The sequence below is a fragment of the Corvus cornix genome, chromosome 20, assembly GCF_000738735.6.
Source record: "Corvus cornix cornix isolate S_Up_H32 chromosome 20, ASM73873v5, whole genome shotgun sequence".
In the NCBI taxonomy this organism is placed as follows: Eukaryota; Metazoa; Chordata; class Aves; order Passeriformes; family Corvidae; genus Corvus; species Corvus cornix.
Window position 1 is genome coordinate 8,018,215 of NC_046349.1, and position 252,928 is coordinate 8,271,142.

Sequence of the window (252,928 nt, forward strand, 5' to 3'; positions counted from 1 at the left end):
GGTGCTCTGCTGATGTGGGGCTGGAACGGGACAATCCTTGCTGCCCCACGGCCCTGGTGGCTCCCCGGACTCTGCTGCGACCGCGGAGATGAGCAACTTCACCCCAAAAGCTGCTGGGGGAATTCCCAGTGACGAGGGTGGAAACAAGATATGACAAGGTGGGGCCAGGAGAGAAACCCCACAGTCGGGGCAGCACTGGTGGCTGACACAGAGTACCCGGGTGTCCCCAGGAGCTATTTCGGAGCTGAGAGCAGACAAACAAGCCGGGATAACAAAGCGGAGATTAAGGGACCCGTTTCCAGGCAGAGGGGTGTGATGAGAGGCTTCAAAACTGGCCTCAGAGGAGAAGAGTCTGACTTCCTCCAGCTGAAATTGTTCCCATGGCTCCTGAGGGCGTTTGTGGTGGGAACATGGGGACTCCGGCTGACACTGGGAAAGCCCAGCCACCAGTCAGGGAGTCACCGACACTTTCTGGGGAAGAGTGGGACGTGGACGGGAACCCCTCGGGCAGCCCGTGGGTGCAGCTTTCTGCTTGGGGTGGAGAGGGGGGCACGGGGAACCCCCGGAGGTGCCGGGACCCCAGCCCACCCCAGACTGCTCCGTGGGATGCAGCCACTGGGCCGGGTGTTCTCACCAACTCCTCACACCGGCAGGGAGATGGCAAAGTGGGGGATGTTGAGGTGGCCCAGGCAAGGAGCCGGGCATCCAGAGGATGCTCTCGATCCACGCCTGATGTCAGCCCCAGCAGCTGCGCCCACGTCCCCATGGCTCATCCCCACTTGAGAGTCCCTGTACCTTCCCCAGCAGCTGCGGTGGCGTCTCAGAAAGAGGAAGCGCCGCCCCCGGCATCCCCCCACCGTCATCCGGGGGCTATTTTGGGTCTGGAGGAAAGCGGAAGGCAGCACCGGGCGGGAGATGCCCTGCAGCACGCAGGGGCCAGTGGTGGATGGGGAAAGAGGAACCCCAATATTGCTCTGCACCCCTGTTCCCACCTGTGGGATGAGGAAAGAGGATCTGTCTCACCTGAAGCATAAAAGGTTTTGGGGGCGGGGGCACACAAAGGGGGCTTGGGTAGCTCCCAGGATGATTGCGGAGGATTGTCCAATGTGTGCAGCTCCCAGTCCTGCCTCTGTGCCCCAGAGGCAGGGTGCTGGTGCACACACCATTTTTTAATGATGGTTTTTCCTCTTAAAGGTGTGTTTTGCCATCAGTGCCCACGTAAATGTTATCCCATGTGGCTGCATGTGGGTGACCCAAGGATTGGTCAGGGATATAACCACGAGTGGGGGTTGACTCTAATGGGGAGATATGGATGGATGGAGGGATGGATGGATGGATGGATGGATGGATGGATGGATGGATGGATGTGCAGATGGACACAGGGACAGACAGATGGATGGACAGACAGGGTCCTGTTGCACCCACACTCTGCAGGAGGCCATCCAGCTGTGCTCCCTCCCCGTTGCACCCCCGGGTGATGCTGTCCCTGGTGTCAGCCCGAGGGGTGGGACATGCCGGGGGCTGAATGGGAACGGGGGACACTGCCATGGGGGGAGGACAGGCAGAGCCCAAGGCTGGCCGTGGGCCACCACCGCTGCCTCTGGGCGGTGATATCTCTGCCGAGCAGTGATAGTCCCACTGGCCGCCCCTCCTGCTCGGGGGATGCTCCGTTAACACCTCGCGCCTGGGAATCGCTGCGGGCCGGGAAAGGGCGATAGGGCTGTATCGGCCGGCGCAGGCTCGCTCCCCGCTCCACCGGGGCGGATGCCGCTGGCATAAGGAGCAGGAGCCCGGCCTGCTCCGCTGGGCCCCTTCCAGCCGCGGGGAGGAGCGGCGGGAGAGCAGAGCCCGGCGGCGGTGCACGGGCAGGGAGGGAATCTAGGTCAGGGCTTGCTTTAAAAGGGGGCACAGAGCCCAGAACGCGGCGGCTTCCAGCGAAGCCACGGAGCAGCGGCGCCTGCCCTAGCCCGGCGCAGACACCGGGAGCCGGCAGCTGAGGAATGTCAGTGCTCACCCGGAGCATCCCTATCCCGGGAGATGCGGTTGCCAAGGACGCCCACGGGTGCTGCTTCCCGTGTGCGTGGCCGTTCACGCAATTCCTTGCTTTGCTGGGAAACAGTGGCTTGTATTTTAGGCTCTGACAGGGTTGGAAAACAAGGTGGTGCCCGGGGACATGCGCTTTCCAGAGACACGGATGCCTGGGCACCAGGAGATGCCACCCGCCTCCTAAACGAGACCCGTCAAATGGCCCCTTCCTTCCCCTCCGCCTCCACACGGCTGGAAGGGCGTCAGCGAAGGGAACTCGCCCCAAGTCTGGCATTTCTGCATTCGGCAGCAAACGGCCAAAAAAAAAAGTCCCAACCGAGCGAAAATCCCGGTGGCAGCAAAAGGGGAACCGAGGGGATGTGGAGGGTGCAGGGCTGTGGCTGCCAGGACGAACAAACGCCTCCACAGACATTTTGCCCCCCAAATAACTGCCCAACCGCGCCAGAGCCCCAGCAGATCCGAAAACACAAAAGGGATTTTATTTTCCCCCTCTCCTCAAATTTAGGATTGCTCTGCACTTCCCAACAGCCTTCAAGGTCTTGGGATTGGGGAATGATTAAGTTGGCACCATGATGTATTTAATTAAAAGCCAGAGCCTGAAGGTAGAGGGAAATCAGCAGGGGATTTTTGGAGGGCAATCCCGTGAGGCACAGCCTGATCCCTGGCTGTTCAGGGAGGCTGGACTTGGCAGTGGGCTTTGTGCCTGGCAGAGCTGGCAGAGGCCACGGCAGTCCCTGTGAGCCGCAGCCCTCCTGGCTCCTCCTGACCTCTCAGGGCCAGATTTTCAGGAATCCAGGCTCTGGTGAGCTTGGAAAATTCCAGATTTTTCTCGTGGGCTCAGCATTCAGCCACTCCCTGGGTTTCCACTGAGCTCAGCTTCGAAATGAGATGTGCACCACGGCTCCAAACTTCTCAAGAACCCCTCAAAAAATCCCCCAATAAAAAGTTAAGCTGTTAAAGTGCTTCCTGTCCTTCCAGGACCAAGCAGGCGGATGGGGGTCATGTGCTGTGCTCCAGGAAGGGCATTTCCAGGAGCTCTCGTGGGTGCAAATCCTCTGCTCGGGTGGCCAAGGTGCTGATGGAAAGGGCTCTGACAAATTCCATTTCCCCATCTATATTCACTTCCCTTTTCATGCCTCATCCTGGGCAACCCGAAGAGACAGGGGAAAAGGTTCTGAAAATGAAACAAGGCCCCAACCCAGCGGGATTTTCAGGGAGGGGATTGCAAAACGGTTGGAAGCGGAGCAGCCCAGGGCTTCCCTGTGCTCTGGCGCAGATCTCAGACCCAGGTGGAATTGCAGGCTGTGCTGCCGGTGGGGCTTGCGCTTCCACTCCACTCCCAGCCCCTCCAAAGGGTACAGCAGATTGTCACTAGAGCAAATTGTCACCAAGCTCTGCCCGCAGCAGGGCGGGCCAGATCCCCCTCTCCTGCCACTGTTTCCCCTTTGATGTCACTGCAGGTGGCACCGCGAGAGAATCCGGTTTATGAGGCACATCTGGAGCGGGCAGCGGCCTGGTCCCGGCAGCTGCACACCGGGAGCGGGCTGGGGGTCCCTGTGACCGGGCACCCAGGGCGGGCTGGGGGTGCCGGGAAGGCTCCGGGCACCGCAGCCACTGCCGGACCTAACGGGAGCCCCAAACGCCGAAGGCGGGATGAGGAGACAGGCAGTGCGGCTCGTTACTGCGGTGAACGATCAGCTCTAATTAACGAGCTCGATGAGAGGCTGGGCCGGGGAGCGGAGCTCGGGGGTCGTACAGAGCGCCCGGGCCGTGGCAGGCAAGGAAATCCCCGGTGCCCTGTGCCGGCGCTGCCCCAAGGCCGCGGGGCTCCGTGCCGGTGCCGCCCGGTGTGTCGGGCCGTGCCCCATGTGCCGGTGCCCCGTGCCAGTGCTGCCCCCTGCCCTCCGGCCGCGCTCACGGCACCGCCGGCCCCGCCCGGCCGCGCTGACCCGTCCATGACGTCACCCCCGTGTCCGGTGCCGGGGGGGTGACACACGTGTCACCGTCACCGTGGCGACGCGGCCGTGACGCGCTGCGCCCGCGACCCTCCCCGGAACGGGCGGGCGGCGCGTGCTGAGCGCGTCACCGGGGGCGGCGGCGGCGGCGGCTGGACGGGCCCGGGGCGCCGCCATGGAGAGCGCGAACCAGGGTACGGGCTGGGGGCGAGCGGGGGCTGCGCTCCGGGCGTGGGGCGCCTGGTGGAGGGGGGGTCCCGGGCACGGGGGGGAGCCCGGGGACGGGGGCGCGGGAGCTGCCGCTGCCGTGATGGGGGACGCGGCCCCGGGAGGTGGGAGCGGCCCTGGGGATGGCGAGCGGCCCCGGGGATGGCGAGCGGCCGGGGATCGCTCCTTGGCGCCGCTTCCCCCGCTGGGCCCCGTCCCCACCCACGGTGCCGGGCACGGGAGCTGTGAGGCCGCGGAATGCCCGGTGCTGCTGCCGGTTCCGATCGATGCTCGTGGAGGAAACTCCACCGGAGGTTTCCCTTCCCGTCCTCGGCGCAGCCCCTTCCCGCAGCTCTGCCGCCCCCCCGCCCTGCTTTGCATAACGCGCCTCGCCTGCCGCTTGCTTATTTAGTGCCCTCTGCTCCTTGTCCGCGACAGATATCAACCTTAACTCTCCCAACAAAGGTCTGCTGGCGGATGCCATGACAGATGTTCCCGTGGATAACGCGGCCCGGGGCGCTGCGCCCGAGGGATTGACTCTGGCCGAGGAGGAGGAGCTGAGAGCCGAGCTCGCCAAGGTAAGGGGGGCTCGGTTTGGCAGCGTGTGCCTTGGTTGTGTTCTGCTGGGAAGGAACAAAGGGGAGCTACAGGGGTAGGACTGGGTTTTTTGTTGCTGGGGTTTGTTTTTTAGGTTTTTAATTTTGCAGTGCTACCTTTGGGTCTCTCAGCTAATTGTTAAAGTGCACAAAGCTGGCAGATACTTCAAACACTGCGGTGTGTTGTTTGCTCTTTCCCAGAACAGCCTAATTTAGAGCTCTAAGGAAATAAGTGGCTTTTGATGCCATGAGCTCAGTATAGGATTTTAGCTCCATGTGAAGCGAGAAAACACTTCAGGCAAATGCTAAGCAAAAGAAAGCCATTTTTCCGTAGGAAACTGAAACATTGGAGCACTTAATGTGCTTTTCTTCCTACCTTTTTCTCTTAAATATTTTTTACACTCTACAGACAACTGTTTTTGGTGCCCATATGCTTTCGAAGAGCTGAGGGTCTGTAATGTAACATCCTAAGGTTTGAGCACCTTCTGGGGTTTAAAGGTCAGGTTATCATTTCTGTCTGAAACGTGGCTGAAGGTAATTGCAGCTGCTTCTCTGTTGTCCTTTCCTTCATGTGAGAATCTTGTGGTGATTCTTTGACTTGCAGGTTTTGGCAGGGGAGGACTTTGCTGCTCTAGGTGGTCACGCAGGGCTTGCTGAGCTGCAGCTAAGGTAGAAATGAACTCACTCTGCCTGGAAACAGCTCCAGAGTGCTTTGAAAGTGTTGTAAGAAAGATCTCTGAGGAAAAACTCTTTGCTTTAATGACATCAGAGGAAAAGAATCATAGGATAAAATATTAGGTAATGAGGTTTGGCAACTGAATCATGTTTACTGTTGAAATTACAATACAAGGAATGGGTTCTGTTCATCTCAGTGTCACTAAGTCACCAGTTCAGTGACTTGTATGGAGGTGGAGTCTGAATGGCCTCCCATCCCAACACATGGGATGTATGTTGAGTTGAATAATTCTTTACCTGATGTTCTTCCCAATTGTTAAAAGTAATGTTAATGAAATGTTGCTAGTTTCGAGGGAGGTAAAAACTTGTTTTACTTTACGGTTTTTAACTAAACTGTGATTTAACACAAACCTCTGCCTCTCTCTAAGGTTGAAGAAGAAATTGGTACTCTCAGGCAAGTTCTGGCTGCCAAAGAGAGGCACTGTGGAGAGCTGAAGAGGAAGCTGGGTCTGACTCCCTTGGATGGGCTGAAGCAAAACCTGTCCAAAAGCTGGCACGATGTCCAAGTTTCCAACGCGTGAGTATTGCTTGTGATGCAGCTGTGTTTAACTAGGACTCTGTGTGACACTTCCCAGCACGGTATTCCAGAGCTCTTTGGAGTGGCTGGAGGCTTTTCCTCTGATGGATTTATAGAGTAAAAGACACTTAAAAAAAAATTATGTCTGTGTAAACTGGACTTTCATGTCTGTGATCCAGATAAATTGTTGCTCGATGCTCTTTCCTGTGGTGTTAGAGATCTGGATCACACTTACTGGTTCAGTTTGCCTATTTCTGCCTGCTCTTTGAGGCACAGGCAGCTCCTACCTTGTTCTGAACTCAGGCTCAAAGAGAAGTGCAAGCAGTTTCACAGCTTGTGCCAGTTCAGAAGCATTCCCTGGGTTGTATAGCCTGCACCTCCTAGGAGAAAAATCTGTGGTATTAGTGTGCTTCACCAGAGTCATCTTGTCCTAAATATGTGAAGTGAGACTGACTGTTCCTGAACAGGCATTAAAGGTATGGTCACTGCTGTGCTCGACAGTGCCAAAAGGAGGGTCCATGAGGTAAGTTTGTCCCTGCACTGGGTGTCAGGGACTCTGGGTGCCCATAGAGGCATCGTTCAGGCTAAAAAGTCTCCTGTAACTTAACTGGGGTTTGGAGTTATTGACAGCAATACTGCAGAGCAGATAATTGAGCTGTTCACTTGCTGTTTGTTCTTTCCCTTTTCCTTATCTTCCCTCCTCTGTCCCTGCCCCATTTCTGTTATTCCTTTGTCACTGGAATCTGTGTCATTGTCTTCTAAAAAATGAATATTAAAGTTATATTCATTAACACTTTCTGTTTCTAGTTATGTGAAAACATCTGAGAAACTTGGAGAGTGGAATGACAAAGTGACACAGTCTGACTTGTGAGTGCCTCGGGCTCCTCAGCATCACCTCCTTGTTCCTTGCTGCCTTCCCCGATTTGTGCTGCTCCTTGTTCTCCCAGGCATCAGGGCTTGCTTGGGAGCTGGAGGCATGGTGAAGCAGGGTTGTTACTTCCAGGATGTCTGGCTTCTAGCTATAAACATCCCTCAGTTGCAGAGGAGATGAGTAAATGTTACTGCCATCATCTCTGTCATGGTCTTGCTATTGCAGAAGAAAAATTCCAATCAGTTACCAGACCACAATTTATATATAAAAGAAGGAGGGGACAAAAACTTAACCACAATTTCCCTTCAGCTGGTAATTGGAGATTAGTCTGTTGTTATCAGGTGTCTTATTAGTAAACCTCTGTCTTTACTCTGAAACTATTTCTCTTCTCATCAGGAATGTGGTAGGAGTCAGTTTGGCTGTTGCCTTTCTGTATGGCCACCTGGGAGAGAAGTGGCCATACAGGTGCTTCCCTGTAGCTGGAATTAGTGGCTGTGCAGCTGCCAGTGTGTTCATGAGCTTCTGAGCCTGCTGCATTGATGTGTGACCCTTTTGCCAGTGTCAGCACTAGAAAGCCATGAATTTTAATCTTTGCTGTGTATCCGAGCAGGTGACAAATGCAGACAAAGAGCATCTGGCTACTTTTGCTTCTGGAATGTATTCTTTAATTATATTAGACCTCCATTGATGGTAGACACGAATCATTGATTCCTGCTGCATAGCTGAACCTCAGGAGCCCTTGAGTGTTTTCTGTGCCGAAGTTTCTCTCCCTTTGTCTTGTGTTGAAGGAGATAATTTAGCTAAGAGGAAGATGTGGATTGGGATCATCACATCATTAGGCAAGGTGGCACTGATCTAATTGGGGCAAATGAATTCTGGGTGATAAGTCCCCTCCTTTGAGAACCTGTGTGCTGTCTGAAGTGGGAGCAGCCACCTTCTGTAGTGTGTGTTTTCTGTACCTCCAGTGTTAGTTCTCACAACCCCTAAGGTACTGTTTTTTTGCAGAGTTGTGTAGAGAAACATGATTTCTAAAGATCAGAAAAACAAAAGTTTATTGTTTGTCTGGTTCATGCTGTATTGGTAAACTACAGCTTTGGGTGTGGCAATCTGATTTTTTTTGGCCTTAAGCTCAGTTCACTGCTCTGTGCTTTTGCTACAGACCAGCAAGAGAAGATGTAGGAAGGGAGCAGAAGATGCAAAGTCTTTCATTTCTTGACACCTTTTAAACTGCAGGCTTTGTTTCTTTGTGCTCAGGGTTTGAACACGCTTAAACAAAAGAAACTGGGGCTTAGGTGTCTCCCTGCATCTCAAACAGCTCTTTTCCTTTTGGCTGTACCAAAGAGGCTGAAGCTGTTGTCAGAGAAATAAAGCCTCTGATACTGTAAGTGTAAAGAGTCAATAGTAATGTGTAAAGTGTCAGAAGAAGCATCTGTAGTGAATCTTGGAGCTGTCTCTAACCTCAGTTGTGTTTGTAGATATCTTTCAGCCAGCAGCACACTGGAGGACTGGAATGAAAAATTAACTCAATCAGAAGCGTGAGTGTCTTAACCTTCAGCCTTAACAAATGCTTTCTTCTGACAGCTTGCTGCCACTAATTGTGCTGTGCCCCTGCTCCCCGTCCCCTGCTTTCACTAGATCTACTTGGACATTTATCTTTCTTAGCTTTTACTTTTTTAACCCAATAAATGCCTCTGCTGGGAGAGGGATCTTTTCCTCAGGTCAGTATCCAAGTGATTCTCTGTAAATGCCTGCCTGCTCTCAGGAGCTGACTGAAACCCCTGGGTAGCTGAGACCTGTGTGCTGCACATTACACCTTTAGCTGAGAAGTGTAATAGCCAGACTGACTTTCTTGTTACCCCAACATGCTCTGCAGGGAGCAGGAGCTTTCCTTTCTGCTGTGGTACCTGATGAAAATAGAGCTGGGCAGCTTCCTGTCACATTGGGGCCACAAATAGACTCAAACAGCTTAAACCTCACAGCTGTTCTACTCCAGTTGTTTAATGCAAATCTCCCTTAGATGTGCTTTTACTAAATGCCTGAAATTAAATTCTCTTCTGGACTAAATTATGGAAGGATTTTATGGAAGTTGGCCTTTGTCCTTCTCACTGCGCCTTTCCCACAGTATGTAGGGCAATCCCTTACAGTGCTGCAGTGGGAGCAGGTAGATTGTGTCGTTGTTTTCAGAGCTGATTTCAACTGTGGGAAGGTAGGTCTTAGGTGTGAGCCAGCTTTCCTGTTCTCTGGAGTGGGTATGTGATGCAGTCCTTGGAGCTGGCTGGTTATCAGCAGCATGTGTGAATGCACGGTTTTCTTCATAACACGGGTGAAAGAGGAGCAGAGATAAAATGTAGGAGTAGCAGATAAAACTTGGAAGTATGCAGGTCTACTTTCAACTGTGTTCTCTAGATTAAGAAGCTGTAAACTGTCACTATTTCACTTGCTAAATAGAGTGACCTTGGTTTTTGTGCTTGCTGACAGTGACTGACTCCAGTGGTGTTTAATCAGAGTCCCTCCCTGGGTGTGCCTGCTAGAGTAGAAAACTTCTGGTTCTGTCTGTTTCCTTGTACTTCATAAGCACCAGAAATGTGGCGGAAATGTGCTTTTCATGGAGCACTTAGGGCCTGAAGAGCTGTGGCACCTTAGCTTTCCTGCTTGCTTTGGCACTGGACAGAGTGACAGTTGGTGCTGGCAAGGTCGAGACTGATTGAAATAGAGATGTGAGGGGCATTGAAAGATTCCAGCAACGTTTCAGAAATCAATCAGAATTTCTACGTCTCTCTCTTAAGTTCAGTGAGTGCAAAGAGGCAAGTTCAAGAAGTCCAAGGGTGAGGTTTTGGGTTTTTTTAATGCAAATGCATTGTCTTTTCTGTTTCAGAGCTGCTCTGCTCCCTAGCTAACAAGGCTCTTGAGTGAATTGGGAGTGGACCTGACTCCTGACCTTATGGTGCTTTTGTGTGCTGTGGAATTTCCTGGTGTTTGCCATTCCTGGCCACAGACTTTTCCTCTGCAAGCAATACATAAACAGGGCAGAACCCACCCCAGTCTGTTCCTAGATCCACTTTCACTGTAACCAGAGTGTGAGGTGACTGACACGGTTTGTGTCTTTAGCCAGACAGCTCAAATGGTGATTGCTGGATAAAAGCAAGTGAGTGGAAGCTGGTGTTAATGGATAAAGGAGGATTTGAGGGTGCAGATTTCACTCCTTCCTGTCAGGGTTTATAGGAGAGAGATGCAGTGAAATGTTGGAATACCACAGGATGAACAGCACAGGGCAGAGATCATCTCTGTGGCTTCTGCTGCAGCCAATTGCCTGTGAGTAAAGTGGGGTATTAGCCAGAGCTTATATTTATTACTCTCAGATTTGGATTATTCCATTGTGCTTTGTGCTGGGGCTAAGGGAAGAAAGCAAGTGCTTGTGAATTTACATGGAAAACCAGGCTGTGGCACTTGCAGGAGAAGAGTTGCAACTTCTAGGTCAGGGCTGGGTGTAGTTAAGTTGCATTAAAGTCTTGTATAAGCTGATCCCTGGCTGTCACAGCTGTAGCTCCACATGTGTGTCTGGTGGCAGTTCTGGGTTACAGAGCTGCTCATCTCCCTGTGCTTGCCTGGCTCTGCCTCCTGCCTGGCAGCAGTGAGGTGTGTATGTGTGTCTGGGAGCTGTGGGTGCAGGGCTGGGCTGGCCATCTGATCCAGCTGCTGCTTTTTTGTGCTTCCAAGTTTATATTTAATCCAGATCGTTCCCTTGATCTAGATTGCTGTGCCAGCACAAGCAGTTGTGCTGGAGGAAGGAGCACACTCAGGCAGAAGCAGCAGCACCTGAGTGCTTGTTCTTCAGTTACAGTAAAAATTCTCCTGTCAGGTGTGGAAAACACAACTGGAAAATCTCTGGCCTTTATCTGCTGAAGCTGGGCATAATACCTGGAATTTTGCAGTGTGAATGGCACGATGGTGTCCTTTGAGGCTGTAAACCATTCTTCAGTGCTGAGCTCTGAGTGCCAAGCAGACCTAGAGTCAGCACTGCATACTTTGGTGAGCACGAGGTTTTCGATATTTGTTAGGCAGCTGTAAATCAAATCCCATGACAGGGCTCAGCCAGGGAGGAGCCTGGCTGCTGAAGGCAGGGATTGAGATCCTCCTCAAGCACCGTGGTTGCACTAGGAAGGCAATCCCTGTGTGAGATCAAGCAGCCTTGGTGCTGATCAGTTCACTCCTAAATTGTGCTGAGGTGCAGAAGATTGTGCTGTGCAGAGGCAACGTTGAGGCCTTGCTGTTGGGGCACGCTCAGGTTTTTCTGGAACTGTTGACTTCAAGAAGAATTGGTCTGAAAAATGTGTAGGTTATAGAGAATTTTCTTTCGGGAGCAAGAAGAGAGAAGGAAAAACTGATGCAGTTTTCCCCTGTTCTGCCTAAGTCTTGTGTATATTCATGATTCAGAAATACTTGGCTGTGGTATTAAAAAAAAAATACTGAACAAACCAACATGTTGTAATTGGAATTGCTCAAGTCCAGTTGGGTGCTGTGGTGCTGTCCATGCACTTCTGCCTAGAGAGAAGGAGATGTGAGTAAGTCATCTGTCACCATGGTGTTTGTAGCCAGGGGAGCTCAGGCATGAGAGAACATTAGGCTGTTTATAATGCCCTTCTCCTAAATGTCCTCACCAGGCAAAAAAATAATCTCAAGCTGAAATACTTGGAATAAGAAAAGCTTAAAATATTGAACTTGTTTTTAGCCTGAGTCTTTTCTTTGTAGTCTGAAGAATAACATAAATCTAGATGTTAATCATCAACTGTAGAATAGTTCAGAGAGAACGAATTAATGAAAGTGACACAAAGAATCTTTGTTCTTGAGATTAGTCTCATCTGAAGGAAACAAAGATTCTCAAGTGTTTCCAGCTCAGGTAGAAATTCAAATAATCAGCTGACAAATAAAAGCTGACTTCTTACCTATTGTGGTTAATGGTAACTGATAGGAAACTTCTCTACCAGTTTATTTCTAAGCTGCTGCTGTAGAGCTAATGCCAATTCCTGCATTTCTTTTCTGTTTGGTGATGATGGTCTTGCTTCTTGCCTCTTTCCTCCAAAACATAACACCACAACAAATGCTATGGCTTCCTCAAGGCTGCAAGGATAGTATGGAATGGGTTCCTGGATTTATTTTCTCCAGGACACCAAAAGATGGTTGCAGAGCGATTAGGCTACAGTGCTGTGGTGTTAGACCTTCCATGTGGAAAATTGGTTTTGCTTTGGTTTTTAGCAGATGTTTGTTAGATTTAAGAACATATGATCAAAACTGTAAGGTGAGTGTATGGAAAGGTTAATCCTATACTTCCTGCTTTTGTAAAACTTCAAATATTTGAATATATGCAAATCTGGAAGTGGCTCTTTCAGTGAAGTCAGTGCAGCTCACTAACCCAGCTTCTTTCCTTTAATATGGGGTCCTTTTTCAAAATGGGGGGGACACTTTTGGATCCAACCTGTTAGTTCAATTTATGATTTTTTTCCATGTAGTTATAAGAAGACCCAGGAAACCCTTTCCCAGGCGGGACAGAAGACTTCAGCAGCCCTTTCCAATGTAGGTTCTGTTATCAGCAGGAAGCTCGGTGACATGAGGTAAGATTTCTGGTTTGCACTCTGGTGCTTTGATCTTGGTTTCAAACAGGAATGGGACTTTAGACAATAACTAGGCTTTATTCCATTTTTCTGTTTAGTTGGCAGCACGTTGCTGTTGATGGACTGCCACCTTCTGTGTGGCCCCATGCACTGTAGTTTAGGACAGATTAAGCATTTACTGAAGATTTACTGAGGGGATAAGCCTGTTCTAAGGCATTTAAATTTGGTTTGGTTTAGGAGAACTGACCAAACATTTTTAGCAGCCTTCTCCCTTTTACTGTCATGTGGATTCACTGCAGCTTTTATGTCATATGTAAGAAACTAGAATTAAAATTTCCCTTTTCCATTCCTTACTGGATTATGGAGGTGTGTTTCCTCAGTGTAACTGCTTTGGATTAGAGAGGGGTCATCCCTTCTGTGCTCTGTTCTGATTAAAAACAGAAAGGGCAAAGTCTGTTTGCTGCATTCCATGTGGTTTCAAGCCCCGGGTGTTGACATTCCATGGAGAAGGGCAGTATGTCTTCCAGGCACAGTTATGTCATGTTGGTTGGAAAATAGCAATTGATTCAGAAGATTATGACAACACTGACAATTTGTTCTGTGGTTGGGGTTATCTCCATTCCTTAAGTAGACGACCACTGAAATAATTGCAAATATAAACCTCTCCAAACTGGCAAGAGGCACAGGTTCTCCTGGCTGAGGTTCTTGCTCTGTGAGTTTCTCAGCTGTACAGAGCTCAAGGTTAGAATTGGTGATTTACCTGCTCAGAACTTTAAGCTAAAGATTTCTTCCCCACTGATGGTAACATCCACTTTTTTCATGCAGAATCCCTTGACCATGTTTTTCTTGGAATTGAGAGCTAGTTCTGGATGTACAGCCTGTCTAGGTTACTAAGGGAGGATTTTTAGAGCTTGTATTTAATGTGCTGTCTCAGACCTTGGATTGAATGGGTAGCTGTCGTTCTTTGTAGGGAATTTCCTATTCCACTGTGGCTGGGAGTATCCAAGTGGTAAGAACTTGTTGGCCTCTGATCACATAGTGCTGATTTATTCTGATTCTGTCCTCAGTGAGCTAGTTACTGTGTTCCTGGAGGGTATTTTTTGGTGTTTTCAGTAGCTCACATCTCTGAATTTGGCAGAGGACTAGCTGGCTTCCTACCCTTTCCAGCATTCAAGTTGTAACTTTTCTTTCCTGGAAACTCCCTAGTCTGCTGGAAAAAGAGACTTTCATGTAATCACAGCAGATTACAGCTACTGGCACAAGATGTGGTGGGAACACATTTTGCCAAACTGATAAGTGAATTTGGGGCCTGGTTTCTGCAGTCTGGCCAGGCTGTTGCAGCAAAGGAATGGGAACTGTGCTTTTTTTGGGACCACACGGGGAACTCCTGAACCAGGGTTGCCACTGGCAGAAGCTGTTTTGACAGGCTTGCTCCTGCCTGTTGTTTTTTTAGCTGGGAGAATGCAGGTCATGCAGCTGCCAAAATGTTTGTGCCATCCCAGGAGCAGGCGATGGAGAGAGGGGATACTGGGGTGCTCTCCTGGTGGCAGAGCTGGCCTGGCACAGTCACTGTGACAACTGGCCATGTAATCAACTGGCCCAGGCACGAGGCAGGCCTTTGCAGCAATGGTTTTGCTCAGCTTCAACATCTGCATTCCTTTTTATAGCTAATACCTTGGGTGAGGTGTTATGAAATAGAGGCAGCTTCTGTCTTATCACCTGGGAATCCCTGCCAAAGTTATTTCAGCAGGATTTGTATATGTGGCCCTGTGGGGGAACACAGTAATGATTTTTTTAAAGACTTTCAGTTTTTCTCTGCATATATAAACAGACTTCGATCTCCTGTGCTGCATCCAAGTCTTCCTATTTCTGATTCTGAAGAAGGTTTAACTCTGAGCATAAGGTTTTGCAGGAACTGTCCCACTTTTCACCCTTGCCAGGTGAACTCTGGTGTTCTGATATGTGATCAGAGCTGATGAGGAGTGAAGTCTGTTGTATTGCTGTGATCACTGCTCTGAACGAGTGGGATGATCTCTGTTCCCAGAGAAATCTCTGTTACAGGCCTTGTAGGCTACACTGACCTCCATTACTGTACTCTGTTATTTTTCTTTCTTCCACTACAAATTCACTTGTAAAGCGAGTTTATTTTCCAGCACTGGAAGTGTTGAGATAACAGAGGGGATTTCCTTGTTTAGTCAGCCTTCACCGGTTGATAGATGCAAGGAAGGCGTGATGAATGGGACAGAGCCTCCACACACTGAGGGCGTGGGCCTAATTCCATTAAAAATGCTTGGACCAAATTGCTTTTAAATACAAGTAACATGTTAAATCTTTAGACTTGTTGTATTCTGGTCAAAATAATTTTGGTGTGTGGATTTTAACCTTGGGAAGTTAATGCTGTAACCGTGTGCTTGCTGCATTAATGCTCTACTGGATTACTCTGAGGGGAGGAAACGTACCTTAGTGGGTGGGATATTTTAAAGTCTTGGCCTGTTCAGATGTCTCTGTTATCTCCACCTACAGTTAAAAAGTAAATTGGCTTTTAGACATTCTGTTCCTGCATTTTACTGATCCCAGTAAACTGCAGACTTTGAAGTGTTTTCTTTTTGTTGCCTTGTGGGTTTGTCCACCTGTGCACTTCATGGTGTCTGATGAAGTTTGCTGCTGTACATAATGCTACAAGCAAATTCATTATGAAATGTTAGCCTGAACCCGAAGTGCCTGCAGATTCTGGAATTTAGGTAAACTTTCAATCCTTATGGAAGGAGGAAAAGGGTTACTGCTAGGTCCAGGCCAAGATACTGAACAAGAAACCAGTGCTTGTGGTATTCTGTATGGAGCAGCATGGTGCATGGATGTGTTATCTGTGTTGTTCTCCTTTACGCAAGAGTAAGTAGAAAGTTAATTTATTCACATGCAAAGGCAGCATTTCAAGGATCTGCCCTGCCAAAGAGCTGACTTGGATATATGGGGAAATGAAACCACAGAGCCCAACATCTTTGCTCTGGCTGTTAGGAAAAGCCCTTGTACTCGTTGCCAAGTACTTCACATCCAGCTTGCCATGACTGCTTCCTGCTGCAGAGACAAAAATTATATTTAAGTGGAATAAAACACTGCTCTGGCAGGAGAAGCTCCTTTAGAGCATCCTGGTAATCTTCCTAATAGAAGTAGGAAACCTCAGTCTGTTGTTTCAGACTGCTGAGATGCTACTGTATTGCAAAATCCCAGCCTAAAAATGGGCAACCAAGTTACAGGGTAAACATGATACCTTTAATCTTATCTTTATTAGCCTGCAATGCATTTGTTGTTTGAGCTGTAACTTTGAGATTTGCAGGCTTGGCAAGATAACGTGCAGGTATCCATTGCAGGTTGCCCTTACACAAGTCCTCACCGGAAGTCTGAGCAATGCTGTCTTTGTGTGAGAGACCACGGGGGAAATGAGGGAAGGAGGTATCTCTAGCAATATAGCTGGTGCTTTGTAAAACCTTCAGTTTAGAAAAAAATGCTTAAAAAACCCATGGGAAAGCAATGGATGGGGGTAGGTAAAATGTTTTGGTTTGCTGTTGCACATCTACTCCTTCCCCTCCCCAGCTGGGTTCTAAGTTGATGTAGGTGGTGTTATTGCTCTTAGGGAAACAGCTTGTCTGGAGTTAATGAAAAGCATTTTTTTTGCTTGCTCCTGTGATTTATTTTGAGAGGCTTCCTCCTGGGTAGTTGACTTTGCTGTCCCATGATTTTGTGACCGTGTCCCTGCATTTGGTGTTTAACTCTGCACAAGTTTCTGACCGTTTCTTCCTTTTTCTCTCTGCTGCCTGTGGCCTCTCCCAGGGCTCACTCCATCTCACATTCCCTTAGGTAAGATACTGTTCAAGGCTCTAAAAGAGCATTTGTTTCTGTGCCAGGCCCTTGCAGACTTTAAAGGGGAAGCTGGTTATTTAAGCCTTACCTAAACTCTTGACACAGATTGAGAAATCTACAACAAACCAATGCCCTGGGATTGACTTTTGTATCACAGTTGCAGTTAAATATTGGCCATCCTGTGTCTGGAAAACTAATTCTGGGCTGCAGCTGTTCAATAAGGGGAGAGAGGGCTGGCTCCTACCACTTGGGTTGTCCACAGCAGCCTGTGTGTGGACAGGGAGTGCTTCAGACCCGGGGTTAGGCTGCTTTTGCAGAGTGTCAAATTGTCATTAACTTTTTCCTCCTTGTCCCGAATGCTTCCGAGCAGCGGCTACTCCATCCGCCACTCGATAAGTATGCCAGCCATGAGGTAATGTAGCACATGCCTGTGTATCCTGAGTGGGGCTGGGGGGAGGACAGCTGCCTCCATCACTGCTGGAGGGTTTGTTCTGACTTGTGCAACCGGCTCCTTTCTCAAGCAGGCCCCTCTCCAAGCATGGATTAACCACAGCCTGCAGTTTGACTGCTTAAAGGGTTTTTTAATATCTCTTAAGGTCATTAGCACTTGTCTTTTCTTGGACTAAGTGCAGTGTTGCACCTCTACCAAAGTTTGGTTGAAGCTTGCAGCTTTCAGAGGTCCCTGAAGGGCAGGATTACAGTTCTGTCACAATGTATGGCACAGCCATTGCTGATACCACGGTGAATCCTAACGGGAACCCTCTCCTCGGCCTTCCCTCAGGGTGCCTTGCAGGAGAAGTGACTGCCAGGGCTGGACAAGGCCCACAGAACTCTCTGTTCATCCTCTTTCCAGATCAGTGGAGGTTATTTTATGGCTGCAAATCTAAAGCAATTCCTTGGAACAAAAATAACTGAGATGAGGCGAGTCATCTCCCAGCCCCAGCGCTCCCACAGCCTGGCCTGGGGAAGCAGCTCTATGAGTAATTGCCTGGTCTGGCAGCTCAGTACAGAGCACTCCCTGAAATCCTTTGCCAGTGAAGCAGCTTGTTGGGTTGTCAAACAACTGACCTGGTTTTCTTTGCTAGAAATATGAAATGCTCTGATTAATTCATTACCTGTGATTTTCATGAGCATTTTCTGATGCAAATGATCACCCCTGTAGAAATAAAGCTGCTGATAGGTGCAGTTACGTGGCCCTTGCCCTTTCTCCCCATGGGATGTGATACAGGAAACCGAAGCCTTTGTTTTCTCAGCTTTCCTTTCCACTATTTAAAACAAAATGTTTTCAGTTGGAAGTTTTTTAAAGCTAAGAGCTGGTTTCTTCTCTACTTACTGTGCCTTGATTCCCCAGTGAACTAGGGCTTGTTTCCCTCAACATTTTAGCTTGAGCAATTGAATAGATTGCACGTGGTGTAAATGTTTTCCTTCAGAGTTTAGATGTGGTGTTCTTGCCTGGTGTGCCTGAGAGATTTGTGCCAAAGGCTGTGAGGAGCTGGAAGTGTTCTGGGTGATGGTGTCACTGCAGGGGAACAGCCACAGAGCCCAGTCACACTGTGCCATTTGATATGGTTAAGAACTAACTTGTCTTGATTTGTTGTTTCTTTCTCCCCTCTTCTTTCTTCAAGGAATTCTGCAACCTTCAAGTCCTTTGAAGATAGAGTTGGGACCATAAAGGTAACAGTCTGCTTTGTCGTGTAAACACAGCGTGTGAAGCCTTGTGCAGAAACTTTAATTTCTGCAATGTTTTTCTTGTAGACTAGTATTCGGGCAAATGGCCTCTCAGATATGTGAAGTCTTGGCTACAGTAGGTGACCTCGACAAGGGGGAATTGACTTGGTATTCCCAGTGCTGCTTTCTTGTTGTCCTCACTCTCTTCTCTCCTTCCAGTCCCGAGTGGTGGGCAGCAGGGAAAACAGCACTGACGGCCTCCACTCCCCCTCTGGAGCTGGGGACAAGCCTCCACAAGACAACGCTCCCTTCTAGACCTGGATGTGTCTTTGCACGGCTGTGCACAACTGGAAGAGCCCCCTCCCTCCCAAACCTTCACCACAGCAACAACATGCGAATCCAAGAAGGGGCTGAGAGCCAGTCAGGAGAGATCCATCCTTCATTCATAGACACTGCTGCTGGATCCAAGTCAAATAAAGAGAATGCAAAGTTTTGTACACAAATAATATTTTACACTAAAGTTTGTAGATTAAATGTATCACTGCTGTCCTTTTGGGAGAGCGTGTAAGCTGGAGTTTCCTTAAAGTAGCTCAGAAATGCCACTGCCGTAGATGAGAACAGTTTTCCCGTGTCTGACAGAGCTTGGAGCAGATACATAGCCCTGAGCAGCATGAGGAGGGCAGTAACTGGAGAAGCCAAGTGCATGGGTACCTTAGCTTCAGCTTCTGGCTCTGTTCTCTGTGTGGGCTACTCTGGAGCTTGCAGGCTTCTCCTGTTACTGTTTTCTCTGGCTCTCATTGGAGCTGTCGGGTAAATGGTAAACAGTTGGGTTTTTTCCTGGGCTCCTAAAAGGTAAACTTCACTTAGCAGCTGCCTCGTTGTTACACTAATGCTCTAGCTTTAACAAAACTAAGAATCTTTATTTTTAAATGCAATGAACTTTAAAGAAATAAAGCTTAAAAACAAACAAACAAAAAGCTTTGGCATCATATTAGGGCGATGCTCCCTTGGACTCTGAAGCTGAATTGCAAGCCTTACATCACCTTACGCTTTACTTGTTTATGATTTATTTTCTGTAGAGAAGACTGCAAGGGTTCTAAAGCTGGTTGTTGAGCACTGGAGTTTTGCATCATGCAGTCATAGCAGCATGTTTATAAAGCCAGTTCTTGTGTTAAATTCAGTGGTGCACTCTGTTTCCCGAGTGTATGAAACTTGCTTCTCCCTTCTCAGCTTATCCCTTTGTTTTGGAGGAGGAATTTCTGAAGGCTGGAATATGGATACCATTGGAGGGACTCTGCTCTGCTCTCCGAGGGCTCCTCCAGCTGGTACATCTGGCTGTGACTGGATGGGTTTCTAAGTTGAAAGCCCCAGCTCTAATTTTGTTTTACAAAACTGGCAGAGAGTCATGGCGCTCACCCAGTCCCTCCAGGGGCTGGATGTTTTGCTCTTTTGATGTCCAACTTCATTGCTCAGGAGCTGACAAATTCCAAGTTTTCTTCTAGAGGCCTGATCTTATTCTAGGCAAGGTGCCTCCACGTAGAAATACCTAGAGTGAGCAATTCTGTGCCTTAGAGGCGAAGTGGGACTTACTCAGGTCTTTAAACTTATGTACATATCTGGGTAGTTTTTAGTGGTTTCACCCCGGAGGGACTGAACTGCCTCTGATCCTTTAGAGAAGCAAGTTTTGACACTGATTTGATTAATCTCCATTTCCCCCACCCCTGCTCCCCTCCCTCTGCAGACCTGGGGACATGGGATGAGATGTTAGTGGGCAGATGTACTAGGCCGTAGGTAGAGTGTAGAGTGTCGTTCACAGGCACTCTTCGTTTGACTGGAACTGGCCTCCCTGTGAGGAACAGAGCCAGTGAAATGGAGACTGCAGGAGCTTGGGTATGGAACTGTTTCTCTTTAAGATAAAGACTGATGAAACTTGTCAATAAAGGATTCCTTTGGGAGAAAATGGGGTGAATGTCTTTGTCTTGTTCTGTCTAACAGCACTGAAATCCTCTCTTGGGTGCACGTTACAAACTCGTCAGGTAAATATCAACTGCCTGCAGCAGTGTGAGGTGAGAAGCAACGGAAATATTCCATCCTATCCCTGTAGCTTCTTGTCTGCTGGCTCTCTGGATGCTCTCTCATGAAGGAATGTACTAAATAATATTTACAGTCTGATATTTCCTTTCCAAGATGCTGGACACTGTTCCCAAGCTGGTTCCCGAGCTGTGCCTGTGCTCGGGGCTGGGTAGCTGCAAACTCCATCGCTGGGGCTGCAGGTGAACTCCAAACTTCCTCACGCTGTTTTCCTGATCTGGGAGCGTGGGACTGCAGTCCTGGCAGTGACCTTGGCAGTGGGAGCTGAGGCGGGAGAAACTTCTAATGTGGAAAAGCTGCAGCTGTGGTGCTGGTGTGGCTTGGCAGCATGAATCAGTCGCCTCCATGGAAGCTCTGGCAGTCAAACAGCACGGCACGGGGGGAGCCATGGATGGATGGCTGGAGCTGGGAGCTGCTGGCTCCAAGTTTAAAAGGGCAGTGCAGAGCAGGCAAATAGGTTATGGAGAGGCCAGCAGACATCCTCAGTGTGCTGTTTTCAGAGGAAGGATGTCCAGCTGGGCTTGAGGCATCTGCTTGTTGGTGAGGGTTTGATTTTGTGGCATTTGGGTGTTTGTTTTGGAGGTTGGAGGTATTTTTCCTACATCACTTCATTAGGTAAAATTACATCTCTGCAAGTGGGGCTAAAGACAGAGGGGTTGGTATGAGACCTGATCCTGGAGGAGAGATGCTGCTGGGAGCACCTGGGCTGTGGTGAGGAGAAGGCAGATCACTCCATCCTACAAAAGCAGATAAACAGCAGAATCAAAAAGTAACTAACTGCAAAAAGCAGGAAGGAGACACTTTTCCCTGCTGGCACCATGTCCCAACCCTCAGCCAAAACCATGGCAAGTGTTTCTTAAGGAATTTGACATTAATGCTGTGAGAGGGGCTGCACAACCCCTCCAGCAGTGGGACCCTGTCTTCATCCTGGATGAACGGGCAGTGTCCAGAGCCAAGTGCTCGCCCCGGCTGCCAGTCTGGGGCCACTTGCTGCACCCCTGTGGGTGCTGGGGTGGGCTCAGCATCTTTTCTTGGGTGCAGATTCTGTGCAAGATCCAAGGTCAGTGCTGGGGAGCTCTGCAAGTAGCTGGTGTTTTGGAGGGGGAAAGGTGCAGGAGCTGGGCTGGGGATGGAGCTGGAGCAAGGAGAGGGTGTGGGTGTGTGATTCATGGTGATGACTCTGTTGGTAAATAGGATCCAACATCATTCATCTCTTTAAAACATGAGTCAGAGGCAGCAGACAGGAAAGGCCATTAGAGCCTCACGGAGAAGCCACACGTCAGCAGGGCCATGCCGGAGTGACGGGAGGGATAACTGAAGCGAGTGTCCCTGCACTGACACTGGAGTCACCACTCCAGGGACACCTGCTCCAGGATGAACTGGATGGGTGGAAGTTGTGCTTTTACCCAAGACTTGGAAATAGCCATGTTTCCCAGGGAACAGCCAGGAATGCCAGGAGCAACTGGGAAAAACAGACTCACGAGCTTAAAACCCCCTCTTTTGCTCCAGTTGTAAGCACAAAGGCAACCGGCTCTGCACTGAGCTCCTGGGGACCCCAAAGGGCCGGTGCCGGGCCGGGTGGGTGGGGTGGCAGGATGAGATTCTCGGAACAGGGGCGGAGGTGAAGGTGCTACCCAAAGCATACCTAGAACTGGGGGTCGGTGTGCGGGCAGCGGGCTGAGTGCCCGGACAGCACCATAAAGGCAGTGCACCCCCAGGCCTGCAGCACACGGGTGCCTCCGGCTCCTCCACTGTCCCGGCCTGACTGCAGCCTCCGTACCTCTGCCCCCAGGCCTGCAGACCCCCGTGTCACTGCCCCCGGACCCAGCGCTCCCTGTGCCACGGCCACCAACGCGTGTGGGGAGCTGCAGCCCCGGCCCCACTGATGCTTGTGCCGCAGCCGCCGACCCCGCTGCAGCCCCCGGTGCGTGTACCAGTCACCGGCTCCTGTGATGGATGGCAGCCCCCGCTCCTTGTGCCACAGCCTCCGGTCCCTCCGCAACCTCAGGCTCAGTGTCGCTGTCCTTGGCTGGCCGCGGAGCTAATGAGTCAACTGCCGCGAACAAAAGGCACTCGCATCGCTCCCTGGTGGTCTAGTGGTTAGGATTCGGCGCTCTCACCGCCGCGGCCCGGGTTCGATTCCCGGTCAGGGAAGTATTCCTTTTGCAGCGCTCCCTTCCGCTTTTCCACCTTCCTTCCCCCGCCCCCTTCCATTCCCATTGGGATCCCCCCGCGCGCTCCCGGCGCTGCGGCCGCGTGCCCGCGCGCGCGCGGCGGGGGCGCTGCGTGCGGGAGATGCGCATGCGCAGTGCGCCGGCGCCGCCCCCTCCCGTGGCCGGGTCCCGGTCGGTGTCTGGCGGCGGCGGCGGCACCGGCGCTAAGGGCGGAGCGCGCGCGCCGCCGCGACCGGGCCCCGCGCGACGCCCGAGGAGCCGCCCCCGCCCCGCGGGGCCGCCCCCGCCCAGCCGGGGCTGCGCGGCCTCTGCCCGCCCGCCCGCGGGCCGCAGGTGAGCGCGGCGGGGCCGGGCCGCGGGCGGAGGCCAAGATGGAGCTGGTGGCGGGGGCGGGGAGGGGCGCGGCGAGGCGGGAGGACCGGGGGAGGGTGGGATGTGCCCGCCGGTATCTTCCTGCCCGCCGGCATTTCCCTGCCCGGGGGCATCGCCCGCAGAGCATCCCCGCCCCGGGAACCCCCCGCCCTGGTCCCCGGTGGCGGTGCGGGGCCCGCGTCCCTCCCTCCCTCCCCATCCTCCTCGGAGCAGGGGGGAAAAACCCCGAACAAAAGGCCTGGGAAGGTGAATTCCAAATGAAAGTCATCTGTATGTGTGGGAGCCGTGAATCACCCTGGCTCGCTCCAGAAGCCGGCGTGATTTTCCCTTCCCTTTCCCTACACTGTCCTGCTAAATTTTTAACAAAATAATTAGTAGCCGCTCGGCTGATGAGGTGCTTAATGAATGACGTACCAGCAGCGGGAAGCAAATCCAGCCTTTATAACGTGAAACTTGCAAAGGCAGCATATTTCTGTTTATTCGTGCAGTGTCTTCTGGCTCTCAAATTAAGAATTCCAGTCAGGTAATTCTGGAGATACGGAGTGCAACTGGACCGAACGGAGACAGCGGATTCCCTGATAGCGCCTCGCTCCTGCTTTTGTGCTGTATCAATACCTGACTGTTCCACACCAGTGACACAAAGCCTTGAGTTTATTAGTGGAGTGTGGGCACTGATGGAGCCGGTGCTCCCTGGGGAGCAAGGTGAAGGCCATCCTGTCTGACATAAGAGGGGAAGCCAAAGGGTTTTATCTTTTCTAGGTTTGTTTTTATTGGGGTGTTAATTTTCGTGCACTGTGAGACGTTGCTGTTGAGCTGTCTGTGCTGCAGTAAGGCTTAAAAAAAAAGGGCATGAATTTGGTACATCATCTCAGACTGGTGTGAAGTAATCTAATTCTCCCTGCTGATATTTGCCTTGTGCCAGCTTATCATCAGAAAAGGGAACTGCTGTGTGTGTGCTTAAATACTGTGTTAGTTTGCTGCTTTTGAAGCAAAAACTTGCAGGCCGCAGTCACCCAGTGGCTGAGCAGTGGTGGTTCACCCATTTCTCTGGGTAAATTAAGCTCTCCAAAGTATGCAGGGCTGCAAGGATTTCCTTTGGAAATGCATCAGGATTGGACCTATTTAAATTCTTGAATTGTAGCAGCCTCCTTGAAGTGGAATTTATTCTTTGGACTGCAATTTCATTAGAGGCGTTTTCAGCTTCTCAGGCATCTGTTGGTTTCAGGTTGCTTAGGATCAGTGTTTGCATTTCTGTTTGCTTTTGATAGAATATGGTAGAATCCTAATCTGACTAAGGGATCCTGAGAAATAGATGCCAAATTCATTTGCTTTAATGAATTAGCCCTAATAAATCAAGTATGCTATGCCCTGGTTGGGAAAAAAGAAGGGAAGCAAAAGCTGGAGTGGAAGAGAAATTGACATTAATATATAGAATGTAAGATGAAAAGAAGTTTATTTTTATTGAACAGCTTCCTGTGGTTTTCTCACCATGCTCTAAGGGCTTTGGAGAAATTCGTCATGTTGCTGGCAGTGCAGAATCTGCTCTGTGGGGAACTCTGGGTTTGGACATGGGATTTTCAGCCAAACAGCTTTTTGTAAGCATAAATAAATACTTCTTTCCCTCCCTCATTTATTTCATCGTAGGGATTGTCTGCAGCATTTAAATGTAAGGGAAGATGCAGCAACATGGTCATGTTATTCCTAAATTTTGGATGTGTTACATTGAAAAATTGCAGGCTGGAGGCTCAAGTGGAAGATTCTCCTTCTTCACAGGGTGGCCATGTGCTATATTTAATCATAATTTATCAGTGAGTGTCTGCAAAAAGTAATGTTCTGTAGCATGCTTTGTCTCCTAGTGTAGACCGTAGTCCCTGTTGATTATTCCCAGGAAGCATAAACCCTGTTTCAGTCTTTCCCAAGCACCCAGTGATCCACTTCCCGCTCCATTGGTAGTGTGTCCTGGTTTGCAGTGGTCGCTGGCAGTTGATGTGGTTTGTGGCTGAGGTGGCACCACCACCGACCTGGCTGCACCAGGGAAGTTGCCCAGGATGGTTGGAGCCTGCCAGAGGCTTGTGTTTGCAGTGGATGGTTGTAACAGGGGTTGGAATGCAGCTGTGGTGTGGACAAGCTTCTCGCACCATTCTCACCGTGCTGCGTGAAGGCACCCATGGAGTCAGCAAGGGAGTTTGGATCATCATACTTTGGAAAATATGGAGCAGTACCAGGGTATGACTTAAGAACTTTCATGCTGGAGCAAGTCCAGAGGAGGGCACGAAGATACTCCCAGGGCTGGAGCAGCTCTGCTATGGAGACAGGCTGAGAGAGTTGGGCTTGTACAGCCTGGAGAAGAGAATGCTCCAGGGAGCCCCTTCCAGTGCCTAAAAGACTCCAGCCCCTGGAGTGACAGGAGAAGGGGGAATGGCTTCACACTGACAGAAAACTACTAGGGAGGAATTCTCTCACTCTGTGAGGGTGGCGAGGCCTTGGCACAAGTTGTCCAGAGAAGCTGTGGCTGCTCCGTCCCTGAACTGTTCATGGCCAGACTGGATTGGAGCAACCTGGTCTTGTGGAAGGTGTCCCTGCCCATGACAGGGAGCTGAAACTAAATGATCTGCAAGGTCCCTTCCAGCCCAAACCAGTCTGGGATTCCACGAGCCTGACAGCACGAATGTTGATGTTGAGACCCCTTGGCCTCACAGCTTCTGCATTTGGCAGGTGGTGGTTGTCAGCACTGATGCTGTTACTCATTGTAGTTCCTCTTTTTTTGTCTGTGTTAAGCAGTGTGATAAGGAAAATGAATGGAAGTCTAACTGGATTAGTTAAGAAATCATGTTTTAGGTTAAATATAAAAGTTGCTGTTCTGACTCTTACTTTTTGAATTTATGAACTCAGTTGCCAGAATATCCTCTCTGGGAAAGCAGGCACAACTGGAGGCTGGAAGGGCCTTCAGCAGACCCTGTCTATCCATTGAACGACTTGACTTAGAACAACAGTGCTGTAACTGGCCTCTGATATTTCCCATATTTTCCTCTTAGCAGTTTGCCAGTTTTTAATCTTTTTTTAAGGATCATTAATGTTAATAACCAGATCAAAATATTTTTCAGTATGTTTGGGAATGGGTTGCCAGAACTTTTCTGCAGAGCTTATACCTGGACTGAGCGCTCCAGTACCTGCCCAGAGCATGAAACCGGCATCTGCTGGTAACTTCACTGCTCTCCTGTCAAACCACAAACGGGGCTTAATTTAAGGTAGTTTTAATACATTAACTGATTTCCCTCACAGTTTGCTCTTGAGCTGTGCAAGTCCTCTTTGTTTGGCTTTGCCTCTGCCTGGGAAGATGAGGATCTTCTGTCGCTCCCCACCGGCCTGAGGAAAAGACATTTTCCAGGAGTGGGAGTGTGCAGCTTGGCCATCACTGGGATTGTGTGAGGTGACCCCCACCTTATCAGCAGATGGCACAGAGTCCCGCAGTGAGCCCATCCCCTGTCTCAGGTGTGGCCACCTGGGCTGTGGGACAGATGGGTCATGGCAGAATCCAGAGGGAGGGATGAGGAACATCACCAATGCCCAGGACCAAAGCGAAGCATTGCACTGTTTCTTTTAACCTAAAGAAGTTGTTTTCCAGGTGCTCTGATAATTGAAGTGATTTGAATTAAGAAGTACTGATGCTCTGTGGTGATGCTGGTTGGTTAACCAGTGGCTGCTTTGAGTCTTGAAAGAAAGGAGTTTGAATGTTGTGATATCTTAGGATTTCCTTAGAAGCTCAGTTGAAATATTGTTTTAATCAATAAAAACGTACAAAGCACAGTTGTTGGAAAGTGCATGTTTTACCTTCAGAGGCACTTTGCTTCCTGTTTCAGGCCATACAAACTGAGAGAAAGACCTGTGTTCCAGAAAGTGCCCCAAAAGATTGCTTATATGTTTTTAAGAAAGTGATGGTAGCCAGTAAAAAGGGTTACCATTTTTCTTGTGCATAGAGTAGTTAATTCTAATTAGTGGCATTAATTGTGGGGTTTTAATGCACTGGTGATACATCGGGGTTTTTTTGGGAGAACATGAATAAGATTGTTTTAGCATATGTTCAAATTTCCTCTGTCCTGGCAACTCCTCCTAATTCCACTTATCTTGTATCTGCATTGCACTGAAATGTGCCTTTTTAAAGCCCTTTTCTGCCTCTTTCATTAATGGTGAAGTGTTTTCAGTGCCAGTGTGTTGTAGGGCCAAATTCAGTAAAATTTAAGTGCCTTTTTCCTCTGGGTGCAAGTTTCTCATCTTCTTGTGCAAGTATTGAAAGGAGAAAATTGAAGATTTGTGGTGCACAGGGGTGCAAACGGAACGAGTCCTCTAGGCCCAAGTTAAATTAGCAGCTGCCATCTCCTCTTTCATAATCTGCTGAAGGGTTTTGTAATGAGAATAGAGTTTCTCAATGAAAGATTGGGCTCTTTATTTATTTTTCTTTTTAATATACTTCAGTGCCATGATCTAAACTTTGTTGGGTGAATGGTTGAGCAAACAAAAAACCCAGTGGCATTTGGTTACCTCTTTGCAAAGCATCACTAAGAAATCTTTTTTTCTGTTTTGTGACATAAGTCTGCATTCATTAACTGTATTTTTGTGGTGATGGCTTCTGACCAATGAGTGATGCAAGAAAATAGTTCAGTGGATCTGGCTGCAATGACAGGCAGTATCTAAGACCAGTGACAGAAAAGCACCAGCACCCCTTGTTTCTCCCTGCTGCCTTCTGTGCTTCCTCTTTCCCTCTGAGAATATTTATTTGTATATCTGTCAGGAACTGGTTTTAACAGCTCGCTCTAGGAGCACTTACACCATTCTGCTTCTGCTTTGGTCACAGGGAACTTCACAGTCCTTCCTTGGTTTCATCTGGGTCTTACTAAAGTTGTGTTCGGTGTCAGGGATTCTGGAACATTTGTGATTTTAAAGAACAATCTGTAGAAAAACTGAATATACAGAACCTCTGGAGTGCTCATGTCTTGCAGTGGGGAAGGGAAAAGCCCAGAGTTCTCTGATGTCATTACAGTGACCTATTATGCAGTTCCAAAAAGCAAAAACTCACAGAGGTCTTCTCTTTGCATTTCCCCTTTTATGTCTTTAATTTTTTGGCTGTACTTCAAATGAAAATTTGAAGAAATCTTTTCCTTTCCATCTGCCATTACTTATTTTATATCTTAGCAGGTTTTTCTGTTGCTGTGCAGTTTTATTTATGTGGGCCTTTGCCTGGGTCAGTTTTCAGAGAATTTTCCTTATGAATCTCCTTCTCATGGCTTGAGGATTTAGGGACATTTACTGGAAACACATAATTAGGTTTCAAGCTGCTTGTAGAGAGGAGGGGGACTTGGGATCCAAACTCCAGATGTTGTGGGCAGTTACTAGTGGTAATATCTGCCATAATCTTGAATATGCCAGGTGCAGGAAACTCCTACCAAGGCTAGGCCCCATCAAGTGAGATATTTATAATTTCAGGTTGCTTCCAGCATTTCCTGAGGGTAAGCAATTAAGGGATTGTTGTTAAAAATATTTTAAGGAATGTCTTCATTTTTCTTCTCTGTAGTTCTAATGTCATCATGGGAGCTGATGCTCTTGCTTCTGATAGTTAGAAGTACAGGAAGGGGGATGAGCAGACAAAATGGGATGTGTAAGTTCCTGTTCAGAATCTGGAGTGTGGCAGTCTGTCTTTGGGAGACATGTGACATTGTGATAAAAGCAGGTGGACGGGGAATAAAATTAATAAGTGTTCACGTGCTTTCAGAAAGGCCATATGGGATCCCTGTGAAATCATCTGGACAGGGAATTGAAGCAGTGATGGGTTTGGTTTTTTTCAAGATCTGCTCTAGTCCACGTCCACCAGGGACTGGAGTTATCCCAACGTAGTTCCAGGTCAGACTGATGACAGCTTTGGTCTGATACATTGGACCCATCTGATACGCCTCACCTGATTTGATCTACATGGCATTTTGGGCAGGGGCCCTTGACGGGTACTGTGAGCTGTGGAAGAGGTTTGGAGTGGTTGGTGGCACCTTGATTGGAGGTCCTGGATCCTACACTCTTCCCAGCACTCCTGGCATCTCCTCGCCTGCTGTTACTTGAGGAGGAGGGAAGGGACCATGAAATCCACTAAAATCTGAGGTGACCTGTTTCTGGGAAGCTATAACCAGATATATTCCTGTTTTAAATTTAAATTAAAAGCCAGATTCAGTTACTGTTCAGAGCAATGAATAGACTTAAGTTCCAGGTTCATTCTGAGTTTCTGTTCTTTGAGAACTTGAGGAATGTTTTCTGTGTGGTTCCTAACGAGCTCCGTCACATAGGGACCCTGCTTTCTCCACGTGTATGATTCTGAGGTGTGTCTTGGAGTTCTTCTAATCTGAGTGGTGAAGGAAAAATAGGGTCTGAAGAGTTTTTAGAATTTTTTCTTTTCTTTAGAAAACTTACTGTATCATTTTGGGGTTTGATTTGACCAATCACTGGTCAGTCAGTCCTTCTTCTGAAGGCCCTGATGTTAATGCTGGGAAATAACATTCTTGCTTGGAGTAGACCATTTTTATCACAGAGTAAAATAGATGCATGTTCAATAGAGATATTTTTGTCCGGAGAGTAACGAGTGAAAACATTTCTTTTCCTTAATAAATATCTCATTTTGTCTTTTCCTACAAAGTTCCTGATTTCCACACTCGCTCACTTCGTTCTTGTTGCGCGTTTAAATTGGCGCAGCATTGGCTCTTCGCAATTGACTTGGGAAAACCAGGCAGGCAGAGTTAATCAGAAGGTGCTTGGAAGGTGCACAGGGTATTTTCCCAAGCCTGCCTTACTATTTCCCTGAGTGCTTTGGATAAGAGAGCCAGCAGGCAACATGACTTTATGGGCCTGGCCTGGAATATATGTTGGATGCAACATCCTGGATGATGAAAACCCAGCATCTCCTATGGTTGTCCTGTAATGCACAACTCCTTACCCTGTTTTCCTGCAGCTTGTCTGAAAACCACGTTTCTTCCTGTGACTTGTTCCGTTGATGTTTTCCATATAAAGGCCAGGGAGTCCCTCTTGCTGTTAAAAAGGGTCTGTGATGACTTTCACTCTTCTTGCTGTTCTGAGGCTGTTTAAATGTGTAGATGTATAGAATATTATTTATGAAATAACCCTAAATGAGGAAAGGTGCTATTTTACAACTAATATTGTTCCTGTTAAGGATCTCCAGGAGGACATACCCTTGGTTTGGGGAATACAGGTAGGAATGACCCTGGTTTGACATTGTACTGATGGCAATACATCAGGGGTACAGGCAGAGCAAAGAGACATCTGTCACACTCCAGTGTTAGTGAAAATCAGAGGAAGAAATAAAAACATCAGTCACAAAAATTATACATAGAGTTTTCTGACTTTATTATCAGTTATTTAGGTGGAAAAAAGACTAAATGTGGTAATTCCATACTTTGTGCTGAAACTGGAAGGCCTTGGGAATGGCAGTGATTAAATTATGCCCCAGTATAATAGTGGCCTTTTGGTTCTAAGCCCTCTGAGATGTGACTCCTGTCTGAAAACCTAGTATTTAAAATCTATATGTGTTCTAATTCTTACCCAATTACGGTGTTAGAAAACTGAGTTACAATTAAAGTCTGAACATGGTTTTTCCTGAAGTGTCAGGTTTTCAAACTAAGTCTGTGGTCTGAAATTCAAGCTGTGTCTTTTCTTATTAAATCACCAATGAGGTAGTGGGAAAATCAGTAGGACAAATACATTCTTTGTTGCCTTATTATTTCTGAATTATGGACTGGCTTTGTTTTTTTCTTTTTTAAGCAGCTATGAAATACTGTTGCTAGACTGAGTGGTGGAACTGAGGACATCCTTCATCAGGCAGTCTGCAGATTAAATGTATGCAGAGTGAGAGAACAGGGGAAATAAATATCATTATGGTTTGTGGGGGAGTAGTATAAAATAAATCTTTTTGTTGGTGAAACCACACTGTATGGTTAGAAAATACCAAAGAGTTTGTCTCCTGTAAGAGAATGCCAGTTTAAATTAAAACTGTTTTAAATCCAGCCCTGTGATTTGTTTGGGTATTTGTAGCTAAAAGAGCTGACTCCAACATACAGGGAGTGTACTGGGTAACGTTCTGGGGATATTACAAGAATATTGTGACATTAGCATTGTATTCATAGGGATGAATTTGGGATCACTGGGAAAATCATTGGGAATAAATGTGTTCTCTACCCCAAGGTGCTTTCTGCTGTGATTTACTGTGCGTTTGCCCCTGGACATGGGCTCTGGTTTAATTCACCTGAAAAGAAACAGAAATATTTGCAATGGAGGTGTCACCTCTGGTGTCACCCAGCCTTCAAAAAGGAACTTGGTTGTATTTTCCTGCCAAAACAACAAGTAAAAGTTTGCATAACACAAGCTGTACTGGTCAGTTCAGGTTTTGTAATGGAATTCTGTAGTTTTAACTCCTTTCATGCTTCTGAATGTCCATGTGCTGGGGATTTGAATGGGGCAGGTACGAAACTCATATAATTGTGGCTTTTAAACCATTTTCTGTAACACCTGACACCATCCAGAGGGGAGGAATCTGTGGCATGAAGTGAAGAATGTCTTCCATGACATATATATCTATATCTATATATCTCTGTATCCTGGAGATAGTCTCTGGGGGTATTGGTTTGTTTGGGTTTGTGCTCACCCCTCACAGTAATCAGAGGAGTTTCATCTACAGCCTGTGCCCCATTTCTAATCAGAGCACCCCTTACTTACTCCTGATGATGTTTTGTTGGTTTTGTTTTTATTTGGGCTTATCGTTGTTTTTTTCAAGCCTAAAATATCTTTTACGACACCAATTGTTCAGTTTCTGTAAGGAAGTGAAATAATGAAATAGTCTCTTCCCCACCCTCCACAAAAACTGGGGAAATCCAGTTGAGCAATTAGGAGAAGAGAGGATCTTCAGATATACTTAATTTTTTAACTTTGCAGAAGAAATAATCTCTGGAACTAAAGCCTTTGGAACTTAACTGAGTGGATACATGTGCTGCTTGAATAATTATGCATCATCTTAGGCTGGAGGACCTGATTGGATACAAGAGGTAAAAGTAAATGGTGGGGGAAGTTTACTTTCTGCTTGTATTATTAAATAAATAGGCTTGATTTTAAGAATAAAACCTAATGTCCTGTGAAATAGGCTCTGACAGAGGCAGTGACATTGGGTTCCTGGTAATCATATAAAGGCATTTTGGCTTTTCTGTTCCTGACCTGGCTGGGTGGTTGTTTCTGGAAAATATAAATTCTTTGTAAGTTCTGCTGTTCAATTCTGCTTGTTTTGCCTTTTTATTCATAACTTTTTGAAGTGCAAGATTTGTGTGCTTGGTGGGAGACAACCATTAAAGAACAGAGATTAATAATCTGAAAATAGGTGAAGTTTCTCAAAAGGGAAGCACCAGACTGGATCATTTTAGATACAGGTGTTGCCTTGTGTTGTTGCTATAAGCTGGTCTTCCTTTTTGGTTTTTTACTCATTAAAATAAAGTCTTTATTTCAAAGTCTTTAACAAGAACTGTCCATGATTGAAATTGCCAGGAGTGTTTATGGTGTTTTATTTGAGAACAAAGCAATTCTAACACCAAGGTAGGTGTAAAATAATTTTGGTATATGTTTTGCAGTTTGTAAGGCCATACTTCTAAATTGTTTAAATTGTGTGTGGGGGGAAACCCTCATTTACCTTTTCATCTGCCTCACAATTGATAGGAAAAGAAAATAGGAAGGAACTTTTTTCCCCTCCATCTCCTGCTGCTGTTGATGAGCACAGAGAGGAGCCACCTTCCCCTGCCCTTTCAAGTTAATTTTGGATAAATCTTTTTCTTGCCCTTTGCCAACCAACTTGTAATTTGAAAGATGTGTTCCTGTCTGTTCCTTTTGTGTCTCAGACTGCTTATTTGGCTTTTTTGCTGTACTTTGTAACCTCACTTTGTTCCTTCTCTTTGACCAGGCAAAAGCCTCCTGTGCTGTAAAAAGGGGCTGCTTGGATCAACGTTGTCTCCTTAAATTCTCTTTTTGTAACACTCTCTCAAGGGGTTCATGTTTTGACAACTGATGAGATTTTCTCAACCTTTTCTTAAACGAGACAATAGACTTCTTTTTTCTTTTATTCCTATTTAAAAGCCTTTAGTTGTCTTACCTACAGGTGTGACATAGTAGCATAAATCTCATTTTTATGTGAGCAGACCCATCTGTTCCAAGAGTTCTTTTATTTTTGAAGGGTTAGACTATATTGATATAATCATTAGCAGTATGAGGTTTTTTTATTTATGTACTTCATACAACCCATTAGCAGAAATGGGGCTTTATGCCTTTGAAGAAGTTTAAGGTATTTTTTTCTCCAGAAGAAGTGGCATCAGCATCACTCCACCCACAGCAGGGAATGTTGTGGGTTGGCTGGTTTGTTCTAGTGAACTTGCAGTGAGTAGTCACAGTGATACAAAAACTATTTATAGGGAGTAAAAATTAAGAGTAATAATGAGCAAAGCAAACAGAGCTGCTGATTTTCCAGAGATTTTGAACTAACTGAGTAAGCAGATGTAGGGGTTTTTTTATAGCCATATGCAGTTTGTGATGCTTGCACTCTGCACATAAAGTGCTGTGATGTCATAAACAATAATTTAATATTGCTGAGGGATTAAATAGGAGCAATGAAATCCTAAGTAAGGAATCCACTAACCCCTCACCCCCAGGTTTTTAGAGTAATTATTTTAATTGAGGAGGGAGGATAGAAAATGCAAATCCAATACTTAATATTTTCTCCCCTAATATGGAAAACGTTCTTTAGTAGATTTGAATCTTACTCTTGTGTAGGGTACAAGGTCACAAGTCTTTATAACAGGTTGGTCAATCAGACTTAAATGGTTACATTTTAATCTGCTAAGCTCATTAGAGAAACAACACTGTGTCGCTGTAGTTAAATTTGTCACACGTTTCAGTGTAACCTCTCTTGCAGTCAGCAGGTGGATGTTACATGAGTTCAGACTTGAATTTAGCAGAAAAATGGTATTGTTCCAGATTTCAATTATTTAAAAGCTCTGTGTTTCTATTTTTTTAAAAGAACTCAAGAGAATTTAGTGATGTTTTTAGTGTCACAGTCTTTCAGTGTAGGAGACCTGTCCTCTGTTCCCAAGGCAGATGGACTTGAACACAATAAAGTTCTTTTTTTCTAGGAGATGTGTGCATTTACATTAATTCCCTGGATACTGAGCTTTCCATCAGGGCCTATATGTTAAAACAGAATGTTTTTATGGATATGAAATCTCTCACATGATCTTTATCAAAAGGTCATGAACTGAATAGCAAAATTCAGCTGAAAGGCTTTTGGGGTATAAGAAATATAAGCAACACCAAAACACACTCTTGGATGCTTTAATGAAATAGTAAATGTTAGTGCTCCAATTAATAGGTTAAAAATCTTTATTTCAAGACAGCTACAGGGAGAAGAAGAGTGCTGTAAAATAGTAGTGGTCTTCTGCAGGCACTTGTTAGCCAGACTGCTTTGCCTTCAGCTTTTTCACATTGTTTTTCCAGTAATGATTCATTTTGCAAGTCATGCAAGCAAGTAAGGGTGTGAAAATAAAGACTTGGGAGTTTCTATTCTGTATATTGATTTACTTTATTTTATTTGCCTTAATTGCAGCATTATTTCTTTAAATACTTGCTAACCGTGATAACAGTTCCTGTCCATGATGGAGATGGGTTATGAAGCAAGGTATCCTGAAGATACTTCCCCCTTTCTGATAACAACATATAGAGCAGGATGAGGACAATTCTGTCAGTAGAATTATTCAGTAAAAAGGGTTCACCTGCGTCTCTCAGGAGAGGTTTGGGTTCTCAAGAAAGACATGTGCTTTTTGTCCTGTAGAGCTGAGAGCATGCCTGATTTCTGGAAGGAAAAGGGAGTATCTGTCTCTAGGTTAGAGGAGGAAAGGGTGCTGAGCATATTTATGGTTCCATTATATGGGGAAGATACAACAGTACATAAATTGGATTCAAATTTGCAGGAGAAATAAGGCTGGAAGAGCTGGTTTTGCTATGAGCAAAATGGTTGCAAGAACACACAACCTCCCAAGCAAATTTCTTCCTTTATGTTACAAAACTTACCACCTTTTTAATGTGTTGCTGAATTCAGTTTGCATTTGTGTAGCTTTGCTTGTTCTTGTCTTCATCATTCTTTAATCCTTTTTCGTCTCATTTTCGTACTCATTTCTGTATTTTCTGATTCTTAAACAGGTATATATTCCCCTCTGCAGACTTCTTTCTTTCTTGTGTGTGTTGTTGAACTGGGTGTCATGCACTGCTGTGGGTTTTGAATGCTCCAGTTCCTTTTCCAGCATCTGTCCTTTCATTTTTTCTGCTTTTGTTTGGACTGTGAATATCATGTAATAAGGAAGGGGGATATTTACAAGTAATTACAAGCAGGGTATTATGTAGAGCTCTGGGTCAGTGGATCTGGCCTGCTGAATAATGAGATTGGTTAGGGAGATCAAAACATTCCTGAGTCACTAAATTGGAATGCCAGTTGCAACAGAAACTGAGGGATCGAACCCCTGGGAGGTGCTGGGCTGGCTCAGTGCTGGCAGAGAGGATGCACTGGGGAAGGGAAGATGCGAAGTGGCTGGCATGGGTTTCTCATATACTTTGATTTTTACAAGAAGTTGTTTCCTTGGGAATTTATTTTTGTCTAGTTTGGTTATTTTCAGCTGTAAATCAGGCTGCCTGCTCTTAATGAAACTTGGTATTGGCATAGCTGTGAGACTGAAGGAAGTATTGCTGCTTGCATCCAGATTGAGACAACATTTCTCTGTATATTTTGAGTCTCTATATGGCTGGTTATTATATATATATGTGCTGTAAAAAATACTAACTTTTCTGCTGATGGAGTTTTGATGAGGCCTGGGCCAGAATCTTGTATTTGAACCTTCTATCCGCACATCATTGTATGATATTTACATCATTATATGCCCAATTCTGACCTTAGCAGGATAGCTCATTTTTTCAAGCACATTTGTCTCCAAAGTACATCTGGACTTTGCTTTTTTCTGCTGTTCTACTCATATTATTTCCACAAATTGAACGTAGTTTGACTGTCAACATACCTGGATCTGGAGTTGCTGTCTGAAACAGAATCAGTGGCACAATTAAAAGTGGTCTTCATCTGGGTAGGAAGCCATAATTCTGGTTGCCAACACCATTAACAATCTTCAGCTTTTTATAAATGCTTAAAGAATGTTCTTGTTGTGGATTACTTTTTAATGAAGAAAGCTGTGGGCAGAGGACCTGGGAGCTTCTATAGCTTCACAAAATAGGACATTTTTCCTTGGGGAGTTAGTCCACCCTCTAGTGTTGCACAGGCTCTGAGTGGGAAAGTTTAACTCCCTGCCTGTCATTATTCAGGAAAAGTCCTTTGCTAGTTCCTATCAAAGGAACTAAACAGATCCATTAACAATAAGCTGATTATTTAATTGTTGGTTGTTTCATTCATACCCACTTAGGGATGTGTTGCTGGATCAGGCAGCTTCTTACAGATGGCAACAAGCAACTGCTGTGGGCAGCAATGCCAGCAGCTCCCTGGGTGTATTCCCAACATCTCTGTTTGCCATGCTGGAACCTTCCAGCCCGTGAAAGGCCTAATTATTAATTCAATGGGGAGTTTATTTCTCAAGTGCATTCAGAGCTTGTTCTCTGACAGCTGTTGAAAGGGTTTGTATGACAATTAAGCAATGACTTGCCAGGTAAAAGCTGCTCTGAAGTTCTGCTCGCGAGGTTTATTGTTCAGTCATCTAATGCATAAGTGACTTTATAATTGGTGATGTGGGTTAGATGTGTCCTGTGGCTGCTTAATCAGAAAGGTGTTTTAATCTGTTGCAGTGATTTTCCCTGATTTTTTCCATAGCATCATGTAGCATTTCCTAGGCTGCTCTTGCCCCTTTGCTCTGTTATTTCCCTGTGATGGCTGATCTGGAGCCTTGACCGCTGAAAGACCTCGTGTGTGCTGCTGGGTCCTCTCAGGTTCTCTCCCTCCTTGTATGCCAAAATGAGACTGTTTTTTTCCTTTGGGTGATCTGCTTCAGGATGAGGGAGTGTGAATTGAATGACACTGCTGTTTTCTCGGTGGAAATTTGTCCTGGCGAGAGGAGCTGGTGTTGCTCCCCAGAGCAGGCTGTGCCTGCTGCTCCGGTGCTGGAGCTTGGGGTCTGCTGTGTTAGCTAAGCTGCTTTACAGTCTCTCTCTAACAGCACAACAGATTACCAAGACTTGAAAAACATGCTCCTCGTGTTCTCAGTGCAGATATTCACAAAGGCCTAAGTTGAAAAAGCCCAAAGTCTTAAACAGATAATGGTTATTAGAGTTTCTGTGCAACTGGGTAGGTGTGTCTCAGAGTCATGTCTTTCCCATGACTACAGGTTGGGGAAAAGAGACTGAAATGATAGATCACGCCATAGAGGCCTTGAATCTGTGTTTTCAAATATTTGTCATTTATTTTGACAGTTTATTGTTTCTAAAGACAAGTATTTACATTGTGGGGACTTACTATGGTACAAATATTTATAAAACACTTGTGTGTTTTTACTGTCCAATAGTGTGATGATAATTTTTCAATGAGGCATCAACTTCAGAATTGGTGAACAACTAATTTGCTTTTGTTTTATCTTTAGGAGAATCAGTTTTAGAAGTGTGTGAAGGTTGTTATCACTTACTGTAGAATATTCGAAATAGACACCAGGTAAGTTCTGGATTTTTTTTACTTCTTGTAGCTTCTCATTTAAATGCAAAATATTGCTGAGGAAACAAAGTTCAAAATTTCCTATAAAAACCTCTTACTACCTCAGGAAGCCAAGCCTAAAACACCTCATATTTTTCGTGGTTACACTATCTTGTGTATGCTTCTCTCGTCTCCCCTTTAAATTTTTTTTTTTCTCCCTTGAAAAATACCAGATTGTGAGGACAACTCTAAGTGACTCTGAGACAGATGGACAGGATGTGGAGGCCAGTGGTGCTTTTTCCTTTCTGTGACAAATCAATATTTACTGAAGTGCTTTCAGGCTCAGTGGTTTTATTTAGACATTTACTAATAAATACTGGTTGAGATAGAATAATTGTTTTAGATTAACACCTGTAGTGAATTTTCTGCACTGGAAATCTTTGAAAAGCTGAAATCTTAGCTTTAACCAACATTATATTTTACCACTTAGCAGCAGTACTTTGTGGAATCCAAATCTTTCCTAAAATACTCAAGTGCTTTCTAAAGTCGTGTAATAAAGTATTGACTAGACATTATTTTTGTAAGAGCTGGCAAAACATAATTTCCAAGTTGGACTCTTAATCATCTTTTAATATGCATTTAAAACTGTAACTGTAGAGGGCTTGACAGCATTCCTGGTAGTTTGTGTTACAGACATGTGAAGGTTTGGGCTGAGCTGGGACAGCAGTGACCTCCCTCTGTCCAGCACTCCCAGCACTTCTCCTGTCTGGGTCATTCCTTCTGGTTCTTATTTTCCCTTTCGGGGATTTCTCTATTCTCTGTGTTACTGGTGATATTTTGGAAGACTGGGAGGATGTTGTGCACTGGTTTTAACGAAACTCCTTTGCAAAGAGAGTATCCATTAAGGTTAATAACCTCACATTATCCTGTGTCTAGTGGGTGTCATTCACTGTGTCAGGAGGAGGTGGATTTTCTCCTTTACAGTGGGTTCAGTTTCTGGAACAGCTATTTACAACCAGATTCCCCACACTGCAGGTAGACAGTTCTCTGTAATGCTGTGAGTAGCACCTGTGTACAGGTCTGTGCATTGCCACATCCATTCAGGGAGTGATTTTATTATTTTATTTTATTTTATTTTTAGGAACTTAAGCTGATGAATATACAGACACTGAGAAAATGAGAATTCTGGAGATTGTGCCCCAGTGTCCTGCTGTTGTAATATCTTTAAAGCTAACATTGTTTGGTTTCCTGTGCCCCTTCTGATTTTGATCAGTGGAGCTGAACAGCCAAAACTCCTTCCTGAAGCAGTCTTTCCTCCAGCAAGGAAATTCAAGGGACAGCGGTGCCTGTGTGACTTACACAGGGGGAGATGGGAAAAGTGATATTTGAGGATTACAGTTTCCAGAGGTTTGTTCTTGAATAAATACTCAGTGCTTCAGCCCTGGAGTGAGATGAGAAGTACTGCTGTTAGTCTGCTTCCAGAGGCTAACAACACTGACATTTTGTGGGTATTGTCCATGGAATTAGTCTTCCATCCCTTTACTTCAAGGTAGTTCTTTGTAGACCCAGCAGTGGTGGTTCAGTGTTGTCCCAAACACCTGCTGTCTGTGTGAGCAGTGTCAGTACCTTCTCCCTCCATTCTGCCACACAGCTCAGCATGTTTTCTTGGGAAAATTGATCCCCCTCACTGCCAACTTCCATGGAAATTCTTTGCAGCATCTTGCAGCAGATCAAATGGAGTTTAATTCCACCTTCCCTGCTTCTGGCCACCAGATCTGTTGTCATCCTTTTCAGTGCAGACATTCTTAGGGATGTTCTGTGAGTATTTAATTCCCTAAACTGGCAGAGAACTATTGGTTTTTTTCTTGGCTGTAATAACCCTTTGCCTTTTTCATGAGTTAAATACAGCTTCCAAAAGGGTCAGCAGACCTGGCAGAAACTAAGGTATCACCAGTTTCATGAAACTTGATGGGATTCTTCTGGGAAGATGGAAAGAAAATCAGTGTTTCTAAGGTTGAATTTTCCATGGATATATTTAGAACATTGAGGATGACTTCCATAAATAACCTGTCAGGTTTAATCTGAGTCTTTTCAGCGAGGTGGTACCAATTGTACTTACCTGGTGCTGCTGAAAGCAGTTGCCTGTTGTGATAGAGCTGACTAAGGCAGGACATTGTGGCACACAGATGGTTAAACACTGTGCTGGTTAATGCAGGAGATTACCTTTCTCCAGAGCCTTCCCAGAGAAACCTCTTCAGGGCATCCTGCTTGGTTAGAAAAGGGAGCAGATGGCTTGTTGCTGCTGAACACAACAGTTTTTAAAAATACAGGGCAGCTTTCAGGACTGTGAATTAGAGCCACGTGTGAAAACAGCAGGATAAATGATACCCAGGTTTAGGAAAACTCGGAACTTAAATAACTTGCACCTTTATTGTCTGCTTCATATTTAAGGAGCCAAAGGTTGCATTCCTAGTAATAATACTTCTCTGTTCCCTTAAGTAAAAAGCTTCCCAGATGAATTCCCATCACTGCCTTGTCCTCCACTCTTGTGCCAAGGCCAATGTGTCCATTTCATACCAGTTTGGAGAAATAAATGTTAACATCCCATTACACTGAGCTGTGGATCCCCAGCACTGTTCAGATGGAAGCAATTAAGGCTGCAGCAGTGTGGAATTGTATCCCTGTGCCTGCAGACTGATAGATACTGCCTGGTAAACCAAATTCATTTTTATTAAACAAATTGACCCTAATTTAACAGCAGAGATTTTGTTAAGCAGAACATGGTGTATGGCTGTGATCTGCAGCATCTGTCACCAAGGGCATGTTGGGTTGATGTTACAGGAAGTTTGTTATGTTTAAATAGAGCTGCAGCTTTTAGGAAAAATGTCCATAATGCCCTGGAAGCTCCTGCTTGAAGCAGTATCTTTCTTGGAAGGGCTAAGTCAGCATGTAAAATTCCAATCAGGCTGCTTTCCCCCCACCCCCCCGACTTCTCAGGTCCCTGTCCAAGAGCAGTAAGTGACAGACACTCCTTGGCAGGGAGCTGCTGGCAGGGACTGGTGTGCTGGAGCTTCAGGGAGGTTCCCAGGAGGGTGGGAGGAAGTGATGATGGTCACAGAGCAGGAGGAGCTGAGCAGGGAGCCTGGGAAGCAGTGGGAGCAGGCTGGTGTGATTAGGTAGATTACCAGAGATGTATGAGGATCATCGGTCTTTGACCTCAGCTCCAGGGCAGAGGGGGCTGGGAGGCTGCCTTTGGGAAAGGCTGTCCCAGAGGGTTGTGTCTGCTGTGTGCCTGGGTGTGCAGTTTCTCTCCTGAAATATGGTTTTCCTTTCCCTGAATCAGATTATGCCGAAATAAGTGAGTTGTTTGTGTTGTGTCTTGCAGCACTCGGTAATTTTCCTCCCATACAGAAAGCTTTTGCTACTGAAGTGTCCTTGCAAAGAAAGGATTTTCACTCCCTACGCACACATTCACCTTCCAGATTTGGGGTGTAGTTTGAATTTTTAGCCTGAGAATTAGAGTTTAGACTATTTATTATTAATAGTAATAATTTACAGCTTCCTATAGGAAGCTTTAAATTAAACTGGGTAGAATTGCCAAAGGCTTCTTGAAGGAGATTCGATGAGAGTTTGGTTTAGCCAGTGTATTCCAGTTAGAACAACTGGAGCTGGTGCCCAGGGTTAAATGAATGTAAAGGCAGAGAGGCCAAGTGAGGCAGAGAATCAACAGCAGGGTCTGAGCTGAACATGCCAGTGGTGACGTGTCTGTCCACATCCTTGTCACTTGGTCCCCCTTGTGTGGGTGTGACTCTTCCCATGTGTTGCTGGAAGCAGAGCTGTGGGTTTGTGAGCTGTGAGGTCACAGTTCCACCCAGGCGGTGCAGAGGGTGAGGGCTGAGTGTGTTGCTTTCAGCCAGCCTTGTGAAAGCTGAAGTTATTAACTTTGTTATATAAGACATAGGGTTAAATTAGAAAAGTCCGGTGCTTTAAATATCTTTTTCAAAGGCTGCATAATCTGGTGTGGGCTAATTGTAATGACATGATCCAAAAATAGCCAATAGTCTTTTCTTGGATGCTCATCCTGGCTGCAGTTCTGTAGCTAAAGAACAGCAGAGCTGATCTCCTCAGGATGGGAGAAGGCATAACCAGCTCTGGTCCTGGCATGGCAAAGGGGACACCTTCGAGGTCTGTCACATTTGGATGTGGAGCAGGAGGTTAATCCGTGTTCACTAGCATGATTTTAACTAGAATGCATGTTAAATGTTGGATTCACAACTTTAAATTACAAGAGAGGAGATCTGCTCTCTGGGCAGACATTCCCTCTATCCTTGTGGAATGCACAGGCTTGGTCACACTGGATTTATCTAAGGATTCTGTTTGACCTGGTGTTGGTGATAAGATGGGGGACTGGGGTTTGGGAGTTGCGGGGAAGTTTGTTTTGTTTTTTTTAATGTAATTTCTGAAATAGATAATACAAATTAAGTCAGTTATCCCAATGCCAGTGTGGTGCAAAAAGGCAGCCTCAACAGCAACTTCTCTGTTGTCGTGTTGTTTTTATAGGTATGATCACAAATAAATTACCTTAAAATTAAGATGAGGTGACTTTATAGATGTGTTATGCAGTATGTAGCTATAGCTGCACCTCAGCTGTTGATTTGGGGTTTTTGGAAAGAAGAGTTGAGTATATACAGTGGGGATTCAGGGTGGCTGGTGTTGTGCCAACAATGTAATAGTTGTTTTCACTGATAATTCACTGAATTTTATAACTTTTTACCTTCCTTTTCAAAGCACGTTTTATTAAAGCTGAATCTTGATGTGCAAACACTGTTTTAAAGGATGATTTGCTTAAGGAGGTCTGTTTTCTTCCTTTGCTTAAACATTTCTTAATCTTTATTTTTTTGACAGGGGCCAGTTCTCTCCTCAGGTTAGCTCAAGATGGCAGACCAGAGGCAACGCTCGCTCTCTACCTCTGGGGAGTCGTTATACCACGTGCTGGGGCTGGACAAAAATGCCACTTCAGATGATATCAAAAAGTCTTACAGGTAAAGCTTTGAGTTTTATGCCTGTCCTAACAGCACAAATGGCTTTAATTCAGTGTTCAGCAAATGGTCTACTTATGTAGGAGCCTGAATTGGTTTATTTAGACCTTTTGCAAGAAAAATATGTGGGAAAACCAGGTGAAAACGTGGTTGCTTCTTGCAAAAGGGGGTGTGAAAATATGCCTAGGCTTTAAATTTTTCCATCTTACATCTAGTAAGTTAAATTCTCAAATGTAGAGTGTCATTCTGGAAGGTCCTTGCCTAAATTTGAGCAGAATTTTAAGACCATGATCAGAGTTAAACTCTTGCTGTTATGTAGCCTCGTGTCTGTCTTAGGGGGACCACAGATATGTCCATCATTTCCACTTCTGGCACACAGAGATAGAGATTAAAGACACAAGGATGAAAACAGAGTACCAGTGATTACTTTTTCCTAGAATTCTATTCAGAATTTCTTACTCTTTGTGGAGTTATTAGTTTAAAATACAATTTTTTTTCTATGTTGCTTTCCTTAAGAGTTGGGCACATGAAATGGCTTCATACTAACCAAATAAAAACTACAAAAAAAGAGTCCTGTAACTTCTTCCTTTCCACATTCCCCATAAATCTGCTGAAATGCATTTGCTGATGTGACCAGTGGCAATGTGTTTGGATTACACTAGGGGTCAGCATCATCTTTCCATGAGGATACTCGTTGCAAAATTGTTTTCCTTTAGTCTTTAACTTTTACATAAACTTTTTCCCTTCCAAAGTTACATTTTTAATACTGATGGCAACTACATGGTGAAGTCTAGGAATAAACCAGGTCCACAGATTCTCAAAAATTAGCTTTGTCTTCCTAAAAGCTGTAAGTGGAAGTTTGAATAATTTATCTTCAAGCAGCTGGAAAATAATTTTACCTTCCTCAGGGGAAAGACTGTGAGTTTTTCCTTTGGAGGAACAACCCCTTGAGATCCTGAGGTGAAATGTAGCTGCTTCACACTTATCTGAACCTTCAGCTCATCTTGTTTCCTCTGCTGCTCCTTTATCATGTTCAATCTGAACATCCTTTGCTGGCCTAGGGGCTGTGGGGTTTGTGTATGTGTAGGAAACGGGAAATAAAAATGTTTCATTATTGCAGCCTGACTAAGCCCTTTCCAGGTTTATAAAACCTTTTGTGATTATTTCAGCCCTCCCTGAGACTGGGGCACAAGTGGCAGCCGGGGCCATGATTTACTGGAGCAGCATCGTACACAGTGAAGTGACCCAAGGGCACACTCAGGCTGGGTTTTAAATGCTGTGAGATACTTGCAGGCACATCCAAGTGCTTGCACACATCTTTGTTTTATATTTGTCTAAACATTTCCCCACTGCAAAGCTGACATGTCCTGTTCTTCTCATATGTGTGACTGTGTGGTCATTTTCTGTAGGAGGACAAGTACCTTTCGTGGTGGCAGAGAACTGCCAGCATTTGGCTCTGTGTCATTTTTCTACTTGGGAGCATGTATTTTCTGTTCATAAGGAGGTGTTTGACCAGTTATTTCTACTGATGTCTGTAAATAGCCTGGGCCATGTGAGAACTAGCACATTTATCAATGCTTAATCTGATTTTTTTGTTAGTTGTAAGAGATCTGGCCTGATTAGGGGAGGTGTGTTGTGATTTCCTGATATCTCGAAACTCAGAAGTGTTTTCTATTCTAGCAAAGCTTGAAGTGAAAAGTACTTTGTTCCTGCACAGGAATTGGTGAATTAACCACAAGTGATCATCTGTTCTATTTTTGTTTTCAGACACTGCAGAAGCAGCAGTTCAGACACTTCAAGCAGCTGTGGCAATTTGCTTTTATTTACTCTTTGGTGCTATACCTTAGACTTGTGGTGTGTCTTTGCTGTAGCAGGAGCAAAACTTACTGGTGGAAATTGCTGGAGCTGAGGATAAAAAAACCCCAAACCTATTTTTATTCAATGTCTCTTATTTTTTTCCATTGGATTTCCAAGGGTCAAATCCAACAGTCTGAAGTCAATCCTGTGAACTAAGCTAGACACTGCTGTAGCCTTTTATTATCATCTAAGGAAGAATCATCAGGGAAACTGAATCACAGATGAAGGAAAACAGTTGGAACTTGAAAGTCTCCCTTGAGTGGCAGGCTACGGAATTAGAAAAAAATAAATCAAAAAACAGGAACCCAAACCCCGTTTTTTATTCTCTTTTTTTCTTTCTGCAGAAAACTGGCATTGAAATATCATCCTGATAAAAACCCTGATAATCCAGAGGCAGCAGAAAAATTTAAAGAGATCAATAATGCCCACGCAATATTGACCGATGCCACAAAGCGGAACATTTACGATAAGTATGGGTCTCTGGGGCTCTATGTAGCAGAGCAGTTTGGTGAAGAAAATGTGAACACATACTTCGTGCTGTCCAGCTGGTGGGCAAAGGTAAATAAAAGGGCACAGAAGTTATTCTGGGTTGGTATTGGAAACTCTTAGAGAGCTCCATTTGCTAAGTGTGCTTGGTTTTACCTTTGGAAATTGCTGATTTTCTGACACTGGGTTAATTAACCTTCTCTTACTGTGTCATGATCTAGAGTTCAGAAGTATTTTTCTAGGAACTTCCAGTGATACAGGTCTAATAAGCAAGACCTGGGTTACTAACTGAAGCTTGGACTCTTGCAGTAGATTTAGAAGAGATGAGGATTTGGGGGGTATTCTCTAGTAGTATCTGCTAAATAATTTTGCAAAATGAGTCCTGACTGTGAGCTTGGGCTCACACAGGAGAAAATCTTACATTTCATTGCACAGGTCCATTTTTCTACCCTTTTCCAGCATTGCCTCCATCTCTTGATTCCCCTAAGGAAGACAATAATTATATCACCCTGCTGGTTTGCTATCTGTAAAATTATTTTTTTCAAACAGTTGCACAGAGACCTATAGGAAGACTTCACTTTAGCCCATTGTCACTGTGATAAGCACCTGGCAGACCTGGCTTGCTTGGAGCTGCCTTGCTCACATACTGGGAGCATCAATCCTCAGCCATGTCCACAGTCTTGGGCTGCTCCAGGTCCCTGCCATAGGTACATCATGACCTGTGCATCAGCTGGTACAGCTCAGTCTTTTCCAGGGTTATTTATGCATGTTACAGCCTGTCCTGAACTGTTGTACACCTGGATTTTAGTACAGATGCACTTATTAGACCTGTACCTTCTTCCAGATACAGCAAAATAGTCCACTTAACTTAAATTGTAGGAATCATTCAAGCAAACCAGGCTGGCAGTATTCACCTCAGTGTAAAATGTGGGAATCGTAGCCACTTTTGCACGTAATTTCAAGTATTTCTCGGTGATGAAGTACAAAGCTGTAGCTACTGAGTTCTCTCTCTGCACTGCTGTGGTTTTGCTCTCTGACTCTGTATCCAAGTCTCACAAACTCTGGGGTCATGGCACAGGAGACACAGGTTATGACTATTTCTGTTTTTTGTCCTCTGCAGGCCTTGTTTGTGTTCTGTGGGCTCATCACAGGCTGCTACTGCTGCTGCTGTCTGTGCTGCTGCTGTAATTGTTGCTGTGGGAAGTGTAAACCGAAACCTCCCGAAGGCGAAGAGCAGGAATTCTATGTCTCTCCAGAGGACTTGGAGGCACAGTTGCAGTCAGATGAAAGGGGTAGGTGAAAACCCTGCGAGCTCTTTAGGATGAACATCAGTCCCTGCTGGAGTGCTCAGTGAGCTGGTTGAGGAGAAATCAGGTCCTGGGCTGTGGATGATGAGCAGGGAATGTTAGTGCCACAAGAGTTACATGGGTGATGCTGACACCGGAGATAGAGTTGCTAAAAACTCCCAGAGAGTCTTCAGTGAACCCGGTGGGATCAGCCACAGAGTGGTCAGTGACCATCATTAGGTTCCTTCCACATCCTGGGGTAACACGTAGGCCAACCATGTGGGATTTCAGAAAGGGGCTCTTGTACCCAAAGGTTGAGGGTGTCAAGGCAGCGTTAACTGCGTCAGGTGTAGAGGAACTGACACTGCTACCCTTGTAGCTCTAATACTGTTTGTGAAGCTGTTTCTGTAGGATTAAACCACTCATTTAAAATATTGTAGAGCCTTGTGTATGCTGTGATGACATTTTTAATGGGCACTGCTGAATGGTGGGTGAGGATCAGCTGCTTTTACAGGAAGAAGGAAATATTGTAAACATTCCACACAGAGTTGAGGTGAATGCTGTTGTGTGCACACTGAAAATCAGGGAATTAATATCATGCTCCTAGAGGTGTGTAAAATGGTGTTATCAGAGGGTTGTAGGGAGGTGTGACTTGTGCTTACCAAAACATACAGTGCTGTGTTTGTTCCTTGGTGTGCTAAGCCTTTTGTCTTCGCTTTTCAGAGGCCTCAGACGCACCTATTGTGATACAGCCAGCATCAGCCACAGAGACAACCCAGCTCACAGCTGACTCTCACCCCAGCTACCACACTGATGGATTTAATTAAGTTAAGGAAACACTGTCATTAGAATGGATAAAAAAAAAAAATACATGGCCAACTCAACACTAGAATCATGAACATTAGAAGTAGAGAACGGGGAGGGGGAATAATTCTGCCACAGTAAGAAGGCAGCTTTCCAACCTGCCGAAAATATTTTGTAATCCCTTCAGCCTTTTGTCACCTTTCAGTGTCGTATCTCGATGATACGTGAAGTGCTGTAGCATGCAGTATTTAAAGCAGTTTAGCTACGGTCTTATTTGTTTCCTTTCTTTTATTTTTTCTCCTCTTTTGTTTGGTTTTTTTTTAATAGCATGTATGGAGTTATGTTACATGTCTGTGGTGTAACGTATTGAGTTGTCACAATGTCAGTGCGATGGAGACATTCTGCATTTTAAGTGGCAGTACTGGCCTAAAAGTGAGATTTAAAAAGTGTCACAGAAGCCACTGTTCTTCCGTACAGTTGAGCTGTCGAAGACCTTTAGAAGTTGAGGATTTTCATTTGAGTGCAACAAACCAATTCTTTCATTCCTCCTTCTAGTCCTGCGTTATTATCTAAGCAAGTTTACAAAGCCAAGAACCAAAAAATGCCAGTCCTGCAGAGCTGGAGTCCTCTCTAATGCTGGTTTTCAGCTTAAATAAATCTACCTTGAAAAATAAAAAGGGAGAGTTGCCAATCTTTGAACAGTAAATTGAACAGCTCGTTGTGTATGAGGCGATCTCCAGTGACAATGGAACCAAAACCAACTGGGAATGGGCTCCTGTGGTGGTGGCAGTGGGATTTTAACTCCAAGCACAATTCTGTTTTGATTTGAGTTCAGTTGTTTTCCAGTAATGCTAAAGACCAAATAGTGCAGCTTTGTTTCTGAATGCATGAGAATCTTAAAGTGAAACTGGTTAACTGGCTCTCACTGAGCAAATGAGTAAAATGCAGACAGTAGGCAACAGCAGAAATGTTTAAAAACAATTGGTTTTTAAAAATTTGTTCTAATAAGTTAAGATTTTAATAGGTAAATGGGGTATTACATGTCTTTTTTTAAAGCTGTTATAATACACTAACCCTTTAATTTTCTCATGAACATCTTTGTGGAGTACTTAAATGAATTTTTAAGAACAAACCACCTTTCTTTGTGTTTATATTGTATAATTTGCACATTGTCTTGCATTTAGATTTGTTTACACCAGTGTTTCTCTTTTCCTTGGAACAACTATGTGGAAACCACTGAAAGGTTTCCTGTACTATTTTGAAACCAAATCAAGTCCGAATTCTGTTCTAGAAACTGTGGTTTATTGAGGTTTAACTGTTAAAAAGGCATTTTAGGCAGCTGGTGTATTTTGTTGTCCATAGTCATGCTTTAGGTGATACAGAGTCAGGATCTAGAACGGCTCCAGAGAACCCACACTTGGTACTTTCAGCGGGTAATTACAGCCTCGTTAATTTTGATTGTTACGGTTTTATATCACAATGCCTCTACTGTCCCTTGTACCCCCATCTCCCTGATTTGTTTTTCCCCTCTTTCTGTGGAGGGGCTGTTGGTACCTTCCCTCTGTGTCTGCTGCTCCCTCACCAGCTCAGCTCCAGGTGGTGCTTTGGAGCAGGGTAGAGATCCATTGGTCTGCACAAAAACCACCAGGAAAGGGCAGGGACCCAGAGAACCATTCTGAATATATTTTCCTGCTGTCTTTGCATGAGCAGCAAGGATGGAGCACGTGAAATCTGCCATGAAACCATGTTCAGTGTGCTGGGGAGGAGAACATGTTCTCCCCACGGTCTCAGTGCTCAGTGAGGAGTGCTTGCACACCCAGACTTTGCTGTGGCTGTTGGTACAAGCACGTTTGCCTGCATGGGAGCTTGCTGCGGATCAGCATGATTTTAGTAACCACATCTGGCCCCAAAAATTCCCAAAAAAACCTGTTACTTTTAATTAATGGCTCAGTTTCAGCAGCACACTCCTTAAGTCTTTTCTTCTTTGCCCAGGGTCCTTACAGACCTGAAATGTGGTGGTTTACTGCAAGATACTTCTAACTTTTCCTGACTTGGATGGCCTTGAGGACATTTCTGTGTGATTTGGCTTGAGGTCCTTATTTAGTTAATGTCTTTCTTTGACCCCTTGGAACAAAAAGCCATTTTTAGGCTTAAACCCAATATCACTTTGTCTGTCCCTGTAGATTTTGCCTGAAGCCTATTCTTGGTGTAGAATTGCACTCTGGAATATGCTTGGACATGTGCAGGCTTTGTCCTCTCCACATTCACCAGTTAAAATTGCCCATATCTGTGCAAATTGTGTTCTTGAGAACACAATTTAAAAAAAAAAAAAAAGGTATTGAGGTTTTTTGGCTTTGTAAATGAGCGTGGCTGATCGGAGTGAGTCAGTGAATGAGGAAGGGGCTGTTCCCCGGTAGCTGTTCCATTCCCTGTCCCCATGTTCATCTCAGTGGATAAGACAGAGATGGTTGTTGGGTGTTGCTCCGCTGCAGAGAAGCTTTGCCCTCAGTGCTGGGGGCTGGTTGTCACTGTTAATTTGGGATAATACTCTTATTTCTTAACCTCTCTGGGCAGTTTCTACAGAAGCAGAGAGGCTGGTGGGAAGCTGTGGCTCCAGGGAGGTGTGTGACACACCTGGAGTCACTCCAGAGGCTCCTGACAAGGGAACTGAAGTGTGGGCAGCACGTGAGGACCAGAGGCAGAACAGTTACCTGTGGGGAAAGATGACATCCAGGATAAGTTTGCAGTTCTAGTTCTTTGCTTAGCAAGGGACGAGTCTGAAGAGAGACTACTTTCCTGTTGGTTCTGTCTGTGGGTGGTGTGTGAACAGGAAATTAGTCTGTTATGTGCCAGAGTGATGTTAGATGCTCCAAGGGAAACCGTTCCGAGATCTCAGTTACAGGGAATGATGGGAAAACATAATTCTAGATGAATATTCATGTTTTTTGAAGCTGTTTCAAGTTTGCCCATGTTGCTGTCTAATCTCTGAGTTTAGGATTGTTGTGTATTAGTGAAGTTCTTCCTGAACTATGTAAGGAAGTGATTTAAACATTCCATCTTTAAAGCCCAAACCATGTCATTGGCACATAAGTACATTAATGCCCACTTTTTCCCTCCTGGAGGGAAGGTACAAGAGTACCCTGGGCTCTAACACGAGTTGCACTTCATAATGGCCAAGTAGACTCCTAGTAAATGCAAAGTTCTATTGGGAATAATGGTTTAAAATCTGGCAGAGAAGCTCAGACAGGAGTTCTGAGCTTGGGCGAGGAGAGCTGCAGCGTTTCAGCGCTGTGGCCTGACCTGGGTTAGTGCAGAATGTTTCCCTCCAAAATCAATCCTGAGCACTGTCCATCTCTGTCCAGTGTGTTGCCAGAATTAAAATTTGAGCTTGGATTTTATTTATTTATTTGTTTCTTTAAAGTTGTATCATTTGTACGAGTTGCCTGAGTCCTCCATTCCAGTCCTTCAGCTGCCTCCATCCGGCTCCTCCAACCTCTCCAGCACTGATTTTCTTAGCACTTGTAGCTTCATTGGGGTGAATCCCATCTGGAGAGCTGGTGTTCAGGATACTGATTTATCCCTGTGTTGCATGGAGAGCCATTCCTAGCTTAGGTGGGAGGGAAAGCTGCTGCCGAGAGCGCTCAGGTGCCAGCTGTCCCTCCTGGCATGTGGAGCTGCTGGAAAAGGAGGTGCTGGATCTGTCCTGCCCATCCTCCCTGGGGATGGGAACATCCTAAACGCACTGTACTGAAGGGGCATTGCACCCCTTAAATGCCAGTCTCATTTTGTTAGTGATTTTTGTAGGAAATTCTTAAATATTTATCTGTATATAAATTTATGTAAGACCTCGGTGGCGTCCCATAGGGTGTCGGTTTTTGCTGGTCCCATGCAGTGACGTTTTAGAGCCATGTTCCCTTTTTAGTCTTCTTTTTAGATTTGTAATATTTTTAAACTGCTTTAGATATTAGCACTCCTAGTGTTCTTAAAGTGGGATGCTCTTGGAGGTTTGGAGGGGCAGAACTGAGGAGGAGGGCTCGGGCATGGCACAGAAACACCCAGTCCTGCAGCAGGGCTGTGGTCAGGGGAGTGCAGCTCTCCAAACCCTTCCTGTCAGCCTGTAAATACCTCACACGGGTAGGGCAGGAGCCTGACAGAAAAACTATTCCTGTCCCATCTGTGAGGCAGTTTTGTGGTGTGGGGGGACACCAGTGCACTCTGGGGGGCTGTTCCAGAGCGTCTGTACTATACATGCTCCTTGAGAGAGGCACCTGCTTCTCTCAACTATTTTGTGCCCTTAGATCTTTTTGCCAGTTCTGGATAATTTAGGAAATTGATGCTGCAGGTTTTTTGTACTCAGTGCACCTGTATCTTGGCATCATGTTTAACAGGTCACTCTGGCAGAGTGGTCAGGGCAGTTTGCAGCCCCCGCCTCATGTCAGTAATTCCGAATGGTGTTTAAATGCATTAATCTTGGAGCACTGAACCGTAACCCCCCAGTTATAGTTTATAGTGTCAGGTCGATATAAACTTCACATGCTTCAGCATCTGGTGCTGCTTCTCTGTATTCTAGTGGAGATCATCTAGTTTGTAGTGTCTCATTGCACCAACAGCTGCTTAAAATCTCTCAAAAGAATTGTAGCCAGTAGCTCACCAGGTGGCAGGAAGTTTGTCCATGTTCAGCTCCCGCAAGATCCATGGTCCCCTCCACAAGCTGCCTTTGGAGGCTTACTGGGACTGTCTGGGACTCAGCAAGACTGCAATTCCCGTGTTCTTCCAAGAAGACACTTCCTTTACGAGGAGAAGCCACGGGAGGGAAGCTGGCTGTCTGATGTTTGCACAAGCCAAATGCCAGAAACCTGGAAGATGAACTTTCATTATGCCAATGTTACATGCACAGTTCATTTTCGTGTTAAAAGGATAGATGCTGGGAATTTCTGGTGGTTATATATATATATATGTATGTATATGTATAGAGGAAGCTCTTATATAAACTGGCTCTTCATTCCCGAGTGCCGTTGTCTTCTCTGCTCCCTCTCCCAGCCCTGTGGGTGTTCTCTTGCAGTCTGTGAGCAGTTGTTTGTCAAACCATTCAAAAAATTTAACAATCTACTTGAATTCCATGAGCTGCCCCTTGCCCCAGCTCCTCTGGATAGAACTGGGCTCTGTGTGCTCCAGCTTTCCTTAGGAGGATAGAAGGGAGACCTGGCAGAGGGCACAGGGGCAGTTCTGGAGTGACTGGAACTTGTGCAGCTGGCACATGGCGTGTTTAGATGTGGTCAATGTGCTCATCACTGCAGCTGTGATAGAACACATGGATTTGGGTTTTTCCCTAGTTTTCACCACACTGGAGTCCCCGGAGTGGGGCTGGGTGAGCTCACAGAGCAAGATCCACCCCGTGCTGAGGGCATGGGCTGCAGCATCACGTGTGTGTATGTATGTATATATGCACATATGTATATATTTATACAACAGGTGTGCACCTTGGGTTTTTCTTTGGTGGTAAAAACGTGAGATTTGGCTCCAAGTAGTGCTCTGAACTCAGCCAGACAGGGGGAAGGTGTGAGTTTTGTGTGGCCACAGTTGTGCTTCTTTGCTCTCAGCTGCAGGAAAACCCAAACCCGACCTGTGGGGTTGAGGGACTGGTGAGGGCACAGTGAAGGAGCCTGTTGTATAAATAAATGGGTCCTAGGAGTAGGAGAGGTACCTCTGGCTCCCCACACCCTGCTCGGGGAGTTTCCACACGAGCAGTGTGGTGGTGTTTGCACGGCCGGGCGCCGTCCCTCCTCTTGCAGCTTGGTTCCATAAGGACTTGGAGTTACTGAAATTCCTACACCTGAAGCTGGCAGTGATCCATGTGAAGGCACAACGGTTGTGGCTGATGTACGTGTGAGTCCCACCCTGTCCCCTCTAGCCATGCTGGATAGAGTCGCCACCGCCCTCCTCCTCCTCAGGCTGTTCCTGCCAGGGGCTGTTCCCGACACGCAGCACACCGGGGGTTCCTGCTTCACGGCAGAAATGGGGGAATATTGGGGAGATTTTTACTGCTGATACTGCTGAAGTTCTGTTTGTGACCATCACGGTTGATGAACTCCAAGTTTGCCAATTCCAAACGCGCTGTTTCCTTGCTGGATGCTGAGCCGATCGCTGTCATTCCTTCCTCCCTCTCATCCCACCATTGCCTGCCGTGCTGGGGCGGGGTGTGGATGGGTCGGTTGGTGTCACTGCTGACATCCCAGGCGGTTTATGTTCATTTTGCATGTGAGCAAGGCCCTGAACTGTGTAATTCCTCGTCGGGTTTGGTTTCCTGGCCCCTTTATGGAGCCAGAGGGAGCTGAGGACGCCGGGAGAGACACGCCTGCATTTGCACTGCACTTCAACTCGGGCGGGGTGGGGGATAGGGGGAGCCCATCTTTAAAAAAGAAAAAAAATAGTAAAAAAAAAAAAAACAAACCCCAAACCAAACCCACCACAATCGAAGTATAAATGCATCTGAGAAGCAATTATAATATAGACATATATCTATTTTGTTATGTTACTAAAGGACCATACTTTGAGTTGTCTGTAAGTAGACGTGGCTGTCTGAACTTCGTGGATTGTAACACTCGATACTACTGAGCTCCTGTACATACCCGCAGCGACGGCAGAAGGAATTATTTTCTGTTTTAGCATGGTAATTTGTGTCTTGTATGTCCAAATATAAACTAAAATAAAGATTGCTAAGTTATCGGAAACCACTGTTGTAAAATAAATGTTTTCAATGCAGAAGTGCCCATCAGATTTTTCTTTCTTTATTTGCATGTTGGAACTCAGCACAAGAGGCAGGGGCTGTGGGACACGGTGGGGCTGGCTGGGAAGTGGGAGAGGTCACCCATCCCTGGGATGGGCACTGGGTGCAGGGTCCCTGGGGCAGGAACTGTAGCTGCTCCCCTGTCCCCCTCCTGCACCCACTGTGACACGAAAAGGTGCAGATTTGCTGCAAAGTTGGGAAGCAGCAGCTTTCAGAACCATTCACGGGGGTACTGGAGAAGCCCTGGTTGGGTCTCAGCTTCCAGCCAGGGAGACATTACTTGCATCACTCAGAGCTCTTTATGCTGATGTTTCTCACCCAAGGAAGCATCTGGGAGTGCTCCGGTGTTTTTGGGGCGACCTGGTTTGGGTCCACAGGTTTATGACCATGGGGAAGCATAAGAGCACAGGAGCAGGGCAGGTACAAGTGTGACTTTAATGCACAACAGCGACACGTGGGATGCAGTGACAGGAACACTGCCAGGCAAGGTGGGGACTCCCTGGGCACGGCTGCAGCCCCCGGCATCCCCCCCGTTCTCCGCTCTGCCGTGGTGTCTTGTTACGGGGTCGGTCTCCTTCATTCCCCCACCTCCAACGACCCTCCCTCATTTTCCTATACTCTGCAGCAAGAGTTTATTGCTGAGCGCCTTCTGGGCCAGTCTCTCCTCCCGGGACATTTCCAGGAACTCGCGCAGGAGGTGGAAGGTGAGATCCAACGAGTTGGGTTTTCCATCTCGCCTCTTGCCGGTTTGCAGCCCCCGCCGGGCTCGGGGGGCCGGGGTGGGCTCTGCCCCATGGAACTGGCACAGTCTTTGGGGCAGGGGATCCATGGCAGGGACCGGGGGTCGCGGGGCTCCCATCCAGGACTCCCAGGTGAGTTGGGGGGCCAGGGTCAGCCTGCGGGACGGACCCCGGGGCCACTGCAGGGGGGAGCAGGTCTCCGAGGGCAGGAAGAGCAGGACGAGGACGGAGGCAGCTGAAATCATCCTGACCCGCATCGCAGCCACTCCGGGGCCAGAAGCCTGCAAGAGCAGCCCCCCCCACCCCGAACCCCCACATCCCCCCCCGCTGCGGTCAGGGGTCACTCGAGGGGCTTCACCTCGTTGGGGACCCCCGCCCCAGGGATGAAGCTCCCCGGGGATGAAGGCCCCCGGGACGGGATCCCCATCCCCGCCGATGAGAATCCCACCCCCCGTCCCTGGGACGGGACCATTCTGGGGACGGGACCACCCGCGGCCTGGGATCCCCCCACCCGGGGACGGGACACCCCTGCTTCCCGGGATGGGACTCCCCCCGGGCATGGGACACCCTCGGCAGCTGGGACGGGACCCTCCAGGACCTGGGACCCCCCTCGAGGAGACACCCCCCACCCCGGGATAAGACCCTCCTCTCGCCGGGACCAGACACCCCGGGCTCGGGATCCCCCTCATTGTGCCGGGGCTGCCGGCGGGTGGCGGTGGCGGTCCCGGTCCCCGAGCGCGTCTCACCGCTCTCCGGCGCTCCGCTCGCTCCGCTCCTCCCGCAGGACGCGCCGCTCCGCGCCGCCCGCGCCCCGCGCTATATAGGGGCGGTGGGAGCCACGTGATTGGAGCGGGGCCGGGATCTGTCCGCGGTGCTGAACGGGGGGAGAGTCGGGGGGACATGGGGGGACGGGGCGAGGGAGGGAGGGGACAGTGTGGGGACCACGTGGGGGTGAGAGTCTGGGGGAACATGGGGGTATGGGGAGGGGGGGCAGAGTCTAGGAAGGGGACACAGGGGTTCATGAACATGTGAGTCCGGGGGGTAAGTGGGGTGAGGGGGAGGAGTGTTTGGGGGCCGTGGGGGTGTGGGGGATGTGCAGGGGTGCGTATGCAAACGGGCACAAAGGTTTTGAGGGTCGTTTCTCTGTGTGTTGGGGTTCGGGAGGTGAGGGGGAGCTGGGGCGTCGGGAGGGGTGTGAGGTGTGTGTGAATTCATGTGTGTGCACGACAGACCCCCCCTGCGCGTGGCGGGGTGATCGGGCTGCAGCAGGACCAGCCAGCCAAGTCCCACGCTCCCACCTTGCACCAGGAGTGTTTCCCGGCACCTGGCCCCTGGACACCCCTGTGGAGCCCCCCGATTCTCTCGGGGCCACGTGTGCCCGTGGCAGAGGGGCACACCGGGGCACACACCCTGAGCTCTGCAGCATTTCATGTCGCAGGGAAAGTTTTCCCGATGGCTCCTTCGGCAGCTGTTTGGTGAAGGCAGCCCCGGCTGCTTCCCGGCTCCTCCCAGTGATCCCTCTCCTGCTATCACACAGATGAAAACTTCACTGCACAAGCAAAATGCGCTTCTGGAGCACAGTTTCCCCCCTTCGACACAGCACAAAGGCATCTTCTTCTCCCGGGCTGTTCCTGGCACAGACACACACCTGGGGTTGCATCCCAGGATCCAAGGGAACCATGCAAGGGATTCATTTGCCTTTCCCTCCTTCCCTCCCTGCTGGAGCCTCCATTGCCTGGCCCTCAGAGCTCAGCAGTCACTTCCTTCACCTTGCAGAAGCACTGCTGTCTAAAATTAAAATTCCCTCCCGAGGAACATATTTTCAAGAGAAGGGGAAAAACCAACATTAGGTAGAACTTGGATGAATGGCAAGAACCTCCTCCCCCATCCTCCTCCACGGCAAGAGCCACATGAAAAACAAGGGCTCTGCAGAGTTCTGGGGGTCACTGGAACAGGTTCAAGAGGTCTGTGGGGGTGGTAAGCGGGGGGGGGGCCCGAGCCCCCTCAGCTGCAGAATAACTCCCAGCAGCAGCAGAGCAAGCACTGGGTGGGCAGGAAGGGGGAGCAGCTGCCTCCTGCTGTCTTTGTGAGCTTTTAAAGTCCTTTTCTTCACTGAATCATCGAGATCTGCTCTCATTTCCAGTGCTCCACCTGAGCCCGCTTCTCTTCCTGTCCCCCATGCCTGACCCTGTGCTACCGCCTACCCCGATACCCGTGCTGAGCCTGGCCCTGCTGCGCTGCCAGGAGCACTGTCTGCAGCTCCCAGGGCATCCCCACACCTGCTGGGGGCTGAGGGCAAATGAGACCCCAAAACCCCATCAGGAGACGAAACCAGCTCCACCAGTGACTGGAGGCCAGCACGGGAAATGGAGCTGCCTCCACTGTGCTGCCTGGCTGCTCATGGGGGCTCCCAGCATGGTTTTAAATCTTTTTGAAGTCGTGCCAGGACTTGGTGGGTCCAGGGGGGTCCAGCTCAGCAATTTTGGCTGCTCCCCGACATGTGGGGCTGCGGTCTCTCTGAAAAATCCCTTCTACCCCATCTCCTGGGGCTGCTCTGCAGAAGCAGCGCTTGGAGGGGCCAGGGCCTGGTGCAGGGAGAAGTGCAGCAGGAGGGGCTGATGCCCAGAGCATCGCTCAGGGGGATTTGGGGGCTACCTTGTCTTAGAAGAGTGATCCAATGGCTCTGGGCAGGGATTGCTGCTCCTGCACTGCCACTGGCATGGCTGGGAGCAGGCACAGAGAGAGGCAGCTCAGTTCACCCCTTGCCCCTGTGGCCTGCGCTGTGGCTGGTAACATTTTAGACCGTTTATCTTCAGGATGAGTCATTTAATTGTAGGAAAGACAGCGATTCCAACAAGTGTATCTTGGACTTGTGTTTTATTTAGGAAGCTCAACTTGAAAAATTAAAAATACCCTTTTTTTCCTGCTCCCTTCATAAATTACTGACACATCCAGCGCTGACGGGCCCCGTGCACTGCCTGGGGATTCATTATCGTCACTTTCAGGGCTGTCACTCTCTCTTCCTCTAGTGAGGAATATGAGGAGCGATGTGTTAATGATGCTTTCAGGGATGCCAAACTCACCCCTGGGCTGCACTCACTGAGCAGAGAGGCACAGATCTGGGTGGGAGTCGGAGATGTTCCTAATTAGGTGCTTTTGATACTCGGAGCCTCCTGTCACATGAGCAGCAACTCACACGTGGCAGCTGCTGCATTGCCGACCATGGCACCTTCAGCGCTAACGTGTGGCCGAGCTTCCAGCAGCTTCTCCTGAGGAACAGGTGGGATTTGCTGGCCATTTTCCTCCCTTTGCTCCTTGGGGGCTGACACCCACTTTGGTCCTTCCCCAACCTCACAAACAGCCATGCCAGGGTGCAGACGAAGCTTGCTCCCTGCTGTGCTTCTCCATGTTCCAGGTGGAGGTGGCAGCCATGGGGCTGGTGGGGGCTGGCGCTGCCCGTCCTGCTCTGGAGAAGGCATCTCATGGGCTGACGAACCTGAGATTGACCCTGATGTTTCACCATTCTCAGGTTAGACAGTCCTCGAGGTGCCCCTCGCTGGGGCAGCTGCCGAACCCCCGGCCATGTTCCTTGTGCCTCACACTGTGTATCTGACTAGATTTCCCAGCCTCTGAAGAATTTGGAGGAGACAACAAAGAAGCAACCCCTTGGCTCTGTTTTTATGGTGGGGGTTACATGTGGGAGCCACCCAAACCTCCTCACATTGCCCTGCATGCTCCCCGGGAATCATGGAATCACAGAACCATTTTGGGTTGGAAAAGCCCTCTAAGATCACGAAGTCCAACCATTCCCTCAGCACGGCCAAGCCCATCACTAAACCATGTCCCTAAGTGCCACATCCACACTTCTTTTAAATCCCTCCAGAGGTGGTGACCCCACTACTGCCCTGTTCCAATGCTGGACAAATCTTTTGGTGAACAGATTTTCCCTAATATCCAACCTAAACCCTTCCCAGATGCAATTTGAGGCTGTTTCCTCTCATCCTGTCACTTGTTACCTGGGAGAAGAGACCAACCTCACCCGGCTACACCCTGCTTTCAGCAAGTTGAAGGAAAAATGAATGTTAAAAGCTTATCAATCAAAATGAGTGAACTTAGTATGAAATTGAAGGGAAGGGTTTTGCCAGTTAGGCACTGAAGAGCTCCATGCAAGAAGTGAGTGAGCCTGGAAATCTGTCACAAAAACCACAAAGAAAGCAATCTGTGATCTGTTTTCAGGCCCTTTCTGGATTTCTTACTTTGTTTGGGTCCAAACACCCTCCCGCTTCTACGGTGGGGACTGAGCCAGATGCAGCTCTGGGCACTCCACACACAGCCAAGACTATTCAATGGAGGCACTCTGGATTTCCTTTGGAGAAAGGGAAGAAAAATCTTTCTGACAGGAGCAAGGGAATTGTGGAACCCCTGCCCAGCTTTACATTCTCTAATACCTCCACTGGAAATCTGAGCAGCTTGGGGGGTTTTAAGGTTTGTATTAAGGGCTTGCAAAGATGAAAAAAGAAGAGGAAAAAGCCAAATAAAATTAGTTTTTCTGAGCAAGGTCAAGTTTTAGTAAGCTTGGTACAAAGAATGAAGTATGTCAGAATCCTCCCAATTGACCCCAGGAAGAACAGTGGAAAATACTTCCAAAAATACTCAGGAATCATTTGCAGAAAGAAGAAAAAGAAGGTGCAGGGCAGTGCCTGCCTTACCTGTGAACCCAGGACCAGCTCCCCTGCACTGCTGCCAGCCCCAGCCCCTCTGGCCTGCTCTCCTCCCCCTGCCACCCCCATGCCGGCTTTTATGGCCTTTCTCGTCAGCCGGCTGAGCCGAGCCGGGCCACAGCGAGCTGCCGCGCTCTCTGCTGGCTTCCTGTTTGCTCATCGAGCGGCTGCGGTAAAATTTCCATTACACACTGGACAGGCAGGGCGGTGGGGAGAAGTGAGGCAAAAAATGAAACCCCAACACGACTCTGTGTTTCAGTGGTTCTCTTGACTCTTTTGAAAATGAGAAAGTGCTGTCAGGTGGAGACACAGGTGAAAAGGGATGCCCTGGCTGTGGGAACTGCAGACTGTCCTCCAGTCTCAGTCTGTCTGCTCTGGGTTCCCCCTCCTTGTCCCCAAGAGGATGGAGAAGTCCTGCTCCTCAGTTCAACAAGAAGATCCTCCTTCCCAACCCCCACACTAAAAAATGTTTCCCAAATGCTGCCTCACTAAGTGGAGCCAAAAGACAAAGCTCTGTCCTGCTCTGACCAGAGGCTGTGGGGTTGTCTGTATCCCCCTTCACTCTGTCTCAGCCAGCAGATCCTCCAGCAATGCAAAACCCAGAGAGAAGGTCTGGAGGAGAGCGATTTATTTCTATCTTTCATTTATCCTCAGTGTGTGCAGAAGAGCCATTTTGGCTGTAGAATATAGGAGGGCAAAGGGAAAGGTGGAAAACTGCCTGCCATGAAAATAAGGAACCTGTCGAAGGATCCAGGCCCATCTGGAGCAGGTGTCTCTTGGTCTGGAGGGGAACAACCCCATGGCTGGAACGAGATGAGCTTTAAAGTCCCTTCCAACTCATTGTGGGATTCTCTAATTCAACAAACGCAAACGGAAAATTCACTGCAATGAGCAGGGACACCTTCCACTAGACCAGATTGCTCCAAGCCCCATCCAACCTGGCCTTGGACACTTCCAGGCATGGGGCAGTCACGTCTTCTCTGGGCAACTTGTGCCAGGGCCCCACCAGTCTGACGAGGAAGAACTTCTTTCCCGCCCTCTGTCAGTTTGGAGCCATTCTCATTACCCCTGTCACCCCATGCCCCTGTTCAAAAGCACTGAACTCAAATAAAGTATTTTAAATATCTTTGATGTTTCTAAATGCTTCTGTGGTGAGTGAGCTTGGCCAAGAGTCTCTCTAAGCAGAAGATGGCATGAGTTTGACTTACGGTGCTGCTGAAAATTTTTCCAGTGGCATCAGGTAAACACGTTCATGCGTGGCCTGTTGGATATATCGGCTGATCGCTGTGCACAACATCACTCATTCAAAAGCTTCAAAATACCCCATTTTCCACCACCGTTTCTATACTGACTTCTGAAAACCCGCCTCCGCTAGCAGAGTGTTTGATGCCAGCTCTGACAAAACTCCTTGTTGATAATACATGGAAATTCAGCATTTTTTAACAATTGGCCTAGATTGTGCCATGCAGAGCTGTGGACATGCCAGGTCCAGAGAGCTGTGACACACTGCTCACCCAGACCCAGGTCTGGGAGGTGACCTTGACAGCACAGCCCACTCCTGCAATGAATTGCCAAGTTCTCAGATGAGTGTTGGGGCCAGCACACGTTTCAGCCCACAAGAACTGTGTCTTTCTGTACAAATAGGAACCAAGCGGGTAACAAGTTCAAAAGGAAAACGAATTTGTCTTCTGACCCACTGTTCCCTTGGCTCCTTTCCAGCCCCACCAAGCCCACAAGAGGGGCAGTCCCCAGCACTGGAGCTCCACATGCCGTTGCCTCAGGCAAGGAGAGATTTCATCTGTTTCAGAGAAAACCAAGCCCATCTGCTGCAGAAAGAGAAAACACAACCTGAAAGTCCTCCTCTCAGGTGTTCCTGCCTCGAAATGACTGTGATTGCTCTTTGATGGTCAAGCAGACATTGTTCATCTTTTTTCTGTTGGCTTTTTTTTTCTGTTGGCTTTTTTTTTTAACCGCTCGGATCTATTTTTAGTGGTGAGGGGATGGTGCTCAGGAGGCTCTGCCATGGGTCAGATCAATGGGAGTTTGGGTCACTCTGGATGCCAGGCAGGAAGTGAAGCACAGCCGGTCCTGGTGGTCCTGACATGGGCAGTGGGACCCCAAAGATGGTGGGGGGCTGCAGGTGCTGATGAGAGCAGGGATCTTGCATGGGGAGTTTGGGATCCTGATGGCGGCAGGAGGATGAAGACACTGCCAGAAGTGGGGGTCTTGCCACTGGAAGTGGTACCCCGGTGATGGTGGGCTGCAGCTGAGCCCACAGGCATCTTGTGATAGCAATAAATCAAATATTTTTGGTCTTTTTTCTGTCTGATTTAATGAGACACCTGGAAGTGTGGTTTGCAATGAGAAAAAAAGGACTTTTTTTCTTTTTCAGCCCTTTTCTCCAGTGTCTCCATGTTATGGAGAAGGCAGTAGGGAGGGTCGCCATGGTGTCCCTGTGTGCCGCATGCTCCTGGCTGGGCTGGTCAACAGCAGGTGGGAGATGGAGCAGTCTGGTCCAGGTCAGGTCCTGGTCAGGGTCTACAGAGTGTTGGGCTCAGCCACGCTCAAAAACCACCACTTTTGCCCTTTTTCCCACCTGAAAACATGGCGTGACCCTGATGGGGCGGTTTGGGCTGGTGAAGAGACCTGATGCATCCCCCACCCTGCTGTGACACAGCCTCATGGCCAGGACTGCTCAGAAAGCCTTAGATCGTTATCTTGGCAAGAAAAGAGTGGTTTTTATTGTGTTCCTCCACCACAGTCCGTGGCCAGCATGGCCTCAGAGCCTCCGGCTGGGGGGGCAGTGAGGCACAGGCAGAGGGGAGGGAGGGAGCCGCCTGCCACCCACGCAGTGTTTCCGACGTGGCGTTTGCTGCCAGCAGTTTGTCACAAACAAAATAAATTCTGCCTTGTAGCCCTGAAACTAAATTTGGTCTGATAGCGCTGGTAATGGCGGTGTGAGGGAGAGGAACGTGGCGGCCTGACGGGGAGGGTGAGGGATCCAAGATGGCGCCGTGGTGTGAGGGCAAATGGCGGCAGTGAGGGTGGAAGTCACCAGAAACAGCGTTTGAGGATGAATCAGCCATGGTTGTCTCAAGCAGGCACAGTGTGGGAGGAGAGGAGATGGCTCCATATATTCCAGTGGCAGGAGCAGCCCACAGGGCGGGAAGGGATGGCTCCATGTTTGTCAGTGGCAGGAGCAGCCACCCTGTGGGAGCTGCTGGCATGGGCACAGGGTTGATTTGCTGAAGCAAAATAATCACAGAATCGTAGAATATGCTGAGCCGCAAGGGACCCATCAGGATTATTGAGTCCAACTCCTGGCCATGCACAGGACGAAAAATCACACCATGTGCCCGAGAGCCTTATCCAAACCCTTCTCGAACTCAGACAGAATGGATGGTGCAGATGCGAGGAAAATGTGGCTCTACTGGGGGAAGTGTAAATCTGAGGTAAAAGCGGGATCTGCTAAGCAAAAATGGCGACTCCACCATTGCCCTGGGCTGCCTGTTCCAATGTCAGAGCACCCTTTAGGTGAAGAAATTTTCCCCAGTGTCCATTCTAAACCTCCCCCGGCACAATTGTTTTGTCTTGTCCTGTTGCACATTACCTGAAGGCAGAGACTGAGCATACTGGGGAATAGGAGGTGCTTTGCCCCCCCAAGTAAGCAACGTGTGGATACCGCATCCCTGGAAGTATTCAAGGCCAGGTTGGATGCGGCTTGGAGCAACCAAGTAGAACATCTCCCTGTCCATGTCATGCTCTTCCATGGACCCGGTAACCCACCGCTGCTGACCTGCTGCTCCAGCCTAAACCCCCATGCCTGCCTGTCCTCCCGTGTTTGTGCTCATGAGCTCTCCTTCCACCCACGCAGGGAACTATTTTTAGCAGACACTAATCAAGTGTCATTGTTGGCTCTGAGCGTGGCTTTCAGTGGAGGGCTCCTTCTTTCACCAAGTGCTGGCAGGAACTCGGGTGTGTGTTTTCTTTTAAATCTAGCTGAGAATTTACACAGTGTGCCGCAGAGCAGTGGCGGTTATTTCGGGCTCGTCACACCCAAGCCCACACCGAGTGATCACCAGGTGACTCTCCATTTTGGTGAGGGCTTGGCAGAGCATCCCCCTCCCAGTCCTGCGCTGCCAGCAGCCTTGCCTGACCCGTCAGGAGCTGGCTCTGGACCAGGGATGCCCAGACAAGAGGTAAGTTTGCTGCTCTTGGCATGTTTATCTCCTGCACAAATGTGTTGCGTTGATACTTTGAATCCTGCAGGAAAGCAAAATGCTCCATGTTCAGCCCTGGAGGTCACAGCCTCCTCTGGCTGAATGCCCTTCATGTGGGGCTGGCTTCCCTTCCACTGAGGTCTCCCTGCTCTGTTCACTGTGTCCTGGGACAGATACAGAACGTACTCCTCACCACGTCTCGAGCAGCTCTGATTCAGCAAGAGCTGGGGTTGGGGTGAGCTCTGTTTCACTTTGGGTGCTGAACTCACAACAGGGACTTGGTGCTTCTTCAGCTGAAGTGTGATATGATCCAAACTGAACTTTGCAGAATCATAGAATCTCCTGAGTTAGAAGAGACCCACAAGGATCATTGAGCTCAACTCCTGGTCCTGCACAGGACACCCCAACAATTGCACCATGTGCCTGAGAGTGTTGTCCAAATGCTCCTTGAGCTCTGGCAGCCTTGGGGCCATGACCACCACCCTGGGGAGCTTGTTTTAGTGCCCAACCACCCTCTGGGGGAAGAACCTTTTCCTAATATCCAACCTAAAACATCCCATGACACAGCTCCAGACGTTCCCTCAGGTCCTGTCCCTGGTCATACACAGAGATCAGTGCCTGCCCCTCCACCTCCCTCAGGAGGAAGCTGCAGACCCTGACAGACTCCTCTCCGTCTCCTCCAGGCTGAGCAAACCAAGTGGCCTCAGCTGCTTCTTGTATGGCTTTCCCTCCACATCCTTCACCATCCTAGTGCAGCTCCTCTGGACGCTTTATAACAGCTTTGGTTTCCCTTCAGACAGGAGGAACTGCCTCTACTCTGGCACCAAGTCTTTGGATCGAGGGTGTGGTATTCTTCACCTCCCACCACTGCTCATGGCATCTCCCCTCCCAGGACTGTAGTCTTGAAGGGTCACAAATCCTTCTAGTCATGGGAAGTGACAAAGAATGACTCCGTTCAAGAAAACCAGAGAAAAAATTTATTATTGTCCTTTATAAAATATCTCAAATAAGTTATATAGGCAAATATTTAAATTAAAATAAATTAACTCCACTCTATGCTGGGACACGTGACTGTCCATAAAGTCAAACTAGGATTTATGTTTCTTTGAAAAAATATGCCCTAGATTTCCGGTGTAAGATTTGAAAAAAATATCTATGCTTGGTGAGAGGAAGGAGAAATCTGCACTGGACAGAGGGGTTAAGGTGCGGTGCTGAAGCTGCTTGGTGCCAGTGGCACCTCCACATCCAGCTAAGTGCTAAGAGCATCCTCATCGTCGCTCCAGTCAGGAGGAGCATCTGTCCCGAAGTACCGATCACCAAAATTCCCTGTGGGGAGAGAGAGAGTCACAGTGCAGCACTGTGGGAGCCTTGGGACACATCCTCCTGCCTGTCCTCATCACAGCAGGCAAGGGCACCAAAGCAGGTTTATCTGACAGCTTGAACAGCAGGAAAACTAGAGTGGCAGAAAAAGTGGAGCAGCCTGTAGGCTGGCTTAGCACCCGGTGGAGGTGTTTCCCGGCACAGCAGAAGTGAGAACAGAAGAACACAGTTAGCTTGTTTTGGGTGAACTTGTGGAAGGTGGCAGCTTAGGGAAGGAGGAGGGCACAGGGCTGCTCCAGCTGTCCCAGCCTGACTTCTCTGCCTGGGGCTGGAGGAGGCATGTGCAATGGCTCCTGTTGCTGACAAGGTGACGGCTGCCTGGCAGATCTCAGAGCCAGCATGGTGATCCTGACACCCACCTGGCAGCAGGACCCAGGAGGGGCAGTGGGGCTCTAGGTAATGTAAGGCCAGACCTAAACTGCTGCTGACAGTCAGGGCTTCGTGTCCTCTCCCCACCAGAAGCACTAAAAATCCCCTCGCCACAGGTCATTCCTACCAAGACACTCACCGATGCCGGGGATTATCCGGAAGAGGTCGTTCACCTTCTTGTCCACAGCTGTGGTGATGATCTTCACCCGGGGAAATGCATAGGCAACCGAGTGGACACCCATCTCTGCCATGAGCAGGGAGAGCAGGAAGATCTTGTCCTCTGGGACATCATGATCCTATAGGAAATGCACAGGGACAGCTCAGGATGAGTTACCCAAGCCTGTGCTGTGTGCCCTGACACCCTCCTTCCCATGGAGGAGCCAGTTCCAGGCACATCCCCTCAGCATGGCTGTGGCTGGTGCTTTGGAGGTTGCTCCAGAGCCAACCCCTGCCCAACACCGTCCGTACCAGCAGCACCCTCACTGCCATCATCGCCGCAGCGCCCGTGGAGACCGTGCAGTCCATCAGGATGACGTGGTCTTCGCTGATGTCCTTGGGCAACCGCAGGTAGTGGAGCTGGGTGGAGGAAAGAGAGAGCAGCTTAGAGGCTGCAGGCAAATGGAGCAACCTGAGCCCTTCTCTTTGAGGGGTGAAGGATTCCTCCTGCCTCTCTATCCCTGGGACCCCAGCTGTCAGCTTGGAGCCAGCACAAACACTTGGCAGCAAACCAGCCCCTGCATGCACAAGCCTGCTGGAAAAAGCCACTTGAGCAGCTTTCAAAGCACTCAACCCCTGCGAAGACCAACTCCTGGGTTGCTGAAGAGCTGTCAGGAAACACCTGAGCCATGCTCCCACCCTGCATGCAGACTAACACCAGGAAATGTCCTCAGTGGCCCCAGGCTTTACCTCCGGCTCGCCCGTGTTGCAGTTGGTCTGGATGAGGATGGTGCCGATGCGGACGTCCTTGCACACCGCACGCAGCGCCGGCTCCATGGTCTCTCCCGCTCGCAGGATGGACACCCCGGTGATCTGCAGCACACGGCCGGGGTGGTTGCATGGTGTAGGAGCTGCCATCACCCCACACTGGGTCTCTGCAGCGGGGGACTCTAATGGGCAACCCAAAAGCATATCCCTTCCAAGAGGGCTGCGCCACTCCCAGTCCAGGCTGCCACCCTCAGTGAGAGGGCACAAGTGGCACCCTTGGTCACCAACCTGCCTTTCCTGATGGTACAGGGTGTCATACTCATGATAGCAGGCACCAAACACAGCCTGATGGCAGACAGGGGTGTCCTTCCCTGCACCCACAGGGCTTCCAGTGCACCCCCACGGGGCAGGTCTCAACATTGCTTTGGCTTCCACTTACTTGCTTCCCGCTGTATGTCCTCCCTTCGTAGTCATGTCCCTGAGGGGTCTGGACTGTGCAACTCTACAAGAAACACGTGAAAACAGTTACCAGGGGCTCTGATGTGGCTCTCACAGGAGCCCTGGAGTCAGCCAGCTGCAGGGGCTGGACGCTTGGACACCAAGGCTGGACAAAGAGCTGTTACCCAGGGCCACAGCATTGCTCTGTAGCCTTGGGGAGTCCTGGTGCTTTTTAATCTGAGGGTTAAAAGGACTGATCCATGGGGAAGCTTGGAGGAGCAGCACCAGGACTGTCCTGGCTCCCCAGCAGTTGAGGGTTAGGAATCAGAGAAGAAACCCAGCATCTACCAGCCCTGAACCCACCTGGAATGGGAGCAGAGAGAGTGCGTGCTCAATTAGCAACCGCATCAACCTCTTGGAGTAGAAAATGAACTCGTCTCTGCTGGTCTCCTTGTTTCTAGAGGGGGAGAAAAGGCAATGTCAGCTCTGGACCTAAATGTGTCCCAGGAGGTGCTAGCAAGGGTCTGGCAGTCCCTGCCCCTTCCTGGTTCTTGTTTGCACCATCTGAACCTGAAACTGCGCTGTCTGTTTTAATGTAAAAAGCAGAAAAATTATTGGCAAGATCACTGAGCAGTAACTACACCGGTCCTCTATGCAGGGGCCACCACCATCTGCCCTGTATTGTGTCTCCAAGCTATACAGACAGGCAGAAGTGGATTGGGAAGCCCAAAGACAGGCCAGCCCATCCCACCAGTAGCTGAGCCCCATCCCACCCCAGGAGCCACAGCAGGGGCTTTACCTGATGATGGTGTGCATGCCCCTCACCTGAGGGGTGCTCTTCAGCACACTGAGGGTCTGAGGAAGGGGGTGGCACTGGTGGGCAGAGGCCAGGGCAGCCCTGAAAACCAAACACACGGTCAGAAGGTCTGGAGAAGGCTGCCTGAAGGCTGGAGCACAGCACATGGCCAGAGCCATCCTCCCAGATGTTATCTCATACTGCAAACACACACAGAGGCCCTCCAGCTAAACTGAGCGAGCAGCCAGCCCTGCCTGGTCCCTGTCATGGCAAAGGGACCTGCTCCCACAAACCGGGGCCACTGGAGTTAGGGATACCTTGCAGCCCAAGGACCTGGCCTTCCTGCTGGGCAGCTGACCCAGGTTCATGGAATAGTTTGGGTTGGAAAGGACTTTAAAGACCATCTTGTTCCAGCCCTGTGCCATGGGCAGGGACACCTTCCACTAGACCAGGTTAATCCAAGCCCCATCCAACCTGGCCTTTAACACTTCCAGGGATGGGGCAGCCACAGCTTCTCTGAAGGTGGCTGGCCCATCTTGGTTTCCACCATTTGGGAAGAAAGTAGAAAATGAAATCAAAACCTTCTCCTATTCCAGAGTTTTATCTGTTGATGGATCTTGGACTCATGGGGTGAGGAGGGGCTGTTGTGGTTGTCTCTGACCTACAAGTGCCAGATGTCACCAGGAGCTGGACAGGCATCCAGGCTGGCAGTGCTGGCACATATCTGGAATGTGGCTATTTCAGAGAGCACCTGGCGCATTCCAAATTGGGAACAGCTTCAAGACTTTATGGCTGGACAGGACTGGCTCTGTGTGACTCATTCCACATAACGAATAGGGCTGGAAGCTATTCTGGGATCAAGGGAACACCATTCATGGGGAAGCACACAATGGAGCCCCATTAGTCACTTCTCCCTGTGAGAGTGGCAGTAATGAGAGGAAGGTCACATTTGGCTTCCACAAGGCTGGGCAGGATGGACAAGCAACTTTGTCTGGGAGGAGGGCTGGGGTTTGAAAGCCACACATCAGATCACACACGTGCCAACGGCTGCATCTGGCAAAAAACACAGAGATGTTGGGGAGGCAGAGAAGAGAGCAAATGAAAGCACTGCATGATTAAGATTTCAAATCAAGCAGAAACCTGGATTAATGGCACACAGAGGCACGCAAGCGGAGAGGAAGACAGAGAAGATGGATAGGCATGAAGGAGAGCAGATATCAAGGCCTCCATCCACATAGCCATCTCCTGGTCTTTGCCAACCAACACCAAACAAGACATTCCCAAGGCCTGTGGGTACTTAAGGGCTCCTTCTTGCTTTACCAGCTCCAGTCGTGTGTAGCGGCTAAGAGTCCCCATGCAGGGAACGCTCCAGAGAGCCAGGACAGCTGGCAGCCGTGCAGAGAGCATGGATGGGTTGTGGTTCCCTTGTGGGCTTGCCCGCTGTGTGCAGACCCCATCGTTGGTTTGGGACAAGCAGCCCTCAAGGCCCCGGCCCTGCCGTCAGTGAAGCGAGCTCCCTCCGTTAGTCGCTGTCTCGCAGGTTCAAAGCCCTCAGAGATGCTCCCGTGCCAGGGCTGTGCTGCTGGCAGCACCCACGGCTCTGCCCCCACAGCCCTCCCTTCCCTCCTCCTGCCAGAGCTGGCCTGGGGACAGATCCTGGGGGCACAGCCCTACCTAAACCCCTCTCAACCCCCTGGATGCCAACACGTGGTGGTGAGGGCATGAGCCCTGCCTTGGGCAGATGCTGGTGCTGGCATGGGGGCTGCCAGCTCACCTGCTTTAGGGGGCAGAGACAGGTCCCCAACACAGAGCCACAAACCCTTAGCACATTGCCTTGGCTGGGTTTGCCCAGGTGACAAACTGCTGTTGCCTAAACCAGAAGAGCTGGTGGGGTCATCTTCCATCAGCACAGCTCACCAAGGAGCACAGGACGGAGCTTGCCACTGGCACTTTTCCCCTGCATCACTGCCAGGTCCATGTCACAGCATCCCACCATGCCAGTGGAGTGGGCAGCCCCTCTCCCGTTGTGATGTGACCCAACTCCTGCTCCCTGCCACACATGCCAAGGGTTTTCCAACCTCCATGAGCAGTGGGAACACCTCCCCTGCACCCCGAGCTGTCAACAGACCCCCAGGAAATGCTGTCAACATTCTGTCACCAAGTTTTCCACACCTTCCTTCAACACTCATGCAGTATGGCAACAGGGAGGTCTGGATACCACCCTGCTTGGAAACCACTCAGTGTTGTGGGGGTCTCTCTGTGGTACTTTCTGGGGAAACAGGTCCCATTTTTGGGATAAAGCTTCTCTTTCAAGTGCCCCCACTTCTGTCTGGCCCACACCGCCCCAGCAAAGCGGGACCCCATGAGCTGTCTGCCCCAAGATGCCCCGCCCAGGTTAGTGAGGCGGCTCACCCTGCACAGCCCTCGCCCACTCCCCGCCATTAGTGTCACAACCAAAACACTGCCATAAGCGTTTGTCTCCTCACATATCCCAGCGCAGCTTCCTCTGGTCACCCGGTGGGAGGGATGTTCGGGGAGACAAGACAGGAGACACAAGAGTTTAGGAGAGGGACAAACATGACATGAAAAAGAGGAGAAAGCACTGTCATTAGTCAGAGGGGGAAAAAAATCCCTCAACTGATCAATGGGTCTTGGACCTGCCTGATGCCTGGGCCATCACTGTACAGACCCAACACTCCTCCCTTGGTGACCAAGTCAAGTCACCACTGCTCTCCATGGCACTGGCTCCACTCCCGGCTTCATGAGGGAAAAGAACTGTCTGCTCTCACTGTCCTGGAGCCACAGCAGGGACACTGTCCCACCTCTGTCCCAGGCAGTACCACACTGCAACCTAGAACCACAGAATCCTAGAATGGTTTGGATGAGAAGGAACCTTAAAGATCAGCTCATTGCACCCTCCCTGCCACGGGCAGGGACACCTTCCACTAGACCAGATTGCTCCAAGCCCCATCCAACCTGGTACTCAACACGTCCAGGGCTCATGCCAAGTCCTCACCCAGGGCTCCACTTCACCCAACCGGCCCTGCCCCCAGGCAAGTTGCTTGTGGGCTCACAGGGGCGTCCCCCTCCTGCATGCTGATGATCTGCTCAAGCCTTGGAGAACATGGAAAGCCAAGAGCACTGGAAACATGGAAAGAGACCTGGCTCTGAACAGAACATTGCCTGCAGGGAAGACCTGGAGAGGGACCGGAGGCTGAGGGAAGAGCTCAGCCCTTCCACAGCCACCCCACCACTGCTGTCACTCCCTGCCCATCCTGGGAGGGAAGGAGGGAGCGCAATGCCTCCTGTCCCTCCCTGCCAAGACAGGACTGTGACGGAACATCCAGACGGGCGGCGATGAGCACGTCAAGAAAACGTCTTATTTTGGAAACTTATTTTTTCCCCTGAGAATAAAACTTTAAAGGGAAAAAAAAAAATGGAAAGAAGAAGAAAGAGAGAGAGAGAGAAGGGGTGACCATCTCCCAGGAAGACTTCAGGGAGCATCCTCAGCTCTTTGTGGAACATGCTATCAAGCAGGAAGCAGACAAGAGACATCGAGCTACAAAGGAGATGATGCAGTCAAGGCATTTCAAACACGTACACGGCTGCCTTTCAGGGCTGACATTTCAAACAAGGGCTATTAAACTGCGCCACGGGTTGATATTTAAAGACACAATTGGCAAAGGGCACGCCAAGCTGATCGGGACCTTGGGGGTGGGGAATATTGATTGGTGAGGGGAACCGGCTGGAAAGAGCGCTGGCTCCAGGAGCGGGAGAGCGTGGCAGGAGGGATGCAGAACAGGCTGGGCTGGGAGCACTGTGCCTCAGCATGGGCTGGCTGCTGCAGCTCCTGCTGCCAGGCTCCAGGAGGAATACCCACCTGGGAGTGCTGGTATGGAACTACATCTCCAGCATGAGCACAGTGAAACATGGGGGAAGCTGGACAAGAAATATCCCAAGAATGCTAAGGAACAACCTGTGCTCTGAGGGAATAACTGGGAAGGCAAGCATGGTCCTCTGGAGGTAGGGGTTTCAGGATGAAAACAAGCCTTGCATGTCCAAGGAAGGCACCACTTGCTTTAAACTCCACAGAATGCACCCATCTGAGTGGGGAAAGGCACTCCCTGCTTGTCCCAGCCAGTCCCTTGGCCAGAAGAGGCAGCCCTGCAGCACAAGGACCACAGAGACACCTCAGACGGGGGCCAGATCTGAGCATTCAGGTTTTATCCTACCAGCACAAAGCCCTCCCTGTGTCCCCACTGCCACCAAACAGCAGTGACTTCAGAACAACAACCGTGACATTTAGATGAAGCCATTCCAGACAAGAGGATGTGGAATTGTTTGCGATGAAAAGCCCGTATTTGCCAGGCACATGTCACTTGATGTGACTCTCCATCCACCCCACTCCTCTTGCAGAGAGACAGCAGGGGAAACCACAGCAGCAGTAAAGCACTGGGGCTCCAGCAGTGGCAGCAGAATGGGGTTTTTGCAGGAATTTTTTTCCAGATTTTCTATCAAAGGCATACATGGAAGGCTTAAACAGAATATAAAACCGGCTGTGGTGATCATGGAGGTGTTTTGGGAGGTCAGCGTTACCTTTCCAAACTCGCTATCATAAAACTTCTAATACTTTATGGATATATTAAATACCTGATTTTCAAGTGCAGAAAAAGATCACCTGTACCAAACACCCCTTTGATTAAAGAGGAGAAAGGAAATTTTATGTGTGTATAAGTATCTATCTATCTATCTATCTATCTCTATATACACATACATATTTGCACACATATTACTCTCCTCTCTAATGTTATTCCTGCAATTTTTTAAAGCAACAGATTTCTCTCCATACTAAAGAACACTTTCCCACCTGGACCTCCAGACACAGAGGGAAGCTTACGTGTCTGTATGGAAATGTCAGGCCCCAGGGTGTTAAACAAGCAAAGGGAAATAAAATAAAACATCCACTTGTCTAGTCTAGGAAATGACTGGCTAAGGCAGAAATAAGTAAAGCAGAGCCTTTTCCCTGTTCACCTCAGTTATTTTAAAAGCTCATTGTATACCAAATGTAAATTTTAAGGTTACTTGACTTGAGTATCTCCATTCAATGATGGAGACCTAAATGAAACCCATTTCCAGTAATCCATTCCCTCCGCTTCCTACAAGAATACCTGAAAGCCTAGTTGGCTTCTTAATGGAAGCAAGAGAGCTGAAGTCCCATCTGGGGCCACACTCTGAAGAGGTTTAGTAAATCAACATATATGTTATAGCATCCATCTACAGATACTGAGAAATTAGAAATCCTGTTGGATTTAGGCAGCAGGATTTTCTCAGTCCTCCAGAAGTGGCTGTGCATCCTCCAGAAGCTGTGGGAAAGTTGGTACCTCTGGCCATGTGAAGCTGCTACGCTCCTTTGGGTGCCACCAGGCAGATCCCTGCGTGCAGCAAGGGGTCCAGGGTTCCCACCACCCTCAAGATCACAGACTGGTTTGGGCTGGGAGGGACCTTAAGGAACATGCCATTCCAACCCTCTGCCATGGGCAGGGACGCCTTCCACTATCCCAGGTTGTTCCAAGCCCCATCCAACCTGGCCTTGAACACTTTTAGGGATGGGGCAACCACAACTTCTCTGGGCAACCTGTGCCAGGGCCTCACCACCATCACAGGGAAGAACTTCTTCCTATTACCCAATCTAAAGATCTCCTCCTTTAGTTTAAAACTGTTCCTCCTTGTCCTATAACTATCTGCCCATTTAAAAAGTGACTCTCCACCCTTTTTTCAAGATGCTTTGACTAATCTAATAATTGATGTTTAACGATATTTAATCATTAGGGATGGAGAGTGGCTCTGAAAACTGTTCATCTTAGAGGATGAAGAGAAATAAAAGAGAGTCTCAGGATGAAAAGCCTCCCTTCCTGCAGAGACCAGGGATCCCCAGCTATAAACCTGGCCCTGTCCCAGCTTCAGGGGTCTGCACTCAAGCTGGCAGTACCTCCCTGGGGAGCAACCCTGTTCCTGCCATCCCAAAGCCAAGGGGAAGGTGGCCTTTTGTCACTGTGGAGCGTGACGAGGCCGTGCGCTACGCGAGCTGCCAGTCCCGCCGCAGGTCGGGGTGAGGCCAAGTGGTGCCTGGCATTGGAAATGCCTCAGCTGCACAGACAGGACAGAGTGAGGTCTCTTACCTGACACTGAGTTCACGCTGCGGCAGCAACACAAAGACACAACGCAACCGGTATTAAGCATTGTCAACACCAGGGTCGTTTCAAGATAAAAAAAAAGGAAAAATAGGAGTATTTTCCTGAATTCACATGTAGCCTTTTGCCCTTCTTCCCCTCCCCAGGTCAATGAAAGTCCCCCCCAAGCCAACCCCTTGCCTGGCTCACAGCAGCACCCTGGGGGTGCTGGGTTTGCTGGGATATTCCCTGGCTGGATCCCAGGAGCTGGGGGAAACAGCCATTCCCCTTTCCTGGACTCTGCCTCAGGGCTGGGTGCCCTCCTCAGCCTGGAACTAGCAGGGATGCTGGGGCTCTGATCCTTCCTCCTGTGACCAAGGGTTTAGAAACCACCTTCCCAACGTGCCAGAGTTTAGTGCTGGGAATTCAGGCAGCCAGGTACTCCAGGAGGAGGAACATGCCAAGACACCTTTGCCCAAGAGCAGTCCCTCCTGATCCTTCTATCATGGGAAGCCAGATGCCGTGGCGTGCCAGCTCCCATCCCAGGCCTGAGCAGCTCCTGCCACCTGGGAGCTCCAAAAAAGACTTGAAAGAACCAAGCCCTACACTTTCCAGTGCATCTATCTCCAGGTCATGCTCCCTCCACCTCCCAGGACATCACTCTGAGCATCTCCACAACTGAAACATCACCAAAGCTACAACTGTGGGGCGGGAGGAGGCTGTGCTGTTCGGGGACAGCAACATAAAATGCCATCAGTTCATTGCAGGGTCCCAAAACACCAGTCAGGACTGGCCCAGGACAAACAGAAAACTTAAAGCCAGCAGTGGGGAAGTGATGGAGCATGTGCCTGGATTGGGGCTCAAACGTGACCAGACTTAGGATTTTGAAACCCGAGAGCTGCACACAGCACAGAAGTGGAAAAGTGGGCTCCTGACTGGAAAGCCTGTGCAGCAATGTCTGCATGGGAGGGAAGAGGAGAAGCCCAAGAGCTGGAGCAGTGGAGGGTCTGGGGCAATGCTGGCCCTGGGAGGGATGCAGGCAGGGGGACACATCCCTAGGATCATAGGAGGGTGGCTGGTTTGTCCCCTGATGATTTGCTGTCCCAGGGAGGGAAGGAAGCTGCTGCTGGACCACAGCTGGCAGAGGAGCCAGGACCAACCAGAGCACAGGGAGAACGCAGTTTCCTTCACTGGAGTGAGGGAGAGGGCTGAGAGGAGTTCACAGGGACTCCCACACCTGGAGCACAGGAGAAGCCAGGCCATTCCCACCTGGGCACCCAGAGCATGGCTCCCTGCCAGGCAAGGCTGTGAAGCCCCCTCACCACCCAAGGACTGGGCAGCTCTTACCTCTTCCAGCTGGCTGTGGACATGCTGAACAATCAGGTCGATGGCCACAGTGTTTCCACTCCCTGCAGTGACCCAAAAGCAAAAGTATCACAGAGCCAGAATTGTTAGATTGGAAAAACCCTCTAAGATCATTGAGTCCAACCATTAACCCAGCACCGCCAAGGCCACCACTAAACCATGTCCCCAAGTGCCACATCCACACACCTTTTAAATCTCTCCAGGGATGGTGACTCCACCAGTGCCCTGGGCAGCTTGTGCTAGGGCTTGACAGCCTTTTTGGTGAAGAGATTTTCCCTGACATTCAATCTGAACCTCCCCTTGTGCACCTTGAGGCTGTTTCCTCTTGTCCTGACACTTTATACCAGGGAAAGAAAAGTCACCCTGGTCAGCACCACAGGTTTTTTCCATGTTTCTTCCCTAAATTCCCACTGTGTTCAAAACTATGCTGCTTCCCCAAACCGCTCTTTCCTAGTGAAGCAGGAGACATTTCTGCTTTTATTAAATTCTTATTCTATAATCTGTTACTGGATATCTTCAAGTCACCTCCAGCTCTTAAATCACTGTGCTGCAGGAGCTCGTAGGGCAGGAGACTGGCTGAGGGAAATGTACAGACTTTCCCCATGCTTTTGGGGAGTGTTTGGAGAGCCTCAGCTGGAGGGACCTTTGTTTTGGCATGGGACAGCCACTCTGTGTCCTCACCAGCCAGAGAGAGACGGACTGGCTGGCAGAGCTGAGGGCAGAGGGCCGGGGTCTCTGAAGGGTCTCAGGGGTGCCACTGAGGACAGCCCTGGGCAGGTACCTCGGGGGACAACGATGTCTGCCAGCCGCATGGTGGGCTGGATGTACTGGTCGAAGGCGGGCTTGACAAACTTGTTGTACTGCTTGATGACACCCTCGATGTCCCGGCCACGCTCGCTGATGTCCCTGCGCAGGCGGCGCACCAAGCGGATGTCTGAGTCCGTGTCCACAAAGATCTTCAGATCCAGGAGCTGAAAGGAGAGTGGAGGGGACAAACCCCACTGGGTCAGGTGTGGGACTCAACCCATCATCCCCTGCTGCCCTAGGTGGGGCTGAGCCCAACCCGGCCCAGCACCCATTTAACAGTGCCCAGATCTGCTGTGCTCCCTCCTGCGCGGAGCTTCTCCCTGGAACCTGGCTGGTGCTGCTGTGAGTCCCCTGCTGCCACCTTACTCTCGTGTCCCCTGAGACTTGTCCTGCTCCAAACTCTGCCCCTACTGCTAACCAGCTCCAAAACTTTGGCTGGATGTTATTTAAGAGCAAGGAGGAGACAAGAGGAGTTACTGTCCATGACACACACCAAGCACGGGCTTCTTAATCAAAGAATCTTTGGATGGTTTGAATTGGAAAGGACTTTAAAGATCATCTCATTCCAAGCCCCTCCCACAGGCAGGGAATTAATGCTGGAAAGGATCCCAGCATAGCAGGGCAGCTCATGACTGCCCTGAATTGCGAGAGGCAGGAGTGTGGATGCTGAATGGAGTCTCCTGGGGGATTCATCCAGCTGTCCACTGGAGGTCATCCTTGCTCCAGAAAAGTGCAACCCAAGTGCTTGCTTGGCAAGGGAGGTAACTTTAGACAGAGCTTGGCTAAGTCTGTGCATGGCTCACTGCCTGCTGCAGCATTTGTCAGGGCTGCAAAGATGGAGACAGGCTGAGAGAGCTGGGGTTGTACAGCCCGGAGAAGAGAAGGTTCTGGGGAGACCTTAGAGCCCCTTCCAATATCTAAAGAAGCTCCAAGAGAACTGGAGAGCAACTTTGGACAAGGGCCTGGAGTGACAGAGCAAGGGGGAGTGGCTTTGCAGTACCAGAGGGCAGGGTTAGATGGGATATTGAGGAAATTTGTCCCTGTGAGGGTGGGGAGGCCCTGGCACAGGGTGCCCAGAGAAGCTGTGGCTGCCCCACCACTGGAAGTGTTCATGGCCAGGTTGGACAGGGCTTGGAGCAACCTGAGGTAGTGGAAGGTGTCCCTGCCGATGGCAGGGGGTGGAATAAGATGAGCTTTAAGGTCCCTTCCAACCCAAACCATTTGATTCTATGATAAATCCAAATAATCCCCAAGAGAGCCTGAAGTGCTGGATGATTCCCTGCCAGAACACCAGGCTCTGTGCAGTAGAAGTTCAGCAGATTTGCCTATGGCTGTACAAGCCACAGCACGCAGTGTGGAGGTGGGCTATTTCTAGTTGTGTTTATGCACCAGCATTGCCAGGAACCAGGTCACCACTCGGCTCCTGCTTCCTGGGCACGAACGGCTGAGATCGAGGTATTTGCTGAAACACTTGACCTCTTCCAGGGGCTCTTCCCTGGCCACTGCAGAGTCAAAGCCTTTTTCTCCTGCACAGGGAAGTGCTGCAGCAGTTGGTCTATCCTGGAAGAGAAGGTCACCTCCCTGCTGCAGGACCTCAGGAGAGAGCATCCTCCCACCATCTCACCCTGGAACTGCTTTGAAACCCTTCCTCACCTTCAGGAGCTCCTTGTCTGCAAATGCCATGATGCCTTCGAAGATAATCACATTGGCGCCATACAGGGTTTTCTGTGGAGTCAGAATGGATGTGGTTAGGCACAGATCATCTGTTCAGAGGTGCCCTGTCTCAGGGAATCTCTCTGGGTTGTGACTGTGACAGCTCACCCAAAAAATGCACCCTGAGCCAGGCACACAGCAGAGGGTGACAGCGCCAATCGGACTGCAAAGGGCAGGGGCTGGAGGGGTCCAGCTGGCTCCCCCTCTCCCCTGCCTTGGCTGTCCCCCACCTTGTCCCACCCCCTCAGTGTCCCATACCCATTCCTTCTTCCGGCTGTGGGTGGTGAAGTCGTAGATGGGGATCTTGACGCTCTTGCCTTGCTTCAGCTTCTTCAGGGTGGCGATGATGAGGTCAAAGTCAAAGGCGTCAGGGTGGTCAAAGTTGAAGTCGTTGCTGGCTGCCTGCTCCTGCTGCTGCTTGGTCAGCACCTGCCACAGAGCAGAGCTTAGGGCACGTGGCTGGGCAGTTCCCTCCCCACTGCCGTGCCCAGTCACCTCTTCCCTGCCCCAAGAGCCACTGGAAGGGAAAACCATATGCTTACCCTAAATCCACAATATGTTTCCTCACCAGGGGTTACCACACAATCCCAGATTGGTGTGGGTTGGAAGGGACCTTAAAACTCATCTCATTCCAATGCCCTGCCATTGGCAGGGACACCTTTCACTAGATCAGGTTGCTCCAAGCCCTGTCCAACCTGGCCTTGAACACTTCCAGGGATGGGGCAACCACAGCTTCTCTGGGCAGTGGCAGCCTGAGGAGCCTGGCCAGGCCAACAGGGGTGCAGCCTCACCTTGTAGAAGGAGTCCATGGACAGCAGAACCACCCACGGGACATCAAGAGCCTCAATGATCATGGTGGCCACCGTGGTCTTCCCAGAGGCGCTGCCTCCTCCCAGGCCTGCCAGGGAAAAGGTGATGAAGCCACCAACCCCAGGCACAGCCCTTCCCACCATAGGCTGGAGCCCAGGTCCTGAGCTTTTGCACTAAGCTGGAGGAGCCTCCAAAGAGGGAAGTCACAGGCACTCCAAGAGATTATCCCTGAAAATGTCAAATGGCATGTACTGGAACTGCCAGCAACATGCCCAGCAAAAGCTGGGAAACCCATCATTAGATGGTTATGTAACACGGGGAGTGCTGGCACGGGAACCAGCCCAGCCTAAATCCCTAGGAACTCATGACAGCCCAGGCAACAGGAGCTGAGGGAACAAGAAGCAAAGAGTGTGGTTTCCTATAATCCATCACCCCCCCTGCACACTCCTGGGTTCAGCCCACCCAGTCAACGCAGGACTAACCACAGGGACTCCCCCTGCTCCTGTCCAGGCTGGATCCAACCTCAAATTTCCAAGGAGGTGGTGGGGCAGGAAACCCACCACAATCTCCTGCAGAGCCATGGGGCAGGTGGTCCTGATGCTGCCTGGGCAGTGTGGAGGTGGCCTACCTATGACAAAGGCCTCCTTGGACTGTGTCCCGTGCTCATTGTACCAGGGTGGCCGGCCTGCTGTGTAGATGGTCCTTTTGCTGGTCCGCAGCAGCGGGGGCTCAGACTTGCACTGGCTGGTGGTCCGCTTCCGAGGGGGCTTGGTGGAGCCCACAGTGGGATACAGCCGGTCCAGGGATTCAGCACTGCTGTTACTGGGGTGGGGAAGGGAAGGAGCACAATTACCGGGGGTGGGGAAGGACACACGTTCCCACTGTGTGGGAGCGGGGTCTTGGGGGATCCTATTGTACAGGTGAGGGATGCAATGGAAGAGTGGGACAGCCAAGCACAGCTGTGCTGCAGCACTACCAGCACCCACATCTCTGTGACCCACGGCCAACACCGAGGAATTCTCACACAGAAGCAATTTTAACTTGGAAGAGGTGCCATGCAAACATCCCTCCCTAAACTCCTGCTGTTTGAGGAATGTCTGTGTGAAATAAATCCCCCAGTGAGCTCTCAAAGCATGGAGGGGTGTGTTACAGGGGGCAACAACACGCCTTGATGTGCCGAGGGACCTTTCTTGGGGATGGAAGTCAAACACATGGGCTACAGCACAACCATCCTCATCCCCCCCTCCCCAATCCCTTTTCTCTCCCCACTTTGAGCGCTCCACTCCCACCCAAGCTCTAGTTCTCCCACCCTTTTGTCCCGAAGCCCCCAGAGACAAGCCTGTTAGCTGGGCAGACCTAGGCAGTGCTGGGCAGAGCCATCAGCTTTGCCTTGGGAGCTGAGAGAGCTCTGAGCTCACCCAAAGCCCTGCAGCTGCTGAACAGTCTCCCTTATCTTCCCTCCAGGAGAGGGAGAGGAACAAGGCACCCTCCAGAGCCCTTTCCAGCTTGGCAGGAGGAGAGCTGTGGCCGGGAGGCGATAAGCAGCCTCTGGCCAGGAGATAAGCTGCAGCCGCTGCCTGGCCAGCTAAGGGACAGGGAGGATTATTTATGCCAGTGCCTGCTCCTCCCTGCTCCTGTTCCGCTGCCCCAGGGGAATGTCTGCTCCCTGGGAGAAAGTGCAAAGGGCTCTCCTGGCTCATGCTGCTCCTCTCCCCAGCCATGACTGGGCTGGAAGGGAAATCAAGAGATCTGGGCACCACTGGCTCCAAGCTGTCACTGGTACAGCCGGCCGAGCCAGCAGTGCTTTGCTGCTGCTCTGTTATGGCTTGCTCTTGAAAGGGCTTAAACTGCAGGGCTTTACAGATTTTGGGTTGATTTTAAGCTGTTTTGGTATGAAGATTAATTCCCTTCCCTCCCCCAGCCCTTTTTAGAACAATTTTAGATAAAGATCAAAATTTCAGACAGGCCATCTGTGTGTGAAGTGACCCAGCAATCCCCACCCTTGCACGGCAAACAAGCCCCCTGGGCAGGGTGGGATCCCCCTGGCAAACCCCCCGGGCATGGCAGGATGCCCACAGCACACCATCCCTACCTCCAGCACCAGCACATCCCTGTGGAGCAGGCAAGGAGACAGGGATTTGCCTGGCTTTGCCGAACTCCTGCTAACAAAAGGCAGGCTGCAGCTCCTGCCCCTGTTACAGGACCTCTCTCACTGATGTCCACCCTAAACTGTGCACCCCCAGAGTCCCCCACAAGAGTTCAAGACACCAACACCCCATCCCTTGCTGGAGCCCATCAGCACACACAGCCAGTTCCAAGCATTGCCGGCCTTGGGTTCAACCAGGAGCCCAAAACACCCCAACTACGACTCTTAAAAAGCAACCTCAGGAGATGACACCCATCAGGAAACCTGGGTGTCTTCCTGTGAAAAAATGGCTCCTTCCATGAGGAACAGCAAACCCAGGTGGGATGTTTGGATCTCCTCTCCCACTGGTGATGCTGCAGCAGCCGTTATCCCCTGGTGCTACTCCCAGAGCGGGGCTGACAGCAGCCGGTGCTGCTGGGGCATAAACAACGTCACTTTGGCTTGATAAAAGCAGAGATGACAAAAACACAGTTGTTTACCAGAGAAGAAAGTGGTTCCTTTCATCCGCATCCCAGCCCCTCTCCTGGGACCGTGGTTATTCCAGAGCCGTGCCGCCGGCGCAGTGCCGTGGGCTGCTCGGATGGTTTTCCTCCAGGATTGCACGTCAGTCTCCATGTGACAGGCGAACCTGTCGGGATGCTCTGCTCCTTGGTGTCACCCAGCACCAAGCTCTGCTGTGCCAGCCTGCAGATCCTGACCGAGGCCACTATTCCCAAAGTGACTCCAAGTTGGTCAAAGCTCTGTTTTTTGGAGCTGGAGTGGAGCTGGAGCAAGGCTGAGCTCTGCTCCCACTGCCTCCAACCAGCATCAACATCATCCAGCTCCTGCCAGGAAGAGGTTTGGACTCCGACAGCTCCACCAGTGCCCGGAATTACAAGCAGTGCCCAGAATTACAGCCACAGCTCCACCCTGCTTTCCGAAGTGTCATCTCTCCACTCTGCTCTCCAGGGTGCCTGCAGCACACCCAGGGTGTTGGCACAGAGGGGACATCGCTGTGGGACGCAGGGACACGCACCCCTGGGAGAGGAGCGGAGCCATCCCCCCCACACACCTGGGACTGCTCTGGGACGCAGCACCTGAATCCCATTCCAAGAGTTGGTGTTCTGCCTTACCTCATCCAAATAATTCTGGACTTTCACCAAAATTCTACCTATTTCTATCAGTATCATCTACACCATCAGTGCCTCTACAGGTGGCTGATATTCTACACCTCTCAAATCCACATTTCCCATGATTTATTTGGGAGAAGCAGGGCTGTGGGGCTGCAGGGCTGTCCTGGAGTTCTCCAAAGGTCATGCCTTTTCTCCTAATGTTACACTTAAAGATTTGTGGATGTTTTCCACGGCTGCCTTTGCCAGGAAGGGGCTCTTCTTGCTCCAAAGGGACAGATGATCTCAGCCATCTCCATTGGCCATTCCTCCCTATCCCTCTTTAAAAATTCCCTGCAGCAGTGCTGAAGCCCCTGCAATGCCCTGACTCGCAAGGTGAAGCCCCCCGAGAATGGGACTCTGTTCAGAGCTGAAGTCAATGCCACGGCTCTCCCAGAGGAAGGTCCTTGTCCCACATGGATCCTCCCCAGCGGAGCAAACCCCTGGGGTGCCAAAGCCAGGCAAATAGGAAAGGAAACATCACCCTGGGCTTGCCAATCCCTCTCCTGCCAAGCCTTCCTGGAGGGCTTGGCTGCCACAGCTCTCTCCAGGCTGTCCCCAGCTTTTGGGGATGCTTTGCCTTCCCTGTGGCTGCTGCATCCTTGCTGGAGCATCTCAGAGGAAGCCTGGGGGAGGTCCTGCTCCTGAGAAGGGCTCTCCAGCTCCACTGCTGTGCCAGCACAAATGAAGGAAGCATTTGCTCCTGCTTAGTCCAAGTATGGATTTACTGAGGTGTGAGGGACACCCCTCTCCTTCCCCACCATGCTCCCATCCCCATCCCTGTGCCCTGTGCTCAGGCTCTCTGCACCCTGCTGCCTTCAGAGACCCCTGAACACCCTGGATCTGTGCTGGGCTGGGAGCGCAAAGGCAGCAGGTCCAAGAAGTGCCCACAGCAGCAAGGAAAGATGGCACAGCCCCAAACCTGAACTTGGCAGCAGACAGGAGAGCATGTCCTGGGCTCTGCGCCCCGTAAACAACCCACTGACCGAGCTCCCAGCCCTGTGGACCCCCCGCCAGCCCCCCACAGCCTGCTGAGGTGCCGGGCTGGCTGCAGCCATGTCCCATGGGAAGCTGATCTTTTCAGATGGGAATTGGGGCTGAGGGACTGGGACAGGAGCCACCAAGAGTTCACTCCAGCAAACAAACAGGAAAACCAGCAAATCCCACCCAAAACCGAAGCAAAACTCACCTGCCATCTGGCCCGAGGGCCCAGCAGCCCGAGATGCGGACACTGGAGAACGCTGGGGGGCTGCTCATGTCCCCCTGCCGCCGATCCAGGGGTGATCCTGGACTGAGGGTGTCACCCCCTGCCCCTGTCCCTGTCCACACTTCAGCTCCTGTCCCACAACCTCTGGCACTACCAGGGTGAGAGGGGGGCTATGCCAGAGGGGCTCCCAGGGCGATTCTTGGGGCACGGAGCCAGGCACAGAGTGTCTCCCTGGAATGGGCACTGAAGGGTCCCAAGAGGCTGGGGTGAGGCGGAGCCCCAGCAGATCTGGGGGGCTGGAAGATGGAGGCAGGAGAAGGGAGCAGAGCTGGGGGAGTGTCTGTGCCTGGGAGCTGCGAGGCGGTCAGCAGCATAAGAGGATAGCTTAACCTCCAGATTACGTTCATTACCTGATATTAATAGCACTGGCTTGATTAAAGAAAAAGAGGGGGGGTTGGGGGTGAGGTGACACCTCCCCTCACCACCCCCAGCACAGGCAATAAACACCAGCCGCGGTGTCTCTGCTCCTGAGACTGGGGGTGCTCGGCTGTCCTGGACGTGGGGGCTCAGCAGGGAGGGCACCTGGAAAGTGACATCCACATCCATGGGCACTGGTGAGTTCCCAGGGAGCTCTTGACGCCATTGGGGAGGGGGCTGCAGGGGGGCAGGAGAGGATGACCCCAGGGCAGGGGTAGCCAGCCAGCACCGCCCATGCAGCTGGTGGAGCAGCTGGGGCTCAGGGCTGGGGGCTGCTGGCCATGTTGGGCTTTTTGGTCCAGGACTCACACCCCTCTCCCTTGGCTCCCATCCGTGAAGGTCTGGTTGAGGGTCCCCCGCCCCAGTCACTCAGCTTCCCCAAGAGCTGCCCCTCACTGTCCCCTCTGCCCTGGAGTAAACAAGTGGGTGAAACTCAACACCCCGGGGCTGCGGGTGGCTAAGAATAACATCCCGCTGGCTGCTGTGCCCGGCCATCCACTCCCTCAGCACCCCCTGCCAGCTGCCCCTCGCCCCCCCGGGCCAGCCGGCTCCTCTCCCAGCATCAGCCTCTCCAGGGAGGGCAGGGAGCCTGGGCATCCTGCGGGAAGCCCAGGGAGCCAGGCAGCTGCTGAAGGGCAGGACATGTGGCAAAGGTGGGAGATGCTGGGCACCATGGCAGGGGCAGCTCAGGTCAGCCCTGGAGCAGAGGCTGGGGCAGTGCAGCCCTCAGCCCACAGCTTCTGGCTGCCAAGGAAGGGAGGAAGTGGTGCAGGACACACTAGAGGGCAGCCAGGCTCTGCCAGGGACACGGAGCATCCTGACAAAGTCCTGTGGCCACCAAGTGAGACCCCAGCCCACCCCAGCATGGTGAGACAGGAGCTTGGCCTCTGCGCACCCCCTGCTGAGGGGTTTCAGGGAGGTGCTCCCTCCTGCTTAGCACCAACACCTGGAGATGGGGCCAGAAACAGAAAAAGACCCTTTCCGCCTCCTCCTCGAGCCATCAAGGTTGTTCCAGAGGCAGGGGAAACACACTGCCTCACAGAGTCCTCAGGAAACCCCCTCTGCTCCTACTCACCAATGGGACCTGCAGAGCATCACCTCGAAAGATGGAAACCTGATGGGAACCAGGAATGAGGGGCTGGTCCTGAGGCAGGGGACAGGGACAGGAGGGTTTTGGGGTAACCTGTCCCCAGCATGAGCCGCAGCTGCTGCCCCAAAGTCAGGGAAGTGAGCGATGATCAAAGGAACTTTTGCATCCCTGATCTCTGCCCGGACTCCCCTCTTGCTGTAAAAGCTCTCTCAGAAGTTTAAAAATAAAACTCTCTTCCGGAGCTACTTCTGTTCCCTCTCATTAAAGAAGCAAAAAAAAAAAGCCAAGGGATGCGGGACACGGCGCGAAGAGCCCTTGCCCAGGGATATTGTTCCTTATCGTGTGCTCCTGCTGCCACTTTTCCTGCCTTTGTTAAATGTCCAGGCGACAGGAGCAAGTCTCCCAGCATCCCACACGACATTCCCACTGGGCTCCCAGGTGGGACACACTGGCTCCAAAGGCCAGCAGTGACAGAGCCTTCCTGCCGGCACAAATCTCCTCTGCTTCCCAAGCCCCTTCCTACTTTCTGAGCTCTTGCACAGGTTGAAATTCCTGGGTTTTGGACTTTTTTCTTTCAGGTGATTTTTAAGAGCAAATCCCTCCTCTAATGGCAGACATAAAATTGGGAGAAAGAGGAAAGCAGGCACGAAGGCCAGGATCCCCTTTCCCTTCTGGTGATGGCAGCTGCTGGGTGGGTTTCCCCTGGAATTTAAGGATGGAAGCTGGACTGCATGTGGATTTTCCTGGCTTGGTCACAAGTACTGTTAGTGGATTGGTGTAAGAGCTGCAGACACACGAAGCCCATGGTGGAAGGATGCCTGTTCCCAGGAGAGAGTCCTGCTCCCAGATCCCACCCTGTGAGCAGCACCCACAGGAGTGTGGAGGTCAAACCTGCTTCCTCCATCGCTGAGCTGAGCTTTGTTGGGCTGGATCTGTGTATGTTGGCCCTTGGCTGGGCCTTTCCTGTCCAAGAAACCATCCCAAGGGAGGGACGGAGGAACCTGCCCATGCAATGAAGAAACCCACCCGAGGCATGGAGGAACAGAGCCAAGGAATGGAGGAACACGTCCAAGGGATCAAGGAACCTGCCCATGGGATGGATGAACCTGCCTGAGGGATGAAGGAACCCGCACAAGGGGTGGAGGGACCTGGCTGCAATCCCAATGCCACGCCATGCCCATGCCCATCCTGGAACCCATGGAACATCCCTCCCGGTTTACCCAGCCTTGCACCAAGCTCTGTCCTGGCCGGAGCCGCCTGGAGCCGGATGGTTCATCCCAGCAGCTCCGTGCACAGGTGCTCCCTTCCAGCTCTATTATGGTCTCTGCTCCCTCACCACAAAAGGACAAATATTTCCCTCTGCAAACCCAATTATCTGTTGCTATTTATAGCGAGTGGAAGCCACAGTGGAAGGGGCTCTGTTACACAACCCAGTTACTCATCCCTCGCTCGGCCAGCACAACTCAGGGAGACTCCTTCCTCTCATCCTCATCCTCATCCTCATCCTCATCCTCCCACTGACTCACAGGCAGCTGCCAGCAATGGATTTAGCTGCTGGCACATGCAGGATGGGAACATGAGGGATGGGAACAGGCAGGATGCTTTGGCACTGACGCTGGGGTTGGTCGGTCGGTGCTGTGGGGTGTTGGTACCCTGCAAACAGGGATGCAGGGATGCTCCATCCCTATAAGCTTTGCCACATCCCCAGCGCACCAGTGACGATCCAAATGCAATTCCCAGATATTTGATGTTTGGGAGCAGTCAGCCCCTTGAGGGTTGTGCTGGAAAAGGGGGTGGAAAATAGAGGGGAAACGTGACTGTGTGCGGGGGGTGGGGGGGAGTTACCCTGTATGGGGGTTTTGGGTGGAAAAGTTTAGGTTGTCCCACTCTTCATCTTGGTGGAGTGGATGCATGTACCAGCAAGCTTGGAAAATGGGAGGCTGTGGTTTATCTGCTGGGAAATTAAGGGCAAAACCATAAAATAAGGGAAATAAGGGAAAAGGTAACAACGTGAAAGGAAAAAAAAAGGGATGTAAATAAACAAGGGATAAAGCGGGGGTGGGAAGAAATGGTTGTTGGGAAAAGCGAAGGGATTTCACGGAACGATGGGCTCGGGGAGGCCCCACTCGCGGAAGTGGCATCGGGGGGGACGGGACCGGCACCGCAACCCCCGGGGCCCGCGGGAAACGGGAACCGGCGGCTCCGGGGCGCCGCGGTGTCGGTCCCGTCGCGGAGGGATTATCCCGGGGAAAAGAAGCGAAGGTATCTTACCTGTCGTGAGGTTCTACCGAAGCCCCCTCGGGCACCGGGGCCGCGGCCATGGTGCTGCGGGGAGAGGCGGAGCGGCGCGGAGCGGCGGGGGCGGCGCTGCCGCGGGGATCGCCGGGACTTGTAGTGCGGGATGGAGAGCGAGCGGGAACGGGAGGGCGGGCGTTTGGGGGTGATTTGGGGTGTGGATGGATGCTCTGGGGGCCAAATGGAGGCTGTGGGCATGGGTAAGAGCTGTGGGGGGACATGGGTCTATGTGGGCACGCCTGGGTGCTGTAGGGCACATGGGGTGGGTTGTGGGGTGCAGGTGGGTGTTTTGGGGTATAGGTGGGTGTTCTGGGCATGGGTGGGTGCTGTGGGGCTCAAAGTGATGCAGTGGGTACCTGTGGGCGCCATGGGGCGGCTGCGCAGGAGCACCCCTGCCCAAGACTGAGGGGTGCAACACACCCTGCAGCTGCGGGGCAGCGCGATTTAGGTGAGCCCGGGCTCAGACACCGTCTCTGGGCACTGGGGAGAGCTGGGGAGACCCCGGCGCTGTGGGAGTCCCGGGCTGGGTGGGATCTGGTTTTCCTCGGCATCGCGCTCCCATCACGCCGGGTTCCCCCAGGGCTGAGGTCTGTGGTACCACATGTTTGGGGAGGGAAAGGCAAGCACCGCTCCTGGGGTCCCCACCCGTCTTTAGGGAGGCGAGAGCGCCCAGGGGAAAGGCTGCGTTCTCAGCCAGCAGCGAGCTCAGTCTAAATCTGTCTCTGACTTGGGTTCAGAGCCAAAAAAGCCATTAGGGAGCAGAAGAGGATTTATTCCCACGCTGGGAGAGCCGGGGGGTGGCCCCGGGTCCCGCAGAGCTCCCCAGGGAGGAGAGGTCCTGGGCTGGATGTGGCCCCTGGGGCCAGGGGACGCTGGACGCTGCTGCTGGGATGGGTGGATTGGGAGCAGCTTTAGGGGAATTTCTGCCATGCGAGTGGGGGGCAGCTGGGCTTTCGGCTGTTGGCATCCAGGATCCTACTGGCACCAGGATTGCCGGCTGTGCCGAGTGCTGGTGCAGGAAGCATCACCAGTCCTTGCCTTCCCCATCCCGGTTTTGGGGGCACCCAAAACACACTCCATCCCCAGCAACCAGGGGGGTCCCCTCAGCCACCACCACAAAGGAAGGACAAATTCAAACCCACCAGATCCCATGTCCCACCTTCCCCCCGAACTGCCCAATAACAGTGACGACAGTGCTAATAAAAAATCAATAACCATTTATTCGATACAGCTGTTTCATACATACAGTACAGGGAGCGCCTCGGCGCTGCTCGGCTGCTCGGAGCTGCTCGGACAGTACTCTCCAACTGAGGATTTGTCAATGATTAACAAAAGAACAGATCATCACAAATCGGGAGTTTATTATAAGATAGTTTACCGTTAAAACAATTTTATTTTTTGCAAATAAACACTTTTTAATATATATATTTATATATTTATATATATGGTTACAAGTGATAAATTGAAAATTTTTTTTTCCTTTTTTTTGGTTTTTTTTTCTGTTTTAATTTTTTCCCCAAAATACACTTATGCACTAATAACTGGCATCGACGAGAAACATTCGGATATGCCGTGGGATGGGTGTCACAAGGAGAGAAAGAAAAGAACAAAATGCTCCCAAGGTTCCTGGGGGTGAGAGCTGCTCCCGGCCCAGGCAGCTCCATCCACCATGGCCAGAGCTGGAGTGGCACAGCCAACCTAGCCAGGGCATGGTGTCAGTGCCAAGGGTTCCCCAGCCACGGCAGTCCCCGGCCCATCCAAGCTTTCCATGAGGTCTTCCCACAAGGTTGCAGTCCATCCCTGCTCCCATGGAGGTTTAGCCCTTTCCCTGGGGACATGGGTGATGGGATGGTGGGTTTCCCCAACAGTGGAGGTGTGGGACCACAGTGTTACTGTGCCCAGGGTGACAAAATCCCCAAATCCCACAGGTGATGGGATGGAAGGGGACAGGACACCTTGTCCCCCATCTGGTCCCGCAGCCTCTGCCTGTCCCTCTGGATAAAGGTGGTGGTTTCCCTTCTGGCACTGCCTCACTGGGAGCACCTGAAGGGGCACAATCTACTGGCCCCCAGCAATGCCACTGTGGTGTCACTCGGCCCTGCCCGCTCACCTGTTGTGGCACCTGCAGTTGCTGGTGATCCCAGCACTGCTCTGGAACCTTCCCTGGACAAGCAGGATGGTAAAGGATGTCTTATGGAGAAGGTGGGGGAAAACATGTTCCTCTCTGAGTGATGACTAGTGGGAAAAACATCTTTTTGGGGGGGGCGGGGGGAAATCCTGAAAATTTCACTTTCTCATAGAAATTCTTGCCTCACCACAGTGCTGGCCTCACTGGGCCCGTGAGTGCTCTGAAGATGGCAGGGACAGCCCCAGCACCAGGTCCACTGCTCCCACTGCCTGCCCTGAGACCCCAGATGGTCCCTGGGGTCCCCTCCAGGCTGGTGTCACTCTGTGAGGCCACTGCAGCTGTCCCCGCTCCTGTCCCTGCTCCTGCCAGACACTCTCATTATAAAAGCAGAGGTGGTTTTGATCCGGACCTCACGATGACCCCCTGAGCTGGCCCTTTCCCATGTCTACCCCACCCTGACTCCCAGGGCTCCCTGCCTATGGAGCACAGTGCTGCCTGTTAATTTAATCAATGCCAAGCCAATTAATTGCATGTTAATGAGAATGGAGTCCCAGGCCATGCCCAAGGGGAGACAGTGGGGATTGTGCGGTGACCATCCAAGCCAGCTGCCTGGGCTACCCAGACCTCCCCTCCCTAGGCCGGGGCATGGAGCTTTCCTGGGGGTTTCCCTCCATGGTAGGATGTGATTTTGGGATCCAGTGGCTCCCTCTACCCCTTCACAGAGATTTCAGTGCCAGGCCTACAGCTCTGCCCGTGCTCCCCTTTTTGCTGCTGCCTGGGAGCTGTTCCAAGCTGTCCTACAGCTCCCAAAGCTCTCCCCCTTCCCCAGGGAGGCAGGATCTACCCCAGTGACACCATCCAAACACAGATCCGATGAAGTGCAAGCAGAGACCAGGCTGAGCCGAAGTGACTAATTAAGCTTTCTCACTAATTGCCTTGAGGCCCGGCACAGCCAGCAATGCTCAGGCAGTTCCCTCAGCAGCAGGCACGTGCCCAGCTCGCTGGGCAATGCAGATGGTGGATCCAGGTGTTGCAGCTGTGGACAGAGCAGGAGCCCTGGCTCCCTGAGAAGCCACCCTGGCTTCAGCCACCACTGCCCCCCCTCCCCAGCTGGAATAACGTGCCAGTGGAGGATGTTAATTATGACTGAGCTGCTGCTCAATATCGAGCCTTTGGCGGGAGACACGGAGCAGTGAGGAAAGCGAGGACTGAGGTTTGAATTGATTAAAGCAAAAGCAGAAGCTCCCCCTCTGATGCCTCTTTCCTGGCTCTGCATAGGGGAAAAACCGAATTAAGGTTTTTTTTAATTGTGTTACTGAGAGAAAACGTGCCCGTTTCCCAAGGACCGAGGTAGCCTGGTTTTGTCTGGAGACGGGCACATCCCAGTCTGGGATGGCTCCCCCCGGGCTGGAGCGAGGTGTGATGACACTGTCAGCACAGAAGCAAAAAGCCCGGGGCAAGAGCACAAGCAGGGATGGCACCACAGGGGCCTGTCACCCCGAGGGGCATGGTCAGGGGCTCAGATGCATCTTTGGGAGCAGAGACTCCCCCCATGGTGGGTCCCGGCCCGAAAGGACAAAGGGAATGCGAGGTGCCCGGGAAGCAACTGGGATTGTCCTAAAGTAGGACCCGTGATTGTCTCTCGATGCTGCCCCCATCCCTGTCACACACCTCCTGTGGCCACAGCTGGGGAACCGAGACTTCGTTCCTCCCTCCTGGGTGATCGACATCTTCGGGATTGAGCAGAGGGATCCTGAACCACCCTTGGATGCCCCCAGGCCGGGGGGGTGGGGGGGACAGCTCGCTGGCTGCCATAGCCCCCTGACCCTGCCACTGCCTCGTGTCTCTGCCATCCCAGCACTCCATGCCCGGCAAACACAACCCAAGCACCGAGGCACAGCTCCCTCACTGCACCCCTGGTTCCATGGCTGCACTGCCACTCTCCACAGTGCGCACAGCATTCCCACAACTTCCCATTAAACCCTTTAACCTGACCCGTCCCAGAGCACCCCCCTCTGCTGCTCACACCTCCCACACCCCCAGCCCTGCTCCCCTCCTCTGCCTGTGCCTCGCACCACGCACACAAACCCTGCCAAGCCGCCGCCCCACGGAGCTGGTCCCTGCCCAACACGTTCCCCCCGACCTGCGGCCGCAGGAAAAGCGCTGCCAACTCCCCCTCTCATGCTGCTGCCGGACCCTCCGCCCGACCGGGTCAAACATCTTTGGAAACATCACCCTGGAGCTGGGAGGCCGCCGGACAGGTGGGCAGCTCCCGCCCTGGCACGGAGCCGCTGGGGGAGGGTCCCCGCCCACGGGACCCCGCTGCTATTGCACTTCTCTTTCGCTCAAGAGTCACCAGTTTGGCGCAGGGGAGGGGAATCACGGGCCGGGGGAGGCAGCGGACCCCACCGAGGGGTATGTACACGGGCAGGGGGTGAAGAACGTTCCAGCTTCCTTGATCCTGTTTGTTTTCCAGTGTGAAACAAGGTCCGTGATTTGTTTAAAGTGGTTAATTGATATTTTCTGTCTTTTTTTTTTTTTCTTTTTTCCTTTCTTTTTGTAAAAAGAGGGTGAGAGGAGGGTGGGGCAAGGGGAGGTGGGATGGGGAGGAGGGGACATAAAACTGGGAGAGACCCCCACCCTGTTACCCTGGGCTGTAAACGAATCCTCGGAGACGAGTCTCTGAGCTGCTCATTTCTCGGGCATCTTGCTGGCTCCTCCCTTCCGCTGGCTCGGGGGCTTGGGGACGAGCTCGTCCCCCTCGGGGCTGCCCCGGGAGCCTTCCCAGTGCTCGAGGGTTTTCTTGTGATTAGTCTTTGCTGCCACGCTCTCTCTGCCCTTCGGGGACATTTCTGGAGGCCTCTCCTTGGGTTTTCTCCCCCTTTTCTTCCCGTTTGTGCTTTTCTTTTTCTCCTCTTTGCTGGAAGAAAGCTGTTCCCTGTTTTTCTTTTTCCGGCTGGCCTCTGAGGAGGTTCGGAACCAGTTCTGTGTCCGTGGGGTGACACGGGGGTTAGTGACTGTCGGGGGGCAGGCACTGGCACCAGTACCAGCACCAGCACACACAACCCGAGCCTGGCCCACCCCTCACCCCACTGGCATCACCTCCCAGAGGTCAAACTGCTCAGCAGCTGCAATGAGCCTGGGGGTGTCAGGGACATCAAGGGGAATAGGGAGGAACCCCTCAGGCTGATTAGGAGCTGCCACTGTGCTCTGCTCTTAACAGACATGGATGGATGGATGGATGGATGGATGGATGGAAAGGGACATCCCAAGGATGTGTGTGTTGGAGCAGGGACCAGCCCAGTCCAGATGCAGCTCCTTCCTTACCTCCGAATGAGCCTTGATGATGTGGTACTTGACGCCACTCTCGGAGCTGAACTCCTTCTGGCACAGGAGGCAGCGGTACTTGCCCACTGAGTGGTCCCCCTGCAAGACACAGCAGCTCCTGCAGAGCTCAAAGTGCCCCAAGGGGTGGCCCTCCCCTGGCCCTGATGCTCCTGTGACCTCAAAGTGACACAAAATAAACACTCGTGTCTGAACCACCACATCTCTGCCAGCCTCGGTGCCAGGGCAGGAACTCACAGCCACATCCTCTCTCTGAGTTTCAGTCCATGCCACTCGTGCTGCTGTGTGTCCCCAACATCAGGTGATGGGGCCATCGCCCTGTGTCCTCGCTGTCAGCAGATCTATGATCCCCTGGGACTGAACCACCATTGGATTTATGTCCAGCACTCACCTAATTCTCCTGTTATATTGTCAGAGAGCCAGGGTGACTGCTGGATTCCTGTCAGCAGCGCCCTGGTGGGATGACGGATCTGCCGGCTCTGCCGCAGGTCACGGCACGCGGGAGATAATGTGCTCTCTATTGACGAGGGGGTTATGGATGGGCCCCTCTGGGCCATATATTTCCTCCCTGGGAATTTCTCCATAGCTGTAAATCCTGAGTTAGACGGGTCTCTCATTTCGGGAGAGGACAGGCCTGGCTTCAGGAATCCTTGTGCAAAATCATCCTGGTGCATCAATCCCCACTGAAGATGGGGTGCTGCCTGGGAGCGGCCTCTGCTCTTGCTAAGGCTTCATGTTTTGCAACCAGTTCTGCAGGATTTTACAGCGGGAATCACAGACCCGTTCTGGAGGGGCTGTGATTTATTTATGCCAAATTTGTTGGCACATGTATTCAAAGTAAATCCTCTCCCCTAAGGGGAAGAATCCTGCTGATGGCAGTGCAGGGTCACAGAGCAACTCCCCATTGCTGAGTCCCAATACCTGACCCCAGCTGTGCCAGATCCAGAGGGTGCAGCTCTGTGGTTCATGGAAATGTTCATGCAGATCCTGGCTGCTTCCTGTGCATGGAACCAGCCAGAAACCAGCTCCATTTTCTCTCAGAGAAGGAGCTGTCCCGGTCTTCTGTGTTTGCTCTTTTATCCTGCATAAATCCAGCTTCTCCTGCTGGATCCCTGCAGCCCATTTTCTAAATGATCTCATTAAGGGCTGCTGTTCCAGCTAGCGCTGGAAGAGTGCGGGAGTTGGTGTTTTTAATAACCACAGGGTACGTATTGGAGCTGCCTCCTGGAAGCTCTATTCAATGGAAGCTGCAGCTGGAAATGTTTCAGGGTATAAAGCTTTAGCAGCTCTTACTTGGTTCCAATTTGAGGGACCTACACTGAGCTCTTGATCCCTCCCCTGGGGCAGCTCCAGGGCACTGGAGCTCAGGGCTGCTCCATCCATCCAGTGGGAGGGCACTGGTCTCTGCACAACCAGCTGCCTCTTCCAGTCTCAGCCTATCCCAGAGGCACCACACCAGCATCCCTCCAGCTGGGCTTCCAGAGGGGCTGTAAGGCTGCCCAAATTGATGGAAGAAGACTCCTGATTCCCACCTGCCTCAGGACACATTCAGTTTCCAACACCCACCACCTTGGCTCTGAGCTGCTGTGGCTGACGCACATTTGTGTGAGGTGCTGGCCATGCTGGATAGCCAAGGGCTTGTGAATGATCCAGGGGCTGCAGGGACCAGCTGGGCAGGGGCTGCTGTGGGACAGGAGAACATGAAGCAGGAGGGCTTAGTCCCACTGCCGTGTCCCCGAGACACTTTGTGTGTCAGAAGTCTGGGTACTTGGGTGAGAAGTTTGTGTTGTGGCACCTTTTCTCTACAGCTGGAATGGCAGCCACATCCCCTCCAATCCATCTGCGCAGCTCGAGCCTCTCTGCCTCCATCTGCCTGGTGACAACTCACTGGGAGCAGCACTGCCAGCCAGCCCTCCAGCAGCCACCATCCTTTAACCTGTGCCATTGTCCCTTGGCTTGTTCCTTCCAAACCAGCTAGGGGGAAGAGAAAACCCAACACCAAAGCCACCTCTGAGAAAAGGGTGTAAAAGGCAGGACCTACCTTGTTGCAGTTGGCCAGGTGAGCTTTCAGCCCCGAGACACTGGAGTAAATGGCTTCACAGCACTGCAGGAAAAAACAAAGCAGGGTTAGACACGATCCCCCTCATCCCCTGCCTTCCTCTGAGCCGTGGCCAGGAGCCTGCTGAACCAGCACGGCCACCGGTCCAGGCTGAGCAGTGTGAGGTTAACGCTCTGCGAGGCGCCGAGGGCTCTGGTCACACGTTTCCCATTAGTGCTAATGGGAGTCATGTGCCCAAATCCCTCTACAACGGGCTGAAAAAACCTCTCCCCTAAATGTCTCCGTGGAAAACCTACATTTGTGAGCTGTCGGGAGGTCCTGCTGGGCTACAGGAGTTCTTGGAGCCACAGCAGAGGCTTAATGGAGGAGAGAAATCACCCAGGCAGCAGCATGACCAGTTTCTGAGCAATGTCTTTTCCAAGTGCCCGTGTATGACATTAATTAGCCAGCCCAGCTCCCCTGGCCTTGTGGGAACAGCCTCCTTCAGAACTCCCATTAGCAAGGCTTTGTTTGGGACGATAAATCCAGGCTCAGCACCAGGGTGGGGTTCACCTCTCTGTCAGCTCGGGCCAAGGCTGTATTTCACAGCGAGATGAGGCACACGCACCATGCCCTGAGGTCTGTGCTTGCCACAGGGCTTTAAAAAGCTTGGCTTAAATCTATCTTCGATTAACTCTGGGAAAAGCAGGTTCTCTGCATCAAAAGGCTGTGCGGGATGAGCAGCCTTCACCCTGTCGGGATCTTGGGAGCTTCCCAAATGCAGCTCCAGAGCCCAGATTGGGTAATGCTGCACCATCAGCCCAAGGGTGGCCCTGTCCCCAAGCCTGGTGAATCCCAAAGCTGGGACACACTTTCACCAGGCACCGCAGCAAGCTCAGGGAAAGGAGGTGAAATGAGGGTCTGAGCATCTCTATGATCAGCAGCCCAATGAGAACCATTTTTGGTGGGTTTCTGCCCCCAAAACCCCCCTTCCTCCTGCAGACTGAGTCCAGCCAGCCCATGGAAGAACAGACAATCCTTACGTTGTTGGGACAGTTGATGCGGCCCTTCTCCTTCACTTCGTTCTTCCAGTTTTCCAGCAGCCTGGGATTGAGCTTTGGAAGCCCTGGTCGGGTGTAATTGAGCTGTGAACAATAGCAGTCGATTAGCAGAGCTGCACACCCCAGCCCGGTCCTGCCTCTTCACACGGGTCTTGCCCCGCCCCAAAGTGAATCGGGGCTGAAAACTACTCTGGCTTTCCCCAGAAATGCCATTCTCCCCTCGGGCACTGCAGGCCAGGGAGGTGGTTCTGCCCACTGCCCTGCCACTGGCGAGGAGTCCGTGGCAAACAGGAGAGGAGAGGCTCCTGCTCCCGGGTCCATGCCCACAGGGCCAGGACTGGACCCGGCATTTTCGGTGCATGGTGTCAGCACAGCCCTTCTGCCATGTTTTATAACCAGGGGAATAAACAACCCTGCACACTGGGCAGAGGGGCCCAGCCTCCATGGCTGCCTTCCATGGATGAATGGGCACAACCCGTTAAACAATGAACGGCTCTTGTGTCTCTGCCTCTCCTTCTGGCAGGGCTGGTCCTTCCAAGTGCTTTTAATTAGCGCTTTATTAGCGACTTTGAGGGTTAGCATAGCAGGCCGGCCCTCTCAACTCCAGTTCTGCGTGTTCAGCACAAGCCCAGGCAGCTGTGGAAGCTTCAGGCAGCTTCAGGCATCTCCGGGCCTCCCAGCCACTGTTCCTGGCCCTACCTGCAGGGCTGGTCCCTGCCTGACACTGAGCCACTGTGCCAATGTGCAGGGGACACTGGGCTGCACAACCATGCCAGCACAACTCCCAGCCCAGCCTGGTGAGCTCTGCTATAGCCAGTGGATGTTGTTTGGTCCCAAACTTGCCCTGAGTGGGAGCAGTGCTGGGTGAGCCCACAGACGGCACGGTGCACGTGTGGGTACGTGAGAACATGCCACTCTCCATGGGCACCTCCGAGCATGGGACACAACTGCATCCCTGCATCCATGCTGGATGGAGAGGATGCATGACCAAAAGGTGCTTGCAGAGGTGCAAAGGCTCGCAGAGGGCCGAACAGCCCCTGAGGACCTGGAGCTGGCAGTTTGGAGGCAGCAGGAAGCTGGCTGGATTTCTTTTCCAGCTGTAACTTTTCCTGAACATGCTGATAAAGCTGCGAATCTGCCTTTGTCCAGCTCCCCCCAGCTGTTCCCAAACCCCCCTGCAAAGGGAAGCTCGTTGTAGAAGGCTCAGGTGCCAGCTATTCCTTTCCACTCAAATTGAAGTGATCCATGTGCCCCTGCAGCCTTCCCCCGGCACGTGGCGGGGCACGGCCGGGTCAGGGAGCACTGGGCTCCATGTGAGGGGCAGGGGCACAGGGCCTTGCGAAATGGCGCCGTGAGCCCTGGTACGGACGGATGTGGATGTGGAAAACTCCCCCGAGCCCCAGCATGCTGCAATTCTGTCGTGCTTCGCGGCTGGGGGAGATGCCAGCAGAGCTCTTTGAAGCTCTGGGATGGTGCATCTACCAAGAGCTTGGTCCCCAGCCCAGGGAAGGCAATGCCACCTCCAGGGGAGAACACAGGAGTCCCTTTTTGCCATTGATACCGAGAGCCAGGATGCCAAAAGGCCTCCATAATTAAAACCCAATCAATCCCATGAATGAGCAAACATTAACGGTAACCGCACACAGCCCCAGCAACAACCTCTCCCTCGCGCATCCCTGGGGAGGAGGCAAGGGGGGATGTTCAGAGATGTGGACTCTGCTGCTCTGCTTTCCCACTCCAGAGAAAAATCCCTCCCTGCTCTCCTCCAACAGTCCTGCACAATAACATGCAAATCCCATGTCTTCCCAGGGCGCTGTGGTTCTGGGAATGTCAAAGTCATCTTTATGTCTCTATTAAGAGGGAGCCCCAGGCATGGAATATTTTATATTTTTTTTTTCTTTTCCATTTATTTTCCTCAAACAGCCTGTAAGTGAAAATTTTCATGGCCAAATCATTAAACGACTACAACTGGTTTTGGCTGCAGCCCATCTCTTCTGAACAGTCGAAGGATGCTGGGCTGGGAAGGTTTGTTTCCTTTGACTGACGGTTTTATTTAATTAACTTTCTTATTTCAATCCTCTCTGCTCCCTCGACAGCTCTCCCCTTCCCCAAAATATATCGCAGTAAATAAGAACCATGCGGGATGTCTCAGCCAGCGAGCGCCCCTGAAGCCTCACCCAGGTCCCCAGCACAAGGCACAGTTCTCTCTTCTTCCTGTGGAGGTTGTGGATGATGCCATGAAGGCAAAACGCACCTAGGGGTGCTGGCCAGCAGCCAGGTCCCACAGGAGGGTCACACCATGCCGGCTCTGCCGAGCAAGGGGAGGAAGGATGGACTTGGCCCCGCAGCTGGAGCTGGGATCCGGTTTGGCCCCCAGTGGCATGAGTCTGCAGGGCTCAGGCTGGCTCCTGCCTGGATTGCAGGGCCATTGTTTTGGGGGACAAACCCAAGCCAGCCTCTTCTGCTCTGGAATTTATCCTGGTTCCAGTATAAACCTCAAGCCTGGAGATGACTTTTCCCCTTTAGCTTTGACTGGCCTATGGCCTATGGCTGCCCTTTGCTCCAGATCCCTGGCACACCACGGCAGCAGGCTCCATGGGGATGTGCAGACTTCATGGCTGCCCCTACTGACACTGAGACCCTGAGCCATGGGGAGGGAAATGGAGTGTCCATGTATCCCACAGTGGAGCTCTACATCCCTCCCTGTGAGCCCATCACAACCTCCAGCACCTTGAAGCAAGGAACCCCACCTCAAGCTCTACCAAGAAAGCATCACACTCTGAAACAGTGGGATTTCCACAGCATTTTCTCCCCTTCTGCCTCTTAGATGCCTCTTCCCCCTGCTTGAGGAGGTTGTTCCTCATCTCCCACTATACCCCAGAGCCCACTGCCGTGAGCTGGGAACCTGCAGCCTTCAAGGCTGCTCATGGGCAAGCGACGGCCCCAGCAAAGGCCAGAGGAGGGTCAGCATCATCTTCGCAGAGCTTCTGGAGAGGGGATTTTTCCCAGAAAAGCAGCAGGGGTGTGCCCTTCCCCATCTGACATCCCCAGCAAGCGGCTGTTGTGAAACACCCCATCTGTTTCAGCTTATCTGGAGGCAAATAAAGATCGGAGCGAGAAAATAAGACTCCAGTGTATATTTAGAAATGCTGGATTTGGTTAGCGCAGACCGAAGGCAGCGCAGGGCCTGGGATCGAGCAGCAATCGTTTATTCTGATGCCATTGCTTTGGTGTGAAGGAATCCATCCTCCCGGGGAAAGGCGAACGCATCCCACCACAGGCCACCAAGGGGATCCAAACCCAGCATCCCTCTCACCGGCTGGGACCAGCTGCCATGTGGCCACAGCACAGGGGCTGCACTGGGGCTGTTCCTGCCGTGGGGCTGCGAACCTTCGTATCCCACGGGCTTGATGAGGAGCTGTGCCTTCCCCTGGGAAAACGTTCTGCTGCCTGGAAAAGGGATGGAGAGGGGTGGCTTTCTTCATCAGCTTCCTCAAAATCCACACTGACTGCTGGGACCATGGTGGGGAACTGGAGAGTTCAGGGATGGAGCTTGTCCTGTGCTGCAGCAAGTTTAGGTGTATCCATCCACCACTGGTTACAGATCAGAGCTGGGAAGCATCTCTCTCTCTGGAATCCTGGAAATCCCTAGGGCTTGCTGAAAAGGTGAAGGAGCTGCTGCAATCTGCTGCTGCTCCCTGACATCCCACTTCTCTCCATGTCCAGTACGGGGTCTGCAGGCCCAGCAGTGTACCCCCAGTGGCTGGGTATGGCTCAGTGGGAAAAAGAGGAGGTGGCGTGGTGGCTCTTCTGGGACTTCCATCGGTTCCCACCAGTCCCAGTGCCCTGGTCATGGTGAACTGGTGTTTATCTTCCTGCTGCTCCAGTGGCTCTGGGCTGTCAGCTCCTTCAGGGACAGCCACCACACATGCTCGGCAAGGAGGTGACATGGGGATGCTGCTGGCTGCTCTGAGCCCCCCATGTGGCACAAGGCCGTCCCACAGGCAGTTCTGAGGGCAGCTCTGTTTTGGGGCTGTAATGAGGTCAAATTGGGCACTTGCTGGGAGGTTTTTTCCTACACCCTGAACTGAACTAACTTGTAAAGGCAGAGCGGTCGTGAGCAATGCAAGCCGTGGCTGAGCAGAGCAGCTCAGAGTGTGCTGAAGTCAGCAAGCTCCCACCAGCCTCCCCGGGCAGAACCTGCCTCCCACCTCCTCCCAGCATCGCTCGTCAAGAAAAAATGTCATAGACTGAACAGATTATAAAGTGTTGTCAAGGGAACGTGACAGTCACTGCAAGACGTACCCACAGGCACACGCACAGCTATGTATGGATTCACCCACTGCACTGACTTCCTCCAAAATCCATCTGGGATTTCATGCAGAGCCTGAGGTCTCTTGATTCTCCAACCCAAGAGCCTTGTTTTGCCATCTGGGAGCTGATCCAATTCCCCCCTTGCCCATCTTCAATGCAAAACTGCTTCTGCCAACCTCACAGCAATTCTTTGCTTTTTAGCACTGAGATGGGACTCAGTTAAACAATCAGACTCTGAACACAAGAAACGTCTCATTAAAAAACCCACCAGCACTTCATGGAGCAATTACGCCGGTGTTGAGACCTTTACAATGCCTTTGTATGTCAGCCTGAGCATGTGGCCCTTGTCCTGGCCTGGGGTCCTGCCTGCTCTCTCAACTCAAAAAGAAAATACTCAAAGTCCTGAGTAAAGGGAACAATTCCAAGAGGAAAGAGAAGAATGCAAGAGCTGAGACTGGAGAGGGGAGAAGAGAGCAGCACACCTCTTCTCCCGCAGTATCTGAAATGAAACAGCTACTTTGGGCTTGGTTTTTTTATGTTATTAATGCATTGCAGCTGAAGACATCTGGAAAACAACAATGGCAACACCAAGCACTAGGGAAATAAAATGTTTGCAAGCAGTTCTGGCCCTAAAACACCCAGCTCTGCCCCAAGGTGGATGGCAGTGCTGTAGCTGGGTCCCCTTCTGTGCCAGTGCCTCACTGGGGTGCCAAGGAGGGTAAAGAAGCTGCTGGTTTGTTCCTGTGCTGGTTTTCCAGCTGCCCACCATGTGTAGACCAGAGCTGAGCCAGGCTGAGCTCTTCTGAGTCTCTGCAGAACCATGGTGGCACTTCTGCTGAGCACACACAGGTGCCAGGACAGCATGGGACACACTGTGGGAGCAGGAAGGCATATTGGCCCAAGGCTGCTGTCCTGCCACCCCTTTTCCTGACGTGAGCCACATCACTTCTCCAAGCTGGCTCTGAGACTTGGGCTGTTCTCATGGCTTGGGCTAAGTCCTCTGGGGTGGGACTATTCACACTCTCCTGATGTCCTCTCATCCTCACTCCCATCTTTGCAACATGCCCAATATCTTGCCAGGGTGAATTTCAGAGCACTGGGCAAGAGATGCCCAACTGTTCAGAGCAGGGAACAGGCCTGGCACATAACTGCAGAGTCACCTGCTCAGGAAACAGGCTGCAGCTCATGCAGAGACTTGCAGGAGAGCTCTGCATTGAGTCCTGGCAAACAAAAAAACTCCCGTTCCCTCTCTTTTTTCCCCTTTGCACTGAAAAGGTTTATGATTTACTGCTGCTTCATTCCTTTTACAGTCCAGAAGGAGCATACCTGGAGGGAATTTCAGCTTTAGTACACTCCCATGAATAATCACCTCCTCCCACAGCCAGAAGGGAAGTTTGGTTTACCATGTACTCACTCCAATGCCTACAAAAAGCTCAAGCCTGCTGGGGCCCTGTGCAAACCCCACAGCATTGGGCCACGAGTGCACTGCTGCTGGATCCTGCAGGGCTCAGCCCTGTCTCCACTCTCTGCCTTCCTCTGCTCCCAGCAGCACTGCTCTGGGATGCTGCAGGCTCTTTATCTCCAGGAAAGCATCTCCCAGAAGTTAAGGAAGAGACATGGAAGGGAGGGAATTCTGCCTGGGGCATCTTTGCTCTCTGACAGTGCAAGGGAGGAGGTTTCAGATCCGATCTGCTCTCTTCACGTGCTCCTCCTGGCTGCCAGCCTCTACTTCCCTGCTCAGCATGGACCAGAACCGACCTCCCTCCCCAACACTCGGGGCCAGACCCTGGTCTCTCCACAGTGCACCACCTCTTCCTCCAAAGGGCACAGCTGCCTGCTGCTGGGAGCCTCCAGACCACAGCGCCTCAGCCTGTGCTGGGTGGGCTCTTCAGCAATAAATCTGCCATCACAGCTAATTAATTTAAGACACAGCAAGTGAGACATGTGAGGGCCTCAACCAGCTGGGGCCAGGCTGGAATCCTGGAATCTCTGTGTACAGCTGGGGCCAGGCTAGAATCCCAGGATCTCTGTGTACAGTGAGAACTAAAGACTGCTCACCCGCTTTGTTTCAGGCACCAGGTCATCCTTCATCCTCCGCTTGGTCCAATCCCTGGCCAGCTCGTCCTCTGCTATCTCCTGGAGGTGGAAGACGGCTACTTGGGCCGATGTCCGACGGATGCGGCCGCTCGGGGTCCTCTCAAAATCTTCTACGGGACCAGGCTCTGGCTTCACCTCTGGCTCCTCTGGAGGCTGCAAGAGAGACAGAGTCAGGAAGGGCATGACGAGAGAACAGGCGAGCTCTCTGGCCCCGGGATGGGGATGCTGGGATTTGGGCTGTGTGTTTCCACACTTGCTTTGGGCCTCTGCACTGGAGCATGGGAGCAAAGGGAGTATCCGCCTCCCTCAGCCCAGCAGTAGCCATAGACTGTGTCCCTCCATGCTCCCATGTGTATAAATATCTCCTGTTATTAGAGTTAGGGAGTGATTAGTGTCGGATGCACTGCCAGTAGGGATCAACAGAACAGAAAGGGATGCTCCCCAGGGACAGATCCTGCCACCCCGGCGCTGGCAAGCAGTCGGTGTTTGTGAGGGAGCAGCCTGAGGTCTGGTTTTTTTTCCTGCAGAGCACGGATGCAGGGTGGGCTGGAGCACAGCCCTGTGGGCACTGGGGAAAGGGAATGCTGCTGACCACTCCCATAAACAGCATTTTTGGAGGGGTGGAAGAGGGTGTACCCTGTTCCCCCTGACACTGCATGGTACAACACATGTGCATGGTGATTTGAGGGAGAAAACAACACCGGCCCGACGTCTGCACCTGCCTTGCCCGGCCCGGCCCTGCCCGGCTCTGTCCTGCCCACGGGCTCCGCAGCTCTGCAGTCCCCCCCGGGGGGGGATGGCCCCGCTCCTCGGGCTGCGGAGGCGTCCGGGGGGCTCACCGAGGCCGTGTGTTCTGACCGCACATGATAGTCGTGGCCAGCCTTGGATTTGTACTTCTTGCCACAGTGTGGGCAGCTGAACACAGGCTTATCGGCCTCGGCAAGCTGCTTCCCACACCGCTTCTGGTGGTACTGGTAGCCCATCAGGCTGGAGAAGTTGGCCACGCAACCCTGTGGAGATGGGGAGAAGGGGAGGGTTAAGGAGGGCTGGGGCTTCACGTGCCCGTGTTGAAAAGGTTGGGGTGCCGTTTCTCCAGGGAGGAACATTCCCGAGGAGCCCACTCCAAAGAGCAGCTCTTCCAGCCCATCCCATCCGAGTGTTGGAGAATTTGACAGTCCCCAAAGAGCCATGCACAGGCAGGACAGTGCCCTGGAGGGATGGGAGGAGCAGTCCCTGCCCCTGGCACTCTCTGCCCCAACACACGGATAGAGCTCTCTGGACAGACACACACAGCAGGCAGCAGGAGGGGAAGGCACTGGGGAGGCACTGCCTGCATGGAGAGCAAAGCACCCACGGGACAAACCTCTGCCAACGCCTCCCTTACCTGTTCGTGACTTGTCTGCAACCAGCTTGGCTCTGGTTTTGGTGTGGTTTGGTTTGGTTTTACGCTGTGCCCAGGACAGGCTGTGCTCCTTCCTGAGCTCAGGAGGCAGAACCTGCCCTCCAGAGCTCCCCAGTCTGCCCTGTGCCCACCCTCCTGCCGGGCTGTCCCGTTGCTGGAGTGCACAGAGCCAGTGGGACAGGGATTGGGATGGCTGAGCTAAGGTGGAAACATCGAGCACTTGCCAAGGGATGCCTGGAGAGTACATGTCCCCCTCTGCATGGGACTCACTCCTTCCACCTTTTCACAGAACGAGAAACAAGAATTGTTCTCGTACCTCATTGGGGCATTTCAGTTTTCCCATCTGCTTTAGCACTTTCCTCAGCCTTTCCCGCTCTTCCTGTTCACCAAGTCCAGCGGTTTCCACAGGAACAGGCTGGAAACAAGGAAGTAACAGAAGCGACAGAGTCAACCATTTACTCATGTCCTCTGTGCCAGGAGTGGATGGAAAGCCCCTGCCTTGCAGGGAGCTGCCCTGGGCTAGAGGGAACCTCTCATTAGGAGAGCTGGATCTCCCACTGCTTCGTTGTTATGTGCTGGATCTGCTCATGTCTTTCCTGTGATTACACCTAAAGGCCCAGCTGAGAAACGCAGGAGCAGTTCCTGCACAGAGGATTCACCAGCAAGACTGAAGAGCAGGAGATTAAGGCACAGGTAAAAGACAAGTCACAACTGGTAAGCCCGGGACACGTAGAAATGTAGTTATGCCTTGCCATGGTATCTCAGAGATGTACAAAACCAGACTTTTAGAACAGCATCTACACTAGCGCCTGCAAAATTTTATTCATGATAAATTTTGTGGCTGCTTCTCCCATGCACAGTGGAGAGCTAAAGACCAGATTTTGAGATTCGTGCAAGGCAGAACCCATCAGTCGTGGATTTGCAGGCACAGTTTTGGAGGCAGAGCTTTGCCACTCAAAATCTGCCTCACGGTACTCACCGGATCTTCCCCCATGCTGGGATCTGAAATCCTGTTTTATTTTTTCAGTCCTCTGCTCTATTTATCAGTATCAATATGAGCCTAACTCACTACCTGGGAAGGAAATGCTTTCCTTGGCAGGAAGGGGGAAGACCACCATCCAGGCTGAGCAGTGTGTGAAATGCTGCAAAGGTGGATCCCTCCTTTACAAAGACCATAGAAAGAGGACTTTTGATGGATGGCTTCATCCATCACCTGCATGGAGAAAGGAGGCAGAAGACAAGCACAGCCCAGCTCCCTTACCTTGCTGACGTGTTCAGCCATGGTGTGGTAATTCAGCCCAGCTTTGGACTTGAACTGTTTTTTGCAGTGCTGACACTTCAAGGCATCCTGCAGCTGAAGGAATTAAAGGCAAGTCACCAGAGAGGCCACATCCTTCCAAGTGCTGCTGCTGCTGGTGGTCAATAACCCCATGGGTGGCTGTTGCTGCAGCAGTACGCAGTGGTGGGACCCAGCAGGCAACACAGCATCCCTGTTTCCTATCCCAGTCCCTGCCTGCAGCTCAGAGCTTTCTCTCTGTTGTCCTGGATATTGTTATCAAACCCACATGCCCCAATTTTTGGAAAACATTCCATTTTGGATTTAGATTTAAAGCCTCACTGGATGAAAACATCTGGATCTGGTGTCTTACTCTTCCTGTCAAAGGGCTAGAGAGAGGAGAAGCTTTGATCTACCAATGCCAGTGGACTGTGCTCTGCAGTCCTGTTAAGTAAAACAGATGCTGGTGTACAGTGCAATTTCTGGGTGCCTGGGCTGTGTGAAATTAAGGACACAATCACAGGAGGATAATTCCTGCCTCATGCTGCCCTGCTGTTTGACCCAACTCAGCCTCCTGAATGCATGGGGAGATGCATTAACTGCACACCCCAAGGTACAAGGGGCACTTGCACAGTGGGTGAACAGATCTTGACTTCTGCTGGGGCAGGGACCAGAATATACGCCTCAGGACATTCATGCTCTGGGCACCAAGACATAGAGTATCTCAGTAGGGAGCCATTGCCTGGCCAGCTGTGGTCATTCCTGCTTCTCCTGACAGATGCTTCACCTTCACTACTCTCTCTTCAATCAAGACATGACTAAAAGCTGGAGAGGCAATGAAGGTGGATCTGCAAATCTCTCCTCATTATGGAACTCCAGGAAAATGAAGAATAGACTCACTGCAGTGAGTTGGGAGTGACTCATGGTACCTGTGCTACCATCAGTTAATCTTGTCCCAGATCCAAGCGCTTGATCCTAACAAGGTGGATGCTAACAGCTCCTTGACTCACCAGATGCCACTACCAGCTAATTTGGGATTTACTCTTCGGGTCAACACCATGTCCACATTCCAGCAAGCCCTCCCACCCGGGATACCAGGAGGATATAACTGCCCTTGCCTCCTTCAGGCTCAAGAATGTTGCAACCCTCTCCATCCCTTTTTTCCTTTCCAAAACCAAAGCAAACAGGTGCAGACTGCTTTGTGACAAACATGGAACAGAGAAACCAATTTCAATTTTTTTATAAGAGTTTTGGGAGCCTGCACATCATTTTCCCATTGTCCCAGCAGCAGGGTCTCACTCACTAAGGTTGTGCCACAGATTCATCTCAGAGATGGAATGGTGAGAGCTGCACCTGTGGTCACACACTTGGAACTTAGGGACTGTCCTGCCTGCGATTCCTTGAAGCATCCCAGCTCCTGGAGCAGCACAACCAGCTCTGGCAAGGACTGTCTCTCTCAGGAAGGGTGACAGAACACTCACTCCAAGGGCTGGAGCCCCAAATCTTTGGCTGAACACCCACTGGCATATTTCCAGCAGGGAAGACACCGCTGACTGCTCCAGCAGAGCTGTGTTCACCAGGTCACCTGGCTGTGCAGCCTGCACAGAGCCAGCCTGGCTTGGGAGATGCTCCGAAGTGGAGGAAATACGACCAGTGATGGCCAGGATCCCCACTCCACTGAGGCCAGGAAGATATCGGAGGCGGCAGGATTCTGCCCAGCATTGCTGTAGTACGGGGTTTGGGAGGGAGAGCAGCCTCCCACTGCTGTATAAACAGCAAGGCAATGGCTGGGGAAGCATTTACAGAAAATGAATGTGGAATCAAAGCCCAGCCACATATTTTCAAAGCAGGAGGCATCGATCCTATGTTGGCTTTCTGTGGCGACAGCTCCGCCAGGTGACGGATGAAGACGTAATCCTGCGCTCTGATGGATGGTGGTGTGGCAGAGAGACAATTTTTCACTGCACCATTACTGAACCCCTGCATCCTGACAACCTGCCTGAGCACATCCAGGCTCAGTCTCCCTGAGACATGCTCTCATGCAACCACAGTTTATCTGGCCTGATACAAGGCACAGTACACAGTGAAACCCCACAGCCAGGGCTCTGGAGGAGGACAGATTAGAGACAACCCCAACAATCTCTGCAGCCTTACAACTACTTGTTTAGCTACTAGAAATACCTGACTCTGCTGAGATACTGGGGCAAGAGGCCCAGACCACAAAGGGATTCAGAATTGCTGAGAATTAGTGTCCAAATCCCTCTGGGTTGATGCAAACAAGCCACCAAGCTGAAGATGACCAACAAGTGCTCTATCAAACACAGTCCAGAAATGGTTTGAGGAACACCACTGCACATTTATGAGTGGCACATATATATATCCATTCCCCTCCAAAACCCATGTGTTTGACTGAATAAAGTGAGGCCTTACTTTCTGGCAGACATCCATGTGTTTTTTGAGCCCCACAATAGTTTTCCTGGTTATAACACTGCAGGTTGGACAGGAGACTTCTCCCTTCTCGCTGATCTCCCGCTGCCACTGGTCCTCAGGGTTTGCTGGTGAGGGAGAGGAGAGAGGTGTTACATCCAGCCTGCCTGGGCTACTTGATAAGTTGAAAAGCAGTGAAGTGGGAAAGTTCCTGATGTTAAAAAAAGAGAGATACAGTCTCCCAGGCAAAGCCAGAACTGGACACGAACCATGCAGCTGTCCCTGCCCTACTCTCCTGCAGCTGCCCAAGCAAACCAGGTCACTGGGTCATTTCATGTGGAGTTACCAGACCTGCTGACCTGGGGAAAGGAGGTTCACCTTCCCAACCCCGCTGGTATCCTGCACACTGGGAGTTAAAACACGATGATGCCCCCAGCCACCTGATCCTGCCCTGCTTGGAATAACTTCCCCCTGCCAAATGAAACAATTAGCGGGAGTGAAACAAAGGTGAGCGTCTCAGCTCCATCCGGACGTGTGCCTGGAAAGCTTCTCTGGCAATCCTCTTCCCGGCAGACACGGAGGAAGCTGGGGGACTGCTGGCTTCCAGGCATCTGTTTATTTGAATGGCTGTGACCGGCCTTTAAAAAACCCAAAATAAGAGATACGTGGGGCCAAAAGCAGCTCCCAGGCCCAGAGTTCACGCCGTGTTCTCAGCAGAGCAGTTCTGACCTTCCACCAAGGGAAGCCTGGGCTGAATAAAATCCGCCAAGTCTGTTTATTTGGATGCTCTTACATGGCTGTGAGATCAGAGAGTCGTTTATTTGAATTTGAAAGCAGTGCAAGGCAGTGCAGCTGTGTTTATCTTGCACATCCTGCATTCCTCCTGCTGTCAGAGCTCTCAGGGAAAGCAAGCAACCTGTGCTGGCTGTAGGCTGCACCTCGAGGCTCAGGGAAGCGTAATTATGCTCAGAGTTATGCACTGGTGTCATTCATGGGAATGATGTTAGAAAAATGCCATCACCACATGGGTCACATGCTGACTCACAGTGAAGCCAGGTGGAATTTGGCTCTCAACTCCCAGCACTTTCATCACATTGATCTGGCAGTGAACTGAAGGTAAGGTGGCCCTCAGGATGTCAATTCTGGCTGCACTAACATTTTAGCACCAGTGGCTGTTCCTACATCTGTGTTACGTCTCAAAAGGGCAGGAGTTCTGTGCTCCTACCTCTGACTTTGTGCTGCTTCTCCTGACAAACCTGCCAGAAAACTCACCCAGTGAACAACCCGCTGGGCCAAAAGGGGTGTGGGGACCATGAGCTGCAGGTGAAGGTGGGGATGGTGGCATGAAGGTAGGGACCATGCGAGCTTGGGGTAGTGCACAGAAAGTAGCTACACTGCACACAGAGCTGCTGCCTGTGCTTTGCCCCCACCAGCCTTACCTGCTGGTAGATGCACAGATGTTTCCTTCTTCACACCAACTCCTGGAGGTTTCTTTTTCAGCTCCTCCATGTTGGCATTTCCCTCCAGCTTCTTGGCTCGATGGGCTTTTGCTTTGTCCTCTGCTTTGACAAGACCTGTAAAGAAAGAGGATTTTTATTCAGTACTTGCTTTAATACCTTCAGAGCAACTTGCATTTAGCAGGTAAAAAATCTCTCCCCCTAAGCCAGGGACACTGAGCTGGCTGCATGTCTGCCAAGGCTGTACATGTAGGCTTAGATCCATAATTATGACAAGCAATATTCTAACAGCTTGTGCTGTTTTATAAACAGCACCATTTCTCCCAACACAAGTTTATGAACTATGGAAACTCCATGGCAAAGCAAGGTAGGATGCCTCTAGCCAGGCAGACAGGCTGGGGAGGAGGGAATAGGGTGTTTTACAAGAAACTGAAAGGGAGAATTGGAACAGCAAATTCAGTGTGTAAAAGGGATGTTCTTGCTGATGCTCCTGCACTGGAAAGGCTGTTTCACTCCCCTGGATCAAATCCCCCAAATCCACACGCAGTTCAGCCCTGTGCCTGTGCTGCCATAGAAGGTGCTGGAGGCAATGAGCTGAAGTACCAGGGTTAGCTCCACACCTGCCCCACGGGGGTCCACATCCCCCTGAACCTGGGGGTGGTGACTCTTGCAAGCCCAGGGTCTGAATGGAGACAGCACCCCATGATGTGCTGGGGCACCCTTGTGTTTGTTGAGTGACTGCCACAGGGAACTTTGGGAATGCCTGCCCCATCTTCACTTTCCATCTAAGGCAGTGGGTCATGGGGACACCTTGTTCTCCAGGAACCCACAGCAGACACTTCAGTCTCTGGCAGGGGCTCTGTGGGGAAGATGAAGGAAACAAGCCCAGACTTCCCAGGAGCCAGGGGAAAGGAAATCACAGTGACCACATCCAGCCTGCTTGTCGGTGTTCAATTCCTTCAAAGCCATTAGTGCCTCTCCCCCGAGTGCCTCATACTGGAAGGTGCTGCCTCCTGCAGTGCCTGGAAATCTGCTTTCTATTTCTCTGGCTGAATGTATCCCATAGTCAGCCTGAATCCAGTTGCTCTCATTCCAGGGATGCTCCAGGATTCCCCCTCCTTCCCAGCCCAGTTGGGTATATTTATGGAGCATGACCAAAGTCCCACTTGCTCTTGCTTTGTCAGGCTGCAGCAGCCAATTCCTGGGCTTCCTCTCAGAAAACATCCCGGCAACATGTCTCCTCTCCCTTGGATTCATCCTCCTGAATGTGGGCGACAAGCCCTCAGAGTGTGAGGGATGGGTGCGTCACCAGCCTTTCTACGCAGCAGAATTCCTTCCCGACGCCACTGGAAACACTGTGACATCCCAGGATGGTGGGATGGTGACGAGATGATGTTTCTCATATCTTGCTGGTGTCAGCAGCTCATTACTCTTGTGTTACAGATGAACATACCCGGATCCTTTCCTCTCTTCCCTCATTTCCCAGCACCAGGCTCCAGAACAGAGCAGACAGGGTTGTTATCAGTCCCAGCTCTGCTGCTGCTTTTCACTCCTTTTATGACTCTCTCGTGGTAAAAGGCGCCAGCTCCTCCAGTGGGAGATCCTTGGGCTTTGTCTGGCTCCACCACAGGGAGGGATCTTGGGGAAGGGGCTTCCCTGCAATGCCCTGGGGAGAAGGTACAACCCTATACGGAGTCGTCCTGTATTACCTTTCAGTCCAAACGTCCCCGAGATGGATGGCTGCTCCCCCGTAAACTTCTTAGGAGTTTTCTGTTTCCTTCCTGACTCAAAAGAGAGAAACAGAGAGAGAGATTTGGTCAAATAACTGTACTGCCAGGGGGATTCATCAGTCCTGGGGCATGGAGTGGGCACACACTCCATGTCAGGAGTGGGTCAGGGGCTGTCAAATGAAGCACCCACCCACTAAACACCAACAGACTGCTGCTTCCCACCCCACAAAACCAGGACAAATATGTTTTTCAGGGTTAATTCAAGGAGTGGAACTGGTGGCTCTGTCTAGTGCCAAAAGCCAAGCAATTCCAACATGTGGCTGTGGTGGTTTGCTTTGGTGCTGCAAGCAGTGAAACCCCAAACCATGACAGGGACAACCACTGCCCTACACCAGCTCTGCAGTGGCCATGGACAGATAGAGACTCCTCATCCCGTCCCAATCCTTCAGGAAAATGGGTTTGCTAGAACCATCCTAGTTTAACCTAACACACTCAGTGAGGACAGACAGGCTGACATGGTAGCTTGCTGTGCTGCCAGGAATTCAATCAATTTCCAATCCTATCACAGGATTGTTAAGGTTGGAAAAGACCTCTAAGATCATCAAATCCAACCATCATACAGGTCCTTTAGAAATATTTCTACCACAGCTACAGCTGAGTTTTAACTCCCAGCGAAGCTGCAAGAAACTGGAGAGTGGGGGCAAGTTATTAGGGTCAGGAAACAAGGCTTGGCTATCCCTTGGATTCAGAGAGACAGCCACAGCAGTGCTGGCTGCAGCAGATCCCCTTCCCGTGGGACACCTCTCTCTGGGCTCCCGAACCAGCGTAGCCCCGGGCTCTAATCTTACTGTGCTTCATCCTCTCGGGATCTTCCTCCTGCAGCGAGGCCTGGCTGCCCCGCTGCTGCCCGGCATCCTTGCCACTCGAGGACTTGGCCGTGGGGGTGGCAGCTGCCATTGCCTCAGCCGCTGCAATCTGGAACTCCTTGCTCTCCCGGCTCTCCACCAGGCACTCGCCATTCTCCGTGTGCTCCTGGGCCACGGCTTTTTCCGTCTTTGCCTGTTTGGGATGGATGGTGGGGCAAGCTGAACTCTCAGCAGCTCTAGGGCAAAGCACAGAGGGCTTGTTTAAAGAGGGGTTGTTAGACAAGTGTCCTGACACCTCTCCCCCCTCGCCAGCCCAGGTTGTAGGAATGGAGGCAGGCACATTCCCCTTCTCCCAGCCATCCCTATGCCACTGCCATGCAGCCCAGCCACAGCCTGGTACCTTTTCTTTCCACTGCTCTTTCCAATGGCCTTGGGCACTTTGTTTTCCGCTTTGCTGGTTGGCACTGGCCGGTCCAAGTGATTCCAGAGCCGATGCTTCTCCAGCTGGGTTTTGGAGGTGAAGGCAGCTTCACAGTAGGAGCATGAGTACGTCAGCTTCTCTGAGATCGCACCCTGCGTGGAGCAGGGAGAGGCAGGTGAGCACAGATGTTAGACCACGAAAGAGAGGCTTTTTCTGACACAGGCATGAATCCAAATCACGTGTAATACCCTCCTGCCCTTCCAAACAGTTTCCGAAAGTCCATGATTCCTTGGGACCAGACCTCACAATGAGCTGCAGAGACCTCAGTTCCTCTCACACACACACCTCATGAACTGCTCCTGGCCCATCTCTGCCCTCCCCATTCTAACTTCATGTTTCTCCTGGGGTTTAAGGCCTGAGAGCAGCTTTACCCTGCAGATGGTAATGGAAGAGCCAGCCACTGGAAAGGACAGACAGTTCTCCAGTCTCCTTACCCCTTGGCAGCGCTGATAGTGGTACTTCAAGCCATAAATGCTTGGGAACTCCAGCCAGCAGCCTGAATTGGGACATTTCACCCTAGAGTGGGCTTTGAATTCGTCCTTCCACTGGTTCATCAGGGGGAGCTGGGAACAGGAGAAACAAGAGATAGCTGAGTGAAGAGCACCCTGTACTTGGGCGTGTGCTGATTCATCCCAAGGGAGCTGGGAGGGCACATGGGACCTCTGATCATTCCCATCCATCCCTTCTACCAAACAGCCATGAAGTGGACCCCAGGGATGTGTTTCAGTGCAGCAGTGCTCACTCGAGTGAGAGGTGCTGGGACAGATGCTGCAGGCTCCATAGGCTAATGATTCCTGCTGAGGCTTGCCGTGCTGTTACCTTGCCGTGCTTCCCAGAGCACACGCACACTCCCTGCCAGGCTGGGGAATAAATCAGGCCCGAAGTCACCCGGCTGATTTAATCACCCCACATTTCATCTAGTCCATAAATCACCCCATGCCCCTGCTCTCATGACAAACTGCTCCATGTGTTGTCCATGCTACCAGGCAGGAATTAAACTGCACAACTCTGCAGGGAATAAATCACCCCCGTGCCATTGCTGCCGGCTCATTAGCCAAACCTGACATGGCTGTGACAGGATCCAGTCATCTGGACATGGCCCTGGGAAAGTGAGGTTGGAGAGGGGTACAGCTCCCTAACCAGGGTTTTAGAAGATGCTGGATGCCTGTATGGAGGGGTTGAGGGACCAAGATCTTGCTCAGCCCAAGACAAGGCTGCTCTGAAGATTAAACCACAGGGAAGGCAGGTTTAACCCTGAATGGTGCTGGCTGGAGTGGACAGTGCAGGGCACGTCAGACAGAGCGAAGCAGGGAGGGCTCGGGGATTGGAGTGTGTGGGGTCTCACAGGGATGTCTTTCAGTGCCTGGTTCTCAGCCTTGGGTCTTCCTTTCTTCCTGCCTTCGGTTTTGTCACTGGTTGCATTTCCTGCAAACAGACACAGCACACATCACCAGCCATGCCGGAGGAGCCGCTGTTCCAGTAATCCTGCTGCCCAGCCCCAGCTTCCTGCTGCCTGCCTGGTCCCCCCAACTCTAGGCTGGCCATTCTCTGTCCTACCAAGGATGGAGATTCCCCTCTGGAAGGCAACGCCAGCTCCCCTGCAAATGAGGTGCTGATAAGATGTGGTGCAGGGAAAAACGGTCTCCTGAACACAGGCGTGTTCATATTGCAGACAGCTGGAGTTCATTCCCTTTAGCAATAAGTTATCCTCCTCTGTTAGCAATTATGGCTTCAATCCCCTCAAGGTAACAGCGGCATCTGGGAAACATTTAGGGCACACGCATTTCCCCACAAGGCCACTGATTTTGGAAGCCCTGTCTGAGCTACATCGCTGGGGTCCAACCCTCTCCTGGGGTGCAGGTACCCCTCAGCATTCTGAGCTGCCCTTAGCCAGGTAAAGGCAGGGAAAGTCTCTCACAGAGGGGATCTGCCTAGCATAAACAGACAGGAGGAAAAATCTCCTTGGGCCTGAAGATTCCTGGATAGAGAAATCAACCATCCATCAGCATGACAGCCCTTAGTGTGAGGGTCCCCCGGGGCTCGTACGCTCGCAAGCCTCCCTCCTGGGGGCCGCGACACGGGAGGCAGCAGATGGTCTGAACTCATTTAAGCCTTTCCATCCTTTGATGTAACACTTAGCTACCAACACGATAAATAGGCGGTGAGACACCCATCTCGTTAAGCCAGACACACGCTTCTCCGAAGGAAGAGACCATCTCCACCCCTCCCACTCCCAGGGACCAGCTCCCTGCAGCTCCCAGGGCTGGGGCTTTTTGGCCAGCACAGCCCTCACTGCTGAGTTGAAGTGAGGGGGAGAGACACATCGAGACCCAGGCCACTCGTTTCGGCAGCCACCCCCCACGTCTTGCCACTGGGCTCATCCCCTCCGCCCCATCCACCCCCTGGAAAAGCTGGAAAGGACAAATCAGTTCCTTACCCAGCTTGGGCAGCTCTGCCGGTGGGTTTATCCTTGTCTCTGTCCTGCTTTCTTTGCTGGCAGTGGGTTTGTTAGAGCCTGCAGTTTTCCTTCCACCTTTACAGGTATAAGAATCCGCCATCTCTGAAAGAAGCAGGGGAGGCGTTAAAATTCACTCCTCAGAGCTGGGACCAACACATGGTGAAAGCAAGGAGAGCTGCTGGGGAGGGAGGGAAACAAGAAAACCATCACGCAGCTTCAAGATTCCCACAAAGAGAAGAAACGGGACGTGCTTCCGAGTATTTGTTCTACAGTTGAGGAACGCCACAGACATGGCTGGAAAGCTGCTTTCATTACAGCCTGGCTTCCCCTTCACATACAATGGCAAAGACTTTATTAAAAATTATGAGCTGACTTTGCCCAGAGAAGTAGTGAATAAATGGCTTTTCCTCTTCGTTTATTTCTCCGCTTTCATTTAAGACACCAAAAGCAAAAAAAAAATAGTGAGTTTTAATGAACAGATGTAATGATAAATTTCCAATTTTCCTTATTAATGGGAAACTGTTATAAACTGAGAATTGTTAATGTTATCTGAATTTTCCGTATTAATAATTCAATTTGGCTTCTCTATAAATAATGAACATCAGGAATTATCGCACAAGGCCCACTGTCACTCCTGATGGAGGTGGGCAGTAGGACACCCCTCCATTCAGCAGTGCCAAGAGGAAGCCCATGGCATGACTGGCTCTGCCTCTGGCTTCAAGTTCCTTCTTCCCCTCCCAACAGCACAAGCAAAGGCACATCTGAGGATGGGGGCTGCTCTGGGAGATGCCATATATGGATTTGGGGAAAAGAAGTCCTCCATGCCTCACAATGAGAGCATCAGGCCCTTGGGAAGAGATTCCTTGGACCACCATGACCTTGAGACCTTGGCTGGGACGGGATGATGAAGTTCACCCATGGGTTTTTTAAAACACGGATTTGAGTCATCACCCCCAATTCCTCCCACATGTTTAGCATCATTTAACTCAAAGGAGCTGATTCCCAAAGCATCCACACTCATCCTGTCTGTCCTCACGCCCAGAGGGACGGAGAAGCATCTCCTGTGTGGCTGGATTGCCAGCCATGCCACCAACATGTGGGACACGAGGGTCCAGCAGCTCTTTCTGAGGTGTCCCCAGGGACTTCCTATGTAGGACTGGGGACTTTCCATGTGGGATGCAGCCTACATGCTCCGAGAACAACTGGCAAAAGCTTCTAGCATGTGCTCAGCTGGTGACAGGTATGTGGTCGTTTGCATGGACACAAAGGTTAATTGGATCAAGTGAGAAATTCCAGCCTTGGCAACTGGTTCTGTGGCACTTGGTGCTGAACATGGGGATTGCTGATTCAGCTAATTTGGGCTCTTTTGGTGGGAGAGCTGGGTAGGAATTTGTAGCCTGACTGCAAGCAGCTCCTTCCTGGAGCAGGCACAGAGAGGGGTCCCCACAGTCCCTTCCCAAGCCGCTGCTCCGCTCCCACCAGTGTGGGCACTGCTACTGTCCCCAGTCCTCCAGGGATAAAAGTGCCAGTCCCCTCCCTTCCCATGCTGCCTCCTGGCACCTCTGAGCAGTCCTCACTCAAGTTGCTCAAAGAAAAAAGGAAACAAAAAAAAATACTCACAAAAGACCAGCAAAGTGAAAGCTGAACACAAGATTTTCCATGCTTACAACGGGGTGAAAACCGAGAGGAAACTCACACAGCTGACACCTTTAGCCAGGCAGGGCTAGTGCCAAAATGCACAGAGCATCTGTGTCTGCTCTGTGTCTGTGTCTGCCTCGCTGGCCAGCTCAAGGTGACATGCAAAGGGTGACAGCCAGGGCAGACCCTGTTGACATCTTGGGTGCTCACCTCCTGCACCTTGTGACATTGCACACCACTGAGCATCACCCCGACTGTCCCTTCCCAAAACATCCAAAGTGCCCAGCTCAGCCCTGCTCCAGCAGCTGGACACCTCTCATCCCCCTTAACACATCTGTCCCCTCAAACAAACCCTCTCTGCCCAGCTTAAGAGGTTCTGAATCTTCTGTTTTTTCACACCAAATACTCCTTTGCACTTTCCCCTTATTTTTTAGCAAAATGAAAAATAAAAATCTCATCAACCAGTTAACAAGAGCCAAAATCTGCTCCCCGGCCACTGATACAACCCCAGGGATCACAGAGGAATTGTCCTGGAGACACAGAGCAAAAAGCAGCCCGTTGTGGGGTTTTTTTGGTAATGTCCAAACTTCACTCATTTTTGAGTAACACACACTGAAAATAGGCAATAGCCTGTGCTCTTTCACACTTTCCTTAAGGTTTTGCTGAAAACTCTTTTGCAACTGGTAATGGGAAGAGAAGGTATCCAGGATTCTGGCCATGATCCAGGGGTGGGATGTGGTGTGAGAAGGTTGGGCCTGGTAGCATCTCATGAGGCCTCCAGCTCCTTTTAGGTAACTTTCTAGAAGTTTGTGGCAACATTTTTGAAACATCCCATTCCAGCTCCAGGAAAAAAAAAGCTCCTGAGTGTGTGATGAGTGGAGGCCAAGCCCACACGGCTGGGAGCAAGGATAAGGAGGAAATCCACGGCTGCGGGAAGGGGGAAGTGACATTTGGGAACCAAAGGCGCTGTTCCCAAACCACTGGCAGCCCTGCACGGCTGGAAATTGGGAATGAAATGGGAAATGGGAAATAATTCCATGTAGAAATGCCTGTCCATGACTTTGGGTCAGGCCTGCAGGAGCATGTACGCAGCCAGGGATGGCTGCAACCCTCTCATGACCAGGGGAAAAGTCACCTGCAGATTCTGACCCCAAGTTCTCCTGCCGGGATTCCCACCCCAGTCCCATTGCCACGGATGGACTTTGCTGCATGACAACTGCGTCGTCACCTGTCAATCTGCTCCACCTATCATCAAGAACTTAACAACAGCTCCAGAGGTACAGAATGTCAAAAGCCAAGGGAGCTGCCTGTCCCAGCACAAGCTGTGTGCCAGCAGAGATGCGATGAGACCAGCACAGATGATGGATGCCAAAGGGCACTGCCATCCCTGTCCCTGTCAGAGCAGCCATGCTCCCTGCCATGAACTCCTGGCAGAACTGGAGCTGCTGTGAGAAACTTACAGGGAATAAAGACAAGGAAGCAGTGGGAGAGACTTCCTCTCGAAGAATAGCCCTCACTGGAGGTTTCCCCTGGAGGGAAGCACGTGGCAGGTGAAGCCCTGTGAGCTGCTGCATCTCTGGGCATGGCTGGTGGCCAGGCAGCTCCGGAGGGACACGGTGGATCCCGCCGCTATCACCCAAACCGAGTGACATCCATGGAGGCTCTCCAGGAGGAGAGCCTCACCCGAGGCATGCACCCACCGCTCCTGCCGCACATGGCTCTGACCAGGCGCAGATGAGGCTTTTGAGGGTGTAAAGTTTCTGTTCGAGGCGCGTTATCCCGTCCCTTCCCTCTCTGTCCTCGGGCACTGACATGAAGGCAAAAGCGCCCGCACATGCCTGGCACACAATGAGTCCTCACCGTGCCGCGGGGACCGGGGTGTCCCCTGTCCCGGGGGTCAGTGGGTGCGGGGAGCTCTGCCCGGCGCCGCTGTCATCTCCTGGGCGCGGGAAGCTTTGCCCTGCCCGGTTCCGCTGTCACCTCCCGGGCATAGGGACCTCTGCCCTGTCACCTCCCAGCCCGACCGTGCCACCCCCGTCCCCTCACAGCCCCTCCCCGCTGTCACCCCGCGGGCAGCGCCGCCCGGGCCTGTCACCCCCCGGGCCCGCGCTCCATCCCCGGGAGGCGGCCGGGGCTCTCCCGCGGGCCGGGCCCGGCAGGGAGGGGACGGAGGGCCCGGCCCGGCCCGGCCGCGCTCCGGGAGGGGAAGAGCGAGCGGCAAAATGGCGACGCGGCGGCGGGCGGAGCGGAGCGGAGCGGAGCGGGGCGCGGGGGTCCCCGCCGCGGGGCCGGGCGGGCCGGGGGCCGCTCGGTGCTTACCTCGGCGGGCCGGGCCGCGGTGCGGGGCGCGCAGGGCCGGCACCCCCCGGCCGGCCAGGCGGTGCCGCCCGCCGCCCCCGGGCCGCCGTGCGGGGCTCCCGGCGCGCCCACACCCGCGGCGGCGCCGCGCTCCGCTGCCGCGCTCCCGCCCGCCCCTCGCCGCCGCCGCCGCGGCTCATGCGCGCTCCCCGCCCCGCCCGGCCCGGCCCGGCCCGCCCCGCGCCCCTCACCGCCGCCACCGGGCCGCGCCGGCCTCGCCTGGCTCCGGGATCGGCTCCGGGATCGGCACCGGGAGGACGGGCGGGGGCGCCGCCCCGGGAGGGCGGGATGGGGCAGCGCCCCCCGGACCGGGCTGACCTGGGCAGGTGCGGACGGACCCGGTGCGGGCAGGGCTGCGCTGCGCTGCCTCTGCGGGATGCGGGCAGGGTGCCGAGCTGCCATCCGCACCTCCAAAGGTGTCTGCCCTCCGTCACACCCTCCGGGCTGCAGGCAGCGTGTCCTGCCCGTCGTCCTGCCCTCCGGGGTGTAGGCACTGAGTGTCCCGCCTGTCATCTTCCCCTCCAGGGTGTTCTGCCTGTTGTCCTGCCCTCCAGGTCGTAGGTAGGACACCTTTCCCCTTACCCTGTTCTCCAAGGTGCGGACAGGATGACCTGCCTGTCGTTCTGCCCGACAAGGTGCCCTGCTCGTTATCCTCTGCTCCAGGGTGTCCTGCTCATCATCCCACCTTCCAAGGTGTTGGTAGTGTCCTGCATGTCACTGTTCTTTCCAGGGTGTCCTGTTCAGCATCCTGCCCGTAAAGTGCAGGCAGGATGCCCTCCCCATCCATCAATCCATCTAAACCCAGGGTGCTCCAGGTCCCCTTGTAAAGCCACCCCAACCCCCTGGGAATGATGCTGGGTGTGAGCCTGTTGCGACGTCCATGGGACACTTTCCCAGCACCCAGGCTTGGGATGTCACCCCTGTAGAGCTGGTGGCACCTGGGAAGGTGCCTCAGGGCAGAGCCAGCCTCAGTTACTGGCTGCGGGAGTACACAGCCACACCAGGATCCAGCAGTAGCCCAGAAATGAGGGAAAATCACATAAATTTTGCGAGGTGAGAGCAGAACCCAGAGCAACCACTGCTGTCAGGGCCACCCTGCCTGCCATCACCGGTGCGTGGCTCCTGCGGGGCTGCCGGGAACTGGGAGGCCCTGTGGCACAGTTGTGCAAAAAAAAGCCCAGCCCAAGCCGGGAGTTTCCCCGCGGTTTTCCCCTCTTTGTCTCCATTGCGGGAAAAGAGCTTAATTAACGTCTGCAGAGAGCAGGGAAAGCTCGGTGTAATTGCTAGGTATGATTATCGGTGGAGCGGAGGGTGCTCAGCAGGATGGGAGGGACAGGCACAACCCACCTTCTTTGTATAAAATGAGGCATATCCAAGGCGGCCTCGCTTCCCAGCCAGTGAGCTGCCTCCCGGGAGAGCTCGGCTGCCTGGGGGTGGCTATTGGGCAGCTCCACGTGCTTGCTGGGACCAGGCAGCACCTTCGGAACTTTCGAGGTCCCCTTCTCACTGTAAGCAGTGTCCATTGCTCATCCTGGCAGCTGCTCCACGTGTGCAAAAGTGCCACCATGTTCGTTTTCTGCATCTACAAAGCACAATTTTGCATCTCCAGGAACGGGATGAGGGCAAGGGGAGATAGGGGAGCCTGGCCACCATGGGGTTTGACAGGGGCAGGGAGAGCAGGCAGCCACGGGCTGGATGAGGTACAAACCTCTCAAATGATGCAATATCAAGGCACCCTCTATTGTTATTTTCAGGCTCCACTGAGCAGAGGGGGCCAAGGAACGGACTTGAAAAGAACAGCAAATGTTGAGCAGATGCTGAGGAGTGCTTTGTTTCACATGAAGAGCTGTGCTGGGAAAGGCAGGAGGAGGAGGAGGAGGAGGAGGAAGAGCAGCAGGGGCAGTGGTGCTGCCTTCTTCCATGTGCTCACAGGAAACCATCACATCTCCTCTTGCACCGTGGCTTTGTTGCAGAGGTGGGTTGTGGATGAGAGCTCGTCCTCTCAAACCGGCATGATGCTGTGGAGGGGGTCATGTGGTGATTCCTCAGTGCTCTGGCCCTCTGGTCACTGTTCCCACCGTTCCCACTGTTCCCACCACTCGAGGCAGGAGGAGGCCAAGGAGCAACAGCCGAGCACACACTGCAACTGTAAATGCTGGAGAAGGTGCTTGGCAGTGGGGATGAAGCAGTCCAAGCCATTGAGCATGTAAATTAAATTGATATGGACCCCAGGAAGAGGAGATGAGGGAAAAAACAATTACAGAGCCTGTATCAGCGAGGTGCTGCCATCTTACATGCAGTCCTGACATTGCTTCTCCAGCCTCTCGTGCTGGTGCTGAGCAGATCTCCCGGAGCTGCCCTGTGCCTGCCAGGATGCAGCCAACACAGTGACCTCCACCCCAACCCAGCAGCAATTTGGGTATCCCCAACAAGGGTCAGTTCTGGCTTGTAAAAACACCTGGCCAAGAGTTTAAAACTCCACAAATGTAAAAAACACCCTTTAAGGAAAGGCAGGAAATAATCTGGTTTTCTGGATGCAGATCCTCTTGGGATATTGGGACCTGGAGGCAGGACAATGCCCCTTGCCCAGAATGGGGCTGGCTGATGGGGCATATACACTTTAAAATTAACTTAAAAGCACATTTTAGGATCATGGAATCCCAGAATGGTTTGGGTTGGAAGGGACCTTATAGACTCTTTATTTCCATTCCCCATGCCACGGGCAGGGACACCTTCCACTAGACCAGGTTGCTCCAAGCCCCGTCCAACCTAGCCTTGGAGACTTCCAGGGATGGGGCATCCACAGCTTCTCTGGGCAACCTGTGCCAGTGTCTGACCCATGGGCTGCCCACCTTTCAGACTCTTAAGTCTGTTAGAATAAAATATGTGCTGGGTCTGGAGAGCCTCTTCCATGTGTTGCTGCTCTGGAGACATCCCAAAAACTCCCACTAACTGCTGTCCATATGGGGCTGTGCAGGGCCAGCATCTCCACTGCTGGGATGGTGAGATGCTCAATGCGTGGGACTGGGAGCACTGGGAGCGCTGGAAGTCCAGACTTCAGCCCATGACTGCTGAGCCCTGTGCACCAGGCGCAGAGACAGGTGAAGGAAAGGACATGACTGATGCCCAGATCCAGGATAGGAGACTCAACATTCCCTATCTCCCAAGGCTTTATCCTGGGATAAAGGATCGCAGCTGGCTGCTGGATCCCCTTTATCCTTGGAGTGGCAGGGGGACAAAGCCCCTTGGAGCAGCCACATGCTCACACATCTGCAGGACGGGCTGTGCAGAGGCTGGTCTGGCTGAAGGCGAGTGATTCCCGAACAAAGAGGGATTTGCAGCTGGTTTGTGCGGCAGCATCCGGGCCAGCCCCAGCCTCCTCCCGCACGCTGCTCCGCAGCCTGGGCCGCTGATTGGAAACCGGAGCCCGCCATCACTCCGACAGCCAGGAATTATGCTGATGGATTTTTTTTATTATTTTCCCCCCCCTCCCTGTGCTTGAATGCACTCAGTAAATATAAGCAAAAGGGGAAAAAAAAGAAGAGCGAGAGAAAATCCAAACAGATTCGATTTTAGATATGGTGACAAAGCAAAATGGTTGCAGTGCAAAGAAGGAAGGTTAAGGGGGGAAAAGCTCCTGCCTCAAGGAGGAATGAGGCTCCCAGGAGCCCTGAGGCTGCTGTTTATGATTTACAGGGTTTTAGCGACATGGGGGGCATGTTCCATGGGGACCCATCCCAAGCTGGGGGCTCAGGTCTCTGGGGCACCAACAACCCCCTGGAGGGCAGTGGGAGCTGTGGGGATGCAGGACAGGACTGGTGATGAAGCTATGTGGCTTCATCAAATCCTTCCTAGTTTTAGAAAAGGCATCCTCTGATGGGAAGTGAAGTGGCTCATTTTCAGTGGGGGATGTGAAGGATTCTCCTGGAGGCCCCAGTAACAGCGTGTGCAAATGTGCTGCCTGGGAATGTTGTATCAAAACCAAACCCCAAACTTGCCTTTCCAAAAAAGGCCCAAGAGAAATGCTGTGGATGTTCAACTTGGTTTTGCAGAAAAGCTGCTGGTGCATCCACGCTGGGGAACAGTTCTGGTCGATCCAACTGATGCTCCTTTTGGATCAACTGTTTATCTCAGTTCTGTCGCCTTCCCTGGGCTGCCCAAGTCCCACCACTTGCTGCCTACCTCCAGTGGCTTCAAGCCTGTGGATGCTGCCTTCCCCTTTCTCCAGTCATGCCAGGCAGTCCCATGTCCCACCAACCCCAGCAAAAACAGCTGGGGACCTGCTCTGACCCTGCCCAGGTCCTGCCAGCACCTGGCACTGCTGCAAACCTGGCACCACCCTGGTGAAAGCGGCACCACCGTAGCTGGATCTACACCCACCCGTCTCCATCCTTGTCCCAGTGAAAGCTCCACAGCCATACCCACACTCACTTCTCTCCATCTTTCCTGCCTCTGTGTCATGCCCACAGTCCCTGGGAGTGTTACTGGTTCCGGGGAGGCAGAGCATTCAGAGGGCATCCAGCAGCTGAGAATGAGGACCAAAAAGGAAGGAAGTAATATAGGGGAACAAAATGAAATGAAGCAATTATCCCTGCTCTGATACTTTCTAATTAAGAAAAGTGTCACCCTTATTAAGAGGCCATTAATTCATTGTCATAAGTCATCACCAGAGTGCAAGTACCAAAAGCGTGCCTGGGCCATGGGGAGTGGAGCAGCTTCCCCTTCTTGCACCACAGGCTCCAGCCCCGGCCTGAGTTGCTCCTTGAGGCCACAGGGCTGCTCATGGATTTCTGCAGGAAATGCCCTGTCCCCTCACCCTGGGCTGTGCTTTGGGAAGCTGCACACTCTGCTACCATGCTCAGCCTCCAGCAAACAGGGATGAGCCCACACACCTCCACCTGCATCCCTGTGACTGCACGCTCTGCCCTGTGTGCTCCAAATGCATTTGTGCAAAGCATGTTGTGAGTTCTCAGCAGAGATCAGCTCTTGGCTGCTCTGGGGAACCAAACCCCCAAAGAGTTGCCCAAGTATCTCCAGCCCTGCAGTCAAGGCCAGATTTCCCCCCTGTATCACCTCCCATTAACAGCCATCTCTGTCTGGGCAGCCTCTCATTATGCATTCTGCATGGAGGGCCCCACATCAGCTTAATTAACAAGGTAAGAAAAACGGGACCTTTGAGGAAATCTTAATTATATTATCCATCTCACCCTGAGTGGCACCTGATCCATCCCAACACTGTTTTCAAGTTCATTAGCAATGAATCAAGATTGATTAGTCCTGGATGTGCAGCAAGAACATACTGGGGCAGAAGACTTCTGCTGCCATCACTGTGAGAGTCTGTGTGTGTGTGTTCCCAAGACCTGTCTTGTCCTCCAGCACCAGGCAGATGGATGGGGACCAGGGCTGTGGAATGAGGTAGATGGAGGTGTGCCAGCGCTGGGATGTGGCTGCTGAAGCATCCCAGGAGTCGCTGTTTCACTGTCCCCCTGCTACACGCTGGCGCCTCACGCTTCCCTGGGATGCTCTGACTTGGAGCAGCACCCAAACAGCCCTTTCAGGCTGCTGCACACTTGCAGAGATGAGGCAGCCACAGCTTCTCTGGGCAGCCTGTGCCAGGGCCTCACCACTCTCATAGGGAAGAGTTTCTTCCTAATATCCAACCTAACCCTGTTTTCTGCCTGTTGAAAGCCATTCCCCCTTGTCCTGTCACTCCATGCTCTTGTTCAAAGTCCCCTTCCAGCTCTCTTAGAGCTCCTTTAGGCACGGAAGATTGCTCTAGGATCTCCCCAGAACCTTCTCTTTTCCAGGTTTACCAACCCCAGATTTCTCAGCCTGTCTTCATTGCAGAGGTGCTCCAGCCTTTGAAGCATCTTTGTATTTGTACTTTGAACTCACTCCAGCAGCTCCACATCCTTCTGATGTTGGGATTCCCAGAGCTGGAGGCAGCACTGCAGGTGGGGTCCCTCCAGAGCAGAGGAGAGGGGGAGAAACCCCCCTTCCTGCTGCCTTGGTGCTGGGGATGGAGCCCAGGACAGGCTTGGCTTTCTGGGCTGCCAGCACACATTGCTCGTATCAAGCTTCCCTTCCAACGACTTGGGGTGGTTTGTAATCCTCCCTGTGCACCTGATGGGATGACAGGGTCCTAATTAGATGGAGCATGCAATCCACTGGGGACAGGCATTCCAATTTAAACCAGCTCCAACTCAGCAGAGCCAGTTGCAGGCGCTGCCACCCCTGTGCCCAGCACACCGTGTCCTCCCACCCCCCTCAGCCAGGGGCAGCACAGGCTGCCTTCAGCACCAGGCGTGAATTTCAGTGTCAGAGGAATGGGGAGCATTCCCTGCATCAGAGCCACAATCAGCAGTGCTTCAGAGCTGGAGGTGTTTACATCATCAAGCCAGGCTCAGTAATTACTCAGACAAATTTGCATGCATTTTCTATGGGCATCTCTGCTGGCTTTTTTATTTTCTGCTTGAAAACCTTTCTGGAATCTGCAAACTGCCTCTGCCACTGGGAAGGGATTGCTGAATTGTTCCTTTCTACAACAAGAAGATGCTGAACATAACTCCTGATGCCAGTGACACATTGGCCCTCCTATTGCAAAAAAATTCCACCAAACAAAGTGGCAAAAAAATTCATCAGAGACAGGAGTTGTGTGGCCATCACCTGCCCCTGTGCCTGGTGCTGCTGCCTGCATCCTCCTGCCTGCTTCAAGGGACTGACTGATGCTTGCTGGGGTTTTCTGTTTACTTTAATTGTTGTCTGCTTTTAATATTGCATGAATTGATTCATCTGTGTTTCATTGTCGGTGCTGTTTGTTTTGGGGCAGTGCCTGGAATATCGCTGGCAGATAAGTGCTGGACAAATAGAAGGTATTTTTCTTGCTCAGCAAAAGATGAGGAGTGACCAAGCTGTGTCTCAGTTCGAGAGGATCCCGAGCAGTATCTGCCTCCAGTTCCCAGGGTCCTGGTGCAGTACTCACCACCCCAAGTTCTCGCCCGTGAGGAGGACTGCCCTTCCTTGGATCCACCATGCAGATGGATTTTGCTGTATGCCCAGAGCTACCGAAGGCAAAACCATGTCAGGGCTGCTCCAGATGCTTCCCTGCTGCCCTGGGCAGAGTCCTGGGTGCTTCTTGGACAAGCCATGGGCATTAGGTGGCACCAGACACTGCCAGAGCAGTAGTTCAGAGCCGGCCTGGAAAGATGGCTCTGCTCTCACCATCGCCATCCTCACCAGAATGAAGACACAGCGCAGGGGACTGGGGGCAGGAGAGCATCCTCCTGCCAGCCCTGGGAATATTGTTTCACCCAGTTCCTCCAGCCCCATCCTGTGCTGGTGGGTCTCAGAAAGTTACCTGAACAGGGGCCATGCTCTGGCCGAGTGCAGCTGGTGGGGTTTCTGCTTTCTTCTCTGCCTCTTTTCTTCCATGCTTAGGAGCTGGAGGGAGCCAGAGCATCCTCAGGAGCACAGCAAGGGGCAGCCGGGCTTTGAGGCAGGCTCTGGGGGGAGACCCTGCCTTTTCCAGGGGCTCCAAGGCAGCCCCAGATGTGCACCTGGGCTCTGTGCACCCCAGCTGCATTCCAAGCCAAATCTCCACCAGCTTACCGCATGAGCCCAGCTGGAGCCTGGAGAAGACGTTTCTCCCTGTGTGACTCCCAAGCTCTGGAGTGAAGCTCAGCGCCTCCCTCTAACGATGTGCAGACACCTGCAGCCGTCCTCTGCTCTTCAGGTTTCTGGTGCCCCCAGCCACCCCCCAGCTCCCTGTGCTTCTCCACCTCTCCCACTGCCCCCCCTGGACTCCCCAGCAGGACAGAAACAAACCCCACCGTGGGGAAGATGGACTTTTTTCCTGGCTTCTTTTTCCTTTTCTTCAAACTCAATAAATTCTCCCAGCTCTGTTGCTCATGAGTCTCCAATGAGGTGAGAAGAGCAAATTTTGCTGCATATTTGAAAAGGTCAGTATGGAAACAGGAGGAAATTCTAATTCCTGTATCCTGGGGTACCAGGGGCTACACACAGCAGGGCCCTGGAGCTGCTTCCCTGCAGACAGAGCTGAGGGTCTCAGATCCCTGACCCACAGGCAGAGAGGGGATGTGTTGGCTGCATGGTCTGGATCACTCAGCTGCAGGCGCCAATCAGACTATGCCTTTCTGGAGAAAATTTGGATTTTGGAAAATTGGAGGCTTCATGTTCAGCCCAGTGTGGAGGGATTTAGGGCTGTAGACATCTCCTGAGCGTCCCCGGAAGGACCAGAGGGACCGTATTTGCAGCGCAGGTTCAGGTGTGGGAAGAGTCAGAAGAGCAGTGAGTTAAAATAACAGTCTCTAATTTATTACCAGCAGAGAAGCAGGCAGGAGGGTGCCCGGCCAGGGGGCACTGTGACCTGCCTCCACATCCCAATGCCCCAGGGGTTTTGGGGTGCTGCTGTTTATGGACCCTCCATGACCCACAGCCCTACCCTCATCACTTGAGGTGGAATGTGGGGAGGTGACAGCATCCACCTCAGCCCAAAATCCTGATTTACACATGGATTTTCCTTATCTGCCCACAAGGGCAATCTGTAGCTCTGTATGGGAGAGTTTGGGGGGCAGGGTGTGTAACAGCAAACACTTTCACCGTAATAATGGTGAAGGTCATCAGGAAGGTGCCTGGCTTTGGTGGCACCACTGCCAGCCCTTGGGCAGGAAGTCAGGACAAGAATCTGCCAATGCCTGGATGAGCAGAGTTCTGCAGAGCTGGTGGGAGCATGGAGCAGAGCAGGGCTGGGCATGGGGGCCGGGGAGGACCTGGCACCCAGTGATTCCCCAGCCTCACCCTGGGCAGCACCCAGCACCACCCAGCAGCACCCCCCTGCTTGCTCCCCACAGCCCCTGCAGGGGCTCCCCTGTCTGCCGGCGGATGAAGGATCAGCTCCCGGCACAGCTTCCTCCAGGCCATGGCACCCTCCAGGCGCATCCACCCTGCTTTTACTCCCAGATTTTCCAGCTCTGATGACTCAGCTCCCTTTTTAACTCACCAAGTGGAGCCGGGTGCTGGGGTCTTGGCCCTGCTTTGAATTTTTTTGGCTGACGTATCATCTTATTTGCTACTGATAACGTCACCTCCCCAGATGCTGGAATACAGCCCAGTCTGATGAGGAAACCAAAGCTCCCTAAATAAGCTCCGAGGCAAGGACACGAGTTGCCGGGTGCTGGGATGTTGCCCAAGTGCATAATGCTTCAGTGTCCTGCACATGGCTCCGAGCTGTCCCTGGAATCACCGCGTTCCCTTTCTCCACAGTGCTGAGCCCTGCCTTTTGCCATCTCCTTTTTTCCATCTCTTTCCCTGTGAACCATCAGGCTCAGGTGGATGGAAGTTCATCATCTGTCCCAGCAGCTGGTTTGCTGATTTTCCTCCAGCCAAGAGCCATGTCTGCTGGAAGAAACCTTCCATCCCTGCACAGGAATATATTCCTTTAAAAGAAAGAGAAGGAAGAAGCAGGAGAGGAGCCCCGGAGTGTCTGGGAAGCTGTCTCTTCTTATTCCAAGCGTGTGGCTCAGGTCTCGTATCGGCGGTGCACGGCCCATCCCAGCGGAGCTCGGTTCACAGTGTTGGTGCAATCTGCCAAACAGACGGATCAGCTAGGAGACATTTCCAAAAGAAGCTGGAACAAGGTGGGAGAGGAAGGAATAAACAGCCTGCAGGGTGGCACATTGCAGCTCACCCACTGCCAGCCCCGGAGAATCTCTTCCCTTCCATGCAAAATGCCACTGACACTGACGGATTTTGGGCTGTGTGGCAGCCTGGCCCGGTACCCCACAGCCCATCCCCATGTGCCATAGCCCAGCCCTGGAGCCTCCCCCTGCCCCGCTGGCCCTACCTTGGCTGAGCAGCTGCAGGTTCCGGACCTCCTCGCGCACCTGGAGCTGCAGGACCTGCTGCAGGACCTCCTGGCGCTGCGTCTCCAGTGCGATCCCCATGCGCTGCAGCTTCTCCCCGTTCAGCCGCAGCAGCGCCCGGCCTGCAAACACGGAATCACTCGGTGCCCAACCAGCCCCATGGAGTGGGGGAATGGCTCCAGGAAAGGGCTACACAAAGGGGAGCCCATCAGCACGGAGGAATGAGGAGGGAGTGCTCTCTCACTGCCTGAAGTAGGGCATGGAGTGACAGGACGAGGGGGAATGACTGGCAGAGAATAGGGTTAAAGTGGATATTGGGAAGAAATTCATCCCTGGGAAGGTGGTAAGGCCCTGGCACAGGGTGCCCAGAGAAGCTGTGGCTGCTCCATCCCTGGAAGTGTTCAAGACCAGGCCGGAAAAGGCTTAGAGAAACCTGGTCTAGCAGAAGGTGTCCCTGCCATGGCAGGGGGCTGGAATGAGATGAGCTTTAAGGTCCCTTCCAACTGAAACCACTCTGGTTCATGACCTCACTTTCAGAGAGCGCCGGGTGGCAGCTCATGTCCCCAGCCTCTGACAGGTACCGGCACCAATCATGTAACCCATCCCCGCAGGCAGCAGCTTTCCATTTCTCTGCTCCACCTCCCACATGAGGAGATGTTTTCCGAGTGCAGGGTCCCCACGCAGGCTGGTCGTCCCGGGGGAATGGGGGGTGCCCATCACAACGCATTAGCGCTCCAGTCCCCGCCGAGCCGCTTCCTTCCAGTCTGGGGCTATTAGGCGAGGGATTTTAAACCAGCTTTTGTCCTTGCTTCCCAGCGTACACTTGCTAATGCTGCCTTTGTTGCCTGAGCAAGGGCTGGCTGGCTGAGCTCTTGCATTAGGATTTTGCATCCCCCTCAGGCAGCTGCTGCCCTCACTTCCCTGCCACTGTCTTCTGGCCCTGGCAGAGCTCAGTCTGGCCTTGCACATGTTGAAGTTGGACTGGAATGATGCTCTCACACAGAGGTGAAAGCCACTGTCCCCAGGGAGCAAAGGGGAGAGAGCAGGTCCTAGAGGTGAGTCTCCTCAAAGGACTTGGTTGGGAGCTGGATTCAGGCCTGGACAAAGACTTTTGTAACTTGGACTCCAACTGGGCAGAGATTTTTCTCTTCAGCAAAAATGTTCAGTATTTTAAAAACTATAAGGATATTGTTATTATATTAATCTAGGTGATGAGAAGACCCTTCCCCATTTAATACACCAATTTATCCTTTTAAACAACCTCCAGCCTGTCCTGGAGCTCACCCTGGTGGCAGATGCCTCCTGCCCAGCCTGGGTCAGCGTCGCTGTGTCCCCTTCTCTCACCCTGGCTGCAGCTCATGGGGAGAGGGGACCGAAATGGGGGGTATGTCCATCTCCTGAACCACGAACGTCCAGCCAGCCTTTCCCAGGAGCACATCCAACAGCAAACAGTCCAGAGGTTGCACTGTACCTGTGATGGCGTGGTGGGAGAACGCCTCGACGTAGATGAGATAGTTGTGTGGGCAGTGCTTCTTCAGCCATTTGCACACATCCTGCTGGGTCCACAGCACCACTGGCTTGACCAGGCTGCCCAGCGTGGGGCTGGTGTGGTAGATGCCATAGTGGTCACAGCCACGGACCTGAGGGGAGTGGGAGGAAAGGGCATTAGTGGGATTCAACCCTGCAAGGAGGAAAACAGAAGTCAGTCTATGGGTATGGGGGAGATGCTGGTTGGCTGCATGTGGTGATGCTGACAGGCTTCAGCTCCACACCCTCTGGAGTCTCTGGGCTCACTCTGAAATCTGAGGAACCAGTAAGGGAGGCAGGGAGAGTAGGCATGGAAGGTCAAGCTCATGGTTGTGTTGTATATAGAGCCAACACTTCAAACTTTCCAGCCCTCCTGCTGCAGACAAGAGACCCAGCTCCCCTCCCCTACTCATCTCCAAGTCCAGCAGAGCATTGCACAGGCTCAGGAGATGTCCTGGGGGGATCCTCAGGGTTCCCCCCTCGCTAGGCAGAGATGGGCATTTTCTGGCAGCTCTCAGTGGGGATGAAGCCCGTGAGATCCTGCAGGACAGCGGGAACTGGTGCAAAGCCATCCCCATCAGATGTTGATATTGGTGCAAACTCATCCCCACCAGAAGTCCCCATTAAAGCAGCTGGCAGCCAGCTGGTGCCCTGGAGCAGGAAGGACTCTCGCTTTCTCTCAGTTCCCTTCAACACTGAGCTGATTGATCACAACAAAGTCCTGCAGCCTTGCAGGTGTCTGAGGCCACCTCTGAAACCCACAGACCATTCTTGGGGTGCTGCTGTGTCCAGAGACACCCAGGATAAAGCACGGTCACAGTCCCCAGCACGCGAGTGTGCCCTGGTCACCCTCTACCACCTGCTGAGCTATGCCATGCATAGTACCAAGTTATGCCCACAGGGAGACGGGGCTTATCTGACAGCATCCCTCCATCCCACCTTCCCTCCCTCCAGCTATCTGCTGCAGTGGCCAGTCTCACCCTGAGCCACTTGGTAACTCCGTTTTCTCTCCCCCATCTCAGCCACTCTGGCATTGCAAGGTTGTTGCAGCCTGGATTTATCTTGTACGGACCAAATCATACATCTTGAGCTGTGACTGCAGGGGAACAAGCCTACTTCTCCTAGTGAATCCTCCAAGCTGGCTGAGAAATGGGGCTGGAGGATGCAGGAATCTCCCTATCCCTGCTTTTCACACCCAGGAGAGATTGGTGAGCTCTCCACTGCTGGTGACGCTGAGACTTCATCCTTGAGCAGCACCAGCAAACATTGCCTCTCCAAAGCATCCATTTGTGCCCAAGCTGCTGGGGCTGTCCTAGGCTGGATCACAGGCAAGTTGGGGTGGAAAATGGGTCCCTGCTTCCCACAATGCAAGGGGACTGGACTGCCAGGGCTCACCCATGCCCAGGACACAGCAGGGACAGAGCAGGAACAGCAGCTGATGCAGGACACACAGCAAGGGAAAGGTCGACAGCATGTGGCCTGCGGTGTGCCAACATCGACCTCTGCATGTGAATGCTGGCTAATTAAGCATGTCTAATGTAGGAGCAGGGATAATTAGTGTAAGAGGGACTCCAGATACCTCGCAGTTACTGAAACTAATGACACATTCCTGAGAGATGCTGCAGAGGAGGCAGTGGAGGGCAGCAGGGCCTGGGATGAGTTCCCTGCCCCGTGCCAGGTATTGCCATGGAGCCCAGCCAGCCTGGTGGGGCTGCTGCCTGTGCCCAAGGGAGCATTTGAGCTTGGAAAGGAACTTTTCCTCAAGCAGAGCTCATTGGGAACATTCAAGCAAGAGGGAATAAGGCAAAGTTGGGAGGCTGTACATTGATAACTAAGGAGTCTGTCTCCAAAGCAGATGGAAATCCGATAGACAATGCAGATGATGCAGTTTCCAAACCAAACCCTCACCGCTGGGGGAGACCCCGGCTGCTGCCCGGCTCCACCAGACGCATCCCGGGAGTCGCCAGCCTGCAGAAGCAGTCCCAGCCCACGCCGGCTGCGCGGCTCCTTCACACTCGGCTGAACGCGCCGGAGAGCGTGCAGTGGGCAGGAGAGGGAGGAGGCGGCGATTTGCTCTGGATTCACTAACGAGTGATGATGAGAAGCGGAGGGGCTGGGGGGAATAACAACCAGCTTCCGGGGAGCTCACCGAGAGCCTCCCACAGCTATTATCCAACTAACCCTCCGAGGCGCGGGGGAAGAGGTGACAAACAACTGGCAATTTCCCTGGGCACGCACACGGCTGCGCGCACATCACTCATCAGACACGGCCCTGCACGGGGCCATCCCAGCATCCCTAAACCCTGCGCTGCCTGCTCGGCGCGCATTCCCCGCTTCCCATGGAGGGTCTCCAGGCGAGCCCCTGCGCTCCCCAGAGAGGCAGGGGAGATGTAAGGGATCATGGGGTCGTTTTCCAGCCGGCTGAGCCGCGCTGTCTCTCTGATAAACTCTCAGCCGTGAATATCGAGCGCCGGTGTGGAGGAGAGCAGGCAGGAAGGCTGGGAGGCTGCACTGGCAGGGAAGCAGGAGGTGGCTGGGGGAACCGGGGGGTGGAAGCCATCCCTGGGCACTGCAAAGAGCAACTTGCAGGGATGAAGCTCCTTCCTGTGGCTGTGTGGCAGTGAATGGATGGAAACCTTTGGCTCACAGCCTCCATAGAACAATGAAGTTTCAAATTTTAGGAAGACAGTGCCCGAAACCTGGCTAAGAGACAGACCCGAGCACTCAGCGACTTTAAGGCATTATAAAGAATTTGGTCCTGGCACATTTACTGCAAAATTGCATTAAGTCCCAGCTCCAGGTGGGAAGGCAGGTGATGCACAGAGGGGAAGTGGGAGACAGAGGGGAGGTAACCCAGAGAGTTCACCCCAGCACAGCCTGCAGCCTGATGAAAAAACTTAACTTTTTCTGTTTATATATATTACTATAAATGCCCAATAATCATGAGGACTTTCAGCAAAACAAGATTTGAAGGCCTGATCCTGCAGGGAAAGAGGAGATGCTCCTGCGGGGTGTCCATGATCTGGTGGACACAAGGAGCCGCGTTCCCCTTGGCACGCCGGGGTGGGGTGTGGGGGTACCTGCGAGCCATCGGTGCCCGGCTGCCGCAGGAGTTTGACAGTGCGGCCGCCGTCCGGGCGCTGGCTGCGGCCGTCGTGCCAGGTGAGGCTGCTGCCCGGGTTCCGTTGCAGGCGGTAGCTGAGGTTTTCGGCCGACACCGTGTGCTCCAGGAGGCTGCGGCAGAAGCTGAAGTGAGCGGAGGCGGCAGCGGCGGCTGCAGAGGGAAGGGGGGTGAGAGACGGCCGTGGTGCCCATCTGCCCCATGCCTGGGCACCCAAAAGTGCTTTTTCTACCCCACAGGACCTGCTGGACTAAGGCTGTGGGCCCCTCTCTCCAAAACCTCCCCATTCCCACCTTCCTTTCCCATTGCCAGGAAGAAAATCCACCAGCCCAGGAACTGCCAGCTGGCGCTGGGATCCAGCAGGCACCCGACAAGATGTTTGCCCACACAAACCCCTCACGAGTGACGCTTGTTTTGACACCCGCCAGCCGAGCAGACGCGGGACCCGCAGCTGATCCCTGACACGTGGTGAGAACCTCCTGCTTGTTACTGTCAGTCTGCTGGGACAGGCACCAGAAGGAGGCCAAGGGAAGCTGCTTTCCATGGACCAGGCTGACAGCAAACTGCCATCACCAAGGGAAGGGGAGCAGAGGAACCCTCCCTGGGCAGCCTGGTGGGGAAGGGAACATAGGTTGGTCCTCCAGCACAGACCATGGGTGCCTGGGGACAGCTGCTGTGCACCCCAGTGGTGGCTGAACACACACCAGCCCTTCAATAATGACCACAAAGAGCCATTTACCCACAAGTGCTTTTTGTCCCTTATTCATAGAATCATAGGATATCCTGAGCTGGAAGGGATCCACAAAGATCATTGAAGTCCAATTCCGTGTGTTTTAACAAGCTGGGGTGTTGCGGTTGCAATGAGATTGCAAAGCTTTTCCTTGAGGGCGGCTGAAGGGACCTGGCTGCCATGGGAGGAGGGTGAGTGGGTATTAGGGGCTCATGCTCTGTCTGCTCTGGATGAAAGCCAGACGGCTCGACATAAGCAGCTCTGATCCGCGGAAGCAAAGACCAGAGCATCCCCCAGCTCACCTGCTCCCACCACGGGGAGCCAGGCAAGTCATGAACCACCTCCAAGAGCAGAGCAGCACCCAAAGGAGACCCACTTCCAGGATAAACCACCCTGGGAGAGCGGGAGGGCTGGAGAAACCCTGATGCAGTTCGTTTTCCTAATTAGTGGGTTTTAAGAGGGAGGAGGTTTCAAAGAGACCACTCAAGTACACCTTTATGCAATAGGAGAAGAGACAAAGAGAACTGGACAAAAAATGTCAAAATAGAGCAGGAAAAGGTTGTCCCAGGATACCCAGACCACATCACACAGTGTTACTTCTTAAACACACCCAGCAGGAAGCATTGCCATGGGGAAACTGAGGCAGGGGACCTGTCTGATGGCTGGGGGAATGATTTTATGGAAAACAAGGTGGAGGGATATCAGTGGAGAGGCTCAGCAGGGAGCAGAGACAGGACTGGTAAGGGTGGTCTCCGCACCTGTCCCGGGAGATGGGGATGTCTCTGATGACTTCCAACAGCCTCAGACACCCTGAGCCCATCGGCTGAGGACCAGAGTGGGCTGTGCTCCCACCAGCCAAGGATGTCTGAGATGCCACTGTCCTGTCCCCTGCACACCGAGCACTGTAGCTGTGCTGGGATACCTCCTAGCTGGAAACTGCCCATCCCACTGGGTGCTGCAGTGGATATAAACCTGGCAGGTCTGGAGGGGTTGGTGCCAGAGCTGTGTCTTTCAGCTGTGCCAGGACCTGCTACAAGGAGTAGAGGTAAGGGGGCTCTGGCCATCAGCAGGACCCATATCCATAGGGAGCTATGGAGCATCTGGCACCAGCCAGCAGGACATGGGCATCTCTGCTCCTGCAGCAAACACTGCTGGAGGCAGGAGCAGGAGTGGGAGCAGATGGGAAAGAGGGGTGAAAGTCGAAGGGAAAAACAAGCTGGGAAGAAAGGCAGGTCCAGGAGCGTCGGGGGCATGGCTCCCAATCGGGGCAGGCAGTGGCCACCCTGCAGCCCAGAGGCCCTGGCTCCAGCAGCTCCTCCACAGTCTCAGCTCCCCCAGCCCAGCCCTTGGGTCCCAACTTTCCCATCACCTAGCAGCACTCGACTTGGGATGGGAAGGAAGCTGCTGAGCAGGGCATGTGGGAGCATTTTGGAGCAAGGAAAGGACGGGACAGAGGACCCCCGTGTCAGGACAGCCCTGGGCTGGCTCCACGCAGGGACATGGGGGTGACATCCAACACGGGCTCTCCCCTCCTTCCCCTGCCCTGCACAGGGAGTAGCCACAGCATCCCCAGGAGCACCCAGCCGCCCTCCATCCCCTCCGCCCCTCTCTGCTAAGCCGGAGGCTGTGCCCTCCGGCCAGGAATGCACATGCAGCATCTTCCCCCAGGCCCGCTGGCCCCACAGCCCCCCGGCCATGCCCTGCAGACCCCTCACCTGGCTCGGGTGGTCCCTGCGAGCTGCGGATGGTGGAGACGCAGCAGAGGGATGGCCGACCCTGCTGCATCTCGGCAGGAGGAGGGATGCGCGTGAGCGCTCGGCACCGCTGTCACGAGTGCGGCTCCATCCCTGCCTCCCCTCATACCTCGTCCACACCTGACTGATTCCCCCGAACGCCTCCCTCCCACTGCCTCTGAGCACCGGCTGCACGCTCATCCCAGCTCCAGGCAGCCCCGAGCCGGTCTCACACGGAGAGGGGGGGGGTGAATTACACCCCCTCCCCACTGCCCCGTGGGCGTTTGATCCGGAGAGATGCTCGATGCTTTCCTCTCGTGCTCCCGCCTAATCCGGCGGCAGGGCCAGCTGGCACTGGGATGGACAGGAAGCCTAGGGGGGCATCAAAGTGCCCTGGGGTCGAGCGGAGCCATGGCACGAGTGTGGCAGCACCGGGGTCACCGCAGCCGGGATGCGGGGGGAAAAACAAAGAAGGAGCGTGGTGCTGAACAACCTTAACGGGAAGGGGCCGGGGGCTCAGTGTGGGCTGCACCTGCTCCCGGCCAAAGCCATCATGGTTATGGTCATGTTGGGGTCCGGGCAGAAGTGGGGTTCCCACAGAGGCAGCGCGGGTCGGAGAGCAAAGGCTGTGCTGAATCCTGAAACGGGAATACAGGAGCCTCCAGGCTGGCCGAGCCCGAGCTGGAGTGGGGAGGGGAGGGGAGGGGAGAGCTCAGCTCAGGTCCCCAAACAGCCGCTGTGACCCCGCTGCCCCAAGTCCCTGAGAGCTGGTCCAGGGTCCCTGTGTCCCGCCTGCCTGCGCCCTGTGAGTGACACCCCACTGCCTGCTTGCCGCCGGGGAATCGCTGCCGGCTTGTTTCCATGGCTCTTTGATCCATTTTGGGCATCTCTCCAGCCACGCAGGAGCGGGAGGCCAGGGCCGGGTCACCGCAGGGGGACCAGCGGCGGTGGGACAGGGTCTGCAGGGGTGGCAAGGACAGACGCCGCTCCCTCTCCTCGCCAGGCACAACAACGCTGCTCCCGCTCCCATTCCCTCTCCAGACACTTTTATGGCTGGTGAAACGTGAGCGCTGGAGAGGCTCAGAGCAGCAGCAGCTGCTGGTGGGGAGAGGCACAGGAAACCTCCCGGGGATGGGCACCTCGGGGCAGGATGTGGCAGCATTCCCCGGCAAAAGCATTTCTGTGTGGCTCCCGAGTTGGCCCGGGCTGATCACTACCAGCAAACCGGCTGCCAGGGGACTTTCCGCGGGTTTTTCCTGCTCGCAGGTGACCAGGACCTGCCCGGGGGACACGCTGGCAGGTGGCCAAGCTGCAGGAGGAGCAGGCAGGGGCACAGCGAAGGGAGCCAAGTGCTCGGACAAGCAAAGACTGCCTGACTTCTGCTCTGTCCTCTGCCACCACTTCTCAGCATGGCCTCAGAACATCCATGTGTCTTTGATGCCATCACACGTGTGGTTGTCCCACAGACCTGCCCTCCAGATGGGGCCATGTCTGCAGGCAGCCGCAATGGGGGCAGTCAGGCTTCCCGGGGTCAGACAGGCTTCCCGGGATTAACGGGAGAAGCTTGAAACAAGCTTCACAAGGAATGAAATCACTTCGTTGCTTTGCCTGGCTACCCGTGTGTGATGACCCTTAAGGGTGGGTCATCACACCGCATTTGGGAGGGAAAGAGACATTTAGCACCAAATACAATGAGGGATTTGCTTATAATTGCAGGTGGATTCGGGGAGCTGGTCATCCCTCTTGTGTTCCTCCAGGCAGGTGAAGGGTGGATGGGGCGGGAAGTCTCTGAGGACTCCTAGGACAGGGAACTTGCTCAATTCAGGGAGCAGCTTTGTGAAAAACTCATCCTGCTTTTAGTGGCGTCTGCATGAGCCATGAGCTCAGCTGGCATTGCCATTGCCCTGGTCCCCTCTGGCCCTTCCATGTGGCTTCACCCTGGTGCAGGGCAGAGCTGCTGCTTGTGCTGGTGGAGCCTCCGGGGATGATCATTCCAGTGATGCTCTGTAGGATCCCCCAACACATCCCATCTTTGAAGCTATGCCTATAAGATGGACCAAGTCCTGCACTGAGCAATTCTCTAAGATCTGAGGAAGATGAAACCAGATTCAAAGAGAACTGACACCCCCTCCAGCCTCTCCAAGTTCCCCTGGGGTGTGCTTGGCTCAGGCCCTGGGTGCAGTGAGCATCACCCCAGCACTTCCCTCTGAATTCTCGGCTTGTGGAGATGAGATGGGAGCCCCGCACAGGGACAGAGCTCAGGCTGGTGGCTGCCCACTGCTGGTGCCTCCCGAGGACGGAGGAGGAAGGGAACAAAAGGCAGATGTCCTTTCCATCCTCCCTGTGCAGCATGATAGGTGCCCTGGGCACACGCTGAGGGAGTGGGCACAGTGTTTGGGGGGAATGTGTATGCCTTTGGGATATCTATGCTCCTGAGACTCCCATGGGTACTGCCAAGAGGTCCCTGAGCACACCCATGACAGGGGATTTCTGTAGGGTTGGACAGTGTGAGAGTGTGGGGTGAGGGCAGCGGACAGGACTCCAGGTGGCTCTGGGCAGGCTCTCCGGGCAGGATGCAGGAGGGGGAGCCCACACCCCTGCCTGCAGTGAGCCTCCTTCCACCTTGACATGCTCTTCCCAGGGGTCCTGCCCTGCTCCAGCACCCCCAGGCCTGCCTGCCCTGCCCTCACACCTGCATCCCTTTGCTCTAGCCAAATATTCCAGCCCATTTCATTGGTACACCACAATACCAAGGGTAGGGCACGGGGACAGACCCTCCCCGGAATGGGAGAGTAAAGGGGAGCGTGGAGGGACTGACTCCCGGGATGGAGAGGACAGCACTGGGGATCGAGGGCAGGCAGACCCCCGGGATGAAGGGGGGCAGCACCGGGGGAGGGATAAAGAACGGACCCCCGGCATGGAGGGGGCAGCACAGGGGGATGGAGGATGGACAGACCCCCAGGATGGAGGGGACAGCATCGGGGAGAGATGGAGGGCAGCCCCCCGAATGCAGTGGATCCCCAGGTCCGTGCCCGCCGCGTTCAGGGCTGGGGAAGCCGCGTCCCGCCGCGCACCTGAGCCCCCCGCCCGCGCCCGGTACCTTCCATGTCCTTGGGCCGGCCGCAGCTCATCCTCCGGCAGCGGCGCCGCGCTCGGGCGGGGGACGGAGCCCCGCGCCCCCCGCGCCGCCGCCGGCACCGGGCGCTCCCGCCCGCCCCGCCCCGGTGTCCGCGCCGGGGGCGGCGCCGCGATCCGCCACCCCCGGGGGCTCCGCCCGCCGCCGGCCCCGCGCTGCCGCCCGCGCCGAGGATCCCGAGCATCCCCCGATCCCGGCCGGGGCTGCGGGCATCACCCCCCGATCCCGGCCCGGGGCATCATCCCCACTATCTCTCTCCAGCTCGGGGAACAGGTCCCTGGGGGCACCAGGGTGCAGTGGGCACCATGGACAGGTTTTTGGTCATGTTTGCAGTGGGCAAAGAGCGGAAAACACCTGGTTCTTCCCTCCTCCCCAAATGTCTCTTCTCCCCCCGACCTCCAGCTCCCTGGACGGGGGAGGCAGAGGAGGGTGCTCACCCCCGTGGGTGCTGGTGGGTGGTCTCAGCATGAGTGGGCACCCACCAAACCTCATGGGTGCTCAGCACACCAGCATCAAGCAGAACGGTGTCACCAGCACCTGTCACTACCCCGGGGGGACAACCCCACAAGTATTTTTGTAGGTGCCTGCCTTCAGCTGTGATACAGACAGGGACTGTCACTGCCAATCCCTGCAGCCACCAAGGGACTGGGCTCTGGCTGTGCACCCTGTGGTCATCCTGCACTGGGCTGGGAGAGGGGTGGGGACACCTCTGGGTGTCCAGGACAAGGACACTCAGATGCCTGGGCTGCCATACTCCACCTTTGCAAGGGTTCCCTGTAACAGACCCACTGCAGCACAGGGCAGCACCCTCACACTTGTTTTAAGAGGAAGAACACTCATCTTAAGCACATTGTGTGATGATCACTGCCCTGTGGGCTGGGAAGGTTCAGCAGGTGGCAGTGACCTTGCACAGCCTCGTGCCGGGTTTGTGTGGCTGTTCATCGGCCTTGGATAGCTACAGCATAAAACCCTCTTGGATGTGAGCTGTGCAGCTGTGTGTGTGAGAGCGAAGCACTTGCCAAAACTAAATTCAGCTCCCCAAATCAATAGGAGCTTTCCAAAATTTTGGATGCTCAATCAGGAGCTGCTCTGGATGAGGCTCAAGCCCCTGACAAGGCTGGATGCTGGCTCAGCTCTGCGCTGGGAGCTGGCCAGGGCTGACACATTCAGTGAGCCAACCAGGCTGCCAAGCAGGGAGTGGGGACATCGAGTCACGAACCATGCGTGTAGTGGGGACATCGGGCCACAAACCCTGTGCGTAGACTGCAAAGAGTCTACTGCTAAAAGATCCCTCGAGAATTCTTTGGGGGGGGGAGTTGGCATTCTTCCTCCTGCTTCGAGAGAGCAGGCAGGGCAATGCTGCTTGTAGCAGGCAGATAAAGAAAGAACGTGGTCTCCATCCTTTTGAATTTCCCATTTCTCCCTCAGCCTTTGTCTATTCACAGAGCTTTTGAGCCATGGCAGAAATTTTCGAAGAGAAATATGGTTAAAGAGGGGCCTTGGCAGGAAAAGGCTGATGTCGCTTGAGAAATGTGCGCAGATTACTCCAAGCTGTTATTAAAAATAAGTGCTGCGCGCTCCATGATTTTTCTGGTAGTAATTGCACTTCTCCAGGAAAGGTTTCACGTGTCCAGCGGATGGAATTTATTTCCTCCTCATCTGCAAATGAGCCTGGTGCCAGCCCAGCATCCCAATGGCCTGGGGATACTGTGGTGGGGTTTGGGTGCCTGGGGAAGTTAAGACTGCTCATCCATCTGAAATTCCAAAGGATTTTCAGAAAAACCTTGAGACTGGGTCAGCGTGGGGAGGGGTGGTCCCATGCATTGCCACACCTGCTCCATGCTCCAGCCATCCTTGGTTTCACAGCATCCAGCATCACTCCTGGGTTGTCACTCAATCCCTCCCATGGTGGAGCATCTTTTAAACAACCCCAGCAACTCTGTCTTGGGTTTTGGTTTGACTTTGGGTCTTTTAATGTCTGGTTAAGGACTTTCCACAGTTAAACAGGAGTTAAATAGCAGGGAGGGAAAGCCCTAAACCGAGACACAGCTTGGGACACTCAAAGCATGAGCCAGGGCTCCTTTTCCCAGGACATTGTGATGGCGTGGGAAGGGGACAAGCTGGTGACAGTGGCTCCAGTGAGCCCCAGACCAACAAGCTTCCCCTCCACATGCCTATGGATTTTCAGGGAGAGCACCAGTGTTCCCGTGGGTCCCATCCCTCCCAAGCACTGGGCTCCGGAGAGGGTTCGAGGCTGGGATGATTCAGCACGTTCGTTTTTCAGAGAATAAAGGAAGTAATTAAACATCAGCTTTCCTCCCGCCTCGCCCCGAGAGGATGAGAGGGAGGAGATGAAAAGCCTTCAGACGGAAGTTATTTGTCCAAGGAGAAAAGTGGCTAATTTCTCTGGTGCTTTGCTTGTCTGCTCGTTAATGAAAACCGCTCGTCAGCAGGAAAAGGGAGCACCCAGCGAGAGGGAGGAACCAGAACCACTCATCCACCAGTGGCTGGGCACGTGGTCTCGGTGGCCTTGGGACATCCTGCCCTGTTGGGATGTCACCTCCACAAAACCCCCTGTGGCACCCAACCACAGGCCTGGGGGCTGTGAATGCAGCTGGGCATTGGGAACCCCCCCTCACCACAGCCCCATGGGTTGGGAACAGACACTCCCATGCTAAACACCATGGAAGGGTTTTCCCAAATTTCCTCCCCCCTCCCCCAACCCCCCGATTTTTTTTGTGCAAAGATTTCAAAATGAATTTGTTGAGGCACTAGCAGGGAGATAGAATCAAAAACAGCTTCGTGCTGAAGCCTCCTGCCTGGTGTGGGCTGATGGATGGTGCTTATCTCAACCAGGCATGGAAATATTTAGTGTTATGAAAATCTCTCCGTGAAAAGAATTTATTTTCATGCTGATAATAAAAGAACCAAAGCTCAGTGCTGCAGGGCGAGGGTGCTGCAGGTCACATCTGAGCTCTGGTTTATAGAGCCCAGGTAGTACCTGCGCTGTCCTCTGGCCCCTGGCTGGGCAGGTAACCCTTGTGCCACTCACAGCGTGACATCTGCACCTTCCCAAGGTTCATGATTTACTGGCAGAGGACATCCAAAGCATTGCTCCCTCTTTGCTGCTCCCTGGGACACAGAGAGGGGTTGAAACAATGGAAGCTCTTCCATTTGGAGGTTTATATAGATATATTTCTAATTGGATTTTGGCATGTCACGGTTATTTTCAAGGCAGCCTGTAATTATTTGAGAGCCTGATCATCTCCTTTCCCTCAGCACAGAGAGTTGTTTTTTTCTTTTTAATACTGTTTCCCCAAGTGAAACTGTGAATTTGCAACTTAATCCAATGAGAGGACACACATGATGTTAACTCTGCAAGGACAGCGGGACGGCAGGATCCACCTCTGCCAGGTTCCTAATCAATGCCAAGCAAGGGTAATAAGCATAAAACCAGCATTTTAATTTTTTTTTTATATATTAAAAACTCTGTCTTTTGAGAAGGTGGTCATGGGTATTTGATGGATTGGGTAGGTTTTGCTGGTTCTGCAGTAGCTCAGCCCACCCCATGCTGAAACTGCCCCATCTCCAGCTGCAACTCTGCAGCAGTTGAACGCTGCTCTCTGGCTTCTTCTATCCCAACTGAAACCTGATGGAATTCCCACTAATTACAGGGTTTTATTTTTACATGTGTTGTAATTTTTTGGGGCCAAAATAATTTCGTCCAGCTCCATCTGCTCTCCATTAGGGAACTGAAGCTCGAGCACGATGGATCCTGCCATCTTCACCAGGGTTCTCCCCAGGTTGGGCATTGCCATCATCCCAGTGCTGAATTTGTTACTCCAGTGCCCAGAATGGGCACAAATGAAAACCATTATCCAAGCAGAGCTTTCCAGCATCTCACAGCTAATGACCATACACCACCCTGCTTCATCTCAACAGCTTCAAGTTCTTATTCTCTCCAAGCCCGATTTCAGGGCTCCGGGCTGCTTTCAATTGCTACCGAATCCGATTTATTATTTACATTGCAAGGTACAGCCAGGCATGAATTGATTTGCCGTGCTCTGATTGCCACTGCATGCTGCTCTGGGATCTGGAAGCTGGTTGCTCACGCAGCCAGGCTGCAAAATCCGAAGTTAGGGAATGCCAGAGTTCAAACTGCATCCCAATGCTCTGTGTTCTGCTCCCACCTTTGGCTGCATCTCTCAGGATGCAGGGAGTGCTGGTCCCAGTGGGGATGGTGGGATGGATTAACTGGTGTCCCCCACGGGTTGTCACCCTGGTGCTGCAGAGATCAGATGGTTGTAATGTCACCCCTTAGTGAAGAAGAGAGGTCTGGGGAATGGAAGGGGGCAAGTGACACTGGTTTTTAGGAAGGAGCCACGATGAAGAGAGCAGAAGGGACAGGGAATAACAGAACTGGGAAGCAAATGGGAGACCTGGTGTTTTGGGGGATTTAGCAGGCCTTCACCTTCATCACCACTTCACCTTTACTTTCATTATCACCTTCATATTCATTTTCACCTTCACATTCATTTTCACCTTCACCTTCATTTTCACCTTCACCTTCACTCCTTACCCTGCCTATGGTCGGAGCTTGCACTACCTTGGGTGGCAGAAATGAGTGAAAATTCCCCAAACCCGAGCCTGTTGCTCTGGGGCAATGATGACCAGAGGCAGCAGCTTTGCTGATGGCTCAGTTGTTGGAGATAAACCTGGAACAGCAGGCTGGAGGGCAGGACCATGGACATACTGCCCTTGGCACAGGAACCCTACTCACTCAACTCATGCAGCTGCCCAAATCACTGGGCACCTTGGGAAAAGTTGGTCCATCTGCCAGAGCTCTTGACTTTGGACATCACGGGATGAAAAGACAATTTTAAGGAATGCCATTTGGGCAGCATCATTAGCATTCTGCTGGCAAGACACCGCGCCCTTGAGCTCTCTCCTACGTGGGGATCTTCCCAGCAAACCTGCGGCTGATGCCAGCTCTGCTCTCTGGATTGCTGAGGGTGCAAGCCTCGTGTTGAAGACCCCTTAGAAATCTCTGTTAATTGTCACTGAAACCTCCAACGGCTTTGGAGGAGACTCTCAATGGCACCTCGCTCCCTCCCAGCTGTTGTGGGATCTTGGCACCTGCTGCCGCCGGCTCTGGCAAAATTCCTGCTGCACACCAGAGCTCGGCTTGGGGTGCAGAGGGGAGCAGATGCTCCAGATGAGTACTCAGGGCGCCTCTGTATCGTAGCATGGGACTAATTAAAACTTCAGAATGTATATTTACCTAATACAGAGTTGATTTGTTAAGTAGGACATCCTGTCTTCAGAGGATTTCACGGCATCGGGTGATAATCAAGTGAGAACAGGCTCCAAAAGTGTTAATTTAGGAGCTGAGACGACAGGGATTAAAAGCAAGCCCCTGTTTTAGTCCTCTCTTGCACCTCCATGTCTGAAATCCAAGTAATCATCCCATTTGGGAGTGCAAAGCAATGGCACCACCACCCAGCAAGCACCACACTGGCTGAGGGTGCAAATGTGGGGCTTCAGTGGCCAAATTTGGGCTCTTTGCCCTCAGGGCTCAGCTGAGGAGCTCACACTGCTCGAGGTATTCCTGGCACCTCTGGGATGTCCTGTCCCTGCGCCCAGCACTGGCACACAGGAAAGGGCTGGATTTCTGCTCAGGGCTTGCAGGCAGGTGTTTTGCAACAGGAATTTTCATAGAATCATGGAACAGTTTGGGTTGGAATGAACCTTTAAAGTCAATTCCATCTCATTCCAACCTTCTGGCTTTTGCAGGGACATCTTCCACTAGACCAGGCTGCTCCAAGCCCTGTCCAGCCTGACCTCGAACACTTGCAGGGATGGGGCATCCACAGCTTCCCTGGGCAACCTGTGCCAGTGTTTTACCACCCTTGCTGTAAAAAAGTCTTCCTTATATTTAACCTAAATCTCCCCTCTTTTAGTTTAAAGCCGTTTCCCCTTCTCCTATTGCCACAGGCAGGCAGCAGGAAACAGTGCTTGTGATGAGCCCCAGCACTGATCCTGCCCTGCGGATGCATTCTTGCAGTGCTACGTGATATTTAAAAACATGAATTCCCAGCCTCGGGAGAGCCCTGGGGTTTGTTTTCCCGTTGTCCCGGGAGAAGCTGGTGCCGCCCCTGCTCTCCCCGGGGACACAGAGGCGGCTTTGTGTGAGTGAGGGGCCGCAGTGACCCGCCTGTGGGCTGGGCTGGTCCTTGCTGGGCTTTGGGCTGGATCCTGATCCCACTCCCTGGCAGGATCCGCCTTGGGGAGCTCGTCCTTGCGCTCATCCAAGTGATTATTTTTTACGTCCAAACCTTTGTGAGCGACTCTGGCCATTGATGTGCCCAGCATCCCCTCCCACCTCACTTTCCTCAGCCAAATGCACACAAACTGAGCTTGGGAAGTCCCAAACCAGAAGCAGGATGACTCTGTGCACCCAGGAGAGAGGAGTGACCTGCTGTGGGTGGTCTCATCTCTCTGGGGTTTTATTCCCATTCCCAAAAATGCCATCGGGGGTGGTAAGAAGTGCTGTGCCAACATGCAGACCTGACAGCAGCTCCCTGCAGGCAAAGATGCAGCATAATTGCAACTTTAACAGATGCTGTTACCCCTTCATCCCTTCAGATTTTGTTGCACCAGGGAGAAAACATCTTTTCTTCCTGCTTTACACCCTGCTTTAAGGTGTTTTGGGAGGGCAGAGCAATGCACAGTGCAGACACCCAGCTCCTGCCCACCATGGGGATGGACCGCCTCCTGATCCTGGTAATCCCAGGAGCAGCTCATGGATTTCTCCCCATCTCACTTCCCACCCCACCACCCCCCAGCTTCATTAATCAGAATAATTGCTGGTTAATTACGCTGTTGGGCTTTTGGCCATGCTCCTGCAGCAGCCCAGTGCCAGGCTTGGTGTAGCAAAAGGAAACTCAAGGAGAAAGCCATGGAGTGCCCAGAAAGTAGAGCTGGGCTGGAGAGGATGCCTGAGGGCTGGATTCTGACAGCTCCTCCCTGCCGTGCTCCAACACCATGGGAAGATCAGCCCAGAGCTCCCAGTGCCTCTGCTGCCCAGGCTGGGTGGGATGCACAGCCAGTGCTCTCCCCTGCACTCACCAGGACATACCAAACACAGGCTCCATCCCCAGAGATTATTAAAACTCATTTATGGTTGATTTTACTCAACCTGTAAATTATTCTGAGTCTTCTCGTTGTGTAAGAGTTGCTGTGTAAAGAGAGAAGATTTAGAGCTCTAACACCAACTGCATTCTCTGTTTTTCAGGAGATAGTCCCAAAAGTGAAATCCCTGCAGCTTCCAGACTGTCAGCATAGATTCGGCACTTTCCTGCTCTCCCCATCCATCCATGGGTCAGGGAGGTTCCTGGTGGGCTCCTCTTAGTCCTTCATCCTCTGGCAGGGTGGAGGAACCCAATTTGCAACCAAAACCCCCCAAATTTACCACATCCAGCCCACAGGGAAGGCCCACTGGTGCTCCATGATGTCAGATGTGCTGGAGCACGGATGCAGCTCTGGGTATTTAGAGGGGTCCAGGCTCACTGGGACAGGCTGGGGAGTCAGGGGGTCCCACGCCCCTCCCTGGTGCTGAGGATGCTCCCATGGGCTCTGCCCTCTCTCCGGGGTGGACAGGAGAGCTGGGGTACTGCAGCCTCCCTCCCTCTCTGCCACCCCAACTGTTTGGCAAAAGGGATTTTATTTTTCATTTTTTTTCTCCAGCGAAACCCAAAAATAGATTGATGGGAAGCGGCTGGGGGCTGGGATGCCATTAGCATGCAAAATGGGGCTATTTATCTTCCCCGCAGCTGGGTTCTGCTCCCAGACCTGGCAGGGACTGGCAGCGGGAGGCGGGGCTGGCGCTGGCAGGGGGCTGCAGGATGGGGACAGTCCCCAAGACAGCCCCATCCCCTTCTCACCCCTCTCGCTGCCCTTGTCCTTGTGTTCTGTGACCCTGAGCCTCGCCCGAGGGACAAGGACCTTTCAGTTCTCTGCTACAGATGGACACGGTGTCAGGGTCACCTGGAGACTTTACAGGTGGCAGCTGATTAATCCTGACCCCGGGTGTGGGTGGGCAAGAGAAACCTGCCCAGGGATCCGGCTGGGGAAACTGAGGCAGGAGCTGCTGGGACATCTTCGGGAAGGATGGATGAGCACAGGGGCTCCCTCCGTGCACTCTGAGGGTCTGGACTGTGCCCCCCATCCTCGTGGGTCACCTCGGTCCCTTGGCACGGCCATCCCTGCTGTCACCACACAGCAGAGTCGGGAGTGAGAGACCGCCGGGCTGGCGAAGGAATGAGCAGAAAACCCGCTCCTGCTCCCAGAAATAATTTGTCTTGGAAATTGTTAGCGGGAGGGAAGCAGAGGGAAGGGGAGGGAGCGAGGCTCACAGCTCGGAGCCCTGCAGGCGAGGGCTAGGGGAAACAAGGGCGAGCAGCGCTGGGGCTTTGGCCAGCTCCAGGCCTTCCTGGGATGATCCTGGCCCTTTCGTCCCTTCCCCCCGCCCCATTCTGGCTGGGAGTCGCTAAACACAGGGTGTCAGCTTTGCTCCCTGCAGGGCCACTCACCACCTGGGATGTTCCTTAGCAGTTACTCATTTCCTAATAATAATAAAAATAATAAATTGCTATAAATATGAAATCCATGACAGCACAACTCAACATTCCCATCTTCAGCCCCATCATCCACATGATCTTCATCCCCACCATCCTCATTCCCATTTTCCCCATCCTTATTACCCCCATCCCCGTCATCCTCACCACGGCTCAGGACCTCCACATCGCCAGGGGGCGCGCTGTTCCCCGGCGAGAGCGGAAGTTCCGCTCTGCCCTCGGGGTGGCCCCGCCTGCTCCCGGCGCCGCTTCCGCCGCCGCCGCCGCTGCTGCTCTCCCGGCCGCCTCTCGTGGCTCTGCTCCGGTCCCTGCTCCGCTTCCGCTTCGGTGTCGCCTCGCCGCCACCGCCATAATGAACAAGAAAAAGAAGCCGTTCTTGGGCATGCCCGCGCCCCTGGGCTACGTGCCGGGGCTGGGCCGCGGGTGAGACGCCGCCCAGGCCCGGCCTGGCCCCCCCACCCCGGTTCCTTCACAGCCCCGTTGCCCCGCCGGGCCCCGGGACGTTCCCGGGCCCGTTCGGTGCCCGGCTGGGCTCACACCTCCCCACACCACCGGTCCCCGTCCTCTCGGGGTGGCCCCGCGCGGCTTTTCAGTGTTGTCCCTTCGTAATGGTTCGAGTTCGCTCTTTCGCTGGGCGGGTTTGTGTTTAAAAGCGAGCCTGGGATGGGTTCCCGGGTGCTTCAGACCGGCAAAGGATTGTGTCCCTCCTGATGCTGTGACTGTGTGCGTGGGACCGTCTGGAAAATGATCAAACTGGGGACTTTTGTTGAGGGAACAGTGAGGGGGTTTGGTGGCGGCTGAAACCTTTTTTGGGGTGTCCTTTCCTTGGTGTGAGTTGCGTTCGTCCCGCTGATTTTCTTGTGTCCTTCCTTGGGGAGATCCTGCCGGCTGTGCCCCAAGAGCTGGTGCCAGGCGAGTGTGGGGGTTCAGAAGAGCTCCAGTTGCCCCATGCCTTTGCCCAGACCCCAGCCCGTGGTGTCCCACAGCCTGCAGGGTCAGCTGAGAGACCCAAAGACAGAAGGGAGGCCATGCACAGAATGGGTGGCAGAGCAATGAGCTGGGTGGTTGCAGTGTATTTGTGGAAAAAGTTCTCCCTATAAAAGGTTTTCCAGAGAAGCTGTGGCTGCCCATTCCCGGGAAGTGTCTGGGGCCGGGTTGGATGGGGCTTGGAGCAGCCTGGGCTAGTGGAAGGTGCCCCTGCCCATGGTGGGGGTTTGGAATGGAGGGAGCTTTGAGGTCCCTTCCAACCCAAACTATTCCATGATTCTAAGGACATTTTTCCCCCTGGCTTTACGAATGCTGGTCATGGGCAGTGGCTGATGCCATTCTCCCAAAAGAATTATATTTATGCTGCCTGTTCTGAGCAGTAACTGTGACAGGCTGGGATTGCAGTGAGCTAAACAGCCCCTGGTTTATCCCTCCAGAGCCACAGGTTTCACCACCCGCTCTGATATTGGCCCTGCCCGCGATGCCAACGACCCCGTGGATGACCGGCATGCCCCGCCGGGGAAGAGAACTGTGGGGGACCAGATGAAGAAGAACCAGACAGCAGATGATGATGATGAGGACTTGAATGACACTAACTACGATGAGGTGAGGTGGTTTTCATCATCCTTGAGATGTTTTTTCCCAGGTGGAACAAGAGTCCCTGAGCTCCCCACTCTTGCTATGAACCCGGTTTTAGCTGAGGCTTCAAACCCAGAATTTCCTGTAGTTTGCAGGCAGCATTTCCTTTTTTATTTATTGATTGAGACCTCAGTATGCACAGTGGCATGGTGCTTGCAGATTTTTGTTGTGGCCTTGCTCTGTGGACTGTGGTTTAATTGCTGATACAGAGCCCTGAGAGTCTTGGGAAAATATCCATAAATAAAAATTAATTTAAGTATTTCAGGGGTTGTATTTTTTTTTTTATTCTCCACAAATGAAAGCTTGTGTGCTTTGACAGGATGGGACTTGATGATCTTGGAGGTCTTTTCCAGCCTAAATGACTCTGTGATTCTGTGCCATATATTGTCCTTAAGTGGCCTGTGTAGTCTCTTGTGTTTAAGTCCCACTTTGGTTAGTTGTATGTTGTGATATTCTTTCTGTTTGCTTTCACTGGCGTAAAAAGTGGTTAATGGAAGAGAATGGCTTTTCTACCCTGGGATCTTGTTTATTGCTGAATAGAAGTGGTTTAGAGAGAGAAGCAATTTTGAAAGGAGCAATTTTGAAGCAGTTTTGCTTCAAATGGTGTGGGAGAATAAACACCACCATGGGGTGGTAGAAGGAAGATGCTTTCATTTAGGGATGTGTTAGTCTGATGCAATGTTGTCAGAAACAGCCTGTCAGTGCATTTTCAGGTAATTGTTGGCTGTAGGAGGAGCACAACAGGAGCTTTGAAAAACTGCCTTTTTTCCCCTCTTTTTTTTTTTCTCTCTCTCCAAATTCCCAGTTCAATGGTTATGCTGGGAGCCTGTTCTCCAGTGGCCCCTATGAAAAAGATGATGAGGAAGCAGATGCTATTTATGCAGCTTTGGATAAGAGGATGGATGAACGCAGGAAAGAAAGGAGGTAGGATAAGCTACAGCGCTGGCAGGGGGTGTTTTCTGGTTAATTGAGGATGACAGGTATTTTACACCACTTGCTTTGATAGTGGATGTGGTTAAATTACTTCACTGTAGTTCATTAAGATGGTGTGGGGAGGTGCTGAGCAACTGGTATTGACACACCACAGACTGCACTGTGCACTGGAAATTGTTAGAAAAGTCATCTCATGCCTGTAAACAATATGTGTTACTTGTTAAATGCGCTACTCACTAAGAGGAGGTTAAAGACTGAAGCTCACTTGGAGATGTCTGTTTTTACAGTATAATACTGTCTTGTTTGATAAAGGATCTCTTGTCATAATGTTGATAATTTAAGCTTGGAGAAAATGCCTTTATTTATGCCCTAACTCTTATCAAACACTTTTTTCTGTCATGTCAACACTTCAGTCAAAGACTTACCAAGTGTTACTTTGAGCATAACCTCAGTATTCCTTTTCCTAAGGGAACAACGAGAAAAAGAGGAAATAGAAAAATACCGTATGGAACGACCCAAAATTCAGCAGCAGTTCTCAGACTTGAAAGTAAGGAAAAAAAATGTCTGAAATGGGACTTTCTATGAGATACAAGAGGTGGCTGTGTGTTCTTTTGTGTTTCTTTGCTCAGATTTTGTGTGTTGGCAAACAAGTACTTTGATATTCTCCAGATTAGAATTACTTTCTGTTGGAAGAATACACACTGTTCTTGTGGATACATAAGGTAGTGAAATGTCTGCAAATTTTGATATTGATCATTTTTGTTTTGTGCTTTATGGAAAGTTCTACACTTCTGCCTTTGAGGGAAACTGCTAACTTGTTGGCATTGCAGGAGTAGCTGAGCAGAATCTCCTGACTCTAAATCTTCTTTTAAGTAAAATGTATTGTTTAAGCTGTTGTCTAATGATTAGTAATAAACCACTCAGTGCTCCAGGCACTAGGATTAATCTGAATGTTTGTAGCACTGAATCAAATAACAAAATTGATTTGGAATCTCAGTCTGGACTAAAACCAAATTCTAATTAAATGCATCTAATTCTTTTGTACATTGGATTAGGAAAAGAGTCTGACCCTTAAGTGTTAAATTGATTTTGAATTATTTCAAGAAAATAAATCTATTAAGGAGTTAAGAGCACTTAAAAAGCTATTTCTGCAGCAAATACTGATGATGACTCCTGTTTGAACAGCGGAAATTAGCAGAGGTTACTGAGGAGGAGTGGCTGAGTATTCCCGAGGTTGGGGATGCCAGGAACAAGCGGCAGAGGAATCCTCGTTATGAGAAGCTGACTCCCGTCCCCGACAGCTTCTTTGCAAAGCATTTGCAGTCAGGGGAGAATCACACTTCTGTGGACCCACGCCAGACAGTGAGTACACAGCAAACCTGGGCGAGCTGTGGTCAAACTGGATTAGAGATGAGTGTGAAACTGGGATTTGGGGAAAAGATGCTTGACCAAAAACTTGGTGTGGTTTGTGAGTCTGCCAACGGAATTCTGGGTGTTAAACTCCTGTGCTTGCTGGAGCCTTTCAGTGCACAGCCATTGCTAGAGAAAGCATGGGGATAGGCAGAGAAAGCCTGGTTCTTGTGTTAAAGATGGAAGGAAGTGTTTATTTTCCTATTTGCTGAATGCAGGGTGGTGATAGTTTCGGTGAGCATAACCATTTCTGTTATGACAACATCTTGCAAAGAGGGAACAGGAAATAAAGTTTGCTTTCACCTAATGGTTTGCTCAGCTTTGGGGTATTTGTGTTAAAAATTACTTGCCTTTCAGTCAACTGAAAATGAAGTAATTTAGCTTGTTGCTCTGTGGCCAGAGTCTACTGTGGTCATAGAATTATAGGAGCAGCTGACTGGTCCTAGACTGGCTCCATGTGTCCATGAGACTTTGTAGATATTCTTGTTTAAATGTGTCAGGTTTAAATGCCTGTGCTTGAATTTTTCACTTTCTTGTTGCTTATTTCGCTGACTTGACCAAACTTTAGTAATTACCTATAGATTTGCAAATCCTGTATGAGAAATGTTTTGGATTCAGGGAAGCCATATCATAAGTACCTGTGGGGGTTTTGCATCTGTGTCCTGCAGCTTCTGGGGAAGTGCAGATCAGCCAATAGCCTGAATTATTTTTGAAATCTCAGGAGAGGTTTTAGGAATGACTTTCTCATTCTTTTTTTTTTAGCAATTTGGTGGACTGAATACTCCGTATCCAGGGGGTTTGAATACTCCATACCCAGGAGGAATGACACCAGGCTTGATGACACCTGGAACAGGTGAATTGGATATGAGGAAGATTGGCCAAGCCAGGAACACCTTGATGGATATGAGGCTAAGCCAGGTAAGGATGTGAGAAGGCAGGATCTGTCACAGGTGTACCTGGGTTTGATGATGTGCTGCTATTTAAGTCCTGGTTTTAGAAAAGTGTTGAATTCTCTTTGGTATTAGAAGATCCAAGAACAGCTGAGCTGTGAAATAATTTTGTAGTCCCTCTCCCCGAATCTCATGCTGTCAACATGAATAGAATTTCCTGAGAAAACCAGTTTGTCCCTGGAATTCTTGGTCCTTATGGGAGAAGAGACCGCCTGGATATATCACAGGTGGACTTGAGGGAAACAGCACAGGTGGTGTTACCAAGGGAAGCATCTCTTCTGTCTTATGTAGGGATGCAGGACAAACTGCTGAAAAGTACTAGCTTTTGACTTCTGCTCTTTTTCATTGATTTTTCTGATCTAAATCTGGTTTATTCTAAAAAGAATGCCTTTAGCTGGCAGGGCTGCAGGAGCTTTTGGTGTCTGCTTGTCACCAAGCTGCTTCTTGTCTGGATTTTAACATTAAAGTTGTGTATATTAGAAGAGGAAAAAAAGCTAATAAGCAAGGCTTTGTGTTTTTCTCCTTCGTTGCTTTTGGGAACAGATGAATATCTAGGATTTTTGTACAGCACAGTGTCTTTTCAGGCATTCAGGGGCTGTGGGTGGTCATTTCAGTAGCTCTGACTTGACTTTCTCAGGTGTCGGACTCCGTGAGCGGCCAGACCGTAGTGGACCCGAAAGGATATTTGACAGACTTAAATTCCATGATTCCCACACATGGAGGAGATATCAAGTAAGTTTAAGAAGGATTAACAGATTTATCCTCTTAGCAGTGGCACTGATCCTACATGTAAATGGAAATCTGTCTGAGTGGGTGCTTTCAGCTGGCATTTAGTTTGTAAGAAATGCCAGGTGAGTTTTTGAGGATGAATTCTTTTAACATGAGATCTGGTATAGTGTTTCAGCTGAGGTACTGGCATCTGACCTGGATGCATCAATTGTGGGGATTGTTTCCATTCCATCCCTATTTCCATGCCAGAGTGATGGCAGTGTGTGGCTGCTTGCCAGCCAGGAAATAACCTGGTTAATTGTACCTGTGTGCTGCTAATTTAGTCTTGATTGACGACCTCTGAGAACCTCTTTAGCCTGGAGTTTGACATCTGTTTCATAAAGAATTGCTGTTTGAGTCAGAGCAGTACGTGCAAATACTGATGCTAATTCTTGGCTTACATCAATGCTTGGGCTTATCAGCTTCTGGCTGCAAGTGCCCAGCTGTAATTCCCAAAAATCTTTCTTAAATACTTAACTGGTTTTACTGTGATCTCGCTGTGTTAGTGTGTATTTGTAAGCTTGTTTTGGTAGAGTGTAATTTGTGTCTCCAATATGGAAAAATTTGAGGTCACACTGTGGATCTGAGCATGTCCTGGTTCAGGAGAATTGTTTCCCAATGTGCTGGAAATTTTCCTTCCGTTTTTTTCCTCCTTTAGTGATATCAAAAAAGCCCGTTTGCTCCTGAAATCTGTCCGAGAGACCAATCCTCATCATCCACCAGCCTGGATAGCATCAGCCCGACTGGAGGAGGTCACTGGCAAGCTCCAGGTGGCTCGAAACCTCATCATGAAAGGAACAGAGATGTGCCCTAAGGTCAGAATTGCTTTGCTTCCCTGTGATCCTTGTGGGATAGTAGGAAAAAGTTGTGGTTAATGAGCAGCAGAATCTCTGTTAAGCTTGATTGAGGCTCTGTCTGATACAGCTTCACTATCTGCAGTATTACAAAACACCTGCTTAGCCGGAAGCTCTGCTTTTACATTCTTGTTTCGATGTCAAGGAAGATGGGTTGTTTTTCCTGACAGAGTGAAGATGTTTGGTTGGAAGCTGCTCGGCTTCAGCCTGGAGATACAGCCAAGGCTGTTGTGGCCCAGGCTGTCCGGCACCTTCCACAGTCTGTGCGGATCTATATCAGAGCAGCAGAGCTGGAGACAGACATCCGTGCCAAGAAACGTGTCCTTAGGAAAGGTGAGAGCTCTCGTGGGCTCAGGGAATGAAGGCTGAGCATTGCACTCTTTATATTGCACTTCAAGTTGTTCAAGATGTGGCCATAAGTTCAGGTGCTTTTTTTGCTTCCTTGTTGAAATTACAGTTGTTAGCATGTGTGTTAATGGTGGAACTTGCTGCTGTTGAGCCAAAGAGCAAAGGTGTTGAAGTGTTCGTAAAACATCCTTCAGCAGAAAGCTGCTGGTACTGAACAATTCCAAAATGATACTTCACTTACCTAAGCCAATTCCAGCTTGATCACAATTAGATAAGTAGATGAAAGCAGTTAAAAAATGGTGTTCTAAGGATAAAAAGGTGCTCTAGATGTCACCTTGTGATACTTTTTGGAAAAGATACTGGAATTGATTGTTTCTACTTGCTTGTAGCCTGTTAGAGACCACAGTGGCTGCTGCTGGAGGAGCTTTAGAGGTCCCGGGGTTCTCATATCATGGAGCCTGTTGAGCTGCAGGATTTGCTTTAGTGGAGCAAGTTCTGTCCTTGACAAACAGCCTTTCTCTGTGGTGCTTACCTGAAACCTTACATCTTCTTGGATTGCATTGCACTTAGAGGTTTTCCTCTTTCGTGGAATTACTGTCTTTTCCAAACAATGATCTCTTCAACAGCAGTTAGTTGGCATTGTCCTGGACCCAGGTCTTCCTCAGAACTTCAAAATATGAATTCTTTGATTACTTTAAGTAGCTGGGTCTGTATCAGTAGAGATTAGTTCCTTCATGACTACTGAATTGTATTAGTTACATCTCCTGACTTTAATCTAGACAGGGAAAAGGGTCTGGATTTAATACATTTACTGAATCATTGTGAAGCAGTCTGCAGTATTGAATGGTTTAGCTTCAAAGGAATTAATTGCCTCCCACCTCTTACCTCTTGCATGTAAAATGCAGATCTCTGTTGAAATGACCTCTTACTACATGTGGATGAAAGGCACTTCAAAGTTGCTGGGGTTGAAGTTGTAAAGAGTTCAGATATTAACTATTCAGTAGCTTTTTATATTTCCATTGGCTCCACAGTGCAACACGGTGTGAAGTGCTGCTCCTGTGACACCATGTGTCCTTCTCAGGAACAGTCACAGATGTTGAACAGAAAAACACTTTTAAAGGAGCAGAAATAGATCTGTGAGTCCAGCTTGGGTAGGGGAGGGTCTTGTGTGAGAGCAGTGACTTACCCTCTAAGTACTGAGCTTTGCTTCAAACACTGTATTTATGAAGAGAAAAACATTCAGTTTTTGGAGCCACCTACTTAATCTCTTGATACAAAACTGTTAGTGGAATGGAACTGGATTTATCATTCTTTTCCCAATTTCTGGCCTGTTAACAGCTTCACTGTTGTGCTCCTCTGCTGCCTAGGGAGCATCACTAATATGGAGCTTGGAGCCTTAAGTGGCAGCATAACCCATTATTTCTCCCAAAATAAAAAAAGCCTGAGTGCCAGGTAATGTCACTGAAGTGTGACCTTTCATAATGTGTTTCTCCTCTCTGCTGGCTGTGTGCATTCCTACCATCCAGCAGAACCTCTGGAGTTTTTAAAGCCTCAGTCTGACTGGAGACCCAGCAAGCTGAGTGGCTGAAATACAGCTTGGGGTCTAAAAATCGAATTCTGTATTTATGAAAACATGTTCTGTCCTGCAGAGTGATGCTTTCAGCTCTTGGAGGCTGACATTATTCACTTAAATTCTTCAGGGAAATCTCCTGCAGCTACAGAAGTGGAGACAAATGGTTAATGCCTGTTGTAAATCTCTGTCTGTGTAGGGGTGGGATGTGCTCTGAGCTGAGGTTCATCACTGTGCCTCTGCCTCTGCAGCAGTGCCTCAAGGAATAGCCTTGCCCAGCTAGTTCCAAAGTAGGTTTAGATGCCTTTTCCCACTCGTTTTTGTGTGCCTGTGACTGTGCTCGCTTTATTGAAGAGGGATGTGCTCAGTCCTCTGTTACTATGGCACATTTGTGTACAGTCACTATGGAAGCAGTGGAAGTAATGCTGCAATGCAGCTGATTCCAGCAGGCTGGGGTGCAAATTGGAGTGACAAAAGGCTAAAAACCCTTTGGTTTCTCAATCTCTCTTAAAGAGATGGGCTGAGGAAAGCTGTTGTTTAGCATTTCATGTTTCAGACAGCACATGTAGGACAGGCTGCAGAGAATGCAGTTCTACCAGCAGTAGCTAGCTCTTGGACAAGATTAAGGAAGCCTTGAAGAATCCTAATTAGATGGAGTCCATATTGGATTGCTGGAAGCACACTTGGTGCTCATGACTGAGTGTCAGTGAGACCTTTAAGTTTTTATGTATCCCCGTTTCATTTTTGCATAGCAGGACAACAGCTTTTTGGGAAGTTAAGCTGGGCTTCATTGAACTGTCAGGAGAGGCTTACAGGAAAACTACATTGTCAAGGGACAGTTTCAACATGTAAGGAACAAGGTTGTATTATTAGTGTTGAAGATGCTCCTTTTCTGTAAAGGCAAACCCAGCAGGATTAAGCTGCCCAGTTTTGAAGATCTTCATCTGCTCATTTGCTGAGACTGGAGGCTTCGTTCAGCCAGGTGTTTTACTGAGGAGGATGCAATTACAGCTTGTACAGCAAAAAAGCCCTTGGCTCTCCAAAACCTGTTTCCAATTAAAATGATTAAGTGTTTTATTTTCTGATTTTAAATTCTCATTGTTGAAGCGAGAGCCCAATATAAGTAAATCCCCTCCCTTCCCTCTTTCAGGACATTTCATTGTAATAGCACAAATCCTTTATTATATAGTGTTTAAAAAATACAGATCTCCTTGGTAAACTACTTTATCATGATTGACAGAATTGTTTTGCCTCTCTAGCCCTTGAGCATGTTCCAAACTCAGTGCGTTTGTGGAAAGCAGCCGTGGAGCTGGAGGAACCTGAGGATGCCAGGATCATGCTGAGCCGGGCTGTGGAGTGCTGTCCAACCAGTGTTGAAGTGAGTTAAAAAAAAAAGTGAAATAAAAAAACTTACACCCCACTTCAGGCTGGCAGTAGAGCTTTGCAGGCAAGAGGCAGGGTGAGCAGTGTTTCTCCACACAAGGTTTTCTCCCACGTGCTTCATGCCACAGTGGGAAGGATGTGATGAGTAGCGGAATGTGCTTTTTTTCTTTGGAGTTAATTGTCTGGTGGTCATTACATGCCTCATTTTGCTGTGTAATTGTTAGGTTAGTCATGGCAGTGCACAGCTGTGCCTGCTGTAGGCACTGAACCATGTTTGTGTCCATGTGTGGTGCCTTGACAGTTGGGAAAACAAGTGAACATTTAATCTGGTGAATCTAAAAGTTACTCATTTCTGAAACACCAAACCAGAGTGTTCAATTCAGCTGCCTGAGAGGTGATGTGAACAGAAAATAGGAGTGTAACAGCCCAGCAGATGGGGATGATACCCAGAGATGATCAGGACTGAGCTTCAAGGGCAGTAGCAGCCTGTTTCTCCTCTCCTCCATTGGTATTCCACAGCCTTCTTGCAGTGCTTGAGGACAGTTGCCAACCAGTAGCAAGCAGCGTGAAGCTGCTTATCTCTGTGGGCTGACACTGCCATACAGCAGCCTTGTCAGCTCCTTGTTCTCATCTCACATACATCTTTGTTGCTCTGCAGCTGTGGCTGGCGCTGGCAAGGCTGGAGACATATGAGAACGCTCGTAAAGTCCTTAACAAAGCCCGGGAGAATATCCCGACGGATCGTCACATCTGGATTACTGCTGCCAAACTGGAGGAAGCCAATGGAAACACCCAGATGGTGGAGAAAATCATTGACAGAGCCATCACATCTCTTAGGGCTAATGGTGTGGAAATCAACAGGGAGCAGTGGATACAGGTAAGTGCTCAGTCTTGGAAGCCCAGGTGAGCTCTTCACGTTGTGTTCTGGAGGCTGCTGATGGTGGGTGTTATGGGGCAGTGTAATTTTGCACCTGGCTTATCAGTGGAGGTCCCTGTGAAGAGACAAGAGATGAGATTAAAAAGCTGAGTAGGGTCAAGGCCATAAGTGATACCCTGGGGTAATGTCACGTGTGTTTTGCTGAGAAGTGTCTGGTTTGCTTCTGTCTTGGAAGGTAAGTCGCTTCAAGCAGCTGCTGCCTAAGTAGGACAGAGGCTTAAAGCCTTCAGTGAAGGATTTACGTATTTTTTGCATATTTTTCTTTTGGCTTGAAAGATGTTTTATTTGCCCCATAAGTCTTTGTCAAATGGTGTTATGAGAAATCAATACAAATACTGCATTTGCAGCATGTAGGAAATGATACTGTTAGTCCTGTACTGAACCTCTTTCCTCCTGAATAGGTTCTGTGCTTTGTTTGATCCTAAGTCTTTAAAGCAGTTTCCTACTAAAATCATTTACAGTGGGTCAAGGCAGCAAAAATCTTCTGTTATACTGCTTAAGAACACTGATAGTGAATGAAGTATATAATATTAAATGGATATCCTTGTTAACATCTAAAAGAATACTGACTTTCTTTACAGCAGTAAAACAATTAACGGTTAATTTCAACTTCTCTTTAAAAAAACCCACGAGCACAGCCTCTGCATTGTTGTGTTCTCGAGTTCCTTCTCAGTAGTAGAACTGCTCCATTTCTGTTATCTGATCAGAGGGCTTTGCAACAAGTTTAAGCAAGACATGCTTGGCTTTCTGAAAGCTTTGTGTGTCAGGAAACCATTTTTCCATACATGCTCTGGTGAGAGTGTTTGCACCTTTTACTTAACACTGGCTGACAGGATACTCTTAAATTTAGTTATTGCTTAGCCCTTATTGAGACTTAATCATCTCAAAGCTGAAAGAAGGTCAGTAGTTCTGATGTTGCAGTTCTTCCTTGTGAAGTTTTTGCATTTTTTATTGGCCAGGTGCCTGCTTGGGTCAGCCCAGGGTTGTGGAGCTGTAGGAAAAGATTTCTAGGTCTGGAAAGGTCACACATTGTCGCAATTATTGCTTTTCAGTGGATGGAATTGCTGTGCTCTATTTCTTAACCAACTTGTGAATGATTTTGTGTACAGCTCTAGCACCTTCCTCGTGGGTGCAGGCTCCTACTCAGTGTCAGTGTGTGTTTGAGCAATGAGATGTTTGTGCTGTGGTGGTGACCACAATGTCTCTGTGTTTGTGCATGAGGAGTTGCCAATGCAGAATTTAACTTCTTGTGCTAAGCTCTCAAAATGAGCAGGGCTTTCCTCTTGTTTCTAGGATGCCGAGGAATGTGATAAAGCTGGAAGTGTGGCCACATGCCAGGCAATCATGAGAGCTGTGATTGGGATTGGGATCGAGGAAGAAGATCGGAAACACACCTGGATGGAAGATGCAGACAGTGTATGTCCAGCTGTGATGCTGCTTTTTGTTGGTTTTGTTTTATTGTGAGTTAGTGTTTTTTAATTAGAGGAAATTGAACTGGTGCCTGGGAAATGGCTTTGTCAGTGAAAGTGGATGTGATTCCCACACCACCTGCCTGCCTTTGGCCAGTCTCTGCCTCAGGAGGTTATTCAATTATAGAGCTTTATTCAGATTTGAATTTTTACTAAACAAAAAGTTGACAGTGGTATAGCTTGTCTGCTAGTTTGGTGTGGATTTTTTTTTTGTGAGTGTGAGACATCAACAGAGATTGAGTTATGGGTAAAGGAGCTGGGAGTTGAGTTTCAAGGCATAACCATTGTAGCTCAAGAGTTAATGTAAGACTGGACAAGGCAGTGGGTAAAAGTTTTACCAGGCTTTTTTTGCTTTAGGGGAATAGTTTGAACATGTGCTAAGAACTAAATCATATTTCAGCATGAGAAATGTCCAACTTCACCGGCCTTGAATTGGGCTCAGAGCAGTGGGGGGCACATGCTGTGGTGCTTAGGGTTTTGCCTGTGAAATAACAAAATGAAGTGCTAACATGAGAGCCTTTCCAATGCCTTACTAATGTTTCAAGCTGGCCTGTGAGTGTCAGTCCCACTGAAAGGCCAGGGATACTTGTGCTCTGTAGAGGGATATTTGGAAATTCATTCCCTGCTTCCTTTTAAAAAGCTGATTGTAAGTATTCTGTTCTCTATTAATGCCTCAATTCATGGATTACACCGAGTTACTGAGTTCTGGGTTGAATTGTGCATGTGTAATTCCTTCTTGCTCTCGATTCCAGTGCTCCCCTAAGCTCACTTAGTCCTGATCTGTTTTCCCTCAGTGTGTTGCTCATAATGCCCTGGAGTGTGCCCGAGCCATTTATGCCTATGCCTTGCAAGTCTTCCCGAGCAAGAAGAGTGTGTGGCTACGAGCAGCCTATTTTGAAAAGAACCATGGAACCAGGTACGTGTGCTGCATGATCCCTCCGTGGAGGGCTTCATCCCAGTGACAGGCTGGGAAGGAAGGAAAACTACAGGATGGTCCCTGGTGTGGTGCAAGTGCAGAGTTAGTGCAGCTGGGTGAAACTCACTGACGTTTTTTTGCAAGTCTGACCTTCTTTGTTATTGTTGTGCCCAGAACATCCTTAAGTTTTATGCAGTCATAAAATGGTTTTTGGCAATAGGGATTTATTGGTAAAAATAGCTGTGAAGAGACAAGGTAGGAACAAGTGTCTTTGAGAAGGCATCTCTGGAAAAATATGGGGATACAAATCACCTAAAATGTGTTTTATTTAGTCTTCATAGATAAACAACTACATAGCTGAATGTGTCCAAGCATCTCTGGTATTTTCTGATTAAACACTCTGAATGTGTATCACATCCTGAATTAAGATTGGTGTTATACTGTTATAGCTCAGGCTCTTTTTGAAGTTTATTCATAAAGAGTAAACTTCACATGTCAGAAACTTTCTGCCCACATCTTAGATTAAAGCAAACAATCTCTGCAGTAAGCCACTTATACATGTGGAATCATCCTTATTAAAGCCAACAAGACTATGTTGTGGAAGTGACTGCAGATGCTGAGTTCTTCCTCATTCAAGCCTTTTTTTATATGGGAACAAATATACCTTTGCTTTTGATGTTTTCCCATGTTTCCCAGTGGTGGCTGGCTTTTAAGCCCCATGTTCCACCTGAAAAGTATATTTTCCAGAGGAAAAAAAAAATTGCATAAAATCAAGCGAGCCTCATCTAATAATTCTGGAAACCTTCCTGTCGGAGTTTCTGCTAAGGTTTGTTAAGCAGAATTACTCTTTCCAAGAGAAAGGAGCTGTTTGTGTGAGGGCTCTTTCCACAGAGGCTATCAAACAAAGGTGTCTGAACAATGAGCCGTTTGTGGAGTGCTGATTTCAGAACCCTTGTGGAAAAAGACCCCACCCTTTCCTTGTTATGAAACAACTTACCAAGGTTTACAACATTGGACTTTGCAACAATATTTATAACACTGAGTGATAGTGAAAATGGTGTGAGAGAGCTTGCCTTTGGCAGTACCTTGAGGGATTGTAACTTGCTCTTTCTTGTCTTCAGAGAATCCTTGGAGGCTCTTTTGCAGAGGGCTGTTGCTCACTGTCCCAAAGCAGAAGTGCTGTGGCTCATGGGAGCCAAATCCAAGTGGTTGGCAGGAGATGTGCCAGCAGCCAGAAGCATCTTGGCCCTGGCTTTCCAGGTGGGTGTGTTACACTTGTCAGAGGGTGTTAATTGTGACAGGTAAAGAATACAGAGCAGGCTTTTTCTGTCAACGCCTGATTCCTGCTGCCTTTCAAGGTGATGGAGACTTCCTCTGTTCTTTGATTGCTTTGTGTGGCAAAATGTTCTCCTGTGAAATAGCAGCAAACTGGAAGCAAGGCTGTGGTACTGCTCTTTTAGTAGTTCTACACCAGGTTCTGAGCTGGAACAAGTTGTCCAGAGAGGTTGTGGCTGCTGCATCCCTGGAAGTGTTGAATGCCAGGTTGGATGGGGCTCTGAGCAGCCTGGTCTGGTGCACAGCATCCCTACCCTCGGGATGAGATGATCTTTAAAGGCCCCTTCCAACCCAAACCACTCTGCGATTCTATGAGTTTGCAAACCATCAATTTTACTAGCATGGCTTCCACCAACCCCAGTCATGGATCAGAATCCTGTTGTCTTGGGTCACCTCAGGGAAGGGGTTGTGGTCTGCCCTAATGAGGTCACTGAATTACTTATATTTTGGATCAAACCCACTAATGAAGGGAATCGCCTGCTGGATGCTGTAGCAAAGATAGGCAAAGCATTTCTAGCACTGGGAATCAGGCTTAAAAGCTAAGTGGAAAAAAAGGTCCTGAAATGGAAGGTAAAAGATACTTCCTTATTCTGTTCTCGGTGCTCTTTGTTACTAGGCTGCAAAGTTCTTGACATGGTTGCCACTGAAATGACTTTTATTGGAAGAGTTTTCACAGACCTCAGTGGGGAATTCAAGCTGCAGTTTTTTTGCCTGAGGGTAATAAAATGAGGGTCTCATTGTGGCAGACCCTGTGATGTTTTCAGTATTTAAACTGGAAGTTCAGAAGATCAAGCATTACTGCTTTTCAACAGTTGAGAAGCATCCAGCTTCTAAACTGGCATATATCTTTGTGTTGCCCATCTGTTTTGGAGGATTTCTATAAACTTCAAAGGTCAAAGAAGACTGGGAGGAGCTTGCACTGAAAAAAATCCTACTGTGGATTGACAAAGCTCTGATTTCAATTTTAATCTGGATCAAACGGAGGATTAAATCTGCTGTTGATTCACTGTATGCATTTGTCTGTCACTTTGTGTTCTTGCAGGCCAACCCCAACAGCGAGGAGATCTGGCTGGCTGCCGTGAAGCTCGAGTCGGAGAACAATGAGTATGAAAGAGCGAGGAGGCTGCTGGCAAAGGCTCGCAGCAGTGCCCCCACAGCAAGGGTAAGGATGTGTGGAGGGTGGAGAGTCTCAGGCCTCTTGGCCACGGGGGATTTGGGACGGATGGAGGAGTTCCTTCAGTTCTGTGGCCTTAGGGATTGACCATATGGCTCCCTGCCATTGGCTTCCGGGGCATGTGGCCGCTTTGCCGAGCGCTGCTCCAGCGAATTGCGACACAAAGTTGTGGCATGGTGGGAAAAAAAAGGCTAGGATCAAGTGAAGGGTTTCAATTTGTTTTTTACACAAATAGCAAAAGTCAGGAAATTCCCAGTTTACAGCTGTTTGTATAATGTTTGTGTTGCATAAAAGCACATCTTGGAAAAAAGAGAAAATACTTTCACAGAAGACTCACTTATGCTTGTACTAAAGACAGCTCTGGGGTGGTTTGGTGTTTAAAGTTACGATCCTGTGTTTATCTCCAGTTACCTCCGGTATGATAAACTCTGTCGATTTTCGGCTCTTCATACAAAAGCATTTTAACTTGTCCAAGTAAACGAAAAGTTAGTTTGATCTCTGTCCTCTGTTCCTCCCCCTCAGTCGTTGTTACATCCTACATCTTTTTAACTGTCCTCTTCCTCTCTGAGCCAGGGAGCTTCTGTAGCTGGGGCTGAACCTCTGCTCTCAGACTTGATGCCTCTCTTGCGAGGTCACAGAGGGGGGAGTTTGGGAACAGGGAGGATGGGGATCAAAGAGCAGTGAGAGAGCCTTTGGTGTATTTCTCATAGCTGTGACTTCCCTGCGTAGCCAGAAGGAAGGATTTGGGGAGCAGAAAAGTACGTGTACCAGTTTGTAATGAGCAGGACAGCAGTTAGAGCCTGAAGCCATAAGTAAGGAAAGGTGGTCATGGTAGCTTGGATATGAGGAGATCAGATTGTGCTGATGAAGGAGGCCTAGGTTTGTTAATTGGTTGTGCTATTAAAGCTGTGCTCTTTATACAAATATTATTTTTCCAACTCAAACTGTTCTATGATTCTGCAAATGCCAGTTCTATGTTAATAATTATGTAAATAGGTGAGATACAGGTGGATCACACTCTTCTAACTCCTTTAGTATTTGCGTTTACCTTTCCATTGTTATCTGTGCCCACTATTATTTAACTCTGATATTTTAGTTTTTATTTTACTTCAAACTGTAGCTAATCAATAACATTCTAATGAATGCATGAAAGTGGGAATCCGCTGCTTTGGCAGATTAATGGTTTTTCAATGGCTGCTGATGGTAAACAGCTCTGGTTTGTTCCCAGGTCTTCATGAAGTCTGTGAAGTTGGAATGGGTGCTTGGGAACATTGCTGCAGCCCAGGAGCTCTGTGAGGAAGCCCTGAAGCACTATGAGGACTTCCCCAAACTGTGGATGATGAAAGGACAAATTGAGGAACAAAAAGAGCTGGTAGAGAAAGCACGGGAGGCTTATAATCAAGGGGTAAGATGGATGTTACTGCAGGTTTGCTTTGTGCTGCTGGCATGGAGAGATGTCTGTCTTTGAATGAAAATGAAGAGCCAAAGACACGATTCCTTTCTGTCATTGGTTAAAACAGTAAAAGAAAAAAAAATAGGCCCTTGAAATAAGCAAGAATTTCTCTTACGCATTACCCATATGCAAGATTGACTTTCTTGCTTGAAAGAGTTCTCTGTATGCCTGACTCCTCACAGGCAGGAAGAAAGGCTTTGCACAGTAATTCTCTAAGACCTGGAAAGACTAAAACCAGAACTCTTAAAAGAAAATCTTCCTCAGCAGCTCTTAGATGCACACTGTGAAAGGAGGTGGCCTGCGGAGCACTCCTCTCTCTTTTAAATGGTAATTGGTGTCCTTGGGTATGAATGCTCAAAGACAGCCATCAAAGTAATTTGGACACAGGTTTCTGCCAGTGTTGATATCCTAATGACTCCCTGCACACTCTGCTGTGGTTTGGGGATGTGTGAGAGCCCTCCATCTGCAGAAGGAGCACGAATTGCAGCTGTGTTAAGGGAGGTGTGTTCTGTCTCTTAACTGCTGGGATAGCTCAGTCATACCTGATGTACCTGACTATTTTGGATACAGGAAAAACTTCACTTCTGTGCTGACTGTAAGACTAGCTGGAGAAATTTGAGTGGCATATCTTGGTCTCTCTTCTTGTAAACTCTTCAGGAGGATATAGGCAGGGAAGTTCTTTTCAATAGGAGTTACAAGATTTTTTTTCATCTTTACCTATTAGTATACTTTTTTTTTTTAAACAGTTGAAGAAGTGCCCCCATTCCATACCCCTGTGGCTTTTGCTGTCCAGGCTGGAGGAGAAAGTCGGGCAGCTGACTAGAGCAAGAGCCATCTTGGAAAAGTCTCGCCTGAAGAATCCAAAGAATCCAGATCTCTGGTGAGTTGTGTGGAGTTGAACTGATTTTGGGCTACAAATTCAACCCATTCTTCAGGCCTGCTATTTCACATTATCTCAACCATTTGAGCCTGGAACTTAGGACCACACCCATCCTGGAGTTTCTTCTGGACTAACAGCTTCCCTGAATAGCAGAAATGCTTTGGTGATCCTGGCTAGCTTCTCTAAGGATCTGGGAACTAGTTATTTCTTTACTGGTGGTTGTAGTGCACAGAGCATGCACAGGGCTCTTTCCTTTCTGTTACAGTTCCTTTTTCAGATTGTTTTTTATCTGGGCCATTATAGAATAAAAGTCGCATTTATTTTTAGATGGAGAGGAATGGGAAGATGTCAGTCACCTACACATATCCAGAATATGGGCAGATGTTTGCAGTTTCCAGTGACCTTCATGTGACTCACTGTTTCTGCCTAGTGAATATTGTCATAAATTTCATCAGTGTCTCTTCCCTACCAGGTTGGAGTCTGTGAGATTGGAATACCGAGCTGGGCTGAAGAACATTGCAAACACACTGATGGCCAAGGCACTGCAAGAGTGCCCCAATTCAGGTGAGCTGGATCTCATTTCTGCCTTAAACACAGTTAATTGTTTTGCCCAGTTGATAGAAGCACATTTTTTCCCAAGATGTCCTTTCTGGCCAGGTCTCAAATACTGAGGGTCTTTGAGAACAATCCGAGTTACTTTGTGCTCTCTCACACCTGAGGGGTCATGGGTTGGTGTTGTTCCATTTTTCCGCAGTGTCCAGTATATTATTGGATCCCTGGTCCACAGTTTGTCCCCAGGCTTCCTGCGAAAACTTCTTGGATATGGGTGGGTTTTTCTCTGAAGCTGGTAGAAGTCTGCCAAGGTTTAAAATTAAAGACACTTCAATGTTTGTAGTTAGGAAGTTCAGTGGAAAAAGAATGGTGCTTTCCCTGTCCCTCTGGAGTACAGCTGGCCTTAGGAGATTCCGAGTTGCTGGTTTGCCTGCACTGGTTTCTGAGTTTAACAACTTGTGCTGGCAGCAAATTTCCATCGCAGTCATGATTGGGGGATAGTGTACCATAAATGTTCAGTCCTGGTTTTTAATTATTTTAGCTCATGTAAGAAAAGAAGTCAAATGATGTCAGTTAGTTCTAACCAGCAGTGGAAACATTTGCCTCTTGGGATGGGAGGATAAAGTGCCTAACACATCCCTGTTTTGGGGCAGAATTGCAGGAAGACTTTAAATAATTAAACATGTTGACATCTTCTGGGGAGAAGATGTCACATAGCTACAAATTGTAGTAACTTGCTGCAGGTCAAGGCTTGACTTGCCTTCAGGGTAGGTTTTGAAAGGTGTTTTAATTGGTGGCTACTAAAGTCCCAGTGAATTAATTGGGAATTAAGTGACTTTTATGACATGATAGACTCATTGCAAGGTACTCTCCATGTGAGTGGGTCACCAAAGCAGCACCACCCAAAATCCTGCTCTGTTTTTGTGAATGACCTAATGAGTGTTTGCCACCACAGGCTGTTCTACAGATCTGCCTGTTGCTATGGAAATGGGCAGCAGGAGCTCAGTTTTTGTTTAAAAAATTGCTTCCAACTTTATCTTAGACCTCAACAAACCATAATCAAAGCCTGCAGGACTTGGCCACCTGCAGTCCTGTAAACCAGAGGTTTGGGTCCATCGATTGCTGAATTGATTCCTGATGGGTGGCAGGCTGCACAAAGAATAAAATAGAAATATTATGGTGTTTGTGATCCTATATATAAAGAGCAAGAAGAAGAGAGTCTGTCTCCTGTCTGTCACTGCAGTTATCAAAGCTTGTGTGTGTTCCTGTGGTGCCGTTTATGGGAAGCGAGAGCGCTTTGATGGAGTCCTGGCAGACACCAGCTGTCAGGCTTTGCTTTGAAGTGATCAGGTGTGCCTGGCTGACATGAGAAACTGCAGATTTCATGCTCCCCTGAGCATATTTCCTTCCTTGCTTTTGGCAGTGAGAAGAGCTAGGGATTAAACCCAGCTTTCCTGGATCTACTCTGTCCTTCATCAGTGTGTGTGGAGCCAGCATCAATAAGACTGTGGTGCTCTCCAGCACCCTTGAAACTGCTCCCAGACTGTACTTTGCACTTTTTGGGCCTTCTTCTGCCACTGCAGTTGCCTGTTCCAACAGACACATACCTTTCCCTTTGGAAATGCTGATTTGCCCTCCCTGTCCCAGTGTTTGCAGTGTCTCATCTGAAAAGCCTGAGCTCTGGGTTAGCTGCGGGAGTTGTGGTACAGAGACCCCCAGAGCTGAAGCTCCAGCATGGTGCACACACTAGCTCAAATTTCAGAGTTCTGAATGAAGTATCTGTGTGGAAAGAGTGATCTGGGATGAGGTTAGGGGTGGATCACCACCAGGGCAGGGGCTGTACAGCTGCTTGTGTTGCAGAGCACTGGCCTGATGGCAGGGTGGGAAGGGTTAACCTCAAAATAACACTAAACAATCTTCTTACTTATTTTGATTAAGGAATCCTGTGGTCAGAAGCAATTTTCCTTGAAGCGCGACCGCAACGAAAGACCAAGAGTGTGGATGCTCTCAAGAAGTGTGAACATGACCCACATGTCCTGCTGGCTGTGGCCAAGTGAGTTCCTGTGCTTGATGCAGTAAAAATATCCGTGTCTGTGTGTGGCTGTATCCAGGATGGAACACTGCACTCCAGCACAGCCATGCGACTCTGGCTGCAGCAGCTGTAATAAGTCCCAAAGCAAGGAACAGCTCTCCAGCTGTCTCCTAGTAACTGTGCAAATCTCTCCCTTGATTCCAAGTGGGGAATGTCAGCCTGCCCTCGAGTTGTTCTGGTGGGTCTGGGACTGGCACAGATAACAATACACTCACACAAAGCTCATTGCCAGTACTTGGTATTGGCACCCTGCAAGCTGCTTTCTTCCTGTCCCTTGACGAGGATTTCACTGTGCTGTCAGGTGAACTAGGCTTTATTAAGTGGTTCAGGATATGTTTTAAGTATCTGTGAAAATAGGGACCTTTTTTGCTGATTATTTTTCAAGTTTTATGTGGCTGTCTGTGTAGTTTGCATCTTTTCTCTCTATCCTAGATTCTGTCAGGTGTCTTTTTAAATTCTGAGCTAGATACTCTGCTCCTGATTTTTTCCGATGTCAGTGTTCTTCAGTTGTGCCCCTTCCCAGAATGCAAACCACCAGACATTCTGTAGTTTGCTTCTCTGAAATGGGAAGATAATCTCCTAGGAATTGTTTTCTTGTCCAGACTGAGTTGTGAGGATTCCAGTGCTGAAAACCCACTGTTAGAACTGACTCATGCCACATCCTGCTCTGATGTGTGAACAGCCTTTACAGCAGCCTTGATGGAAACAAACTTACTTTCCTCCCTTTGGGAATAGCAGAAGAGGTTAATACAGGAGGCATTTTGCTCGAGGTTGCCCAATTCTTTCACAACTCTATTTTAGAAGCCAAAGAAAACTGTAGGATACACTCCAGTGACTGCAACACTGGGTTCTGCCAGATCCTGACAGCTGACTTGTTCAGCTTTAGCAGCAAGTGAGAAAAATGTTAACTTTTCCTTTATGGCAACTGCTCCCAGGCCCCTTCTGGTGCAACCTCAGGCTATTTAACAGCTAATCCCAACATAAACAGCTTCCACCTCCCATCACGACTCGCCTCTGTAGGTACAGAGTGTCACACATCTGTGAAAAACTTTTGTTTAACATGTTGCTGAAAATGGCCACTACTTGCAGGTGTTAAGCCTCTGCTATCATTGTTGCGCTCTTGTAAATCACAGTTTATTTAACACAGAACAATCAAGAGTATTATAGGGCTTAAAAACAATCACAGAAGCTGTATAATTTTATGACAGGCTAAGCTCTTTATGAGGGGTGGCTGATTTGATAAAGACCTTATAGCTCAAATGAACTCTTTAACGCAAAGCAGTGAAACCAAGAGACTCTTGACCCAGCTGGTTCATTACTGGGGAGAAATTTCAGCATTGACCAGTGCCTGGATGAAATGGCAACAGTGGGGCTGTGCTAGGATGGGTTTGAGTGCAGAAGCTTCCATGCTTGTTTTTTCTTGGAAAATGGGGCTGACAAGGCAGGTCTGCTCCACTCCACTCCAGCAGGCTTTGTAGGTGTGAGCATGTGACCATACAGCAGGCAATTGCCAGCTTTTAGAAGTTATTTAATTGTTAGATGCTAAAATTGACTTGAAGTGTAAAGAAATTGAAGGAGTGGGAATAGATGTAGGCACGTAATCCTGTCTCTTCCTCACCAAATCTGGAACAGCAAAATTAAAGCAATTGAGTTAGCAGAGCTCAGTAATGCTTCTCCTCTCAGCAGAGTCTGTCTGTGCCTGGGGCTAAGTTATCCTCTGAGTTGCCCTGCCTCACTGTGGGGCAGTGAAGAAGAAGTGCTGGATGTTCTCTTCAGTCCTCTCCCTTCCCTTCCCTTCCCTTCCCTTCCCTTCCCTTCCTTCCCTTCCCTTCCCTTCCCTTCCTTCCCTTCCCTTCCCTTCCCTTCCCTTCCCTTCCCTTCCCTTCCTTCCCTTCCCTTCCCTTCCCTTCCCTTCCCTTCCCTTCCCTTCCCTTCCCTTCCCTTCCCTTCCTTCCCTTCCCTTCCCTTCCCTTCCCTTCCCTTCCCTTCCCTTCCCTTCCCAGGAGCAGGATGGTCGGTAGTTGCCTAAAAAGCTGCCGTTTCCTTCCTGGGAGAGCAAAGAACTGGAACACCTGTAGAGCCTTTAAGTTGGACTTCTTGTGGGTTGACATCTTCCTGTAAAGTGAGGCTGTTTATCAGCTCCCTTCTGCTTTTCCCAACAGGCTGTTCTGGAGCGAGCGTAAAATAACCAAGGCCAGAGAGTGGTTCCACCGGACGGTGAAGATAGACTCTGACCTGGGGGATGCCTGGGCCTTCTTTTACAAATTTGAGCTCCAGCATGGCACAGAGGTGAGTGTGTGCATGGGAACAGGGAAGGCAGCAGCAATCCCTGGCTGGCTGCCCAGGGGTTGCCCAGTCCTGGGATTGCTGCAGTGCTGGGCTGAGCGTGCTGCTGCTGCTCCTGCCTGCGTTGTCACAGGGGAGGCTGGCTGTCACGCCTGGTCATGAATGAGCAAGAACAGGCCTGTGCGGTGGCTTTTAAAAGGTGCTGTCATTAGCTGAGCTGTGTTTCAGGCTGCTTTGCTGTCCACAGTCATGCTGGTTCATGCAAAAATCTCTGAAATCAATCTTCCTCCTGTAAAACTCAAGTTTGCTCTGAGAGGGGATTGTGCTGGAATGGTGGTGCTGGGTTTGTGTAACTAGGGCTGTTCCTTCCCAAGTGTGGAGTACAGGTTGCACGTGAACACAGCCAGAGGAACAGCCAGCTCTAATCTCTTACAGCAGTTTGTACTGCTGATTCTACTGAAATGATGGGGGTGTTTATCTTCTGACTTCAGAGAGACCTTTCACTTGACACAGCTCCTGCAGGTGGTAGTGCAAGGAAGTTTCTGCTGCAGTTTCTGTGCTGTAGCCAAGACTTGCTCAGCTGCAACTTGGCCGGTTTGTTCAGCCAGGCAGGAGACTTGCTGCTTCTGAATTTTGACTTGGACTTCCTTTGAAAGTAACAGATCCCAAACCCCACCATGGTCTTTGGAAGAGTGTTTGAAGCAGGGAGGGTTCAATTTTTGCTGTGTTCTGGAACAAACCAGGACAAACTGTCATTTCTCTTCCCTGTAGGAACAACAAGAAGAGGTGAGGAAGCGCTGTGAGAATGCCGAACCTCGCCACGGAGAGCTCTGGTGTGATGTCTCCAAGGACATAGAGAATTGGCAGAAGAAGATTGGGGAGATTCTCGTGCTTGTGGCAGCCAAGCTGAAAAATACCTTCTAGAGTGTGCTGGCCTCAGCTGCCTCAGAGGTCTCTGTAGGACTTAACCTGCTTGTGGTACATTTGCCCTTTCAGCAGTACAGATTTTGAAGGACAGGACATGGATGATGATAGGAAAGCGCTTTCTCCCAAAAGGAAAAGCTGCTTCCTTCTTTCCCCAGCATGGCCATCAGCTTCTGCAGCACATGGGAACGTTGTAGCTGATGTCACACAGGAGACAGGAGCAATCTTGTGAGGCTTTGGTGGCATTTCCACGTTGATTCCTGATTCCCCCCTGCGAACACAAGCTTTAATTAGCGCTTGTATGGATTCTGACATGTGGCAGTCCCTCTGTTCTTGGCCCTGGCATGTATTCCCTGTCCCCCTTTGGTGTTTGGCCCACCTGATACTGGTTCCTTGTCAGCAGCTCTGGGTTGTTGCTGTTGGAATACACTGAGTGTCCTTGAAGGAGATGGATGGAGTTTTGGGAGCAGCCCAGCAGCACAGGGAAAGGTCTGGGCTGGCTCCTCTTCTTTAGGTGGTTTAGTTTGGTGTCTGCTAACAAGCTGCTGCACAGCTTGGAGGTGTTCCTCCAGCCTGAGCAGCTGGAGCATTTTGTCAAATTCAAAAGCGTATTTTTAGAGAACTTTTCCTCAATTTTTAAATGTATATAGTAAAGCTTATTCTTTTAGGTGTCTGAGTTCATTAAGCACAGTGGTGGTTTAAAGTAACAAGGCATAACTCAGCAATCCCTGAAAGCCCTTTTGAAGGAGGAACCTTTATTTAGAGTCATTGGGAGACTGTGTGTGGCTGGGAGGTTTGGGGTGGCTCCCTCCAAGTGCAGATAGAAAAAAAGCAAATTCAAGAGAGGGAAAGCTTTGTGTTTGAGACCCTTTGTACACTGTCTTTAATTTTCTACACTTGTGATCTGTACTATTTTTACCCCAACTCCCTGACTTCTTGTGATCCTAGAATGAGAAGCTGTACTGTCTTACACCTGAGGCTATAGCAGCTGTATCCAGGTCTGTGGATGTGCATTATCCTATGTATTTAGTCGAAGGAGAAGCTCCCTTATTACTTGTTGGAGAACATGTATAAAATACAGCTTCTTTTTTTTTGTTTCCTTCTGTTGTCTTCGAGCGTGGTCTTGCCCTTTGACTCTCAGTGGGAAGAGTGGGTCTGATAGCAGAAACCTTTGGAGTTATCAGGCTCCCACCACTCTGGGAAGCTGCCTGCCAGTGGTGGCTGCACCAAGCTGGGCTACAGCCTCTTGCCAAAACGGATGAGAAGCCCAAAACAGATCTTTTAACACTGGAGCAGAAACGGTTGGTCTGGAAGCAAAAGCCTTTTTCTCTTTGGATTTGTAATGGAAACTGTTGTGCTTTCTCTAGAATAGCTGATGAAAGGGTGTAGATCATGGATGTCCCGTGGAATTGTAGTTTCCCAAAGGTGAGTGAGAAGTGTTGGGAGTTGAGAGGCTCTTGCTCAGGGATTTTGTGCCATTGCTGGCATCCTTCAGGTGAGTGGGCTTAGAGAGAGTAGAAGAGTTTGGGAAAGGTAATGGAGATGTTACTCGAAGGAGAGGGTAGACATGGCAAGGAAACCTGGCTGGACAAGGATTCAAGACTGAGGCAGAAACTGCAGGATAAAAACAAATTTAGAAGTTTTCAATGTGTGCTGTCCTTCAGCCTCTTGTGCTCACATGGGGACTATATCCTCCTTTTCTGGGCAGGGAATGTGGCATTCCGATTCCTGGTGTAGTGATGTGCTGGGGAGAGCTGGGTGCCTCTGGTGCATAAATCCCTCTGTCCAGTGGTGCTGTGGTGTTGGTGGCTGCAGAATTGGGATGGGAAAGGGAAGTGGGAATTGCAGTGGTGTGGCTTTTCCTGCTGGAGAGATTCCTGACCTGTGTTGGGAGCATTTCCCTTGAGCCAGATAACACAGGTGCACCCACTGGTGGGATCCTCCTGCTTCCCCTGCCCCTTGCTTAGGTGGCAGCACCACATCTTGTAAGGATTTGTTGGGATGTGGAAGCCTCAAGGGAGCAGCCCTGTGCTGGGGCCTGTGCCACCTTCTCACAGCACCAGGCTCCTTTGGCCACCTGCTCCTTGTACCTGCAGCTTCCCTTTCCTTTGGGCTATATTCCTTAGTTTGGGGATTATTTTTTCTTACTTAAAAGGGATCATCAATCTTAGAGCCTTTTAATGTTCGTAGATGTCTTGGTGGTTTTTAAATGGATTATGGCACCCATGAATTTTAGCTATATATAGAGCTCAATAAACAAGTTATATGGGTCGTGTCCCGGTGGAATGCTGCAGCCTGCTGTGGGTCCCACTTCCTGGGGAGCAACATTCTCACCAAGCTGAGCAGAGCTGGATTATTCACCATTTGTTCTATTTCTTACCCAATCACCCGCGTTCAGCTCCTCAGTGGAACCTTGTTGCTGTCAGTTTGGTTTTTCCCAAAATTGATAGAAATTGAATCAGGGTGATTTCTGTGCCTGAGCTGGGGGTGAGGTACACAGTGTAGAGGGGAAGGAGATGGCTTTGGTTGGAAGCACGGGGACACTTCTTGTATTGATATTTTGCGGGTCTCACCCTGGACAGTCACTTTTGCCATGGGTTGGTGTGATTGTGAGTGTTCGCCCACTGCCGTCTGTGAATCCAGAGTGAAACAATCGCCCCAACGCCAACAGAAATCGAAACTGCGGGGGTTTGCAGCACAGTGTGCAGCCTCGGAAGAGGGACGCGCGTGGGTTGGGATCCCAGGGTGGGTGCGAGCAGGGGGTGCTGCCTCTGCCGGCCCCTCCGGGGCAGGGGGACCCTCTCCCCCCCTGCCCGGCTGCCCCCCGGGAGCAGGACCCGGCACGACCCGCTCCTCTCTGCGCTCCGGCGGTGGCCGGGGGGCCGGGGCGGCCTCCCCCGCGGGGGCCGGGGCTGGGCCAGCGGCGGTGCCGTGTCCCGTCCCCCCCGCGGCGGCCGGGCCCGTCCCCTCCCACCGTGGAGCCAAGTTCAAACCGCGGGCCCCGGCGCAGCGGGACGGGGCCGGACCGGGCTCCCCGGGGCCGCCGCAGGGGCCGCGCCCGCGGGGCTCCATGGTGAGTGCGCCGGGACACCCCTTCTCCCCGGGACCCCCTTCCTCTTCTCCGGGACACCCCTCCCTGGGACCCCACCGACGGACCGGAGCCCGCTGCACTGCCGGGTTGGGGTCGGCTCGGCCAGGGTGGGACTTGCGGCAGCTGCGATGGGGCTTGGGACCTGTCGGGAGGTGACTGGTTCTCCTGGAATGAGGCTTGGACTGACCGCGGGAGGGGCCGGTCCGCCCGGCAAGGAGCTCGGACTGGTCGGCATGGGGCTGGAGCAGCTGGGAAAGGGCTTGCAGCAGCTGGAATGGGGCTGAGCTGGGTCCAAATGGGGCTTGGATTCTTAGGAGGGTCGCGATGGGACGGAGCTCCGTGGGGAAGGGGCTCTGGTCTGGCTGGGGAGGTTGGTCCAGCTGGGATCAGGCTGCTGTGTCTGGGATGAGGCTTAGACCTGGCTGGAATGGGGTTTGGATGTGGCTGAGGGAGAGAACGGAGGGTCTGTCCCTGCCTTGGGGCTCTGGGTGGTGGCAGGGCCCCTTTGGATAGGAGGGAGTCGGGGACACGGTCCATCTGGCTGGAAGGACCTGGTGACCCTGGTGGGCCCAGGCTGGTGGCAGGAACTGCCCCTTGCTGCCCCGCTGGCTGGGACTGGCAGGAGTGCCACCAGGAGCTGCTCTATCAACAGTGGTGATTCCCCTTATCTCCTCGTATTTGCTGGAGGATTAGAGTGAGGATGAGATTAGCTGTGCCTGTCCTGCACCCGTGCTTCTCCAGGCTGCTCCTTCACTACCAGCTCTCCCCTAGGAAGGGACGTGCCACCTGCCTGTAGCTTGTTGCTGTGGGATAGGGACAAGGGGAGAAGGAATAACCCTAAATCAGCTGCTGAACTTGTTCTCCGTCCTGAAGGGGGAGAAGTCAGGAGCAGGATTTGCCACCTCGGTCTCTCCCTGCATCCCTCGCTTGTCACTGCTGCTTCCCTGCTTTCCATGGTGGGGGTGGGAAGCACCTACTGCACCCGCTGAGCTCCTGCCCTGGCTGTTCCCTGGACTACTCTGCACTTCCTCCCGGGCTGAGCACTGAGCCCAAGCTTGGCTGTCTTGGAATGCTGGAAATAGTGTGCTTTCTCCTGGAAGTGGGTCCCAGTTGTTTAATAAACCACTTCAGGGAAGTAATTCCCATTTTCATGGTAAAATTGCATGGCCTTGCCTTCCTGGCAGAGGAGGCTTCTGGAGAGTAACCCTTAGACTTTGGTCAGGGTGTCCTCATGGAAGCAGTGCTCTCCTTTGATGTCCCTGGGGACTGTACCCTCGGCTCTCTGCTGAATCACCTCTGGGGCAAGATCTCTCAGTGGTTTGCAGGGAGCAAAGCCAGCTGCACAAGGAGGCTCTTCCCTGCCCTTCCCAGCTCCCAGATAGAGCTCAGCACAGCTCTGCTGGAAGATGTGTGGTGATTAAGGAAGCTGAAGAGCCCAGTGGGATTTCTACTGGTTATACAAGGATTTGCTCATATCCTTGCACGTGCCTGTGCTCCGAGATGATGGTTGTGTCCTTGTGTTCCCAGAATTGTGCACTGTTGGATTTTGCATCATGTTAAGCCTCCATCACTCCCGTTGAGCTGCAGGAGCTCAACGGGAGTTTGAAAAGGTTTCCTCACCCTTTTGGAGCCAGGTCCAACTCAGCATCGAGTAGGGTGCACAGAGAAGGTGCGGATTTTGCAAACAAACCCCCCAGGTTCTCACCAAAGGGAAGGACAGATGGAGTCTCCCTGGGCTTGGAATTCAATGAGAGAAATTCTTCCTTCTGCCTTCTTGGAGCAAATGCAGAGGTGGTGGGGAAGGCAGTGAGGTGGGGAGCAGCAGGCGTGGTCTGCAGGCAGAGCTGCGGCCCCTTCCTCCTCGCTCCTGCTTTGGCTGTGGTGCAGGGGTTGCATAGTTGGAAGGAGCTGAACTACTTTCTGCCTGCCCAGACCTGACACCTGCGGCATGGGGGTTGTTTGGGAGGGGGTTGATTTTGGGGGGACTTTTCCTGAAAATGTGAAATGATAGAAATGCCAGGATGGGGCCCCAGTGCTGTGCCACTGCTGAGACGTGTTGAGCGTTTGGGCTCCTTTCCTGGCACAAGTTTTGAGCTCCCCATCCTCACTCTGCTGTTGCTGAGCTGCTCAAATATCCCCAAACCTGGTCACTTGAGCTTGTGCTGGCTTTTCTTCAAAGCCCTGGGACTCATCCCTGCCTCAGAGGGTCCATCCACCCCCTCCCTGTGCCCCTCTGCCAGCTCAGGTGTCAGCACTTGGGGTTCCCCGCTCTGCAGGGGCCAGCACGGGGCTGTTGGGAAGGTTTGGAGCCAGGAGGCTTGGAGGGAGCTGGGATGTGCTGGTGAGAGCAGATGCTTGTGCTGCTTCTGTCTGGCTTGTGGTGAGGATGCCTGAGCCTGGGATGAGCATCCTTTGAGGGTGCTTGGATCTATTTGGGCTGAGGTGTGGATATTGCTGGTGGGGACCAGGCAGCTCCTGCCTCTAGCTCCTCTCCAAGGAGCCTGGCACATCCCTCCCTGCTCCCCTTGGGCTTTGGTGCTTGAGGTTCTCTGGCCTTGAAATGCCACAAATTTGGGATCTACTGGAACCCTGCTGGGGCAGAGAGCTCAGGGATGAGCCCCATAGACTGACACAGGTCCCTGGCACAGCTCTGTGCTAAGAACCTGGCTGCTGGCACCGGAGAGTTCTGTGTGTGCCATGGGCAGCACTGCTGAGCTGGGCTGAAGCTGGAGCAGTTTCCCAAGGTGAGATGGCTCATCTGGAAAGGATGTTCTTTGGGAAAGGAGACAGTTGAGGCTCTTCCATCATGTGTTGCATCTTCAGGTCTGATGGAGCTTCTCACTGGGGGTTGAAGGCAGAGCCCAGAACATTCCTTAATCCCCAGCTGACTCTGAGCCCTTCCCTGGCAGATTTTCCCCCGGGTGCTCTCCTGTGCTGTTCTGCTGCTCCTGCTCGTGGCTGTGCTGAGCAGAGGCAGGAGGTGCAGCATCGCCAAAATCCTCCGGCAGTACCGCGCTGTCATCTTCCATGAGATCCAGAACCTGGTGAGCCAAGGCAGGGATCTGCCTGGGGGCCCAGCCCTGCCTCTGGGAATGCTGCTGGGCTGGATGCAGCCCTGCTGTGGGATGTGGGGAGGGATGAGCTTGGAGGTTTTAATATGGAACTGGCTGCTTTGCCAACAGTGCTGGGGAGGGGGTTGTTTTCAAATGGGGGATCCTTGCTCCAAGTGGAAGGCACCGATCCTGTGAAGTGCTGGATCTTCTTGCTTTATTTCTCCAGAGGAACCTGACTGGGTCGGTGTACAGGAGCGGGAGGGCTGGGCCCGCTTGTCGTTCGGACAAGGTGAGCACCGAGGGACACAGGGCTGGGGCATCGCGTGGGCTGAGCCCTCAGGGAGCCACAGAGCCTCCCCCACTGCCCGGGGTCCTGTGCTTCTCTCCTCTGCAGGACCAGAAGATCCTGCTGTCCATCTACAACATCAGCATGTCCCTGCGGGAGGTGGGGGCCAGCACCCTGCAGGGCCCTGAGGAGCTGGCAGTCTGGAGGGTGGCCAGGAACACTGAGATCGTGCTCCGGGAGAACTGCAGGAAAATCAGCAAGGTAGGAAGCCCTCTACTTCCCAGCCATCCCAGTGGCTCCCAGTTCCCAGGGCTGTGGGCAGACCTTGCCTTGTTTTGTGCTCTCCTGGCTGCCTGTGAGGAGTCTCCAGGCTCTGCCTGCAGCATTCCAGGAGCTGGGGGATGCTGATGGCACATCCATGCCAGGGAGCTTTAGAATAACCAGGGAGGGAAGTTCAGTTGTGGCAGCGTGGGATAGGCTGGGGGGGGGAGGGGTTTACCACCACCTCCCCAGTGAGTTTTTCCACCTGTGCCACGATGCCATGGCTGATGGGAGCTCAGGGCCTTATCCTGGGGGGATGCTCACGCTGTGGGTGCATTTACCCAGTCCAGCTCTTGCTCCTGGGTGCTCATAAGCAAGAATTGGGATTTCTCTCCAAAGGGCTGGTCTGGGTTCCTTCGGCATCCCTGGGGCTCTGCCGAGGAGGCCCCATCCAGGAGGATCCTGATGGCAGCATCAGCAATTCATTAACCAGCTGGCAAACCCCAGGACAGTGAAGTGCCAGCTCCCAGCTCTGCCTGACCCTGGCACAATGCTGGCACTGTCTTCCCTTCCACTTCTGGGGACATTGGCTGGGGACAACCCTGCCTGGGGTCTGCTGGTGTGGAATGGAGCTGCTGCTGCTCTGGAGACCTGATCTGGTGTCCATAGATGTGCTGTGGGGTGCACACTGCCAGCTCAGACAGGGACAGCCATCCGTGGGTCCTCTTGGGGACCTGAGACCATATCCTTACCATGGCCATAGGCACTTTGGCCACCCCAGCCATGCAGAGCCTGCGCGTGGTGGCTTTTGTCCCCTGACTAACATCTCTGTGATGCGGGGGGGGGGGGTGGAATTCTGCTCCTTCCCTCACCACATGGAGCGCAGAGCCCACCACACACAGCCCTGGCACAGCCCCGGCGCGGAGGACCCGGCCGCAGGAGGAAGCAGCTGCGGGAGATCGGCAGGAGGGCAGAGAGGCTGGTGACCTGCTGGGAGAAGCTCAATGTCCTGCACGCACCCCGCCAAGCACCCTGGGACTCGTAGGGACGCCCTCGCCGCACGCCGGGGGATGTGCAGCTCCAGCACCGGGGCTGCCAGTGGCTTGTCTGGGGACCTGGGACAAACTCAGCCCTGAGGGCAGAGGGGTTGCTGCCAGCAGGTGCCCAGCTGAATTCATCCTTCTGCTCCAAGCAGTGCCCAGGGGCCGGATCCACCACCCGTGGTTGGGGCTGGCAGGGTGGTTTGCTGTGGGATGGGTGTGACAGAAAGCTGGAACACCAGAAACACTGGGAAGAAGAAGGGGAAGAACTGAAAATAGAAGGTGAGGGGTGGATTCTGCCTTGCTTCTGGCCCTGCAGCACCTGCTGCTCTTTTGGGGACAATGGGTGTGTTTTGGGGCAGAAAGAGGACAGGTGGGGCCATGGCTCTGGGGGCTCTGCTGGAAGTGGGACCACAGTCCATCTGCAAGGCTCTGAGGGTGTTTGGGCTGTGGATGGGGACAGGTGTCCCTGAGGCACTGCTGGGATATGCACCCACAGTGGACAGGGAAGTCAGGGTGCATCACTGGGCACATGGGGAAGCCTGGGGAGTTCCAGTACCCAAAAATCCCAGGCAGGTGCAGGGTCTCAAGGCCAGGCTCAGCCTCGGTGACGGGCAGCACTGTGGAGGGGCCCGGCTGCTTGGCATTGTGGGTGCCCCAGCAGGAAGGGAATGGTGGGGTGTGAGGTGAGGTGAAGGGCATCCTCCCTTGTGACTGTGCCCTGCCAGCACCCTGTCTGTGGCCTCCACTGCTCTGTTGGGTGGCAAACAGTCTCTGGGAAGCCATAAATAAAACCTCTCCTTCCCTGGAAGTACTTTGGATGCTTTATCTGGTGATCCAAGGGCTCTTGTGGATGGAGCTGGCACAGTGCGGGGTCTGGGCATGGTGCTGGGCCCATGGAAGGCCAGGCAGGAGCCTCCAGCAGTGGACGGCACCATGTCATCCTGCCTCTGCTCACTGGACTTGCATGCCTGGTGTGTGGGCAGTGGAAGACAGGAGCTGCTTTCTTGGGAGGCCATTTCCCCTGGAGCAACAGCCAGGAAGGCCTGCAGTGTGGCCCTGCCTCAGTTTCCCCAGCCCGGCTCCGCCCGTGTGGACGCTGTCCCAGCACTGAGCGGGGACAGCCCTGCGCGGGGATGGCTCTGGAGGACACGAGATGGCAGCAGTGGGCTGTGAGCGCTGAGCGGAGCCGTGTGTTCCCATGGCCACACCAGCATCGCCGGCCCTCGTCCCCGGTCCGGGCAGGGCTGTGGCCAGGGGGGCAATGAGCGCTGCCGGTGAGTGGGACACCCACCCCTGTGCCCTGGAGGAGATGGGGGGCGGCTTTCCCTGGGGGTTTCTGTGTGGTTCAAACATCCGGCTGGGCAGGGGGGATTCAGGGAGGGGAAATCAGGGAATGCTTAGGGGTCGTTGCCCACCCCCTGCGTCTGGGAACTGGGCTGGAAGGAGCTGGAAGGGCCGTACAGCCAGGGGTGGGTGGGAGAGAGCCCTCCCTGCCCTGGACACGTCGGAGTCTCCAGGTGTGGCAGGGTGCAGGCAGGACCCCTTAACTGGTGGGGCAGGACAGGGACCCTGTTTGGGGGGTGAGAGCAGGGGGGTGCAGCCTGGGAATGCTGCTCTTGTGGGGTCCCTGGAAGGTGCTGTCTGCCTGGCATGGGGCAGGTTGGCAGCAGGAGCCATCCAGGGAGCCCCAGCTCGGCACATCCCAATGCCAGCGGCCTCCCGGTGCCGTGCTCCTCCCCGGCTGGCCCCTTAGTGCCTGGGCTTCTTCCTCTCAGCTCCGTCCTCCTCCTCGGGAGCGAGCACTGCCCTTTCTCTGCCTCCACAAGAGGTTTTGCACTGGTTTAATTCCTAGTTTTTTTCTTATTCTCCCTCCCTTATCCCAACCACCGTCCCTCCACAGCCTGCTGGCATCCCAAAATAGCCCTCTTGATGCTTGATATCCCATGGATGAGGCTGGGGGCCACGGCAGGACCTGATAGCTCCTGCACCAACAGGATTGGGACGGTGGCTTGGGACAGGGTGACTCACAGCCTTTTTCTTTATCAAGGCTGGAGCAAAGTCCCCTCTTCCAGTGACCTGTCAGCACCTTCCCAGATAAACCAAAGCAAAAACCACCTCCCTTTACGACCCTTCCCTCACAGGCAGCTGCTGCCGAGCTGGGAACCTGGTGCGGCAGTGGGAATGAGTGCATGGAAAGGAAGGAAAGAGTGAAGGAAGAAGCAACCGGGAGGGAGGGGGAAAAACGAGGTCGAAGTGGTGGTGGAATCACAGCAAAAACAGCCGGAAAAAGGAAACAGGCCCTGAAAAGTCAAATAAAAATAGCAGCGAGGCGAACCCAAGTGTGCAGCACATGGGAGTGAGCGCATTTCCTTCGAGGGCAGCACCGCACGCTCCCGGCTGCTCTGGGGGGGCCGCTCTGATGTGGCTCCAGCCGCTGCCATGGCCCCCCAGTGCCCCCGTGCTGTGCCAGGCACTTGGCAGCAGCTCAGCGCCCAGCCAGCCCCCGCCTCGCCCGGGGTCCCTGCGTGCCCTTGTGCAAGCCCCTGCACACTGGGGCTGCGGGGACGTGGCAAAGGCTGCACACGGGTGTTAGAGCTGAAGGGGTGCAGGGCCGTGCCCGCACCGCCGCCTTGTGCCCTGTGCCGCCGGCGTCGCTTTGCCAGATGCATCCGAGCGCTGTGCGAGCAGCACAATCTCGGCTTCCTCCCCTCCCCGCTTGTTTTGCAATCACAGCAGGGTCCCGCTGGGAGATGGGGGTTGGTGGAGGGGCTGCGGGGACAGGGATATGGGCGAGGATGGGGGGTGGTGCTCCTTGCCAGGACCAGTGGGCTGCATCCCAGCCCAGCTTGGGGCTGAGCTCAGAGGCAGCAGCAGAATCCAGGGGCAGTGTCTGGGGGACAGTGCCGGGGGATCAGTGGGGTACTGTGCCTGAGGCCCACAGAGGGGTGCAATGCCCTGGTGCTGTGCTGCGGGTCCACAACAGGGTACCGTGCCCAGGGACTGCACTTGGGGAGCTTTGCCAGAGGTCCACACTGGGGGAACATGCCTGGGGACCATCCTGGGGGACGGGGGCTTCTGTGATTCCACAGAGGCACATTTCAGCCCTCCTCACCACCACTGTCCCACTGAAAGGCAGCTGTCCCTGAGCCGTCACTATCTTGGGGTGCCAGCAGTCCCCTTGGCTCCAGGGGACCCTTGCCCACATAAGCCCCCTGCTTCAATCCTCACTCCCTTTTCAGCGGTCCTGGCAGTCCTGGCACATGCAGGCTGTGTCTGTTGGAGGAGAGCAGTGTTTTGTTCTCTCCCATCTCCCTGAAGCTTCATGAAGCTGCTGAAAGCCCAGATTTACAGTGTGATAAACGCTGGAGGCTCTGTGAAATATCTGACTGCTCCATCCTTTGGAGAGTGACTGGTTTGGAGGAGCGGGGAGCACTGGGCAGCACACCCAGAGGCAGAACAGTGGGTCCCAGGGAAGAGGGATGGCCGGGACCGGGGCTGATGGAGCTGAGCCACGACCCAGGTGGGTCCCAGCACCCCTGGCCATGGGTCACAGGGCGCCTGAGCCCCTCTGGGCAGTGGGAAAACGCTGAACCCCCATCATTTCTTGGGCCTCTTGCTGGTTTTGGAGCATCTGCCGACCAGATTGTGCTGCGGCGTGCCGGGGTGCCCGTGCCAGGACATGCCAGCCGGGAGGAGGGGTGTGCCCGGGCCCAGCTCCGGGTGTGCTCCCTTCCTGCGCCCTCATCGCTCGCTCCCCTACTGGGTGCCGCGGGCTGCTCAGCGGGAGCCTGCGTCCTCATCCTCACTGGGAAGGGCTGGGAGATGCTGGAAAGTGGCTCTGCCTGCTCCACTGTCTCCGACAGCAAGAGGTTCGCAGCCTCGGGGCTGTGCCTGCATGTGGGTGTGAGTGAGTGCTGGGATGTGTGGGCATGGATGTGTCCGTGCGTCACGTGTGTGTGTGTGTGTACCTGTGTGAGTGTACCTGTGTCTCTGGACACATGCCTGGGGTGTTCCGAGTGTGTGCAGGGCTGTGCACACACGTGTGTGTGATTCCAGGTGTGCACACGCCTGTGCCTGCGACGGGATGGCTGCAGGCCCTGGTGCCGCTGTCCCCGTGCCCCGTTCTCCCCGTGCCGGGGCTGGCATTGGAGCCAGCAGGCCTCGACACGGGGGCAGCCACCGAGCCTGGGGTGACGGCTCTCACGGGGGCTGGGTGCTGCCGACCCGGCCCCGGTGTTATCGCGGCTCCCCGGGCCGGTGCCGGCTCCGGCGGGTGCCCTCACCCAGCAGTGGGGAGGGGCCCCGCCGGTCCCCGCTCCGATGGCTCCACACTGTCACGGGGTACATCCACACCGACCTGCCAAGAAGCTGGGGGGCTTCTGGGGCTCGGCTGGGGAAGGGGGAACCAAGCTGCCTCCCACCCCCATGGCCCCTGGCCCCACTGCTCGGCCCGCAGCATCCTGCGCCGGGGCCCATTGTTCGGCCGCGCCGGGCTGCGGGGCAGGATTTCTTTGTCAGAGCTCGGCAGTATTTTATTCTAACAATTAACCAAACACGCCCGGGCCTCCAAGCCTGTTTGTGATTATTGGAGGGCGAATTCCCCAGCCTCTCTCCCTCTTGGTGTTGGCTCCGCCTGGGGCTGCACCGGGTGGAAGGGATCCAGCCCCTCTCCCACCCGCTCAGGGTTGGGGACCCCCAACCGCGCCGGCAGCCCCCCACTCCTGCAGCCAGCGCTGGGGGGCTCGGTGGCCTCGACCCCCTTGGGAGGCCGCGAGCATCGCCCGCATTGTCTCGGCAGCAGCGGGATCCGAGGGGGCGCAGGGGCAGCGGTGATTCATGGCAGGGGGGATGTGAATCACAGCCCTCGCTCTCCGGGCAGGATGCGGCCCTGCGCTCCCAGCTTGCCGCATGCCAGCCATGGACCGCAGGCTTTGTCCTCCGCAGGGTGGAAGCGGCTCGCTGCCCGTGGTGGGATGGGATGGGGCCACTGCTCTTCCTGGGATGCTGGCGCAGCTTTCCCAGCTCCAGCTTCGGGGTGGGACGAGGGTGCTGTGGGCTGTGAGTGCCTCCTGCATCCTGGCTCTCTCCGAGGCTCCTCGCCGTGCTTGGTCTTCATCCTCATTGCTGCACCAGTGGTAAAAGAGCTGGGGCTTCCCTTTACAAACTCTCCCGAAGGGTGAACTGCCCAGCTCAGGTTATCAAGTTCCTGTAAAGTCCTTTGCTTGAGGCCATCTCCCTGATGCTGCAGTTCCACACTCCAAGCAGTGGATGCTGAGTTCCTTTCCTGTAGCTGTGGCCTGAGCTGGCAGCCCCCTCCAGGTGTTGCTCGTTGTGGGCAGGGGAATCTGGAGCTGAGGGTCGGGGTGGGCACTGAGGATGATGCTGCTCACTGAGAGCAAAGCAGCCGGAGCCGGTGCCCTGCAGAGCAGCCATCTGGGTTCGTCGGGGGCTGTTAACCATCCCGGGGGAGACATCCTGAGGTTGTTTCTCTGCTGCTGGGAATGAACGGATGCTGGGAGACACTGGGGTACATGAGGAGGTTTGCAGCTGCAGGGTGGGAGGATGGAGAGGGGACCAGTGCTGTGGTGCTGACCCAGCTTCTCCAGCATCCTCGGCAGCCAGAGCCAGGCCTGGCGCAGGAGTGAGTGCAGATAACATCTCCTGCCTGCTGATCCTGCCGGTGACATTGCCTGGCCCTCCCTGCAGCTGCATGCACGCCACTGCCTAAACCTGCTCCTTCAGAGCCAGGGCTCCTTCCTCAGCGCTGCTGTCTGGCCCCGGGCTCTCAGCCTGATCCTGGATCTTAAAATTCAGCGAATCATCGAAGCAGAGCCGCTCGGGCGGCCGGGCCAGGCAGGGCAGCCGGAGGGCGGCACCGGTGAGCAGCCCGGCGAGCAGCGAGGCACCGACGGCCACCGCCAGCCCCGCTGCCTGGCACAGCGCCTGCCCGCCCCCCCCGCGGCCCCCCCACTGTCCCTCCACCACCTCGCTGGCATTGCCCCCAACGGGGGACAGCTGAAAGGAGTGGGACCCGGAGGTGTCCTTGGACGCCACCAGGACGGCCACGACGCTGGCTGCGGCGCCGAGGATGCCGGGCAAGCCGTGGAGGTTGTGGATGCCGCACTGGTCGTGGAATGTGAGCTTCCTCCCCAGGAGCGGGGCGAGGAACCTGAAGCCGAGGACACACACCACGGCCGAGAGGCTGCCGAGGGCAAGAGCGGCCACTGGTGGCATGGACATGTCGGCCACCACGCCGATGGCCACCCCGCCGGCCAGGCTGCCGTTCTGCAGGTGGCCGGGGCTGAGCCTGCCGTCCCTCTCCAGCAGGCTGGAGGCCACAACAGTGGTTATGGCGCTGGCATTCATGGCCAGGAGGGTGTTCAGGATGGCGCGGTGCTGGGCATTGCCCGGCTGGCAGAGGACAGCCACGAAGCTGGGCCAGAAAACCCAGAGGATGAGTGTCCCCACCAGGGACATGAGATCAGAGCGGGATGTTGGGGTCTCCTTGGGGTGCAATGGCTGCTGCGTTGCCCTGAACAGACCCTTGGAGACACCGAGGCCAAAATAGCAGGAGAAGACGTGGATCGTGATGGTGCCACCCACATCCTGGACACCCAGACAGGTGACAATGACCCACTCGCTGGTGAGGTAGATGGGGATTTCACAGATGGCCATGACGAGCAGCTGGCAGGGGCTGGCCCTCCCCAGGATGGCCCCCACGGAGATGAGCACTGTCACAGCAGCGAACTCAGAGATGAGGAGTTTGTGGAGGTCCAGGTGGATCTGGCCGTGGTGGAAGTGGTGGAGCAGGCCCTGCAGCACCAGTGCCCACTGCACAGAGAAGATGAGCAGGAGGAAGTTGTGGGTGAGGGCACTGAACCCGTAGCGGGGCAGGAAGGTCAGCAGGAGTCCCAGCCCCACCACCAGCATCACCTGGATATCCTGGAAAAAGGGGAAGGTGCTGTAGATCTGGTTGGCCACCAAGTTGGTATCCTCCGCCTGCGCTGAAGCCTCATCATAGGTGACAAAGAGGGCAAAGAAGAGGAGCAGGGCACCCTGGAAAAGCCCCAGGAAGAGGGGCAGGAGGCGATGGGAATGGGTGGAGGGTGACACGGCCATCCTGGAGTGGGCAGGAGGGGATGGTGGTCAGTGGTCAGCAGGGCACTGGTGTAAGATGACAGCCCAGCAGCACTTCTGGGGTGAGCTCTGCTTGCTCCTACATCGGGGGTTTTATGGCCATGGTTAACTTTTAACCAAAGATCTAAGTTCATGTGCCAGAAGAGGAGGGGTTTGCCCCTCCCTTCTTTAAACACAACACCCATAAAATAGCCACATGTTCTTGTTTGGCCACTATAAAAGTGGACATGAGGGGCATTATGATTTTGAAGGGAAACAAGAAAAACCTGAGGTGGGGCAGACAAGGGAGAAGGAGTTGGGTGAGGAGCTGGCCAGGGATGGCAGTACCATGGCACTCACCCCCATTTAACTTATCCCCATCCAGGAACAGGGACCTCCCTGCTGCAACCCTGAAATGATGCTGGCAGCTCAGACAACCCCAGCTCCCGGTCTGGCTCTTCCACATCCCTCTCCAGGTTGGCTCTGGCACTGCCGCCATCCCATTCTGTGGGATGATGCACGTTTTCCTCATCCACCACTTGGATTTTGAGAAGCACCATAAAGCTCCAAAGTCAGGGTTGAAAAGATCCTTTTCTCACAGGTTTGCATTGGCTTAAATGGCTGGAAATTCATTAACAATTAGCGCGCGAGAAAAACAAAGACCAGAGCAGCCAAGCAGCTACCCCGAAGTTTCTGGGTTGCTGCTTAGTGTGACATTTTGCCAGTGAATGTCTGGAAAAAAAAAATTAAAAAAAAAATATATGAGAACCACAAGAACAAAAGGCAGAAGGGTTGGTAAATATTTGTTCCAGAGAGGAGATATTTTTGTGCTGTCCCTGATCTCAACACCCCTGCCGCGGGCGCTGGCTCCGCGCCGCTCTTCGTCATTGTTACTGGAGGATGAGGCAGGCGAGGGCGCAAAATGGGAAACAATTGTTGAATAATCTGTGCGAGGCTCCTCTGCCAAACCCTCCCCGGCCATTTTTCAACCCAAAGATGCTGGAAATGGGGGCAACAGAGAGGAGGAGGTTGTGCTTTGAAGGCAGTGCCTTTGACGGGTGAGGAGGGGTTGTGTTGCACCCAAGCCATGGCCAACGGCAACAGAGGGGTGGTGGGAGCAGTGGGGGCTTTGGGATGGGAGTCGGGATGCTTTGTCTGCCCCTAACATGTCCCTGCTGCACGGCTGGTGATGCTAATGGCAATGGATGCTCCTATGGGGATCCCTCACCCAAGGAAATGTGCGGCTGGGGTCTTCACGGTGCCATTCGGCTCTCTCTGGTATCCCTGGGGTGGCTGGGGATGGGATGGGATGGGATGGGGTGAGGAGGGAGGATGCCCCTATTGCTCCTGCCTCTGCCCACACAGGGGCACAGCCTGACCTGCCTCCCGTGGCTGGTGCTGGCTCCCAGCTCCACCAGGCAGTGACATGAGGGACAAAGGGACCCAGGCAAAGCCTCCCCCACCCCTTGCTGGTGTAAAAAAGGCAAACAAGGGGATTTCAGCCCCCAACTCCTCACCTGTGACTCTTCGCACACCATGCCAGCCCATCAAGGGGATTTTCATGGAGCCAGCCTGGTGCAGTGAAACTTCTTTGGTTGACTGTGGGTGAGATACAAGCAGAGATGCTTGGAGCAGGTTGTGCTCCTGGGATGGAGGAGCTGGGCTGCTCTTAGAGAGCTGAGGAAGCATTTTGGCTCTGGATCAGCAGGATTTGGGCTCCTCTTGGTGTGGCCAGTGGTGGGTGCTGCCTGTTTGCTCCTCTCCTGCTCCCCACAGCGTCTCAGCCTGCCTCTTCCCACTTTGGTTTGGGGTCTTTTAAAGGTGTGGTTAAATCAAACGCTGAAGAGAAAAGCTATGAAACAGGTCTTTTAAGAAACAGAGTGCTTGGAAGATTTCAAGGTTATGGCACAGTGCCTCCTGCAAGGAGGAGGAGGAAGATGCCGGAGGAATGCATCCTCCTGGAGCATCCCAACACTGCCAGATCTGCTGGAGAGGACAAGCAGCACATGGGGAGATTTGGCATATAAATGCTCTCCTGGATCTGGCCATCTTCTCTGGCAAGGGGCAGAAGTGTGGGGCACCAGGAGGCTGGGGTCCCTTGCTGGACTCTGCAGGGTCAGGAGATGCTGGGGGGACACACAGGGAAGCTCCTGTGCAGGGCTGGGCTGCCGGACTCGGTGCTTGGGGATGGGGTGTTTGAGGGGGTGGCAGGGCTCGGTCAGTGGGCAAGAGGGAGTTGCAGGCTTAGCAGGATGTCCTTGGACACATGATCTTTTTCCACCTGGAAATATTTCTCTGGCAGCACTTGGGGATTTGGGATGTTTCTCTGGGCTCCTGGGATTCCCTGTGACCCACAGCCCCTCACTTCCCTACCAGCAGCACCCTCAGCTCTGCCACATCCACAGGGCCAACCAACACCACATTCCTTTGATGAGCTGTTGGGTACCACCACCCCCTTCCCTTGGGTAAAGTCCATCCTGTGAGCCTTTCCACTTCCCAAACCAGATGAGGCACAAAAAGCGTGATGCCCAAGTGCTCCCCAGGCTGAAGACCCCACAGCTGAGAGGGGGGAAACTCCGCTGGGACGCAGATTAAAAAATAACCTTTATGGCACCCATAAAAGAAGGTTGAAATTCCAAGAGGTCGCTGGAAAGGTGAAAGTCCCCCCCCAGCCCTCGAGCACCCCTGAAGGCAGCGAATGATTAACCCTACAGTGCAGGGTGCACCATCGGGATGCCACGGTCTCTGTGGGGAGAAGGTCCAATCCCTCCAGTAACGTTTTCCAGGCACACCAAGTTTTCTCTTGGCACCAAAGGAGAAGGGATGGAGGAAGCATCTGGCAAGGGCCTGGGCAGTGGGGAGGGAGGGGAGCATTGAATTCCACCCCCCACATCCCCCCTTCACTGGGGGAGGGCAGTTGTTTTATGGCAGGAGGACTGGGGAACCATTTTAGCAGGATCCACGCTGGGACTGCTGGAGGAGTTCCCCGCTGAGGGCTGGATACAAAGAAAAGCTGAATTAACCGAGGGTCATATAAGGCAACAGGATCTGACAGATCCGAGCCAATATATGCTGGCAGCAGCCAGTCCATGGCACTGTGAGAAACACTCCTGCAAATTTAACAAATCCCCATGGTCTAGAAAGTCATGTACAAGAAATTACTAATGAAGGGATCTAGTCATATCTGGATTTCCAGACGTTGGTCATGCTCCCACCGCGTTCTGCAGGCCATATAAGTACATGGATCTGAATCCTGAGTGCTGGAGACCGGGAGGATTGTTACGATCATCTTGCCTGACCTCCTGCGTCAGACGAGGGCTCCCGGCGAGGAGGGGATACCAGGCGCTGGCGGCTGGATTCTGCGACTGTGCCGAGCTGGGGATGGATGGATGGAGAGAGAAACCTGAAGGAGAGCAAGGTTTGGGAATGCTGCTGTGGCAATGGAGTAGCTGTGTGCTCCCATCAGCCAGTGGTGATGCTCTGGCACCCAGGTGGGTGCTGGAGACCCACTGCTGGGCAGAAGGGAGCAGGAGCTCCAGATTCATCCCTGCAGGGCAGCACCATGTGATGGGAAGAGACTGCTGACAACACCCCCAACCTTGGAATCACTCTTCAACCAGCTGCTCCCTCCAGCCTGGAGCACCCCAAAATTCCCCCTTCCCTAAAGACCCTGCCAGAAAGCCGGTCTACCTGCACAGCTCTGACTCAGTTCCATCCCCTCCATAGATCCTACACAACCGCCCTCCTGCTGCCTTAATGAGCCGGGAGTGATCACCGGGAATGTTTTCAGAGCTCCGGACCAGCTGTGACCCCGCGAGCCCCGGTGCCGGCTGTCAGGCGGCGGGCAGGGGGCCAGCCCCCTCCTCCCCAGCCCCTCGCAGCCGGGTCCTGCCGGGTGGGGGGGACACAAAGCCGAACAGACGTCACCCCGGCATCACGCGGTCCGAGTGGCCTTCTCCATCTTGTTAGCACATTGTGTAACACAACATGTGGAGGCGCTGGGACCGCACACGCATGAACTCCCCGACAGCCCAACCAGGGGGAAAAGAGGGAGGGGGAAAAAGAAAAAAAAAAGAAAAACCCAAGAAAAAGAAAAAAAAAAAAAAAGGAAGCAATTTAAGCTTTGAATCTTTCTCTTTAAAATGTTCTCATGGCTTCATTAGAATTTGCAGCCACAGAGGCTTTGAAGAGCATGGTATAAGGAGTGAAACATCTGGAAAAATTAGGATTAATGAAAACATAATTCCCAAGACTAAAGGAAAGATTAAGCCTGCGTTACCACTTGTGTGTTCCACAGCTTTTCCCCAGCTCGTAACGCTGAACTTATTAAATCGCCCTGAGCTGAGTTTTCCTTTTCTCTCTCCCTCCCCTATGGAGCCCAATGGAAGTGGCTGATGCCAAATGTAAGGACAACCAACTGTGCTGGCCAGCGCTGGCGTGAGCGCACCCGGCCCTGGGCCCAGGTGGGCACCCACTTCCCAGCAGAGCTGTGAGGGGTCCCTGGGCAGGGGTGGGGGGTCCCGTGGGTTCTGGGGTGGTCTGCACTGGGCTGGTGGGTGCTGTACCCCGTTGGGGCTGCACCTGCTCCTGCCTGGGGTCCTGAGCAGAATGGGGACTGAGCAGCTCGTGGGATGGGTGATGCTGGGGAATTAAAGATAAATTAATTAATGCCCTGCTCTGCTTCTGGATGCTTGGCCAGGGTGAGACTGAAGTGGCCCTGAGGTGCTGGTGTCTCTGGGTGGTGTTTCTGTGAGAGCAAGGGTAGCCCTGGTGATATGCCATGCTGTGCCATGCTGTGCCATGCCACGCCACTCCATACTGTGCTGTGTCGTGCCATACCATGCTGTGCCACACAATTCCATGCTGTGCCATGCTGTGCCATGCTGTGCCGTGCCTTGCTCTGGCACCACCCCTGCTCCAGGATCCGGGCTGTGACCAGGGGCTTGGGACATGCCAGCCCCATGCCAGCTGGAAGTGTTTGGCTTTGCCACTGCAGTGCTGGAGGGTACTGGGGGGGTCACACTGGCTGTGCCAGCCCCTGTTCAAGCCCCCTGAACAGTGCAGGCCTGGGGTCTTGGGCAGCTCTGAGTGGAGCTCAGCCACACTGAGGGAGCCTCTAGGGAAGTTGCTCTGGGGTGACAGACCCTTTGTCCCTGTAAAATCTCGCAGCAAATCCTCTCTGTTGGGCCAGTGATGCCACCAGCAAGTACCACTGGTGGGTTCCAGCACTGGTTTGGGAGGGTCACATCGGATGTTTGTCCCTGCAGCTTCATCACCACAGAGGCTGATCTGCACAGATGGATGGGTCTCGGGTCGGAGTGTGTCCCTCTCCAGACCAAGAAGCCATGGAATCATAGAACTTCTTGGGAAGAAGGAAAACAAGGAGAGCTCATTCCATCATGCCCTCATCCATCCCCCCCCAGCCGGACACTGCCAGCTCCACACCTAGGCTGGCTCTGCTGAGCAGCCCACCACAGCGACCCCGGCAGCTGGAGCCAGCAAACAGCTGCAGCCCCCTGCAAGGATCGGGATTTTCCGAGGGATGGGGACAGAGAGCAGCACCTGTTCTGTGAGTCTCTGCTGGGATTTGGGTGGGCTCTTGCCTGCTGGGTGCTCCCCACGACGTCAGGGTGAGGGAATCAGAAGTTTTCTGCATCCCCTCCTTGCCCGCTGCCCCAGATTATGCCAGGACTGCATCGGGATGGGGCCAAAGGTGTGTTTTGAGCCATGCACGTGAGAACAGGGCTCACTTGCCCCAGGCCTGGTTGAAAAAGGCTGCTTTGCCCCACACACGAAGTGAAGGAGGAGGCAGCGTGCCCAGGCCACTCCCCAAGAATGGGAGGCTCCCAAGGGACTCAACGGGACCCCTCTCTCCCTCCTTCCCACGCTGCTGTCCCGCTCAGCTCCAGCTTGTTTTCCAGAGAGGAAACCGGCAACCTTGCTATTATTTTTTTTTCTAATTTTTTTTTTTCTATTTTCCTTTTTCTCCCAGTGTGAGCGGCGGGGCCCAGCTGGGGGGCAGCGGTGCCGGGTGCCGGCGGGCGCCAGGTGCCGGCGGGGCGGCGCGGGAGGTGCCCGGCGGCCGCGGGGGGACAAAGCCGGCGGCGGCCCGCGGCGCTCGAGGCCGTATTGTGTGAGCGAGGAGGAGATGGATGAAGGTCACATCCTGCCACTCTTCCGATGCCCGGCACCAGGAAAAAGCTGCGCTTTGTAAATATAAAAATAAACAACAAACTCTTCCCCCCATTTACCACCTTCCCCCCGCCCCAAAGAAAACAACAACAGCCCCCGCGGCATCGCAGCCACCTGCTCGGGGAAGTGATTTTTCATATAGGCAGGAAACGGGGGTCTAATTAAATCTGGGGTCAAGAACATAAAGGGAGAACGAAGTTTATTTAGGAGTCCTCCAGGAGGGTGGGAGGGGGATGCTCAGCAGGGCTGTGGGGGAACCACAGGACGGTGTTTTGGTGGGGCTGGAGGGGAACCTGGGAGTGTTTTGGCCTCAGGGTGGGTGGCAGGGCATCACCTTCCTTCTGCCAGCGGGTCCAGCGTGCCACAGCGGACAGTGGTGGCAGCTCGGTCCTCACCAGGGCAGGGATGCTCCGGGGGACTCCCCACTCTCCCTGTCCCCCTGCGGGTAGAGAAAGGAGCCCGGGGAGCGTCACGCTCAGACCTACAAGAGTGTCCCCAAGCCTTCAGCGAGATCATATGAGGTTCCTGTTTCACAAGACGGAGGATGGCATTTCCATTGTGCTCGCCGGGGATGTGTTGCAACGGGGCAGCCGCTTCCATCCTTTGTCCTCCTCCCCGCAGAGGAGGAGTCTCAGCCTCTGCCAGGGTCACACCCTGGCCCCCCCCAGCCACCAAATTTGGCTCCACTGGCCGCGGCAGCCCTCCTCGCCTGGTCCCGTCCGCAGGCATCGCCCCATCGCCAGCGCTCTCCGGCTCCAGAGGTGCCTCCTCGCAGCCACCGCGCTGGATGCCCTCGGCCGGGGGTCCCCACCAGGTCAGGGACACTCCAGCAAGGTGATACCCACCTCGAGCCGCTCCCAGCGCTGACCCTGGGGTGCTCCAGCTGCCTTCCCCTGGCCGCTGCAGGGCTCCTGCCTAATTTTCACCACCAATTAGCAAACTGACCCCAGCAAAAGCCCAACTGGGGAGCCCTGGGTGATGCCCCGGCCCCTCTCCCATGCCCGCAGCGGGCAGCTTCCAGCTTTTAGGAAGCTTTGCAGAGACCTTTGCCTTTGGGTCGGGTGCTCCCAGCCTGGACCCGCTTTCTATTCCCCAGCAGGGGTGTGCCGAATATAAAGTATCACAGCATTGTTATGAAAAATAATTCAAACCCACCAAAAAGGCCAGCAGCAGATGGAAGGGCGAGATCGGAGCAATCCAGGCTGACTGTAACCCTTCGTGGGTGGGGAAGGCAGGGCATGCAGGGGACCAGCACCCACATCCCAGCTCTGCTGCTGGTGCTTGCGGGTGTGGAAGGGAAGGTGATGCGCTGAAAGTGTCCCAGTGCAGACTGTGGGCAGGACAGGGAACGGTTTCCCATGGGAAAGGGGGAACTCGTGCCTAGGGGCTCATAACACAGTGGGGGTTTTGGACAGGCTTTAGGGATGTTGGGATCCCTCATCCTCAAATCCCTGCTGAAGGATGGGACGTGCAACCTGGGCACCACTCAGCCTGCCTGCCGCCCTCCCCACCCTGCAGCAAGGCGTCAGGTCCCTTCTGTGACCACTGATGGGACGCAGGTGCCACCCACCACACTGGATGTGTGTCCCCTCTCTGCCGCCAGCATCCCGCCGCCGAGCCGGGTACCAGGGGTGGCGCTGGGGACGAGGACGCGTCCCCAGCCGCGGGCCCTCGCTCCAGCTGGGCGCTGTTTTGTAAGGAACTCCTGGGCCTCTGCGGCGCAAGAGATAAGCCCAAGAATTCGCCGTCAGTTCCAAATATCCGTCCGCTTCCTCCCGCCGTCCTCGCCGCCGCTCCAGCCCGCTTGTCTCATTTCCGCAGCAGCGTGCTGGGAGCGCTTCCTGTTTTCCCCCCGGCCCCGGGGCGGCGGCGGGGGCTGAGGGGCGCGGGGAGGAAGGGCAGGACAATGGGCGCAGGTCGGGACGGGCAGCTGCCCATCGCCCGGGATGGGGGTTCCTCGGTGGCCCGGGATGGGGCTGGGAGGGAGGGGGAAGGCGGATGGCAGGTGGCAGCAGCGGGGACGTGGGTCCTGGGCTGAGCTGAGATTGCGGATGGGGTTTCTTTCTTTCCTTTCCTTTCATGATTTCTTTTTTTTTTTTTTTCCTTCAAGGGCTTTGCTGTAAATCAACCCAAGCTCCCTTGAGAGCATCGTCTCTGTGCCGCAGTGGGAGCCCCTGCTCCAGCTGGGCATGAGGACAGGAATGAAGCCGGGTGGAGCACAGCCCTGGGCGGGGGGACCCTGCCCTCTATGGGGCAATGAATCGCCCCGCCACAAGTTGCATTTTAGGGTCCCCTCCAGTCAAACCACCCACCACAACCCTCTCCTCCCCAGCCACAGTACGAGAGAGCAGCATCCCCACGGGACTGCCATCTCCCAGGAGCTGTGTCTCGGAGCAGGGGGTTAGGAAGTGGCTCCCCCATCCCAAACTGCAGCTGTGAGAAAAGAGGGGTCGACTTCGGGGCTCTGCTCACTCGGAGCCCAGCAATCTCCTGCCACAGGTAGGACCAGCCAGTGGGCAGCTCTGTGTCCCCCTGTTTTTGGGGCTCCTGCCCCCCGGGCCTGGGCCGAGTGTGAGTGTTTACTTGGTGTCTTTCTCACCGCTTGCAGCGTGGCAGGAGTTATTCAAAGGCGGGCGGAAGCAAGCGCAGCAACTGAAACAACAATGAAAAGGAAACAGAGCTCGAAAAACTCTCCGTTCATAAATCAACTGAACTGCAGGTGATCCCTGGGCAGGAGCGAGCTGAGGAAGAGACACGGCTCGGCTCAGCATGGCCAGCAGCCAGGCAGGGTTGGGGGAGGCTGGGATTTCCCAGGGTGGTCCCAAGTGATGCTGGGGTCGGTGTCCATGTCCCCGGGGCTGCACATTAGGGCCTTTGAGGCAGGTGAGGTGCAAGTGTCGCTGGGTTTATTTTTATTACAATTTTTTTTATGCATCTAGGTGAGAAAGGTGAAGCTGTGCGGGGTGGAGTGGGTTTGTGGGGTCAGCATTGCATGCACACGCACAGGCATGTGCCTGCTTTCCAGGCCAGAGGAATGCAACAAGCCCAGGGATGTGATGGAGTGCAGGGACCGTACCACAGCCCCTCATGGCCAGCAGAGTGGGGGGACATAGTAATTTTGGTGCTTGAGGGGGTGCAGAGCAGCCCCACTCTCTTTATTCCTCTCCACGTTTGCTTTTTGGGTTGAAATCCATCACTTTGGAAGCAGAGAAGCCAAAAAGTTGTGGGTGAGCATGGCTCCAGTCTGTGGCTGTGCCATGGGAGATGTTGGGGTTAATGGGAGATGATCCAGGGTTCTCGGCAGCATCAGGTCGTGGCTCCTTGCTGGGATCTCATAAAGGCTTTTTCCTCCTTAGGAAATAGAGCTGCTGGATTGGGACAGGCCTCTCGGTGCTGGCAGCATCGCTCACAGGCAGGGGATGGGCATGGGTGGAAAAATCTCCCCCTCCTGCCTCCAGTTGTGTCCTGCAGCATCTTGCTCCAGGCAAGACAGGGGCCAGTTTGGACAAACCAAGCTGTCCCCTCCTAGCTGTCCCCTCTGCCAGCTCCTGTAAGCTGAGACCCAGTCCTGGGGACACCAAAAGGAACTTGTGCCTTTGGGACCAGTGGATGGCCCAAAGACCAGGCTGGTGGCAGTGGGCTGACCTTACAGCAGAGGAAATGATCCAGTCATGTTCCCTGCACTGGGAAAGCCAGGAGAGATTGCATGTCCCCCTCTGCTGCTATCCGTCCTCCCTCCTGTGATTTCCCTGTCATCTTGTCTTTTGGCAGAGCTGGAAAACTGGGAGACCACCGTAAATAAATCCTGTGTCTTTAAGCCATTTTGTACAGTACAAGAAAATGCGCTCGTTGAATTACAGCTTTTTAATCAAATACATGTAACCATGTCACTTAAAGTACTCGCGAAAAGCAAGGGAAAAAAAACCCCAACACAATTGGAAGAGCACGATATTAAAACCAGCTGCCTGCTTACCCCCACCACAGTTAATAGTTTTTGAATGTTCTGAATGAGAGAGAAACCAGAGCCAAGCTCCACTTTCATGTCCATCTTTCTGATCAAACCCTGTCAGACGGGGGGAGCCGGGCAGCCTGGCACAGAGGTGGGGGATGTGGGAGAGCTGCACTCCCTTCTCCTGCCGCTTTGCCCATCCCTTTGGGCATTCTCCCCATGGCGATGGGATGTGGGAGACCACGGTCTTCCTGCAGGCAAAGCAGTGCTGCCTGACCAGGACCCAGCCTGGAGATGGTAGCACAGGTGGCCCAAGCTATGTGGAGGTGAGGGATGCTGCTCTGGGACATCACCACCATGTTCTGTGTCCCCTCCTGACCAAATTCAACCCAATTCTACCTCTTTATGCTTCTTCCTGTAAGTTGACATCACCGCTGGTTCCCCTGAGGCACTGCAGTACCGGCAGCATCCCCTCCTCTGAGCATGTCAGTGTGGTGTCACATCCTTGTGCCCTGTTCCCTTGGGACACACATGCCAAGACCACCTCAACGTCTGCCTCCGGCCTCGCTGGCCACCGACCCCCCTCCCAGCACAGCCTGCCAACCACCCGAGCTGTGTAGTTCCCCCACAACGTGGACCAATGCTCATTAAGCATGAGGCAGAGACCACCAAATATGTCAAAACACACTTAAAATTTATTGTTTCATACCATAAGTTTGAGTCTCTTGAACGCCGGCCAGTGTTTCTCCCTCTCTGCGATGGGGCCTATCTGCTGTCACTGACGCTTCGCGTATATGTATAGCCCGCTTGCTTGCTGGCTTTTTTTCCCTCCCCCTTCTTTCTTTAAATGCAAAATACAAACAATTGATGGAAAATGTACATTTGTTCCATATGGGACGGTCGGAGTGTGGAGAGGAGCCAGCAGAGGCATTTTTAGGCAGACTCCTCTCTCCAGCGGATGGCTGGATGGCTTCCCAGAACGGCCCCGCGCGGCCTGGCCTGACTCTCCTGACGAGGTTCAGAGGCTCTGTGACACTCCCACGTTGGTGGGGGGCACGTGATTCAGTTCCCTGAAGGGATCAACCCTCCTGGGCTGCTGAGCACAGGAGGAGGGAGATCTTTCAACCAAAACCACTGCAACATCCCGGAAGGGTTGAGCTCGGCTGCGCAGGAGGCGGTGGGGAAACTTGCTTTAGGACTTGCGTAGGAAGTTGAGTCAGGCTGGTTGGGTAGTGCGGGGTTAGGTAGGCTCAGCTGAGTTGGTTGGGTTGTGTTGAGTTATGTTGGGATAGGCTGATTGGGTCCTTGGGACACGTTACACTGGATTGAGTTTGGTTAGGTTGGGTTATGTTGGGTTGTGCTGGGCTGTGTTCGGTTGTGTAGGGTTGGGTGGATTGGGTGGGTTGGGTTAGGTCGTGCTCTATCAGTTGTATTGGGTTGTGCTGGGTTGTGTTGGGTTGTGTCGTGTTGGATTGGATTGGGTTAGGTGACCTCTGGAGAACAATCCCAACCCTTCCATGACCCTTTGGCCTCTGGGTACATCACAGCATTGCTGACTCACCTCAGGAGAGAAGCACAAAGTGGTTCTGACAGACATTGTGGGGCTCAGTCAGCTCAGAGCCAGTGAGAAGAAGAAGCCCCCAAACTCCCCCATGTCTCACACAATGAAAGCCCAACCTGCCTCCTTCACAGGCACCTGTCCTCCTCACAGGGTCCCTAGCACGGTGCTGGGTGAGCAGATGTTGGTGTGGGGCCTGGGCCTGGGGGGCAGAGGCTTGTGGTGGCCCTAAGGCAGGGGAAGGAATGTGAGGGTTGGTGGGGGCAATGCTGGAAGCTGAGGGGACACAACCAAAGATCCATGAGGGATGTAGAGGCTGAACTTAGCAGCAAGAAAAAAGCTAAAGGGTTTCAGGCTGTGCAAATTTCCCAGGGCACATTAAGGACTCCTTGCTGGCTTATTTTCTTTTCTTTTGCAAAACCTGTAACATTTATGATACCCCAACTCCTGTTCCCTGCAGGCAGCTGCCCTCCTCTGCCTGCAGAGAATTCCTGCTGCTGGGAGCAGAGCTGGGGAGGGCACTCAGCCTCACCCGAGTGTTCCTGCTGCCCGGCAGCTCTGGGCATGGCGCAGAGGAAGTGGGGCCTTTCCTGTCTGCAAGGAGCACTGAGATTTCCAAACATTTCCTTTCCCAAACTGAGCTGCAAAGAAGAAAGTTGGGGAAGGCTTGGGAACTTTGCTTCTGCTTGACCAGGAAAAGTTGTTCTGGGAACATTTGAAACCTTTCTTTGCATTTCAACCTTTTCCCTTCGGTTAACCTCCCACCACAGAGTGCTGTTACCTCTCCAAGGGCTTTGCCTTCTGTCTAAAAAAACTGGAAACTTTTTTTTTTTCCCCAATGCACTTTTTCTCGAGTCAGGAAATGTGTTGGAGCTGTTTCCCACAAACAGGTTTGGTTTTGATGAATTTTTTTCCTGGAAGAGGGGGGAAAAATATAAATCCCATCACTTGGTCTAGAGCAGCTGCCTGGTGCCGCAGCCAGGAACCGGCACCGGCAGCATCTTCCTTCTCCCACAGATGCCCCCACACCGAGCACCCAAAATACATGGACCAAGAGGCTCTAATTCCCTGTTCATCCCAGCGGGATGACTCCATCAAGGCTGTTGTGTCAATGTTCCTGCCTCGACGGTGAGCTCCGGGCTGGGATGGCTGGGGCTGCCCCGGAGGGGCCACTTGCCACCCTGTGCATCCTGCTTGCCCCCAGCTGTGCCGCAGCCTCAGCCTCGGGAACGGTGAGCCCGGAGCTGAGCTCTGCTGGGCTGGGCTGGCTGGCACATGAGGTTTTAATATTTGGGCGGGTGATGTCATCGAGTGCTCCGTAATGCCGTAAAAAATCCAGAAGGTCTATAAAGCTGATCCGTGAACCTCCAGCAGGACACACACACACACACACACACACAGAGGGGTGTGCACATGGATACGCACATGGATACGTGGACATGGACAAACACACGTGCACATGGATGGATGCACACATGGAGATACACACAGGGATGCACACACGCATGGATGCACCTACATGTGTGTACAGAGACATCTCCACAGACAGATGCATGCATGGATACATATGGAAGAACACATGGATACACATGGAAGAACACATGGATACACATGGAAGAACATGTGGATGCACGTGCAGGCTCAGACACACAAAGGGGCAACAAAAATGATGCACAAAAAGGGGCAGCACACACGTGCAGAGATGTGGCTACACACATGCACACACACCCCCACCCAGATCCAGGCATACGGATATCGAGGGATGTACACACACACAAATGCCTGCACACACGGATAGTGCACACAGGGATGGATGTGCACACGTGGATAGTGCACACAGGGATGGATGTGCACACATGGATAGTGCACACAGGGATGGATGTGCACACGTGGATTATGCACACAGGGATGGATGCGCACGTGGATGCACACAGGGATGGATGTGCACACACGGATAGTGCACACAGGGATGGATGTGCACACATGGATAGTGCACACAGGGATGGATGCGCACGTGGATGCACACAGGGATGGATGTGCACACACGGATAGTGCACACAGGGATGGATGCGCACGTGGATGCACACAGGGATGGATGTGCACACATGGATAGTGCACACAGGGATGGATGTGCACGTGGATGCACACAGGGATGCAGGTACACACGGGGGCTTGCACACCCGCTCACACTGATGCACACCAATGCTTGCACACGTACAGGTTTGCACATGGGATGCACACACAGTTGCACACATGGGTAGAATCCACTGCCCCACACCCCCAGGGGACACAGAGCAGATGCCACCTGCCCATAAAGCCCAGGTAGGACCTAGCATCGCCTCCCCCTCTCCCTGCACCCTGGGAAAGCCGGCAGCATGGGCTGTCAGGTTTTCCATTTACCTGTCAAGTACCTTCTCCGAATTTCTGCTGTAACGACCTGCTAAAAGCCCTTTGCTCCTCCTCCCCAGCCCAAAATCATCCGGCCCTGAGCTTTGGAGAGATTAAGTCATAAAAATCGGAAGGGGCTGTGCAGTAACAGCCCCAGCCTGAGCCATAACGGCAGTGAAATCATCCCCAAACTATGTCAGCTCCAGCCGTTTCCAGTCCCACGTCACACCTGAGCCACCGGCATGCAGTGAAAGAAAACACTGGGGGATGGTTTCCTGGCCCCAGAGTAGCTGTATGGGGACAGGGGCAGGGAAAAGATAAAAATAAAATGTATTTTAAAAATATATAAAAGTAACATACAAAATATTGAAAATATAAAAAAAATTAAATATACAAAAATATAAAAATAAAATCTAATGTATAACAATAATACAGATATACGTAGAACTAATATATAAGATACGAAACAAGATATAAAATTATAAAAAAAATATGTAAAATAAGTGGTGTGGGTAAAGCCCATCAAGGAGCACCCTTTCCAAATACAGTACCTCTACAAGGTTCAGCTGAGCCCTCTGCCCTCCTGGTGGAGCTGGATCACCCCCTGTGCCTACCAGTCTCACCAAATCGTGGATTTGGAGGGGGACAAATCCTGTCCTGGCCATGGCTAAACCATGATGCTGCAGCAGTGACACTGTGGAGAGGCACCTGCCCAAACCACTGCTGGGTCTCTACCAGCACAAAGAGGTTGGTTTGGGACACTTCTTGAAAAAGTTGATGTCAAAACAGTGAGTTTAGGTGAAAAAGGCTGTGTGGAACACCAAGTGATGGTAGGAGGTGGCATCCTTCAGAGTCTGGCACAGGTCTTTCTGCCTGCTGGTATCTGCTCTGTTTTTTTTTTTTTCCTCTCTCCTTTCTCTTCTCTTTTGTTTCCCTGTGACCTGGGGTAGGGCTGGTCAGTGAGGTGGGGCTTTCACAGTCGCTGTGGCTTCAACATGGTGCATCCTTGGTGCAGTTACGGATGAGAATGACCATCCATTGCAGCTTTTTTCCAGTATTTACTGGAGCCCCACAGCAGCATCCTGGGGCATGAATCACAGAGTGGGTTGGGCTGGAAAGGACCTTAAGGGTCATCAAGTTCTAACCCCCTGCCATGGGCAGGGACACTTTCCATTAGACCAGGTTGCTCCAAGCCCAATCCAACCTGACCTTGGACATTTTCAGGAATGGAACATCTGCAGCTTCTCCAGGCAACCTGTGCCCGTGCATCACCACCGTCTTTCTAAAGGCTTCTTGTATCTAATCTAAAATGACCCTCCTTCTGTTTAAAAACCAAGGAGAGCTGGCACAGCCTGAGCCATGGGGAAAGAAGGGAATTTCTGCTGCAGAAAAGTGACTTAACATTTGCTCCATGATGCGAGGACAGTGGCTCTCCCCAGCACGGCAGGGCAGCTGGGCAAGGACCGGCCTGCTCACCGCTGCTTTGAACCACAGGAAGTGACCGCATCCATGCCTGGAAGGTACCTGGAAGCTGAGGGCTGGAAAATAACTCAGGGCTTTCTTCTTTCCCCCCTCCCTCATCTCCTTCCTCCCAGGCTGCTTCGGGGAGCAGAGCGGGATGGAGCCCATAGCCGGCTGCTTCCTTTCATAGTCATCGGCGGCGGCACAGGATGCTTCTCATTTGGTGTTGTGTTTGTTTGCTGCAGCGCGGGTTCTGGCACCCGCCGGGCGCCCGCCAGCCCTCCCGTGTAGGTAGTGAGGTCATTTTTCCATGTATTCCCCCTTTTTACATACTGTATATGGAAAGACAATGAAGCGCCTTTGTGGCGTTCCATGGGAACGCGTCGCCAGCCCCCAGAGTGGTCCCGTTTATTAGCGCTTCACATTCAACAACAACAAAAAAAAGTGAGTCAGGATTGAGTCCTGTTAACACTAATGTGAATTTAATTTAGGAGAAGCTTGAAAATTAATGTCATTTGTTAAATATCCATTTCCCCTAAAAGGCAATTCTTTGCCAACAACAACAAAAATCCTCCTCTTCTATTCAATTTTTAAAATTTTTTTTTTTAAACAGCCTTTTTTGGTGATATCAGCCTGGTTTAAATCACTCGGTGCTCAAGGAACGGATGCCACCGGGTTTTAAGCAACAGATTGTTGTTTCTCCATTTCAAATTGAACAAAAAAACTCCCTGTAAATCATACAGTGATTCACAGGAGGGGGATGAAGCTCCAGCAAAGCACCAGCAGCTCTGAGCAGGATCCGGCTGGGCATGGTGATGGCTTGGCAAGACCCGCCACTGCTGGAGCCGGGAAGCAGCCAGTGAAGGCCAGGAGGAGGAAAGGCTCCAGTACACGGAGTTTTCTTCCATGAGAGAGAAGGTGTCGGAGCAGCCTGGCTCTATTTTTTGGGGGTTTCATGGGAAAACAGGCTGAGCCATGGGGACCGTGCATCGATGTGCTGCCAGCCTGCCAAAACAATGACCACACCAAGGCTCCTTTCAGAGGAGGATATCACATGTTTTATTATATTTTAATCTGAGAACAGCTGCTTTTCCTGCTGGGAGCATCTCCAGGCGGCACAGCGCGGTGCTGTGGGGTTACCACCAGAATCCCTTCCCATCCCATCCCATCCCATCCCATCCCATCCCATCCCATCCCGAGCCACCGTCCCGTGCCGAGCTGAGCAGAGCCGCACTCGCAGAGCCCGAGGCGGCTGACAGGGCGGGCGGGCGGCAGCTTGGAAATTAATACATTTGCCAGGTTGTCAAAACATTAATCAACGGATACAAAAATCTGGAAATGGTTGGGACAACATGTATTTGCGGAAAATATGTGTTCACACAACAAGCACACAAGATGGGAACAATTATATGAAGATGTTTTAATAATTAACCAGAATAAAACAGTTTGCTCTCCGTACAGTTCTAGACAATAAAAGTGTTTGCAGTCATATTTTTCTTTTGTACAAAATTCCAGTCAGTTGTTCCTCAATATTTACATTATCATTCCATTTTCACAAAATATCTCCTTTTTCCCCCACTTCCTTTTTTTTTTCTTTAAATCCAGCTTTGCTACATAAATGCTTTAGATCTCATGGATATCCCTTGATTTCTTTTAAAAAGTCTAATAAAAAAACCCAAAAGACATTAAATACCATTTTATATATAAAAATGCTTAGTAAAAATATAGTTTTGTTGCCCAATTAAAATATATTGCTGAGAATACAGTAAAAACTGTCCTAAAGCCCACCCCTAATGGGCGCCGACTCTTTAACAGCCCTGGCAAAGTCTTTCTAAAAGCTTTTCCCCCCTAGAAGTTTGCCTGTCGTTGGGTTAAATACTGGGGACAGGTCACTTTGGCTCATCCTGGTGTGATTGTTTCAGGCAGGATTTACTGGAACTGGCTTGAAAATGCCCCTTGGAGCTGGCGGGAGCTGGAGCTGTGCCCTGCCGAGGGCTGGAGTGGGGAGCACGGCGGGGAAAGGCGTCTATCTGTGTTATATAGTTATACGGTATATCAGTGAGTTCAGCATGGTCTGTCTCTAAAAAAATTTAAAAAAAAAATCAAAACAAAAAAGAACAAACAAGAAAGCGATGCATTTAATGAGATACTCTAAATATGATGGAGCTTGTGGTTAAAGGAGGATGGCTTTTTGTTTTTAGAGGAGAGTCGGGGCTCTCCTGGTGCGCGCATTGGATGGTGGGGTCAACCTAACCGGTGATGCAGGGGCTATAGTAAACAGCACTGCTGGCATCGGACAGGGCAGATATCAAACTGCTCTCCTCGCAGGAGATGCTTCTAGGAGTCACTTTGGACAGGGAGACATGGTAAGGGAGGCCCGAGGCTTCGGGACGAGTCCTGCTCATGTTCAAATACTGGTCAAACTCGTTGCGGTCAACGTCTGTCCAGAGCTCGGTTTGGTTCAAGTGATCCACGCTCTCCATGTGGTGGGCTTCAGGCGGGGGCGACAGCTGGCCCAGGTGGGCGGAAAGCCCATTCTGAGTTCCCGAGCACATCTGGTTGTAGTAAAGGCTGGAGGGATGGGGAGTCCTCATGGCGTCGGCCAAGTGTGAGGGGGTCTGCGCGTAGGGCACGGCCACGTCCCGCCCCATGCACTTCTCCTGGGGAAACTCCATCTGGTGATGGTGGTGGTAGCCGCGAAAGGGCATCATGTTGCAGTCATCCTGCATGTGTGGAGGGAAAAACGCCGGCTCGGTCTGTTCCAAGACATCCAAGGGAGACATCTCAGGAGTTGGCAAGCCATAGTTTTCAATATCCGACCCCATGGAGTGGAGTTCTCTGAAGTGGTTAAGTGGGGGAGGCTGGGGGTGGCCCGGCTGGCTGCCGCCATGGTGACTCATGCTGAAGTTGTCACTGCAAGGCTGGGAAAGGTTATGCAGGAGGATATTGGGTTCCATCCTCTTGATTTTCTTGGCTTGCTTCTTTCTCCTTGGGCGGTACTTGTAGTTGGGGTGATCCTGGAGATGCTGGATTCGCAGTCGCTCTGCCTCTTCCACGAAGGGACGCTTGTCGCTGGCGCTCAGCGCTTTCCACGATTGGCCTGGAAGAGGACAGAGAAGCTCTGTGAGAGCAGCTCAGCCACCTGGCACTGGCCAGGACATGGGGACACCCAGGGAGAGGCAGAGGGGTGAAGGGCTCCCGCAGACGGCTCGGTACCTGAGCGGGGTCTCACTGCTGGCACAAGAAAGGGCTGGGGAATGGGGTCCCAAGCCAGGCTGTTCCCTTGTCCCAGCAGAAGGCTTGGGCAGTGCCCAGCACTTCAGTGCTGTGGGACAATGGGAGTACATGGAATGGGAATCCCTCTGCCAGGGACAATGGGGGTACATGGAATGTGAACCCCTCTGCCAGGGCTGGGGATTCTGTCTCCCACTGCCCCTTGGTACAGTCCACAGTCCCTGCTTCCCCGCGTCCCGCATCCACAGCCCGCAGCCGTGCAGACCAAATCACCCATCCCAAAAACTCACAGCACCATATCCTGAATCCCATATCCCCACACCCCGCAGCCCCGTGTCTCTGCATCCTGCTGCTCTGTCTGGCCATATCCTGCTTCCCGTAGTCCCGCATCCTGCAGCTCCATTTACCCATATCCTGCTTCCCGTGTTCCCACATCCCGCATCCTACAGTCGTGCATCCCGCATCCTGCAGCCTGTATTCCCATATCCTGCATCCCTGCAGCTGTGTACCCCTCAGCCCTGTATCTCTGCATCCCACAGCCCTGTTTCCCTTCATCTTGCATACATGCAGCTCTGTATCCTCACATCCTCACATCCCACAGCCCCCTATTCCCACATCCTGTAACACCACATTCCACAGCCCGTGATCCCTGCAGCCCTGTATCCTTGCAACCTCAACTGGTAGCCCTTCATCCTACATCCCTAAAGCTTGTGTCCCGCTCCTCTTTAACCTTGCAGCTCATAGCCCTGCATGCCCCAGCTCTGTATCCCACAGCACCCCATCCTTGTATCCCAAGTCCTGCACCCCATACTCTTGTAGTCTGCATCCTGCAGTCCTATACCCTCGGAGCTGGGCTAGCAGAGCCCCATATCCTTGCATCCTATGTCCCGCTGCCTCATATCCATGCAGTCTGTATCCCACAGCCCTGGACTCTCACAGTGCGCATCCCAAATCCCTGTACCGCTTCATCCCACACTCCCAGCCCTGAATCCCAGCAGCGTATATCCCTCACTCTGTATTTCTTCATCCCGCTACCCCGGACCCCTGCAGTTCGCATCTTCAGCCCTGTATCCCTGCCTTGGACTATCAGAACCAAACCCACCTATCCCTACATCCCCAGCCCCGTACCCCGACATCCTGAGCTCTGTAACCCTGCATCCTGCAGCCCTGCATTCTTGCAGCCCACATCCCCAGACCTGTACCTCTGCATTCCCGTATTCCCAGTCCTGTACTTCCACATCCCTGTCTCCTCAGCTCGATACCCTCCCCATGCCACAACCCTGTACTCTTGCAGCTGGAATCCCCATCCCCATATCCCCATGTCCCTAGCTCTGTAAGCGTGCATCCCACAGCCCTGTACTCTTGCAGCCCGCATCCCCATCCTGCACCCCCGCGTCGCCGGCCCCGGAACGCAGCATCCCCGCATCCTTAGCTCCATATTCCCGCATCCCCAGCCCCCCAACCCCTCCTCCCGCTCCGCTCCCGCTCACCCAGCATCTTGCTGAGCACGGCGTTGTGCAGGTCGGGGTTCTGCTGCGCCAGTCGCTTGCGCTCATCCTTCGCCCAGACCATTGAAGGCGTTCATGGGCCGGCGGATGCGGGAGTCCTCGCGGCCTTGCCCTCGGGGCGGCCGGCCGGGGGGCTGTATCCATAGCCCGGCTCGGGGCTGGGCGTGCGGCTGGGGGCCGCGCCGGGGGCCGCGCCGCCGGAGCCGGGGCCGAAGGCGAAGGCCGGGCTCGGGGCTGGGCGTGCGGCTGGCGGGGGAGGCGGCTCCCGGGGGGCGCGGGAAGGCGAGCCCGGGCTCAACGGCCGGCACGGCGGCGGTGACCCATGAACAGTCGCCCCGGGGTTGCGATATCTCCTCTCGGCAGTAGTTAGACTCAGATATATTCATTCCAGCTGGACAGCACTTTGTGTCAGACCCGACCGGGTGCCGGAGAGAGAATCGGGTCCTGCCGCGTCCCACCGGGTCCAGCACCGCCGAGCAGCCGCCCGCCGTTCGCCTCCCTCGCCTGCCTTCGGGGGACTCGGGCTCGCCTGCGTTTGTTTGGTTTCTTTTCTTTTTTTTTTTTTCCTCTCTCTTTTTTTTTATTTTTTTCCCCCTTTCCCCCCAAAAAAAACTTTTGGGATGATGCTGGGCTGGAAGGGGCAAAATATAGCCGGGCTGGACCAATCAGCGGGGCGAGGGGAGGAGGAGGAGGAGGAGAGGGAGAGGAGGAGATGAGGGGGAGGAGGAGGAGGAGAAGGAGGAGGAGATGAGGGGGAGGAGGAGGAGGGAAGGGGGGCGTCCCCAGGCACCAGCAGGAAGAGCCACCCGGGGAGGGCCGAGCTGGGACCGGTGTGGACGCTGCTGCCCCGTTCCCTTCTGTCCAGGGAGGAGGGTTGTTAAATTTTTCTCTGACTTTTTTTTTTTTTCTTTCTTTCTTTCTTTCTTTCTTTCTTTCTTTCTTTCTTTCTTTCTTTCTTTCTTTCTTTCTTTCTTTCTTTCTTTCTTTCTTTCTTTCTTTCTTTCTTTCTTTCTTTCTTTCTTTCTTTCTTTCTTTCTTTCTTTCTTTCTTTCTTTCTTTCTTTCTTTCTTTCTCTCGGTCTTTCTTTATGTCTTCTTTGTGTGTTTTTGTTTTCTCTTTGCGAGGCCCTTTTCTGCTCCCTGTGCCCTGCCCTCGCCCCCCACCACCCGCGGTGCCGAGGCAGGGAAGCATTCAGCTTCGCCTGCCAGGCTGTGTGCAGGAGCACAGGGATGTTCTGGGCTCGGCGTTTATTTTTCTTACGACTGACTCCGTGTGTGTGTTTTGGCCAGCGTTCCCCATCCGGGGCTGGGAGCAGCCCTGGGGTGAAGGCAGGGGTGAGCCCTCTCCCCCCAGCAATTTTCTGTGGGAATTTCAGTGTCAGGCAAAGAAACTGCTCCTTGAGCTTAAGTGCCATTTACATGAAAAACGTTGTGTTTTCTAGGGACTGTGGAGGAATGGGGGGTTCAATGATCGTGGCTAAACCCAGCCTGTGGAGATGTTGGGGCTGGCACGGCTGTGCCATCACTGCACATCTTGGGCATGGCCGGGTACCCACAGCACGCTGCCATCAGCTGCCACAGCAAAGCAGCACCTCCCCTGCCACCAGGTCACTGCTCTGCTTGCTTGGCTGCCATCCAGCAGGAATTTGCAGTGCCAAGGGTCAGGCTAGGTGGTCTGAAAGTCCTTCCTGCCCTTGGCATGGGGAGTTATGAATTCTGTGGGATCCATTTGCAATCAAGGAGATTGGCTGGCACACTGTGCCTGCCCCCTAAAATCCCCGGGGCAACTGGGCTGACTTGAAAGAGATGTCCCAACTCTGGGTAGCTGCCCCCAAGACCTCTCTGGCTGTGGATATGCCCTAGACCCCAGCCTGAAATGTGAACCTCGGCATTAGGAAGACTCGGGGCACTGGGTTGCGAAAGAGCCCAGCTCCAGCCTCTCACAGCCATGCGGTATTGCATGCCATGGTTTCTGTGTGTCTGGAAGTGATTTGGACAAGCCAATCTGCTGTTAACCCTAAACAAAACAAAGGCCTCCAAAAAAAAAAATTTAAAAAAAATCATGTCTCACTTATTCTTCAATCATCAGCCAGGAGCGACAGAGGTTTCGGGCGAGATTTCCTTCACGTTCCTGGAGCTTCTTATTAAAATTCTGAAAGTGCAAATCAGCACCAGTCCACAGGAGAGCCCACACAGCTGCAAGGAGTCTCCTCTCCTCTCTCCCCCATCCAGAGGGAGCCAGAGCACTGCTCTGCCGGAGAAGCAGTCCCTGCCGCCATCCGCCATCCGGAGCAGAGCCCCTGGAGGCTTTGGCTCTTTGCCCCTGCCCTGGGAGAAGCAAGGTGGGTGCTGGGAGAACTGGGGACCCTCAAGCCAGGGCCTGTGGCTGCGTGTGGAGTGAAGTGAGCAGCCTTTGGGGCAGACAGTCTGGGCAGCTGGTGGGGACATCCCCCTTCTCCCAGGCTTCAGCCAAGCATGCGGTGCTTTCCCTGATCACATCCTCTCTGTGGCCTCCTCCATGGCCCTGGCAGAATCCATGGCCTCCAGGTGGGCTCAGAGTTGTCCTGGAGCTGGGGTTGGACTTGGTGCCACCAGCTGGCATTGGGGATGTGGTGGGTATGAGCTGCAGCAGGGTGGGAGTGGGGGCAACTCTGATTTTCCTAGCCCTGGAATGATGTTAAGTGCTGGGGCAAACCCTCCCCAGGGGAGGCAGAGCCTCGTGTCCTCCACGCTTGCTCTGTGCAGCCACTCCAGCCCTGGGCCTCCTCCACATGGCATGGCCATGGGCTCAGGATGCTCTCCCTGTTGCAGGGGGCAGAGATCAGGATGGTGCTGCTGTCCCTGCTACAGTGGGATAGTTTGGGAACTCCTGACCATGGAGCACAGCCGGGCACTTTGACCCTCAAGTTCACATGAAACCCAGCCTCACACTGGGTCTGCAAACCTGGTCTCACAGTGCATTTGCTGTTGGTTCTGCATCATTATGAAATCATTAAGAAAATAAAAAGGAAAAAAAAAGGAAAAAGATAGATAAAAGGGAGCAAATAGAAAGGAAAAAAAGGAATGGGGGGAAGAGCCATGGAGTGTGGCATGGTTTTTGGAGGAGACAGAGCAGAGAGGGGAAGGAGAGCTGCGAGGAGGATGGAGCAGTATGCAAAGCACTCAAAAATGCCTGGATGCAGAAATGCCTGGGTGCAAAGCACCCAACATATCCCTGGGCCAGCCTGGGAGGAGCCTGACTTCAAGCACAGTGCCACCCCACTTTGCTGCCCTCCCCCTCCCCACAGCCAGCACTGCAGAGCTTCACTCCAGAGAGCGAAAGCCCCCTCACCCAGGGGTGGGGTGAAGTTAGAGGGTCTGTGCCCGGCTCAGCTCTCCTGGGAGGTGGATAAAGCACTCCTTCCGCCCTGCTGCCCACAGGGCTGGAACGTGTGGTGCTGGTGACCCACTGGCTCCTCACCAGCCACATCTGCAGCCACAAGCAGGGAAGAAGCTCTGGGCATCCCTGGGCAGAGCCAGGATTGGTGCATGCCAGCTGAATGACCTCTCCCCATGCCCTCCTCGATGGCCTTGTAATCAGGCAAGCTGGACCCCAGTCCAGCAGACAGCCTCGGGAGTTGTGTATTTTTTAATTTATTTTTTTTCATTCCCTCCCCAGTTTTATTGAGCTGGCAGCTGGCTGACCCCACCTCGGCCCCTCGTTTCCCTTCCTAGCATCCCGCGCAGCCCAGCACCACACCTAGCAGAGGAAGCGTGGGCGGGACGGCCGCCTCTGCTCCCCAGCACAAAGGCATTTTCCCTCCCCGCCCCCAGCCCGCCCGCTCCCGGATTATTTCTCCCAACCAGGTCCAATGCCGAGCTCCCATCCAGCTAAAAATAGATGTGGCACCACCTGGATCATCCCAAGGGGCGTTGGGGATTTGAGGGCTCGAAGAGGGGCTGGTGGGGATGGGAAGAAGGGAAGACCGTGTTGTCAGCTGAGCTTGATGGTTATTGCTGCTGCTGCTGGCTGCAGGTTGGAGCAGTAGCCCCAGGCTGAGGCTGTGTGACCAAATCCAAGGGACTTGCCCCCAAAATTTGCATCCAGGTGACAGAGGTGGCAGGTGGATGCTGGCAGGACCCTTCAGCACAGCAGAAGCCAGGCTCCAAGCTGTGGTGGGAAAATTGCTTTGTATCCTCATTTTGCAGAGGGTGCAGGGCAGGGGCAGGGCCAGGATGGGTCCTTGGGCCTGGGTGCAAGTGCTGCACCCTCCTCTGGTGCCCAGCACTGCCCTCCCTCGCTCGCACAGACCAGCCTTGCCTCTAGATGTGTTCACACCACTAACTGATTAATCACCATACAATTACCAGCAGTGCGTGGCTGGTGCCGTTGTGTGTCCAACTGGATGAATGAGGTATTTCACAGGAAGGGATTTGTTATTAATTATAGCGAATAATTATCATTAGGCCACACCGGACATGCCCCCGGAGCAGTGCAGCCAGGTGGGATGTATGTGACCTACACCCACACCTGCCAAAGGAGATGGGGATCCTCGGGGTGGCCACGGGGAGTAGGGATGTTCCTCACACAGTTCGGGGGGACCTGTGGGGCATGGCCCAGGCTGGTGGCTCCCCCAGTGCCTTGAGAGGTGCCCCTGCACTGGCGGGTCCCGTGGGCTCCCTTGGGACTGGGGCTGCTCCAGCCTTGCTGGAACAAAGGCTTCCCAAAGAAAGGCGCTTCCTGGAGAGCAAAGGACTCAGGGTTGGGGCTGTCTGTGAGACCTGCTGGGAGGCTGAAGTCATCAGCTGGGAAATGCTGTGTTCTCCGGAGCCTCCCTTTCTCCAGGGTCCAACTCAGTGCTCAGTTTCCTCAGGCACAAATAGTTCAGTGGGTCAGGCAGAGCTGGAAAGTGCCGAGCAAGGCTGCTGGGGTTCAGCATCCGTGTCAGGAGCATCCTGGCTGCAGCCATGTGCCTGTACAAGGGTGGCAAATCCCCCGTGTCCCCAGGCAGGGACCAGACTCCCACCCAAGTGGGGGAGAGTGGGAGGTTGTGCCACTCCCAGTCCAGGGAATGCCCAGCTCAGCTGTTTTCTGCTCATGTGCTTTTTTTTTGGCTACCAGCTCCCTCTGACAAGTGAAGGGCACTGGGGACAGCAGGAAGGTGTCCTGGGCTACAGTGGCTCTCTGTCTGGGTGCTCACTACCACTCTACCTCGCTGCCAACTGCACCAGCAGGTCCCCAACAGCTGCGGGAGCTGAGCTGGGATCGCGGTGTGGGCTCAGTTGGCCGAGCCTGGCAATCAGACACCGCATCTGAGGAAGCAGAGAAAGTTGTCTTTATTTTCAGCTCTTTTCAATAACCAGAGGTCAGCCTTGTTTATACAGGATTATAACTGGAATGACAACAGCGATATCCATTGTGCGAGCAGCAAAACCCACAGCTAACCTGAAAAAGCTGTTTGCTCCGCATGGGTGCAGCCACTGCAGCCTCCTGGGCAATGGCCAGAGACCTTGGGCCTCCCCAGGGCTGTCCTGCCTCGCCTTCCTCTGCTTTTGCTCTGCCACAGCTCCTTCTGGCCCAGCCGACTCCCTGGTGATGCTCCCGCCATCAGCTCGGGGTGCCGCACTTCCAGCCACATCACCCTGTGTTTGCTCCCCAGGCTGCTCTCTGTGAAACCCCGGGTGAAGCCCTCACATCCCAAACATGAGCAGAACTGTTGCAAATCCCACCCATGGTGCTTATGGACACTAAATCCAGGGAAAGGCTTCGGCACAAGGAGATCAGAGCATGCTGGAATGCGCAGGGCACACGCTGCCCAGGGTCGCTTCCCTGGCAGCTGATTGCAGGAGCACTCGTTGCTTTAATACTGAGTTCCCATCACAGAGAGAGCCCATGCTTTTAGGAAGGAAAGTCTTACACTTCTACCAACTATTTCAAGACTCCCATAAACACATTTTTGGTTGAGCATTAATGAATTACCTCAATGCAGAGCTACTCATGCCAAATACATGAATACAGAGTGTAGAAAAGCCGCTGAGAAGCAGATTTGGCTGCCATTCAGCTGCTCCGATCGGCACAATTTCTCTTCTTGATTATAGCAAGAAAATGCTCCCTGCCTGTGGCACTGCATCCTCCCAGGAACAGGCAGCTGGCCGACAGTTGGGCTGTGCAGAGCGTAGGCATGCCGGGGTTATTCGCTGCTTCCATCGCTTGAGTTGGCAGAAAACACTGCTTGCTGGTGTCTGTGCAGGAGATGCAGCCAAGAACCGGGATCCTGCTCCCTCTGCATGCCCAGGCTGGCTGCCTCGGGATGCCTGACCTCCTTTCGGGTGCTGAGGAAAGGAAAACTGCAATTAGAAGGATTTCTGAGCCTGGATTTTTTGGGAGGTAGGTTGGAGCTGCCCATCTGTGGCCCTGCAGCATCACCACAACCAGGCCTGGAGGAGGAGGAGCCCTTTGCAGCATCCCTGGAAGTGACAACCTTCGCCAAAGCTTGCAGCCCACCCCATTGCACACAGGATCTTGTGGCCACTCCTGTGCTTCACCAAGGCTTTTGCCGCCCAGCAGAAAGAATGAGGATGTTGCTGAGAGAACCTCACCTCACACAGACAGGGAAATGCATGTGGAAGAGAGGAATTTTTGCTCAGAGTGGGGTAGATGCTGCTGTGGCTCCATGCCTCAGTTTCCCCATGTGTTGCACAGGGCATGGGGTGACCCAGCTTCTCCTTGGGCCCTTTAGAGACAACAATCTTCCCAGCAATGGGCAGGATGTATCTCTGATTGAGTGCTTCTATCTTTGGAGAGAATTATAATAATAATTACAATAATAATAATAATAACAACAACAATAACAACTAATAATAATTACAATAGTAACATTAAGAATAAAGAGAAGGACCTGAGAGCTTTCCCTCAGGTCCTTGCCAGCAGAGGAACAACTTTTGCTTTTAGGTGCTGCATTGGGGACATTAAGGGAAGGGAAAAGGGATGTGCTGCATTTGCAGCTGAAAACCTCAAGAACAGTGACATCCCTCCCATAAACTGGCCTAAAAATGAGATTTTAAAGCTTGCCACAGGCAGCATCGTTTTCTTTGCTTACTGATTTCAGAGCATCCTTTGTGCTGCAGCTCGGAAAGTGGCAGTGAAATCCCCCAGCAGCAGAGCTGGGGCTCAGGGATGCTGGGAGCAGTCATGGAGGGGTTCGGCACAGGGATGCAGGCTGGGATGGGGAGGACGGTGTGGACCCCAGGCTGTGCGATGCTGGGGATCCCCGCGCTGGCGGAGCGCAGGGGGCCGGGGCAGGAGGGAGGCGGCAGGGAAGGCTCCAAGGAAAGGCTTTGTTCGCGGGGCCAGCCGGGAGCGTGCGAGGGCCTCCGGGCTCCAGCGTTTCTCCTCCACTTCGCTCCTGCTGTGTGCGGGAGCCGAGCCAAGGTGGAGCACGGCGGGGTGGAGCGGGTCCCTGAGGAAGGCAGGGGACAAGGGATGGCCGTGCATTTGGCCCTTAAATTGCCTGGGAAAACAGCTCTGTCTTTCCATCTCCCCGCAGGGCTCTTCTCTCACCCAAGCTGAGGCTGTTTCCCAGGCTGCTTGCCCTGAACACCTCCACCTCTGCCCTTTGCCAACGACCCCTCTTCTTGGCCCATGGAGCCTGCGGATCTGGAAGCTCAGGGGAAGGATAAGGAAAGGCTCAGGACAGAATGGCCCTTCGTGGAGCGCTCGAGCTGGAGAAATAAGGTTAAAGGCTCTTATCTGATGGAGCTGCAGCCTTGCCAAAGCCTGTTGCTATCAGCTCGGGACACATGTGCTATTGGCAAAGCTTCGGGGACACAATAATACAAACAGTTTTCATTGTCGAGTCAACAATGATGGGAGAAGGAGCCTGGTGCTATTACTGGTATAAAAGGCACTGTAGGAAAGCTCAGGACAGGAGGATGCAGTCAGGATCAACAGCAGGGTTTAGCAGATTACAGTTATATTTGTATTCGGGAATGAGAAACCTTCCATCCCCAGTGGGCTGGAGCCAGAAGGATGGAGCCAGCGGTGGGGGTTTAGGCTGCAAGGAAAAACTCTTAGAGCAGCACTGGAAGCAGCTGCAGCAAAGTGCTGATGGCAGCGGGTTTGGACAAGGGCAGGTTTGCAGCTCCTCAGCCCAAGGTTGTGCTCTACTCGTGAAGAGTCACCCAGGGAAAAAACTCATGGCTGCAAGGCAAGGGAGGCGGGGCAGCAACAGCCCGAGGCTTGCACGATCCTCCACAGATTCACTACAAAGTCTGTTTATTTGGAAAAGCCAGAGTGTGCAGGGTGGATGGGTGACATGGCACACACTGTACCCAGACCCTGCTGTCGCTTGGGTAGATTTGAGGATGGTGAGGAGAAGGTTGGTGCCTCCACAGGGCTGGTGCATGGAGGCCAGGCAGTACCTGTGTGTTTCACAGCCATCCTTCCAGTACCTGTGTTGCTTCCCTCCACATTCATTCTCCTCAGCCTTTCTGGCCCCTGTCAATCTAAATAGGGCATTTTTGGAGAACACACACTCCCATGCCATCCCATACCCTCAGATGTGGATGGCAAGGTGATGGGGAGCATCACCCCTGTTGTGCCCATGGTAGTGAGGAAGAGGATGCAGGTTTGCCAGCTGTTGTGCCATGGTGGCAGGAGTCAAGCATCTATCTATCTATCTATCCATCTATCTATCTATCTATCTATCTCAGGCACAAAAGTCTCCCCACCATGGGGGGCCGTGGGAGGCTGAAAAGCTGGACAGGAGGTCAGGAAATTGTTGGCTAATGTCAGGGACCGAGTGGGGCCAGGGTGGCCATTCCCACCGGGAGCAATGATGTCAGGCGGTGGCCAGGGCCAGGAGGCAGGAAGCCCAACGCAGCCAGCGAGTCTGTCCTCCTTGGACTTCCCCATGTGTTTTCATGAACAATGCACCTCGTGTCAGGGACACTGTGAGGCAGGTCCTCCGTCACTTGGGTCACTGCAAGGCTCATCCTCCTGCACTGGGGACACCGTTGTGCTGTTCCAGGTGCTGCTCTTCGCTCATATGGGCTCTGGGATGGTGCTGGCGTTGCACCTTTTGCACAGGGATTTGGTGTGTCTGCTGCATCGCTGTGAGGTCTGGAGGTGATAGCTCTGCTGCTGTGTCCCGCTGCTTCCCTGGATGGCACATCTGGCCTTATGTGAAGGGCAGACAGGCTGGTGAGATCCAGAGGACGTGCTTGGAGAGAGGATGGCCATGCCAGCTGCTGGCCTTCTCCCACTTCCAGCTCAGCTGGGACAGGTTACATACCCTGCTTCAAGCATCCAGCCATGCCTGCTTGGGTGTCCAGATATTCCATCTGGAAGTTGAAAGAGCAATTACCCAAATGTGACAGGAAAGGCTCTGGCAGACTGAGACACTTAGGCAAGCTGTGAGATGTGGAAAAGCCTCTCCAGGCTGTGGGTCCCCACTGAGGTGAGGAGTATCCATGGCCCTGTCTCTACCCTCCCAGCCCAGGCAGCTGGGACTCAGTTTTGCATCTTGGCCCCTTTGTGAACTGAGAGGGCATTTAGAGCAGACAGGGGCTGCAAACAGGGTGGCTGGGACAGGGCATGACACCTGGTCACAAACACCAAGAGGGAGAGGGACTTCCTGAGGACAGCGACCTCATGGGTGGCCCCAAGGACTCGAGCTCGGCCTCTCCCTCCACCCCACCCAGCACAGGCTTGTTTTCGCAGAGGTGCCTTCGCGCTGGGGCTGCCGCAGGCTGCGTTTGCCAGCGGCTGGCAGCGATGGCTGTGCTGGTGCCGACAGGCCGGCTGGCATGCTTTCCCCCAGGGAGGCTTTAGCAGAAGGCTGTGCATTTCTGGGAATTGTGTTGGTTATTGTTCGAGCTGCAAGTGTGCGGCGCGCTGATGAGATCAGGGCTCGGTGCTCAGCGCTGGGGCAGTGGAGCCGCTGCAGAGCCGCTGATGGGGCGATAAGCGGGAGAAGGTTCTTTTCTGTGCTCCCATCGCTGCGGGGAGCAGAGGGCACGGCACAGCCCCGTGACCTGGCTCTGCTTGATGAAGGCAGTGAGGATGAAGGCAGTGAGGAGGGAACACGCTGCCTTCGCCCTCCGGCAAACCACGGCTGAACTGCTGAGGTTATTTCAGAGAAAAGGCCCCAGCCCTCCTCACTGAGCCTCTCCTTCCTCCCTCTCTACCCATCAATCCATGTCTCCAGCCCCTCTGAGGTCTAGACCCCAATCCTGTCTGCTCTGCCGCACGCTTACTCCTTTGCTGACAGGACACAGGTCCTGTTGATCCCAAACTCTGTGGGAGAAAGTATCAGAGCTCTGCTTGCAAAAGCACTGAGAGGAAGGGGCTGGGGGTTCAAATCCTTTGCAATCCTTTGCTGTGGCTGAGCTGAGAGGTGCCATGTTTGCCCATGAGAAGCCAACCATCCTCCTCCTCCTCAGGAGGATGTCTCCTTCCACACACAGTGGCTTTTGACACAGAGCAAGTCACGAGATCCCAAGGAGGTCAGACCTGCTGCCACAGAGGGGCACTGCCATCTGGAGAGCTTCCCACTGCCTGGGTCTGGAGATCGCACGGGTGAGCAGGGACAGCATAGGAAATGCTACATGGGAAAGCCCTGTGTGGGAGCCCAGGAGCCCCTGCCTTCCCACAGCAGACTTATCAAGGCACCAGTTCAGCGTGGTGCTTTCCATGGGCCAAAAGGGAAGTGCATACACACCAGACTTCTCGGGGTCAAGGATGCTGGGCAAGCAGTGAGAGGAGAGGCTGCAGGGGGCAAGGGAGGGAACCAGGGCGTGGGGAAGGAGACACAAATAGCAAAATGAATGGCTTGAACTTCCTATGTTTTATGGAGGTGAATAAAAGGAGACAGAGAGGGGGAGAGAAAGGAGACCCGAGTGCCTGCACAGACTCTCACGCTCACACATGCCAGCCCAGACCCCAGAAACTGCTGGTGGCTAGTGTGGGGTGGCAGCCTGCACCCACTTGGCTGGCACAGCTCTGGGCTGGCTGCTTGTCTGGCCCAGTGTCCCCTGGGGGCATCTCATGAAGCGTGACAGACTGCAGCTTAGCATTTATTCCTCTCCCTGTCATTATTATTTTGAACAGCTGCCAGTATAATTAAAATTGTTAGGAGGAAGAGGTTTAGGGAAAATCCAAAGTGTCTCAGAAGAGCATCTGCAAAGCTGGAGGTCCAAACTCCACCCTGGCACTCGCGATGAGCAGGGCTCATGGGAGCCATCATCTCCTCCGCATCCTCCCTTCCATGCTCCCCGCTTCTCAGGGTGGCAGAGGCTGGGCTACCACACAGGGTGGTCCTAGCCACATTCCCCTTGCAGCTGCTGCCTACTGTAGCCAAATTCTGCAGCCTTTCCTGGTGTAGGACTTGTCCCGGGAGGTCCAGATGGCAGTGTCCCCAGGCACGGGTGCTCACCTGCAGCTCCAGGACAGATGCAGTGGGGGGATGTAGGGAGTAAAGGACACGGAGTGACTGTGGGCTGCTCTTCCAGAATGGCACGGATGGATCCTGCAGTATCTCCTGGGAACCACGATGCTTTCTGCTGCGTTAGGAAGGCCTGTGCCACAAGACGAGGTATGGAGAGGCCCCTTGGCTCCTCAAAGGAGAAAACAGGATGGTGTGGAAGACAGAAATGTAAGTCACCATTCATGCCACATTCCTCAGGTTTCCTAAGTGTTTGAATGGAGGATTTGACTGCTTCAGGGTCAAATGTCCCCAGTGCTAGGGCTAGGAGATTAAGGACATCAGACAGCTGCAGCAAGGAGGGGAAGAAAAGGCAGATCCCTGCCTCCATTGCAGGGCTGGCGCAAGTGCATAGTTAGAGGATCCAAGTCAGGAGACCTCCAGCCAAGGCAGGCTCATGAGGGTGAAAAGGAGGGGAGACACATCAAAACCCCTCCCCCAAATTAGTGCTGCTCTGGCAAAGCCTATGGCAGCTGCTCCCACCTCCTGCTTCAGGGTCTTCCAGCTACTGATTGTTCTTCCCTGGATAGGGTCACTCATTACCAGCTCAGAGTCCAGTGTGTCACCCAGGACAGCCAGTCCTCCAAGCAGTCACCCAAGACTGAAGTCCTGAAGACCTGAGCACCCCTGAAGTTATGGGGTGTCTCAGGACAGAGCTTCCCTGGGGGTTTTGTGGTGGGTGGATGGACAAGGCAGGCCCAGGAGGGCCTCTCATCTCTGCTTTTTCCAAAAGTGGACCAGACCAAGCCTCTGGTGGTTGGGAGCAGAGAAAGGGTGGGGTTTGGTGGCTGATCTCCAAATGACTTGAACTTACTGGGGATACTGGAAGCAGGGAAAGCTCATCCAACTTGATCCAGCCCATTTGCTGTGTACAAATCTGCTGAGAGGCCCTTGGGAAATACAGTAGCCCAGTGGAAAAAACAGGTGAGATTTTGTAGGGTTTTATTTTGCAGGAAACTTCTCCTGGCTCTCCCAGCTCTGCCTGCCAAGGGCAGCTGCCAGCGAGGCACCACATACAGAGACTTTCAGGGTGTCTCTTGGTGTGCAGGGGTCAGCAAAAGCCCCCTCCCAGCCTCTCCCTGATGGACTCGCCCCTGCTCTGTTTTTAGCACATTCAAGTAGCTGCTTTCACAAGAGGTAAAAGAAAGTTCATGGATCCGTTGACAGATCACCCCAAGCGGGAATTTCTCTGGGAATTCCTGCAATAGCAGGTTGGCTCCCGCGGAGGTGGAGTTTCCTCTGGATCTACCTCCACCCAGGCTTGGGGAGCGCTCCGGCCACCGGCTCCACACTCGGAGGGCTGGGCTGAGCGACGCCACCGCTGCTTCCCAGCCAAGGTCAGCCAGAAACCCTCCCTGCTCTGCAAATGCCTGGCCTGTTGTGTCCTGTTAACCCTTGGGAAGAGCAGAGCCGCAGGCCAGCAGGGCACACAGGGGCAGGGGACATGCCTGGCAGGCACATGGGGCTGCAGGCGTGAGGATTTCGTGCCATTCTGTCCCTCGGGGACCCCCTGCCAAGCAGGCAGTGGTGGGGCCTGGGCGAGGCTGGTTGCCACCACAGGAGGCCAGGGCTGGCGGGGTGATGGCTCCTGCTCGAGGCAGGGAGCGACGGGGTGACGGCGCTCGGCATCAGTGACTCTGTGCTCTGGAATCTGAGACACGTCCTCGGCCATACTTGTGGTCAGGAACCATCTTTGCATTGCAGCGACACAAACCACACTCACAGTGGCAGCAGTGCTGCTCGAGCGTGTCTCTGACGCCAAGGACTGGCGGGACCCGACCCCACACACAGGACAGGCAGCTTCCCACTTCCAAGGACCTTCAGAAGGTCCCCTTGTTGGGACTTGTTTCCTCCTCCCTCACAGAGGTGGGCCTCTCCAAAATGGCACCCCCTGACTCCACAGCCAGACCCTGCCAAGGGCTGGAGGATTTCCAGGTGCTGCACAGACTCCAGACTGTGGGGTGGAGGGAACTCGCGTTGGCAAACATGGAGCCAAGCCAAAAAGTTTCAAGGTATCATGCCAGGGAGAGGGCCTGCGGCTCACATTTGGTCTGCGGCCACTTCTGCTGATTCAGGGATGAACTGATGCGTCTCACACATCCAGGGAGCAGCTCTTGCTCAAAGGGATCCCAGAGTTCCATGGTACTGCTATACAGAACAGCAAGCTGGCAGCTGTAGGTACCTAGTGGGCAGATTCAGGGGTCAGCCACCCTTCAGAGCTTTAGCACTGATCTTTTCAATACTTCTCTCTCTCAAAACCCATCTGGACGAGTTCCTGTGTCACCTGCTTTAGGTGACCCTGACTTTGAAGGGGGGTTGCATGATCTCCAAGCCCTTCAGTCCTACCAATTCTGTGATTCTGTGATTATGCCCTCAGTGATCCAGCTGCCCTAGGACAGAGCGCAGTTGGAGACGAGTGCTGCGAATTCTGGTTCCCAAGACCTGCTTGTGCATCCCGAGGCCACACGTAGCACATCCCCGTGCTTCCACATGATCTGCAGCCCCAACGGGGCAGGACGTGGCCGCTCTTTGCCAGCACAGTCAGGGCCCTCTCTGAAACATCAGCGCTTGGCGAGGGCTGTGCAGGCGGCTGTGCAGGAGGAGGCATGGAAGTTCTCCCTCTGCCAGGAACCAGCTGGAGGGAGCGTCAGCGCTCAGCAGCAGCTCCCGAGGGATGCGCTGCCCTCGCACAGTGTACGAGTGCCATCTACAGGGGGTCCAGCCTGGGCCCCCCCAAGCCATCCAGCCCCTCGCCACTGGTAACTGCTGTCCAGTCTGCAAGGCCGTACGAGGGGCACAGCCTCGGTTTATCCAGGGAGCGGCGTCAGCACTGCCCCGAGGGCTCAGCACAGCCACGGACAATGTCACAGAGTCACAAAATGGTTTGGGTTGGAAGGGGCCTGTAAAGCTCATCCTGTTCCAACCCATGGGCAGGGACACCTTTCACAACCCCAGGTTGCTTCAAGCCCCGTCCAGCCTGGCCATGAACACTTCCAGGGATGGAGCAGCCACAGCATCTCTGGGCACCCTGTGCCAGGGCCCCACCACCCTCACAGGGAAGAACTCCTTTCCAATAACCCTTCTAACCCTCCCCTCTGTCAGTGTCATTCCCCTTTGCTTTGCCACTCCAGGCCCTTGTCCATACCCCCCCTCTCCACTCTTTGAACCCCTTTAGGCAAGGGAAGAGGCTTTAAGGTCTCCCCGGAGCATTCTCCCGGCTGAATCCCGCAGCTCTCAGCCTGTCTCCACTGCAGAGGTGCTCATGATCGCCGTGGCCTCCTCCGGACCCGCTGTAGCAGTTTGGGACACGGCTGTTCCTGCCGTGTCCGGGCACAGCCCCGCGGGCGGGGACCGGGGGTCCCTCAGCCCCGGCACCGCTCCGAGCCCCCTCCGCGGGGTGAACCGCAGCCCCCACAGCGCCCCCGGCGGCCAGGCGGCACTGCGCGGGATGGGCGCGGGGCACGCTGGGAGATGAAGTCCCGCCCGTGGGCTGCGCTCCCGCAGGCGGCAGGTGGCGCCGGCGCCCCGAGGACTACAACTCCCGTCGTGTCCCGTGCTCGCCCGCCCTGACTGCGGCACCGGGGGCTGAGGTGGGCACCGGGCACCGACCGCAGCTCCCCCGCCCGGACCCCCGTCCGGCCCCGGCACCGGTCCCGGGGAGCGGCGCGATGGGCGGGGAGGACGAGATCGTGCGCATCGCCAGGCGCCTGGACAAGATGGTGGCCAAGAAGAACGCGGTGAGTGGCGGCGGCAGGGCCCCCGCAGCCCGGTTGGGGTGGGGGGCCGCCCCCTGCCCCGGGCTCTTGTCTGGCGGACGCGGCCCCCCCTCTCCGCAGGGCCCCTCCTCGCTGCCGTGCTGGTGGACCTCCACCTCTCCCTCGGTGCCCGTTGTGAGGGGCCTCCCCCTCCCCAGTCCCCATTTTGGGGGCCTCTCTTTCAGCGTCTCCCCGGTCATTACATCGTGCTGGAGCAGAGGCTCTTCCCATTAAAGTGGGTTTCCCTCCCCCAGACCCAGACCCTTCTCCCTTCCCCATCCTTTGCGGAGGTGTGCGATCCACCCACGGCCAGTTATTGGGCGGGCAGCCCCATGTGCCCCTTGGGTGCTGTGGGACCCCCCAGTCCCCATACTGAGCTCCCCCGGCGCACATCTCAGCACTCCCGGGCTCGCCGTGTGCTGCCTGCACGGTGTTCTCCTCCTGGAGAGCATCCTCAGCCCTTCTCTCCTGTCCCGTTGGGAGCCCTTTGGAAGGGGAGTGCCCACCAGCACCGGCCTGGGACTCCAGTTTGCCCTCGGAAAAGACCCCGGTGCTGATGGATTTGCTTCCTGCATCTCCATCCCATACCGGCACTACTGCTCACTCCCGTGGCCTCTGGAGTGTGGAGGGCTGGCCAAGCTGCTGTCGGCACTCGGGGAGTCTCGCAGGGTGTGCTGTGACCCGTGTGACAGCCTGCGGGGACAGTAGCCGGTATTTTCCAGCTTAATGGGATATATCAGTGCTTGTAGGAACACAGTGTCATATGCAAGTGCAGAGGCAGAAAGCTGACAAGGATTTGTGATGGAGGTAGGCTGTTCATCTGTGTTTGGGGTGGGGGAGAGGGATTTTGGGGCTGGGAAGGGCTGTGGGGAGTGGGAGATGATGGGCGAGGAGGGGAAGGGATTAGAGGAGTGTGATATTCGTGTGGTGGAATGCTGGGCGCTGTTATCACATGAACTTCTGGATGTTGGACTGGCCCTGCCAGCTGTGGGTAGGGCGAGCACTGTCACTCGTGTCACTGTTGAAACAACCCAGGGAAGCGTGTTTGGGCTAAAGCGCAGCCTGTGATGCCTGTTCTCGTTGGCGGCAGGTTTTCTGCACCAGTGTTGAAATAGGAAAGGAACAACTTTGCAGAATTTGCTTCCAGCTTCATTGGGAAAGAGGCAGCTTCTTACATGAGGGGTATGCAACGTTTCCTCTTGGCTGGCGTTTGAGATGGTGCTGAACAGCAGCATGTTGTGTGTTGGCTAATCTGAGAACTCTTCCTGCAGGACAGTTTCCTGGAGTACCTGTTTGTTGCTCTAGTTTTTTCGTGGATCCTCATTTGCTGCCATTGTGCTAAATGACTCCATTTGGAGTCAGGAATCACCGGGTCACTTTGTGTGTTCAGGGCTGGAGGAACGGAAAGGTGTGAAACTGCCTGAGGGGGAAGTCAGTCGTTCTGGGTACGGTAAATGTGTGTGGTTTATGCTGGTGTGTGTTGCTTGTGTGCACGCTGAAAGCTTTGACTCTGCTTTGATTTTGGCATCTGTTCTGTAGGGTGGATTGCAGCTGGACTGCTTCCTGGGATGAGTCGGAAGCAGCCCTTCTGCATAGGGAGGACGGGATGTGAGGACAGGGCTGTCAGTGCAGGCGGCTTCGCTTCCCTACAGTGGTGGCTGTGCGGGCCTTGAGCTGCAACTGGCCTTGGAGTGGTCGGTGTTGTAAATGAGCTGCTAAATGTGGACACTGGAAGCCTTGTTTGAGGGAAGGGGGTTGGGAGGAAAGAGCCAGCTGAATGGAGACAGGCCTACGCCAGGCTGGGATCTGCTAGAGGGAGACAAGTAATTTCCAATTCTGTGAGTGACTGCCAGTTTTAGGTATCTACAGATTCCTAGTCAGATTTTCTCTGGTCCTGGGTTCATTGATGGGGTAAGGAAACTAAACAGAACAAGTTTCAAGTGATCAGCTCTTCAGCATCACAGCTTGCTGGCTTTGCTTCTGGTCTCTTGTCCTGAGCAGAGTGGGGTATTAATATGAAAACTAGGAAACAGCTACATGGGGTCACTGACAGTTGTGATTCAGAGTGTGTTTTTCAGGTGTTAAAAATGTTCAGCTTGCCAGGTGAGAATAATAAACTGATGCTGCACTTGTACCATACACGAGCAAAGACCTGTAGCACTCCAGTGGTCTTCTGTTTTGGCCATTCCAATAATTCAGGTGCCTTCAGGTTGCAGAATCTACTGTCTTTCTGGAACAGCAACACCAGCAGTGAGCTTGCTGATATTTCAGGGAATGCTTGTTGGTGTTTTTCCCTTTGAATTCAACTTTCTGTGTCTATCCCCAAGTTGTTGAATTTCTTTACTAAAAGCTGAGGCACTCATTCTCTTTCTGTTTTCCGCCCCAGGAAGGTGCAATGGATTTACTGAAGGAACTGAAAAGCATGCCTATGACTTTGGATTTACTGCAGGTGAGTTGCACAGTTATGGTAAAAAGCTGAAGTCTGCATCTGGATGAGTTCAAAATGTTATCTAAAAAACCTTAATAGATTTCCTGACACTTCTTCCCTCATGCAAAGCGTCAAAATAAACATTAAATCAAATAAAATAGTGCTGAAGTTGGGTTTTGGACTGGCAATTAAACAGCTCTGGGTCACCATGTGTGTAACTGCTCAAATCTTGTTTTTAGGCTGCAAAAAGAGGAAAGACTGGGTTAAAATAGCAAACACAGAGGGCAGCTGTAGGGGAAGTTCTTTGTAATGGTGATGTTCAGGACACTGGGGAGGAGTGAGCAGAATTACAATTTGGAGGTTGTGATGCATCTTGAAGTTTTTCACTCTAAGCTTGAATGTCACTTTTAAGTGTGTAGGGAGGGGATTTGTGGGTGATTGGATGTGTCTTCTGTTCAGTTGTGGAAGCTGGAGAGTGTCATCTCTCTCTTCCAAAGTTGTAAGGGTCAGAGAATCGTTCTGCAAGCCCTTGGATACTCCCATCCTGGTCATGGCTTGGACTTTGTCGTGGTTATTTGGGATTTCAGTGAGTAACTAATAATGAATCTGTTCTGGAGTGATTCACTGGGGTGTTCCTTTGCAGTCCACCCGCATTGGGATGTCAGTGAATGCACTGAGGAAGCAGAGCACAGATGAAGAAGTGATATCACTTGCCAAATCCCTCATCAAATCTTGGAAGAAACTTCTAGGTAAGGAAATCAGTGTGTTCCTGTCAGATTCAGCTTGTGAAGAAGCTGGCTTCAGTGGGAGGCTGAGTTTTTTGGGAGAGCTTATCTCTTGATCTGAGTAAAACATTCTAGCAGATCAGCCTTTACAATTCCACCCTCTGTCTTTCGAGTTTTGTGTCCTGTCATGCATCCCCCTAGATTTAGCTCCTGTTTAGCCAGCTCATCCTTGGAAGAGCACTGAAAGCTTCAGGACTATTAACTTGTACCTCATCACATAATAATTAGTGATGTTATTTGTAGAAACAATATCTGTGCTCTGAACCCTCTGCTCCCACTTGTGCTCTGTGTGGCATTAACACCGTGTGTGCTGTCAGCCTCGTGCAACAGCTCGGGAAGTGCTGGAATGCATTTTGGGTGGTGAGTTGGAGAAGGATCTTAATTCACCACCTTGTAGATAAACTCACATGGACTGTTTCCAGCTGGAGAGGCTTTCCTGGTTATGGGCTCCCATTTCTTGCTAGGCTGGATGAGCGCTAAAAGGGCTCTTTTCCTGTCCTGCCTGGATTGTCACCTCCTCATTAGATTGGGTGTGTCATTGGCTAGGCTCAGACAGTTTACCTCTGGGTCAGACTTGTTCTACAGTGTCATGAAAGTCCTGTTCAGGGTTGTGCTGTTGACTTTCAGCAGCACTTGGGAATCAGAAAAAGCTGTACTCCCACAAGGACCAGCCTGTACTGGCCCTTCAGCTGGTGTTGGCTGAAAATTCTGCTTTTAGTGGTGCTTGAGAGAACTTGATCTAATCCCTGCTCAGCAGCCTCTGAAAGAAACTTTTGTGATGAGGCATGTCTTGTGAGAAGCTTATCTCCCAGGCAGGGAAGGTGATTGCTCTCTAGTTTGGTGAGGAAAGCTTTTGTTTGAATCAGCTTCTACTTGGAGGCAAGGAGAAGGTCTGTTGGAAAGCTTGAAAGCCATAAAGGCATTTTCTCCTGATTCTTTTTGGGAGAATAATGACTTGCTTTAGGCCAACAGTGGGTAGTGTGACAACATTGAGGAATATAGGCAGGGCTGTAGCATAAAAACCAGTTCTGAACTGATTCCTCTTTTGAACATAGATGCTTCTGAGGAAAAAAATGAGGAGAAAAAGAAAAGCCTGTCCTTGCCAACATCTTCCTCCAAGGAGACTGGTAACTCAAGAGACCAAAGGTAATACTTCCCTTTTACCAAAGATGACACTGTTAGAGAATTTAAATTTTCCTAAGGCACCTTACTTTAATTTTTAAGTGTCTGAGTCAGGAATTTTGGGTAGTCAAATTCCTGGTCAGAGACACTGGAAGTGTTTCTTCTTCAAGGTTGATCTGTGTGGTGTTATTAATTAACTGTAATGCAGAAATACACATCTAAGAAATACAGTGGCTTTAGTGAGTTTTTAAATTTTATTCATATTTTATTTCATTTTTTTACTCTTGGTTATGTGTTGTTTTTTTCTGGTAGTAGAACATGCCTCTGTTCTTTTTTATGTTGCATTTTTATGCATTTTTGTTCATTTCTAACTTTGAACACCTTAGAATGAAGATTATTTTTGGCCTTTGCAGTATCAAGTGATGGATGGGATTGATTGATACATTACTAAAGTAAAACTTCCATTTCTTTGTCCTTGACAAATCCCAGCAGAAGTCCCCTTTTCCCTGTGGTTGATGTCCCCCAGCTGGCAGGTCAGCTGCATGCTTGCTCCTTGCCATGCCTTCAGTGCTGCATCCTGTTTCCACTGCCTGTGACTGCAGCTGTTGAGTGCAGATAGTGATCAAAGGGGAGGGGGAAAAATGGGATTTAAAGCTTTATTATAGAGACTTCTCTCAGCCTTAGATCCCAAGAGGGTGTGTGCTTCCTAGATTTGGCTCTTAAGTGATGTAGCCAATTTCCCAAGTTTGACAGAAGATTTAGAGTATTCAGGCTGTAGTCCTGCTGGCTTGCAGGATTTTCTGTGTTTGTAGCCTTTGTTGGTCACTTTCTTGTCACTTCTTTATTTTTGCTCAGCTCTCTCAAGGCTTGGCACTTCAGGGTGAGCCTTTGCAGCTCGACACAGAGCTGCTGATGGAGAGAAGGCTGCTGATGCTGAGCTCCATGACTTTAAATGATCAGTATCTTTGGTTATCTCGCTTCCATAAAATGGGAAAAAGAATTGGCTAAATATTGCAATGAAAGGACTTGGGAGACTTCACAGCCAGGATGGAGTTCAGTGATGCAGTGCAGAATGGGAGCTAGGGCTGTCCAGATCTAAGTATATCTGTGTGGGATTTCACTCAGAAGACGATCTTGGCTCTAGGCACAGAGGCAAAACCCCTCCTTGCTGCCTTCTTGCTTTGTCACTTATGGGGTATGTGGAGTGGAGCTGTCTGGCTTGTGCTGCTGATGTTCCCTTGTGCCTCAGTGTGCTGCAGATACTGCAGTTTTGTGGGGTTTTTTAATCCTTGATGCTTTTTACGTGTATTCAGCCTCCATCTTCTGACTAGCAAAGCATCCCCTTGGCTGTGAAGGATGAACAGAAGCCAGTGGATTAGTGTAGCCTAGACCAGGAGCAGGGGCCAGCTCCTGGTGTCAGTCTGTTGAGCCAGGCTCTCTTCCAGAGACAGGAATGCTTTTTATCCAGTCCTGCAAAATGAACTACTAATCTGCCTTTAAAAAAATAATAATTTATTAGAAGAGAAGAATCTCTGTTCTTTGAAGCAGAGGCTGCAGTGGAGTTAGACTGGTTGCTCAGTGTGTGATACCTGGTTCAGATGAGGCTGCTGTAAAGACACCAAAGAGATCAGTTTGTATTCAGGTATTTCAGCCTCTTAGCCTGATAGATTTTGGCTACGCCTTCCATTTTGGTCAGGGAGAAATATTTGACTAAGTCTTGGCCTGAAACTCGTCTTACTTTATGGAGCACAGATGTAGCAATCCCTGTCTAGTGACTGGAGCTATCAGTGCAAGACCTGAAGGCTCTGAGCCAGCCAGCGTGGAGCTGGCACCTGTGAATTTAGATGCTGCGTTACTCTAATCCAAAGCATATTCTGTTGTTCTGTAGAATTTCAGACCCATAGTGTAGTACATTTTCATGGGCTGTGTCTAATGTTTCTGTCTCTGGCAGCATGAGGTTTTTCTTTTCCAGGATTCTCTAAACTGCCTTTATTAGGAGGTTTTGGATCTGTGACCTGAATTTAGCTCTTCTGTGGGATTTTCTTCCAGTGCAGCCCTGAGTTCTGCTTGCAGTCCCTGACTGCTGCTTTGCTACCATTTTGTTCCAGCATAGCCTTGTTTTATGTATAAACTTTTGCTGCCTGGATAGATTTACAAGCTCTTTCTCCTGTTCAACAGGAACAGTGTGAACCACAAGGATTTCCTGAAATAAGTCTTCTAGGTGTGTTTGAGCTCTATTTCCCAACTATTCTATTTATAAACTAACCTCTAAACCTTAATAAATAATTTTCTGTCTTTGGAATGGCTGAGAAGTCTGTTTCATCTAATTCTTGAGGGATCAGCTCTCATCTCAGGGCGTGGATGATGTCTGTGTGTGCAGGCACATGTATCTTTCCTCATCAGCTAACAGAAATGGGACTACCATGCATCTTGTTGAGCTTTTTTCCACCCCCAAGGAATAAACATCTAAATATTTGAGTCGATAGCATTTGCAGATAGAACCATCCTGAAAATCAAGTATTACCTCTGCAAATACAGGTTTGAAGACCTGTGTTTAAGGAGTCATTGTAGTGAAGGTCAGGGTTCTGAGTTCACACTGAGGTCACTGAGTTCACACTCACGGTTTTGCTCTGGGAGACCTTTGTTTGTTGCTTGCAAAATGACACAAAACTTAACTCTGGAAGAGTTCTCAGGGAAACTTCTCCTGCAGCCCCTTCCAAGCACAGCACAACCTCTGCCCAAGCTATCCCTGACAGGCTTTTTTCAAGCTCTTGACAGCCCTAGAAGACCTCAGGGCAAGGTATTTCCACAGCTGCCCTTGGCAGTATTTCCAATTCGTAACTCACCTTTACAGTTTAAAACTTACTCTCAATCAAAACCTGTCTTACTAAACCCATTTCTACATCCTTCCGTGGATTTTTTTTTCCTACCATCTGCCTTTGTAAGGAGTTTCAGGACTTGTCTCCTTTAAGTTTCCCTTGCTACAAGCCACCCATATTCCTTCAGTCCTTCCTTTCACTGTAAGTATGTTCTCTCGGCCTTTTGCCTTTGTCCTTTGGGAAGTCTAATTTTTCCAAACTATTTTATGCAACATGAGAAGCTATGATGTTTTAGATGGGTTATTCCTGAATTTTGGGTTATTCCTTAGTGTATGCTCTGGTATATACACCCCCATGAGTGCTGCCTGTGATTTGTATGTAGCTTCTTAAGCACAAAAGTACCCGATGGCAGTTTCTACGTTCCAGATGGGAGAAAATCATCATCTAATGGATTATTTACAGGCTAAATTGTTTCTTCTTGTTGTAACATGTGCAGTGTAAATCCTATTGAAGTTTTTGAGCTGCTTGGACACAAATCTGTTCCTTGATAGGCTCCTGCAGTGCTGACCAGTTAAACCAGCTGGTAAAAAGGGGTTTTACTCAGCTACTGGTGAAAGAGAAACACAGTGGGCTCACAGTACAATCTCCCTCACAGGGTGCATCATCTCCTTCATCTGAGCAAGAAATCAAAGTTCTGCTTTGGTTTGACCTGAGCAATTTGCTGAAGTTTCACTGGTGGATGCTTCTGAAAAGGGCTTGGCGAGGTTCTGAACCGTGGAAATCCAGTAGCCCCAATGGTGATCTGTGGGATTTGAGCCAGACTGGATATGACCTTAGTCACAGGAGCTCCCAGGATAAGTTCCTAAAGTTGTCTGGCTCAGTTCGTGCAGCAGCAGATTCAGAAGATTTCCAGCTTAGTGCTGTTTTTTTTGTGGGCTGACTAATCCCTTCCAGGACAGCGTAGTGGAAGTGCTTGTTCATAACAAATTTATTTTTGATGGCAAAGAACTGGCAGTAGTGACCCAGCTTAACAAAAATTGTCAAGCCACTTGGATCTTCAAGGAGATATTGCCAGCATGGCATGGGTGAAATACGGAGATTTCTCTTTTTTTCTCTTTCTGTCTCTTTGTGCAATAATGGTACCAGGCATTGGCCGTAAATACAGGGAATTTTACAGCCCAATCACCAAAGCCAGAGCTATCTCTTCTGAAAAAATATTGCTGTTCTGCTGCCTAGATTTAGGGGGGAGAACAAAGCTCTAGAAAATCATCTGTGAATCATACTAGCCCAGATCTTTTAGCAGCAGTGTTTGCAGGGCTGACTAACTCCGTGTGCAGATGTTAGGCTTTCTGGGTGCACAGCCAGCTGAACTGCTCAGTGAGGTTCCTTCTCTGCATGCAGACCCCGCAGCAATGACTCAGCCTGCCCACATCATGTGCTGGTTGTGCAGGCAGGTCTCCATCCAGCTCCCCTGGCAGGTGACTTGACTGAGTCAGCCACAGCAGGCAGGTGTTTGCATTCCCATGCCTGTGATTGCTTGCAGGTGGAAATGGAGTTATTTTTGGGAGCAAAGCAGTATTTCTTAGTCCTTTGCTAGCCTGGCACCTCTGTGAGCTGTGTGCGAGCTGTGTAGAGGTGCTTTTCTGTGAGATGAGTAATCAGAGTCTTGCTCAGATTACAGGAAAAAAGGAAGAACCTTTTATGTGCTACGCTTTGTTGGTGGTGTTTTTTAAATATCAAAGCTGAGGGAGCCATTTTCTGTCTTTTTCTTTCTTTTCCTTAGCACAGCAGCTCCTTCTTCTGGAGCTTTCTGCTTGCTTTCTGCTGAGAGCAGTTATGGGCTTGGTGTCCTGCAAAGTTAAAGAGGAAAGAAGCACCATGAATCTGCATTGCCGAAGTGAGAGTGCTGATGGTCTCAGATGTCCTGAGTGTATTTGGGTTACTGGTGGTGTCCAACAGTAATGTTTTCACTTGATGCCCAGTGGTGCAGCAGCTGATACGTGTTGAATAACACAGGATGGTTGGCAGGGTTGTTCATGAATTAAACCTCTGCTGGCAGCCTGCAGTGTCCACAGGAGAGCTCGTGTCTGGGCTGAGGGCGTTGGCCACTGTGTTGTGCTCTGTGCTGATTTGGGACAATGACTTTGCACTGTGTTCTGACTGGTTCTGTATTACGATTAACAGGATGCTTGGCCACATACCTGCTGCTCCCTTCTCTGCTCTCAGTGGCCCAAACTGAGACATTCTGACAGGTGAAGTTTTTCTTTTAGCTCCAACAAAAGGCAGGAGCCTCCAAAGACTCCGACCACCCCCAAAATCACCACCTTCCCTCCGGCCCCCATCACCTGCGACGCTGTGCGCAACAAATGCAGGGAGATGCTGACAGCAGCTCTGCAGGCTGATGGTAAGTGCTGGGGGAAGCCCTGCATTGCCTCAAGTGCTTCACAGCTCCTGGAGCATTCTGACAGAGACTGTCAATGCAAGCTCAGCTTAGGCACAGTGTTCAGGAGCAGCCTTGTCAAATGATTATTGCCAGCAGCTCAGTCTAGCCACTGGTCACCCCTTTGATGAACTGGCTGCTGTTGCAGTGTTTTCAGACACTTACACAGGGACCTGGCTTGAGCTGGAGGTATGATAATGTGTCAGGCAATGGCTGATAAGAACATGGGATAACTTGGGGTCTTCTGCTCTGCAACACAGGGTGGTCTGTGCAGAAGTTTAATCTTTCAGGTGTGCAGGGATTTGCTTCACTTTCTAGGGCTTTTCTGATTGTTGTCTTCCCTGTCACTCTTGGGGCACAAAGTGAAGCTGTAACTTGGTGCATGGACTTTGTAGGAATGGTGCTTATTCCAGTCAGCATCTGCTGTCAGACTCTGCTGCCTTTGTAGACAGGAGCTCCTTAAATATCGTGGTCCTCTGGATCTGGGGTGGAACAGGTCCCTCTTACATTCAGACTGTGCCATCTCAAGTGAGAGGCAACTGCAGGTGTTCAGCATCTCTGGAAGTTTGAGCATCTGGTTGTGTCCACATTGCAGATCCCTTTAAAAAATTGGGGTCTAAGCACTGCAGTCTCTTATTAATTTGGAGCCAAGGAATGTAGATGACAGATGGAGAAGTTCATGAGGTCTTTATTTCTAGCCTTCCTGTGCATGTGTTTATGTGCTGCATTAAATGCTCTGCACAGCTCTTACAAAAACCCTTTCCGTATGAAATCTTGGAAAGAGTTCCCTTGAGCCTTTCCCTAAGCTCAGCTGTGCCCTACCTTCCCTGCTTTATGGTGTTGGTTACCATACTGGCTGTCCAAATCTGTGGCAGCTATGCACTCTATATGATGCTGTTTAACTGGTGTGTAGGAGAAGAGGGGAGGAGCAGACAGTCCTGAGGTGAGATGAGAAAGGAAGGCTTGATCCTCATGCTGCACACCTCCAGACAGTCCCAGATGGCTGGTCTGAGTTACTTCTCATTGAGGTGAATGTCTGATGAAACTCAATTCCTGCCTATATATGTTGGATTTCAATTATATTAAGAATATATTGGAAAACTAAGTTCTTGGGCCAAGGCTGTTGTTAGCTTTGTCTCATGGAGTCCATATCTCAGAGAGGCACAGGGCACAGACTGCCTGGATTAATCTGTTTTCATCACTGCCCTTTTCCAAAGGGTCAGAGAATAGCAAGAGCAAAGGCCAAGATGCCATTTGATGGGAAGAGCATGTGAATCAGAACAGCAAACTGTCCAGGTTTGTAGCTCAGAAATACTGAGCCTGGGGAGCCCTGGCCTGGTTGGAAGCCACTGAGCTCCTGTTTCTGCTGTCTTACAGACGACTACATCGCCATCGGCGCTGACTGCGAGCACATAGCGGCCCAGATTGAAGAGTATATCCTTGCTGTACAGTGCTTCCTCGAGGGCCTGCATGCCTCCAGCAGTGAAATCCATGTGCTCAAAGGAAAAATGGGACTGTCTGTGCATAAATGTTCTGCTGCAGCTTGTCAGGGTTCTGGATCTGGTTCCAGCTCTGATTGGCTGAGTCCTGGGTCACTAAGGAGCTACCAGTGTGGAATTGGGAGCTGTAATCCCTAGCTTTTCCCTCCCATCAGAGTGCTGTTTCCTGTTTTTGATTCTGCACTTCCTGTGGTCCCTGTTGGAGGAGAGTGTGTGGATCTAGACAAAAGCAATGGAAGGGATGGAGCAATGAGGATCAAGTTCCATGTTGATGTGAGATAAACCAGGAGTTTGCTTGATTTGGGAACTGTGGGGTTGGAGGTGCAGCTGGGTTTTCCCAGTGGAGGGGTTAGTGGCTGCCTTGCTGAGAGAAAGGGCAGATTGTAGAACCTGAGCATAGCTGAATATTTCCAGCACAGTGAAAAAGCCCAAGCTGGAAACCCCTGGACTTTGGGATTGTATAAACCTGCTTTTAAATCCAGCACTGACCTCTCAGAGCAGATGCTGCTGTTGGGTCCCAGCATCTCCGTCCTGGCAGTGGATGACACTCCCTGCTCTTCATGGGTGGCTGGGAAGTGCTTGATGCCTCTGGGTTGGTTGCAGGCTCCTTGACTGCCCTTACGCATCTACCAGGATGTCAAGAACACTGACATGAAATACAAAAACCGCGTGAGGAGCCGCATCTCCAACCTGAAGGACTCCAAAAATCCTGAGCTGAAAAAGAACGTGCTGTGTGGGGCCATCACCCCTGAGCAGATCGCGGTGATGACCTCGGAGGTGAGGGAGCCTGAGGAGCAGGGTTTGCTTCTCAGAGGGGATGTGTCCTGAGGCTTAGCTGCAGGCAAAGGGCTGGGCTGCTGCCAGGGTTGCAGATTTCTCAGTAGCTGCTGCCAGAGTGCATGGAGTATGCTAGTGATGGCATTTGCAGTGTGGAGAGTGGTTTGTTGGGCCTTCACGTCATCTTGAGGCCCTGGGTATAAAGCAGAAACCAGAATTGGAACAGGCTTTCTGTCTTAATACCCATCTGTCTGGCTGCCCTGTCCTGTTGGCTGTTTCCACTGTAGTGGGTGTGGTAGTAAAACTGGGCAGATGTGATTTTATTGCCTTTTTTTTTTTTTTTGAAAGGAAATGGCCAGTAATGAGCTGAAAGAGATCAGGAAAGCCATGACAAAAGAAGCAATCCGGGAGCATCAGATGGCCAAGACAGGAGGGACACAGACTGACCTCTTCACCTGTGGAAAATGCAAGAAGAAGAACTGCACCTACACCCAGGTTGGTTTTCCTGCTCCTGTCTTGGCCTCTGCACAGGACACGATCCGTCACGGTTGTGAGCTCGGACTGCTCCGTGACAGGCCCTACAGCACAGCACAAATTTTGCTACTGGTGGACAGAAAACACTCGAGGCTGTCTAAAATGTACTTTTGCATGTTTCCGTGAGCTTGTGTAACTCTTTGGCTCAGTTGTACAAGAGCAGGAGTTGTGCAGCACTAAGGAAGCTTTCAAAAGTGCAGCAGTGCTCTATACTGAAAGCAGGTGCTGGGAATGCTGGGATTCAGACAAGAAAGGAGTGGGTAGTATAGAGGAGAGGCTGCAGAAACTGAGTCAGATATGTTGATGGTACTAAAAGTACAAATTAAGAATATAGATAACCTGCAGCTGGATAAGTCCCAACTTATTTAAATTCAAATAGGATGAAATGGGTGAAACAAAAGGAATAAATAAAGCTGTGATGTGAGCAGACAGAGGATTTTTTTCCCCCATGGCCAGCTGCTGGAAGCCTTGTGCATTACCAGTGCTTTTTAGCTCACATGTTCGTGCCAGGCATCTGGAGATAAATGTGCCTTTGCTGTGAGTCACTGGTTTAGAATGTGCAGATACCCAAAAATGCACCAGCAGCCACCAGATTGCTGCTGAGTGACTGCGCACAAACTGCGTGTGCAAGTGCCGGGTGAGACTGCTGCATCTGCTTGGACTTGACATACAAACACATGGAAAGAGGAGGAGATCCAGGAATCTGACCAGGGAGTTTCCTTTGGCTCAGCAGCAGCCTTGCATCCCACAGTGCTCCCTGTAAGCATTCCTGGGCTGTCCCAGCACATGGGACTGTCTCCACCTATAGTGGACTGGAGTTTGACTGCCTGGAATTTGAGCAGGAGACAACAGTGTCTTCTAAATAGAAATATCAGGAGGTTTTCTGTATTTTGATTTGTTTTCTAGTGAAATCACTAGTAGGTGATGAGATGTTGTAAGTTCATCCCAAGTAGATGAACTGGCATTTATGAGCATGCTGGAAGCAGGCAGTAAAGGGGGAGAATTACAGACTTTAGCTATCCACCATTCTTGCAAAAATGGTTAATTTGCATCATGCAAATACTGTGACTCTTGCACATTGGGTAATTACACATGTAGATCATCATAATCACCCCTCGGCACAGTTCTGCCTGACTAGTGTAGGGAGTACCAGTGTTTTCAGTCTCGATCTGCCTTGTGGTATTCAAATGCCACGAAAATCTGGTTTTTAGTAAAGTATGTGTTTCTGGCAAGAGCCAGTCAGAGGCAGCAATCACATCTGGGTTAAATATCAGAGTTCCTTAATGGCTCAAACACAAACCAGACTGGAACTGTGCAGAACCTGGTAACCCAGAGTGTGTTCCTGTGAGGCCAGGATGTAGGACTGGTCTGTAAATGGGAATGGCTTGAGTGCTTTTTTATGCATTGCTGTGGAGCATGGGCTTGGGACTGAGGGGTTTGTCATGGCACTGCTGGCCACATCCCTTCCTGGGGACAGTTTGGGGAGGGATTGGGTATGTCCACTGCCAGAGTCACCTGCAAGGAATGGGCAGCAGATTGGGTGAGGAGGGAAATATACTGCCCCAAAACTTGTCACTCAGGTAATGTCAGGCTGGAGAGGGTCATGATGTGTGTACAGATGTGTATCTGTGTGTAGCACAACCACCAGACTTACTTTACTGGAAAGCTCCTTTTGCTGTCCCAAGCCTCAGTCTCGTTGATTTTGTGAGCCCAGCATGAATCCCTGGAGGCCAGAGGGACAGGGCCATGTGTGGTGCTCAGCTCTCACCTCCCTTCTGTCCCCCCAGGTGCAGACCCGCAGCTCCGATGAGCCCATGACCACCTTTGTCGTGTGCAACGAGTGTGGGAATCGCTGGAAGGTAGCGCACCAGGGCTATTGCTGGCACTGAGGGGTGTTGGGGTGGCTGCACCCACCATGCTTCAGGCACTTGGCTGCTGCTCAGACGTGCTTGCCAAACCCTCACTGGCTCTAGAGAGCGATCTTTCCTCTCAGCACAGAGGCAAGAGCTCCTGGGTTCATCCCATCTCTGCAGATCAGCTGGGGTCAAGTCTCACTTCCACATACCCTGCTCTGTCCTCATATCCTTCTTCCATAACCTGCTTCACAGTGCTTTCCATGCTGCCTCTGCTCTCTGAGGGATAGTGGTGATGATCAGGATTTCAAAACCGGTCTTTCATGCTGTGCACAGAGCTCAGGGTTGAGCAGAAGTCTCTGGTCAGTGGTGAGCAGAAATGGTGCCAAAGCCGAGAGATTCACATGGGAGCTCCCTTTGGCCCCTGCTTCTGAGAAACCCCAAGCCCTTGCCAGCTTTTGAAACAAGCCCACACCTGGATCCTTACCTTCTTCTGCAGTGAAGTTTCTAATTGGGGTTTAAACTCCTTTCTCTTGCAGTTCTGCTGACATGTGCCATGGCCCAAGAGCGGCAGCCAAATGCAGACCCGAGCGCAGCCTCCACACGCCGGCTCCCACGGCAATTGTGTTTTGTGTCCCAGTGAGTTTGCATTGTCACACTCTGAGAGCAGCAGCGGGGAGGCCTGGGCCTCGCAGAGAGCCACAGCCCTGGGCTGACAGGTTGGCAGGAGAGCTCACTAAACACACCCAGTCATTACTTTCTCATCTAAGCGAGTACGGTCACTTTCTCTTCAAAACTAATATTAAACATTTTTGTCAGTTTCTGACTTTTATTTCAACTGTGTGTGCATCCCTTTGTTTTTCCAGCATGGGAACTTGACAGGCGGTCCGTGTCCCAGGTGGATGAGGACTGAATAATGCCTGGAGCAGCAGAAAGCGAGATATGTCTTGTAGGCACACCCTCGGTGCGTGAAGGCTTGTTCCTGTCACCTCATGGAATCTCAACCTCTGGGCCAAGCCCTGGGGCAGCTGGGTGGGCAGTACTGTTGACAGGACACAACTTTTGGGGTACAGATCAGATGTTGCTTTCCATCTTGGCAGCATTCACTGGATTTTGCACTGATTCCTTGGCATTTTGAGCTTTTAAATGCCAACAGCATTGGCTGCTGCAAAGATAAGAATGTGCTGCCCAGGTTGTAAGAGATTTTGAAAGCAGGGTGACATCAGCCACAGAAATTGCACCCCAAGCTGTTCAAAGGGAGTCCCAGGCACTTTCCTGTTTGTGCTCTGCTTGTAGCTTGACAGCTGAAAAACAGCCTGGAGTTTCAGAGGGGCTTGCTGGAGAGGTTCAGGAGGAGGGAAAATGCTGCAAATACAGGACATTTTCCAGAGGCTTGGATCTGGAGAAGGTAAGGGCTAGAGGGATGGGTGGGGGCTGTTAGCACTTAGCTGTAGAAGTGGAGGGGGTTTGAAGTGAGCTCAGAGCTGGTGCTTGGAAGGGGTCAGGTAAGGAAAGGATCCTGTAGCAAAGCCAGCCCCAGGTGCCACATCTGCAGATGTGACCCTGTGAAGGAGATCTGCAGAATCAGGCTCCTTCTGGGAGCTAATTAAAACCTGGTGGGGAAATTCCATCTGAGCTCACAACAGCTTTCAGTTAGACTTAAAATCCCTGTTCTTTCCTGTTCATAGCCTTTAACTGGGGTGATGCAGCATTTGGGGGAGCCCAGCCAGGTCTCTGGGTCTGAGGCTGCCCAGGAGCAGTGCTGTGCCCTGCAGCTCTTGTGCTGACGAGCAGGGCAGGAGCATTTGCAGTCACATCTCTCATGGCATCGCTTCCCTCTTCCAGAGTGAAAAACAAGTATTTCCACTGGCTTCCCAGCATGCCAGACAGCAGACATTGAGCAGAGACCTCGGAGATGTTTGGAGAGGAGTTAGCAGCCACATGAAAGCAGCGGAAAACGTGCTCCCAGCCCCTTTGAGGGCTTTGCAGCTCCGGAGGCAGGGATCCCACCAGCATCCTTTGCTCAGGGCTTTCACTTCACAGGGTGCAGCCAAGTCTCCCAAGAAGGAAAATATTCAAAGACGCTGACAACTCCTTTAAGCCTCACGAGTCTTGTGGTGAATGGGATTATTCAAACCAGGCTTAGTAGGGAGCAGTGTCCTTGCAGTGATGCCGAAAAAGCTTCAGGATCTGAAACCCACACTGACCATGGCACTGGCTCGTGCACTGGGAAAGGGAGCCAGCTCTTTACCAGTGCCTCTTGCCTTTCTTCTTGTGTTCCTGTGAGGAGCAGAGCTGAGCTTGTGTACAGCCTTCTGACAATCCTGAATTAGGTACTGAGAGTCCCAAGCAGGAGTTTGGGAAAAGAACCATATCATTTTACAGTGCTATTTTCTGGGGTAAAACCAAGGAGAGCCAGGGAGGGGAAGCACCCTGGGTAAAGAGGTGTTTCAGAAGTAAAGATTTGCTTTGTAAGGTGTTTAAAAAGGACTGGGAGCAAGAGAAAAGCTAGATTATCTGGTGGCAGTGGGGTCTTCCCTGTGCTGAGGCCTCTGTGGTGTGTGGAAGGGCTCTGACCCCCTGTCATGCTCTTGAACAGCTTCAGGGATGTTCAACCTCCAACCCTCAGGCTGGGGCCACATTTGAGAGTATTTCCCTTACAGAATAAACCCAGAACTAAAACTTCCCCTGTGCAGGGTGGGGATGCTGTAAGGGTGCAGACTGGGGAGAAAACCTGCCAATAATAACAATACTGACATTCCTAATAAACCATTGCTGGTCTCTCTCAAAAATACATTTTCTTGAACTGTATTTCCAGCTTGGCAAAGAAAACTAAATTTTCTGACAGGAATTTCCACACAGTCATGCCATGAGGAAGGAAGGAAACAAAAACAAAAAAAAAAAGCTGAAAGAATTAGTTTGTTTAAAAAATATGTTCAATAAAAAGCACTTTTTTTCTTTGGAAGGGCTGAAGAGAGGAGGGGAAGGGGTGGATAAATAAGAAACTGCTGTGGTAGGCCAGGAAAAGCAAAGACTGGCAGCAGAACCCGTGTTGGCTTTGTTACAGTGTGAAGGGCAGGGACAGACATGTTTTAATCCTGGATACTGGGCCTTCAGTAAATCATTCCTTGTGCTGTGCAAAACCGCATGGGAATTCTGTATCCTCCCTGTGATACTTCCCATCCTGTGTGGAGCCCGGGTCCAGCTCAGTGAAGGACCAGGGCAGAGCCCTGTGCTTCTCCCCGCTGGCAGGGCAGGTCTGGGCCAGCTGGGAGCGCTCTCGTTCAGGGGTCCTGGTGCCTGTGGGTTCTGCAGGAGGGCAAACAACACCTACATAGGTGTTTTCCCCCTCTCCGAGGTCCATGAACCAAGGATGCAGGATGCTCTGGGTTTGGAGTGACTGTGTGTGGTGTCCTGGAACAGTGCTGATGTGTCATGGGGACTGACTGGAGGCACACCCCTGCACACCCCCCAAGCACATCCCCAAGGTCCCTTCTGGCCGCTCAGAGCTCTGCCCTCTGCTCCATCTGGATCCATTGGGAATACAAACAAGCTCTAGCACCACCCCCCTGCCCTTTGGGCCACCTCAAATAGCTGGAGCGAGGTAAACCTGACAAGTTTTTATATGTACAGAGATGCTCATCAATCCCCCCTCCCGCACCTCAAGTCCCCCAGTAAAAGCCAACCAAAAGAGCATTTAAAATTAAAAAAAAAAAAACCAAACCCAAACCAACAACAATTGACCTCCCCCCCACCTCAAAAAACCCCCAACCCAGTCCCCAACTGGGTCTCAGGTGGCAAACGGGGATGTGCCACGTCCCCAGGTGTGGTGGAGATGCGATAAAGTGACCTCTTCAAAACAGGGTGTGGGGGGAACCAGGCCCCAGGCACTGTCCTGTGCTCCTCCAGCTCGCTCCGGCCAGCGCTGGGGACAGGACAGGGAATCAGTAGTACGAGCTGGCCCAGGCTGTGCCCTGGGGACAGTCCTGGAGTGTGGCCCAGACACCGGGGTGACAGTTCATCGGTAAAAAGCTAAAAACTTGGTGGGGGCTGGCAAGGAGGGCAGCAGAGGGGAGGAGGCACTGACTCCCCCGGCCACCATGTCCCCACTGGTGTCCCCACGGCCGGCGGGTGCCCTTAGGACTCCGAGGAGGAGTGGGAGACGCTCTGGAGCAGCGATTTGTAAATGGCAGAGTTCAGGAAGCGGGGGTAGGAGTCTCTGTGCATCAGCGTGTAGATCTGGAGCTGTGCGTCGTCGAAGGTATGCGAGGACGGCTCCTGCATCTTCCGGTTGATGACCTCCCGCACCCGCGAGTCCAGGCTCACCTGGGAGGCATGGAGAGAAACTGGGGCTGGGGGACACCCAAGGACAAACCCCCAGCCCCAGCACCCATCCCTGCACCTGCTCTCATGGGAAATTGGGTATCAATGCGGCACCAGATGTAGGGAGACCACAGTGTGCTCCATCCCAGAGGACATTGGCATTGGAGCCCTGGTGGTTGAGGAGGGTTGCAGGGAGAAGTGAGGAGCTCTCTGGGTGCCCTCTGTGTCCCCCGGCTGGGCACAGGGAGGTGGGTTGGGGTGGTCCCGCCCTGGGTACCCCCACTCCGAGGATGCTGCAGACCGGGATGCAGCATTTCCTCGGCCCGCTGGTGCCCTCGTGAGGTCTCGGCCCCGCAGCACAACCCGGCCCGCGGTCCCACTGCCGGCAGCGTCCCAGGGGTTTTGAGAGCTGGATATCCCCTTCCCACCGCTGTAACCCTGCCAAACTCCTCCCAGGACTGTCACAGGGCTCTGGCGGCAGCTGGAACAGAGACCTCTCCCTAAGAGCCCTCCCCAGCTCCATTTTAGCCTGAGCCCTCCCCTCAAAGGCTCTGCCTCCTACCTCCTTGGGAGAGAGGATGGAGATGTAGTCCTCGTAGATCATCCTGGCCTTCTCGTCGATGGTGTGCTTGTTGCACTCGGTTTTGAGCTCCTCACATGCCAGCCAGAAGAGCATGTTCTCCTCGCTGTACTCAGTCCGCAAAAACTCCCGGAAGACGTTGCGCCCCGCCGGGCTCTTCATCAGCTTGTCAAAGGACTGTGCCCAGCCCTGCACCTCCTCTGGCGTGGGTTTGGCGCTGGCAGGTCCGGGGGAAGGCAAGAGGATGGCGTTACAGCTGGCCAGGGATCCCACTGCGTCCCTCCTGCTCATCCCTGGTCCCATCCCAGAGGAACTGTGCCCCAACACCTCTCCCTGTGGCTGCACGATGCTTTTGGCAGTGGATCTAAAGGGCAGGATGAGGTCTGAAATCTGCTGAGGTTTTTCCATGCCTCAGTTTCCCTTTGCAATGGGCCCAAGGGCAGAATCACAGTAGGATTCAGCCTGTGGCTCCAGGGTCTCTGTTTCTTGGTGAGAACTGGGGAGGAGCTGCTGGACACAACACCAGGAACCCCTGAGCCCTGGTGCCCTGACCCTCTGCCCTGTGTGTATCCCAGGGGCAGGACACAGCGCTGGCTGCCATGGAGGATGGCAGAGGGGACAGTGCCATGCAGTGCTCGTCCCCCTCCACTGCACTGCCCCTGCACTCACCACGCTTCACAGTTTGGGATGGTCTCCAGTTTGGTCTCCCGGGATGCTCTCCATGCTCGCTCCCGGTCCTCGTTCCTAACGGGGAGACAGAGAGGTAGTCAGGAGCACTGGGGACATGTGCAGACCCCACCTTGACCCCTGATCACTCAATCTCCTCCATGGGCACCAGCACCCCCCACCCATGCCTTCCCCATACTTGCTGCCCTGGTGGCACCCTGGTTCCCTCGTGCAGTTTTGCTGTCACCATGTGAGGGTGTCCCTGTGCTCAGGCACTGCTGTGGCACTGGTCCCACTCCACCACCCGGGCCGTGTGCCAGGGCCATGTGCCAGGGATGTGTGCCAGGACTGAGCTGAGCCGGAGTGGCCACAGCAGCCGGCAGAGGTCAGTGCTGGATCGGCCCAAGGCGAAGCTGTCGTGAACTGTCACGAATAATCACCAATAAATAAACGAGGGCTTATTGGTGATGTGCCAGCACCAGTCCAGCCCGCAGGCAGATAGCGGGATAGAGGGGTTGGGGCTTGGGGATGTGGTGTTCCTGTCCCTGTGTCCCCTTGCCCCTGGGGGTGCTGGTGGCACAAGTGGAGAGCAGCCATCAGCCAACTTCCCCTGGGCCCTTGAATTTCGGTGCCCGGCACTGACCGCAGCCCTTCCTGCTTGCGACACCGTCCCTTGCTGCTCGCACAAGACTGGCTGTGCAAACCTCTGCCCCAGCATGGGCAGCTGGCATGGGTGAAGCTGTGGGCATGTCCCTGGCTGTGACACCCCCAGGGCTCACTGCCTGCCATGCCTGAACCCCACTCAGCAAGCAGCACCACTTGCTCCAGGAACAGGATATAGGAGGGATATCTGTCGCATCTCTGAGATTTCTGCTCCATCTCTGCTCACAGGCTCTTGCCGAGATGAAGGAGAGACACAGGGAATGCCACCAAGCCAAGGGCAGTGTCTAGGAAGGAGATGCATGGGGCTCAGCTTCAAGGTTTGTTCCTCCTCCAAGCTCGCTGCTCTTGGTGGCTGTAAAGACCAAAGCTGCTGCAAAGCCCGGAGCCATCAGCAATCTCTGAGTGAGCAGATGCTGAGGAAGAAGAGCAGATGGGCTCTCCAAAATCTGGGATATCCAGAGAATAAGGAGCTGGAGATCCTCAGCAAGGACAGGAGATGCAGATGGAGGCAAGCAGCTGGTTCCATCCTTGGCTTTGGTCAGTGCTGGGAGGGCAGGGCCGGACTCTGCACCTGCTGCTCCAAGGCAGAGCTTCCCAGAGGGCTCGTATGGACCAGGGCCATCCCTCCCTGGAGACCATCTGGGCAGCACTGGGGAGTCCCACTGCTGCTTTCTGCTCTATGTATTCTAAAAGATTTGGCTCATGAACAGGAGTCACAGTGCACCCAGGCTCAGCTGGGGCTCACCAGGCTCAGTGCTGGGGGGAGCCTCACGCCACAGCACCACTGGTACCCATCTGCTCCAGTTCACACCTGTCTAGCCATGCACCTGTCCTGCTCTCAGCTCCCAACCCAACGAGCACACAAGGGGTTCAGAGGCTCAGCTCAGGGAGCAGGGCCATCTCCATTCTAGCTGCCCTCCAGCACCCACTGCCCATGGCTTGGGTGCCACAGCTGCACTGCAGGGAACCCAGCAGTGGGGGCAGCTGTGGGACCCCCCTCCTCAGACCTGGTCACCTGCTCAGGAAGCAGTTGCATCCAAGCACTTGGTGCTGCACAAAGCACAGAGGAACAACACCACACATGCGATCCCTGCACCCCTGGCAGTGTCCAAGACCAGGGCTTGGAGCAACCTGGTCTAGTGTAAGCTGTCCCTGCCCATGGCAGGGGGTTGGGACGAGATGATCTTTATGATCCCTTCCAACCCAACGCTTTCTACAATTCTATGACCTCCCTGCCTATGGGCTGACGAGGTGGGCGATGCTCACTGACCCCACAGGAGCCAGGGCCAGGTGGGCAGTGGGACGTACCATGAGCAGCTGCAGCAGCAGCACCAGCAGAAGCAGCAGGCGTTGGGGCGGTGGTTGCTGGCGGGTTGCACCGTTGTCGGAGAAGTCTCATGCCGGGACATCGGAAGGGGTGACTCTGCGGACGCCGGTCCTGCGTACTGAAAGGCAGGAGGGTGGAGAGGGTCAGGGAGCTGCCAATGATCATTCCCCACCTTGTGCAAGCACACAGAGGTACAGGAGGGACCCCTGCGCAGTGACTTGCTGTGATTTAGTTTTGGCTCCTGCTTGCCACCCTGGCTCCCCGCTCGGTCACCCCTCACCTGCGTCCCAGCCTCATACACGGTGCACGGGGTTGGGTCGTGCTTCAGGGGCTGTTCTGCCGCTCTCAGCTCCTCCCAGCCTGCAGGCGAGCCGTGAGACCCCCTGGCTAATGTCCCTGCCGCCTCCTGGATGGAGCCTGTGGGGAGGGAGAGGAGCAGCACCACGTTACTGCACAGAACCCCCAGCTTCGAGCAGCTCTGGGGGCTGCTTGACACTGGGGAAAGCCCTGGGCAGGAGGCAAGTGAGGGCAGGGCAGCAGGCAGAAAGTGCAAGAAAAGGAAGTGAGAAGGAAAGTAAAGAGGAAATACATCAGGACATGCTCTTCCAGCCCCATGCTTTGCCTGGGATTCCATCCCACACTTTGGGGATGCTGTGGGGCTCGCTGCAGGCAGCAGATGGGCTTGGCAGGGTGAGGGGCTCAGTGCTGGCCCTGCACATCCCTGGCCGTGCCCTGTGCCATGAGGAAGGGTGGCTGAAATCCCAGTTGTCTTCAGGCACAGGATGGGGAAGTCAGAGCTGCTCCACGGCATCATGTGAGTGGAAGGAAACAGGGTGGTGGTGGTGAGTTTTCACAGCTCCTGGCATTAAGCCAAACCTTGTCCCATGCCACCTGCCTGTCCCTGCCTGTACCACTGGCTCAGCCTGGAGCAGGGATGCTCCTGGGCAGGAGTGATGGTGGGTGCTGGGCTCAGCATGGGCAGGGGTTATGTCATGGCCACAGCTGGCTCTACCTCCCTGTGCCTTGCCAAGGGTGATTGGGCAGCAATCGTGGTCCCTCCCCTGCCAGAAGGAAGGAATGGGAGCAGTGGCAGCAGGCAGGGAGAGCCCCCAGACATCTCAGCCTCAGCATCCCCACCTTGAGCAGCCCCAGGTCTCATCACCTTGGGTCTGAGTCTTGCTGTGGACACAGCAAGGGGACAGAGCCAGGGTATGGGATGCAGCTGGAGACACAGCTGTCCCCAGAGCCCTCCGTGAGCCCTGGGGTCAGAGCTCCCCTGTTCCCAGCACAGCCATCACCCAGCAGTGCTTTCCTGGGCCCTCACAAACCCTCCCAGGGTCCCAGTGCTCCCACAGGAACGAAAAAGGAGAGTCTGTGTTTCACTCCCAATTGTCCCTATTTATAGCCCCGAGTGCTGGCAGGACGGCTGTGACTGTCACCCGGTTCAGCAGCACCTCCGCTCCCTCTCGCACCGTGCTGCCTTCGGATCCATTGAACCCCCGACTTTTTCCCTTTCCTTTGCTTCCCCTGGCCCAACCATCTTCCACTCCCAGCATCCTTCCTCCTGCTGCCCACCCACATCCCACTGCTCATCCCAGCACTGCCGCGGGCTGTGGCACCAACAACAGGAACTGGTGCTGAGGCTGTGGGAACAGCGTGAGCAGGAGGACAACCTGAAGACTACGAAAACCCTGCTCCCTCCCAGCTCACCCTGGCTCTGCCACAGCCCTGGGCTATGGAAAGGTTGGATTGGGGGTGACTGAGGAACCGGGATGTGGGGACATCCAGGTACTTTGCTTCGCTCCTTGGCAAGAGCTGACCCGCAAGCGGCTGAGCCAACACACCCTGGAGAGGCAGCAGGAGGGGGTGGCATCCCCTGGCAGGAGCATCCCCTTCCCATGCCAAGGGCTGTGCTCAGCACCCAGCCAGGAGCAGGATCAGGTCGCTGCCCACGCTGGGTGCTGTGGGACACACCCAGGGCCATTCCAGAGGAGTGAGCTGTGCCCCGGGGAACTGTGGGGCTGCACAGGGACCTTGTCTGACAGCACCAAGAGGTGATGCTGAGGTCATCCTTGCGAGCACCAAAAGGCAACGCCAGCACATCTGGATTGGCAGCAAAAGGCAATGCCAGCACACTCTGATGGGCACTGAAGGGTGCTGCCATCATGCTCTGGATTTGCAGGGATGATTTCCCAGCACTGTGCACCCCTTAATGCCCCTGCCACCCCCACCTCACCATGCTGGCAGGGGCTGGGTGCCATGGGGCTCTCACCAGCTGCCCCAGTGCCAGGCCCCGCCATGGGGCTGCTGGGGCTGGCGGATAGGGAAGTGCCGGAGGGAAGGCAAGGGCGTGCGCTTGAGGCTGCAGAAAGAGGAAGGATGACAAAAAGGGGACATTTCCCCACAGAGAGAAGAGATGCCCCAAAAGTCACCCTCCCTGAGCTCCCCAAGCCCCCTGTGAGTCTGGGAGTCCCCGTGTGCCGGGTGTCCCTGGGCCATGCCAGGTCACACCCCCGTGATGTCCCCATGAGTCTGGCACCACACTGTCCTCTTGCTGAATGGAGAGGGGGCCCTCCATGCAACCGGTCAAGACAAGCTCTCCCCAAAATCGCTTTCAAAGGGGAACCTCCCCTTCTAGCAGACCTTGCTGAGATGTTGGCCCCATCCCACACACCTGCACATGAAGCTCCTTGTGCCCTGCTCACCCTGGGCAAAGCAGCCTCCCCCAGTTCTGCAGCGTGGGGCGCAAATCAGCGCCTACCCCAATGCAGGGGCACCCCCAGCACAGTCTGTGCTGATCCCCGACATGCCCACCAACCCTGTGCCGTGGGTCCTGGGAGGACTGGGGGGTGTGGGAGCAGCTCTTGTGGCGTGTCCGTACCTGCAGCCTGGCCATCGTGCCAGCCAGGGTGACCCCGGCCGGCTCAGGGGGTGCGTGGCATCGCCAGGACCGCCGGCTCTGCGGGCAGGGACGTGGGGGAGAAAAGAAGAGAGAAAGAGAAAAGAAAAGCGGCTGAACACATCCTCTCACAGGAAAGGGAGTGGTAAGGGAAGTGGCAAACTCAACCGAAGAGTTCAGGCCTTTTTTGGGAAAGCCCCTGCCCGGCCCAGACGCTCTCCTTGCTGTTCCACCACGGGGCCAGCTGCCTCGATGGGGCAGGAGAGGCGCACAGTGAGTCCCACCAGGGGCTGAGCCAGCTCAGCCTCCTGCTTCCAGCTTAGCCTCCTGCTTCCCAGGAGGGCTGGATCCGGCAGGCACGAGGGCAACCAAGATGGGGCTCCCCAGCCAGGACTGGCACTGATGGCAGCTTCTCAGAGATAGCCCGGCCACGCTGGCGCTGGAACAACCCCATGGCCAAGGAAGCGGCTCTGCTGAGAGTGACAGGCAGGATATGTCCCCAGGGTGCGTGCAGGCTGCACCTCGGTCCTCGGTGACCAGAGGCCACTTCAAAGCGACAGTGCTTTCTGCCACGCTGTCCTTCCGATGTCCCCGGGCTTCCAGCACTGCCCGCAGGGCACAGACACCGGCAGCGAGGTGGGCAGTGAGGGAAAGGGGCTGTGCTGAGGGTGAGCTGAGTCAGAGCCGCCGGCGGTGCCTCCCGGCAGCATCGTCCGTGCGAGGTGGGATGTGCCAGCCTGATGCACAGAGCGCAGCCCTGCTCCCTCGGCCAAGAGTGACTCACAAACAAAGTTGTTTGGTTTTTTTCCTCTTCAGGAAAAAAAGAAACAGGAGAGAGAGAGAGGGAGAGAAATCAGCCGCCAACCTCCGTTTTCTTGATTAAATTCACCCTCGGCACTGCTGTGGGCGGAGGAGGCTCCAGCCCAAAAGCGACCAGCACCGCTTGTGGTCTCTGCTGGCGGCTGCCCCTCAGTGGTATGGTCTCACCGCAGGTGAAAAAGGGCAGAAAGGGGAGAAAGAGGAAGGAGGGATGCTGGCACCCACCCCCGCTCCCCTGGGGCAGCGCCATGTGCTTGTTATCAGCTCATCCCAGCGCCCGGCTCAGCGCAGCTGCTTCCCTCGCCTTCCCCGGGACACGAGTTGTTATCTCCTCTCCTCCCGAGCCCAAACACCCCGGCACGAAAAACCCAACGCGGTTGTGCTGCTGCTGCTGTCCCCAGCGCCACTCCATCCGGATGGAAACCTCCCCGTCACCCAAAAGTCACCACCGGCGTCGGCAGCTCCTTCCTCTGCCGTCACCCTCTGGTGCTCCAGGGGCTCAGCCGGGCTCTGCTCCTCTGGGCACCTGAACCTCATTTTTTTCCCAGATGGTTTTCCAGGATTCCCTTTGCTGCTACCAGGCAGGGAGAGAGCTGGGGGCTGTCAGGATACAGCTGTTTCATCTTCCCCAACAACAGCCATGCTCCCACGGCCTCTGGCACCCCCAGCTCATTGGCACCGAGAGTATTTTTATTCTCTGGCCACCTCTTGCCACTCTCCACCCCATGAAGGACCTTCCCTTCGTATCTTACGGGTCAAAGCCGGGACAGCAGCTTTGCTGCTCATCACAGAACCCTGCAGGGATCATTTGGGTGGTGGCAATGAACAAACCCAGTGGCAACGGAGACACCATCCCAGGCCGAGTCCCTGTCACAGGCCAGTGATGCCTCAGCGAGGAGCAGCACTGGGTCTGACCCCTCTCCATGCCTTGGAGGAGCTGCAAACACCCATCACCTGCTCGACCAGCCACGCTGGATCAGCACAAGGAGAGCTTGGCAGCCCTGGCTGCCCGCGTGCTGCTGGACTCTCCAGTGTCTAATAAGGGCTCAGCACAGCCTGCAGCTTCCCCACCCCCTCCCTGGCATTCTCCCAGGAGGTCCCAGCACCTCTGATCTATGCCAAATTTGGCTGGAACCAGCCACTGAGTGCAACCAGAGGCGAGGCGGCCCAGCAGGCAGCTGGGGTGGGTGACAGGGGGCTGGCACTCCCCGGGACCCCTCTGCTGGGGTTACCCCATGGAAACCGCCGGGACACCGCCACCGAGCCCCACAGCTGCCTCCCGCCCCCGCAGCCTGTCCCAGCCACCTGCCAGCAGCACAGGAAGTTTTAGGAGTTATTTTTAGACTCGGTTTTCAATCCCTCCCCTTAGCAATCTTTTAGAAAAAGATGAAAGAGGTTGAGGGCTTGAGCCCCCTGGCTCTGCGGGATGGGGCTGGGCTGACTCCAATCCTCCCAGCACGGAGGTGCTGATGATCTCTGGCAGTGGCTGGGTGGGCTCCCTGGGTCCTGCTGAGATGAGGGGGTGGTTGTGCCCATGTGGCAGCACCCTGCCCATGGCACTGATAACGCCGCAGGTGTGCCCGCACACGTGGCTGAGGCGGCGGTGGCCAGCGGGTACCTTTGGGGAGATCCTCTGCAGCCACTGCAGATGCCCTGCAGTGATTTTTCTGCCGTTCCCAGAGGCTGGGGAGGCAGGTCCTGCTGATGGGAACTGAGATGCTTCAGTGTGTCCAAACACCTCCCCAGTCCCTTGCACCACGAGAGCTGACAGCCCCTGTCCTGCCAGGATGAGGACAATGCCAGGGTCCTTCTCCAGACCAGCCATCTCCTCTGCTCCCAGTGTATTTCTGCTTGAGCATCCTCCAAGCCAAATCCCACCATGAGCCCTCCCAAAAGGACCACATGAACCCCTCCAGCACCTGCTGGGAAGAGGAGAACAGACCCATGGCTCTGGCCTGGCACCATGGCTTCTGGGCAGCATGACAGGCACAGCTCTGACAGCACCCATCCCCCTGACCCCAGCTTTTGCACTGAAACAGAGTTAATTATTTTACAGCATAAAAATAGCCCCCATGCCAATCAGATGGGGGATTTAGTACGGCAAGCCCTAACAATTATGTTTCTAGTACCAGAGGTATCGTGGTGTTAGGGCAGGCGCCTGTTCCGCCTTCGGTAATGATCCATGGGAAAGGAGAAGAGAGATCAGTGATCAATACTCAGCAGGGGCTAAACGGATGGAGGAGCCTGGTGGTTGATGGGAGGGAAGAGCAGGGGAAAGGGAAGGATATGGCACTGGCATGGCCAGGGTAGGAGCTGAGCTGGGCGGGTGGCGGGGTGCTCCTTGTTTATGGGATGCTGCCAGGCCCCTGGGACCACAGGACAGTGGTAATTTGAGGGATGAAGAATGGCACCTTTCAAGGAAATGAGCACCCAGATGGAGAATCAAGGCAGGATTGGGATGAAAAGGAAGGACATCGCATCACACGGCAATGCTGGATCAAAGGGCCGGCTTAGCATGGCTCCGAGAGCTCCCAACACAACTGAGGGATGATTTGTCCCCCAGCCCTGGCACGAGACCAAACCCCACTGGCTGCATCCAGAGCCCTGCACGGGAGGCTCCAGGAAGTGCATGAGGAGGTTTGGGAGCCTCTGCTGGCACGGGCAGGAGGTGAGTCTGACCATGCTGAGGACAGGTCTGGCCCTGCTCTCCAGCCACACTTCCTGCCCAAAGCGTGGCCCCATGTGGCATTTATGTGGTCAGGGCAGGGCCGTGCCCGGCTGAACGGGCAGTGGGACTGGCCAGGCCCCTTGCTGAGCCCCCAGGATGCTGCAGGGTGAAGGTCCCATCAGCAGATACAAGTTGCCATCACAGCAATACATTTCTCCAGCCCCAAATCTGCTTTGCCAGCTCTCTCCTCCTGGTGAAACCCACAGCAGGCTCTCAGGCAGCATCTTCCCTTGGTTTTTGTTGGTTTTTTTTCCAGTCAAGCTTGAAGCTTTCTGTTCCTTTTCCAGGGCTCCTGCCCATTAATGCCAATATGTACCTGTTTGTTCTTCGCCTGCCCTTTGCCCTGGAACGCTGCTTGGGCATTCGCCTTCTGTCAGAGGAAGCTACAGCCCCGCTTGGGTTCAAACCTGCAGGAGGGGGAGCAATTGGAAAACCCAAGCCCTTACCTCGAACCCTTCTGCTGAGCACCTTTAGGCTGAACCAGCAGTGCTTCCAGCGCTGGGAGTGGGCTGCCAGTGCACCCACAGCCTGTCCCCTGCACGCAGAGCCACAGCCACGGGCAGGAATGACACGGGCTCCGCTCCTGCCATGCCCATCCCATTGTTGCCCCAGAGGCTTTGCAGCATTTCTGCCTCCAGAGCAGGCAAGTGCTGACAAGTGAGTCTGGAGTGTGGCAAACCTGGGCCCCTGAGCCCAGCGTGTCTCCACAGCTGGAGCAAAGAGCCCTCAAAAGGTCAACCGAGGCTGGTTCCAAGTGGTTGGAGAACTGGAAGGGCGGCTTGTTCTAAAACTCGACCATACATTTTCCTGCTGTCAGGAAACCCCCTTTTTTCCATGTCTAAGATGAATGGTGAAGCTGAACCCCAAAGGACTTTGTTGTTGTTTTCATTGCTGCTCCACCCTTCTCCTGGTTAAATTTTGCTTCCACAAAATGGCCAAGGGCAGGAGGTTTTGCAGGATGGGTGAGTGGCAGAGCACTCCCTGCCTCTCCTGGACACTGACCCAGGACTGCTGATATCCCATGAACCCAGAGGAGATGATGGGATGGGCTGAGGCATCACCCTCTATGCGAAGCACAGTGTCTGGGGAGGGGGAAAATCACATGCAGGAGGTTTCTGTTACTGGTCCACTCTGAAGAAGGAACCCAGTGGATTTCCAGCCAAAAATAATAGAAATAAAATAATTCTCCATGCTCCCAGAGAGCGCTTTTGCAGAAGGGTGAAAGGTCGATCAAAACTCTGGGGTTGCTGCTTTGTCTTACACTGTGCTCAGGACCTGGATGGAGCCAGGATTCTGCCTTCACTACAGTTTTACCCCAAAGTCACCAGTTCTTGTGTCCCCAGGCCCTGAGGAAGGCTGGGGAGCTGCACAGGGAAGTCACCCCATGGCTTGTGAACCAGCACAGCCAACAGCTCCTGCAGAGCACACATAACTGGATTTAAGATGTTCAATCCCTGTGAAAAGTTCTGCATGTCCTGAAACCTGTGGGAGCAGAGGGGAGAGCTGGCCAGTGGTGTTACTGGAGTTACCATCACACCCATCGGATGGCCAAGGCAGAGAGGATTCCAGACTTTCTGCAGGTCCCCCTCCCTGTGCTGCATGGGGAAACCCATGGAGAGGCAGCTGGGAAAGGAAATGGGCTAGCTGAGCCCAGCAGTGACGGGAATGAGCTGGAGGAGGCAGGGCAGTGAATAGGGAGATGCCTGTGGGGCTGGATGCCTATTCCCTGAGCCGCTGGAGCTGGGGCAGTGATGGCACCACAGAGCTGCTTCCCAGTCTGTGACAGGGTGGTTGGAGTCCCTGTGAGTTCAGTTCCTTCCCCTCTCACACCACAGAAGATGTCGGACACTTCCCCTATCCTGTTGTCCCCATGGGCAAAACCCAGGTTGTAACACATGAGGGGATGCAAAAAATCACTGCTAAGGTCCAGGATCTTTTCTTCTCTCCAAAATAAGAGACAACTATGAAACAATGTATATAAACAGCTGGCTTTAGATCCACCCCCCCTCTCTGAACAGCTTCTGTAAGGGAAATGCAGAGAGAGATGTGCAGATGAATAAGGAACTGAGCAATAGGAAGTCTCGGGTGAAGGCCGTGGGCACCGGATCACTCGGAACCTGCTGTTATTCCACGCAAGAGCCCGGAGTGCTGAACCCTGAGAGTGTGGCATGGCAGTGGTGATGCCTGCTGGCCTTGCTGTGCCCTGGCTGTTCTTTTTTGGGGTGCTCAGGCATGGACAGGGGTTGGTGCAGGAACTGATCTGAGGAGCAGGAGGAGCTGGAGGGGAAAGGCAGAGTGGCTCTTACCTCCTCCTGAGCTTTCCAAAATTATTTTATCCAGAGGATAAAAGTTTGGAAAAAAAGAAAGAGGAAAAGCCACAGCAACTCAAGCTCACACTCTGCAGAGGTTGAGGACTGACACAGTGTCTGCTTTGCCACTCCTGACCTGTTGCTCGCAGGGAAGAGCTCTGAGCACTGAGCTCAACCACCCACTCTGCATCAGTCCAGCTGAAACCCAAGATGCTGGAGCCCAAGTCCAGTCTAAAAGCAAAGACTAAAACCAAAACTCAGCAAAGATGGGAGAGGATGCACTTCAGGAGGTGGCTGACATGTGCTGCTCCAGCACCTTGGGCAGACTCAGAACCAACTACCCTGCCAAGGTATTTTTCTCCCTTACCCTCTCTGGGTTTCATTTGAATTATTTATCTGCCTTCAGTTCCTTCTTTTTTTAAACAATAATATCAAAACCAGTGCCTGCACCCTGACTGAGATATATTTGTGTCACTGAACTCCTGCTTCTCCACTACAATCCTGTGAGGTGGAGGTTGTTTAATGGCTGAAGAACATGACTGTATTTTGATTAGTGGCTTGAGTCATTTGTGGGGAAGGGCTGATGCGGAGCAGCTAAAATCCTTGTAGGGAAATCTGATGTGGCGCTCTCCCTTGGGAGATACTCTGAAATATGTGCCCACTGGGGCGACCCGTTTTCCCAAAGAAAAGGACGAGCACCAGGCCAGCAAATGCCACGGCTCTGCTCAGCCAGCATGACACGGGACAAGCGTCTCCATCGACAGGGATGGAGATGCATCCAGAGGGGAATGAACTCCCCTCGCAGCAGGGGAATCCCTCCCACTCGCTTAACACTTCTTGTTTAGTTTCTTAAATAAGGCCATGGATCCGTGCCAGAGCAGCCTCATGGAAGCGGCGGGGAGAGGGAGCTTCCCGGGGGAACCTCTCGGTGCGCGGGGGCACACGGCGCGGCGGCCGCTCCTGGCCCTCTCCATCCCTTGGCCACGGGGACGCAGCGCCAAGTGCCGGCATCCCGCGACGCCGCCCACGTGATGGGCTCGTGTTGGGCCACCGTCGCATGTCACGTCCCTTCGGGGGACAGCCGCGTCCCCGACACCACCGAGGCAGATCCCTCTGGCCAACCCTTGGCCGTGCCGCTGCTGGAGCACCCCGCGGGGACCGGAACTTGCGGCTGCCCTGACCTCAGGCAACCTTCCCGAGCCCCGGTGCTCCCCGAGCCCCGGCCGGCCGGGTCAGGGCTGCCCATCGCCCTGGCGAGGCTCAGCGCCCTCTGCACGGTGCCCGGGCAGCTGCACGGCCAGGGAGCTCTGCCCGGCCGAGCCGCTGCGTGGATGCTCCGGCGCCGCCCTGGCACCCACCTGTGGGTGCCAAAGAACCGGGGAGGCCTCCGGGGGGGGATCCTCCCTGCAACCCCCGCCCCGAGCTGGGCAAACCCCGGCGCAGCCGGCCCTGCGGCTGGAGGGTGCCCCCCTCCTTCCCCCTCTCCATCCTCCTCCTCCTCCTCCTGGCAGGAGCCCTGCCCTCCCCTGGGGGGATGCGGCGGGGAGTTCCCCCTCCCTGCTCGGTGCTCGGGGTCCCCCCGCGCCGCCGGCCCGTCCCCACAGAGCATCCCCCCGCCCCAGCGCTCGCACATGGGGCCGGTGACAGGCAGCAGCCGGACACACGGACGCACGGACAGACAGAGAGGCACGGGCAGGGCTCTCCATCCTCCGCGGGGCTCAGCGCGTGTGGGGGGAGCCGTGTAGGAGGGAGGATGCCCGGGGCAGGGGTCCATGCAGGGG

At 52.4% G+C, this 252,928-nt stretch overlaps 11 protein-coding genes, 6 long non-coding RNA genes and 1 other non-coding gene across 45 annotated transcripts; 10 read left to right on the plus strand and 8 right to left on the minus strand.

The window, feature by feature from the left end:
- The first annotated feature begins 4,102 nt into the window (after positions 1-4,102).
- Positions 4,103-20,026, plus strand: TPD52L2 (TPD52 like 2). 14 transcript variants are annotated; one of them, XM_039563337.1, is made up of 12 exons: positions 4,103-4,195; positions 4,647-4,786; positions 5,908-6,056; positions 6,864-6,923; positions 8,403-8,462; positions 12,435-12,536; positions 13,507-13,545; positions 16,365-16,391; positions 16,765-16,806; positions 18,020-18,068; positions 18,150-18,198; positions 18,282-18,373. In XM_039563337.1, exons 1-11 carry the CDS (start codon positions 4,177-4,179, stop codon positions 18,183-18,185), a joined length of 723 nt encoding a protein of 240 aa, XP_039419271.1. In that variant the 5' UTR covers positions 4,103-4,176; the 3' UTR covers positions 18,186-18,198; positions 18,282-18,373. The 14 variants fall into 14 exon arrangements, with proteins under 14 accessions (XP_039419271.1, XP_039419267.1, XP_039419268.1 ...); XM_039563333.1 differs by lacking the exon at positions 18,150-18,198 and having other exon boundaries at positions 18,282-20,026; XM_039563334.1 differs by lacking the exon at positions 18,150-18,198 and having other exon boundaries at positions 4,674-4,786; positions 18,282-20,026.
- A 2,209-nt stretch (positions 20,027-22,235) lies between these two features.
- On the plus strand, positions 22,236-22,307 carry TRNAE-CUC. Its single transcript has one exon. It is a non-coding gene; the product is annotated as a tRNA-Glu (tRNA).
- A 292-nt stretch (positions 22,308-22,599) lies between these two features.
- On the plus strand, positions 22,600-53,679 carry DNAJC5 (DnaJ heat shock protein family (Hsp40) member C5). Of its 2 annotated transcripts, none has more exons than XM_039563249.1 (6): positions 22,600-22,660; positions 37,399-37,466; positions 42,351-42,487; positions 44,686-44,899; positions 45,948-46,119; positions 46,837-53,679. In XM_039563249.1, the coding sequence occupies exons 3-6, from the start codon at positions 42,381-42,383 to the stop codon at positions 46,938-46,940; spliced, it is 597 nt and encodes a 198-aa protein (XP_039419183.1). In that variant the 5' UTR covers positions 22,600-22,660; positions 37,399-37,466; positions 42,351-42,380; the 3' UTR covers positions 46,941-53,679. The 2 variants fall into 2 exon arrangements, with proteins under 2 accessions (XP_039419183.1, XP_019139961.1); XM_019284416.3 differs by lacking the exon at positions 22,600-22,660 and adding an exon at positions 31,648-31,788.
- On the minus strand, positions 53,168-55,311 carry LOC120411049 (corticoliberin-like). Its single transcript, XM_039563250.1, has 2 exons — positions 55,191-55,311; positions 53,168-54,725 (listed from the first exon to the last, which is right to left on the minus strand). Exon 2 carries the CDS (start codon positions 54,699-54,701, stop codon positions 54,309-54,311), a length of 393 nt encoding a protein of 130 aa, XP_039419184.1. The 5' UTR covers positions 54,702-54,725; positions 55,191-55,311; the 3' UTR covers positions 53,168-54,308.
- A 1,991-nt stretch (positions 55,312-57,302) lies between these two features.
- On the minus strand, positions 57,303-59,204 carry LOC109144287. The gene is made up of 3 exons (XR_002044947.2): positions 59,154-59,204; positions 58,701-58,810; positions 57,303-57,910 (listed from the first exon to the last, which is right to left on the minus strand). It is a non-coding gene; the product is annotated as an uncharacterized LOC109144287 (long non-coding RNA).
- A 3,990-nt stretch (positions 59,205-63,194) lies between these two features.
- Positions 63,195-64,462, plus strand: LOC109144306. The gene is made up of 2 exons (XR_002044978.1): positions 63,195-63,364; positions 64,182-64,462. It is a non-coding gene; the product is annotated as an uncharacterized LOC109144306 (long non-coding RNA).
- Positions 64,340-86,575, minus strand: UCKL1 (uridine-cytidine kinase 1 like 1). 3 transcript variants are annotated; one of them, XM_019284421.2, is made up of 15 exons: positions 86,497-86,575; positions 78,786-78,979; positions 78,139-78,245; positions 77,606-77,776; positions 77,288-77,359; positions 75,609-75,798; positions 74,810-74,871; positions 69,779-69,798; positions 67,296-67,394; positions 66,860-66,953; positions 66,498-66,560; positions 66,041-66,163; positions 65,603-65,710; positions 65,274-65,430; positions 64,340-64,711 (listed from the first exon to the last, which is right to left on the minus strand). In XM_019284421.2, the coding sequence occupies exons 1-15, from the start codon at positions 86,544-86,546 to the stop codon at positions 64,635-64,637; spliced, it is 1,587 nt and encodes a 528-aa protein (XP_019139966.2). In that variant the 5' UTR covers positions 86,547-86,575; the 3' UTR covers positions 64,340-64,634. The 3 variants fall into 3 exon arrangements, with proteins under 3 accessions (XP_019139966.2, XP_019139967.1, XP_010395199.1); XM_019284422.2 differs by lacking the exon at positions 86,497-86,575 and adding an exon at positions 82,641-82,995; XM_010396897.3 differs by lacking the exons at positions 69,779-69,798; positions 86,497-86,575 and adding exons at positions 73,472-73,488; positions 82,641-82,993.
- A 1,142-nt stretch (positions 86,576-87,717) lies between these two features.
- Positions 87,718-117,871, minus strand: ZNF512B (zinc finger protein 512B). 7 transcript variants are annotated; one of them, XM_039563693.1, is made up of 17 exons: positions 117,788-117,866; positions 113,580-113,702; positions 112,488-112,567; positions 111,577-111,705; positions 111,062-111,234; positions 110,644-110,897; positions 109,775-109,846; positions 108,048-108,182; positions 106,612-106,736; positions 104,167-104,259; positions 103,222-103,320; positions 102,343-102,513; positions 101,465-101,656; positions 95,075-95,176; positions 94,035-94,097; positions 91,976-92,074; positions 87,718-91,633 (listed from the first exon to the last, which is right to left on the minus strand). In XM_039563693.1, the coding sequence occupies exons 2-17, from the start codon at positions 113,698-113,700 to the stop codon at positions 91,340-91,342; spliced, it is 2,202 nt and encodes a 733-aa protein (XP_039419627.1). In that variant the 5' UTR covers positions 113,701-113,702; positions 117,788-117,866; the 3' UTR covers positions 87,718-91,339. The 7 variants fall into 7 exon arrangements, with proteins under 7 accessions (XP_039419627.1, XP_039419625.1, XP_039419628.1 ...); XM_039563691.1 differs by having other exon boundaries at positions 102,226-102,513; XM_039563694.1 differs by lacking the exon at positions 117,788-117,866 and adding an exon at positions 117,558-117,668 and having other exon boundaries at positions 102,226-102,513.
- LOC104687677 lies at positions 117,853-125,515 on the plus strand. Of its 2 annotated transcripts, none has more exons than XR_005603493.1 (3): positions 117,853-117,922; positions 119,351-119,571; positions 124,426-125,515. It is a non-coding gene; the product is annotated as an uncharacterized LOC104687677 (long non-coding RNA). The 2 variants fall into 2 exon arrangements; XR_002044934.3 differs by lacking the exon at positions 117,853-117,922 and adding an exon at positions 117,965-118,157.
- A 393-nt stretch (positions 125,516-125,908) lies between these two features.
- Positions 125,909-137,641, minus strand: SAMD10 (sterile alpha motif domain containing 10). The gene is given in 6 exon segments (XM_039563698.1): positions 125,909-127,199; positions 127,459-127,599; positions 128,949-129,117; positions 132,085-132,278; positions 134,571-134,677; positions 134,679-137,641. Coding segments are annotated over 6 exon segments (714 nt in total). The 5' UTR covers positions 134,717-137,641; the 3' UTR covers positions 125,909-127,134.
- An 8,953-nt stretch (positions 137,642-146,594) lies between these two features.
- Positions 146,595-171,323, plus strand: PRPF6 (pre-mRNA processing factor 6). Its single transcript, XM_039563508.1, has 21 exons — positions 146,595-146,783; positions 147,785-147,953; positions 148,792-148,910; positions 149,388-149,466; positions 150,105-150,281; positions 151,092-151,247; positions 151,917-152,011; positions 152,706-152,862; positions 153,072-153,234; positions 156,079-156,197; positions 156,861-157,079; positions 158,433-158,555; positions 159,403-159,524; positions 160,646-160,784; positions 161,902-162,021; positions 163,262-163,438; positions 164,233-164,366; positions 164,839-164,930; positions 166,857-166,971; positions 169,173-169,299; positions 170,068-171,323. Exons 1-21 carry the CDS (start codon positions 146,713-146,715, stop codon positions 170,218-170,220), a joined length of 2,826 nt encoding a protein of 941 aa, XP_039419442.1. The 5' UTR covers positions 146,595-146,712; the 3' UTR covers positions 170,221-171,323.
- Positions 171,324-175,325: 4,002 nt separating this feature from the next.
- LOC109144289 lies at positions 175,326-178,762 on the plus strand. Of its 2 annotated transcripts, XR_005603437.1 has the most exons (4): positions 175,326-176,355; positions 176,591-176,653; positions 176,759-176,911; positions 177,798-178,762. It is a non-coding gene; the product is annotated as an uncharacterized LOC109144289 (long non-coding RNA). The 2 variants fall into 2 exon arrangements; XR_002044951.2 differs by having other exon boundaries at positions 175,327-176,355; positions 176,759-178,762.
- Positions 178,763-183,678: 4,916 nt separating this feature from the next.
- On the minus strand, positions 183,679-185,073 carry LOC104687824 (ammonium transporter Rh type B-like). The gene has a single exon (XM_039563652.1). The coding sequence runs from the start codon at positions 185,071-185,073 to the stop codon at positions 183,679-183,681; it is 1,395 nt and encodes a 464-aa protein (XP_039419586.1).
- A 7,623-nt stretch (positions 185,074-192,696) lies between these two features.
- On the plus strand, positions 192,697-195,079 carry LOC104687676. The gene is made up of 3 exons (XR_005603436.1): positions 192,697-193,178; positions 193,373-193,761; positions 193,871-195,079. It is a non-coding gene; the product is annotated as an uncharacterized LOC104687676 (long non-coding RNA).
- Positions 195,080-201,949: 6,870 nt separating this feature from the next.
- Positions 201,950-205,965, minus strand: SOX18 (SRY-box transcription factor 18). Its single transcript, XM_010397086.4, is given in 5 exon segments — positions 201,950-203,718; positions 205,343-205,424; positions 205,426-205,463; positions 205,466-205,580; positions 205,582-205,965. Coding segments are annotated over 5 exon segments (1,251 nt in total). The 5' UTR covers positions 205,747-205,965; the 3' UTR covers positions 201,950-202,867.
- A 1,504-nt stretch (positions 205,966-207,469) lies between these two features.
- Positions 207,470-217,130, plus strand: LOC120411078. The gene is made up of 3 exons (XR_005603491.1): positions 207,470-207,701; positions 212,886-213,073; positions 216,850-217,130. It is a non-coding gene; the product is annotated as an uncharacterized LOC120411078 (long non-coding RNA).
- A 3,241-nt stretch (positions 217,131-220,371) lies between these two features.
- TCEA2 (transcription elongation factor A2) lies at positions 220,372-235,671 on the plus strand. Of its 4 annotated transcripts, XM_039563419.1 has the most exons (11): positions 221,658-221,758; positions 221,848-222,021; positions 222,963-223,025; positions 223,648-223,753; positions 224,845-224,935; positions 230,001-230,134; positions 231,548-231,604; positions 232,292-232,446; positions 232,795-232,941; positions 234,768-234,839; positions 235,373-235,671. In XM_039563419.1, exons 3-11 carry the CDS (start codon positions 222,972-222,974, stop codon positions 235,379-235,381), a joined length of 825 nt encoding a protein of 274 aa, XP_039419353.1. In that variant the 5' UTR covers positions 221,658-221,758; positions 221,848-222,021; positions 222,963-222,971; the 3' UTR covers positions 235,382-235,671. The 4 variants fall into 4 exon arrangements, with proteins under 4 accessions (XP_039419352.1, XP_039419351.1, XP_019140000.2 ...); XM_039563418.1 differs by lacking the exons at positions 221,658-221,758; positions 221,848-222,021 and adding an exon at positions 220,372-220,558; XM_019284455.3 differs by lacking the exons at positions 221,658-221,758; positions 221,848-222,021 and adding an exon at positions 221,169-221,383.
- Positions 235,672-237,591: 1,920 nt separating this feature from the next.
- Positions 237,592-252,341, minus strand: RGS19 (regulator of G protein signaling 19). The gene is made up of 5 exons (XM_010396886.4): positions 242,673-252,341; positions 242,374-242,510; positions 240,406-240,480; positions 239,719-239,953; positions 237,592-239,159 (listed from the first exon to the last, which is right to left on the minus strand). Exons 1-5 carry the CDS (start codon positions 243,204-243,206, stop codon positions 238,971-238,973), a joined length of 1,170 nt encoding a protein of 389 aa, XP_010395188.1. The 5' UTR covers positions 243,207-252,341; the 3' UTR covers positions 237,592-238,970.
- Positions 252,342-252,928: the final 587 nt, after the last annotated feature.

Excerpts from the sequence above, each read along its gene's own strand:
- TPD52L2 (XM_039563333.1), top strand. Across the intron at positions 13,546-16,364 it reads TGGCTGGGAGTATCCAAGTG|GGCTCACTCCATCTCACATT; the intron begins GTAAGAACTTGT and ends GGCCTCTCCCAG. Across the intron at positions 16,807-18,019 it reads ATAAGTATGCCAGCCATGAG|GAATTCTGCAACCTTCAAGT; the intron begins GTAATGTAGCAC and ends TCTTTCTTCAAG.
- DNAJC5 (XM_039563249.1), top strand. The coding sequence starts at position 42,381 with ATGGCAGACCAGAGGCAACGCTCGCTCTCTACCTCTGGGGAGTCGTTA. Across the intron at positions 42,488-44,685 it reads GATATCAAAAAGTCTTACAG|AAAACTGGCATTGAAATATC; the intron begins GTAAAGCTTTGA and ends TTCTTTCTGCAG. Across the intron at positions 46,120-46,836 it reads GTTGCAGTCAGATGAAAGGG|AGGCCTCAGACGCACCTATT; the intron begins GTAGGTGAAAAC and ends TTCGCTTTTCAG.
- LOC120411049 (XM_039563250.1), bottom strand. The coding sequence starts at position 54,701 with ATGCGGGTCAGGATGATTTCAGCTGCCTCCGTCCTCGTCCTGCTCTTC.
- UCKL1 (XM_019284422.2), bottom strand. The coding sequence starts at position 82,708 with ATGAGCAGCCCCCCAGCGTTCTCCAGTGTCCGCATCTCGGGCTGCTGG. Across the intron at positions 75,799-77,287 it reads CAGACAAGGAGCTCCTGAAG|CTCCTGGATCTGAAGATCTT; the intron begins GTGAGGAAGGGT and ends CTCTCCTTTCAG. Across the intron at positions 69,799-74,809 it reads TCCACAGCCAGCTGGAAGAG|AGGAAGCTGCGCTGGGATAT; the intron begins GTAAGAGCTGCC and ends CCGGGTGACCAG.
- ZNF512B (XM_039563691.1), bottom strand. The coding sequence starts at position 113,700 with ATGGCGGATTCTTATACCTGTAAAGGTGGAAGGAAAACTGCAGGCTCT. Across the intron at positions 112,568-113,579 it reads GGCAGAGCTGCCCAAGCTGG|GAAATGCAACCAGTGACAAA; the intron begins GTAAGGAACTGA and ends GTCTGTTTGCAG. Across the intron at positions 108,183-109,774 it reads GGGGACGTTTGGACTGAAAG|GTCTTGTCAAAGCAGAGGAC; the intron begins GTAATACAGGAC and ends CTTTCTTTACAG.
- PRPF6 (XM_039563508.1), top strand. The coding sequence starts at position 146,713 with ATGAACAAGAAAAAGAAGCCGTTCTTGGGCATGCCCGCGCCCCTGGGC. Across the intron at positions 164,931-166,856 it reads GCAAGAGTGCCCCAATTCAG|GAATCCTGTGGTCAGAAGCA; the intron begins GTGAGCTGGATC and ends ATTTTGATTAAG. Across the intron at positions 169,300-170,067 it reads AGCTCCAGCATGGCACAGAG|GAACAACAAGAAGAGGTGAG; the intron begins GTGAGTGTGTGC and ends TCTTCCCTGTAG.
- LOC104687824 (XM_039563652.1), bottom strand. The coding sequence starts at position 185,073 with ATGGCCGTGTCACCCTCCACCCATTCCCATCGCCTCCTGCCCCTCTTC.
- TCEA2 (XM_039563417.1), top strand. The coding sequence starts at position 220,490 with ATGGGCGGGGAGGACGAGATCGTGCGCATCGCCAGGCGCCTGGACAAG. Across the intron at positions 220,559-222,962 it reads TGGTGGCCAAGAAGAACGCG|GAAGGTGCAATGGATTTACT; the intron begins GTGAGTGGCGGC and ends TTTCCGCCCCAG. Across the intron at positions 224,936-230,000 it reads GGTAACTCAAGAGACCAAAG|CTCCAACAAAAGGCAGGAGC; the intron begins GTAATACTTCCC and ends TTTTTCTTTTAG.
- RGS19 (XM_010396886.4), bottom strand. The coding sequence starts at position 243,206 with ATGATGCCGTGGAGCAGCTCTGACTTCCCCATCCTGTGCCTGAAGACA. Across the intron at positions 242,511-242,672 it reads TGTATGAGGCTGGGACGCAG|TACGCAGGACCGGCGTCCGC; the intron begins GTGAGGGGTGAC and ends CCTGCCTTTCAG. Across the intron at positions 239,954-240,405 it reads ATCCCAAACTGTGAAGCGTG|CGCCAAACCCACGCCAGAGG; the intron begins GTGAGTGCAGGG and ends CGGACCTGCCAG.